The following is a 288358-nucleotide window of genomic DNA, read 5'->3' as shown; positions in this document are numbered from 1 at the left end:
CTGGACAAATGCTCTGCAGACTCTAAAAGATCACAGAGTCGCCTGGAGCTGAACAGTTCCCACAGCCCTCTGTACCAAATCCCATGGAGGAGAGAGCTGGACTCTCAGAAGTGCAGACAATACTGAGAGCTCAGGGGAGACCATCCATTCTGCCCACATTCCTGGTCAGAGAGGAACACCCTGGCCTAGTGCCCTCTGTGCCTTCTGGGCAAAGGAAACTAGGAGCAGTCAAAAACAGGACATTCTGGTTTCTGCCTATGCCAAGGAGCCAAAAGCCAGTCACCAGGAGCATAGACACAACTGAGAGCAGAGGTAAGACCACCTTTTCTGCTCCAAGCTTCCAGTCTGATAGCCTCATGACACACAAAGGCAGAAGTCCTCTGGGACAGGACACTTCGAGTTTCTGGCTGCACCCAGAACTGAACTGCTCCCACAGCCCTCTGTACCCAAATCCCCATGGGGGAGAGAGCTGGACTCTCAGAAGTGGGGACAATCTAAGATGTAAGGGGAGACCGACACTTCTGCTCACATTCCTGGCCCAAGAGGAACCCGCCTTGTGCCCTCTGGATACAGAAACATAGGAGCAGTCAGTGGCAGGAACTTTCTGGTTTCTGCTTGAACCCAGAGCTTAAAAGCTATTCACCTGGAGTTCTGACACACTGAGAGCAGAGGTTAGACCAACTCTTCTGCTCCAAGTGACCCACCTGGAGGCTTTAGGACACACAAACCAGGAACAGTTCTCTGTTCCCAGATCTAGCTGGAAAAAAAACAGGTCTACAAGAATGCTGACACACAGGCTTACAGGAGAGTGAAGCCACTGTCACAGACAGCAAAACAAGCTACCACCAGAGACAACCTGATAGCAAGAGGCAAGTGCAGGAACCTAAGCAACAGAAACCAAGACTACTTGATATCATCAGAGCACAGTTCTCCCACCAAATCAAATACTGGATATCCAAACACACCAGAAAAGCAAGATTTGGATTTTAAAAAATCACATCTCATGATGATGATAGAATAAATTAAAAAAGACATTTAAAAACTCCCTTAAACAAATATAGGACAACACAGGTAAACAAGTAGAAGCCCTTAAAGAGGAAACACAAAAATCCCTTAAAGAATTACAGGAAAAGACAACCAAACAGATGAAGGACTTGAACAAAACCATCCAGGATTTAAGAATGGAACTAGAAACAATAAAGAAATCACAAAGGGAGACAACTCTAGAGATAGAAACCCTAAAAAAGAGATCAGGAGTCATAGATACAAGCATTGCCAACAGAATGCAAGAGATGGAAGAGAGAATCTTGGGGGCAGAAGTTACCATAGATAACATTGACAAAACCATCAAAGATAATGGAAAATGGAAAAAAGTCCTAACCCAAAACATTCAAGAAATCCAGGACACAATGAGGAGAGCAAACCTAAGGATAATAGGTATAGAAGAGAATGATGACTCTTGACTTAAAGGGCCAGTAAATATCTTCAACAAAATTATACAAGAAAACTTCCCTAGCCTAAAGAAAGAGATGCCCATAAACACACAAGAACCTACAGAACACCAAATACATTGGACCAGAAAAGAAACTCCTCTCATCACATAATAGTCAAAACACCAAATGCACAAAATAAAGAAAGAATATCAATAGGAGTAAGGGGAAAAGGTCAAGTGACATATAAAGGCAGACCTATAAGAATTATACCAGACTTCTCACCAGAGACAATGAAAGCCAGAAGATCCTGGGCAGATGCCACACAGACCCTAAGAGAACACAAATGCCAGCCAAGGCTACTATAACCAGCAAAACTCTCAATTAACATAGATGGAAAAACCAAGTTATTCTACAACAAAACCAAATTTACCCAATATCCAGTAGAAACAAATCCAGCCCTACAAAGAATAGTAAATGGAAAACCCCAACATAAGGAGGGAAACTACAGCCTAGAAAAAGCAAGAAAGTAATCTTGCAAGGAAACCAAAAGAAGAAAGACACACAAACATAATTCTACTCCTAACAACAAAAATAACAAGAAACAACAATAACTATTCCTTAATATCTCTTAACATTAATGGACTCAATTACCCAATAAAAAAACAGAGATTGTACACATACAGCAGACCCAGCATTTTGCTGCATACAAGAAACACACCTCCATGACAAAGACAGACACGGCCTCAGAGTAAAAGGCTAGAAAACAACTTTCCAAGCAAATGGTCCCAAGAAACAAGCTGGGGTAGTCATTCTACTGTCAAATAAAATTGACATTCACCCAAAAGTTATCAAAAAAGATAAGGTAGGACACTTCATATTTATCAAAGGAAAAATCCACCAAGATGAACTCTCAATTCTGAATATCTATGCTCCAAATGCAAGGGCACCTACATTCATAAAAGAAACCTTACTAAAGCTCAAAGCACACATTGCACCTCACACAATAGTAGTAGGAGATTTCAACACCCAAATCTCATCAATGGACAGATCATAGAAACAGAAATTGAACAGAGACATAGAGAAACTAAGAGAAGTCATGAACCAAATGGATTTAACAGATATTTATAGAACATTTCATCCTAAAACAAAAGAATATACATTCTTCTTAGCACCTGACGGTACCTTCTTCAGAACTGACCATATAATTGGTCACAGAACAGGCCTCAACAGTTACAAGAAGACTGAAATAATCCCATGTATCCTATCAGATCACCATAGACAAAGGCTGGTCTTCAATAACAACAATAGCAATAGAAAGCCCACATATACATGGAAGTTGAACAATGCTCTACTCAATGATAACTTTGAAAAGGAAAAAATAAAGAAAGAAATTAAAGACTTCTTAGAATTTAATGAAAATGAAGGCACAACATACTCTAATTTATGGGACACAACAAAAGCAGGGCTAAGAGGAAAACTCACAGCTCTGAATGCCTCCAAAAAGAAACAGGAGAGAGGGAGAGGAGACGGAGAGAGAGAAGCTATGGCAGGACAATATGGCGGGTGATGTTAAGATTCCATGCTGTACCTTTACAGGTTGTTACAAATGTTCTTAAGGGATGGATGGTACCAGGCTTTGTATGTTTAGGTGGACAGTTATATCTTACCAATTGGGTCAAAGATTATTGTGTTGTGTGTTCTTTTATGTGACAATTTGAGTATAGCAAAGTGTGTGGTGGCAGGAGACACTGGGCCACCAAGGAGTTGGGATGTGTTTCTGCCAAGATATCTAGCAGATATCTTGGGGCACCGTGGTGCTGGACCTAGTGAGGTAAAAGACAACAATACTTTTTTTATTTTGTATATTTTTACAACAACAGATGGCGAACTAATGTAATGGACAAGAATCCACTAGTAATCCTAACAGTTGAGAGAAAGTTTTTATTTTCTAAGTTAAGAGGAGGCCAGCATGATGTTAAGTCATGTGATATCTCAAGCGCGGGAATTTAGCAAAGAAACAGGGAAGTAGCCTGGGCTGGCAGGCTGTAGGTCCCAGGCTGTGTGATAAACAATGGCAGCTCAGAGAGTTAGAGATTAAAAGCTACTTTTTAAAGAAAGTTGTTTAGAAAGTCTTTCAGGATACTCATATTCTTTTTAACATGGGCTACACAGGAATTTTGGGTTGAAATCCTAGTTAGACAAGCTACTTCTTAATTACAGGTTTATTAAAAGGTGATTAAGTTTGTTTTTAGAAAGAAGAGAGTAAAGAGATTATCCGAATCATGTGGGGATTTTCATCTATGGTTCAGAACTTAGATAGGGAAAAATTGGTCACTAACTCCAAGTAGAGAGTTGTGATAAATGTCTTTAACACCAGACAGAGTGAATGCAGACATATATTATAGAAGTTATTAAGGTTAAAGAAAAATCTGTGGCTCTGGGTAGAGAGCTTAACAGATGGTATATTTTGGGCTAAAGTCCTGGTTTGATATGTTGCTTATTGATATTAGAATTGATAGAAGGTATTTGGTTTGCTTTATGAATTACCTCGATAAAGGCCATATGGCTCGTTGATGCTGGCTAGCTAGGGTTTGTGGTTATTTTTTATATCTACCACAACAGGAAGCTCAGATTTTCTTAACATGGGCTCCACAAGAATTTTGGGTTAATTTCCTGATATCACAGAGTACAAAAGTCTATCAGGCTCATTGTTTAGCTTATTTAAAAAATTGTTTAATCTTCATAATGGGTGTGACTTTGAGTTTTTTTTGGTTCTTTTTTTTTTTCGGAGCTGGGGACCGAACCCAGGGCCTTGCGCTTCCTAGGTAAGCGCTCTACCACTGAGCTAAATCCCCAGCCCCGTGACTTTGAGTTTTATGGTTATAGTATTACTCTAGGAGAGAGTGCAAAATACAAGCTTTTCTGGTTACAGACTGAGGAACACAGTATTTTGGGAGAAAGATTTTGTCTTTGTGTTTTTAAAAGTATGATTAGGCTCTGGAAACCTTCACAGAGTCACTGATCAGATTTGATAGAGGTAGACTGCCTGAAAATTTTTTTCAGGAGAATCAAACAAAAGGTATCTCGATTCTAAACTTTTGTCTTGAGAGTTCTATTTTACAAGAAGGTGCCTACTTGGATTCCTGGTCTCAAGGACTTTCACCTGGGTCCAGTCAGGACACATCGGCTACAGCATTTGCCTCATTCATCCTACCCCCTACCCCCAAGGATATCTCAATGCCCATGTACGGCTTGAAGAAGTTATAGAGGAGTCGTCGCCCCAATTCCCTGGACTTTGGGGGGGCTGAAAGTGGTTATTCTACAGTTGTTTTTATGAGGAATTTAGAAATGTTAATTTAACAGGAAGGAATTAGCTGGATTGAGTTATACAGTCATAATCTCATTTGGTAACTAAGCTAAAAAAACATATCTTTGCTTTGATATAGAATTTATTTGTTAAAAGAGTTTAAAAGTACAAGGTTTAGAGCCAGTCCTTCTATTGATGTCATGACAAACTTCTGAGTTGATTACACATGTGAGTTAAGGGCCAAATAGCAAACATATTGCTGACTTTGTGAGAGTGCTTCCAAGATATTATTAAGATATAAAGGGCTGGAGAGATGGCTCAGCGGTTAAGAGCACCCGACTGCTCTTCCAGAGGTTATGAGTTCAATTCCCAGCAACCACATGGTGGCTCACAACCATCTGTAAAGAGTTCCAATGCCCTCTTCTGGTGTGTCTGAAGACAGCTACAGTGTGCTTATATATAATAAATAAATAAATCTTTAAAAAAAAAGATATAAAGACAACAGTCCAGATTGTCTTATATTATAGGTAGATGGTTTTCAAAAACGTCAGAAATCCACAAAATTTGAGATTTAAAGTTATTTATCTTTTGTTGAGACACATCTGCTCCTAACAGTCCCCCTTTGGCAGATTTAATGAAGAATGTGAACATCTCTACCTCCAGATGAGGCAATACTTTGTGGCTAGGCAGCCACCAGACAAAACTGCCTGTTTCATCTGCAGACTAATACTGTCCAGAAAAGGACAAATTATGCAGAATAGTTGACTGATAAACTGCCAAGACAGGGTGATCAGCCCTTCAAAATCTGCATTTTAAGAGTTTGTCAGTTGATTTTGGGCCAGAAGGCTGAAGACTTGTGCTCACATGTTGCTAACAGGGGACTGTGCTAGTGGAGATTTGTCTCTACAACCTCTCAGTTCTAGAAGCCATGTTAGGCTTCCTATGTGTATAGATATTTGGTCATTCTCAGATTTCTAACAGGGTTGAAGGCTGATTATAGTCTCATATCAGGCTGTTTAACTCTGAATATACATATTTTATTGGATAGTTATCAGATACTATACAAGCTAGCCAAGACATAATATAGATTTTAAGCCTTTCTTAAGCTGGAATGGATAGCTAAATGTTCTGTTTAACTGATATAGTGATGACTGGGTGTTGAGTACACCGTATGCTTTATAAATTGTAGAATGGTAATAATTGTACTCAATTTATATATAACTGAAAAGGCTTTTTAACTGGACAAAAAGGGGGAAATGTTGTGGTTTGCCCTGGAGTTATCTGTATTTTGATGCTAATTCCACTGCCCAAGGACAGCTGCCTAGTAACATACTCAGGAATCAGGTGACTTCACCAGAAACTTCTCCCCATTGAATTTGTAAAATACAGGTGAGGGGCAGGTACAGGATAGAAGAAAGCCTGTCATTGGAGGAGGAGGAAGGATGTATGGGAGAGAAGTTTGAAGGAAGAGGAGAAGACTGGAATGGAAAAGAGGAGAGGAGAGGGAGAGAGAGAAGCCGTGACAGGACAATATGGCAGGTGACATTAAGATTCCATGGTATACCTTTACAGGTTGTTACAAATGTTCTTAAGAGTTGGATGGTATTGGGATTTGTATGATTAGGTTGGCAATTATATCTTACCAATTGGGTCAAAAAGAAAGAAAGAAAGAGAGAAAGGAAGAAAGAGGAGAGAGCATACATTAACAGTTTGACAGCACACCTAAATGCTCTAGAAGAAAAAGAAGCAAATATACATAAGAGGAGTAGAAGACAGGACATAATTGAACTCAGGGCTGAAATCAACCAAGTAAAAACAAAGAGAACTACACAAAGAATCAACAAAACCAGGAGCTGGTTCTTTGAGAAAATCAACAAGATAGATAAACCCTTAGCCAGAATAACCAGAGGACACAGAGAGAGTATCCAAATTAACAAAATCAGAAATGAAAAGGGAGACATAACAGAATCTGAGGAAATTCAAATAATCATCAGATCCTACTACAAAAGTCTATATTCAACAAAACTGGGAAATCTGGATAAACTCCTAAAGAAATAGAAGCAGTTATTAAAAGTCTCCCAACCAAAAAAAGCCTAGGACTAGTTAGGCAGAATCAGACCTTCATAGAAGACTCATACTAACACTATCCAAACTGTTCCACAAAATAGAAACATAAGGAACACTACCCAATTCCTTCTATGAAGCCACAGTTACACTTATACCTAAACCACACAAAGACCCAACAAAGAAAGGGAACTTCAGGCCAATTTCCCTTATGAATATTGACATAAAAATACTCAATAAATTTCTAGAAAACTGAATCCAAGAACACATCAAGACAATCATCCATCATGATAAAGTGGGCTTCATCCCAGGCGTGTAGGGATGGCTGAATATATGGAAATCCGTCAACGAAATCCACTATGTAAACAAACTCAAAGAAAAACACCACATGATCATTTCATTAGATGCTGAGAAAGCATTTGACAAAATTCATCAATCATTCATGTTAAAAGTCTTGAAAAGATCAGGAATTCAAGGCCCATACCTAAACAGTAAAAGCAATATACAGCAAAAGAGTAGCCAATATTAAACTAAATAGAGAGAAACTTGAAGCCCCACTAAAACTATGGACTAGACAAGGCTGCCCACTCTCTTCCTACCTATGATATAATATAATATAATATAATATAATATAATATAATATAATACTCGAAGTCCTAGCCAGAGCAATTAGACAACAAAAAGAGGTCAAAGGGATACAATATGGAAAGGAAGAAGTGAAAATACCACTCTTTGCATATGATATGAAAGTATACTTAAAGAACCTCAAAAGTTCCACCAGAGAAATACTAAGCCAGATAAACAACTTCAGCAAAGTGTCTGGGTATAAAATTAATTCAAACAAATCAGTAGTCTTCCTCTATTCAAAGGATAAACAGTCTGAGAAAGAAATTAGGGAAATGACACCCTTCACAATACTTCCAAATAATATAAAATACCTCAGTGTGACTTTAACCAAGCAAGTGAAAGATATGTATGACAAGAACTTCAAGTCTCTGAAGAAAGAAATTGAAGAAGATCTATGAAGATAGAAAGACCTCTCATGCTTATGGATTGGCAGGATTAATATAGTAAAAATGGCCATTTTGCCAAAAACAATCTACAAAAGCAATGGAATCCCCATCAAAATTCCAACTCAATTCTTCATAGAGTTAAAAATAGCAATTTGCAAATTCACTTGGAATAACAAAAAACCCAGGATAGCAAAAAGTATCCTCAACAATAAAAGGACTTCTAGAGGAATCACCATCCCTGAACTCAAGCAGTATTACAGAGCAATAGTGATAAAAACTGCATGATATTGGTACAGAGACAGACAGATAGACCAGTGAAATAAAATTGAAGACCCAGAAATGAACCCACACACCTATGGTCACTTGATTTTTGACAAAGGAGCCAAAAACATCCAATGGAAAAAGGATAGCATTTTCAGCAAATGGTGCTGGTTCAACTGGAGGTCAGCATGTAGAAGAATGCAGATCTATTCATTCTTATCACCCTGTACAAAGCTTAAGTCCAAGTGGATCAAGGACCTCCACATCAAACCAGATACACTCAAACTAATAGAAGAAAAAGTGGGGAAGCATCTCGAACAAATGGCACTGGAGAAAGTTTCCTGAACAAAACACCAATGGCTTATACTCTAAGATCAAGAATCAACAAATGGGATCTCATAAAACTACAAAGCTTCTGTAAGGCAAACGACACTTTCAATAGGACAAAATGGCAACCAACAGATTAGGAAAAGATCTTTACCAATCTTACATCTAATAGAGGACTAATATCCAAAATATACAAAGAACTCAAGAAGTTAGATTCCAGAGAGCCAAATAACACTATTAAAAAACGGGGTACAGGGGTTGGGGATTTATCTCAGTGGTAGAGCGCTTGCCTAGGAAGCGCAAGGCCCTGGGTTCGGTCCCCAGCTCCGAAAAAAAGAACCAAAAAAAAAACAAAAACAAAAACGGGGTACAGGTCCGGGTCGCGCTCCTTCTGCTCCACTGCCTGCTTGTGAGTGCTGCCCAGCAGGCTGCCATGGCAAACGTGGCCAACACATCCTGGGCGTCCCTCCTCGCGCCATCGAGAATGAATTCAAGAAGGCATACCAAAAGTTAGCCAAAGAATACCATCCTGATAAGAATCCAAATGCTGGAGATAAATTTAAAGAAATGTTTTGCCTATGAAGTATTGTCAAATCCAGAGAGGCAGGAGCTATATGACAGATATGGAGAACAAGGTCTACAGGAAGGCAGCGGCGGGGGGGGGGGGGGGGGGGGTGGCAGCATGGATGATATTTTCTCACATATTTTTGGTGGAGGATTGTTTGGCTTCATGGGCAATCAAAGTAGAATCGAAGAAGAGGCGAGGACATGATGCATCCACTGAAAGTATCTTTAGAAGACCTGTATAATGGCAAGACAACCAAACTACAACTCAGCAAGAATGTGCTGTGTAGCGCATGCAGTGGCCAAGGTGGAAAGTCTGGACCTGTTCAGAAATTCAGTGCTTGTCCGGGTCGAGGTGTCCGCATTATGATAAGACAGCTGGCTCCAGGGATGGTATAGCAGATCCAGTCTGTGTGCTCTGACTATAATGAAGAAGGGGAGGTCATCAATGAAAAAGACCGCTGTAAAAAATGTGAAGGGAAGAAGGTGATTAAAGAAGTCAAGATTCACTGGAGCAGCAGGTCCCGCCCAGTTCAGACACCGCCCGGACCTGAAGGGACCAATCAACAGTTCTCTGCACCCAAATCCTGTGGGAGGGAGAGCTAAACCTTCAGAGGGGCAGACACTCCTGGGAGGCCAGAAGAGACTACACTCTGCCCACATTTCTGACTCCAGAGGAAAACACGTAACACCATCTGGGACCCCGGTGCACAGGGGCTCCAGGAAAAGACGGCAAAGGGCCTCCTGGTTGCCGCCCTCACGGAGAGCTCAAAAGCAGCCCCCCAGGAGCAACTTGAGCCACCGGACCACAAGTAAGACCAACTTTACTGCTCAAAACGACCTGCCTGGTGGACACAGGACACAGTCCCACAGGAACAGCTGAAGACCTGTAGACAGAAAAGACTACGCGCCCGAAGCAGAACACTCTGTTCCCACAACTGGCTGAAAGAAAACAAGAAAACAGGTCTACAGCACTCCTGACACACAGGCCTCTAGAAAGGTATACCCACTGTCAGAAATAGCAGAACAAGGTAACACCAGAGATGACTTGATGGAGAGAGGCAAGCACAGGAACCCAAGCAACAAAAAGCAAGACTGCATGGCATCATTGGAGCCCAATTGTCCCACCAAAGCAAACACTGAATATCCAAACAAACCAGAAAAGCAAGATCTAGATTTAAAATCACATTTGATCATGATGCTGGAGTACTTCAAGAAAGACATGAAGAACTCCCTTAGAGAAATGCAGGAAAACATAAATAAACAAGTACAAGCCTATAGAGAAGAATTACAAAAATCCCTGAAACAATTACAGGAAAACACAATCAAACAGGTGAAGGAATTAAAAATGAAAATAGAAGCAATAAAGAAAGAGCAAAGGGAGACAACCCCGGATATAGAAAACCAAAGGAAGAGACAAGGAGTCGCAGATACAAGCATCACCAACAGAATACAAGAGATAGAAGAGAGAATCTCAGGAGCAGAAGATTCCAAAGAAATTATCGACACAATGGTCAAAGAGAATGTAAAACAGAAAAAGCTACTGGTCTAAAACATACAGGGAATCCAGGACTCACTGAGAAGATCAAACCTAAGGATAATAGGTATAGAAGAGAGTGAAGACTCCCAGCTCAAAAGACAAGTAAATATCTTCAACAAAATGATAGAAGAAAACTTCCCTAACCTAAAGAAAGAGATACCCATAAGCATACAAGAAGCCTACAGAACTCCAAATAGATTGGACCAGAAAAGAAAATCCTCCCGTCACATAATAGTCAAAACACCAAGTACACAAAATAAAGAAAGAATATTAAAAGCTGTAAGGGAAAAAGGTCAAGTAACATATAAAGGCAGACCTATCAGAATCACACCAGACTTCTCGCCAGAGACTGTGAAAACCAGAAGATCCTGAACAGATGTCATACAGACCCTAAGAGAACACAAATGCCAGCCCAGGTTACTGTATCCTGCAAAACTATCAATTAACATAGATGGAGGAACCAAGATATTCCATGACAAAACCAAATTTACACAATATCTTTCTACAAATCCAGCACTACAAAGGATAATAAATGGTAAAGCCCAACATAAGGAGGCAAGCTATACCCTAGAAGAAGCAAGAAACTGACTGTCTTGGAAACAAACCAAAGGGAAAAGCACACAAACATAATCTCACATCCAAATACGAAAACAACAGGAAGAAATAATCACTATTCCTTAATATCTCTCAACATCAATGGTCTCAACTACCCAATAAAAAGACATAGATTAACAAACTGGATACGTAACGAGGACACTGCATTCTGCTGCCTACAGGAAACACACCTCAGAGACAAAGACAAACACTACCTCAGAGTGAAAGGCTGGAAAACAACTTTCCAAGCAAATGGTCAGAAGAAGCAAGCTGCAGTAGCCATTCTAATATCGAAAAAAATTAATTTTCAACTAAACGTCATCAACAAAGATAAGAAAGGACACTTCATATTCATCAAAGGAAAAATCCACCAAGATGAACTCTCAATCCTAAATATCTATGCTCCAAATACAAGGGCACCTACATACATAAAAGAAACCTTACTAAACCTCAAAACACACATTCCATCTCACACAATAATAGTAGGAGATTTCAACACCCCACTCTCATCAATGGACAGATCATGGAAACAGAAATTAAGCAGAGACATAGACAGACTAAGAGAAATCATGACCCAAATGGACTTAACAGATATTTATAGAACATTCTATCCTAAATCAAAAGGATATACATTCTTCTCACCAACTCGTGATACATTCTCCAAAATTGACCACATAATTGGTCATAAAAGAGGCCTCAACAGATACAGAAAGATAGAAGAATCCCATGCGTCCTATCAGACCACCACAAGCTAAAGCTGGTCTTCAATAACAATAAGGGAAGAATGCCCACATATACATGGAAGTTGAACAATGCTCTACTCAATGATAACCTGGTCAAGGAAGAAATAAAGAAAGAAATTAAAGACTTCTTAGAATTTAATGAAAATGAAGGTACAACATACCCAAACTTATGGGACACAATGAAAGCTGTGCTAAGAAAAAAACTCATAGAACTGAGTGCCTGCAGAAAGAAACAGGAGAGAGCATATGTCACCAGCTTCACAGGACACCTAAAAAGCTCTAGAACAAAAAGAAGCAAATACACCCAGGAGGAGTAGAAGGCAGGAAATAATCAAACTCAGAGCTGAAATAAACCAAGTCGAAACAAAAAGGACCATAGAAAGAATCAACAGAACCAAAAGTTGGTTCTTTGAGAAAATCAACAAGAGAGATAAACCCTAAGCCAGACTAACGAGAGGACACAGAGAGTGTGTACGAATTAACAAAATCAGAAATGAAAAGGGAGACATAACTACAGATTCAGAGGAAATTCAAAAAATCATCAGATCTTACTATAAAAGCCTATATTCAACAAAACTTGAAAATCTACAGGAAATGGACAATTTCCTAGACAGATACCAGGTACCGAAGTTAAATCAGGAACAGATAAACCAGTTAAACAACCCCATAACTCCTAAGGAAATAGAAGCAGTCATTAAAGGTCTCCCGACCAAAAAGAGCCCAGGTCCAGACGGGTTTAGTGCAGAATTCTATCAGACCTTCATAGAAGACCTCATACCAATATTATCCAAACTATTTCACAAAATTGAAACAGATGGAGCACTACCGAATTCCTTCTATGAAGCCACAATTATTCTTTTACCTAAACCACACAAAGACCCAACAAAGAAAGAGAACTTCAGACCAATTTCCCTTATGAATATCGACGCAAAAATACTCAATAAAATTCTGGCAAACCGAATCCAAGAGCACATCAAAACAATCATCCACCATGATCAAGTAGGCTTCATCCCAGGCATGCAGGGATGGTTTAATATACGGAAAACCATCAACGTGATCCATTATATAAACAAACTGAAAGAACAAAACCACATGATCATTTCATTAGATGCTGAGAAAGCATTTGACAAAATTTAACACCCCTTCATGATAAAAGATCTGGAAAGAATAGGAATTCAAGGCCCATACCTAAACAGAGTAAAAGCCATATACAGCAAACCAGTTGCTAACATTTAACTAAATGGAGAGAAACTTGAAGCAATCCCACTAAAATCAGGGACTAGACAAGGCTGCCCACTCTCTCCCTACTTATTCAATATAGTTCTTGAAGTTCTAGCCAGAGCAATCAGACAACAAAAGGAGGTCAAGGGGATACAGATTGGCAAAGAAGAAGTCAAAATATCACTATTTGCAGATGATATGATAGTATATTTAAGTGATCCCAAAAGTTCCACCAGAGAACTCCTAAAGCTGATAAACAACTTCAGCAAAGTGGCTGTGTATAAAATTAACTGAAATAAATCAGTAGCCTTCCTCTATACAAAAGAGAAACAAGCCGAGAAAGAAATTAGGGAAACGACACCCTTCATAATAGACCCAAATATTATAAAGTACCTCGGTGTGACTTTAACCAAGCAAGTAAAAGATCTGTACAATAAGAACTTCAAGACACGGGGCTGGAGAGATGGCTCAGTGGTTAAGAACACCCGACTGTTCTTCCAGAGGTCATGAGTTCAATTCCCAGGAACCACATGGTGGCTCACAACCATCTGTAAAGAGATCCGATGCCCTCTTCTGGTGTATCTGAAGACAGCTACAGTGTACTTATATATAATAAATAAAATAAATCTTTAAAAAAAAAAAAGAACTTCAAGACACTGAAGAAAGAAATTGAAGAAGACCTCAGAAGATGGAAAGGTCTCCCATGCTCATGGATTGGCAGGATTAATATAGTAAAAATGGCCATTTTACCAATGGCGATCTACAGATTCAATGCAATCCCCATCAAAATACCAATCCAATTCTTCAAAGAGTTAGACAGAACAATTTGCAAATTCATCTGGAATAACAAAAAACCCAGGATAGCTAAAACTATCCTCAACAATAAAAGGAATTCAGGGGGAATCACTATCCCTGAACTCAAGCAGTATTACAGAGCAATAGTGATAAAAACTGCATGGTATTGGTACAGAGACAGACAGATAGACCAGTGAAATAGAATTGAAGACCCAGAAATGAACCCACACACCTATGGTCACTTGATTTTTGACAAAGGAGCCAAAAAAGTCCAATGGAAAAAAGATAGCATTTTCAGCAAATGGTGCTGGTTCAACTGGAGGTCAGCATGTAGAAGAATGCAGATCGATCCATGCTTATCACCCTGTACAAAGCTTAAGTCCAAGTGGATCAAGGACCTCCACATCAAACCAGATACACTCAAACTAATAGAAGAAAAACTAGGGAAGCATCTGGAACACATGGGCACTGGAAAATACTTCCTAAACAAAACACCAATGGCTTACGCTCTAAGATCAAGAATCGACAAATGGGATCTCATAAAACTACAAAGCTTCTGTAAGGCAAAGGACACGGTGGTTAGGACAAAACGGCAACCAACAGATTGGGAAAAGATCTTTACCAATCCTACAACAGATAGAGGCCTTATATCCAAAATATACAAAGAACTCAAGAAGTTAGACCGCAGGGAAACAAATAACCCTATTAAAAAATGGGGTACAGAGCTAAACAAAGAATTCACAGCTGAGGAATGCCAAATGGCTGAGAAACACCTAAAGAAATGTTCAACATCTTTAGTCATAAGGGAAATGCAAATCAAAACAACCCTGAGATTTCACCTCACACCAGTGAGAATGGCTAAGATCAAAAACTCAGGGGACAGCAGATGCTGGCGAAGATGTGGAGGAAGAGGAACATTCCTCCATTGTTGGTGGGATTGCAAACTGGTACAACCATTCTGGAAATCAGTCTGGAGGTTCCTCAGAAAATTGGACATTGAACTGCCTGAGGATCCAGCTATACCTCTCTTGGGCATATACCCAAAAGATGCCCCAACATATAAAAAAGACACGTGCTCCACTATGTTCATAGCAGCCTTATTTATAATAGCCAGAAGCTGGAAAGAACCCAGATGCCCTTCAACAGAGGAATGGATACAGAAAATGTGGTACATCTACACAATGGAATATTACTCAGCTATCAAAAACAACGACTTTATGAAATTCGTAGGCAAATGGTTGGAACTGGAAAACATCATCCTGAGTGAGCTAACCCAATCACAGAAAGACATACATGGTATGCACTCATTGATAAGTGGCTATTAGCCCAAATGCTTGAATTACCCTAGATCCCTAGAACAAACGAAACTCAAGACGGATGATCAAAATGTGAATGCTTCACTCCTTCTTTAAATGAGGAAAAAGAATACCCTTGGCTGGGAAGGGAGAGGCAAAGATTAAAACAGAGACTGAAGGAACACCCATTCAGAGCCTGCCCCACAGGTGGCCCATACATATACAGCCACCCAATTAGACAAGATGGATGAAGCAAAGAAGTGCAGACCGACAGGAGCCGGATGTAGATCGCTCCTGAGAGACACAGCCAGAATACAGCAAATACAGAGGCGAATGCCAGCAGCAAACCACTGAGCTGAGAATAGGTCCCCCGTTGAAGGAATCAGAGAAAGAACTGGAAGAGCTTGAAGGGGCTCGAGACCCCAAAAGTACAACAATGTCAAGCAACCAGAGCTTCCAGGGACTAAGCCACTACCTAAAGACTATATATGGACTGACCCTGGACTCTGACCCCATAGGTAGCAATGAATATCCTAGTAAGAGCACCAGTGGAAGGGGAAGCCCTGGGTCCTGCTAAGACTGAACCCCCAGTGAACTAGACTATGGGGGGAGGGCGGCAATGGGGGGAGGGTTGGGAGGGAAACACCCATAAGGAAGGGGAGGGGGGAGGGGGATTTTGCCCGGAAACCGGGAAAGGGAATAACACTTGAAATGTATATAAGAAATACTCAAGTTAATAAAAAAAAAAAAAAAAAAGAGGAACACTCCTCCATTGTTGGTGGGATTGCAGACTGGTACAACCATTCTGGAAATCAGTCTGGAGGTTCCTCAGAAAATTGGACATTGAACTGCCTGAGGATCCAGCTATACCTCTCTTGGGCATATACCCAAAAGATGCCCCAACATATAAAAAAGACACGTGCTCCACTATGTTCATCGCAGCCTTATTTATAATAGCCAGAAGCTGGAAAGAACCCAGATACCCTTCAACAGAGGAATGGATACAGAAAATTTGGTACATCCACACAATGGAATATTACTCAGCTATCAAAAACAACGACTTTATGAAATTCGTAGGCAAATGGTTGGAACTGGAAAATATCATCCTGAGTGAGCTAAGCCAATCACAGAAAGACATACACGGTATGCACTCATTGATAAGACGCTATTAGCCCAAATGCTTGAATTACCCTAGATGCCTAGAACAAATGAAACTCAAGACGGATGATCAAAATGTGAATGCTTCACTCCTTCTTTAAAAGGGGAACAAGAATACCCTTGGCAGGGAAGAGAGAGGCAAAGATTAAAACAGAGACTAAAGGAACACCCATTCAGAGCCTGCCCCACATGTGGCCCATACATATATAGCCACCCAATTAGACAAGATGGATGAAGCAAAGAAGTGCAGACTGACAGGAGCCGGATGTAGATCGCCCCTGAGAGACACAGCCAGAATACAGCAAATACAGAGGCGAATGCCAGCAGCAAACCACTGAACTGAGAATAGGACCCCCGTTGAAGGAATCAGAGAAAGAACTGGAAGAGCTTGAAGGGGCTTGAGACTCCATATGTACAACAATGCCAAGCAACCAGAGCTTCCAGGGACTAAGCCACTACCTAAAGACTATACATGGACTGACCCTGGACTCTGACCTCATAGGTAGCAATGAATATCCTAGTAAGAGCACCAGTGGAAGGGGAAGCCCTGGGTCCTGCTAAGACTGAACCCCCAGTGAACTAGACTGTTGGGGGAGGGCGGAAATGGGGGGAGGGTTGGGAGGGGAACACCCATAAGGAAGGGGGGGAAAGGGGAGGTTCAGAAACCGGGAAAGGGAATAACACTCGAAATGTATATATGAAATACTCAAGTTAATAAAAGTAAAAAAAAAAAGAAGCAAATACACCCAGGACGAGTAGAAGGCAGGAAATAATCAAACTCAGAGCTGAAATCAACCAAGTAGAAACAAAAAGGACCATAGAAAGAATCAACAGAACTAAAAGTTGGTTCTTTGAGAAAATCAACAAGATAGATAAACCCTTAGCTAGACTAATGAGAGGACACAGAGGGTGTGTACGAATTAAAAAAATCAGAAATGAAAGGGGAGACATAACTACAGAATCAGAGGAAATTCAAAAATTCATCAGATCCTACTACAAAAGCCTATATTCAACAAAACTTGAAAATCTGCAGGAAATGGACAATTTCCTAGACAGATACCAGGTACCGAAGTTAAATCAGGAACAGATAAACCAGTTAAACAACCCCATAACTCCTAAGGAAATAGAAGCAGTCATTAAAGGTCTCCTATCCAAAAAGAGCCCAGGTCCAGAAGGGTTTAGTGCAGAATTCTATCAGACCTTCATAAAAGACCTCGTACCAATACTATCCAAACTATTCCACAAAATGAAAGAGATGGAGCACTACCAAATTCCTTCTATGAAGCCACAATTATTCTTTTACCTAAACCACACAAAGACCCAACAAAGAAAGAGAACTTCAGACCAATTTCCCTTATGAATATCGACGCAAAAATACTCAATAGAATTCTGGCAAACCGAATCCAAGAGCACATCAAAACAATCATCCACCATGATCAAGTAGGCTTCATCCCAGGCATGCAGGGATGGTTTAATATACGGAAAACCATCAACGTGATCCATTATATAAAGAAACTGAAAGAACAAAACCACATGATCATTTCATTAGATGCTGAGAAAGCATTTGACAAAATTCAACACCCATTCATGATAAAAGTCCTGGAAAGAATAGGAATTCAAGGCCCATACCTAAACATAGTAAAAGTCATATACAGCAAACTAGTTGCTAAGATTAAACTAAATGGAGAGAAACTTGAAGCAATCCCACTAAAATCAGGGACTAGCCAAGGCTGCCCTCTCTCTCCCTACTTATTCAATATAGTTCTTGAAATTCTAGCCAGAGCAATCAGACAACAAAAGGAGATCAAGGGGATACAGATTGGAAAAGAAGAAGTCAAAATATCACTATTTGCAGATGATATGATAGTATATTTAAGTGATCCCAAAAGTTCCACCAGAGAACTACTAAAGCTGATAAACAACTTCAGCAAAGTGACTGGGTATAAAATTAACTCAAATAAATCAGTAGCCTTCCTCTACACAAAAGAGAAACAAGCCGAGAAAGAAATTAGGGAAATGACACCCTTCATAATAGTCCCAAATAATATAAAATACCTCGGTGTGACTTTAACCAAGCAAATAATAGATCTGTATGATAAGAACTTCAAGCCTCTGAAGAAAGAAATTGAAGAAGACCTCAGAAGATGGAAAGATCTCCCATGCTCATGGATTGGCAGGATTAATATAGTAAAAATGGCCATTTTACCAAAAGCGATCTATAGATTCAATGCAATCCCCATCAAAATACCAATCCAATTCCTCACAGAGTTAGAGAGAACAATTTGCAAATTCATCTGGAATAACAAAAAACCCAGAATAGCTAAAACTAACCTCAACAATAAAAGGAATTCTGGGGGAATCACTATCCCTGAACTCAAGCAGTATTACAGACCAATAGTGATAAAAACTGCATGGTATTGGTACAGAGACAGACAGATAGACCAGTGAAATAGAATTGAAGACCCAGAAATGAACCCACACACCTATGATCACTTGATTTTTGACAAAGGAGCCAAAAAAGTCCAATGGAAAAAAGATAGCATTTTCAGCAAATGGTGCTGGTTCAACTGGAAGTCAGTATGTAGAAGAATGCAGATCGATCCATGCTTAATACCCTGTACAAAGCTTAAGTCCAAGTGAATCAAGGACCTCCACATCAAACCAGATACACTCAAACTAATAGAAGAAAAAGTGGGGAGGCATCTCGAACACATGGGCACTGGAGAAAATTTCCTGAACAAAACACCAATGGCTTATGCTCTAAGATCAAGAATCGACAAATGGGATCTCATAAAACTGCAAAGCTTCTGTAGGCAAAGGACACTGTTGTTAGGACAAAATGACAACCAACAGATTGGGAAAAGATCTTTACCAATCCTACAACAGATAGAGGCCTTATATCCAAAATATACAAAGAACTCAAGAAGTTAGACCGCAGGGAGACAAATAACCCTATTAAAAGATAGGGTTCAGAGCTACACAAAGAATTCACAGCTGAGGAATGCCGAATGGCTGAGAAACACCTAAAGAAATGTTCAACATCTTTAGTCATAAGGGAAATGCAAATCAAAACAACCCTGAGATTTCACCTCACACCAGTGAGAATGTCTAAGATCAAAAACTCGGGTGACAGCAAATGCTGGTGAGGATGTGGAGAAATAGGAACACTCCTCCATTGTTGGTGGGATTGCAGACTGGTACAACCATTCTGGAAATCAGTCTGGAGGTTTCTCAGAAAATTGGACATTGAACTACCTGAAGACCCAGCTATACCTCTCTTGGGCATATACCCAAAAGATGCCCCAACATATAACAAGGATACTTGCTCCACTATGTTCATAGTAGCCTTATTTATAATAGCCAGAAGCTGGAAAGAACCCAGATGCCCTTCACCAGAGGAATGGATACCGAAAATGTGGTACATCTACACAATGGAATACTACTCAGCTATAAAAAACAATGACTTTATGAAATTCATAGGCAAATGGATGGAACTGGAAAATATCATCCTGAATGTGGTAACCCAATCACAGAAAAACACACATGGTATACACTCATTGATAAGTGGATTTAGCCCAAAAGCTTGAATTACCCTAGATGCACAGAACACATGAAACTCAAGAAGGATGACCAAAATGCAGATGCTTCACTCCTTCTTTAAAAGGGGAACAAGAATACCCTTAGCAGGGAATAGGGAGGCAAAGTTTAGAACAGAGGCTGAAGGAATGCCCATTCAGAGCCTGCCCCACATGTGGCCCATACATATACAGCCATCCAATTAGGCAAGATGGATGAAGCAAAGAAGTGCAGGCCAACAGGAACCGGATGTAGATCTCTCCTGAGAGACACACCCAGAAATCAGCAAATACATAGGCGAATGCCAGCAGCAATCCACTGAACTGAGAACAGGACCACCATTGAAGGAATCAGAGAAAGGACTGGAAGAGCTTGAAGGGGCTCGAGACCCCATATGAACAACAATGCCAACCAACCAGAGCTTCCAGGGACTAAGCCACCACCCAAAGACTATACATAGACTGACCCTGGGTTCCAACCTCATAGGTAGCAATGAATAGCCTAGTAAGAGTACCAGTGGAAGGGGAAGCCCTTGGTCCTGCCAAGACTGAACCCCCAGTGAACGTGATTGTTGGGGGGAGGGTGGTAATGGGAGGAGGATGGGGGAGGGAAGCTCATATAGAAGGGGAGTGGGAGGGGCTAGGGGGAATGTTGGCCTGGAAACCGGGAAGGGGAATAACAATCAAAATGTAAATAAGTAATATTCAAGATTTTAAAAAAAGAAGAAGAAGTCAAGATTCTGGAAGCTCATGTAGACAAAGGCATGAAACATGGACAGAGAATTATGTTCACTGGGGAAACAGACCAAGCTCCAAGTGCGAAGGAGATATTGTTCTTTTGCTACAGGTAAAAGAGCATGAGGTGTTCCAGAGAGATGGGAATGATCTGCATATGACATATAAGATAGGACTCCTTGAACTTTGTATGGATTTCAGTTCACATTTAATCTTGATGCTCATCAGATTTTGGTGAAATATCCCCCTGGCAAAGTAATTGAACCAGGATGTTTTCATGTTGTTGGAGGCGAAGGAATGCCACAGTATCATAATCCCTTTAAAAAGGGTGATATTTACATAAAGTTTGATGTGCAGTTTCCTGAAAACAACTGGATCAACACAGACAAACTTTCTAAATTAGAAGATCTCCTGCCACCTAGACCAGAAGTTCCTAATGTAATTGGGGAAACAGAAGAAGTAGAGCTTCAGGAATTTGATAGCACTCAGGCTCTGGAGGTAGTCAGAGGCGTGAAGCCTACACAGCTCTGATGAGGAAAGCAGCAGCCATCATGGACCTAGAGTGCAGTGTGCCCATCAGTAAACTGCAGGCAACTGCACGGTGGATTTTCTCCACATTTGCCGGATTTGCCAGCTGCTGGAGTACCCGATGAGTCCAGATGAACGGATGAACATCTGCTGATCTATGTGTAACTTCTAAACTTGGTATAGTATCCACAGAGTGTATTATTTAAACTAACCACGAGCTTTACGTCTTCATTTCGACTGTTCTATAGCAGAGTAAAGCACTTGAACTAAGACTCCCTTTCACATGTGGGTTATAAGTTTCAGTCCTGGTATCTGCTTGATTTTTATCAGTTTTGTGTAGAGTTTATGTTTCATATTTTAAACTCAAATCCAGCATTGTAAAGTTTGTACAATTCGTCCTGAAGCTGTGTGTTTGGCTGCACCTGCATAAGCTGCTACAAATAGAATAAAGAATTCATAGCCTGTATCTATCATTTAAATGCATGGAAAACTGGGCTTTGCACACAATGGGTTTGAAGCTGACTGGCAACAATGGAAAAAATTACATTAGCCATGGTTGTAAAGTTCTTTTGGCTTTTTTTTTTAAAAAACCATTTTGTGAAAGGTTTCTGAAACTTGATAATAAAAAGTAGTTGGTGAAAAAAAAAGAAAAATGGGGTACAGAACTAAACAAAGAATTCTCAGCTGAGGAATATCGACTGCCTGAGAAGTACTGAAAGAAATGTTCAACATCCTTAGTTGTCAGTGAAATGCAAATCAAAACAACCCTGAGATTTCACCTCACACCAGTCAGAATGGCTAAGATCAAAACCTCAGGTGGCAACAGATGCTGGCAAGGATGTGGAGAAAGAGGAACACTCCTCCATTGTTGGTGGGATTGCAAACTGGTACAGTGACTCTGGAAATCAGTCTGGAGGTTCCTCAGAAAATTGGACATTGTACTACCTGAGGACCCAGCTATGCCACTCCTGGGCATATACCCAAATGATGTTCCAACGTATAACAAAGACATATGCTCCACTATGTTCATAGCAGCCTTATTTATAATAGCTAGAAGCTGGAAAGAACTCAGATATCCTTCAACAGAGAAATGGATACAGAAAATGTGGTACATCTACACAATGGAGTACTACTCAGCTATCAAAAACAATGACTTCATGAAATTCATAGGCAAATGGATGGAACTAGAAAATATCATCCTGAGTAAAGTAACCCAATTACCAAAAAAAAATGGTATGTACTCACTGATAAGTGAATATTAGCCCAAAAGTTTGAATTACCCAAGATACAATCCACAGACCACATGAAGGTCAAGAAGAATGACCATAGTGCAGATGTTTCAGTCCTTCTTTAAAGGGAGAACAAAATATTCATAGGAAGGGATATGAAGACAAAGTTTGGAGTAGAGACTGAAGGAATGGCCATTCAGAGCCTGTCCCACCTGGGAATACAGACCTTATATATACAGCTACTAAAACTAGATAATATCTATGAAGCCAAGAAGTACATGATGACAGGAGCCTGATATAGCTGTCTCCTGAAAGCCTCAGCCAGAGTATGACAAATACAGAGGCAAATGCTAACAGCCAACCATTGGACTGTTGGAAGAATTAGAGAAAGGATTGAAAGAGCTAAAGAAGCTTGCGACCCCATAAGAACAACAATACCAACCAACCAGACCTCCCAGGGACTAACCACTACCCAAAGCCTACACATGGACAGACCCATGGCTCCGGCTACATATGTAGCAGAGGATGGCCTTGTTGGACACCAATGGGAGGAGAAGCCCTTGGTCCTACCAAGGCTGAACCCCCCATGCAGGGGAATCTTGGGGGGAGGCAGGAATGGGCGGTGGTTGGGAGGGAGAACATCATTATAGAAGAAGCAGAAGTGGGTAGGATAGGGTGCTTATGGCCAGGGAACCAGGAAAGGGGATAACATTTGAAATGTAAATAAAAAATATCCAACTTAAAAAAAATCACAGAGTCAGCCCAGATTCCTATAACCAACAAAATTTTCAAATGTCTGAATGGAGAAAACAAGATATTCCATGATAAAATCAAATTTAAACATTATCTATGCACAATTTTAGCCCAACAGAAGGTATTAGAAGAAAAACACCAACCCAAGGAGGCTAACATCACCCAAGAAAGCACAAGAAACAAGTAACTCCACACCAAGAAAACCAAAAGAACATAAGCATCTCTCTCTCTCTCTCTCTCTCTCTCTCTCTCTCTCTCTCTCTCTCTCTGTCTGTCTGTCTCACCAACATAAAATAACAGGAACTAACAACCATTGGTTATTAATATGTCTCAACATCAATAAACTCAATTATCCAATAAAAAGACACAGGTCAACAAAATGGATGCAAAAACATAACCCCATATAAGAAACACAGCTCACCAACAAAGATAGAAACTACCTCAGAGTAAAAGGCTGGAAAAAGATTTTCCAAGCAAGTGGACCCAAGAAGCAAGCTGGAGTAGCCATTCTAAGATCTAATAAAAAAAGACTTTCAGCCAAAATTAATCAAAAGAGATGGGGACATTTCATACTCATCAAAGGAAATATCTACCAAGATTGCATTTCAATTCTGCCTAAATGCAAGGGCTCCTACATTTGTAAAACGAAACATTAGTAAAGCCTAAATCACACAGTAAACCCCATACATTACTAGTGGAGACTTCAACATCCTACTCTCATCAACGGACAAGTCATCCAGACAGAAACTAAACAGAAAAATAATGAAACTTATCAAGGTTATGAATCAAATGTACCTAACAGATAGCTACAGAACGTTTCACCCAAACACAAAAGAATATACCTTTCTTCTCAGCACCTCATGGGAACATCTCCCAAATTGACCATATAGTCAGTCACAAAGCAAGACTCAATAGATAGAAGAAAATGGAAATAATCCCATGTATTTTATCAGACTACCATGGATTAAAGCTAGACTTCAACAACAGACACAACAGAAAACCTACAATCTCATGGAAACTGAACAACTCTCTACTGAGTGGCCACTGGGTCAAGGGAAAAAGGAAGGAAAAAATTAAAGACATTCTAGAATTTAGTGAAAATGGATGGGCAACATACCCAGACTTATGCGACACAATGAAAGTAGTACTAAGAGGAAAGTTCTTAGCACTAAGTACCTACATAAAGCAATTAGTGAGATTTCATACTAATGGCTTAACAGCACTCCTAAAAGCTCTAGAGAAAAAGAAGAAGGGACACCCAAGAGCTGAGAGTTGAGAAGCCTTGGATGCACTGTCACAGGACACAACTCCCTGGATAGAAAACAAATAGTGCAGGCTCTAAGATCAATAACTAATATATGGGATCTAAAGAAACTGAAAATTTTCTGTAAGGCAAAGGACATCATCAACAGGACAAAATGGCAGTTTGCAGAATGGGAAAAGATTTTCACCGACTCACATCTGATATCCAAACTGTATTAAAAAATAAACTCAAGAAACTAGGCATGAACAAGCCAAACAATCCAATTAAAACACGGGGTACTGAGGAACACTTAAAGAAGTGTTCAACACTCTTAGCCATCAGGGAAATGCAAATCAAAACTACTTTGAGATTCCACCTTATACTGGTCAGAATGGTTAAGATCAAAGGCACAAGTGACCGTTCATATTGGTGTGGATGTGGAGCAAGGGGAAGTCTCTTCCATTGCTGGTAAGAATGCAAACTTGCACAGCCAATATGGAAATCAATATAGCAGATTCTTAGAAAATTGGGAAGTAATCTACCTCAAGATCCAGCAATACCACTCTTGGGCATATACTTCATCCTACCACGAAGACACTTGCTCAACTACGTTCATAGCAGCTTTATTCAGAATAAGCAGAAATCAGAAACAACCTACATGTTCCTCAACGAAGAATGGATTTTTTTAAAATGTGGTTCATTTACATATTACTCAGTTATTTTTTTTAAAAAATGACAACATGAAATTTTCAGGCAAACAGAACTAGAAAAAAAATCATCCTAAATGAGATAACCCAGACTCACAAAGATAAACATGGTATGTACTCACTTATAAGTGGATATTAGCTGCTAATTAAAGGATGATCGTGCTACAATCCACAGACCCAGAGAAGCTAAATAGCAAAGAGAGCTCAAGGAGAGAAACATGGATCTCCAGGGAAAGGAGAAATAGACTTTGCAGGTGGACCAGAGATGGGTGGGGATGGGAACAGAAAGGAATCAGGAGAGTGGAGGAGGGATGGAGGGAGAGAATACTGAGAGAGACAACTGGAATTAGGGGGCATTTGGAAGGCCGTGTGAACACCTAGCACAGCGGAAATTCCCTATAATCTATGAGAGTGAACATAGCAAAGACTCCTAGCGATGGGTCATAGGGAACTTGAACAATCCATCTTCTATAACCAATTATGCCTTCCAGTCATGGGCCTAGGACATCAACCCAGCCACAAACCTTCAACCTATAATCTGCCCTACCTGTAAACTATGCTGGGATAATGTTGACACAGAAATTGTAGTAGTGACCAACCAATGACTGGTCCATGTTAGGGTCAATGCCACAAGAGGGAGCCCATGGACCTGACACTGCCTGGGTGACCAGGAGCCAGAGCCTGGATAGCCCAGAGACCTAGGATAGACCAAGCAGTAAAGCCTAATGATCTTCCGCAATACTCAGATCAATGCCTAGCCCAATTGCCATCAGAGAGGCATCATCCAGCACCTAGTAGGAGTAGATGCAGAGACCTATGGCTAAACAATAGGCAGAGCTCAGGGAACTCCATAGAAGAGGGCGAGGAAGGGTTGCAGGAGCCAGAGGGCTTAAAGACACCTTGCAACACCACCCACACACTCAGCTAAACAGGGATCACAGGGGCTCGGAGACTGAAGCAACAATCATGAACCCTGTATGGATCTAAGCTAGGTCTTCTGCATAGACATTATGGTTGTGTAGCTTGGTGTTCTTGTGGAATTCCTAACAGTGGGAGTGGGGGTGTCTCTGACTCTTTTGCCTTCTCTTAGGACTCTTTTCCCCCTACTGGGTCACCTCATCCAACCTTGATGGAGGGGGTTATGCCTGGTCTTATCGTAGCTTGTTATGCCATCTTCTGTTGGTATCCCTGAGAGGTCTGCTCTTTCTTGAAGAGAAACGGAGGAGGAGTGAATCTAGGAGAGAGGAAACATGGGTGGGGCGACAACTGGGAGGAGTGGAGGAGAGGAAAGTTCAATTAGGATAGGATATATGAAAGAAGAATAAGGGCTGGAGAGATGGCTCAATGGTTAAGAGCCCCGACTGCTCTTCTAGAGGTCCTGAGTTCAAATCCCAGCAACCACATGGTGGCTCACAACCATCTATAAAGAGATCTGATGCCCTCTTCTGGTGTATCTGAAGACAGCTACAGTGTACTCATATGTAATAAATGAATAAATCTTTAAAAAAAATAAAGAAAAGAAGAATAAATTAAAAGAAGAAAACCTATGTCAGAAAAATCATCAATAGACATGATCAAGCATAATAATTTCAGCAATGGAGGTTTGAAAGGGGATAGTAACATAAAGCAGACAGTAATATGCTCTGTCTGTTGGTCTGCTTTAAGTGTGAGTGAGCTGTGGGTTGGTTTTGTCTGGGTTTTGTTTTGTTCTGTTTTAACAGGATTTATGTAATCCTGATTGTCCTGGAACCCACTAGGTAGATCAGGATGACCTTGACCTCACAGAGCTCCACAAAGATGCTCTTGCCTTTGCTTCCCACGTGCTGGGATCTAAGGCACATGCTCTTATTCCAAACTTCTCCCTCGGTGGGATGACACGATTTCCCTCTCCCCTGGGATCACTTTTGTCAGTATCGACAAGAATGAGAGGGATCTGTTAGTCTCAGCAGTTCAGAGAGTAAGTATGGCCTTCCAGATGAGGACTTTTGAGAACACAGATAACTCTCTCTCAGGATTTCTCAGCCAGAGCTCTCCCATTCCCAGTAAGTGTTGCCCAAGTATTGAGAGACCAGGCCTTCTGTGGGCAGAGTGTTATGTGATGTGGGTGGGCTCTGCCTACACAGAAGACCCACCCTCCTGAATTCCTTTGTGTGGCAACAGCATGCTGGGTCATTTTCTCCAGCTGGCAATCTCAGGTTTCCTGGCCATGCCGCAGGTATTCACCCTCTTGTCCTGAGTCTGTACCAGTCTCTGCTGTACTTTTCACCAACCCAATTCTATCTGAAATTCCTGGGGCCACTCCTGTATGAAGCTCATTGGTCAAGACATTGACGCTCATCTGCATAACACCTCTGCAGCAGCAGCAGGGTCTCCAGGAGTCCCTTTGAAGCAGAAGTTCACTAATGCTGCTCCTTGAAGGCAATTCACTGACAGCAACATTTGGGGCTGATTCTCAGTGATGGCAGATATGCAGGCAAAACACCAAAGCACATAAAATAAAATAAATAAAATAAATGTAAGAACAGGGTCTAGGACATAGCTCAGTAGTAGAGTGTTTGTCTAGCCTATGTGAGAGCCTGGAATCAACCCTCAACACCACAAAGAGAGCTGGTGGCTGACACGGTCAACACAAGCAGTGGTTAAATAAATTACAGCACATCCGTCTACTGAGGACCTGTTTAAATATTGAAAAGAATAAACTAAGCACTAAAAACCTAAATAGAGCTGATGCCATTGCCGGGCAGAGGACATGTTTGCTACAGAATCCTGAGGACCTGAGTTGGGATCCCCGGCACCTTCTGAAAAGCCAGGTGTGATGGCGAGTGCTTGAAATTCCAGCTGGACAAGCAGTAGAGACAGGAGAATTCCTGGGACCTGTGGGGCAGCCAGTTTATCCCAATCAGTCAGCTCTGGGTATGATGAGACCCTGTGGAGAGTGATTGAGGGAGACACTCCACATAAGCCTCTCTTCCCCACGTGTACACGTATACATATGCACCCACATATACACGTGCATACACACAGAAACATGTACATACATACACAACAAAATAAACCAATGTTTTACAAATTATGTAAGCACAGAAGGTGTTCAAAACATAAATTTTAAAGTAAAACTTTACAGTATAAATTCTCTTTAAGAGTATTTACATGGGCAATTACACGCAAGCACACAAAAACTGTTTTTAGAAAAGGTGTCAAGATTTTGCAGTGGTCAGCAGTAACTGCAGAGACTCCTAACTGGTCAATGATGAATGATGGCTGCTGAATGTCCACTTGTAAATAGGACTCCCATATCACCCCTCAAAGGTTCAGGGAACATCTCAGAAAAGGGTAGGGGAGAATCTAACAGCCAGAGGAGAAGGCGTATGGCTGGAGAGGTGACACTGACTTCTGCACTCCTGAATTCAGAGCAACTGGAACCATGTGGGGCTGCATGCTGGTGGCTTTTCCTGGAGATCCTTGGCCCAGCTACGTGCGCAGGTTCAGGCAAAGGGGAGAGAACTTGGGCAGGGAGGCAAGGTTCCTCAGGCCAGGCTGAGCCAGCAGGAGACTGACTAGCAGGCAAGGGACGCAGGGGAGCTTCTGGTGGTGATTTCAGGAGAGCAGATCTCTTCCCCAGGTGACAGTGTTACAGCTCTTATGACAGGAGCTCTCAGATGATGGAGTAATTCCTGCACATCTTTAATCCTTCTGAACAAGATTCTTAAATACAGTTTTTGGACGGGTCAGTGTCTGGCAGCAGGTACTTCCTATTGGTTTGGCCTGAGAGCTTGGGAAGACCTCATCTACATATTTGGGGGTGTGGTCTTGCTTCTTCATGACTGATCTGTCTTGAGCCTATCTGGGTCAAGACACTGGGTCTTCACCTATGGAGGAGGGGCTTGGGGCGTTGTCCTATGTGACTCTTCTGTCTCAAACCTCTCTACAGGGGCTTGTGGGAGGGAGGCTGTAGCTACCTGAGAAGACCTGATCTCCTGGGAGACTGGGAATGCTCCTGCTGTCCCTTTTAGGGTCCCAGGGGATTTGACCTATCGCGACCAGGAATCAGGGTATCTTTCACAGCCTACCACCCTACAGAATCATCTATAGAAGACTGGGCCTATAGACATGGACAGAGGGGAGAGGCTCCTGGGTCCTTACCCCTCTGTCTTAGAGTTTTAATGCTATAAACAAATGCCATGACCAAGGCAAGTCTTATAAAGGACAACATTTAACTGGGGCTGGCTTACAGGTTCAGAGGTTCAGTCCATTATCATCAAGGCAGGAACATGGCAGTATCCAGCCAGGCATGGTGCAGGAGGAGCTGAGAGTTCCACATCTTCATCTGAAGGCTGCTAACAAAAACTGACTTCCAGGCAGCTAGGATGAGGGTCTTAAAGCCCTTACCCACAGTGCCACACATACTCCAACAGGGCCACACCTTCAAATCCTGCCACTCCCTGAGCTGAGCATATGCAAACCATCACACCCTCCCTGAGTATTTATGCTGCTAGTGGTCAGTGGGAGAGAGAGGGACATATTCTCCATGTTATTCCAGTGGTGTAGCCACTAGTAAGGTGCCCAAGCTCCTACAGACAAACCTGTAAGCATCCCTAAAGAAACTCACTGGGTCATTTAAAAAAAAAAAAAAAGACACACAAGTAGAAGTGGTATCAGCAGAGGTGGGAGAGGGGGGGAAGTAACAGAGATGCTCAGACACATTATGCACAAGTATAGAATTATCATAATGAAATGCATTACTGTATTAACTAATATGAAAGGTATGAAGCCAAATTACTGCTATCAGTTGACTTTGTAACTAAATCATAAACCCATTCGTGGATGGAGCCACTGTAGAGAGCACAGCCTCATGGGTCCACCAGCTGGGGACAAAGCCTTCAACACGTGAGCCTTTCACAGGGCACACTTCACGTCCAAACCCTAACATCACAGTTGCTTGGGGCAGAAAGAGCAGACAATGCAAGGCCACTGAGAGACAAAACAGAACCACACATAACTGATCAGTATGGCCACAGTGTGCACATGAGTCTAGGTGTCTCCTTTTTAAATTCAAGTACATATGATAGGCACAGTCCAATGCCACACAGCAGCCTGTCGCCTTAGGGACGAATGGGTAAAGGTGCACTTTACTTCTCTGTGTTTAGGTCTCATCTGTGAAATGTAGATAACCGTACCAGCCTTAGAGACTCTGTGACACACATCTCTGAGATATAGAGCACTTAGCAAATGCCAAACCAAGGGTCCAATGATCCTAGAGAGTAGACAGTGGGGCTGCACTTGGTTTGGGGTTTCTGACTCTCTGAAAGGCTTTATAATACAAAGGCTACAAGAAGAGGCTATGTGGAATCATGGAACGAAGAGCAAGGGCCTCACAGTTCATTCTTTCCCTACTCTCGTCCTATGCTTGTCCCCTCCCTGTCATCTTTTACTCTCCATTTCTACCTTACCCAGTGGCTTCTCCACTCCACATCCCAGAGGGTACCTATCTCAGGTACGGGACAGTGCCATGCCCTAACACGTACCATCCACTTCCTACTGTGGTAGCCTGGATGAGGCCAGCCAGCTAGGGGCACACATGGGGGCAGGAGTGGGCTGCACCCTTAGTAGTAGTGGTGCGCACTTACATGGAGCCTTCCCCGTTCCAGGCCCTCTTCTGCGCACTTCGATTGTTTCAGTTGGTGGTGAGACCAACGGAAACTAATCGCAGAGTCTTTGATTACTCAGGTCACTTCACAGTCACAGTAACTCGATGATGTACGAGTGCCCTCATTTGCCTACAAGGAAGCTGAGGCAAACCTGAATGATTTGTCTGGAAGCCAGTGACAGAGAAAAACTTATATAAAGGTAATGGCTCATCCCATAGCCACGATCCTGGCCACTACAACATATTGTGCATGACCTGTGACACAGAAGGTCATTAATAAGCATAGCCCCCATCAAAGGTTTACTTAAGGAGTAAAGTCTGAAAACTGCCATTCTGGTCCTTTCCATCTGACTAAGCATCTGCTATTTCTACAGCCTCGGAACACCCTGGCTTGGGTAAAGGCTCTAACTCTGGCGTAAATGGCCCCAGGCAGCCAAGTGTGGTGGTGCACACCTGTAATGGCAGCACTCAGGAGGCAGAGGCAGGCAGGTCAAGGCTAGCCTGGTCTACAGATTAAGTTCCAGGGCTGCAAAAAAGAAACCCTGTCTCTAAAAACAAAACTAGCCCAGTAGTGATGGCACACTAAGGGGCAGAAGCAGGCTAATCAGTGTGACTTCAAGGCCAGCCTGGTCTACATAGTGAGTTCCAAGATAGATACACACACACACACACACACACACACACACACACACACACACACACCAGTCAAATAATGTAATAAACAAACAAAAAAGACCTCAGATGATCTTCACGTCTTTCTGGAGTCCCCTTCATCAAGTCTAAGAAACAAGACCTTCAGTTGTCCCACAGTTGCTAGAGACTTGAGAGAGGATGCCCTCTAGTGGTCACAACAGTGACAGACACATAGCCAGATGTGACATCCATCTTGCATACAAGTACAAGAAAAAAACCAAAAAGCAAACAAAAGTCACTCAGTAAGAGGTTTTCTTTACAACACTTCTGAGAATGTGATATTGTTCTTAGATTTAATGAGACAAGACATGAGCTCGCAACCATTTTACTTCTGGCTCAAATGCAAATAAAACAAGCTCACTCCCATTTTATAAATATTTGCTGTCCTCATCTTGTGTCTTTCAAAAGAAAACTAGGAAAGGGAGAAGGAAAAGGGAATGAGAGAGGAAGGGAGGGAAAGAGGAGGGAATGGACGGAGGGACAGACGAATGGAGGGATAGACGGAAGGAAAGAGGGACGGACAGACAGTAAGAGGGAAGGACTACAAACCTATACCAATCCCAGGCTTCGAGAAGCAACAATTAGCCGGACATGGTAGAAGAAGCTCTTTTTTTTTTTTATCTTTATTAACTTGGGTATTTCTTATTTACATTTCTTTTGTTTTGTTTTGTTTGTTTGTTTGTTTGTTTTTGTTTGTTTGTTTGTTTGTTTTTTTGAGCTGGGGACTGAACCCAGGGCCTTGAGCTTGCTAGGCAAGCTCTCTACCACTGAGCTAAATCCCCAACTCTTATTTACATTTCAATTGTTATTCCCTTTCCCGGTTTCTGGGCCAACATCCCCCTAACCCCTCCTCTTCCCCTTCTATATGGGTGTTCCCCTCCCCATCCTCCCCCCATTACCCCCTCCCCCCAACAATCACGTTCACTGGGGGTTCAGTCTTGGCAGGACCAAGGGCTTCCCCTTCCACTGGTGCTCTTACTAGGCTATTCATTGCTAACTATGCGATTGGAGCCCATGGTAAGTCCATGTATAGTCTTTGGGTAGTGGCTTAGTCCCTGGAAGCTCTGGTTGCTTGGCATTGTTGTTCATATGGGGTCTCGAGCCCCTTCAAGCTCTTCCAGTCCTTTCTCTGATTCCTTCAACAGGGGTCCCGTTCTCAGTTCAGTGGATTGCTGCTGGCATTCGCCTATGTATTTGCTGTATTCTGGCTGTGTCTCTCAGGAGCGATCTACATCCGGCTCCTGTCGGTCTGAACTTCTTTGCTTCATCCATCTTGTCTAATTGGGTGGCTGTATATGTTTGTGCCACATGTGGGACAGTCTCTGAATGGGTGTTCCTTCTGTCTCTGTTTTAATCTTTGCCTCTCTATTCCCTGCTAAGGGTATTCTTGTTCCCATTTTAAAGAAGGAATGAAGCATTCACATTTTGGTCATCCTTCTTGAGTTTCATGTGCTCTGTGCATCTAGGGTAATTTGAGCATTTGGGCTAATATCCACTTATCAATGAGTGCATACCATGTATGTCTTTCTGTGATTGGGTTAGCTCACTCAGGATGATATTTTCCAGTTCCATCCATTTGCCTATGAATTTCATAAAGTCATTGTTTTTGATAGCTGAGTAATATTCCATTGTGTAGATGAACCACAATTTCTGTACCCATTCCTCTGTTGAAGGGCATCTGGGTTCTTTCCAGCTTCTGGCTATTATAAATAAGGCTGCTATGAAAATAGTGGAGCACGTGTCTTTTTTTATATGTTGGGGCATCTTTTGGGTATATGCCCAAGGGAGGTATAGCTGGATCCTCAGGCAGTTCAATGTCCAATTTTCTGAGGAACCTCCAGACTGATTTCCAGAATGGTTGTACCAGTCTGCAATCCCACCAACAATGGAGGAATGTTCCTCTTTCTCCACATCCTCGCCAGCATCTGCTGTCACCTGAGTTTTTGATCTTAGCCATTCTCACTGGTGTGAGGTGAAATCTCAGGGTTGTTTTGATTTGCATTTCCCTTATGACTAAAGATGATGAACATTTCTTTAGGTGTTTCTCAGCCATTCGGCATTCCTCAGCTGTGAATTCTTTGTTTAGCTCTGAACCCCATTTTTAATAGGGTTATTTGTCTCCCTGCGGTCTAACTTCGTGAGTTCTTTGTATATTTTGGATATAAACCCTCTATCTGTTATAGGATTGATAAAGATCTTTTCCCAATCTGTTGGTTGCCGTTTTGTCCTAACCACAGTGTTCTTTTCCTTACAGAAGCTTTGCAGTTTTATGAGATCCCATTTGTCAATTCTTGATCTTAGAGCATAAGCCATTGGTGTTTTTTTGTTTGTTTGTTTGTTTGTTTGTTTGTTTGTTTGTTTTTCTTTTTTTCCGGAGCTGGGGACCGAACCCAGGCCCTTGTGCTCGCTAGGCAAGTACTCTACCGCTGAGCTAAATCCCCAACCCCAAGCCATTGGTGTTTTGTTCAGGAAATTTTTTTCCAGTGCCCATGTGTTCGAGATGCTTCCCCACTTTTTCTTCTATTAGTTTGAGTGTATCTGGTTTGATGTGGAGGTCCTTGATCCACTTGGACTTAAGCTTTGTACAGGGTGATAAGAATGGATCAATCTGCATTCTAGAAGAAACTCTTAATCCCAGGTTTTAATCCTCAAACTCTTATGAGGTCAGCTTGGCCTACACAGTGAGTTTCAGAACAGCCAAGACTCTTTATAGAGACCCTGTCTCAAAAACTAACAAACAAAAACAACAAATAAACTTCACCCTGTTTCTCTCCAACCTTGTCATCTCTGGGCCGGGAACAGGGCTCACTGAGGAAGAGCACTGGCTGCACAGCGCCAATGACCAACAAGCACAGAGAAAAGCAAAGCCCTCCCCTACAACCGCAGCATGAGGAGAAAGGAGACAGGATAGCCCGGACTGTTCATGTTCATGCTCCATGTTCACTGGCAGACTCTGTCTCAAGATAACCCTGAGTGTGGCAGAGCAGGGCACCCCAAACCTCCCTTTGGCCTCTACGCTCTCATACACAAGCATGCACATATGAAGCGGCCCCCAGACCTTAGCACAGCTGACGCCATGATGGAGGCAGCATTCAAGCCTTGGAACCCAGCACACGGGCAGCAGCAACCGAAAACAGAGACCTAATCCTTCGAAGTCCATCGTTCTGGGGACGTCTCGAGATTTCTGGCTTCTCTAGTTCCACTTCTGGGTAGCTGTTCTTAGTAACTGAAGTACGTCAACCCAGAATGTGGTTCTGTCCTGAACACCCAGGGTAGTTGCCAACTGGCTAACAAAAGACTTTCTATTGGCTTAAACCCATATCTTAAGTGAGTAGTCTTCTCTGATGAATACTTCCAACAACACCTAGAGGCATACATCATATGTCAAAAAGAATATTATTTTATTTTAAAGGGCTGGAAAGATGCCTCGGCAGTTAAGAGTGCTTACTGTTTTTACAGAACCTGAGATGAGTTCCTAGCACCCATGCCAGGGAATTCACAGGCACCTGTAACTCCAAAACTCCAAGAGACCTGAAGCTTTTCTCTCTCTCCTCTCTCTCTCTCTCTCTCTCTCTCTCTCTCTCTCTCTCTCTCTCTCTCTCTGGGGGGGGGGATGTCACACACACACACACACACACACACACACACCACTATAAATATAACTATAAATAGTTATAAGTAATATATATTATAAAAATTTCAGGTAGGTAAGTAATCTGTTTACCCAGAAGTCTTGGATCAAACACTACTTGCTTCAGATTCCTTTAATATGCACACGTGTTTGTGTGCCATGTAGGTGCTGACTGAGTTCAGAAGACATCAGATTCCCCAGAGCTGGAATTAGAAGTCTGAACTGCCAGACATGGAAACTTCAACCAGGTCCTCTTGAAGAACAACAAACGCCCTTAACCTCTGAGCCATCTCTCCAGCCTATCTTTAATTTATTGAAGAGCTGGGGCTGGGGATTTAGCTCAGTGGTAGAGCGCTTACCTAGGAAGCACAAGGCCCTGGGTTCGGTCCCCAGCTCTGAAAAAAAGAACCAAAAAAAAAAAAAATTTATTGAAGAGCTACATATTGTTTTCAGTAATGGCTGGGACATTTGCTTTCTCACCAATATGAAAGAAAGCTGTCCCTTTTCTGTACTCTTCATCAATACTCACTGTATTTACTGTGTGTGTCTGCATGTGTGTGTAGACATGTGGATGCCACAGCACAAGTCTGGAGCTCGGAGAACAATCTGCAGGACTAGGTTCTCTCCTTCCAGCCTGTGGGTTGCAGGGATCGAACCCAAGTAGTCAGGTTGGTGGCAAGCACCTTTACCCACTGAGCCATTCTGCCAGCCCAGCACTTGCTCTTTTTGCTTTGTTTTTGTTGTTGTTCTTCATTGTGTGTGTCCACCGCACATATGTGGTCAGAAAACGACTTACGGGGAATAATTCTCTCCTGCGTTGCAGGTCCTAAGGATCAAACTTGGTTTATCAGGCTTAATGACAAGCATTTACCTGTTGAGTCATCTCACTAACATTTTTGACTTTCTGATAATAATCATGATTTATAAAAATATTGTTCTTTTTCACAATGCCTTAAGTGTGGAAGACCCTTGATAAGGAGGAGGTACATTAAACACAAAGGTTAAATGTGAGACAATTCCAATGTTTTATATTCCAGTTCTTAAAAGTTTAAGCCACTCAACTAGGATGGCAGCGGATGGCAACAGATGCAGCGGATGGCAGCGGGCCTCTGTGCATGTGAAGTGGGGCTGAAGTTTGAGAACAGCTTTCTGAGGGAGGCTGCTAGGAGGACAAGCTAACGACACGGGGGATCCAACACACACAAAACAAGCATATTATCAAATCTTGAGAGGACTTCACTCCAGACAGCAGCTCGGCTCTAGGCTAACTCCCAATCTCTGGGAAAACTGAAGCTCACCGTATGAAGCAAGTGACTCATATGTGGACTGATGGGACGTGGTGTGTAAGTCTCATATGTGGTCTGATGGGACATGGTGTGTGAGTCTCATATATGGTCTGACGGGGTATGGTGTGAAATTCTCATGAAGTAAGATTCCATACCATGTCACTTGGAATCATCTCAAAACCACATACCACAGGGCCTTGGACCATTCTCAAGGCAGATTAGTGTTTTGGGGGTTTGGGTTTTTTTTGTGTTTTTTTTTTTTTGTTGTTGTTGTTTTTGAGTGGTAAGAATTTCTTACACTTTTCGGATGCTATACCCCTTATTAGTAATCTGCAATTTTTTCCTTGTGTTGTCTGTAACACTATAGTGTTTAGCACTGTAAGTTTTTCTTGTTTTGGTGGTTGGTTTGGGGAGTTGGGGAGTTCTCATATAGACAGGGATGGTATTAGCTCTCTCGGTAGCCGACAGATGCTGAACTTGTGCTCCTCCCGCTTTCACCTGCGACTGCTAGGATCACAAGCATGTGCTGTCATGCCCAACGGTATGTGGTGCTGGGAACCAAACCCCAGCCCTGCGCATGCTCAGAGACACCTATTCACTGAGCTCTAACACGTGTGATGCGGCACCAAAAGTACCCCTGATGCAATGACCACGGCCCTTTCTGTATTCCCCTGCTTATGACCCTGGATACTAAGTCTCATCCTGCAGGGTTCTGCACGATAAACACCTGCCACAGTCGGTCTCTTAAAAGAGTAACAAGTGCACGTGTCCTTTATGGCTTTCTGGCCCTCTTGTGCTGGGCCAGGTAAGCTAAAAGGACAAATGAGGCTAGCAATGAGTATGTCTAACAATCTAAAGCACTTCCCTAGCATGCACAAAGCCCTGGGTTTAATTCCTACCACTGGGAGGGGAGATCGAACATAAACTAAAGATGAAAAACCAGCGTCTTTTTTAATATCTTTAATTACCATTATTGCACCAATACAGCATACGCTTATATACATATATCTTCAACTTCATTTTCAATTTTCAGCAATTCAAATACATAATATATTATCATCTTAAGAATACAAAGAACACAAAATGGAGGAAGATTGAGAAAATAGGTTTCCCAACAGTCACTAGTGATTCTATACTTTCTTCTTAGTGTTTTTATTGGAACTTAAACGTCCTGCCATGGCTCTGCAACAAGAGAGCTGCCTGGGAATGGGAAGAGGCGATGGGAAAAATGGACCCGAAGTTAGAAAAAGCTACGAAGAACATTGAGAAACAATATATCTGAAAGGACTCTCTGCAGCCAGTGTGCTACCCAAACAGGTACCTGCAGGAGTGTGAGTCCTCCCACTCCTCCCTCAAACTGCCCGACCAACAGGAGACAGTACCCACCGACCTCAGAGGACGCTCTTCACAGCACTGTAAAAGGAATGGCGGCCAGAGACTGGAGAGTGATGGGGCGGTAACTTCCTTTAAGATATCCTAGCTGGTATCAACGTCTAGTGCAAAGCCTAACTGTCATAGGTAAAGAAAGCTGTGACTTCACCTCCTTCACACTGACACAATCAACAGCAGCTTTCCACAGAAGTGCTAGATGGACTGAAATGAAATGTTTATGAAAAGGAGTCAAACCAGGCAGCAAGGCATTGTGGGTACTGAATGGGAACTTAGTGCTTCCAGCTCTCTGCTCTACACATCAAGTTAAAACTCTTCAGGTCAAACACAGGGTGAGTATAGATCAATTCTATGCGTCAGTGCAGCAATCCCGTGGGGCCGCAAGAAATTAAACACTTCTGTAGACTACACCATGGAAAGCACAGCCCCTTGACCCCTTCATCTCAGAAATATTCACTGGTCAAAGATGCTGCACTATTCAACAAGAAAACAGTGAGGTGCCACCAACATAACCCTCTTGTCAAAGGAAACAACATGTAAACACACAAGAAGGTGATGGGGCTCCACCCAGCACGGGAAGTTCACTGCATGGGGTAAGCCTGAAGGAGGCCTTACAGAAGAGAGCCGGGACACAGCTTTCTCCAAATCTACCCCCATGAAAACCCTAACTTCATGAGTCCTGGGGCCAGCCTGACCATATTTAGTCTCGGATTAGTGGAGAAGACAGTTTCAAGGCATTTGTCTCTCCTGAAATTGCTAACTAGGGAATCATGAGATGATTCTGAAATAAGTTCAAGGATTTACATACGTTCGAGGTCACTCCCACTCATCAAGTTGGCCTTCTGAACTCTGCAAAGTCAGTCAGTGTGATAATACCCACTACTCCCTTGCTTGGTTCTGAGCAGGAAACAGCAGATTGTCTCCTGGATATACAGCAAGTAACACAGAGGTAACCAAAAAAAAAAAAAAAAAAATCCAGCCTGAATGCACAGAGAAGCTACAGGAAAGACTGACCACTGATTTGGGTCCTGGGAAATTAAGCCGTCCCTCAACTCCCTCATAGAATGGTGCCCTTGAGGTCATTTTTATTCTTCAAGTGTCCTCAACTTCTTGCCAATGCGACTCAAAACTGGACCCAGTTAGATGGCTGTGGTGCCTGGTTTGGAACAGAGCTGTAAGACAAAGGAAGAGACAAAAAGCCAAGGTAACACATTGGTATGAGATTCCAGTCTATTGCCAAGTATAAGAAGCTGCTGTCCAGAATTTCTAGATTCCCCTTCCCAGGCCTGAAGTACACCTAAATCTCTTCCTGCAGTTTTCCTCAACCCGAGTCCAGCACTCCTCCACTGCTTTCCCCAGAACTCCTCCTGAAACCCTGGACAGCAGCTGCTTCCCTGACTATACACATCCTCTATACAGAGTTCTCACCCTGTGGGTAGGAACCCCTTTGAGGTTTCAATACTCTTTCCCAAGGATCACGTGTCATATATCCTGCATATCAGTATTTACATTACAATTCATAACAGTAGCAAAATTACTGTTCTGAAGAAGCAATAAGATAATGTTATGGTTGGCAGGCAGTACAACCTGGAAACTATTAAAAAGTCACAGCATCAGGAAGACTGAGAACCACCGCTCCACACACTAAGGGAGCGGCTGCTGGGTACACTGTGCCCATTACCTGGATGCAGTGCTAAAGTCTCCCCACAAGTCATTGCTTGTAGAAGCTGGAGCTGGAGCTGGTGCTGAAGTCGGGACAGGAGCTGGAGAATCCAAATCTAACAGGATATCTAAACAAGATGAGGGCGGGGGAGTTGGGGAGCGTTTAGTCATGTGTTCACAAGAGACCTACACCCAAAGGTCACAGCCGCTTTATTTATAATCTCTCAAAACCGGGACAGTTTGAATGCTCTTATGTAGGTGATGGTTAAAAACACTGCAATAAATGCATATAATCACCAATAAAAAGGAGAAAACTTGACATATAAGATGACTTGAGACTCACACTAAGTAAAAAAGCCAGTCTCCAAAAGTTAAACTGTATCACCCCACTTATATAACAGGCCTAAAGCAGTAACTTTATATAAACATAGGGCAGAGAAGAGACTTCCATGAGCCAGGGACGGGAGTAGGGGGTCCAAAGGAATTTGGCTATAAAGGGTGATACTGAAGATTCTTATAGCAGGGCCGGAGAGATGGCTCAATGGTTAAGAGCACATGCTGCTCTTCCAGAGGACCCAAGTTCTATTCCCAGCCCTCAAGTCTGGTGATTCGCAACCATCTGTAACTCCAGCTCCCAGGGCTCTGGTACCTTTGACCTCTAAGGGGATTTGCACTCACATTAAAAATAATAAAGTTAGCCAGATGCTGATGGCACACACCTTTAATTCCAGCACTCAAGAGGCAAAGGCAGGCGAATCTCTGAGTTTGAGGCCAGCCTGGTCTACAGAGTGAGTTTCAGGATGGCCAGAGCTACACAGAGAAACCTTGACCCTAAACAACAACAACAAAATAATAACAACAAAATAATAACAACAACAACAATAATAGCATGTCTTTTAAAATAAAAGACAGTGATACGGACTTGTTGCAACCTGCCCATCACGATGGCTCCATAGACCTATGCAGAGCAAAACTGTAGGAAATGAAGGCCACCTACCAATGTGTACACACAGACAGATGAGAGACTTGAATAAGACCAGAGATAACGTCACAGCCAAACACAGTTTTGTAAGATATTATCAGAGATACTGAACAGATGATACAAGACTTTATTCAGTATTTTTCTTTTTCTTTCCTTTGCTTTTTTTTTTTTTTTTTTTTTTTCAATTTGAGATCAAGTCCCAATAGTTCAGGCTGGCCTAGAAGTGAAGTCACTTAGGACGGCACTCAACTGCTGCTCCTGCTTTCTCCCTCCAAAGTACTGGGACTTGAGGTGTACCCAGCACTCTTTCTTCCTTTCATTATTTCTTACAACTGTGTAGGAGTCTCTAATTCTCAAAATAAAAAGTTTAATTAAAAAATTAATCGCTAGGGTTGGGGATTTAGCTCAGTGGTAGAGCGCTTGCCTAGGAAACGCAAGGCCCTGGGTTCGGTCCCCAGCTCCAAAAAAAAGAACCAAAAAAAAAAAAAAAAAAATTAATCGCTAGATGTGTGGTCACAAATTTTCTCAAGTCATTTCACTTATATTCCCTCTTTTAATGAAATATAACTAAGCTAATCCCAGCACTTGGGAGGCAGAGGCAGGTGAACTCTGAGTGGGGGGCCAGCCTGGTCTACAGAGAGGGTTCCAGGGCAGCCAGAGCTACACAGAAACAGAAAAAAGAAGAAAAAGGGGGCAACTGGGTCACTGTCTCATTCAATAAAATGTACAAGTGGGCAAGAATTTTTAAAAAAAAATTTTTTTAATCTTAAATAGGGTCCCTGGTACCTTCTGGTAACATGAAGCAAAATGGACAGCTACAAAATTTCCACCTCTAAAGTTTTAGAAAAAGCTTACCCTTAGTAATAAACTCAAAAAATAACATGTATTACCCAATACATTAAATTAAAAACTCCCAGATTCTGGTGGGAAAAGGGAACCAGGCAGCAAAACCAGAGGAATGGGGAGGTGGGGGGAGGTAGAGGAAGGAGGAACGAGACACACAGGTGTGACTGACAAGTAATCGTAAAGGAAATGCAAGCACGGTGGCACACACATGGAAGCTCTACACAGGAAGATCAGAGCGTCAGGAGTTCAAAGCTATCCTCAGCTACATAACAAGTTTGAGGGCAGCCTAGGTTACAAGAGATACTGTCTCAAAGGTGGTGGGAGGGGAAGTTGGAGAGATGGCTCCTCTTCCAGAGGACCCAGGTTCAGTTCCCAGTGCCCACATGAAGGCTCAAAATCACCTACATTTCCTATGCCCTCTTCCAGCCAAGGGCTCTGCAGACACATGCAGCACAGACAGGCATGCAAACAAACTGCCCAAACGCATAAAATAAAATCTGCCAAGAACAACTGAATAAACTGTTTGCTTTAAGCCTTGAGTACTGACACGCCTTTAATCCCAGCTCTCCAGAGGCAGAGGCAGGCAGACTGCTCTAAGTTCAAGGCCAGCCTGGTCTACCTAGTGAATTCCAGGATGGCCAGAGCTCTATAGTGAGCACCTATCTCGAAAAATAACAAAAAGTGTTCACTTCAGCAGCACACACTTCCTGCAACACTACAGACAACTAAGATGGTCACCGCATAAGGACGGTGCACAAATGTGTGAAATGTCACACTCATAAATAATAAATAAACAAATAGTAAAAAGTTAACGCCTACCAAATTCTAACCTGGTGTTCTGTATTAAATGTGTATGTGTATGTTATCTGCACACACACACAGACTCTCATTTCTGAGAGTCTAGCCTGCCCTGGATTACATGGTAATAGCTCCTCAAAAGGAAAAGAGAAATCCCTTTGAGTCCTAACGGTCTCCTTTTTCCCAAATGGGAAAATATAACTGTGCCTGCTGTTTCCCCCTAGCTGGTAAGGAAAACCAAAAATGCTGTCTGGTTTTGTTCGAGTGGAGCTACTACAGCTCACTGTGTAGCATGCAGGCCTTGTATCTGATCCTCCAGCCTCAGCCTCCCCAGAGCTGCACCGCCTGTGGGGTAACCAGACTGGAAGGTGACAAACACGCACAGACACCCGATGGCATCGTTTCACAGAGGGGCTGCCACGTTCCAGAAACTGCAGCAGGCCTGTTCAGCATCAACCTTACCAACCTGGGGTCATTTTCACCTCCATTTTGCAAGCAAGCCTACTCAAGACTTAAAGACCTTAAGCAAGCCGTGCTACGGCACACACTGCCAGCCCTTGGGAAATGAAGGCAGATGGATCAGGGATTCTGGGTCATCTTCAGCTACACAGCACATTCAAGGCCTAGGCTACCTAAAAGTAAATCTGGCTTTTTTTGGTTTTGGGGTTTTTTGGTTTTTTGGTTTTTTTTTATGAGAAAACTTAAATGATTTTTACCAAGTGCATTCAGACATGAGTACTAGAGCTATAGCTAAAATCATTTTATACGTCTGACTTACAAGCCTCCTAAGCACCTAACAAACAGTGAAGGAAAGAGTCCTTTTTTAAAATTAATTAATGTGTCTTTTTGTTGTTTTGTTTTGTTTTTGTTTTTTGAGATAGGGTTTCCCTGTGTAGTCCTGACCACCCTGGAACTCACTCTCCTCTAGAGTGATGGGATTAAAGAAGTGCACGCCACCACCACCTGGCTTATTTTACTCTTTTAATTATATGTATGTGCATCTGTATGAGTGTGTGCACATGAGTGCCTGTGCGCTCAGGTCAGAGCCTCAGATGCCCAGGTAAGCTGCCTGACCTACGCGGTGCTAGGAACCGCACTCACGTCCTCTCTAGGAGCAGCACTCACACGTTAGCCATCCCTCCAGCCCAGAAACAGCCTTAAACGAGCACATGGCTTCTGTGAGAGCACCTGCTAGATAGCGCTTCACCAGGAAAACTCTGATCCCTCCCCAACATCGCCTTGTCAGTACGAAAAGCAACTTCCTAACAAAAACTCATCAGTAAATGGATTATCCATTTAAAACATAATTTAAGGATATTTTCAAGTTAAGGTCGAGAGTTACCTGAATCATTACTTCCATGGTTAGATTTTGGAATGGGTGGTGGGGTGACGTGGTTGCTGATGGCAACGGAGGAGGACGGTGGGGGGATAGTGACTTTGCCTCCAGGAGGAGGTGGGAGTAAGCTCAGGCCCCCCGTTCCTGAGGCCCGGGGCTTAGAAGTACCCCCTTTCTTGGCTGTAATGTTCTACAAGAGAGAGAGAAAGGGATGTCTAGAGAATGACAGGAAAACAGTAATAATAATAAACCCCATACTCAGTCGGCATGCACCCTTAACCCCAGTACTCTAGAGGAAGACGTGTGGATACGTGAATTCAAGGCTAGCCTGATCTACATGGCAAGTTCCAGGCCAGCCAGGATTATACAGTGATACCTTGTCTCAAAAAAGAGAACAGCAGCTGGAGAAACGGCTCAGCAATGAAGAGCCCTGACTGCTCTTCCAGAGGACAGGGCTCTGACTCCCAGCACCCACATGGCAGCCAGCAGCCATCTATAACTCCAGTCCAGAGGATTCAACACCCTCTTCCAGCCTCCAGACACTGAATGCCTGTGGTGCACAAACATATGCAGGCAACACGCCCATACACATAATAAGACGTAAAGAAAAGGGATCACACCTACCCCAATACTCAGCTTGATGGTTTGCCCTTCCTTGAAGCCTAAATCCAACTTGGGACGACTATCCATTTCCTGCGATTCTTTGGAGATCTCGGTTTCCTGCTTTACCCACCTTTGGGGAAATAAGAATTTAATCTCAGTTTGCAATTACCTGAAGCGGAGTCTGACCCAAATCTGACTATGTCTCACTCTGATGAACTGCAATGCCAGAAAGCAGAGTGGGGACCCATAAAACATGAGGGAGACAATGAAAACAACATCCAAAGGTTCAACTGAGAAGCCACACCGAGTGTGTGGTAGACACCCTCTCAAGAGTTCCCAGTCCTGCGCCTAAGCTGCCCCGAAGGAGCTGTGTCAGCTACTGTGCCCTTCAGCTTCTTCAGGGCTTCAGAGCAGTAAAGACCCACACTGTCCTAGGGATGGGAGGTGATGTGGTACTGGACACTGCGGCTGTGCCAAACTCACATGCAGGCACAGAACACAAGAGCTGCCGTGACAGGAACGGCGCTTCTGCCCGTGTACAGTCGAGGCTGCTGTGCGCCACCCTCCCCCATCTTTCTAAAGCAAGGGCAAAGTCCCCATGGGTGTAACAGGTATCAACGCAAACCACTGCCAGGATCTGAACTGTATCCCAGGCTGTATGGAAAGATGAGAATAGGGACAAAGATAGGAAGAAGTACAGAGCAGACTACGTAAACCATGTGCTGAGAGAAACCCCCGCTCAGGCAGCACCCATAACTATGTACCCTGAAAACCAAGAGCAAGCTTCACTCACTTGAAGTGATCTTGCAGGGAGACATTAAAGTCGAAGGCATCTCCCCGGTCCGTGAAGCCGATGCCAATAAACGCACTGCGCCCTGTGAGGAGGAGGAGGGATCTCAGAAAGCAAGCTCCCTGTGACCTCTGCCTATCAGAGCTACGTGTCACACAAGATGCATGAGACCTGCTTAGAATCTTCTCACGGGCCAGCAGTCGGCAGACAGCATGCCACTCAAAAGCCAACTCTCCCTGCAGCATGAGTCTGACAATGAAGTTCTGCTAAAATAGAGCCACCCCAACCGTACTGTGGCTACTTCACCCTGCAACCAGCAATCTAAGAGCTGCAGTCACAACTCACCTCATGCATAAATATTTGTTGTCCTTGGTTACCGACCTATTAAGAACTACAAAGAGGTGGGACATGGTGGTGCACAGCCTTAAGCCCAGAAGAAACAGGCCCATCTCTGAGTTCAAGGCCAGCCTGGCATATATTGCAAGCAGCCAGGACTACATAGTAAGATTCTGTCTTAAAAGAATTAAATGGCTGAGATATGCTGCTCTAGAAATTATGATTCAAGACAATTTCATCAAAACCCACCATAGTTGTAACATGCTATCTTTTGTTAAGTATTTTGATTAACTTTACAAAACTGAGCAAAAGCTCACATCTATAAAATATTAATCCTTTCCCACAGTATCATAGTAACATTGAAACACAGGAAAGAAAAAGTTATGCAGGAAAGAGAAACATAATAAGGACACAGTTTTATTAGAGTACAGCCTATTTTCCTAAACGTATCCCACCAGAAAGCCTGGATTTCTTACCGGTGCCATCCTGGATCCTGATCACAAAGTAGCGGCTGGAGTCGGCCACAGTCTCCACAGCAATCCCAGGGTACTGCTCTACTGGCGCCTGAGCGAAGAGCTCCCCTAGCAGTGAGAAGGGGCTGTGAGCGGACTCCAGCTAACCGCATGTCTCCGCGCCAGTCATCAACTGAGGAACTATTCATCCGCCATGCTTGAGGATCTGCACTTACCTGAAACTTTATCTTCCAGTTTGATGTAGGCAATCTTCCCTTTTGAAGTGATTCGGAGGCGACCAGTCCAATCAGGCTGGTCTAGCTTCCAGTCAGATGCCCTACAGAAGGAAAACAGCAAGTCTGGGGCCTCAGGTACACTCCATGAGTGGGCTGTTCAGTTTGGTTTGGTTCAGTTCAGTTCATCGGTTAGGTTTGGTTTGATTTTTCTTTTTTTTTTTTTTCGGACCTGGGGACCGAACCCAGGGCCTTGCGCTACCAAGCGCTCTACCACTGAGCTAAATCCCCAACCCACTGGTTTGGTTTTTCGAGACAGGATTTTTCTGCATAGCCCTGGCTATCCTGGAACTCACTCTCTAAGCCAGGCTGGCCTTGAATTCAGAGGTCTAACTGCCTCTGCCTCCCAATGCTGGGGGGCCTATTCTTTCTGCATATTAAATAGTCAAGAGAAACAACTCAATAACTTAAAACTGAAGCCCCGTGTTCTCATGTCACATACTGTCTAGTACACATAACACGCAATGTCTCCTTTGGACCACTTTCAAGTTTAGGAAATCCCAACAGAGATATGCAAAGTAAGCACAAATAAAACCACCAGCCAGGCAGGTGGTGGTGCACAACTTTGATCCCAGCACTCAGGAGGTGGGTCTCTTGAGTCTGAGACCAGCCTGGTCTACAGAGTGAGTTCCAGGGCAGCCAGGGCTACACAGAGAAACCCTGACTCAAGATAGGCGGGAAGGACAAAACTAAATTTCTTGAGAACTGTGATGTAGTTAAGTGATGCAGTCTTACCTACCATATAATCCCTAACATCAGAGACAAAAATAATAAAAATTAATCTGAGTTTCATGGTGCACACTTTTAATCCCAGCACTAAAGAAACAGACGCAGGCAGACCTCTGTGGTTCACAGTCACCCTATTCTACATAGTAAGTCCATCTCAAAAACAAAAGTTCTAAAAATGTAGTTTCTCCTATAGTGGTACTCTCCTACCTATTAGATTTACTTAATACTGCTTCATTACTCAGGGGTCAGCAAAGTGCTTCTGCTGCTCCAGAAATCACTAACCACGTATGATCGCTCACGGACTTCAGCCAGCCTTTACACAGTTCTGATGAAGTGGCAGGCACTATTCTAGATGCTTAGGCTATAACAGCAAACAAAGCACCCCACCCCCACCCCCAGAAAGTATACATTTCAACAGAAGGAAACATACATATTCTCGGTGTCTTAGGTTACAGTTTAAGGTGAGAAGGAAATACAGAGGCAGTAGAAATCCAGGAGGGCAGTGGGAGACAGGTTATGGAATTCAAGAGTGACCAGGAAGCTGAGAACTGCGCTCAGCGGTCAAAGCTTGTTTAGCAAACACCAAGCCCTGATTCCACACCAAAAAAAGGAGTCAAGGTAGCCTCATCAAGAAAGTGAGTTAGGCAAAAATGTAGAGTAAACAGTGGACAGAGGTTGTAAAGACAGCTACCTGCTTTTAGATTGGACCTGAGGCTGCTTCATAGGAAGGAATCCAGGCCTGACACTGTAAAACTGGTCAAAAGCTCAGGGAGAAGCTGTGAAAAAGAAAGAAAAAGTAGAGTAGGTGGCAGTTTCCTTTGGGTACCTGAGAGGAAAGTGCTCCAAGCACAGTGTGAAGGTATTGAGGTGAAAGTATGCTGGTCAGGTTTGAGGACAAGGAAGCTGTTGTTCTTGCAAGAAGCCAACTGCCAAAGAAGCAAAACAAAGCCAGACCATGTAGGACCTTGTAAGTCATCAAAAACATGGCTGCTCCTATGCTAAGTGAAAATTGGCTAGGCCTCATTTTAGACAGGTTTGTGACTCAGCCCCCTGTATTACAGCCATTCCTTTGTCTGCTGTGTAGAGAAGAGATGGATGCTGTGATGGCAGAAGCGGGGCACTTAGTTAAGAGCAATCAACTTCAATGAGTCATGACAGGGGCTCAGAGGAGACAGGGCAGAAGCAACTAGCAAGATTCTGGATTCTAAAGGAAAAGGCAGCAGGATTTTCTAATGAGGTCTGGGCCAAGAGCAAAAGAGAGGTCAAGGCAAACCCCAACATTTTGTGGCCTGAGCAACAAGCTACCAACAACTAAAATGTGGGAAGCTTATTGTGGACACCATCTGGGAGGCTGGAGGTTGAACTCTGAATATGCAGAATCTCAGGTGTCTTAATAGGTTTTGAAGAGAAGATGAGGAGCGGACAGCTGAGTATATAAGAACAGGGTTCAGGAAAAACATCAAAAATGTAGACACCACTGTTTCAAACCATCCTAAAACCCAACCACTGTCATCTGCATTTATATGAACTTGAGCAAAATCTAAGGTATTATTTATGACCAAGACTACAAAACACTGGATTTAGATGTGTTTTTTTAAGGGTGTAGGAAAGGGGGAATTATTTTAATAATTTATCTCTTAGGAACCTGAAGACTTCAAAGTGTGGTGTGCATACCTAAGTTAAGAGCAGGATTACGGGGAGTGTGAGGCTTGCCTGAGCTACAACATTAGGGCCCTGTCCCAAAACAAAAAACAAAACTTACAAAACACCACCAATACTTTTGGGGAAGAAAAGTAAAAAGAGAAAGTTTAACAAGACAGTAAGTTAAAAGAAAATCAAAACTAGCAAGAAACTAGGATTTTTGTCTTTGCAGTGTTTAGGATCAAAGCCAGGCCCTTGAGTGCGCTAGTTGAGCAGAGCTCCGAACAGGGCTGTCAGACAAATGCTTTCATCTCCTTCTCTCTTGATGTTCTTTCTGCCTTCAGAGACTCTTAAGTACTTGAGTCTGATCCAGAGTAGAACATCCTACAAGTCCTCATTAATTAACTTTTTTAAAAAGCACTTGCCTGCTTGCATATTTATATATTTTGGGGATGGGGGCACATGTACGCCATGATATGCATGTGGAAGTCAGATGACAACTTATAGGCTGGTACCTCATCATTTTCATCTTATGTATGCAGTGTCCTCAAATAATAAACAAATTTTTAATATATAAGTGGATATACGCCAGCAATTTCCTTCATCCTTGATCCTTATTTCCTCTCCCTCACCAAAACCAAGTCTAAAGAATTCTTGGATTTGCTGGTCTCCAAACAACACTATAACCTAACCTAACTTAACCTCACTGGCCATGTGCAGCCATGGGACTGCATTAAGTCCCAACAGTTGGAAAGAAGATCTCCAGGAGATTGGAGCCACAGGGCTATACTGTGAGACCCTGTGTAAAACAGACACAACTAATGTCACACTTTTTCATTTACCTAAGCAATAAAAACTTATTTATAAAGGAATGAAGGAGAGAAAAAAGGTAACACTCTTCAGCCAACTCCTATGCCAGGAGTTACTCTATTCTTGGGACAACCAGGTGAGTGTATCTTGCATGTCAAGAATCAATTATGTTTATTTTAGAAAATGAGATTAAAGTTCAAGAAATGACTTTGCCACAAAGTAAAAGGTTAAACTTATTTGTTTTTATGTTATTGGGGAGACGAAGGTTTTTTGTTTTGTTTTGTTTTGTTTTTTATTTATGTGTGCATGTGTACAGGTATCCAGGCCAGATAGTTTCAGCTCCCCTGGGCCTACCACTGTATGTGCTGGGAACTGAACTTAGGCCCTCTACAAAGAGCAGCAAATGCTCTTAACCACTGAGCCATCTCTCCAGTCCAGTTCTTGTTTCAGAGTTTAAGATAGAGCCTCCTGGAGCCAAGGATGGCCTTACATCCCCAACCCGCATACACCTCCATCTCCAGTGCTGAGATCAGAGCTATGTGTCAACACTCCCAGCTGCAAACTTCATTTTTGACTTTCCAGTCAGTATACTGTCAGAGTAAGTAACGATAGGATACCCCTTGGATAGTAAGAAATATCAAAATAAGCACAGGAAACAGAAAAATTAAGAACCTACTTTGATGGACACTGTAGTGACCTGATGAGGGGAAAAAGGCTGTGAATGAAGTAGGAAAGAAATGAGACTGTGGGTGGAGGCAGGGAGGCTTGAAATAAAGGGAACTAGAAGACTTCAATGTTTCTATATCATTTTGAAGTCTTAACCTCTAGAGAGACCCCTTTACTCAGTAGTCCAGCCATTGTTAGCTCATGTGCTTGGGTTGGTTGGATAATCCAATTTCTTCTTTTTAAATGTATTAACCATGTGTGTATATGTGCAAGAGCCAAGCACAACATGCCATAACACATTTGTGGCAGTCAGAAGACGAACTGTAAAGTTACTGCTCTCTTCCCTTTACCTGCATTTGGGAGATCAAATGTTGATTTTTCAGCCCTCACAGTAAGCACTTTACCTGCTGAAATGGGCCCCAATTTCTTTTTCCAGGGAGCATTGGCTAAGTGCTTACTATGTGCAAGACACCGCTGGTCCTTCTAGTCCCTACAGATACAGAGTTTAACAAGACTTCAAGCTGTTCATTCTACCCTGCAGATCCATTAAACATTAAAGCAGAGATAGAGATGAAGATAAAGTACTATGGAAGTCCACAGAGAGTTGGCCTAAACCAGAATAGGTCAGGTAGAGTGATGTATTAGGTAAATCATAACATGGTTCCTCTGACTACTGTCAAGATGCATGCTGAGTTTCAGTCGTGGTCAACGTGGGGTCTGATAGTTCCTTGAAAGCAGAACTACCTCTACCAAAACATACACAACTCAGAGGGCCCACTGCACGGGTCTGTGCAAAACCAGTGATTGGTGGTGAATGACCCTCTAGCTAGGAAGCAAAATGGAGATAGGTAGAAGGTAATTTTCCAGCAAGAGAAAAACCATGAAGGTATGTCAGTCAGAAAAGGGACGAGTATTGTATTTTTATAACGCTGTAGTGTTGTGGTTTGCCCGGAAGTAATCTGTATTTTGATGCTAATTCCACTGCCCTAGTCACGTACTCAGGAATCAGGCGACTTCATCAGAACCTTCTCCCCATTGAATTTGTAAAGTACAGGTGAGGCAGGTACAGGATAGAAGGGGGCCTGTCATTGGAGGAGAGGGAAGGATGGGCGGGAGAGAAGTTTGAAGAAAGAGGAGGAGACTGGAACAGAAAAGAAGAGATGGGGTAGAGAGAGGGGACACCACGGCAGGACAATGGAGGCTGGTGTAAAGATTCCACTGTGTGTTTACAGGTTGTCATTAATGTTCCTAAGGGATGGATGGTACTGGGCTTTGTATGTTTAAGTGGGCAATTATATCTTATCAATTGGGTCAAAGATTATTGTGTTGTGTGTTCTTTTATGTGACGGTTTGAGTGTAGGAAAGTGTGTGGCGGCAGGAGACACTGGGCCGCCGAGGAGTTGGGATGTGTTTCTGCCAAGATACCTAGCAGATCCCTTGGGGCTCTGCGGTGCTGGACCAAGCGAGGTAAAAGACAACTACACTTTGTGGCTCAGTAGTTAAGAATACTTGCTGCTCTTGCAGAGGGCCAGGGTTCAGTACCCAGATGATGGTTCACCAACATCAGTGACTCCAGTTCTAAGAGATCTGATGCCTCCCAACATCACTCTGACCTCTGTGAGTACAAGGTACACACTCATACATTCAGGCAAAATACCAATACACATACATATAAACTAAATACATCTTTTTGAAAAAACTTGTGAGATACAAAAGAAGTGCACAGTATTCTCACATTCTCCTATTTTACAAATGAGAAACCTTAAGGCCTGGAGAAGAAAAAGATTGATTGGCTCATAAATTACACAGCTATTTAGTGTTGAGGGCTCAGACTCCAGAGTTTTCAACACAAATCCCAGTGAATTCCCTTTGAATTCCACAACATCCTACACTATCCTCAAAACCTCAGTCACTGGATTACAAGGTTGTCAGCCCTTACAAGAGAAAATGCTGCATTGACTCTGAAAAGCTATAGAAGAGGTGACCAGGTTGGTAGGAAGGCAGAAATCCCTACATAATCAAGACTTTATGTGGGAGGAGAGAAGCGGGGGTTACACACACAGAATGAAAAGACGCAATAGCTAATCACTGGAAAACGGGACCTGAACGTTTGTCCACTGCAAAACCTAAAGGAAAAACCAAACGGTGGATGATGACACTTGGCGAGAATGACAACAGTGTCAATTAAAATAGCAAAACTACGATTTACCGACAAGTGTCAGGAGAAATCAGAAGAGTGGGGGAGGGAGAGCGTGCTGCGTGCGTGTGCAAATGCGCGCGCGTGGAGGATTACAAGCCAAAGGTCGCAGAAAGAGTAACAGATGGAGCAGGCATGAATGGATTGCGGATGACGAGGAGCAGATGATGTCCCAAGGGGCATGGTGAGGATAGGTGGAAAGATGCATGAAGGAAGTAAGAAAACAAAATAAAATAAGAGTTCCAGCAAAACAGAAAAGTGGACAGAGACGCTGGCAGCCTGGGTCGTAGGCTTACTAAGGGACCGCTCGGGGGCAACGGCGCGGGCCGGTGTGTGCTGCCCAAGGACACAGTCGTTATCCTGGCGGTCACCGGCTGCAAATCCCACTCGGTACCTGTAACCGCGGTTGGAGGCCCGCGGCGGAATCCGGTAGACGCTGACGTCGGGCTTCACACACAGCACAGACTCGTATTCCAGCTCCGCCGCCATCTTGGCTCCGCTAGCGCCGCGGGGGCGGGGCACGGGTGGGGGCGGGCTGAGACGCCGACGGCTTCCTCTGCGTCACTTCCGCTTGGGTACGGCTTCGAGGTTAACCTCTAGGCGGCGCAAAACCTGTTTGAAACCTGGAAACAGTGACGCTCCTGGCTCGCCATCTTGAGTAATGGCAAAGACAGGCTCAGTGGTAGAGCACTCTGCCTGCCAAGATCTTGGGTTGGGCTCTATCCCTAGCGAAATTTTTTTTTTTAATTTCAGTTCTCTTTTACCTACCTTCAAACGGTAACCAAAAAAAAAAGTCACTGAATATACAGAAAACAGAGCAGAGAGGTTGAACAAAATGAATCTGTGCTTCCTCATTCTTTTCTCATACTATAAGCAAGTGCATAGTCTAATAAGTGCTACCATTTTTTTTTTTTTTTGCAATTTTGTAGGTTTTAATGGTGACTTCTTCGTATTAGAATGACCCTGATTACAGTGCTAAATGCTATCTAGCATCCCTCAGCATAAGAAGCCCGGTATGCCACACATGATGAGAACTAAACAGCTCTATCCACAAATATGTTCTTTGTGCACTCGCAAATGTAAGCGTAAACAGTGTAATTTAGAAACGTTTTAGCTGGCGCAGACTTCAAGCGGCAAAACCAGATCTGATCTTATTTTGTCCTCCGAAACACCAGTAGCAGCCTCCATCGTTGAATTCTATCGACTGGTTGACTTACACTTCTGATTGGTTTACTTTGCCTAGGAAAGTCAATTCTTAAAATCAAGAAGAATTAGATATGGCTGGTAAGGATGTAGAAATTGGCCACCGTTGCCAGGACTATAAACTGATCCAACACTGCTTTGAAGGGACATTGAGCAGAATTCGTCCAAATATTAAGTGGGTGTAACCTTCAATTAACACTTCCAATAGCCTTTTGTTTGTTCGTGTTTGTTTATTTGGAAACAGAGTTTCAATGTAGTCCAGGCCGGTCCTCATCTCATTGTGTAGTAGAGAATGACTTTGTACTTCTAATCAACGTGCCACCAGAGTGCTGGAATTACCGGCCTGGACCACCACACTCATTTTTTTGTCAGTGTTTTGGATCACATCCAAGCAAGCGTTCTATCAACTTAGCTACATCCCCAACCCGAAACTATTTTTTTCTATCATATACTTCTCCACCACATGTTTTAAGATGAACACATACACTCTGGATGAAGACGAAAAAGAGAAAAGGCAGAAAAATGCTCTATTACTGGTTTCCTATTTCTAAACCTGTGATCTCAACAGAAGCCTCAGTCATGTTACTTCACCACATTGAACTCTTTCATTTCCCCTTTCTGTATCAACAGTGCTGACGATCGCTTACTGAAGCCCCAGCCCCTGGTTCACCTTTTAAGTGTTTTGCATTTTTTTTTCTCTCCAAATCTGGTCATCCTAGAGCCTTCCAGTTTCACATAGTTAGTGCTCCCTAATATTACACTCCTTCTTGCAACATGTAAAATGTAATATATGATAGCCAACTGCAGCTTACTCCAAGATTTTATAATTTGCTTATTATGTTAAAATCAAACAGAATACGGGATCTTAGCAAAATAATGAGGAAATACACTGTAGCCGGTTCTATACATGCAGAAAGAGCACACCATTTTCCCTAGTCTTATAGTGTCCTCTATGGTTTAGATGACCATATTACCCCAATTTTCCTGGCGGTGGTTTGTTTGTGGCAGCATCTCATTCTCTAGGCCAGTCTGGCCTTGAACTCACAGAGCTCCTCCCGTTTCTGCTTTCTGAGCGCTATAACAGGTGCAATCACACTTACCTCCATACTTACTTCTGCTTCTGAACACGCATGTCCGCAGCACATATCTTTCTCACTTACTCCTTAGTAAGATCCTAAGATCTTATTTAAATACCACTGTCTCTAGGATTTGATCCTCAAAATTTTTTTTGTTTGCTTGTTTGTTTTTAATGTATGGGTGCTTGCTTTTAGGTACTACCCACAGAGATGAGAGGAAGGCACTGGATTTCCGCAAAGGTGGAGTTACAGATGGCTATGCTTAGAACCAAACCTAGCTTATGTAGCATGACTTGGCTTCTCCCTTCTTTCTTCCATTCTTCCTCTTTGAGCGTCAGCTGAGGTCCTATAGCTTCCCTGCTCTGACGTTTTTTTCCCCCCATATCACTAATGTTCAGCACAATTTCTAGTATATCATAAGATTATAGACATATTTGTATCATATTCTCACTACAACCTGGTTGGCATTTGTTCAATCCCAATCAAGATAATTAAAAATGCCTTGGCTGACACATTAATTCCAGCACCCAGGAAGCAGAGGCCAGCAGATCTTGATGAGTTTAAGGGCTAAGTAGTGAACATCTTTCTTGGTGTTGGGCGGGGGGGGGGGGGGGGGAATATTAGGGTGCCTTGACTAGAACTCTCTTCTACACACCACTGGAGGGCGGTAGCTACAGCACTCATGGATCCAGATTAGCTGCTGAAAATGAAGATCATTCTCTCTTCTGTATAACTTCCCCAGTGTATATGATTTAGCCAAGTTGTATGAAAACACTTCTCTTGGAAATGACTCACCTCACCCATTTCAAACTGTGATTACTTTTCAAACTATGTAACCACAAACGTGAGTCACATTGTTATTTACTTTTCCCAATCATCTCTACCCACACACAAAGTTACTCTTAACAAGTTTATAAATTCTGACTTACACCTTTGTCCAGAACAACATTATCAGGGGTATTTACTAGGGTAAATATTCCTAACTCTGGAGGCTGGAGAGATGGCTAAGCAGTTAAGAGCACTGGCTACTGTTCCAGAAAGACCCAGGTTCAATTCCCAGCAACCACATGGCAGTTCACAGCTGTCTGTAACTCCAATCCCAGGGGATCCAACACCCTCACACCAATGCACATAAAATAAAAATAAATAAATCGTTTTAAGAGAGAGAGAAAAAATTTCCCAACACCCAATGCTGCTTTATTTATAATAAAACTTAAGAGATTTGAATTGTTTATATTTCCTAGCTCAAATGGCCCTGAGTGGCATTTAATATAAATCTTGCATTTACATGTAAGAGACTTGCATACTGATTATAATAATTTATTTGTCTAAAAGCATAGTTTGGTAAAGCAGCCAGGATAGGAATCTCAGACCTCATAATTTTTTGTTGTTTTGTTATGGTTTTTCAAGATATGGTTTCTCTGTGTAGCCCTAGCTGCCCTAGCCCTAGCTGGAACTTGTTCTGTAAACCAGGCTGGCCTCGAATTCACAGAAATCCACCTGCCTCTGCCTCCTGAGTGCTGGGATTAAAGGCATGTGCCACCACATCTGAAATGTCTCATAATTTTTTAAGTAATTTTTTCACCACATGACACTACACCGTCTGGGCAGCACACGAGATGCTAGTTACATGATAATGTACATATGCTTTTCATGTAAAACAAGCCAAAGGTTATTTCTCAAGTATAAAAGGTGTAGGGTTTGTTTCCAAGGTGATGTCACAAATCTCTGAAGTTGGCAATCACGTTAACCAACACAATACTCATAGGCTTAGCTACACATAGAAAACTTAGAAAGGGACACACAGCTAGCATGTGTAACCTATTGGGAAATGCACTTGAAAAGAGGAATAAGAACGAAACTTAACTCCTCTGTAAGCATGTCTGCATTGGATCCTTACAGTGTGCATGTAGATGTGTAATTCAAAAGAATGATGCTTTTAGTAGAAAATGGGACCTGCAAAATGGATGAGTGGATACCTCACCTGCCATGCAAGTCCAGCGGCCCGAGTTCGACTCTTAGAGCCCACAGAAGACAGCTGCAGACAACGCCAGCCAACCGTGTGCTTCACTGCACAGCAGAAACGAGAGAGACCCCCCCTCAAAAAGGCAGAAGGAAAGAAGCAATTCTTGAAAACTGTCCTTTGACCTTCCCACATGGGTCATCACACACACACACACACACACACACACACACACACACACACAAATTAAACAAATGAACATTGCCACAGACCACTCAGACGGAGGACACCACGGGAGAAGCAGGGTTCTGGTACTCAGGAAAGCACAGGTTTGGCGCAATGACAGACAGACACAACACACTCAGGGTGGTTTGAATCTGCTGCGATTTTACTGAAATCTGCTTTGCGGTTATATACAATGCTTGAACAGGAGCTAATTTTTTGGCCCCTTGCCAGGGTACACTCAAATAATAACCAAGACAAAGTTTAACAGTTTACATGCAGTTCAGAACAGAAAGCAAGACAGGAATCAGACTTGTGCCAGACGGTGGTCATAAACCTCATTTACCTCAATCTCTAAATATCATCTCTCAGATAACAACAGGATAGCCAGCTGTAAGGAATCTTTAGTCTTTTACTCTCTCTTAGCCAAAATTCATGTAATTGTCTTTTTAAAGATAGGATAGTTCCTTTTGATAATAGGCAAGCATGGGGACATGATCTGGCCAAGCGTTCTATAAAATTTAAAGAATAATATAGGGCTGGAGAGATGGCTCAGTGGTTAAGAGCACCGACTGCTCTTCCCGAGGTCCTGAGTTCAAATCCCGGCAACCACATGGTGGCCCACAACCATCTGTAATGAGATCTGATGCCCTCTTCTGGTGTGTCTGAAGACAGCTGCAGTGTACTCATATATAATAAATAAATAAAATATTTAAAGAATAATATAGTACTCTCTTTCCATCAATATTAACCCATCTATCACCTTCTTCATCACATGTCCCTATGTAGGGCAATGGCTCTGCAGTGGCCCTGTTTTTACTAAAGGAGGGGCCCACAAAATTCCTCTAATTAAATAATGTTTTCTTCCATGTAACTACTTGATAGGAATTCCTAAATGTTTGGATTTTTTTTTATAATTGATGGGACTTTCCCCTCTAATAGCTAGCGCCTTAATTCTTTCACTATCTAGGAGGTCTGGATTTTCCACAGTTAATTCTTCCTGTTGTAAGTTATTGATCACATCTGTTAGAGTTTCATTCTGATTCTACTTAATTTTTGCTAGTGCTTTCAAAGGAGGCATGGTCCATAAAGACCAAATCAGGTCTCGATGTTCCTGTTAGTAGAAAAAGAAACAAAAGAGCAAATATGTCACTCCTGATCGTACCAATTCGAATCAGCTAGGCAGAAAGTCAAGAAGGAAGTGGCCAAGTGTCTCCAGGAGACAAAGTTCCAAGGAACACATCTCTGGCCTGCTGACCACGATTGTTTCATGTCAGACAGGCTCCATTGGAGCTATCGCAGCAGAACATAAATGCAGGAGACATGACATCAGTACTAGCATAATTCCACGATACCTAAACAATAGAGAGTGTCAGCCATTGACCTAATCGTAGCCATTCTTACTCCTTACACACCAATATTGTGTTAGGTTAAACCATCCCAGCCTGCAACTCTCAGTTGACAATCTCTAAATCTGAGGAGTAACAAATTCTGGTTTGCTGTTCTCAACATCCAGAGCAGCACCTGGGACCCAACAAATATTTAGCCAGGGGCTCAAAATGACCTTGAGTTCCAGTCCTACAGAACATAGGATCAAACCCAGCTTAGCCTTTGTGGAGAAAACATTATCAGCCAAAAGTCTGAAGGCTCTGTCTCAGTTGGGGACATCAGCTTAAAGTCGAAAATGAGAACCCTCAAGTTAGGATTCCGTTTCCTGATGATCTCAGGAAAACGTCCTCTTGCTCTGCTGCAGTAGCTGCAAGTGATGATTCAGACCCAGGAGGCTGGAGGTGGTGATTCACCCTGCAAGAATCCCCATATCACAAACGTGAGGCATGTCGCAAGCTCTAGCCACAATTAGAAGAGTAAGGCGCTAAACCTAGCATTTGCTCTTCACGCCAACTGTAACCATTCCTTACTCTACCACGAAACTGGTGGAGTCGGCACCAGGGTGTGTCATTACGGAAATACCTCTTTCCAGAGAAACGCTTGCTGAGTGAACAGTCTTACAGGCTGTGGTTCAGAGCCTTGATTGTCAGGAAAATCCCTTTAAATGTCCTTATTACATTTATTTATTTGCATGTGTGCCCACGTGTGTATGCGTGTGTTGGACTTTAAGTGTGGAGGTCAGAGGATCCCTTGCTGGGAGATACTTCTCCCCTTCCTCCATATGGGTCCTGGGGATCAAACTCAAATTGCCAGACCTGGCAGCCAGTGCCCTTACCCACTGAGCTATCATGCCAGCCCTACAATAGAGTTTTTTAAAGGTGTGTGTTAAGCCAGAGGTTTTGAGACAAAGGCTAAGATGATGTGACCCAGAAGGTCCCCACCCTTCTCTTCCTGCCAAGAGCCCCTGTTTGCAAGAAGCCCACTGAGATAGCCCTCAAAAAACAGACAGTACCCCAGCACATCACTGCCTCCCCTCCCCTCCCTTCCCCTATAAAAAGCTCTTACCCCAGTGCAGGCATGTGATGTTCCTGATTTCCTGTGTGATCCATGAATCCTATGTCTAAGAGGTTAAGAGCACTGGCTGCTCTACCGGAGGATCCTGGGTTCAATTCCTAGTACCTACATGGTGGCTCATGCTTCTTCTTATGAATTCTGCTGGCCCCAGGCACATGGTGGTATAGAGACAAACATATAGGAAAAACATCCACACACAGAAGATATTTTTACCTTAAAAACTTAAAGGCAGGGGCTAGTGAGATGGCTCGGAGGTTAAGAGCACAGGCTGGCTTTCCAACTTGGGCCCGGCAGAATGGCTCCCGAAAAGAAGGGTGGCGAGAAGAAGGGCCGTTCTGCCATCAACGAGGTGGTGACCCGAGAATACACCATCAACATTCACAAGCTCATCCATGGAGTGGGCTTCAAGAAGCGTGCTCCTCGGGCACTCAAAGAAATTCGAAAATTTGCCATGAAGGAGATGGGGACTCCAGATGTGCACATAGACACCAGGCTCAATAAAGCCGTCTGGGCCAAAGGAATAAGGAAAGTTCCGTACTGCATCCGAGTACGTTTGTCCAGAAAGCGTAATGAGGATGAGGATTCACCAAACAAGCTCTACACACTGATAACTTACATGCCTGTTACCACATTCGAAAATCTACAGACAGTCAATGTGGATGAGAACTAACTGCTGAATGTCAAATAAAGTTACAGAACTGCAAGAAAAAAAAAAAAGCACAGGCTGCTCTTTCCAGGGATCCTGAATTCAAATCCTAGCAAGCACATGGTGGCTCACAACCATCTATGAGGTCATCTTATGGCTTCTTCTGACATGTGGGTGTACATGCAACAGAGGCTCATACATTAAATAAATAAAGAAATAATCTTAAATTTTTTAAAAATGTAAGGCTGGCCACAAACTCACAGAGATCCGCCTGCCTCGGTCTCCAGAGTGCTGGGATTAAAGGAGTGGAGTGCATCACCACACCTGGCATCTTTTCAAAGATTGTATTCTTATTTATTTTCAATTTAGTAAGGTAGGTGTGTGTGTGTGTGTGTGTGTGTGTGTGTGTGTGTGTGTGTGTGTGTTCCCAAAGACCAGCAGAAAGTATGAGACCATCTAGAGCATCTAGAGGTGACATTACAGGTGTTTGTGGTTGCTGAAAATAGAACCTGGATCCTCCTAACCTCGAGCCATCTTCTCCAGTGGTGTACCCCTTTAATCCTAGCAGGAGGCATCCTGTGCATTCAAGGATAGCCTGGTCTATGTAGTGGGTTCTAGGACAGGTAATATACTCATAGAAACCTTACCCGCCCCCCCCCCAAAAAAAACAACAAGCCAGAAGAGGCTCAGCTGTGCCTCACAAAGAGAATGTGTTTCTTAGATAACCTTCATTCAGGCTGGAGAGATGGCTCAGTGGTTAAGAGTACTGACTGTTCTTCCCTGAGGTCCTGAGTTCAAATCGCAGCAACCACAACCATCTGTAATGAGATCTGATGCCCCCTTCTGGGACCAAGTACATATGTGATGCACATACATACATACATACATACATACATACATACATACATACATGCACATATGCATCAAATAAAATGTTAAAATGTTTCTTAAAAGGAAGTCTAGTATCAGTGAATCAAGAATGTGGAGAGATGGCTCAGTGGTTAAGAGCACTGACTGCTCTTCCAGAGGTCCTGAGTTCAGTTCCCAGCAACCACATGGTGGCTCACAACCATCTGTAATGAGATCTGGTGCCCTCTACTGGTGTGTCTTAAGACAGCTACAGTGTACTTATATATAATAAGTAAATAAATCTTTATAAAAAAAGAAAAGAACACAAACTAGATAAGGCATTTTATAATCCATGGTAATGATCTCACAGTTTCCTTTTAACAGCTAGGATGTAGGTCAGTGGGAGCACACATGCCTAATATACAAGGTTCTCATTTCAATCTACACAAACTAAAGGCTTGTCCTTCTGTCCACCGTGACGGTTTAGTGTCAGCTTGACAGAAGCAGGAATCACCTGGGAAAGGGCCTCTGGGAGTGCCTTTTGGGATTGTCTTGATCATGTTCTGCAGTGGGAAGAACTGTCTTAAATGGGGTGTGATCCTTAGATCCTGAACAGTTTCAGTGGGGGAAAGACCAAGGCAGCAAGCTTTCATTCCTTGATTACTGCTTCTCCACCAGATGAATATGAGCAACTGTTACAAGCACCTGACAGCGTGACTCCCATGGGAAAGGACTGTGGTGTGGAACTTTATCTTGTTTTTGGACAGAGTTTATTTTAATCACAGCAATGGGAAAGCAAACTAAAAGAAACTAAAACAAAGAAGTGTGTTTGATACTGTGGTAAATGTATGCCGTTCTTGGTTCACCGGAGCTGTTGCTAGAATGCAGAAGAGTAAGTAATTGGTCTAGAAAAGCCTCGTTAGCAAGAAGTAGCATACCGTGTCATCGTGGTGGGAGTTTTAAAGGTAGTGTTGCTAAGGGAAACATAGAGAGTGGAAGGCTGGCTCACGAGGTTTAAGAAAGGAATGGGACTCTATCAGGAATCAGACTAGGAGCCATTCGTGGCTGAGAATCTGGCTTCATTTTGCCCATGCCCTGAGAATCTGAGCGAATTTGAATTTAAAGATGATGGATGGGTTTGTTCCGTGAGGGTTTCAGGTTGGTTCTGAAAAAGAAGCTGCAACTGTTGAAGAGATGGGCGGAACTGAAGAGAAACTTCCTGTACTGAAGTGGGCAATAAGAAAGATGGGGGGGAAAGGGGGACTCCGCCTCTGAGGAGCTATCTTATGATGATCCAGATTCAGTTAGAGAAACAAAGCCTAAACTGAAGGGCCTCCCGGTTCCTCAAAAGCATCTACCTAGAAAGGTGTTCCCAGAATCAGCCCAGGTGCCGATGTAGCTGTTGTCGCCCAGGCCAGCCTCCATCTTGAGTAGACAGCCGAACCAGGCAAGTGAGCCATGTGGTACTGGCTTGGGAGCATGAAAAACATGCGCTTTGGGGGTTCACAGAGTCTGCACAGTTTCAGAGAGCGGAGTCTGTGCAAGCAGGACCAGGGGGATGTTTTTAAAGACAAGTTCTCCACGTAGCCTGGAACTCACTGTGTAGCCCAGGCTGGCCTTGAGTTCACAGGGAGTCTTCCTCCTGACCCTGCCTCCTAAGTGCAGGATTGAAGTTGTGCACCACCACATCTGGCTCCACTAAAACTTCTTATTTATGGTGATACTAATGCTTTCATTTTCTTTCGTTTGCTTTTTTATTTAATCACTTTAATTTTTGAACAATTTTATTCATCGGTTTGTGCTAATAGTGGTTTCACTATAACCGTTTGGAAAACTAAACTGTTAACACTTTGGGAAGGAAAGAGATAGGCTTTCTAATCTTCACCTTTAAGAGCTATGGGATTTAACTAAACCCCATTAGTCACTGATTTTTTTTTTTTTTTACTAAAAAGATGTAATTAACTTCGGGAAAATGGCAGTCCGTGAGTTACTCACCACAAAACAATGATTTTGAATTAATGAGCAACTTGTTCGATCAATTTTAACATTCACAAGTGACATACTGTGTGCTCACAAGTGACATGTACTGTGTGCCTACATGCTGGCTGTTTTCCACAATTTGCATGAATTTGTTAATTTATTCCTAATAATCCTATGGTGTACATGATAAATATTCACCAAAGCTATCAGTATCCATTCTGGATATTTGAAACCACTACAGGTATTTCAGAGGAGTGTTTAATATGAGGACTTGGTTACAAAAGGCATGCAAAGTCTAAAAGAATAAGAAGGGAAGAATGGTATTTTCAAAGCATCAGTAGCTGCTTCTTCAGAAATGGAAGCAGAGAGTGGGGTGGGGGGGCAGTAGACCTAGAATGGGCTAGCATGAACTTGTGTTGGAGGCTGGGGCACTTGCTGCCTGTCTCAGGTAGGGTTTACTGCTCTGAGCAGACACCATGACCAAGGCAAGTCTTAGAAAGGACAACATTGAATTGGGGCTGGCTTACAGGTTCAGAGGTTCAATCTAGTATCATCAAGGCAGGAACATGGCAGCATCCAGGCAGGCATGGTGCAGGAGGAGCTGAGAGTTCTACATCTTCATCTGAAGGCTGCTAGTGGAAGACTGGCTTCCAGGCAGCTAGGACGAGGGTCTTAAAACCCACACCCACAGTGACACACCTACTCCAGCAGGGCCACACCTCTAATAGTGCCCCTCCCTGGGTCAAGCATACACAAGCCATCATGCTGCCCCTCAGCAGGGATCTGGGAGCTCAAGCTGGAAGAAGCAGTCATTATGCTGGAGCCCACAGTTGCCACCAGCTGTCTCTTCGCTGCTGGCTGAAGCCTATTTTTTAGTATTTATAGCTTTATTCACTTATAAAATTATTTTATTTTATATTGTGGATGTTTTGCATGCATGTATGTCTGTGCACTGGTGCATGCCTGGTACCCAGTGGCCAGAAGAAGACATCCAACTCCCTTTGAACTGGAGATACAGAAGGTTGCGAGATGCCATGTGGGTGCTGGGAATTGAACCTGAGTCCTCTGGACGAACAGATAGTGCTCTTAATCACTGAGCCACCCCTCCAGCCCCTGTTATGTATTTCTCTATGTGGTACTGAGAATCAGACCCATGCTAAGGCCTTGCAAATGCTAGTAACTGCTCTACCACTGACTACACCTAAACCCGATTTCACTTTGCTTTGTTTGACAGTTCTCATGTTTCTCAGACTGATCTCAAACTACCTGTGTAGCCAACTTTGGGTTCTCCGGTCTTATCCACTGGGACGATAGGTATACAGATTCGTGCTCGGCTCTTTTTGTTTGTTTTTTGGTTTTGGTTTTATCAGACAGGGTTTCTCTGTGTATCCCTGGCTATCCTGGAACTCACTCTGTAGACCAGGCTGGCCTCCAACTCACAGAGATCTACCTGGCTCTACTTCTCATGTGCTAGGATTAAAGGCGTGCACCACCACACTTGGCTCTTCTACTCTTGAAACAGATTTTCAAGCTGGAGCTCATGGCATGTGCTAATAGGACACAGAAGATTTGAAGCTCATAGTCGTCCTTGGCGACATAATCCAAGCCCTCCTTGGGATGCATCAAGAGCTTATTTCAAAAAATATATATGTACATATACATCATACACACATACACATCATATATATCATACACATCATACACACCATATACATCATACGCAACATATACACATACACATTCCTACATTCAGGCTGAAGCATGATTACAAGTCCAAGGCCAGATACAGAGACCATCTTGACAAAATAAACAAACAGGCACACAAGAAGAGAGCACTTCTAGGCTTTCACAGGGACCAGGAAGAGCATGATGGGTTTGCCATGAACAGCTCTCATACACATTCCTGTTTCACAAGAGAGGAAATGAAAGAGAATTAACTGCACGGCCCACGATGTCGAGTGACAGAGCTGCCAAGTTTCTCTCCCTACCTGAGGCTCTCTCTGCATCAGCCAGATCACCTTATTCAGACCATTCTCTGAAGTCCATACCTGAGGGCTTATGTACACACACACACACACACACACACACACACACACCCATGCCCACAGCATAATCATCCAATCTAACTGTTTAATTGTATGCCTAATTAATTAATAGCAAAAGAAAAGAAAAACATTCCAGGTCGAACATCTAGCTCGATGTCAAGTAGCTGTTTCTTCCAGTTTTGATTGCTTTCCATGTTGCATCTTGTTAATCAGCCACATTGCTGTATGCCGTCCAGTCTTTGCACTGTTATATTTAGTTTAGAAGATAGATTCCTCCCTACAAGCTAATCCATCTTCTCAAACCTCACACTAAAATCTATCATAGATTTGTTTTTGATTGTCAGAGAAAACATGCTACAGAGCCTATAACTAGTTTAATTTTCTATTTTGGGTGAGTGACCTTTTTGCTACAGCCTTTCTAGCACTGACAATGTGAGATTAATTGATAACTGCTAAGAGATATTAGGGTGGCTCTGTGTGTATGTTCAAACTCTCATCCCCCCCCCCCCAAACATCTGGTCTCTGACCTGGAACTTAAATTTAGATATTCAAACGATAAGAAAACAGAAGCAAAGAACGTGAATTCCCCAGGGTTCTTCACAGTTTACCACAGAGCAGATAGAAGCAAGAAGAACATCCAAAACCGGAACATTTCACAAGGCATTCTCAGTTTGCTTACTGCAGCTAGGGCTGTGGCCGAGTGGGGAAAGACTTGCCTAACACACAGAAGACTGTGGGTTCCACCCCCAGCACTGCAAAAACAAAAATAGCAATGGCTTGCACTTGAAAAGTAGTGGAAAGAGGACCTAGAATTCAGTCATCGTTGGCTACATAGTAAGTTTGAGGCCAAGCTGAGAGACAGGAGAGCTTACTTCAAAGCAAAAGGAAACACAGTTTCTTAAACAGGGCATAGTGGTACTGTGCTTTAAATTGTAGCTACTTATTGAGGACCCAGGGCCAGCCTGGGGAACAAAGTAACGGTCAGACTGATACTAACAGTAATAATAATAAAGGAATCATTTCCTTAATAATCTGAAAAGGAGGCTGAAAGCTCTCAAACTGGTTTTGAACTGCTGTATCCTCTTTTTAAAGATGTATTTATCTTTGTCTTGTGTGTATGAGTGTTTTGCCTACATGAATGTATGTCTTTTTTTTTTTTTTTTTTTTTTTTTGGAGCTGGGGACCAAACCCAGGGCCTTGAGCTTGCTAGGCAAGCGCTCTACCACTGAGCTAAATCCCCAACCCCGATGTATGTATGTCTTATGTGTACAGTACTACTGGAAGCCAGAAGAGGACGTCAGATACCGTGGACCAGTAGTCACAGGAGGTTGTGAGCTGCCTGTGGGTGCTGGAAAATGAACCTAGGTCCTCAACAAAAACCGAAAGTGCATTTAACCGCTAAGCCTTCTCACCAACCTCTTTTTCATATTCTTAAAAAAAAACAAAACATAGATCAATAAAGCTGTCTCCACTCTAGAAACAATTTTAAGGAGTCTCTCTCTGCATTATATTCAGAAATCATTTTCAGGCAAACATTTATATTTTAGCAACACAGCTGTTACAAGGCACTGCAGGAGGCACTGGGTATAAAAAGAAACTCAGGGGGCTGGGGACTTAGCTCAGTGGTAGAGCGCTTACCTAGGAAGCGCAAGGCCCTGGGTTCGGTCCCCGGCTCCGAAAAAAAGAACCAAAAAAAAAAAAAAAAAGAAACTCAGGTTCTAGTGGAATGAAGACAGGTAAACCGTTGTTTTACAGCATTTGTAACGCCTACTGCCTGTCGCTGTCTACCCATCCTTAACACTTAGTTGGTCAGTGCATCGGTTCACTGTTTGTTTGAGGGACAACTAGTCTTTCCCACATTAATGCTCTCAAAATGTATTGTGCAGCCCCAGAAGCCGCTACTATGTTAGAGTTAAAGGATCTCCTGGAACTTCAGTGTCTCCCACAATGAAGATAAGGGTATCAAAGGCAGAGCCAGAAAACACGGTCACGGTGACAAAGCAATAGCTTCCTCTTGTTTGTTGGTGGGTTTAGCTATGCAGCCTATACTGGTATCCAAGTCACAATCCCCCTGCATCACCCTCCCAGGGTGATTACAGGTTTGCCCACCATCCCTGGGTAGAGCTCCTCATTTACAAATGGAAGAGACACTCTCATCACTATTGGTGGGAGTAAAAACTGGTGACACTTTAGTAGAAATTTTCATATCTTTCAAAAATTATGGATCTAGAGGTAGACGGCTCAACATCTATTTAACAGCACTTGCTGATCTTGCGAAGGACCTGGATTTGGTTTCCAGCACCTACTTGGGGCTTCAGATCCAAAGGAGTCAATATCCTCTTCTGGCCTCTGAAGGAAACAGGCACATGTATGGTGTGCATCTACGTATGCAAGCAAAACACTTACACTTCACTGGCTTGGGGCTTAGGCTACCTGAAATGCCTCAGCATAGAGAAGCATTTCAGGAATGTCAGGTGCTAACTGAACAGGTCTGATCAGGAGAAAAGGAATTGATCTTGTAATCTAATTAAGGCTTTGTGACATTACTCAAGTAGAGGCTTACGTGGGGCCTTAGAATTCCCCAGGCGAGGTCAAAGAAAGAGAAACAAGTCCTCCCCACCCATGCTAATGAAGGGAGTCTCCAGTATTGAGCTGAGCCCAGAGGCTATCAGGCCTTGGAGGACTCCAACCTTAATTAGGAGAGTTTTCCCATAAAACGCTCATAAACCAAACAAAGCAGAAAGTGGTTGGTGGCTTCTGTAACCATCACACCACCATTGCATTGATGGGCGTATCTTGCTAACAGGGCTCACAACTGGCTGAAACTATGGATGGTCTTCTCCCCACCTCCCAACAAAATGTAGCGCCTTCCAATATTATGAAAGCTAGCCAGCAATGAGGAAGCTTGCTGGTCAGTACCAACTTGATTTCTCCAGGTTCTGTAGCCAGTGTGGTGTCTTCAACAAGTCTTTCCGTCAGGTACTGGGGAGCAACTGAGAATAGCGATTGCTTGTACCTGGCACTGAAAACGTGCTCCAGAACCCAGAGTTGGGAAGTACACAGCCTCTTGGGTTAGACGTCTAAAATGGACATAAACTTCCCTCTCAGTTCTCATCTACCTATAGATTACTACAACTCTCAGTCTCTTCAGAGAACTCTTGAGTTTCTACATTAACCTCCACAGACAGGACAAAGAGAGTTCTCCGAACATGGAGAAACGACATGAAGTAGAAGTACATGTTTGTGTTTGTACGGTGTGTAAATGTATCTTATTGTATTTGTATTTCTTTAAAAAGATAGAGCAGCCATGCTGGGGAGTTACGAGCACAGTTGCTCTTGAGGACCTGAGTTCAAGTCCCAGCACCTCCACCCACCAACTCACAACTACCTGTAACCCCAATTCCCTGAAGATCTGGTGCCCTCTTTTGGGCACCTCCTTGGGCACTTGTACTCACAAGCACAAATTCACACAGACGTCCACAAATACACACAATTAAAATTAAGGTAAATGCATACCTTTACACACCTTTAGTCTCAACACTTGGAAGGCACAGGCAGTCAGATCTCTGAATTCAAGGCTAACCTGGTCTATAGAGTGAGTTCCAGGGTAGCCAGGGGTACACAGAGAAACTTGGTCTCAAAAAAAAAAAAAAAATAGGAGCTGGAAAAATGGTTTAGCAGCTAAGAGCACTGGCTACCTCTCTCACAGAAGACCCAGGTTCAATTCCCACACTCATGTGGTGGCTCACAACTGTCTATAACTCTAGTTGCATGGGATTCAATACACTCTTCTGGCCTCTGTGGGCACCAGGTACACGGTGATGCGCAGACGCACGTACAGACAAAACAACCAAACATAAAAAATAAAATTTAATTAAAAATATTACATAAAATAAATCTTTAAATCAAATTTTCGATGTTCAGAACCTTTAGTTTTTAGTTTAATCCTTCTAATTTAATGTTTGACCATTATTATAATGAATTGTCTATGATATATATTTTATGTGACTACATATGAACATCTATGAATATTCATATAACGTAATCCTATTTTCGTATGCCTCTTCATTATTCAATGTTTCCAAATATTGAAGGGGAACACACACACACACACACACACACACACACACACACACACACACAAATAAATAATGCAACCATATAGAGACATAGGAATAAGTTCTGATGTGTACAGTGGACAGTCAAGCCATTAAATCACACATCAATTATGCTCCATTTTGTTAAAAAAAAAAACTTTTAAGAACAAACATTTGCTATATTTAGAAAAAAATCAAGAAGATTGGCATTAACCTACTGAATATGGTTAGTCTGGAAGTAGAATAGGAAATAAAAAAATTGGGGTTGGGGTTAGCTCAGTGGTAGAGCACTTGCCTAGCAAGCGCAAGACCCTGGGTTCGGTCCCCAGCTCCGAAAAAAAAGAAAAAAAAAAAAAGAAAGAAAAGAAAAGAAGGAAATAAAAAAATTTCATTTTTTACTCTTTATATTTTAGTATTATCTCAATTTACCTATATGTTCATAGTATTTTAAATAGGTAAAAATAACAGTCAAAATATCTTAATGGATATTATCCAACTCTTGTTCTTGTTTTTTTGGTTTTTGGGGGGTTTTTTTTGTTTTGTTTTGTTTTTTAAAGAGTTCCTGTCTCTCAGACACCCCAGATTATTTGATTAAAAGAAATGAGGCAAAGTTGTTTTCTGGACGAGTTGATGATGTGAACTGGAGCGTCTGACACAGACAAAATCAGCTCTATTTGTATGTGTATATGCAGAAGAAGAAAGCAGAAGGCTTTGTCTGTCTGTTTGTTTTGAGTAAGTGTCTCACTTTGTAGCTCCTGCTGCCTGGAACCCATGATCCTCCCCCTCCCAGCATGCCACTCTTACAGATATGGGCCACCTGCCTGACTGACCAGAGAGAATTCCTTACTGCAGGAATGCCTGTAAGGCCTCTCTGCTGAAATGCAGCCCAAAGGCTTGGGTCAGGAGCTTGCAGCACTCTCGCCCTAGCCCTGAGCACAGCTTCCTCCATTCAGAGCCTCTGGCACCCTCCCCGCCAGCCCTATAGTCACGGTAAGGGCTTGTTTATGGCTTCCTTCTTTCTCATACTTTCTTCCTAGATTCCCACAAGTGAACACATCCATACCCATTGCATTCCAGTTATTTCTATTTATATGCAAAGTATGTTTGTATTGCAGGTATGTGCACAAGCATGCTTGCATGCATGTGCATTGTGCATGCGTTAGTGCAGGCGGGCGCGCGTGTGTGCGTGTGTGTGTGTGTGTGTGTGTGTGTGTGTGTGTGTGTGTGTGTGTGTGTGTTTAAATCTGCAGAGATCAGAACACAGCTTAACTCATTCTCATTTGGCATAGCATAGTTTTTCCACATATCAAACATAAAAGCAATACTATTTGAGATTAATTAAATGTATTTTTACAGCATTCTTCCTCAAAGCCCCCCTGAAGTGGAAACTTCTAGTTTCTTTGGAAAGTCAGTTATGTCAAACAATGGTTTGCTGGGGCACACGGGTGAAAGTATGTCTTGCTAAAGTAAACACGTGAGAGAATGTTTTCCTGAAGCAGACGCAGGTGGAAGGAAGTTTTGATATAGCAAACATGTGAAAGGATGCTTGAGGAAGGAGTATAAACATGACCCCACAGGCAGTGGGGGAGGAGCGTTGAGGCTTGGTTTGGTTTGCTCTGTCTTGCTATTCTTCGATAACCACACACACACACACACACACACACACACACACACACACACACACACACCACCTTACATAGCATTGTTGAGCTCAACTTGTAGTAATGAAGCCATTGAGAGAAACTCACCCAAGAATTTCCGTTCCTGCAGCAGCTTGCTACTTTAGTGGCCTTGCCTCAGGCCAATTGGCCTGAGTGCCTGGTGTTGCCTGCGGAGAGGCCTGGTCTGCAGCTGCTGTGTTTGGTGTTTGCTATGGGACTGAACTGCTGAGAAAGATGAGCTCGCCCCAGAAGCGCTATTGCTAAACAGGTCCACTTCTCCCCATATCCTAATAACTTTTCTCTTCCACGGTCTCTCCTGGATGGTGGCTAGAGAGGAGGTTGAACACTTATTAAAAATAGGTTGCTTCCAGGGACTAAGCCACTACCTAAAGACTATACATGGACTGACCCTGGACTCTGACCCCATAGGTAGCTATGAATATCCTAGTAAGAGCACCAGTGGAAGGGGAAGCCCTGGGTCCTGCTAAGACTGAACCCCCAGTGAACTAGTCTATGGGGGGAGGGCGGCAATGGGGGGAGGGTTGGGAGGGGAACACCCATAAGGAAGGGGAGGGGGAGGGGGATGTTTGCCCGGAAACCGGGAAAGGGAATAACACTCGAAATGTATATAAGAAATACTCAAGTTAATAAAAAAAAAAAAAAAATAGGTTGCAAAAACGTATGCTCTACCCCTCACCTCAACTCAGCCATCGTTTTTTGTTAAATGTGTTCTTATTTGTTCTTTAACAAATACATATACATGCAATGTATCTTGATCATAACCATTTCCCATTGTACCAACACACACACACACACACAGTTTTTTCCTGTCCTGGGGATTAAACACTCAGGGCCTAGGACATACTAGACAAGCGCTCATTGATGATCTGTATCCCGAGATTTTTTTTTTTAAAGATTTATTTATTATATGAGTTCACTATAGCTGTCTTCAGACACACCAGAAGAGGGCATCAGATTCCCATTACAGACGGTTGTGAGCCACCTTGTGGTTGCTGGGAATTGAACTCAGGACTTCGAAGAGCAGTCAGTGCCCTTAACCACTGAGCCATCTCTCCAGCCCACCTTAGATCTTTTATTACTTTTTTTTTTTGAGATAATGGGGGACTGACAACTATAACTCCAGTTCCAGGGACCCCCATGCCCTCTTCTGTCCTCCATAGGTACCAGGCGCGAATATGTATAAACAGAGAGAGAGAGAGAGAACTATTACACATAAAAGAAAATAAATCTTTTAAACACTCCATTCTATGGGGCTGGAGAGATGGCTCAGAGGTTAAGAACAGCTTTGCTCTTGCAGAGGACCCCGAGTTCCCAACACCCACGTTACATTGCAGTATCAAGAGATCTAGCATCCCCTCTTGGCCTCTCTGAGCAACCACAGATGGCACACACATACTTATAAAAGATAAAACAAAATAAATTTAAAAAGAAAAAAAACTCACTGTAGCACAGACAAACCTTGAACTTTCTGCCTGCCTGCCTGTGTCTCGGCATTTCATAGCTAGGATGGCAGGTTCCTGCAGGACATATCTGCGCCCTGATCGTCCTCCTCCACCCGCCCTCCTCTGTCCTTCTGCTTTTCTTATCTACGCTGGCTAATTTAAGAGGTGACTCATGGAAAAGCCCTTCCTGTGCAGTCAGATAGCAGTCTCGATCCCGAGTTCCCTTTACTCTGGGAAAAGTAAGCACTCAGCAACTAGTCCAACATCCTCCACGGCGGCTGGACCAGATAGGATTTGTTGGTGGCTCACAGATCATCAGTCCTGGAGCCTTCTGATTCCACCTCAGTGCTCTTGGTAAGAAAACACCGACGAGCCTTAGAGTTCATGCTTGGTTGGGCCTGCTATTTATGTAGAATGGTTTCCAGTTCCTTGGGTTCTATTTCCTTATATTCTTTCCCTAAAACTTTCATTTTTTTTAGAGAGTCTTATAGATAGCCTTGGCTGGTTTGGAACTCACCACATAGTTCAAGCTAGCCTTAAACTCAGAGAGATATCTCCTTCTCCTAGGATTAAAGGTGTGCACAATCGTATCTGGTTCTTTCCCTAACTTTTATTTCTCCTGCCTTTTCTCCATGTCTACTTTTTTTTTCTAAATGCTATATATTCTATCTGCCTTGGCTTTTAATATAATCATTCTGAAAATAATAATGGATTTATGTCGTTTACTCCCTTTCATGGAACGTGGCTGCTTCTCCCGACCTCTGACCACGTTTTCTCCCGTTAGTTTTGTTTCTGCAATCACTGAGCAGATGTACACACATGCATTGGTATGTGTGTGGGGGTATATGCCCATATGTGGATTCTTGTTCTGCCGCCCTCTGTAAATCTCTCTTCTGTTCTTCGAGCTGCTCCTTATTGTAGCTTCTTCTGTCATTCCATAATTATTATTTGATACCTAAATCAATTTTTTACTCATCATAGATACATTTTAGTTTCAGCACGTTATCTTTTTAATTACTTCTGGCCAACTCAATCCTGAAATCGTCTTTATAAAAAAAAAAAAGTAACTAATAATATTAAACATAGAGGTATTTTTATTTTTGCTTAAAACTTGGGGAAATGTGGCCTTGTTCTGGTTGACTTTTAGGGTGTGACTTGCAAACACTCTCAAGGCAGATAATTTGTGATATTTAAACTATAACGGGACTCAGTGGCTCTTATACTGGAATTTCGTTCCTTTCAGCTTCTTTTGCTTTAAGTTGCTGTGTCCACTTTATTATCGAGAACACCGTCTCTCAGTTGTGTGATCCCTGCAGTAACAGAACAGTAACCTAGGAGTTATTAGGGGAGGCAGCCGTGACTCTCCCCAGCCATGGTCGTGTGAAAGCCACACCATCTCCAGAATCTCACCATCAAGAACTGCAAATCGAGGAGACTGGGGTTTGTTTTGTTCCTAGCAGCCTCTGAGGATGCTTTCCTCTCAGCATCTTAGGGATGGTGCACCGTAAGGTTGGGGTGGGACACTAGATCCAGGTTCTTGCCATTCACACGAGGCAACAGTAGGACTTAAAACAGACAAAGATGAGAGTGGGTACCATTTCTCCTTTTTTCGTTTGGTTGACTCATTATTTTAACTTCTGCTTACCACACAAAGCTTGTCGCAAACTTTGTAAAGGTCAGCAGAATCACTTCCAAATGTCCGGGCTTCCATGTAGAAACAAACAGACCGAAATTAAATTAAATTAAAAACTAAAAATTTGGAAGGCTGAAGAGATGGTTGGGAGCAGTGGCTGCTCTTCCAGAAGACCAGGGTTCAAGTCCCAGCTCACAGCTGTCTATAACTCCAATTCCAGGGAACCTGACACCATCCCACAGACACACAGGCAAGCAAAACAACAACACGCATGCAATGAAAATAAATTATTTTTAAAAATATAAACTGTTACTATATCCAGTAATATTTGGGAATTTAAAATCAAAAGAGAAATTTAGAAGAGACAGCATAGGAATTAAGAACCCATCTGGAGGGCTGGAGAGATGGCTCAGCGGTTAAGAGCACCCGACTGCTCTTCCAGAGGTCATGAGTTCAATTCCCAGCAACCACATGGTGGCTCACAACCATCTGTAAAGAGATCCGATGCCCTCTTCTGGTGTATCTGAAGACAGCTACAGTGTACTTATATATAATAAATAAATAAATCTTAAAAAAAAAAAAAAAGCCATCTGGAAAAAACTGAAATGGCTAAGGACTAATATTTTAGATGTAATTGAAAATGGAAAAATTTAAACCCAAAAAGTAAGCATTTTCCTGGTCATGGAGGTGCATGCCTTGTAATCCCAGCATTTGGTAGACCAAGGCAGACTCCAGTTTGAGGCCACCCTGGTCTATATAACCTAACTTCATCTCAGAAAAAAAAAAGAAAGAAAGAAAAGTGACCATTTATCCATATGCCAAGTCCTATAGGGTTATAAACATAGGCATAAAGAAATTATAGGCAGATCTTGCTTTTACCATCACACAGTTTAGGGCCATTATAAAAATTACAAGGGTTGGGGATTTAGCTCAGTGGTAGAGCGCTTGCCTAGCAAGTGCAAGGCCCTGGGTTCGGTCCCCAGATCTGAAAAAAAGAAAAGAAAAAAAAAATTACAACAGAAGATAAAGTGTGTCTGCTCATAGAGCATCTCAGAAAAGATTCAACCACGCACTTAATACAGGCACGTGCACAAGTGAGAGGCCGAAAAACTTCTTCAAGGATTGTTAGGAGAATATTTTAGATAAAATACATTGAGTTTAACCTTGAGGAGTAAGTATTTTGGTGGGTAGAAATTTAATGTAGAGAAAGGAAGAAGCCATTATAGGAGCATTCCCAGCTTATGAATGTCAAACAGTGTTGGTCTGAAGGAATAGACATGCGGGAAGAAAGGGTATCTTGTGTGAGTGCTCAGAATCAGGGAACGATATCACAGCCTGGGAGGAGAAACTGCTGGGAACTGCATTGTGGAAGAAGTCGGTCTTGGCTTGAGTTCTAGACGCAATTTTAGCAGAAAAGTAAGAGCAGAAGATAAAAGTATCCCCAAACCACGAAGAAGAGAATTAAGAATTACCGTGCGAGCTGGGCGTGGTGGCGCACCTTTAAGTCCCTCTCTCTCAGGTGGCAGAGGCAGGTGGATCCCTGAGTTTGAAGCCAGCCTGGTCTACAGAGTGAGTCCCAGGAAAGCCAGGGCTACCAGAGAAACTCTGTCTCTTCCTTAAATTAAATGTGTGTAAGGTGGGACTTGAGCCGAAACAGCAAGTTTAGAAAGTACTGTGCCCCAGGCCCATAGCTGCCACCCTGCCACCACCTGCTACAAACCAGAGTTGTCTGGAAAGAGGAAACTCAATTGAGAAAGAGCCTCCGTCACGTTGGCTTGTAGACAAGGCCGTGGGTCATTCTCTTGATTAACATTGACGTGGGAGGGTCCAGCCCACTGTGCTCTCGTGTGAGTAGACATGAGATGCTACCCAGCGAACAGCATTCCTCTGTAGCCTCTGCGGCCATTTCTACCTTTGGGTCCCTCCCTGCCTTGGCTTCCCTCATTGGACGGACTGTGACCTGGAATAGGTAGGAAATAAAACCCTTTCCTATCCAAGTTGTGTTTTGGTCAGTTTTCATCATGGCAATAGAAAGCAGAGAATGTGCTGTTTAAGTGCCCTAAAGGTAAAAGCAATCCAATGGCCATTGCTATATTACTAGATAAACAAAGTGTGCTGCGCACACACTAAAATGTCCATTTCAGCTGGGCAGTGGTGGTGCAGGCCTTTAATCTCAGCCCTCAGGAGGCAGGGGCAGGCAGATATCTCTGAGTCTGGGGCCAGCTTGGTCTACAGAGCAAGTTCTAGGACAGCCAAGGCTACCCAGAGAAACCCTGTCCTGAAAAACAAAACATATATATTATATTATATGTGTGTGTATATATACATACATACATATGCTTTTATTAGATGGGGACATTTTGGAAATTAGTTGTATACAAAGTGACTAAGGCAGGCACTGCTGAACTGTGCACCTGAAACGGTTCATTAGAAAGGTTGACTCTATGCTGTATGTGTATTTTATCACCATCAAATTTTAAAGATGCCTGGCAAAAATTTTTTTTTTTTGGTTCTTTTTTTTTCGGAGCTGGGGACCAAACCCAGGGCCTTGCGCTTCCGAGGCAAGCGCTCTACCACTGAGCTAAATCCCCAACCCCACCTGGCAAAATTGAAACCTGTTAAATTTTGTTTTTTAAATGTACATAGACAGGGTTGGGGATTTAGCTCAGTGGTAGAGCGCTTGCCTAGGAAGCGCAAGGCCCTGGGTTCGGTCCCCAGCTCCAAAAAAAAAGAACCAAAATAGACATAAAAAAGATGGAAGGAAGGAGCCCTGAGGGCCAGCTAGTGGGTGCACGCTAGAACTAAGTCCCAAAAGTAGTCCTCTGACCTCCACACACAGGCGCGCACGCACACACACACACATTCACTGAATGAATGAATGAATAAATGAATGAATGGGAATATGCAAATTTCAGCCTTCGTAAGCTACTGTCGGTGTGCTAAAGTTTGTAATGTCCTCCGATGACTCCAGACTGGGGAGAGTCTGCCCACGAGGTCTTGTATATTTACTCATTTAGGCATCTATAAAGTTTGGGCAGCAGACACTGAACAGAACATATCACGGCAATGCTTGGTAACAATGCCTATCGGGCCAGCACTCAGAAGACAGAGGCAGGGGGAATCATAGTTTCAAGTCAGTCTGTTCTACAATACAATCAGTTGGAAGTCAGCCAGCTTCGACAACATGGAGACCCCTGTGCCGAAAGCCGCTTGGTAAGCCTGAATCTCAGTAACAGAGCACTGCCCAGCATGTGCACTGGAAAAAAAAAAAAAAAAAAAAAAAAGAAAAGTAGGGAGGTATAACAAAAAAGGAAAATTTAAGTTGATGTGGACTTCCAAATAAAGTTACCGTTTAGGTACACATTTAAATCAATATTATAGACCTTAAACTGTCTATCAGGGAATGCCACTTTGTGTCTATTCTGAGGAAGGCGTGCAAACAAGGCTCTGTGAGGGGGCCTCTGGCTTTGAGAGGATGCACATCACATAGGGACTTTATCTTTATAAACTCACAATGAGCTTTAACACTTTTCTTTATCGTTTCCCAGACTGAGCAATGGAGTCTTTCACTGCTGACACCAACTCAACTGACCTACACTCACGGCCTCTGTTTAAACCCCAAGACATTGCCTCCATGGTCATTCTCAGTCTCACGTGTTTATTGGGACTGCCAGGCAATGGGCTGGTGCTGTGGGTCGCTGGCGTAAAGATGAAGAGGACCGTGAACACAGTCTGGTTCCTCCACCTCACCCTGGCCGATTTCCTCTGCTGCCTCTCCTTGCCCTTCTCCGTGGCTCACCTGATTCTCCGAGGACACTGGCCCTATGGCTTGTTCCTGTGCAAACTTATCCCGTCCGTCATTATCCTCAACATGTTTGCCAGTGTCTTCCTGCTTACTGCCATTAGCCTGGACCGCTGTCTGATGGTGCACAAGCCGATCTGGTGCCAGAACCATCGGAGCGTGAGAACAGCCTTCGCCGTCTGTGGATGCGTCTGGGTGGTAGCCTTTGTGATGTGTATACCGGTATTTGTATACCGTGATCTGCTCGTTGTGGATGATTACAGTGTATGTGGCTATAACTTTGATTCCTCCAGGGCATATGATTATTGGGACTACATGTACAATTCACATCTACCAGAAATCAACCCTCCTGACAACTCCACTGGACATGTGGATGACAGGACAGCTCCTTCCTCTGTACCAGCAAGGGACCTTTGGACAGCTACCACTGCTCTCCAGTCACAAACGTTCCACACATCTCCTGAAGACCCATTCTCTCAAGACTCAGCAAGTCAGCAACCCCATTATGGGGGGAAGCCTCCTACTGTGCTCATAGCCACCATACCCGGCGGGTTTCCTGTTGAAGATCATAAATCCAACACACTGAACACTGGTGCTTTTCTCTCTGCCCACACAGAGCCGTCCCTCACTGCTTCTAGCAGTCCTTTATACGCCCATGATTTCCCGGATGATTATTTTGACCAACTGATGTATGGCAATCACGCGTGGACACCTCAGGTGGCAATCACCATCTCGAGGCTGGTGGTGGGCTTCCTGGTGCCCTTTTTCATCATGATAACCTGTTACAGCCTCATCGTCTTCAGAATGCGAAAAACCAACCTCACCAAGTCGAGGAACAAAACCCTTCGGGTGGCCGTGGCGGTGGTCACCGTCTTTTTTGTCTGCTGGATTCCATACCATATTGTTGGAATCCTGTTAGTGATTACTGACCAAGAAAGCGCCTTGAGAGAAGTTGTGCTACCCTGGGACCACATGTCCATTGCTTTAGCATCTGCCAATAGTTGTTTCAACCCTTTCCTTTATGCCCTCTTGGGAAAAGACTTCAGGAAGAAAGCAAGACAGTCCGTAAAGGGCATTCTGGAAGCAGCCTTCAGCGAAGAGCTCACGCACTCTACCAGTTGTACCCAGGACAAAGCCCCCTCAAAAAGAAACCATATGAGTACGGATGTGTGAAGATGCTGCACTGGGGACCTAAGCAGATGTTCTGAGGTGAATACTGGTGATGGGTGACCTGTGAGCGGGACACCTTAGACAGCCTGGCCACCCTCAGAGAAAGGTCTCTTATTGACATCAGCATCATTTGAAAACACTAAAGGCACAAAATTTCAAGCCCCATCCCAGATGTGTTGACTCCGAATCTCTGGCCCGTGGGGACCAATGTCTTAACAGGCCCCCTTGTTTCCACCAATGTTAAGTTTTATTCAACTCATTCTATTCCCATCCCTGACTCGGCCATGTGCAATGAATAACGTTCTCATCTGTTTCCAGTATTAATCTCTTCTTGCATAGCATCATCTAAATCCTCTAGTTTGTGCGGGAGGCTGCTATTGTCCAGAGTGAAAGATATTTCTTTATTGTACATTTGTGTGGTGGTAGCAGTGATTTTTTAGTGGGGAGGCAGGGGAGAAAGACACAGAAATAAAAGGTCTCTGGAAGCAAGGAGTGATGAGTTAGACTTTGGACAGAACATGGTGCCAAATGCCGCCTACTAGAATCATCCTGAGATCATTTCAGTGTCCATGACTACTCCTAAGTGAGCACAGAGAACACATAAGCCTGTTCCTATCCCTGGAGTGTTTCGGAAGTTGTAGCCTGGAGCGCTCTCTTCCCTGTATATTCTGTGTGTTCATACAACCATCTATGTCTCATCTCCTTTTTGCTTGTTGGTTGGTTTGTTGGTTCATTGTTTTTTTCAAGACAGTAAACCTGGCTGTCCTGAAACTTGTTCTGTAGACCAAGCTGGCCTAAAACTCAGAGATCAGCCTGCCTCTGCCTCCCAGGTGTCTTCTTAAGCTCCTGAATTCCTTCTTTTTGTTTTCTACACAGGATCTTGCCATCTCCTGCTGTGGTTAGGAGTGTGCAGCACATACCCGGCCCCGCCTTCTTCTTCGGCTTTTCCTGCGAGACTTTGTGCCTCACATAAAACAAGACAGTACTCTAAACGTACCTTTCCTTTCTCTCCAAACTCATGTCAAACAGAAGGAGGATGGGATGGGTGAAGCTACAATTCTTCAATTCACTGCACACTCCGACAGCAGTATCAAAGGATTTTAAACCTGAGTCTAGGTATTTTACATGCCAAACGTGTCAGGCACACTCTCTTTGGGATTTTTTTTTTCAAATTAATTTTTTTTCGGGACCATGGTACTATAAAGTACTATATACACCCAATTTTAAAGGAACTAGTTAATAATGAAATGCAGAAGGGCTGGTTCTCCAGCACCCAGTAATTCCCATCTCTCCCTACTTCCAAGAGATAACCTTTGCAAGAATTTTAGCTGTTTCTTCTGATACATGATGTGCCTAAGACATGTGCCCACGCTGCTGGTCACTGTAGATATGAAGAAAAGGTTGTCTCGAAAGATTTTACCTGCTTACCTACTTTCATATTTGCGCCCGGCATCCCAGGGTTGACTGGTATCATGTTTTAATCTGTTCGTGACCGTTCCACTTTTTTTTTCCTTCCTTTTGTTGTCAGGTTTTGCTTGGCTTTGTTCCAGGGTCTCTGGGTAGCACAGTCTAGCCTCAGACTCACAGGTTTCTTGTTACAGTACCAGAGCTGAGCACCGCCACCACCACCCCCCCCAGCTGACTACACAATTTTCCTGTCAACACATTTCAATAGCATACAGCTTCTCTTCTGCCCTCTTACTTCGCATGCTAACATATATTCATTGTACATATTAGGAAGGTTCGACATGACTGATCCGTACATGCACACAACATTCACACGTCCACCCCAGACTCTTCCTAATCATTCTTCTTCTTACTGGTTGACTTTTAAAAAAGGGGGTGGGGGGCACTGGAGAGGTGGCTCAGAGGTTAAAAGCACCAACTGTTCTTCCAGAGGTTCTAGTTCAACTCCCAGCAACTACATGGTGGCTCACAACCATCTGTAATGGGAGCCGATGCCCTCTTCTGGTGTGTCTGAAGACAGCTACAATGTTATTCGTGTACATTAAATAAAAATTCTTTAAAAAAAAAATAGGTCTTAAGAATCCCACACTGGCCTCAAGATTATTATGCAACCAAAAATGACTTTGAAATTCAAATCCCCCTGCCTCCACCTCCTATTGGCTGGGATCATAGGCAGGGAACACTATGCCCAGTCTTATGTGGTACTGGGAATCAAAGCCAGGGCTTCGTGCACGGTAATTAAGCATCCTGTCAACTAAGCTACTACCCTAGCCTGCTCAGGTTGACGTGTCTGGCCCTCAGATATGAGACTCATGGCACTTCTGCGTCCACTCACATAATGTCCCCGTCATCCACCCAACTATTAACCAACGCCTCAGCAGACTCTGTACCGTAGCTATTATACATAGTACTACACTCAACCCTTGGTTTAAAAAAGGAAAACCAGCAATCTCCCACCATAACCTATCCTCGTGCGTACATGTCCATGTGTTAAATCCCTGAGAAGTCAAGCTTGTTTGCGTAAGTGGGCATGTCCAAGATGAATGAGTTAATCTACATAGACAGAAGATGGAATGTAGATCAGTCTTGTGATACATGCCTTCTGTCGTCGAGGGAAGGACCTTAGGCTACAACTGCTGTACGAACTATTATGCAGAAATTTCAAATCACTAAAAAGATCTTTTTTGTGGTGAGGTATTTTGAGCGTAAGACTGCAGTTCCGCCTTTCCAGTGTAAGCTGTTTATCTATTCCCCATGAATAAATGCTTTTATCTACAAAGCTCAGGAACTCGGAGATCCTTTTCGTTCTTACATTTTATACGTCTGAGCATTTTGCTTATATGTGTGTCTGGACATGACACTGCAAGCCTGGTGCCAATGGAGGTCAGAAGAGGGTATCAGATCCCTTAGAACTGATGGTCACAGACAGTTGTGAACCAATATGTGGGTTCTGGGAACCCAATCCTGGTTCTCTGCAAGAGCAGAAAGTGTTTATAACAACTGATCCATTTCACAACTTGGGTTGTTTTCTGAGCCCTACAGGGGAGTACTACAGGGGAGCACAGAAAACCCAATAGGCAGCAAATAGACTCATGGTGAATGACTGCAGACCTGCTGTGGCAGGCAAGGATGTCAGCCTTCTGGTCCTCCGGGGCTCTGGGTGTCTGGTTACCTGTCCTTGGGTTATATAAAGAGCATCAGTGTGAAGAGTCGGCATGACGTAAAGCCTGAAAGAACATTAACTCTGGCAGTAACTGATTTCTTCCAAGACTTCTACTTACCTGGAAATTCTGCTCTGAGTGAAGCTTCATAACCGCATCTCCTCATTTCAGATTCTAAAACTCTGATGAGTGCCTTCACCAGTTCTGTACTCTCATCTCTAGAAGGTCTGAGGTAAGGGCCCAACCTCTCCCCTACAGTGTAGTGTCCTGAATCCTTTTTTGATTAGATAATGTACACCAAAAGTTTTAAAAATGAAATAAAATTTAGGCAATATATTTTGATCATATCCTCTCTCCTCTCCTAACTCCTCCAAGATCCTCCCCACCTCCCTACCAACCCAACTTCATGGTTTCTCTCAAAAAAAAAAAAAAAGAAAGAAAGAAAAGAAAAAAGAAAGAAAAAAAGAAAAGCAAAAGACAAAAAAATCAAAACAGACACTCAGATTAAAAAAAGAAAATTAGTCCAAAAAGCCGCATATTAAAAAAAAAAAAAAAACGAGGGCTGGAGAGATGGCTCAGGGGTTAAGAGCACTGACTCTTCTTCCAGAGGTCCTGAGTTCAATTCCCAGCAACCACATGGTGGCTCACAACCGTCTGTAATGGGATCCGATGCCCTCTTCTGGTGTGTCTGAAGACAGCAACACTGTACTCATACATAAAGTAAATCCTTAAAAAAAGAATATAAAATAAAGATATTTTAAAAAAATGAAAACCAAAAATTATGAGATCTGTTTTGTGTTGGCCAACTACTCCTCGGCATGGGGACTGCACTGGAGTGTGGTTTATATGCCCAGTGACACTCCATTGAAGAAAAGTCATTTTTTTCCCCTTTTACTAATTACGTCTTGGTTAGGGGTGGGACTTTGTGTCCACTCTTTAAACTAACATGCAAATAAGGTGGGCCTGTTCTACCCACTAACCTTCCAATTCTTCCAATGCTACTACATTCCATAGCATTTTAAACACAAAATACTAAATATATATATATATATATATATATATATATATATATATATATATATATATATTTCTCTTTTTCCATCACTTAGAAGCTAAGTAAACCCAGTTGTAGGGATGAATGCTTGGCTATAGGGAGTGGCACTATTAGGAGGTGTGGCCTTGTTAGAGGATCTGTGTCACAGTAGAGGCAGGGCTTTGAGGTCCTAAATGCTCAAGCCATGTCCTGTGTGAAACACGCACGGTCTTCTCCTTGCTACATGAGGGTCAAGATGTAGAACTCTGAGTTCCTCCTCCAGCACCATGTCTGCCCGAATGTTGCCATGCTCCCTGACATGACTATAATGGACGGAACCTCTGAACCTGTAAGCCAGCTCCAATTCAATGTTTTCCTTTATAAGAGTTGCTGTGGTCATGGTGTCTGCACAGCAGTAAACCCTAACCATGATGGGTTGATAGAGTACTAACAAGAACACCCTGTTTCACATTTCTCCTCTCCCAACCTGGCAAAAAGTAGTGAGAAGCGCCAAATGAGATAAAAACTAGAAACGTTCTTTTCTTTTTTTATTAAGAAAGCATGCAAAAAAACAAAAACAAAACAAAAATAAAAACAAAACAAAAAAAAAAAAACCAAACAAGTTGTGAGCCCATACACCCCCCCTTCCCAGCCTGCACCAATGCAAAGCATTATGGGTGGTGTAAAGAACTCACCAAACCAGAAACATGGGGTTGAGGAGAGGAAGCCTAGGATAGGTGAATCAACACAAATGACTTCTCCTTTGTCCTGCTCCTCTGCTGTCTCCCCTGTTTCCTCTTACAGGCAGTGACCCCTACAACTGTGCACACATCACCCAAGACAACAGCAATGACTATACTTCATGTCCAGCAACATCGGACCAACAAAATAAGTGTAGTTCTCTTTCCATGTCACAGAGGGCATGGGAAACTGAGGCCCAAGGGGGACCAGGTTTGAACTGCCCCATTCTGCAAGCCTGACCCAGGAGAGGCTAGAGCCTCAGGGGGCCCTAAAGCCACCCTCCAGTCTCCAGCCCAAGGCAGCTGCTCAGGCTGCCCACCAGGGAGACTGGCTCTCAAGACATGGAGAAGCCAGGGGCATCTGGAAGTATGACTCAGCCTATGCCCCCCAACCTGGGACAGATCTGACCAGGAAAGGTGCTTAGGAAAAGAGGTGGTACTGTGCAAGGGCAAGACCTTGAGGAAACCAAAGGGAAGCCGTGTAGAATACACCTGAATGGAAGGAACAGCAAGAGATGTCTAGTAGGACACCAGGCAGGGTGTGTGTGGGGAAACACCCCTCTCCCGGGAGGGAAACATTGCGTCTGTCATGCATCGGCCCTACCAGATGCTCTCCAGTACACTGCACACTGTGCTGGAGCGCACTCTTTTTCCTTATACTCCCTTTTATTTTCCTTACAAAGAAATAAAGTGCTCTTCAGTGAACTGCCCCCATCTTGCCCCCTTTACTTCACTGGACTCCACCAGTCTCATACATAAGCCCCCTTCTAAAGAAAGGAAAGGGGTTGATGAGGGGAAGTGAGAATGGGAAGCTCAGTGTCTCGGAAATCGTGGATAAATAAGAGAATATGAACAAAAATCACAGAGGTTGGCCCTGTGGAAGATACAACACATTTTGTCTGTTCCAGAAGGTTTAGTGAAAATACGATGGAAGTGAGACTGGACTTCTCTCTCGCAAGACAGCCACACACGTGCTAAGAACTCTGCAGCCGTAAGTCATGGCTGCTCATTTTAGTGGAGACTCCTCACTCCGAGCCTACGGGTGCGCCTTGCCCTCGCTGAGCCCTGACTCTGTATTAGTCATTTCCGTCTTACAGTTTTCATTGCCTGTCAAAATCAAAAGCTTCCACCCCACCAACAGGAACTTCAAGAGAAGCATCTCCCTGCGCAGTGACAGGTCCCCACCCAGGTCTACGCCAGCTCCCTAACTTCCCCACCCTCCCAGCAGCAGGACCACAGGTCTGCCAAGGCGGGAGGGAAAGAGGTTTCCACAGCATGTCTACGACATGAGGGGACTAGGAGTGAGAATGGCTTCCTTTTGTCTTTTTGAGAATCCCAGAAAATGGGAGAACAAAAGATAAGACAGGTGGATGATTTGGACAAACAGCTTTAGGAAGACAAAATAGTATTTGCTGAAGAAGAAGAGATGATGGAAGGTCATTGATATATGCAGAATAGTCAGTTAACTCTCAGAAAGAATTCCTTTTCCAAAGCCAAAATGCCTTAAATTGAAATTGTTTCCGAGAAGCTAAACTATGATGGACAGTGGTCTTTGTGCCTGAGCAGACAAGCAAACCTCCTAGAGCAACTGCTGGGAGAAGCCAGGGGTGCTTTGGCATGGCAGTGCACACCCAACCTCACGCTGGGTTATACCGACTCCACCGAGCCCAGCTCTCCAAGTCCAGCCGTCATGGCATGAGGACTGCCGAACATAGTAAAGATTGGGTGTTTAATAGGCGAGCTCAGAGGACACAATTAGCACCATTGAGTAAAGCTGCAACATTATGGTTGCCAAGCAGTGTCTTAGACTCCCCTCTACTGACTGAGGCCTCTGCAGGCCAGCCTGAAACAGGCAGGACCAGAACACAATTCAGAGCTGGAAGGTGGGATCAGCACTGAGCTTCTCGGACAGAAAGGTGAACTAGAATGTAAAGCCTTCCTTGACAGCTATCATGGCCTCATCTTGAGGCCTGAAGATTTCAAATGGGCAAAGCCCAGGGTAGGAGGGCAGGAGACTGGGCAGCAGATAACCAATAACAATATAATTAGAATAATAATAAAAGAACTAAAAGGGAACGAAGAATGAGGAGGGAAAGAGGATTATCCTCGGCAGCATCTTGCAGTGGCTTCTCTGACAGAGAGAACAGAAGGAAGCTATATATCTATATACAGGTTTGGGGAGGATGGACAGGACTGTTCTTCCCCCGTGGCTAGAATTCACCACCAGGTCTTAGGCTGATGTCCACTGTGATTTGTTAAGTGATCAAGTCCCAGTCGAAGTCATCAGTGATCTCCTCATTGGCACCAGGAGGTGGGACAGGTGGCCGGGGAACCATGTGGTGTGCTGTCAAGAAGAAAGACAGATCATGAAAGAAGCTGAAGGAGAAGCAAGTTCCATCAGTCTGGATGGGGAGTGAGTGCTCTACCCCAATGACACCATGAAGAAAGCTGGAGATAACACTGGTACAGTCAGCCTACAGTCCAATCAGTCAGCCTACAGTCCAGTCAGTCAGTCTTCAGTTAGCCTACAGTCAGTCAACCTAGAGTCAGTCAGCCTACAGTCAGTCAGTCAGCTTACAGTCAGTCAGTCTACAGTCCAGTCAGTCAGACTATAGTCAGTCAGCCTACAGTCAGTCAGTCAGCCTACAGTCAGTCAGCCTACAGTCAGTCAGTCAGCCTACAGTCAGTCAGTCAGCCTACAGTCGGTCAGTCAGCTTACAGTCGGTCAGTCTACAGTCCAGTCAGTCAGCCTATAGTCAGTCAGCCTATAGTCAGCCAGTCAGCCTACAGTCAGTCAGTCAGCTTACAGTCAGTCAGTCAGCCTACAGTCCAATTAGCCTACAGTTCTTTTTTTAACTTTAAAGAATTTTTTATTTTATGTGCATGAGCGTTTTTAATGCTTCTCTCATACATTTTATCCTGACTATAGTTATTCTCTCTCCTAATCCCTCCCTCCAACTCCCCTCTCCCCCAGATCAACTCCTCCTATTTCCTTTCAAAAAAAAAAAAAAAAGAAGGAAAGAAAAGAAAGAAAGAAAGGAGAAAAGAAGAGAAGGAAATAAAAGAAAGAAGAAAAGAAAAGAACAGTCCTCCCAGGATATTCATCAAACAAGATACAATAAGACTGGGCTCAAACCTTCATATTAAGGCTGGACATAGAAACCTGGTATGAGGAAAAGTATCCCAAGTACAGGCAAAGGAGTCAGAGATACCACCCCCCCGCTGTTGGAACACCAAGCTACATAAGTATATGCAGAGGACCTAGCTCAGACCCTCTACCCCCTGGCTCCTATGACCCTTCCTCTCCATCTTCACAGGGTTCCCCTGGATCCACATGCCCAGCGTCTGGCAATGGGTCTCTGCTGGATGACACCCCTCTGATGACAGCTGGGTTCCTTCTGTTGCAGACTAACAACTCAGTGACACCCCAGGAAACACACTGGAGCAAGTGGTGATCTGGCACTATCCTGCCATAAACTCTGCATCTGTGAAGGGTACCTCACAGTGATAAAACACCTTAATTAGGTGATAGCATATGAAAGAGCAGTGCAGAAAGTCACATCTGCTGCTCCCGGACAAAGAAACAGACATCACCCTCAAAACTGAAAATACTTGTGACCAGAGAAGATGGCGACGGTGAACCGCCTTTTCAACATGAGGAGTCTGTTCCTCTGCACTGTCTGCAGTGGTTCAGTGCCTCCCTGCACTCAGCATCCCGACCCATCAAAGACGGTTCAAGCCCACGCTGAGAAAGCAACCCAGTGGCACCGCGCTTGCCCAGCATTCGAGAGACCCTAAGTTCAGCCCAACAGATGACAATACAGAAACAAAACAATGACAACACAAAACAAACCAAAACCGACGTGTTGGCCCCAGACATCTGACGCTAGTGATCAGGTGACAGGAAACCAGACATGGGTAAAAGCCATTTAGGTGAAGTGTTCACTTCACTTGCCCATCTTCCCTCTTGGTTCCAAAGCTAAATATCCCTCACAGCTGCCCTTCACTTACATTCATAATTTTACTTCCTTTCGATATTGTAGTTGCAGGATTTTTTTTTAAATTTTTTTTTAAAAAATCACTTTGTTGAACGTGTGTGTTTTGCCTGCATGTACATCTGTGCATAACATTCATGAGTGCCAGCAAAGGCCAGAAGAGGGCGCCAGATCCCCTGGAACTAGAGTTACAGACCACTGCAAGCCAGGTAAACCATGTGGGTGCTGGGAATGAAACCCAGGTCCTCTGGAAAAACAGCTGGTGCTCCTGACCACTGAGACATGTCTTCAGCCCCACAAGGTAAATTTAAAGACAAGCTAGCAGGGGGGAGCTCAGAGGTAAAGCCCTTGTATAGTGTGTGTGAGGTCCTGGCTCCATTCCCAGTACCACCAAACAAAGAGAATTTAATTAAGTAAAAGTGCCTTTCTTAGTCGCACCTATGCACACCTCCCTAGAGGGTAGCTCATCTCATCCTGCAGTCTTGGAGACCATGACGCCTCACCCATTCTAGCAGGTACAGACAGAAGGGCAGAGAGATGTCAGAGGAAAACAAAACAACACTGAGAGGTGAGTGTGCTTGTCTGTGAAACACTCCCCAGGGCTTACTTGGGCGACTGTATCCTGCTGAGTCTTGGGTGGAGATTGGGTACATTGGTGCTGGGCCAGGGTAGAGATGAGAGGCTTGCGGGTGCCCATAAGAGTTCACTACCAAAGCAAAACAAGAGTCACTTTAATGGGGGATTACTGTTGTCAACATGACAGGAAGGGAAAACATGTCTCTGTCTCTCTTCTTGTCTTGCTTTATAGATTCTACATGCAGGAAGCATTCTGCAGAAGCCACCGGCCTCAGCTCTTAGGGTGGGAAAGGCTGGATCAAAGGTGAGAGAAAAACCAGACACTTGATCAAGTCTCCATTTTCACTGACTCGAGTGGGATACAGGTGATGGTTATTATGGGGACAATTTAGAATAAGGACTTTCTTTAACAAGTCCCCTTTCCTTTCAAAAAGTAATTCTTATCTTCCAAATTGAGGTGTAAAAGGAACTTAGTCTACGGCTTCTGCAAAAATCCTTTATTCAGTCAACAAGCTGGTCCCGGGACTCAGCCGGATCACTGCCTAGAAAACTGATTGGCATTTCTCTTTCCCTTCCCTTCACCCTTCACTTAGTTCAGTCTCCGCTTCTCTGTCAACTTTGCATCTTACCTTGGTTCATAGATGGCTCCGGTTTGCCACTGGTGAGAGCACAGGAGTCAGTGATCCGGGAAGGGGCAGGTGGTCGGTGGGAGCCCCCTTGCGGGGGCATGTGACCAGTCTGGGTGAGGAAGTGGTTGAGGGAGTCACACAAGTTGGCGATGTGATGCTGATCGAGGGTCCAGTTCCTCTGCTCTGCCTGCCGTAGGCTCTCCATCAGCTCTAGAAACAAGAACGCCAGCCATGGTAACCCCGAGTGAGGCGCTGCCAAAGCCCGCACCACACCCGTCCCTGGTGCACGGTCTCCTCACATCTTGTACCACTAATGTCACGTACTAACGATAATGATTTATACCTTTCTCTTTTTTGCTTCTATAAGCATTTATTGAAATGAGATATGGTAACAAGAATCATTAAACGTGCCAGTTTTTAATTAGAATTTTCTTCTGTACGACTGCTTACATTAACCTTATGCTGCACGACACTTTTAGAATAAAAAACACAGACTAGAAGCAAGTCTACGTTTTGCACTCTAGCTAAGGATGCTTCTTGCAAAACTTGAGACTACTTTCTTTTTTGCTTAACGGGAGTCCTAATGGGAGTCCTCTGGGTAGTCACCCAGAGGCCACAAGTTACTTCTACTATTATTTGTTCCTTGCCAAATTCTTATTTTAATTTGTATCTCCTTGATGAATAAAAATGTTCAAAGTGACTTAATGAACTCACTATCATCTCTCTGCCAAGAAGCAAAACTGCAAAATGGTGGCCCAGAGTCTCTGAATTCCCAGGGGCCTTTCCTCTTCCCCAGAAGACAACTAGCATAAAACATTGCAATATTTGAATAATAGCAAAATTTCCAGTCAAACCTAAAAATATCGATAATATGTCTATCTTGTATAATATGCAAATGAAACTCTGTCCCAAACGCTCTTGGCCAAGCACATGGGTTCTAGCACAACACCCCTCTTCCCTCTCCCGGAAGCGGTCCCCCCTTCCCTCTCTCAGAAGCGGTTCCCCCCCTTCCCTCTCCCAGAAGCGGTCCCCCCTTCCCTCTCCCGGAAGTGGCCCCCCTTCCCTCTCCCGGAAGCGGTCCCCCCTTCCCTCTCTCAGAAGCGGTCCCGTAAGCGCCAACCTGAGAACTGGGATTGCTCGATGCTGGACCAGTTGAGCCGGTTCACCATTTTGAAGCTTTCCTTTAAGGAGTCAATATTGGAGCACCAGTCTGGAGGAAAGGCTGTGAAGAGAGCATGAGGTGGTGAGACAGAGAGAGAAGTCTACGCATGCAAGGTTCTCACGGCGACCCAGCTTAACAGCTGCATCAGCACCAGAGCTGTGCGCACTCCCTCCCTGGAGATGCAGGAACGGAAACGTGCCCTGTCCATTAGGCACCACGGGCAGAGATGTAAAGCCATCCTAGTTCATCTGCGAATATGGACCGGGAACAAGGAAATCCCCAACCTCAATCCTCCAGAGTACAGGGCTTTCGGTAGTGACTTCCATGGGCTGAGATGAGGTAGAAAGGCAAGAGATTGACCCTCAGAGACCAACTGTTAGCTTTTTCACCCATGGTACCTCCATGCCGGTCAGGAAACAGTTCGATCCTGCTCCTCCCAGCTTTCTCTGTACCCTTCTTACTCACCAAAGCCGGTGCTGTTGATGGGTGCCTGGCTCTGTGCCTGCTGCTGTGGTGGCTGCTGGGCAGGGTGGGAGTGGGGATGGTGCTGATGAGGGTGGTAGCCTCCATGCTGCAGTGGGGGAGGGTGCATGGCCATCCCAGTGGGGGGGCCGTAGACTTCAGCTCCTGCCTGTTTTCCCCCTGGTGTAGTACAGCCATCGGGGCTTGGGGTGTGCAGTGGAGGGGCACCCCCTACATTTGAGGGGCCCTGAGTGGGTGCCTGCTGCTGCTGCGGTTGTGGTTGCTGGGGTGGGGGCTGAGGCTGCGGCGGTGGCTGCTGCTGTTGCTGCTGCTGCTGCTGCTGCTGCTGCTGCTGCTGCTGCTGCTGCTGCTGCTGCTGGTACATGTAATAGTTGTTGGAAGGTGGCATGTCTCCAAGGAGTGAGGAAAAGCCTGCAGGGAGAAGAGGAAGCCGGCAAATGATTTGGGCTACACGGTTTCGCTAAATGACATCTTCTCTCAGGATGAGAGCTCAGGCAGGAGAGTTGAAATGACACGAGCTCATTCTCTGACGGCAAGAGAGAACCATGTGTTGCTTCTAGTAGATAAGAGACTGGAAAAAGCAGTTAGGTCTGCCCCACTGGTGACCACGGGAATATTAATAAAAATTTTTAAACTTCACTAGTGACAATTCATACTACTTTTAAGGGATTTCAATGTAGGGCTGGGATTGGTTTCAAAGGAACTCACATAGTAAGTGAAACTTAAAACTTAAACTCTAATTAAAACGCAGCTATTGGGCAGACACTGCTGCACCTGACTGTCCCTCGGTCCCCTACTTGTATTCAGTACCTAGGGAATGCAGCTTGGGTGGGAAGCAGCATGCGGACAGATTAATCTCTCAAGCCAAATGGGCAAGGAAGAGATAACATGCAGGGGTGTCCAACCTTCAGCCCCAGGCCGAATGAATGCAGCTCAGGATAGCTGTGGATACAGCGAACACAAAATCATACTCACTGAATCTCTCTGAATCACTGAGTCTCTTAAGAAATTATGAGGGTTTTTTAAAGATTTATTTATTTATTTATTTACCTATCTATTTATTATGTATACAGTGTTCTGCCTGCATCTACACCTGCAAGCCAGAAGAGGGCACCAGATCCCATTACACATGGTTGTGAGCCACCGTGTGGTTGTGGGAATTAAACTCGGGACCTCTGGAAGAGCACCAGTGTTTTTAACCTCTGAGCCACCCAAGGTGTTTTCTTACATTTTGTTTTCTGTAGCTTAACCACACAGTGCTCATGTGTGAACTCTGAGGGTGACATGCTGTAATGTCAAAATGCTGGACAAACCTGCAGCTGGCTATTGTCGGAAGCCTGAGTAAATGTTCACAATGTCCTCACTGCACACAATCTGATTTCTGACTTGTTTCTGGCAGTCTCTCCAGGTCCCCTCCCTCCAATCCATTTGCAATATGAGTTGTGCTAATCTCAAGCAAATGCTAACACCTTAGGCCACACTCTAGACACTGATCCCTTAGGTTATAAAAGAAGAAGTTAATCGCTGGCCACAGAGCCCAGTGCCCACACTCCCAACTTTAGGAGGCCAAGGTGGGAGGATCATGATGGGCCCAGCACTCCAGAGGCAGAAACAGGAGCCTCTCTGAGGTGGAGGCCAGCCTGTGCTACAGAAGCCTTGTTACAAAGAGAAAAGAGAGACTGAAACAGGAAAGGAGGATGGCAGAAGAGACCTGGGAGGAGGGAGCAGAGGGAAAGGGGAGGAGGAGGGAGCAGAGGGAAAGGGGAGGGAAAGGGGAGGGAAAGGGGGGAGGACCAGGGGGAAGGGGGAGGAGCAGGGAGAGGAGGGAAAGGGGAGGAGGAGGGAGCAGATGGAAAGGGGAGGAGGGAGCAGAGGGAAAGGGGAAGGAAAGGGGAGGGAAAGGGGGGAGGACCAGGGGGAAGGGGGAGGAGCAGGGAGAGGAGGGAAAGGGGAGGAGGAGGGAGCAGAGGGAAAGGGGAGGAGGAGAAACTCAAGACAGACCTTATCAGTGTTCACAGTTTCTCTCAGCTGAGATCACAGACCTCAGAGAGAAGAGTTAATGTGACTGAGGCCCTGTGTCCCTCATCACTCTGCGTAGCCCACGCTGCCTACACTGGACTACCAAACAGAACCACAAGGTCCAACAGCTCCCGTGAACTCTCAGCCCCACCACTTCTAACTTCCTTCTTAAGAATTCATGAACCAGGGTTGGAAAGATGGCTCAGTTGGGTAAAGTGCTTGCTATGTGATTGTGAGAACCAATGTTCAGATCCCCAACATTCATGTAAGCAGTAGGAAGGTGTGCAGCCCACCTATAACCCCAGTGCTCAGGGCGGCAGAGACGAGGGGGCTCCAGAGCAAGGTGACTGGACTTGCCTAATGGGCAAGCTCTGCGTTCAATAGAGCAACCCTGCTTTAATACACAAGGTGGGGGACGGCTGAAGAATACACTTGAATTGACCTCAGGCCCCATAGGCATACATATCTACACATTCACACACACACACACCTGAACATGCAAACACACACACAGGAACATGCAAACACACATGCAAAAATGTGTGCATATGTGAAAGAGCTCGAGTATGCGCATGTGTGTGTGTGGTATGTGTGTGAGCTTAGTTTTTTGTCAACTTAACACAAGTTAGGATCATCTAGAAAGAAGGAACATCCATTGTTCAACTGAGAAAATGCTTCCATCACACTGGGCAGTAGACGAGTGGGGACATTATCTTGATTAATGATTGATATGGGAGAACCTAGACCACTGTGGGCAATGCCAACCCTGGGCAGGAGGGTAAGAAAGCAAGCTGAAGCCCAGCATGGTGGCACACAGCTTTCCCAGCACTCAGGAGGTGGAGACAGGCAAATCTCTATGAGTTCAAGGCCAGCCTGCTCTGCATAGCAAGTTCCAGGACAGCCAGAGCTACACAGAGAAACCATGAAACTCAAGAAAAGAGAAGAGAGCAGGCTGGGCGAGCCATGAGACAAGGCAGTAAGAGCATCGCCATGGCCTCCGATCAGATCCCGCCTCTCTCCCCTCAAGGCTCTCTCAGTCATGGTGGCTACCACAGCAACAGAAAGCAAACTAGAATACTACACAGATATGGTCATAGGGGAGGGCTGAGCCACGCCATCTCTCCCACCCAATGAGGACTCTAAGTCACTCTCGATAACTGTGGAGTTTGCAAATGGGTAAGATCTTGGCTGCTGTTGGAAAAGTACTTTATTAACTGTGTTGGGTGTGGTGATGGAGTGTAGAAAGGTAAAGGAGAGGCTCGCATTGCTTTGTGATGCAACCACATTTACAGAGTGCAACACGATGCCTGGGAAATCCACTCAACTATTTCCTCTTCGAAACAAGTTCAGTGGTGAGTGAAATAAGTTCAATGAAATAAGGGTAACGGAGGCCAGGGGCTTCCCTCAGCCACCCTGCTGTGGCTTCTATTTGCAATGTTTTACAATAAAAACTAACAGATAAAAAAAACCACACTAGCTTTAATCCCAGCACTCAGGAGGCAGAGACGGCCATCGCTCCAAGTTCAAGGCCAGCCTGGTCTACTTAGTGAGGTTCAGGACAGATAACGCTACACAGCAAGACCCCGCCTGGAAGGAAAGAACAAAACAGGATAGGGCAGTAGGCGGAGTGAGGGTCAGTGAGCAGCCTTGGTAGCTAAGCACTTGCTCCCACTGTACAGCCCTGGCTTCACCCCCAGCACATGTAATGGAGGACAACTGTAATCCCAAGCAGTCAGCATAAGAGGAGGAGCAGAAGTTCAAAGTTATCCTTGGCTACATAGCAAACTCGAGGCCAGCCTGGGATATCTGTAATTCTCTCTCACCCTAACTGACTGACTGACTGAAGAAAGTTAAGTCGTTCTTATTACAAAGCGTAAGGATTCTTGAGGAGAGGGCGTCAGCACTGCCCCCTAGTGGTCATACTCTGAATGGCTCCTGAGTGGAGCTGTGGCACTGTGGTAGAGCACTCGCCTAGCACACGCAGCCCCTGGGCGGGATCCCAGAATCCGGGTAGAGGGTGCCGGAGAAATCACTGCCTCTGGATGACCCTCCAGTTCGTTTTCTGAAGGTAATAACCTAGGGAGTCAGCTGCCTGTACCAATAGTTCAGTCCTTGTGTCTCCTCTGACTAGAGACCAGGTCCATGTATTAAAACAAGAAATCGGGGGCTGGAAAGATGGTGTATTCAGGTAAATGCATTCACTGCCAAACGCAATGCAAGTTTGATCCCTGGGACACTATATGGTAGAAGAAGAGAACTGACTCCCACAAGCTGTCCTCTGGCCACTTGTGTGCTATGGCATGTGCAACACACACACACACACACACACACACACACACACACACACACTGTGAAAGGTAATCTCAGAAAACCAATGAAGACAGAAAGCAGGGAGAGAAGAGAATGGTAGCACTTATTTGACAGTATGAGGAACTTTCAGTCCCAGCAACCTGAAGAGGGAGACATGCAATGCAGAACTCTGTAAGTTCAAAGCCAGCCTGATCTACCTAGCAAGTTCCAGACCAGCCATAAAGATGTCACACGCCTGTCCCCCTGCAGACTCACCGTGCTGGGAGGAGGAGGACCGCTCCAGCATGGACTTGTAGAGGTTTCGGAAGGACCAGCTTAGGTCCTGAAAGTTGATCTCGGAGTAGGAGAATTTGAAGTCATGGTTGGTGTTGTAGAGGGGAGGGGCACCCTCTGTGCTCTCCTGGCCTGGGGCCCCTGCTGCCACTGCTCCACCATCCACAGGCCCTGGGCCCTGCAAAGACAGCAAAAAAAGTGACCTATATCCCTTCTGAAGCAGTATAACCTTCCAAAGGCCACAGGGGCTCCAGCCTATGACACAGGATCACCTGCTCTTCCTGATCTTGTTGGCTCACCTTGAACCTGGCCATCACTCTCCACCTCCACGCACCCTTCTCTAGTGCACCCCATGCCTCTCTGTCCCTCCTTCCTTCTGCCTGGCTTTCCCTCTTTTGTTTTTTCCTTCTTTCCCAATCTATCTGCCTAGCATACCACAGGCCCCAAATATGCCATTGTGAACAGAGAGATAGCCCAACCCACTGAACCACCCATCCAGTCACCCTACGCATGTCACCTCAGCTCCCTACCTGGCTGTAGCTGGCCATGGAGGAGGGGCTCTGCAGTGACATCTGAGGATTGCCCTCATGAGAGAGTGAGGCTTCTCCACTCCCTGGAACACCTCCCCGGGGGCTCTTGCTGGCCTCCTGCTCTGGGGAGTCTTGGGATAGCTGAGAATTGTGAAGGAAAAGAACGCTGTATGCAGGGGTGAGACACCCGCCCACGATCCATGCTGCTTCACCTCGCTGGTGTGAACCCACATTTATCACAGAAATGACTAAAACCCAAGACAGGGATCTCCCAAAGAAGAGAGAACTTACGTCATCATCTGGAGGGTGTCTTCTCTTCCGGGAAATGTCAGGGCAGGTGTCAATTGTCCAATAGGAGCCCTGGAAGGGGAAGCCAACCCCAGAGGGAGAGAAGCATTACCTGTACGTTCCTATTGGAAAGTCTCTAATAGCAGTCATGCTGAAGATGGGGTGAGGCTGGGAATGTAACTCAGTGGTAGAGTTTGCCCAGCACAGAAAACGCCTGGTGCTGGATTCCCCAGGACAGAATAGAAGAGAGGAAGAAGGAAATGAGACCAAGCAGGAGAGGACAGAAAAAGGAAAGGGAAGGAGGGGAGAGAGAAGAAGCCGGGCTGGACCTCCTGACAGAATCGGGGGAAGCTGAGTACTAGTTAGGGGTAAATCTGACCTCAAAGGTCCCGGATCAGCAAACACAAGCTTTAAACGTTCAGAAGGGGCAGAAGAACAATGGTAATTAGGTCAAAGAGCTGGGAAAGGCCAGAAAGCCTGTTCCTTTCCCCAATGACCTGAGGCAAAAGTGCCTTGGGTGATAAAATCTGCCACTCAGAGAGAACCTCTCCCTTCTCCCTTTGGAAAGGAAGACATGAGACTGCATAGAAAAGCTTCCAAAAGGTTAGTAAGCAAAATGGGGATGTTGGCACAGACCAGTAACCCAGCACTCAGGAGGGACTAAGGCAGGAAGATGGCAAGTTCAAGGCCAGTCTGGGGTTACAGTAAAACCCTGTCTCCAAAAAAAAAAAAAAAAAGTGACTAAGCCAACATTTTACATGTAGAAACAAGTGTTTCTCAAAAGAAGGGGCCTCAGGAGCCTTGACTACTGAATGTGAGACTCTATCTCAAAAAATAAAAATAAAAAGGCTGGGCATAAGTACATGCTTTGTTATTTGTTTGGTTTTGGTTTTTGTTTTTTTACTTTTTTTGAGACAGAGTCTCTCTCTAAAACCCTGACTGTCTTGGAATGTTCTACATACTCACACAAATTCACTTGTCTCTGCCTCCTGAGTGCTGGGACTAAAGATGTGTAATACCACACCTATTTTGATGCATGCCTTTAATCCTGCCTCTTGAATCTCTGAGTTGGGGTTAGCCTGGTCTACATATTAAGTTCCAGGTCAGCCAGGTCTACATAGTGAGACATTGTCTCAAAACATAGACAGAGAGAGGGGAGAGACAGACAGAGACAGACAGACAGACAGACAGACACACACACACACAGAGAGAGAGAGAGAGAGAGAGAGAGAGAGAGAGAAGGAAAGACAGAGAAGAACCTCAAAGACAACTCTATCATAAACATTTCCATTAAAAGAAAAAGATTTCAGAGTCTTCCTTAGTCACCCATTCTAGAGAAGGCCCAGCAGCTTGGCAACCATGCTCTTCCTTTGAGGAAACAACGATGCTTCTAAAGCTAACATGGTTTCCTCCTCCGGTAATTAGAACAGCCACGGGACTCTGAGTGTCAACTCTCCTTCCTCCTCCCTTTGATTCCTGTAGCAGCAGCTCACCTTCCCAGGATCATCCCGAGGTCTGGGCACCTTCCGGAAACACTTGTTAAGGGAAAGGTTGTGTCGAATGGAATTCTGGGGAAGCAAAGAAGCAAGTTAGGTCTGAGCATTGGGTAAACCACAGTTTTCCCCAAAGGGACACAGAAGAACATTCAGTCAAGTTCCAGGGTGCGTGCAGCACCCCAGCACTGTATTGCTGGAGGGAGGAGAACACAGAGAGCGGAGGGGTGAGGGAAGAAAACCACCAAAGTTAGAGGTGATGGTGACCAGATGGTCATGAAAAGTTAACTTTATAGCTTGCAGCCTTCCTACCAAATTGACAACACATATATAAATGCCTCAAGCCAGGAGGATCTCTGAATTAGAGGCTAGCCTGGTGACAGCAAGCTCCAGGATAGCCTGAGGTACATGGTAAGACCCTGTCTCAAAAGACAAACAAAAACAATAATAAAACTGGTCAGAGGTGGTGCCCCATACTCAGGAGACACAAGCAGGGGAAGAACCACGGTCACAGTGAGTTCTAGGGCAGCTGGGACTGCATAAAGACCATTTCTCTAAATAAGCCAGGTGTAGTGCGTGCCTTTAATAATCCCAGCTCCCAGGAACAAGAAGCCAGCGTATCTCTCTGAGCTTGAGTTGAGGCCATTCTGTTTTACACAGTGAGTCCCAGGACAACCAGAGCTACATGGTGAGGTTGGAGGCAGTAGGGAAAGGCTGCTGACGGGTTGATGAGATGATTCAGGGGGCAAAGTGCTTGCCACACAACCCTGGGGTACCCGAGTTCAATCCTTGAAACCCATATGCAGATGGACGGGAAAGAATCAACTCTGACGTTATCATCTGACCTCCACATGCACATCCTGGGGCACGCAGACAGACACACACACACATAATAATCATAAAAATTTTAAGTAGGAGCTGGGGAGATGGTTCAGTGGGTAGAGTTTGGCACCTAAGCGTGAGGACCTAAATTCAAGTCTCCAGAATCCACATTAATCATCCCAGAGGTCTTAGGATTAGATATGAGGTAGAGACATAAGAATCCTGGGAGATCACACTAGCCAGTCTGCCCGGCCTCAAATCAGATGCAAGATAACACTATACACCAGGCTGTCCTCTAACCTCCACAGCCACATGTGGTAAGCATGCACTCACGCTTGCACACACGTCCTAAACACACGCCAACAAATATCACACACCTCAAAGTCACCTCTACCTCATTTCTCAATTCCTTATGAAAAGCCGGAGAGCCTCTACTCTGTGCCTCCCTCTCTCTCTGTCTCTCTCTGTCTCTCTCTCTCTCTGTCTCTCTCTCTCCCTCCCTCCCTCTCTCCCTTCCTCTCTTCCTTTCTCTGACTTTATTACCTTCTTAAATCCCCTCCCCATGCCCTGAATAAACTCTATTCTATACTAAAACAACAGAAAAGCAAGAGAGCAATATTTTATACTGTTTATAAACATTAAACAAGTCAAAAGCCATGCATGTTCTATGGGGAGGTAGTCAGGGAGTAAAGCTCACAGGTGTGCGGAATAAGTTAACCCTCCAGAGCCCACATAAAGCCAGGAGCGTAGCATGGTCTACAATGCTAAGCACTGGGAATACTGTGTTGTCCTACAGTAGACACGAGACAGTGCCCAGAAGCCAACGGGCCTGCTCTACACAGTGCTTAACAACAGAGACCCTGTCTCAAACAAGGTAGAAGGCAAGGACCAACACCCGAGGTTAGCGGTCGGAAGACGGTGCTGGAGCACACAAGCTTATGGTACTATTGCACCCTCACTAACACGCAAGACACATAAACGCATACAACAAAGACTAAAACAAAACTAATCTCAGGGCTGAAACAAAAGTACAGACAACTTTCATTTTCTCAACAACAGATGGACATGTGGGGACGGAAAAGCCGCAGTGCGCATGTGTCAGTCAGTGAACGACCACATCTGGAGAAAGGAAAAGCCGCAGTGCGCATGTGTCAGAGAACGACCACATCTGGAGAAAGGAAAAGCCGCAGCGCGCATGTGTCGGCGCCCAAAGAGCTGTCGCCTAGAGGGACACATTTACCACCGGAAGACTGAATGCTTTCAACAGCCCCAGTTCATCATCTGGTTTGGAAGTCAACTGGTGATTTATAGAGTGAGAAAACCACATTTAATTCCCATTCCTACTCAACAGTTGGCAAATGAGTGGCTGCTCCAAATGATTACAACGAAGCCTGGCTTAGCAGTACATGCCTGCCATTCCAAGTATACGGAGGTCAAGACAGGAGAATCAGTAGTTCAAGGTCAGCTTCAGCTACATCGTGAGTTCTAGGCCAGACAGCCTGAGCTGTGTCACAAAAGAGAGAGAGAGAGAGAGAGAGAGAGAGAGAGAGAGAGAGAGAGAGAGAGAGAGAGAGAGATATTGATAGCTACATAGACAGATCTATCTTTGTGGTTTGTGTGTTTTGGTTTTGGTTTTTGGTTTTTGGGGGTTTTTTGGTTTGGTGGTGGTGGTGGTGGTGGTGGTGGTGGTGGTGGTGGTGGTGGTGGTGGTGGTAGGGGAAGGTCTCACTATGTAGCCCTGGCTGAACTGGAACTTGCTGTGTAGACCAGACTGGCCTTGAACTCAGAGATCCACTTGCCTATGCTTCCAAAGTGCTGGGGTTAAAGGTGTGTGTCACTACACCTGGCTAAAAAAGATATAGTTGGGCTGGAGAGATGGCTCAGTGGTTAGGAGCACTGACTGCTCTTCCTAGAGGTCCTGAGTTCAATTCCCAGCAACCACATGGTGGCTCACAACCATCTCTGATGGAATCCTGATGGGATCCTGAGCCCTCTTCTGGTGTGTCTGAAGACAGTGACAGCATACTCGCCACATATTTATATATGATATATCATATATAAATAAATTTTATACACACACAGATATATATATATATGTGTGTGTGTGTGTGTGTGTGTGTGTGTGTGTGTATAAATGAGATATATACCAGCCTTCTTTCTCCTCTTTAAAGAGGGCTCCTATTGTCTCCACCTAACAGCCTCATTACTTGCCAGTGAACCAGCTACTGGTAAAGACCCTAACTATTCTTTTTTTTCTTTTCCTAAGTACACAATGCTTCAAAAGACGACGATTATCTGCAAGGAAGCTATAGAATTTGATGAGTTTCCTACCAAAGTAGGAGTCATACCTTTCCTTGCTCAATGACTTGAACAGAGCAGAGCGGCAAGAAAGACATGAAATCAAAGACTGCCCTTTTGGGGAATCGGACAATTAGAAGGTGTGGCACACAGCATCCTGCCACTTCCTAACTATATTTAATGGCCTGGCACCCCTAGTGTCTCCATGATAAAGCTTCTGAGGCTGATGAGCTCTACAGTAAGTAGAAGCAAGGGGGGGCTGGGGATTTAGCTCAGCGGAAGAGCGCTTGCCTAGCGAGCCCAAGGCCCTGGGTTCGGTCCCCAGCTCCGAAAAAAAAAAAAAAAAAAAGGAAAAAGTAGAAGCAAGGGTAGGCGATTAGGGATCTTGAGTTCCCGTATCCCTGAGACAGGTCAGAGTGAACCAGACCAGGAAGAGACAAAAGCAGAGAAGGGTGCTAAAGGCTGGGTACAAGCCCTGCTCACAGAAACAGTCCCACCTTCCAGCCGATGCCGGCGTTCTTGTAATAGGGGAAGTTGTCGCAGATCCAGCGGTAAATCTCACTGAGAGTCATCTTCTTAGCTGGAGAGGAATTGATGGCGTAGGTGATGAGGGTGGCATAGCTGTACCGCGGCTTGCCATCTTGGTGGACTGATGCCTCATCTTTGCTGAGGGTGGCGTTTGGATCTGTCGGGGAGCCTGGCGAGCACTTCCGGGTGCCCCCTGGAGGCCCAGCCTGAGAAGCACTCCCAAGCTTCTCAATAGTGGCTCTGAGAGTCAGCTGTGGCAGCCAGTCTATGGAGGTGAGGCTACTCTCCAGGTCTGAGGCCATTGTACTTCCAGGTTCTGCAGAAGGACAAAGTAGGAAGGCAGATGAATTTCCTCTGTTTACTCCATTTCTAACATGGAGGGCAAGCACCCTCTTTCCCTTTTAATTCCCATTTAATAACTCTCTCCTGGGATGACTGAGTGCAAGTACCAACCATCCACAAGATGATTGAGTGCTTCTTTTTTATTCATTCATTCATTTGTTTATTTATTTACTATTGTTATTTGAAACAGGGTTTTCCTGTGCAGCCCTGGCTGTCCTCAAACTCACAGAGATCTGCCATCTTCTGCCTGCTTCTGCCTCCTGAGTTCTGGGATTAAAGGCGTGCACCACTGCTAATGTATGTGAGTACACTGTGGCCGTCTTCAGACACACCAGAAGAGAGTGTCGGATCCCATTACAGATGGTTATGAGCCACCATGTGGTTGCTGGGATTTGAACTCAGGACACCTGGAAGAGCAGTCGGGTGCTCTTAACCGCTGAGCCATCTCTCCAGCCCCTTACCCCACATCTTAATAGAGAGTATGACCATAAGGCCTCTCCCTTCACAAAGGATCAGATATCAAACCCCACAGAAAATGAACTATTCCCTCGATTCTTTTTATAGTCCCGCAACAACAATATTTTTAAACTCAATATAAGAATAATTAAAAAAAAAATCAACCCCACTTAGACGGCAGGTAAAATTAGCCAATGTCTGTTCTCTGATTACCTGACACTTGTATGTTATATATAGCATCCACAAGTACAGAGCAATAGCACATGGAAAGAGAGCAAACGAAAGTGTGCACTAATGAAGCCCACGCTGACACCCTTAAAGATGGTTCACACTCAACATCAGCTCTTCATCACACACGTGCCTAACATAACTCGTCCTGAACACAGCCCAAGCGCAGAGTCTAACAAGTGACTGGGCCTGGAAGCACAATCTCAAGGACTCCAGAGGCTGAGGCAGCAGGATAACAAGTTCAAGGTCTGCCTGGGCTACACAGTCAGTTCACTGGCAGCCTGGGCAATTCAGTGAGATCCTGTCTCAAAATAAAAAGTAAAATCGGGGGAAAGAGATAGCTCAGCAGTTTGGAGCACTCTTTGCTCTTGCAGAAGGCTCGGGTTCTATTCCCAGCATCCATATGGTGGCTCACAGCCATGTATACACTCCACTTCTAGGGAATCCAACACCCTCATCTGACCTCCTAGAGCATAATGTGCACACGCATGTACACACACGTGCGCACGATACACATTCATACATAGACACATGCAGGCGAGAGACACACACATACACACACATATAAAATAACTTTAAAAAAAATTTAAAAACCAAAAGTGGGGGGGAGGTTGGGGATTTAGCTCAGTGGTAGAGCGCTTGCCTAGCAAACGCAAGGCCCTGGATTCGGTCCTCAGCTCAAAAAAAAAAAAAAAAAAAAAAAAAAAAACCAAAAGTGGGACTGCAAGTGTAGCTCAGTATAGATAGAGTACTTGCCTGAGTCCCTGGATTCCATCACCAGCACCACAGTAAATAAATAAATAAATAAACAAACAAACAAACAAATAATTGATGACAACCAGTATCAGCAAGGTACAAGGCTGACGCGTGGGCAATGGCGCACATCCGGAGATCACAACATATACACGGCATACATTACCAACACAGCACAAAGTCACACAGAAGATACAGATCCTAAGTACATCACCGCTGCCCTCACACCTTTAAAGCTCCCGCTAGCAGGTTCCTGCCCACAGACACCAGCACCAGGAAGAAGTCATCAGCAAGGCCCTCCCACCTCCCCGGGCCTGCTGGGCTTTACCGAGTCAGGGAGACACCCAGCTGTGTGCACACCGGCAACAATCAGATAGCCTAGCTAAAAATAGGCTAAGAGCTGGCTCCCCTTCCCCGCCCTTCTCCTCCCTCCTTCCTTCCCAGTCAGGCACGCAGGCTGGCTGCACCTCCATGCAAACTCCTAGAGCTTCGATTCCGCCCACGCCTGATGTTTGCCAGCCCTGCCGCCAACCAAACCGCCTAGGCTCTCACCACCAGGGAGGTGTGACAAGTTTAGTGGAGGAGGGTGAAGAATAGGGATAGAATATGTTTTGTGGCGGCAGGGTCTGGTGAGGCAAACAGGAACCCTCACGTAGCCATCCGGCACTTCCTCGGAGCTGAAGCCGGCAAGCCCCCCTAAGCCCTTGCTGTCTAACAGGTCTGTGCCTGCACAGCCGCCGGATTCCAGCGAGCATTTCTTGCTTAGTAACACCAGATCAGTGCTCTGCACGAGCCAAGGCTACCCCCTCAGAATGCTTGGAAGGCTGCCAATCAATAGCCAAAAGACCCAGGACCAGACCACACCAGACCAGACACTTGCAAGGATGCAGACTTGCACACTTGGCAGGCCCAAACTGTCTCAACAGGACCCCTACTGTCTCTCTTTACCCCAACACTGCCGACATACAGTTCTCAGGCGCTCACTTTCTCATCCTAAACTGTAGTTTCGACACAGACACTTGCCCTTTTCCTACAGGCCAGAATGCTCATTCACTCCCCTCCTGACCAGGTCCCACCCTTGGAATCGACCTGTGCTCACATGTACCTGGCCCAGTGCGCCCAACCAGCAGCACACCTAGTCTACAGAGCTGAAGAGAACATCTTCCTTGCCTCAAGGGTCGAGGAAGCAAGAGCCTTAACTATACCCCAAGAGTTGTTTGAGCGGAGAAAAACAAAGGGGCCACGTCTGTAGCTGGCACCAAGAAAACCTACCCATTCAGCCTTAGCTCTCTCACCAGTGCCCTCCTTTCCACCCTCATAGCACCACCTCGCCCCAAACCATCAACGTGGAAACTTGGGAAACAATAGGGACACGTCATCTTTCCACGAAGCCACACACCTCCTAGCATTTTGCTGTGTCAAAGCACCCCGGCCTCTGGACTACAGTAGGGAGCCTGAGCAGTGTCAGTTTCATAGGTGGGATCTCCAAAACCAACAGTGAAATACCAATAGGCAAATTCCCAAGGACTGGGCTCATTCCCAGGAAGAAGCCTGGAAAGGCTCGTTACCCTTCTCCCTAGTTAGTCAGCGCTGCCCTCCTCAGCTCTGTGTGTGTGTGTGTGTGTGTGTGTGTGTGTGTGTGTGTGTGTGTGTGTGTGTGTTAATGAGTCTTCACTGCCCATGCTTGTCTCAAACTCCTGGGTTCAAGCAATCCTCCTGCATCAGCTTCCCAAATTGCCAGGTCTACAGACATCATTCCCTAACCTCCATTATCTCCCAGTAAAGAACCCCAGAAAATCTCATCTCCAGAGCCAGAAAATTTCAGTTATTCCCTCTGAAATACTCTTGACCCTACCAGGACTGTGGAGATGGATTTGAAGTGTGTAGAGCCTCATAGAGCCCATTTGACATGTGCCAACCACCAGGAATTTCTAAAAGGGAAGCACACACAACACACATACCTGTCTCTTGCCTGCACCCTTGCCCCACAGGACACTGAGATTAGACACTAACCTTTCTCTACCACTCCCTCCCCCAGGGCAGCCCTCCAAATGCAAACCTCAGTGCTCAGAACATATTCCAGCGTACGCCTACAGAGCTCCCAGGGCCTGGTCCTCCTGGTCTCACAGCACTCCTCTGCTCCTTAGCCTGGCCTTACCCCCTCACTTCCCCATTCGTAAAAGGCAGTGGAGATTGACTGAGCTTCCTCTGTCCTATTCCTCACCCCAGCACTGACTCATTAAATGCCTGCCCCCTAGGGATCCCTCGCTCCCTGGTGGAGTCTTGATGCCTCAGTTTCCCCCTCCAGTAAAAGCGATGAAGTCATAGCCCCTACCAAGGCTTCATCCCTGGAGGGACAGGAAGGAAGCTAATCAGCTCGTAGCTGCCACACATTCCATGCTCCCCAAAATAATGGCACAAAGCTAATGTCCAGGGCTATTATTAGAAAAGCAAACGAGAGGTAGTTCCATTTCTCGGGCCAGCCAACCTAGTTACCCAGACCTCTCTCTCCAGGTGGGCCTCGTGCCACTGGCTTGGGCAGAACCTGAGTCAGGCCACATTCTTCTCTGCGTGCTGGAAGACTGGAAGGAAACACAGAATCTGGGAAAGGCAGCCAGAGGGCAGACTCCATCACATCCACCGGACAGCTAATGACGGACTACAGTGCCGGACTACAGTGCTGGGGAAAGGCAACAACCAAAACAGGGCCAAACAAAGTCTTCTTTGGGGTATGTGCAGTCAAGGGGTGGGACCTGTAAGATCCACAAGAACCTGCACGTTTACTGCCCATATTACCCCAACAGCTAGGAACTGCTCTCCACATGGTACCCAAGTCAGGTATCCAGGAGCAAACTTCCCCAGCCAAACTAACCACCTCGAGATCCGGCAGGCTGCCAGGCTTTCAACCCAGCTCTGACAGACAAGTCATTTAACTTCTCCTGTATCCTAATTTCTATCTCCGTAAGAGAAGACAAAAGTTCTAAAAAGTTTGTTCTGGTGGCACTCTGGGAGGTTGAAGCAAGGAGGGTGACCATGAGTTTGAGCGAGCCTGAGCTACCCAATAGTAAGCTTAAGGCTAGCCATGGCTATATAGTGAGACACTATCAGGGCTATAGCGCGCGCACACACACACACACACACACACAACCTAAAAAGTTAAAAAAAAATATTTTTTTCTTTTTGGAGACAAGGTTTCTCTACATCTCCCTGGCTACAAAGATGTCCTGGAACTCACTATGTAGACCAGGCTAGCCCTGAACTCAGAGATCCACCTGCTTCTGCCTCCAAGTGCTGGGATTAAACATGTGTGCTACCACCGCCCAGTTTAAGATTCTTTGAAATAAAGATTAACTTTCCTACAGGAGTTGTGAGGATTATGTACTATGTCTTAGTATGTTTAAAGCACTTAGTAAGTGAGACTTTGCTTTTGAAGGAAGAACAGGAGTATCAGTCGGCCGGGTGTATGTCTCAGTGTGTTTAACACGCAGATGCAGCCCATAGTTCAATGCCAAACACCAAAGAGTTTTAACGAAAAGAGAACAATAGGGCTGGAGAGATGGCTCAGCCGTTAGGGACACTGACTACTCTTCCAGAGGTCCTGAGTTCAATTCCCAGCACCCACACGGTGGCTCACATCCATCCGGAACCTTAGTTCCATGGGTTCTGTTTGATGCCTTCCTCTGGTGTACATATGTGTAGAGAAAATATTCATATACATATCAAACACATGAGAAATAAATCTTTCAAGAAAAGAGAACGTCAAAAATTACAGCGGATCACAGAGCATCAGACGTGCAGCGAGCGTGTTGCCAAGTCTGTTGCCGTGGCTGTCAGGACATCAGAATTTCAAACATTTCCCTTGAGTTCATCAGCCCAGGTCTGATTAAGATCAAGAAGCCTCAGAGGATGTAGGAAGCGGGGAAATATCATCACCTGTCTTTCAGGGGATTTGGGTGCAGTCATAAGATACAGGCTGGGGAAAAAAGCAAGCAGCCCCTCACTGACTACTGAGAGGCAAGAGAGTTACGGAACTTGTAGCAGAGCCAGCTGAATGAGTGGTCTGCCTGGAGTAGCGACACCACAGCCCACACTGTGCCTGCCACTCAGAAGTCGTACTCCAGCATCTGGTAAAGTGCTTTGTAAGAAACAGACCGCTGCTATGGCTGACACATCTCTCAAAAGTAGGAGAGGCCGTTCTAGACATGGAAGTAAAGGATCTCAGGATGAAGCTTTCTTACCAGTCCTGGAAGAAAACAGGTCCAACCTGAGAAAGGCCTGCCAAGCTGCTTGGGATGACTTGGCTGGGGCTGGGGCGGGGGTGGGGTGGGGGTGTCATGGGAATTCCCACTGGTGGGTGAGGGGGACGGCTTTCCTCCCAACTGGTTATCTGCACCCTCACCTCTTCTAGGTTTTGGCAGAGAGTCTCCTGCTTCTACAGGCCTGCCAGAAATGGTTCTAAGGGATCAAAAGCACGGTCTAAAAACCACCAGGATAGCCTTCTCCATGTACATACTCAAAACACAGACACCAAGCCACAGTCACTCCCACTGAGAAATGTGCACATCACTCTACAGCATAGCCATTGAAACTGTGGACTACATCCCTGTTTCATGCATCGCCACTACACAGACCTTCCAAGATCAAGTAGGCAGGCAGAGACTTGGGCAAGCCAGGTAATCCACCCATGGCCCATAAAGGGAGGCAGAGACTGAAAACCCAAGGGGAGGAAGCCCCATGCAGAAGATGAGACATGGTCCAACCACCAGACAGGAAGTGACCTCAGGTGAAAGGTCAGAGCTCTGTTACAAATAAAGCCCTGGCTTTATTTCTTAGCACCCAAGAAGATTTCTTAGCACGTTTTCCCCTTCTTTTTCTAAGGATTCTGAATTTTGAGGATTTCCTATAATAGGGAGAAAAAAATTCAACTCAAGTTTCCTGAGACCCAGAACTAAACAAGGGAGGATGGGGCCAGTAGGTGTTTTCCTGAAGGAAACTCTAAACACCTCAGAGGTCAGACCTTCCTGGTGGTCAGTTGGTGCAGACAGAAGGACAAGTGGAGGGCAGCTGTGAAGCACTGTCCTCTCTTCCTCCAGACATCTGACTTTTTTTCCTGAGGAACTGTCAGCAAATGGCATTAGGTGCTAAGGCAGATTGGGTATCTAGAAAGACTCCAGCCCACCAATGTCATTACCCTGACAGTCTCTTCTCATCCCGGGACATGAGGATTCGCATTTCCCCTTGGCTTTTACACAGAGAGGCAGATATCCAGCCTGAAGTAGGGGCCTCCCTCCTGGCATCCAAGATAGAGTGGGTAGGGACCGGTTGCCAGTCAGTCAGGCAAGCAGTCATTGTGATAGACTGGAAAGAAGGTTCCTGTTGAATATTAAACCGACCTAGGCATGCCCTGGAAAATACAATACAATATATAAAATGTCCGCCACGACTGCAGGTCATTTACTACAGGTCCACTCACCAGAGGGCAAGACCCAAAAATGGACAGTGCTGTGGGATTCTGGCTGTGCTGTGTCCTCAGTTACTAACACCACGGCGTCCTGAAAACGCACCTGTTGTCTGTTCTCAGTTCAGAGCATCAGCTTCTCTAGGGACTGCAAATGACCCATCCCTTTGGACTCCAAAATCTAAAAAGGCCACTTCTCAGAGTCTCTGAAGCAACATGTGGCCTCCAGTGCAATGGCTCCATCAGAAGACATTTCCCCGGGGTCTGGGCTTTTACTCTACCTTCTCTTCCAATGAACCCTAAGATCCACCATTTCAGCTCCCCATACCTACTGGTGTCTAAAGACTACAGAAGAGAAAGCACTAACCTGTCTCCAAGGTTCCCCCGGCCGCTGGAGGAAACCACCTGGTACTGAAGTTTGAGGTTGCAGGGACTCCCCTCTTTAGTGGCAGGTGACAGGTGACATCCTCAGTGACTCTTCCAGTGCCTGGCGGAGCCTCCCAGGCTGGAGCGGGGAACTGAGTCCCCTGAGGACGAGGAATCGAAGGAGGAGGAGGGGGAGAGGGAGGACCTACCTGGGGAAGATGGCACACCCCCCACACCCTGCCTGCTACCCTAGGGAGGAGGGGAGGAGCCTCTCCCAGCCAGGAGTTGTCTCCTCCCCTTTGGGGGAATCCCCCTCCCCCCCAAACTGGATCTTTCAGGGGCTGAGGGCTCTTTCTGTCAGTTGGTGATCTGAGCGGAGGGGCTCGGCCCCGGTCCACTGTCTGGGTGCACGGAAGTTGAGGGGCGAGGTCTTCTACTCTCCAGCAAACTGGAACCAATTCCTGGCGGTTCCCTGGAGGGTCCTGGCTGTGCGTGTCAGGACGCCTCTCCGCGGTGAGTCCCGGGTGGGACGCGGGGTGCCTACTCCACAGGCATGGCTCCCTTTCTCTCTGCCTCAAAAGTCCCGAACTGTCTGGCGTGCGTTGAAGCGTGAGGTCTCACTCCAGGTCCTTCAGGTCCGACTTCTAGGGGTCTCCTCTAGAGCCACCGTGGGAGGGACAGCCGCGTGCCCTGCGGCGGTCTCTTCTGGCTGTCCCGGGAGTGGGGAGGGTCCCCCCTCCCAAGGGAGAGGGGCAGGTCCGGGCACTGGGTGCCCCAAGGGTGGGGTCCTCGCACTCCCGTTCCCGCCCGGCCGGCCGGCCTGGGCAGCAGGGTCCCGGAGGCCGCGGTCCCGGCTCCGGTTACCAGCTGCCGGACGGCAGCGCCTCCCTGGTCGCGTCCCCTGTCCGCCGCGCTTCCCGGCGCGTGGAACTCCCCGCGCTGCCGCCTCTGAGGCTCCAGCCGGTCGGGGCTCCCAGGAGCCGGCAGGCGGACGGAGCGCGTCGGGGCTCGGCTCGGGCTCGGCTCGGCTCCGCTGCAGGCCCCGGCTCCTCCCCGGCCTCGGCGCCGCGCTCCGCGCCCCTCCCCCTCCCGCCGCCGCGGCCGCCGCCTCCCGGCGCGGGTTAAGGAGGAGCGCAGAGCCCCGCAGCCCGCGGGTCGCCCGCCCTCGGTCCCGGGCACTGGCGGGGCCAGCGTCCACGCTAACTGCCACGCACACCTCTCATTGTGCTGTGGTCCACGCCTAAGACAAGTATTCCCAGTTTTCTTCGAAACGCATTTGATGGTTCCTCTTTCTCTTCCAGACAGCTTATAAAGGGTTATGGAGCCGGGAGTGAAGTTAAAGTTTACTCTTGTCCTGGAGGGTCAGTGAAAGATTGGATCGTAGATATATAAAAAGATAGATGAGTCTGTCATAGGGAAATGAGCATCGGGAAATGGGGTGTTGCGTTAGTTTCGGCTCTGCAAATGTGCAAGGCCCTAGTTTCTGGAAGCATAGTCTCTGAAGAAGGGACTATGATACTCTGGCCTGCCTACTAATATGGATGTCGCAGTCACCAAAGGAAATGATTTGCGAGATGACTTTTTAAAACGGTACAGTGTACGAAGGGTGCATAGCATAATTATTCATTTCCCTCGGCATGCCTATAAAATGTCATTTTTTTACCTTTGTGCCAAAGTCAAGTGATATTTCTGTAGAATATGTTATCCTGAGTGCCACAGGGAGATAGAACGGTCTCTCAGCACATCCCTCTACTTCTTACAGAATAATCTCCATCCCGGGACAGGAAATACAACCAGAGTAGCCCATCTCTTCTTAACCTCTCCAGTCACGCTATTCCGGAACAAACCCTTAGGTATATCACCCTCCGGCTTACTTTTCTCCAATTGTGTTCTATTATAAAATGGTGAGGCAAAAGAAATTGTTCGCTTGATATTTGAATTACTCAAAAAGATTGCAGTTTGACGTCTCCCTTTAGATAGCAATGTCATTTGTCTTCTGGCTAAATATATGCTACTGCCATTTACGTAAGTTCTGTGTACATATAACTACATTACACATACAACGTGCAGGCATAAAGTCTTCACACTCTTCATATGTTCTCACATCTGATTCTTCTGGCCATTCCATGCAGCACTGTCATGCCTTTTAGAGTGTATGTACAGCTCGAAGATATTGTTTGTGTCTGAGTTCATATAAGTCACACCATTATGTAATTAGTACTGTTACTTTGCATCAGGTGTTGAACCCAAAGGGCCTTAGAACCAGGTTCTAAACCTCTTATATATCATTGGCTTGAACTGGGAAAACATGTTATTCTCAAGTTGCCAGTCAGTGAACACCCCAACAAAGCCGCTTCTCTCCCCACACTTCCAGTGTCCATGTGAAAAGATTCATGGGCTGGAGAGATGGCTCAGTGGTTAAGAGCACTGACTGCTCTGCCAGAGGTCCTGAGTTCAATTCCCAGAAACCACATAGTGGTTCACAACCATCTGTAATGGGGATCTGATGCCCTTTAAAAAAAAAAAAAGGTTGGGGATTTAGCTCAGCGGTAGAGCGCTTGCCTAGCAAGCGCAAGGCCCTGGGTTCGGTCCCCAGCTCCGAAAAACAGAAAAAAGAAAAAAAAAAAAAGAAAAGAAAAGAAAAAGATTCATTTTCTCCAGCCTGGTGGCACCCACTTGTGATTACAGAGGAGGATCTTGAGTTCAAGACCAACTAGACTACATCATGAAAAAGATGGGGCTAGGGTTATAGCTCAGTTGGTAGAGTGCTTGCCTGGCAAGCATGAGGCCCTGGGCTCCAACCCTAGTACCACAAAAGCACAAACCCTATATAAGGACAAGTATTTATAGTCCCAACACTGGGGAAGAGGAACCAGGAAGATGAGGAGTTCAAGGCCAGCCTACACTAGGTAATGAGTTAGGGAAGGGGGTCATTGTTATAAAATAGGTCTTCTAGCCCAGTCTAGCCTCAAACTCTCTATGTAGCAAAAGATGACTTTAAACTTTTGATCCTGGGGTGAAGCTTTGGCTTGAAGTTCAGAGCACCTGTTCTTCTGGAAGACCCAGGTTCAATTCCCAGCATCAACATGCAAGCTCACAACCGTCTGTAACAGTCTTAGGGGAACCAATATGCTCTAGTGACCTCCAAAGGCACACGGGTGGTTCACACACACACACACACACACACACACACACACACACACACACACACTCATGCAGGTAAAACACTCATATAAAAATAAATAAATAGATAAGTTTCCATTTCTGACCTTCTGCCTCCACCTGCCCAAGTGCTGGGATTGCAGGCCTGTGTACACAAGCACTCTGCTGTTACTGGTTTTGTTTGGTTTCAAGATGGCTCTTTGTTTTTTTAGTTATGCATCTCTATGGGGGCTACGGATGTTTTTGTGGGGCAGAAGAGGGTATGGGATCCCCTGGAGCTGGAGTTACAGGCGGTTGTGAGATGCCTGATTGTGGGTGCCAGGAACCGAACCCAGTTCCTCAGCAAGTGCAGCAAATACTGTTAGCTACAGATCGTCACCCTGGGCCTGCACAGTCAAAATACTGAGGCAAACTTTCCACCAGCCGAGCTAACGAGGGGCTTTCTGAGACAGATCAGAAGAGCTGGACGCACAGATGGCCACGCCTATAATTCCCAGCACATCTGAAGCTGAGTTAGAAGGGTCGCCAAAATTGAGGCTAGCCCAAGCTACACAGTGAATGCCAGGCCCAGCCTGGGCTTCAGAGTCAGAAGGCATTTGTAAACGTCTCTGGGTCTGTGTTGGATGGTCTGTTTAACTTTCCAACACTTTCTGGTGTTTCTGGTATTTGATATTTGCAGGGCAGGAGCCAGAGGTAGAAATGACATAAAACGGAATGGCGAGGGCCTGGAACACGCCACTCTCACAGAGTGGGGTTTCCAGCACCCAAGTACAGCGCTCACAACTCCCTGTGACTCCAGAAGGACCCGGCACCTCCGAGGGCACAGGCACTCATGTGCAAGACCCACATACGTGCACATAATTGAAATTTTAAATAAAAAATCCTTTTTTAAAAGTGGAAAACTAAAAATTAGAATCTCTTTTTCTAAAAAATTGGCAAAAATTAAAAAGCTCAAATATTGTCTCATATATACAAGACATTGGCTCTAGTATTTTTATAGAAACAAACTAGTCTCCAAAATAAGGCAAATATAGAAGAAGTTATACAATTCCACATAAAAGAATATTGTTTGGTATTTAAAAGAATAATTTTATTTAATTCTATGTGAGCCCAAATAAACCCTTCCCAAAAATAAAGAGTAATTATATTTAATCGTGGAGAGAGAATAATTAAGTTGTTTTTATTTCTATATACCAAGAGCTGGGATCAAAGGCTTGTACCACCATGTCTAGATAGATCATTATTTAAATATTTTGAAGTGGGTATGATAACTTTAACCAATCATTTTTATATGTCTGTATTTGAGTTAAGAAAATTTCATTTCAGGAGCTGGGGAGATGACTCTTCAGGTAAGAACATTTCTCTTGCAGAGGACCTGGCTTCAGTTCCCAGCACTCACATGACAGCTCAGAACCCTCTCTAACCCCAGCTCCAGGAGATCCAATCTCTCTTCTTCTCTCCTCGGTCACCTATGTGCTTGTAGTGCACATACACTCAGGCACATACACATACAGGTAAAAAATTTAAATAAAATTGCATCATAATGATTCATCTCATTTAATCAACTAGGTGCTTTTTAAAAATATGTATGTGAGCAGCTGTGGCACTAATAGACACGCCATTGGAAGGGACAAAGCTCACAAGGCCTCAACCCTAGACAAAGGACTATAAGCAACCACGGAAAGCTGAGAGCAGGAGAAATGATCTTCCCCAGGGAAGGACACAGTGATGAGTTATCCAAATGGTCAGCTCTGAAAACATGTACATACGAGCTACATTAGATGGACTGAAACTGGGCGTTTGTGTGTGTGTGTGTGTGTGTGTGTGTGTGTGTGTGTGTGTGTGTGTAATATATAGGTTATATAATATATATGGGCCATACATTTGAAAGAGATGAGGGAGGAGTGCATATGGGAGCCTCAGAAGAGTGGAAAAGGAAAAGATAAATGGTGTAATTATATAAGCTCAAAACATGTTTAATATGTGATATTTATTTGTGTGCTATCTACACGTGGGTAGAAATGCACTAAATAATTTAGGAGTCATTTTAGTTTTCTTCAGTTTTTTACTGTTGTCTCTAGTTAGTGTTTATGTGGGTTTTGCTTATGTGATTATTTGTAGTTTGGGGGCCAGTGAGGATGGCCCAACAAGAAAAGGCACTTGCCCATGGGTCTGTTGATCCCTGGAATCCGTGTGATAGAAGAGAACCAACTCCCACAGATTGTCCTCTGACCTCCACACACGCATTGAGGCCTGGGCATTGACACACTTACCCACTGAAGAAAAGAATGTAAGAAGAGGAGGAGGAGAAAAAAACACTAAGCCTGGCTTGGTTTGGTTTTGTTTTAGTTTGGTTCGGTTTGACCTAAAACAGGACAAGGTACTTACATTCGTCCTTCCTTTACTTTCTGCTAAAAAATGATGTTGATTAAAACAGAAAATGAGGAAGACATTGAAATGGCTCAGACAGTAGAGGCATTTGCCACAGAAGCCTGGTGACCTGAATTTTGATCTCTGGAAAGAGAACAGACTCCACAAAGCTATCCCCTAACCTCCACATATGTGGCACCCATTCCCCTCTACACACAATAATTCTTTTCTTTTATTTAATTAGGGCCTGGCAGGATTGCTCAGTGGTTAAGGGCACTGGCCACTCTTCCAGAGGCCCAGGATTCAATTCCCAGCACCCACATAGCAGCTTACAACCATCTGTAACTCCAAGGTCTGACAACCTCATGCAGACATATGTGCAGGGAAAACACCAATGCACATAAAGTAAAAAATAAATGAATTTTTAAAAATTAAAATGTGGGAACTCATCCTCTGTGATAAGGCACACATCACATATGTTTAGTTTTAGTTTTGATGATGTGTATGATATGTTGGTCTGTGTACTTGTGTCCAGAAGAGAGCATTTGATTCACTGGAGCTGGAGTTACAGATGGCCGTGAGCCTCTGTGAAGTGAACCCAGGTCCTCTGGAAGAGCAGTACTTCTTCCTAACCACAGAGTCGTCTCTCCAGGTCCTGCAAGTCTTCGTTCATAATTAACATATCACAGACACATTTTCAAGCCTTTTCTTTTTCTTCTTTTGGAAAGGAATTTTTCTGTAGCCTAAACTGTCCTGGAACTTAATTATATAGCAGAGAGTGACTTTGAACTCCTGATCAAATGGTCACTTTTAAAGACGATATATTGCATGAAACATGATAAGTAATGTTTATATACTGAAACATCCGCTTTGAAACGTAATAACTCAATTCATCACTGCTTTTGTAACTGCCTTCCTGTGCAGTTTCCTCATCTGAACTTGAGGGGTAATAATACATATTTCATTGTTTTCAGAAGGCTCGGATGACTTCATCCATGTAACACCCTTAGATTAGAGGAGTGGGCTAGAGAGCAGGGGGCTTAAAACTGAATGACTGTGGCCCAAGAGGTATGTCCATAAAATACAGGATGGGACCCTTCTTGGGGAATCCTGATCGAATCAACTTGGTAATATCAAGAATTCCAGTTTCTTTTGAGTCTCGCTATGGAGCCCTGGCTTGCATTAAACCCACAGGTATTTCCTGCCTCTGCTTCCCAAATGCAGTCGGTAGAGAGATGAGTACCATTGCACGCTGCTTAGTATCCAGATTTCCTACATTTTTAGAGATGTTAAATGAGCCAGGTCCAACAACACATACTTGTAACCCCAGCTCTCAGGAGGTTCAGGCAAGAGAACCTGTAGTTTAAAATTATTCTCAGTTATGTAGGTAGTAAATTGGAGGCCAGTCTTTCTTAAAAAAAAAAAAAAAACCTAGATAAATAAATAATTATGGGGCTGGAGAGATGACTCGGTGATGAAAGAGCACATGGTTTTCCAGAGGACCTGAGCTCCACTGCCAGTACCCATGTTGGACAAACAGGGAATCTGACACTTTTTTTTTTTTTGCCGGAGCTGGGGACCAAACCCAGGGCCTTGCGCTTGCTAGGCAAGCGCTCTACCACTGAGCTAAATCCCCAACCCCGAATCTGACACTTCTAAACGCCTGCCTCACATGCACAAATCCATATACAAACACATACACGTAATTTAAAATAAAATAGGTCTCTGTCTCTCAGGAGCAGAGGCACACCATCTCTAAGTTCGAGGCCAGCCTGGTCTACAGAGTGAGTTCCAGTACAGCCAAGGCTACACAGAGAAACCCTGTCTTGAAAAACAATCAGAGGTGGATTAATGAAGTTCCATTATTTTAAAGGGGTTTTTTTGACAATATGTATTAGAGTGCTTAAGCATGAAGTGTCTGAAATTTGTCTCAAAATAATCAAGTGACCAGGAGAAAAGTATAGATGGCAAAACATTGGCCAAATATTGCTTATTGCGACATTTAAGGATACATGTTATTCTCAAGCTGGAGAGATAACTAAGAGTACTGCTCTTGCACAGGACCAAATTGAGTTCCCAGCACACAAGTCCAGCCCTACAACCACCTACTGTAACTCCAGCTCCTCCCTCCTCTGGGTGCTGAGGGCATGTGTAGTCACATATGTACTACTCTGTGTCATGCTCACATACATGTACAAGATTGGAAGTAAAGTTAGGGCTGGAGAGATAGCTCAGAGATTGAGAGCGTTTGCTGCTCTTCCAGAGGAACCCACCCCAGCCCTGCTGTCCACTGCTCACAACTGCCTGTAAACCCCCAGCTGCAGGAGACTAACTCCCTCTTCCGACCTCTGCTGACTCCTGCATGCACAAAATGTGATCTATACACATACACAATAAATAAATATTAATAGGATTAAAATGTAAGACATCGTTCTCTCTACGTTTGTGTTTGAAATTTTACAACAGAGCTTTAAGATATACTAAAAAAGAAATAAGGTGTTTGCTATCCTGTTTTGTGTGTATATTGTTGCCTCGTAGCTGCACCTTTCATTTACACTACATTCCTTTTTATTATTATTATTATTTTATTTACATTGCAAATGTTGCCCCTTCTTCCTGGTCCCCCTTCCCAGAGTTCTTCACTCATTCCCCCCAACCCTTTGCCTCTTTATTTTTTTTTTTCTTTTTTCTTTTTTTCGGAGCTGGGGACCGAACCCAGGGCCTTGCGGTTGCTAGGCAAGCGCTCTACCACTGAGCTAAATCCCCAACCCTAACCCTTTGCCTCTTAAAGGGGCTCCCCACCCACCCCTCTCACTGCCCCCCCCTTCCCTGGGGCATGAAGTCTTTACAGGATTAGGTGCATCCTCTCCCATTGAGCCCAGACGAGGCTGTTAGTCTTGTGTTACATATGTGCCATGGACCAGTCTTTGGTTGGTGGCTTAGTCTCTGGGAACTCCCAGGGGTCCCCGTTAGTTTATACTGTTGGTCTTCCTATGGGGTTGCAATTCCCTTCAGCTCCTTCAATCATTTCCCTTACTCTCCCATGGGGGTCGCCAACCTCAGTCCAATGGTTTGTTGGGTGTAAGTATCTGCATCTGTCTCAGTCAGCTGCTGGTAGAACCTCTCAGAAAACAGCCATGCCAGGCTCCTGTGTGCATCCAAGCTCCTGTGTGTAATAATATCGAGGTTTGGTGCCTGCACATGGGATGGACCCCAAGTTGGGCCGGTCACTGGATAACCTTTTCTTCAGTCTCTGCTCCGTTTTCGTTCCTGTATTTCCTTTAGACAGGAACAGTTTGGGTCAAACCAAATCCAGAAAGCAGCAGGTTTTCATCCATTTTACAAAGGCCTTGAGATAGTGACACCTCTGCTCTTTAGCTCCCTCTAGGAACCCTTGGCCAACTACGAGGGATAGCCTACAGCCACCAGACTCAGAGGTTTCTGCTTCTTATTGTATTGGTCCTTGGGGGCGTGTGTGTCGGGGGTCACTAAGCCAACATACAATGATTCTTGTGTATGTTCATACAAGCAAAATGTGAGTTCTTATTTGAACATCTGAAAGAGGGAGAGAAAAAAACTGCTACTTAAAGACTAGTCCCTGTAATAAAGAACACAAGTAATTCAATCACAAAAGTTCTCTGAGTAATTTACAATTCTTGACATGACTTTTTTTTAAGTTTATGCATTCATTTTACATCCTGATTAATTTCTAAAGTATGTGGAGAACCGAGGTTCATAGGGGAAACGAGAGCAAGCGTTTGGAGCAAGGCTGGAGGCGGGAGTCGAAGAGCCAGGGAGGCCCAGCAATGGTTCCACCTTAAGAGGCGCCAGCCTCTCCCCTCTCAGAGCAAGCGCTCGGCTCCGCCCACCCCGGTGTCAGCCCGGCCCGGAACGCGAAGGAGAGGAGGGAGGAGAGCGGCGGCGGGTGGAAAGATCCGCGCCCCCGGCTGCGGGCCGAGCGTCCGGGACAGTGAGCGCAGCACCGGCTCAGAGATGGGCCCACGAGCCACTGCAAAGGCGGCTGGGTCGGGGACCGCGGGGTCATCCCGGGTGGGCGCCAGGGGACCAAACTGGATCCGAGATAGACCCGGAGGCTGGACTATACGAAGTTGTAACTTCCCTGGTGCCCGGCGCCAAGGGTCAAGGCCTTTCCAAAAAAGGGGGGACGTGGGGGGGTGTCCCCATGCCTCTCCTTTGTCCCGATTGGTGGAATTGAGGAGGGGCTGGGCCGTGGAGTTCTCGAGGATTGGCCACCTGGGTAGTCCATCAAAGGATGACGCGATGAAGGGTGGCCATTTGGGGAGGAAGTGAAGATTATTTTGGTACCTCCTCTCCCAGTTACTGATTGGTGGAGGTTTGCAGTGAAGTAAAACAGGACATAAAAATGTCTGTAAAGGTACGGGGCCTATTGGCCAGTCTTTCAGGGAGGAATTCTAGGGTGGACTGTGAAGAACCAGCCGATGCTGTTTTTGTTAAGGGAGGACCAAATGGGTTGACACCCGGAAATGAGTTAGGAAGGAACTCAGGGAAACCGAGGGAAGCCGGCTCACCTACTTTTGCCCTCTCAAAGGTCATTTCCTGCATGGGATCGATAGTTTCCTGTTTACTTACTCCTGGGGAGGGAACGTGTACACTCGCTTCCTGGAATATAACCGGTATTCGCACTTAACTTTTGAACCCAGGCTTCCCTCTTCGTCACGGTAGCGATGAGAATGAATGAGATGGAGAAAAGGAAATCAGGGGATTTAGCTCTATGCGGAGAACGAAAAAGGAGTGGGGCCGGAGATTGTCTTCACGCAGGCAAGAAGACAAAGCTAGACGTGGTAGCGCCCACCTGTTATCCTAGCATTTAAAGAGATGAAAACAGGGTGTTCAAAAGTTCAAAATCATCCTCGACTACATAGAGAAGCAAGTCTGGATTAAATTTGACTTGGGGAGGGAGGGGAGCTGCTGATGGATGAAAGTGAAAAGAGCTGAAAATAACGTAGCTTGGTGACTCACCCCTTTAATCCTGGAGTTTGGGACACAGGCAGGTTAGTGTCTGAATTTGAGGCTAGCTTGTTCTAACAAAACGAGATACAGAGGGGGTTGGGGATTTAGCTCAGTGGTAGAGCGCTTGCCTAGCAAGCGCAAGGCCCTGGGTTCGGTCCCCAGCTCCGGAAAAAAAAAAAGAAAGAAAGAAAAAAAAAGAAAAAAAAAAAAAAAAACGAGATACAGGACAGCCAAGTTAGATTTTTAAAAAGGAAAGAAAAAGAAAAAGATTTGAAAAAAAGCGTTCCTCTGAAACTTTTCTGCATAGGCAGGCACTTTACCCTCTTGTGAGCAGCGACAGGCAGTGAATACACAGGTGGTGTACCCCTGTTGAAGTGAGAAGACACTGTATAAGGAGGGGGGAATATTTTTAAAGGTGTTTTTGCATATCTTATGAACCCTCCCTCATTTTAAATTCTCACTTAACCACTTGAGCTAATTCAACCATAACTTCAGAAATGGGTCTCTTCCGGAGTCTTCCGGGAAAGCTGGAGGAGAGGGGGGTTGGACAAAATGCTTGTTTTCATGGAAACAGTGTCACCAAAGCCCACAGGTCTGATCTCACTGTGCAAGGGAGGCGGTGTTTCAAGGGGCCACCTCCCTTGTCCACAGTTACAGGCTTATACCTCTGTGCCTCTTTTATTTTTTTTGCTTTTTTTTTTTTTTTTTCAGGGCTGAGGACCGAACCCAGGGCCTTGCACTTGCTAGACAAGCGCGCTACCACTGAGCTAAATCCCCAACCCCCTGTGCCTCTTTTATAAAGTGCTGGAGATGAAACCCGAGGCTCCAAGCATGCCAGGAGGCACTTTACCGATCCAGTCTCAACTGGTTTGGGTTTTGGTTTTCCTTAATACCTAGAATCCTTTAAATTTTGAAGCAAGATTGCCCACCTCCCTCCTTAAGCTACTTTCCCGGAAAAAAATGGAAGGCACAATGTTATGAAAAAGCTGCCCTCTACAGTCAGTAAGGGAATAATAAACATGTTTAACCTGGAAAAGGATAGAAGCTAGAAAGAACTTACCATCTGAGAAAAGTACCCATGCAGTGTTAATATGGGTAAAAGCATGAATGGTCCCAGACACCACCAACTAACTAATGAATAAATATCCACATGTCACAGAACCATAGGACACTGCAAGGGCTATCGGTCGGGACTCTAAAATCGACATTTTCTACTAATCCAAAGGGATCCCATATCTGCACGATTCTTCTAGAATCTTCTAACCCAGGTGGTTTCAAGACTGTATACTGAGACTGGGGAAGTTAGCTCATTCAGTAAAGTGCTTGCCTCAAAAACATGTCTGAGTCTGATATGGAGAATACACATTATAAACCAGCCAAGATGGTGGATGTTTGCAGTCCCCTGCTTGGAGGCAAAGGAATGGAAATACCTACCACTGACTAGAGCTTCAGGCCAATAGTAGACAACATTTCAAAGGAGGTGAGGTGGATGGCATTTCTGAGGATGACACCCAAGAATGTTGTCCAACCTCCACTTGCACACACACACACACACACACACACACATACACACACACACACACACTTGTGCACCCTCAGAAACATGCATACACACCCACGCATGTACGTACATTAAACAACTAGAGTATATACTATGCTTTTCTTCAGCATCATTATAAAAGTCGTTTAGAAGCATGGTCATTTCTAATAGCAAAACTGTCCTGGGGAAATTATTATGAGACTACAGATAATTATTGCACATGTTTACGCCAGAAGGAAACAAAAATGTTGGATTTTTTCAAGAATTTTTAAGAAATACTATATTCCTTTTGGGTTAATTATAAATAAACCTGGTCTGGAGAGATGGCTCAGCGGTTAAGGGTACTGACTGTTCTTCCAGAGGTCCTGAGTTCAATTCCCAGTACCCACATGGTGGCTCACAACCATCTGTAATGGGATCTGACGCCCCCTTCTGGTGTGTCTGACACCAGAAGCGACAGCGTACTCTCATATACATTAAATAAATAAATCTTTAAAAAAAAAAAAAAACTACTCCTAAAAGTAAATAGATAAACTCAGCCTAATCACTTTCACTTTCACTTTTACTGGATAAGTAGAAGTGGAAATTTTTTAAAATGTCAGGACAGAAGAGTAGAGTTAGCAACTCAGAGCCAAGAACCAAGCCTAAGAGAATTGTTCCAATGACAAATCCAAGTCCACCGACATGGGCAGTACTGTCTCATCCCCTGTGGTACTGGGAAGCTAGTCCCAGGGTCTTGAGCATGCTAGACAAGCATTCTCTCGCTGAGCTACACCCTCGGTCCCTAGACAGTACCTTGACTGATACATGAGATCTTGGCCTGAGGAGATAGCTGAGTGGTTCTGTTCCCAGCACCCACGTAACAGTTTACACCTGTCTGTACCTCCAGTTCCAGAGGATTCGATGCTCTCTTCTGGCCAGACATACATGCAAACCAAACACCCATACACATAAAAATAATTACATTATTCATTCATTCATGATTAAGTTTTGAAAAAGAGGTAGTTTGAGATTTTTGAGTCAGATAGAACCTTGGACTCTAGGGAAATCCTTGGTTCACTGAAGTCTGGCTCCCTCTTCTAAAACAATAGTCGCCAAACTCCTTTATATCTGGAAACCCAAAACCAGCTATAAGACTGCAAAAGGCTAGTGGGGGAGGGGAAGGGAAGGTGTAGTGGCTCAGGCCTTTAATCTCATCACTTAGGGGACAGAGGCAGGCAAATCTGAGTTCGAGGACAGCCTAGTCTACTTGAGTTCTAGGACAGCCAGAGCTTCACAGAGGAACCCTGTCTTCAAAAACCAAAACCAAAAAAATGTATATGTGTGTAATATATATATAATATACATATATATTATATATATAATATATTATTGCAATGGATGTTTATGGGGAGATGTAAGGGAAGTTGCTTAGCCGTGCGTTATATTTGACAGAGTAGGTTACAGTGAACAGAAAGGGCCTTATGTAGAAAAGGTTTAAATGACAGGGACTCAGTGCTTACAAAATTGTTGCAAGCATCTTAGAAATGACTCCAAGAATTCAACGACTAAACCCATTTACCAGGGAAGCCTTGGAGGATAAGGAATCAGCGCCTTATTGCTGACATTGTTAACTTGATGAACCCACCGAGCTGTATTGTGATCCGGGTCAGAAAGCTACTGTTGTTGCTACCATGGCCTTGATAACCAATCATGCCCATGAAGTAGTAGTGATTAGGTCCTGGAATGGTAGACTAAGGCCTGAAACGGCCCCATAATCACACTGACTAGCCATGGGTGTTCTGTTTTACATTCCATATCTGTAAAGTACGCAGGTCATAATTTGTAGCCAAGAATGCTAGCCTCCTTTATGATTCCCGCCTCCCCCCATATAATTCCAATAAGTAGTTTTTGACATTTCTCAGCACCTGCTGTATACCGAACTTCCTGTGAGATACTTCAACAGCTGGAAGGCATGACAGACTACCAGGTCCCTACTACTAAGACCCCAGACCCAGGTTATCCAGGACTGTTCTGTGTAGTGCCAGGGAAATGTTAGTCAGTCACACACACACACACACACACACACACACACACACACACACACACAAACAGCTAGGAGTTGATCCAGTGCAACTCACAGTAGGGTTTTTATTCTAGCTAGCTTGGACCCTTGGCCCACCACCATCATGCAGGATGGTTTTTGGTGGAGAGGGAGCCCTGAATGTCTATCAGGACAAGTGCAGGGATGAGGGAGGGGTTTAGTACGCAAGCATCTAATTGGAAAGCTACTATGGCCTTTAACATAATTGGCTGGTGCTGGGAGTCAAATCATAAACTTAATCTCTATTTCCCTGTGCATTGGTGGTCGTTAAGCAGTGGGTGGGATTGTAACCTGGGGATGCTGGTCTTGTTGGGGGCGTAATGGGAGATACAAGTCCTGTTGGGGGTGAGCTTAGAGACTTGAGTTAGGCTTGGGTTTTGTTGGGGGATAACTTGGAAACTAATGCTAGGTACCAGCCTGTTAGTTCAAACTTTGGTCAGGTTTTCTAAAACGGAGTCTGAATTTAAAAGATTTGGCCTCTCGTCTGTACTTAACAATGAAGAGCCGCTCCTCAGTTCTAGGAAAATTGAGATAGTACATCACCCTACTTCCTGCCTACAAGAACCATGAGAAAACCACGATGGTACACAGCTAGTTCTTGGGATGTAGAGGCAAGGATGACCTAGAACTCCTGATGTTCTGCTTCTTCCTCAGAAGGGCTAAGATCATAGGTGCAGGCCCCCATACTTGGCCTTTCGGTTTCTTCTATCAGTGTTCCCCAGCTTCCTTTCAGATAGAGTATTCTGAACTTTCCCTAACAATCTGCCCTATCGTGGGCTGGAGAGGTGGTTTGAAAGGTAAGAGCTCTTACTGCTCTTGAAGGAGACCCAGGTTAGGTTCTCAGCACCCAGGAAGCCATTCACAATCTCCTGTAGCTCCAACCCCAGGGGACTCTTCAGATGTCCTCAGGTGTCTGCATGCATGTGGCACGTGTAAGTACATTCAGGCACATACACATACATGTAAAAATAAATATTTATTTTAATTAGCCATATCAGACTGCTCTCAAGCAATGACTCTTATGTTTAGATCACCTCCTATGCATTCCACAAAGTCAGAGATCTATCCCTCGAAGTACCCTCAGTATTTGCTAGGGTTTTATAGTAGTGATTCTAAAGTGAACTTTATAGTAGTGATTCATTGAACTGAAATCGAGAGAAATCTAATGATTCAGCCTTTTCTCACTTTGATGGAAAAAAAAACCTTTTATTATTTATTTTGAAACAGGGTCTCACCGTGCAGCCCTGGTTGACCTGGGGCTTGCTCTATAGATCAGGCTGGCCTTGAACTCATGGAGATCCACCTGTCTCTACCTCCAAAATGTACGTGAGTACAGATGCCTATGGAGACCAGAGTCTATTGAAGCTATCAGAACCTTCTGCAGCTCGAGTTAAACACAGGTTTGAGCCACACAATGTGGGTATTTGGAAATCAAACTTGGGTCTGGAACCATCTCTCCAATTCCCCTAAAACACTTTTGAAGCACAAGGGACCAGCAGAAAGGGGACCAAGGAAAGGGAGAGGTGGCCCAAGGAAGGGTAAATGAAGAGCATTGACTCTAAGCAAAACACAATATGTATGTTTGAAAATATCCTAAGGTTCACTAACCAATAACCAGCCCAACTTGAGATCCATCCCATGGGGGAGAAACAGTCCCTGACACTATTTTTTTTAATTTTTATTTATTTATTATATATAAGTACACTGTAGCTGTCTTCAGACGCACCAGAAGAGGGCATCGGATCTCTTTACAGATGGTTGTGAGCCACCATGTGGTTGCTGGGAATTGAACTCAGGACCTCTGGAAGAGCAGTCAGGTGCTCTTAACCGCTGAGCCATCTCTCCAGCCCAGTCCCTGACACTATTAATGATGCTCTGTTATGCTTGCACACAGGCAGGAGCCTACCATAACCATCCTCTGAAAGAATCCACCCAGCAGCTGACCAAAACAGATGCAGAGACCCAAAGCCAAACATTAGACCAAAGTCTTATGGAAGGGTTGAGGGGAAGGGTTTGCAGGGGATAGGGACTCTACAAGAAGACCAACAGAGTCCACTAAGTTGAACCCCTGGAGGATCCCAGAGACTAAACACCAACCAATAGGCACACAAGGACAAGGGTTGGACCTAGACCCCCGCTCCCTGCTACCCTGCACTTGTATAGCATCTATGTGGCTTGACAGTTATCCAAGTCTCCCAACAACCAAGACTTAGCCTGACTCTGTTACCTGCCTACGGTTCCCTTAACTGGGTTGTCTTGTCTGACCTCGGTGGGAGAGGTTGTACCTAGTCCTGCTGTGACTTGAAGTGCCAGGGTGGATTGGTACCCAAGGGGGACCTCCACCTTCTCAGAGGTGAAGGGAAGGGGGAGGAACTGTGTGAGGGAGTACTGGGAGGAGGGCTGGGGCTGGAATTGGGATGTAAAGTGAATAAATAAATGGAAAAACTCCTAAAGAAACTCATAGTTTGCTTACTAATTAAAAAATAAACAGTAACAAGGTTCCTTATGTGAAGGTGCTTGCCACTGAACCTGACAATCTAAGGACAATCCCCAGGACCCATGTGATGGAAAAGAAGTTACTCTTGCAAATTGTCCTCTGACCTCCATCCCCATATCATAAGATCCATGCACTCACACACGTCTAAATGTAATTTTTCCTAAAAAGAAACATTAGGGGAAGCAGATGTAATGGCACTTGGGAAGCAGAGGCAAGCAGATCTCTGAGTTTGAGGACAGCCTTGTCTACACAGAAAGGTCCTAACCAGCCACATCTTTCTATATGAGAGACCTTGTCTCAAAATAATTAGGGGGCCTCAGAGATGACTCAGAGGTTGAGAGCACTTGCTGCTCTTGCAGAGGTCTGGTTCATGGCAGCCACTAGCTGTGACTCTAGTGCACGATCTTGACACCCTCTTCTGGCCTTCTAGGACACCAGACATATATGTGGTGTTCATCCATACAGGGAAGTAAACACTCATACAAATCTTTAAAAAAAAAAAAACAATCAGGGCCTGGCACTGATGGTATACACTTTTAATCCTAGCACTTAGGAGGCAAAGGCAAGTGGAACTTTGAGTTTGAGGCCAGCCTGGTCTACAAAGCAAGTTCTGGACATGCAGGGCTACACAGAGAAACCTTGTCTAGAAAAAGAGAAGGACTGGAGAGACAGCTGGGCATTTAAGAGGACTGTAAATGTAATTTTTTTATTATTTCAAGTGTTATTCCCTTTCTCGGTTTCTTGTCTATAAGCCCCCCAACCCTCTCCCTCCCCCATATGGGTATCCCCCCATTGATCCCCCTTACTGCCCCCTACCCATATTCCCCTGCACTGGGGGTCCAGCCTTGACAGGACCAAGGGCTTCCCCTTCCACTGGTGCCCCAACAAGGCTATTCTCTGCTACATATGCAGTTGGAGCCCTGGGTCAGTCCATGTATAGTCTTTCGGGAGTGGTTTAGTCCCTGGAAGCTCTGGTTGGTTGGCATTGTTGTTCTTAAGAGGTTGCAAGCTCCTTCAACTCTTTCAATCCTTCTCTAATTCTCCCAAAGGGGGGGTCCTATTCTCAGTTCAGTGGTTTGCTGATAGCATTGACCTCTGTATTGGACATGCTCTGGATGTGTCTCTCAGGAGAGATCTATATCCGGTCCCTTTCAGCATGTATTTTCTAGCTTCATCAATCTTATCTAGTTTTGGTGGCTGTATATATATGGGCCGCATGTGGGGCAGGCTCTGAATGGCTGTTCCTTCAGTTTCTGCTCTAAACTTTGTCTACACATCCCCTCCTATGGATATTTTTGTTCCCCCTTTTAAGAAGGAGTGGGAGCATCCGCATTTTGATCATCCTTCTTCTTGAGCTTCCTGTGGTCTGTGGATTGCATCTTGGGTAGTTACAGCTTTTAGGCTAATATCCACTTATCTATGAGTGTATACCAAGTGTTTTTCTGTGATTGTGTTACCTTACTCAGGATGATTGTAAATGTAATTCTTAGAGGAGAGGCTGTCTTATGTGATTGTCCTCTTTTTTTTTCCCAAATAACTGCAGTGCATGTCTATGCCCACTCTGCCTGGTTTAGCTCCCAAATAAAGACACAGAGAGCTGGTGTTTTTGTTAACAAGACTAAGCTGGGCAGATGCTGAGCTAGTCTAACCCAACCAGGCTACCTCTACCCAGCCAAGTGCCCTGTTACTTAACTTCTGGCCTTGCCTCCGCTCCATCTAGTCCTTGTGTGTCCTTGTGGCTGCTCTCTCATTGGGACTTCATGGTGAGTCCTTCTGGTCCATCCATGCCGTCTCTCCTCCTCTGTTCTACACCCTCAGGTCTCCCTGGGACCTGCCTGACTGGAATGGGAAATCACACCTTATCCTAGTCTGCTCAGCTCATTGGCTGATCAGCTATTTATTAACCAATCAGGATGGAAAACGGTTCTTACATAACATCGAGATTAGAGATGCCTGCCCACGCCATCACCCATCCGGACTGCAGCTAGATGATGCAGCTAGTCTGGGCGTGGAAATCAGATCTGAACACACAGTGCACAGCACCCTCAACAGAGCACTTCCTGATCTTCCAGGGGACCCAGAACTATCAGCTTACAACTGCCTTTGGGTCCACCTCTCTCCTCTGAAGGCACCCATACCCGCTCAGACACACACATACACGTAATTGTAAAAGCATAAACTTCAAAACACTGGCCCCAGTTTTCATGATAAAGGTTCACTTTTAAAAAAAAAAAAATAACAAAGGCCAGGCTTGTTGACACAGCCTTTGATCCCAGCACTCAAGAGACAGAGGCAGAGACAGAGGCAGAATCTCTGTGAGTTAGAGGCCAGCCTGGTCTACAGAGCGAGTTTCAGGACAGCCAGGGCTTGTTACAGAGAAACCCCATCTTGAAAACCCATTAGTAATACTGCGTAGAATGTCTCCACTGACACACCGTAAGTCGTGGAGGACCTTGAAGTCTCAAAAAGGAGTAGAGATGAGGTAAGCAAGAAAGCCACAGCTCTATCTTGGAAGCTGTGTCCCGGATGAGCACAGTGCCTCTCTGTGGTTGATTCTCCTCAGGCTGCAGATAGGCTGTTCTGGGCATATTGAGAACTAAGATATCAGAGCATTTTCAAACAAGTGTGCACCAGCCTCCAAGACCTCAGCCTCATCATACTGTGTGTACATGGAAGTTGTGACCCCCCCTGCTTTGTGGCCTCTCCTAGGGGACTGTGAGGGGAGCACCCCAAAGGGTGACACCTTAGCCTGTGAGCATGCCACTTACCTCATATTCATAGAAACTTTTAAATTTTGCCCTCTCTCCTCTCTTCCCAGGCCTTCCTCCGTGACGAAGTACCCACCATGATGCAGTACCCACCATGATGCAGTGCCCACCATGATGCAGTGCCCACCATGATGCAGTGCCCACCATGATGCAGTGCCCACCATGATGCAGTGCCCACCATGATGCAGTGCCCACCATGATGCAGTACCCACCATGATGCAGTGCCCACCATGATGCAGTGCCCACCATGATGCAGTGCCCACCATGATGCCTGCAGTACCCACCATGATGCAGTACCCACCATGATGCCTGCAGTGCCCACCATGATGCAGTGCCCACCATGATGCCTGCAGTACCCACCATGATGCAGTGCCCACCATGATGCAGTGCCCACCATGATGCAGTGCCCACCATGATGCAGTGCCCACCATGATGCCTGCAGTGCCCACCATGATGCAGTACCCACCATGATGCAGTACCCACCATGATGCAGTACCCACCATGATGCAGTACCCACCATGATGCAGTGCCCACCATGATGCAGTGCCCACCATGATGCAGTACCCACCATGATGCCTGCAGTGCCCACCATGATGCCTGCAGTGCCCACCATGATGCCTGCAGTGCCCACCATGATGCAGTGCCCACCATGATGCAGTGCCCACCATGATGCAGTGCCCACCATGATGCAGTGCCCACCATGATGCCTGCAGTGCCCACCATGATGCAGTGCCCACCATGATGCAGTACCCACCATGATGCCTGCAGTGCCCACCATGATGCAGTACCCACCATGATGCCTGCAGTGCCCACCATGATGCAGTGCCCACCATGATGCAGTACCCACCATGATGCCTGCAGTGCCCACCATGATGCAGTACCCACCATGATGCCTGCAGTACCCACCATGATGCCTGCAGTGCCCACCATGATGCAGTGCCCACCATGATGCAGTACCCACCATGATGCCTGCAGTACCCACCGTGATGCAGTGCCCACCATGATGCAGTGCCCACCATGATGCAGTACCCACCATGATGCCTGCAGTACCCACCGTGATGCCTGCAGTGCCCACCATGATGCTGTTGGTTCTCCGGTCTCTTCGGTGGTTCTTCCTGGCAGCCCACCCCCATCTCCCATCGGAGTGTCTGCTTGCTTTGCTAGTGAACTTCTGCTTGAATTGTGTCTCTTAATTCTTTCAAGAATACAAGAACCAAGGCTATGATATGGCTCAGCAGGAAAAGACGCCTACTGCCCTGCCTGATGACTCAGTTCAATACCCCAAACCCATGTGGTATGAGGAGAAAACCAACTCCCACAAGATGTCTTCTGACCTCCACATGCACCTCCTCATAAATGTATTAATGAGAGTCAAGAGCCGGTCGGTGGTGGCACATGCCTTTAATCCCAGCACAAGGGATGTAGAAGCAGGCAGATCTCGGAGTTTGAGGCCAGCCTGGTCTAAGGATACTCAGAGAGCCTAGCCTAGCTCAAAAAAAAAAAAAAAAAAAAAAAAAAAAAAAAAAAAAAAGCCAAAGTCCTTGTAACAAACATTCTAACACCTTTTTTAATTGTATGGTTTCATAGATATGTAGACCCATGTTTCGATAAATATTTCCAGTTTTCCAAACATTTTTGGGGAGGGGTCCCATTTATCTGTCTACATACCCATTAACAATGTATGGACTATATGTGGTGGTTCTGAGTTTGAGGCCAGCACTTGAGACTGAGACAGGAGGACTGCTACTAGTTCAAGGCTAGTCTGTGGTACACAGTGAGACCCTGTCCAAAAAGCCAAAACCAGGGCTGGAGAGCTGGCTCAGCTGTTCAAAGTGCTTGGTGCCCTTCCAGAGTTGGGGGAGGGGGAGGGATGGAGAGAGAGAGAGAGAGAGAGAGAGAGAGAGAGAGATCTTTAAAAAAAAAAAAGGCAAACCAAAGTTAAGTGCGGTGGACCATACTTGTTACCCTGGTATTCAGGAAGTGTTGCAGCTCTAAAGGGAAAGGCTTCTCCTACAGAAGTATTACAGATCTGCTCCTGTTTGGGGAGAAAGTTTCCCACAGAAGTGTTACATTTCTGCTCTGGCAAGGGGAGTTTTCCCACAAAAAGTGTTATGCTCTGCTTAGAAAGGTACCCTGGCAATTGGGAGCCAAGGAATGCCACCAAGTTACACTGTACAATGAACCTCACACAGATTTATTGGGAGGTGATAATCCCGGAGGGTGGCTGTCTCTGCTAGGTAGAGAAGCTACAGGGAAGTGAGCAGAAAGCAAGATTTAGCTAGGGATTATGGGGTGGGGGTGGGGCTTTCTAGGATGTAGACTTGATGGGATTTCAATTCCTGAGTTTGGGATTGGTGGGTTTTCCTGTTCACAGATTGATGGGTTTCTTTTTCTTGGCCCTTGCTTGAGCTTGAGGTCCAGGTTGTTTTTTCCTTTGGCCCTTTAATCCTACATGATGATCAGGAATTTAAGGCCAGGCCAGGTTCAACTACACAGCGATTTTGGGGCTACCCTGGGTTATATAAAGTCCCTATCTTAAAAATAAAAAAATAAAAAAGCCAAAATAATGTGTGACGGTCCTGTTCTCCCTCTCTCCTGCTTGGCATTCCTTTCTTTCCCCTCCCTTCTCCCTTGTCTCAGCCTTCCGGTGTGTGCCTACTGGCATTTAAGAGTCCCCTAGCGATGTACTCAGTTACACACCTTTGCACACGCATGTTTGTTCACTGCAATACCCCTTTTGAGAGGTGCAATTCCGACCTTTATTTAAAAAAAAAAAAAAAGACCCTGCCAGCCCCAGCTCCACACGCTCCTCAGAAGCCACGTTATCTTGCAGACTTGGCCCGCAGTCATTGCAAGCCTGGTCTTCCGCCTCCCAAACCTAGCGGTGCTGTCTGCTTGAGCGTTACCCCCACGCACCAACGGGGTATCAGACCTTTATGATACCGAAGCGCCAAACTCGCACCGGAGTCCTTTCGGAGACGAAGGGGAACACTGGGGCTGTGAAGGGGTTCCCCAGCCCCTTCCACGGAGCCCTCTCTGAGCCGTCCTAGGGGCAAAGAGGCGCGAGGGGCATCCGTATCTCTTAAAGCAGCAATGTCAACACCCTTTTAAGGGAGGCGCGGAGGATGGCGGAGCCCAAGATGTGAAGGTTTGGGGAGCTGACACGTTCGGGGACCCCAGAGTACGGCCGGTCGGTTGGTGGCCAGGTGACAAGCAGGACACAGGCGACCGGCCACCCTGGAGGGGACTTTTGCCTCCGCGGTAAGTGGAGCGTGCAGGGCGGACGCAGCGAGCAAGCGGGCGCCGGGCACGTTTTCCTCCGTCAACGGACCCTTCGGAACGGAAAGTGGGCTGGCGACGGCGCGGGGCTAACGGCTGAGACGGTGGCGGCGGTGGTGCTGTCACTCCGGCGCTACGCCCGCCCGGAGCAGAGCGGGGCTGCCAAGCGGGCGGTTGGGCGGAACTCGGCACCGGGCAGCTGCGGGGATGGTGGGTGAGAGGCGGGAAGTCGAGGTGGGTGGAGGGTGGAGGGAGGAGGGTGTTCGGAATCGCCCCTGCGGATGTCCACGGAGCATCTACCCGGTCCCAGGCCCTCGGCCAAGCACATGGCCAAGAGCCCCGCCCTCCTGGACCTCACATGTTAGACAAACCGGTAGAGCATAGATCGTAGCTGGGGAAGTCTTTGTAAGTGAGGATGGAAACCTACCGACTCGGTCAGGCCGGAAGGCGCCCCCGCTGAGCTACACTCCCTCCCTTGTTAATTTTTGAGTCAGGGGCTCTCTGGCCTTGAGCTCCCTCTTGTAGCCCAGGCTGGACTGAAACTGTAGATCCTCTTGCATCAGATCCAGAGTACCTAGAACTACAGGCCTGTGCCATCAGGCATGTAAATCTTCTCAAGGGAAATGTAACTAACGGGTGAAGGAATCAGGACAGAACTGTGTGTTCCGCCAGGTGCCGGGTAGAGAAAGTGGCTTATCTGAGAGGATCTTTCTGAGAGTAACTTCACGGAGACTGAGCCTCAAGTGAGTCCAAGCAGAGGTAACTGGACCGCGGACAGGAAGGAACTGTGTTAGCCATGAAAGATGTCTGCTAGGGTCATTTGTTTTTTAAGATTTATTTATTTTAGATTATATGAGAACATTGTCACTGTCTTCAGAAACACCAGAAGAGGGCATCAGATCCTATTACAGATGATTGTGAGCCACCCTGTTGTTGCTGGGAATGGAACTCGGGACCCTAAACCTCTGAGCCATCTCTCTGGCATGTCCACTAGGGTCTTAAGCCAGAGGAAAATTGACTTAACAAATTTGTGGGTAATTCAGTCATCAAGTGACTTACTCCCTAAGTGTTTGAGAAAGGATGAAAGGCTAACTGCCTTTCAAACTGGTCTTAGTTTCTCCCAGTTTAATCTGTAAGCATGAAGAGCTATTCTGTGAGTTAATCACTTTAACTTTTTTTTCAACAAAGTACTGGGGATTGACCACATGCTAGGCTAGTATTTCCCTACTCAACTATATCTCTACCCTACCCCCACGTAGGGGGGAGGGTTGTGGGGGGTCTCCCTGTAACTTGTAGGATTTGGTTCCTTCCTTCACTATTGGGTTCCAGGGATCCAATTCAGGTTGTCAGGCTTAGCGGCAAGCACCCTCACCGGTGCACTGAGACAGAACCTCACTTTTAAAGAAAAGCATATTTATTTGAAGTGAAAGGCCACTGTGGGGCTGATGTTTGTTGTGCTTCTCCAAAACGAGAGTGACTCCGAAGGTGATAGGGGGTTCTCAGGAGAAAGAGAAGGGATCAGAAGAAGAGAAAAGGCAAAGAGACCTTTGTCATGGACTGTGGTGGCATCTGCCCTCAGTCCCAGCACCTGGGAAGCTAAAGCCAGATGGCTGCACAACTAGCCATGCACACCAGCTCAGCAAAAGGAGGAAGAAGAGAAGGAGGAAGAAGAAGAGGAGGAGGAAGAGAAGGAGGAGGGAGAGGAAAAGGGGGAGGAGGAGGAAGAGGAGGAGAAGGAAGAAGAGGAAGAAGAAGGGGGGAGGAGGAGGAAGAGGAAGAGAAGGAGGAAGAGGAGGAGAAGGAGGAGGAGGAGGAGGAAGAGGAGGAAGAGGAGGAGGAGGAGGAGGTATGGAGAGGGTGAGATGGTGTGGCCAAAGTCTCCAACCAAGCTAGTGTTTAAACTTCGCCTCAGGTCGCCTTCAAGGCCACCTGTCCATGTCAGAAGAAGGGTGGAGAAAGCAGACATGGTAATGTTGATAGCTAGCTAAGCAGGATCATGATTCTTGACTACTGTCACTCACTGAAACGGTCTGAAGGGAGGTGAGGGTAAAAGGGGACAGATGCTTTCCAATGTTCTGTTTTGTCATTGTTTCGGATACAGAGTCTCACTGTGGAGTCCTGACCGTCCTGAAACTCTCTATGTAGACCAGGCTGCCCTCCCACTCACCCTTCTCAGTGGTGGGATTAAAGGAGTGTGACACTGGCTATTTCAAATACTTTAAACCTGTTGTTGTTCACAGCTTTATTTGCAACAATTGAAAACTAGAAGCAAGGCAGATGTTCATCAATGAAAAGTGAATGGATAAATAACGTATCACAGCCATGTGATAGAACACTCTAGGATTATTTTGTACTGTGGAAGTATTTCTACAAGAAGAGGCTAGTGAAGCAGAGCTGGGTTTGTTCGGTTTTTAAGATTTCAGTACAGTTTTAAGCAGTAGGGTTAGGAGAAAGGAGATGCACCTGAAAGTGAGTGTGGGCTCCTCACGGGAGAGGTGCCAACCACAGACCACTGGCCGGATCAGAACATCGCTAAACCCCCAAGTGTGCTGAGGGCTCCAGTTGTAGCTCTTCAAACACTAACTCCTACATGACAAAATAAGCAGTATTCTTTGTGATGGTGGAGAGATGGCTCAGTTCCCAGCACCACATGGTTCCTCACAACCATCCATTGTAACTCCAGTTCTAGATCTGATACCTTTGCACGTTCTTGTGACCTCCCTGGGCACTGACCTGCATACAGTAGAGATACAGACATGTAGGCAAGACATATATATATATATATATATATATATAGTAACATAAGTCTAAAACAAAAGAAAAATACCACAGAATTGGTGCCAGCAAGGTCACCTAACTCACTTCCTGTACATTTTGCAGATGGAGAAACTGCTAGTTGGTGACAGGTCACGACTCAAAATCTAGAGGTTATTTTTTTTTTTTTTAGCACGTTCAACTGTCTTTCTTTCCTCCACCCAAGACGCTTCACTTGTTAGCCCTCCCCAGCGATTGAATAAGGATCCCGGAATTGAGTTAATCTAACATATCATTAGCATGGATAAAAAGCTCACCTCCAGTCCAGGTGATGACACACAGGCTCTTCTTTCAGGGAACCCAATTAGAGAGAGCGAGTAACCAAATAACTAACGACCGATTGCAATTTACAGGAAGCTGTGCCTTGAAAAGAAATTTGAAGAAGGATCAAATCTTGCTACGATAGAGAGATGGAGAGCAACAAACAGAACGTGAGTATCAAGATTAATATCAAGATTAATATCAGAGATTAATATCAGATTGGCATCACACTGCTGTGCAACTGTTGATAACCTCGGTGTTTGCCGTCTCCCTGAACTATTTATTTACTTATTTATTTTATTTGGTCTTGCTAATTAAAGACATATAAATGACGACAGGAGAGACCATTACTGCTTTGGCCTAGAGGAGAGACTGTTACTACTACAGCCAATAGACTTAACATGATCCCTTAACATTTTTTTTCTTTTGGGGGTTTTGGGGAGGTCAGGGTCTTTCCTTATAGCTGTGACTGGCCTAGAACTTCCCTATGTAGGCCAGGCTAGCCTCAAACTCACAACTGCCTCTGCCTCTCAAATGCTGGGATTAAAGGTGTACACCACCATGTCCAGCCTTCCTTTCTTTGTTTCTTCTTCCTTTCCTTCTATCTATCTATCTATCTATCTATCTATCTATCTATCTATCTATCTATCTATCTATCTAAGGCAGAGATTCTTATGTATCCAAGGTATGCCCCAAAGTTGCTATGCAGTCAAAACTGAACTTGAACTTTTTCTGGTCCTCCAGCCTCCACATCCAGGCTAGGCCACCATGCCTACTTGTAGGAGGGGAGTGCTAGCCATTGGACCCAGGGCTACTTACTACTGGGCAAACACTCCCCCAATGCATTTGACATTCATAGTTATTTTACTTTTAAAAATTACATCCTCGTGTGTGTTTGTGTGTGTACACACCCATGCGTGGATACCAAGGTGCCTGTGTGGGGGAGTCGTCATCTGGCATCGTGGCAGGTCCCTTTACCTTCTGAGCCACCTCGCTGGCCCACTTCATAGTTTCAGTATGTGGGTTGTTTTTTTTTTTCTTTTCTTTTTTTTTGGAGCTGGGGACCGAACCCAGGGCCTTGGGCTTGCTAGGCAAGTGCTCTACCACTGAGCTAAATCCCCAACCCTCAGTATGTGTTATTCAGAGTGACAAGAATGATGAAATAACTCAAGTTCGGCCCTGTAACAGCATCTGCTGCTCTCGTTAAGGGTTATACACTGTGGTTTTGAGGGAATCTTGAACTGAGCCATGGTGCCATAGATCTGAAAAGCAGTGTAGAACTTTATGAACGTGTACAACCACCACCATTCTTTCAGGAGCATCTCTGATGTGCAACTTAGGCACGTTACTTGCAAAGCACTGTGACAACATGTCCACTAAAGGTAATATGTAAGGCTCGGTCTTTTGGAATGGGGTTAGGGCAGGGCAGACACCCTCTGATGGTTGGTGCATGTTACTAAAGTCAGGGAACACGGGTTATTTCTGGAAAGGAATTTGCATAAAGCTGTTCTCTGGGAATTTGCTGGTTTGTTCGTTTGTTTGTAGGTAGCAGCTTTCTCCTTAGCCCTGGCTGTCCTGGAACTCACTCTGTAAACCAGGCTAGCCTCCAACTCACAGAGATCCCCTTCCACCTCCTGAGTGCTAGGACTGAAGCCATGTGGCACCCTGCTGGGCATTTTCCCCTGCTGAGTGGTTTTCCTGGTATCTTGACTCACATCTGAGAGCCCCAGTTGTTGGGTTTTTTTTGTTTTTGTTTTTGTTTTTTCTGAACATTTTAATGGTCGACCTTAGAGAAACAGTTGTCTCCTTTGGCATGCTTTTCAAACTGAGGAAATCAGTCAGCCATTCTTTCATATCATGCTAGCATATACTATGTGTTAAAAAACAACAACAAAAAAAAACCTTGGTTATGTTTCCATTAATTCATTCGATAATATTCACTCCTTTTATCCTTTGTCTTTCTCTCTCCTCCAAGTCTCCCTTTTCTTTTCTTTCTCTTTTTTCTTTCTTTCTTTCTTTTTCTTTTTCTTTTTCTTTTTTTTTTTTCTTTTTTTTTTTTTTGGTTCTTTTTTTCGGAGCTGGGGACCGAACCCAGGGCCTTGTTTTTTTTTTTTTTTTTTTTTTGATAATCGGTTCTTCACAGACTTGCATGCTGTCCTTGCATAGGGGCTAAATCTCAGTCAGCTAAGTATATAAATTACAGAAGTGAGTTAAGTGATCCTCTTTTTTTCCTGCCCCGCCTTTATTAAATATATTGTATGACTTTTCTTAGGAAGACACAAACACCTATTTACTCACCCCAGATAGGGTACCGATGATACACCAAAGAGTTGATTCCAGTCTGATCTGACTGGAACTTAACCGGAGCAGGGATAGGGAATAACTTATCTGCCCACGGGTGACTCAAAGGCAGCAGCTTCGTCATCAAAAGAAGCTCATGGGGATAGGTGAGATTCGTCATTGGATTTCCCTCTACAGCTTGCAGACGTTCCCTCACTCAGCTCCCCACTCGCCAACCTCACCCCCACACCCACACACCCCACACACACCCCACGCCCCCGTGCTAGCAATTGCTTAACCGACCTCCTCAGGGAGGCTCATCTGAGTTTTACGTTTTAAGTTTCCCTTAGCCTCCCATTGGCAAGCTCGGGCCCCTCCCCTCTCAGAAAGGACTGCCTCGAGCTAGAAGAAACAGCTGTACAGCACGTAGCCAGGCGAATTTAACAACCCGTGCTCCCGGATGATCAAACGGTGCTCATTTACCAGATTCGAGAGGCAAAAACTAAGTCTAGTCACAGGACTGAGGAGAAATCAGTGCCTGGAATTTATGGTACAAACAGTACATCGATTCCCCTGGCGAGAGAAAGCGGGTTTGTCCGAGCCAGTGAGATCCAGAAGAGCTGGCAGGGCACATGGGGATGATTAAGTCTGGGTTCTACAGCAAGCTGGGCTTGGTGCCAGGGAAAGGAGTGCTCTGTAGACTGGTCAGGCAGTGCCACGGAGACGAGAGGGTGTTCAGTGACCGTTAGTTGCTTGGACCAGGGCAGACAGGCCAGGAAGGGGGTGCCAGGAGGTTGACTTTCAGTGAGAGACCCCCTTTTTAACGCATCTGTTTGCTTCATCAATCAAAAGCACGGCTGCTCTGTACTCTGCCTACCCCAACTTCCCACCAAGCTCTCCTCACCAAGCTCTCCCTACTGCACATCTTGCGAGTGGCTCACCCTCGCTCTGTTTATTGAATAATTGAGCCTTACTATTTGAGACAAGGGGTTACTCTGTTTCTGTTTCAAAAATTGTAGGCTAACCTGGGCAAAAAGCAAGTCTGAGGCTAGCTTATCCTACCCAGTCTCAGGAAGACAGAAACCATATAGGCTGCCCTTTCTTAATTCTAGGCTTCCTGATTATACCACCCTTACTTTATGTTTTTTTGTATTTTTGGAGCTGAGGACCGAACCCAGGGCCTTGTGCTTGCTAGGCAAGCGCTCTACCACTGAGCTAAATCCCCAACCCCACCACCCTTACTTTATAAGGGTAGCACACATCATTTGTGTTTGTGACAGGATCTCATTATATAGCTCAGGCTGGCCTCAAATCACTAACCCCCTGCCTCAGTTCACAATGCTGAGATGACTAGTGTGTGTGCCATCATGCCCTCCCAATTCTTGTTGTATTTGAAAAGAAATACACATCTATTAAGCTTATAGTATTACAGACATTAACAGAAAATGTTCTCTGAAATTTGGTAGGATTAAGGCTAAGTAAAGGTTAAAATGTGTATTGGTGGTTTTACTAGGAATTAAAAACAGAGGGGTTGGGGATTTAGCTCAGTGGTAGAGCACTTGCCTAGCAAGCGCAAGGTCCTGGGTTCGGTCCCCAGCTCCAAAAAAAAGAAAAAGGAAAAAAAGACAAAAACAAAAACAAAAAATAAGTTAGTAATATGCACCTTGATCAGATGAGCTGTAGTGACAATTTAGGAATTTTGGTGTCCTTGAAAAACACAGAAATAGGGGCTGGAGAGATGGCTCAGAGGCTAAGAGCATTGGCTGTTCTTCTAGAGGTCCTGAGTTCAATTCCCAGCAACTACATGGTGGCTCACAAACCATCTGTAATGAGATCTGGTGCCCTCTTCTGGTGCACCGGCATATATGTAGGCAGAACACTGTAAATAAATAAATCTTTTGGTTTTTTTTGTTTTGTTTTGTTTTGTTTTTTTTCCGGAGCTGGGGACCGAACCCAGGACCTTGCGCTTCCTAGGTAAGCGCTCTACCACTGAGCTAAATCCCCAGCCCCAAATAAATCTTTAAGAAAGGAACAAAGAAACAAAGACACAGATATGAGCATATTTTCATTTTAATCCCGGGGTGGGATGTGGGGCTGCTTCAGATCATCCACAGGAGCCGACTGTGATTTGCCTCGTCCCCTAGCAGGGGTGTCATTTTGCCAGAGACAAATACTTTTTTATGTGACATTTGGAGTTCTGGAGACTTTTCAGAGGATACCAGGGAGTTGGTTGTTGCATTGTTTTTGGTTGTTGGGGTGGTTGTTGATTGGTGGTTAGTTGCTGTTTGTCGTAGGAGGTTTGTTTTGAAGGAGCGCACAAAGAGGAAACAGGAAATTAGATACTCTGACAGCGAAGATCAAATTTGCCCCAACAAACTCAACACTCCTAATCAGCAGGAAGTAGACTAATGATAAAGTCACCCCCTTTCTTCTACCCTTTTTTCTCTCCTATCTAATGTTAGGGGGTTGGAAGGGTGGGAAAGGGTGGGAGAAAGAAGAACCCACGGAGTAGCGAATGCTGGCTAGGATGAGCATCTTACTTGCCCTGGTTTTGAAAACTCAGTAGTAGCTGAAATTGTGTCCAGCATCACAATGACATAAAGGGCAAGATGAATCAAGAAGTGGGTTAAAGGGGTTGGGGATTTAGCTCAGTGGTAGAGCGCTTGCCTAGGAAGCGCAAGGCCCTGGGTTCAATCCCCAGCTCCGAAAAAAAGAACCAAAAAAAAAAAAAAAAAAAAAAAAAAGTGGGTTAAATACATAGTGAGGAAAAAACCTGAAATTCACTCATTGTATTTTCAGTTCATAAAGAAATACTAGGGTTGGGGATTTAGCTCAGTGGTAGAGCGCTTGCCTAGGAAGCGCAAGGCCCTGGGTTCGGTCCCCAGCTCCAAAAAAAAAAAAAAAAAAAAAGAAATACTAACTTAGAAAAGTTACAGATAAAACAGTCTAAACATTCTCACTCCTCAATTCTCTATAACTCCTTATAGAATGTCGGTTACTAACACGGAAGGACAGTCACTCAGAAACAATCACTTGCATAAATCATGTACGAATCAGATCACTGTTTGGTTTTGCGTTAATTTCCTATCATATTTGCGTATTAATTGTTTGCGCCATGGCGCACTAGTGGACGTCTGAGGACAGCTGTGGAAATCTGTTCTTTCCTTCTACCACTGGGTCCCAGAGATAGGGCTCAGCTGTCATACGCCATGGCAAGCAAGTGCTGAGGATGTCTTTGAACTTTTGATCCTTCTACCTCTACCTCTCCCCAATGCTGGAATCAGAGATGTGAGCAGGCACATCCAGTTCATGTGGTGACGGGGAGTGAACCACAGGCAGAGCAAGCACTCCACAACCACCACCTCCTCCTATTCCTCTTCCTCTTCCTCCTCCTCCTCCTCTTCCTCTTCTTCCTCCTCCTCTCCCTCCTCTTCCTCTTCTCTTCTTCCTCCTTCTCTTCTTCCTCTTCCTCCTTCTTCCTCTCCTCTTCCTCCTCTTCCTTCTTTTTGGTTTTTCGAGGCAGGGTTTCTCTGTGTAGCCCAGGCTGTCCTGAAACTCGCTCAGTACTCACTCAGTAGACCAGGCTGGCCTTGAACTCAGATCTGCCTGCCTCTGCCTTCTGGGCACAAGTTGTGGGATTAAAGGTGTGCACCACCACTCCCTAGGCCATGTTTGTTCAGACATGTTTCCTCTAATAAAAACAGAGAGGATACTGAATACGCTTTCCCCTAGAATCATTTCTTTCAAGGGCTCATTTGTTATTCATCAAGCTGTTTGCACGTGGCTTTTCGTTTGTTTGTTTGTTTGTTTTTATGCTTGGTTTGGTTTGGTTGGGTTTTTTTTTTTTTCATTCATTTGTGTAACAGGCACTACTGATGTCTGGAACGGCTTTCATCCCAGTGCAGATTTACATCCCCATGCAGGAAGGACATGAGGACATGGCAGATGGGATGGAAGGAGGGAGGGGTCTGCTCATTCTGATACTGTGGTCCGGTTGGTGAAAGCCTCTTCAGGAAGGAGTTGAGCAGAAACAGAAGGTTCAGGAGCCAGCCATGAGGCAATATGGAATTATTCACACAAAAGAAACCGTATGCAAAGGGCCTGGGGTATAAATGCTTCTCAGACTCCAGCCCCAGTCACGAAACTCTAATGTCTACAGATCCTGGGAGTGGGGCTGGGTATCCTATGCTCTGTGGGCCAGACAGTCTCTGCTACTACAGTTGTGCCCCCTCGGAGTGCTACAGCCTCAAAAGCAGTCAGACTACTGTGTAGTGAATGAACTCGGCTACAGTACACTGAAATAGCTGAGAGGAGTCAACCAGCCCAGCCAGGGCTCCAGAGTGAGGCCCACATGATGAAAGAAGAGAGCCAGTTTCAAAAGGCAATCCTCGGACCTCCACTTGTGTGCTGGGGTTCTTAAGCACAGAATACAAATGTTTACAAAAACCAGAAAGACGACTGTACTACTCTGAATACACTAAAAACCATTGTGCTGCGCACTGTTTGACAAGAAGCTGAGAGTGTGCATAGAGTAGGAACCAGATTTATTGCTGAAGATGGATAGTTTCTTTCATTTTGTTCTGTTTTCTCAATGAAATAATAGGTTAGGTTATCAGCTGATAGTCAAAAAAGAAAAAGAAATCTTGGAGATTTAGCAGAGAGAAAAGAGTAGAAGGTCTGGGGATGTATGCCAAACCCTTGTTTAGCACAGGTGAGGCTCTAAGTTCAGTCCCAGTGAAAGGAAGGAATTAATGAATTCTAGAGGGTAAAAATAAAATCTTGTAAAGATAATAAGATAATTACAAGGAGAAAAAAATGCTGGTTTGAAGAAAGTCCTCCTGTTCTCCTAACAACCAGTGCTCTGGGGGTATCCGCCTCCAGGATCTGTTGCTAGGATGCCAAACCTATTTGACAGTCGGCCACCAGGTGGCGGTGTAGATCCCTGCAGCTCCTAGTTCTCAGTGCTTTTATGGCCCAGAATTCACCTTGTGAACTGTTTTTAATTAGTCCTAGAAGACAAAGCCCTGAGAAGATTAGAAGCCATTTGAGACTATTTAGGGAATGGATGATAAAAGGAATGAAAGGAGAGACAGCGGCCTGGGAGTGGAGGAAAGAGGATTATGGGAAGGGTATGGGCTTAGAATTAGAAAACAGAGGTCTATGTGTGCTGAGTTGGGGGTTTAAAGACAAGGAAACCAGAGGTGGTAAGTAACTGAAAATCAGGTTAACCTAACTGACTTTTACATAGACCAGATCAGAGGCGGGAAGGAGAAGGAAGGATCTCAGAGCGCAGGTGCCTTTGAGTTCAGGCGCAGACAAAACCACTGAGGGAGGACCTCTGTTCTGCTGATTGGTGGCTTGCAGATGAGGGCCAACAAATGACTCAAAAGGTGGTTCACCCCTTTCGAGGTTGTTAAACATTTCATCCTTCAGAACGGAGCCAGGGGTTGAGGCTGAAATCACACCACACATACTGGATTAGCCACTCTTTTGTCACAAGAAAAAATCCCAGAAAACTTAAGCAAGGAAGGATTTATTCTCTCACAATTCCAGGATTTCAGTCCATTATCACTTGGCTCCATTGTCTGGGGGCCAGGGTGTGATGAGATGAGGCGCTAGCCGGGAGCCTGGGGAGGAGGAAGGAGGCTCCTCTCAGGTAGAGTGGTGCAGAGAGAAGACAGGTCCAGGGATTAGATATCCTTCCGAGGAATGCCAGCAGCCGGGCCCTCCATTCTCATTCCCACCCACACCATCCACATCACGGGCAAGCTGTGGACCCATCTGTGAGTAGTCTGAGCCTTGGGGGAGGGGGGCTTCGTATCCAAACTGCAACAGATGCTAAAATAAATTGTTTTAATTCATTATCTGTGTTTGGAAAGAAGCTAAAAGGAGGACCCAAATGGAAAGAAAGCAAGAGACTTGCAGGTTGCAGTACAGGGTGGGGACCACATACTGGGTGTCACTGAAGACCAAGTAGGAAAAAGCAATCTTCAAATTGTGAGGCTTCTGCTTTCTTAGTTTTCTAGACCCCTTACACACACACACACACACACACACACACACACACACACACACCATACACACACACCACACACACAGCACACATACACACACACCACACACACAGCACACATACACACACACCACACACACACCACACACACACAACACACACACACAACACACACAACACACATACATACACACAGCACATACACGCACACACCCCGTACACAGCACACATATACACACACACATATACACATACCATACACACACACCACACATACACACACACACACCACACACACCACACATACACACACACACCACACACACACCACACACACACCACACATACACACACAGCACACACAGCACACACAGCACACACAGCACACACACACAGCACACACACACAGCACACACACACCGCACATACACACACACAGCACACACACATCCATACCCCCACACAGAGCACACACAATACACACACACCCCATACACACACACCACACACACACACATACCTCCACACACAGCACACACACACACACAGCACACACACACACACACCACACACACACACACCACACACCGCACATACACACACACATCCATACTCCCACACACAGCACACACAGTACACACACACCCCATACACACACAGCACACACACACAGCACACACACATAGCACACACACACAGCACACACACAGCACACACACACACACACACACACACACACACACCGACACACCCATTTTAAATTAGCATCTGTTTCCTTTATGTTTATGTGTATGGATGTTTTTGACTGCATGGATGTCACTGTACCTGTTGCCCCCAAGGCCAGAAGAGGGTGCCATGCCTTCGTGCAAAGTAGGAAAAGGTGCTTTTCTGAGTAGTCAGGGGCGGGGCGGTCTAGGAAGACCTCTTGTGCAAAGAAGCTTCTGGCTGAAGCTAAAAAAAACTACACAAGGCTCGAGCCGCCACTCATTTCCCAAACTAAACTATCATACATAAAGGCCACTGCAGACTTTAATGGGGATGCAGGGATTAAAACCCTTGGAACTCGAGTTTGCGGAGCTATAAACAGACACAAAGCCATTGCTCCTGGGCAAGCCCAGGAGCCAAATTCGACTTCTGAGGAAAGCTGACTTCCATTTTTATTTCAGATATGAATGTCAACATACGTTTCTGTGCTGGCCATCCTACTTCTGCTTCTTGGCTTGTTTATAATGCTGTATCTATGTACTTGTGTGGACAGGCCCCAGGGCACACGTGGTTAGAGGACACCTTTATGAAGTCTGTTCTCGGCTCCTAACTTCATATGGGTTCTGGGAATCAAGTGCAGGTTGGCAGGCTTCCACAGCAGGTACCTTGGCCGCTGACCCTCTCTCCAGTCCCCGACCATCTTAAGTTTGACACAGACAGCTATGCCGTGGAGCCTCTCTACCCGGTGATTCTCCTGACGCTTTAGCGTATATGAGAGTCTCCTGTAAGGCTTATTGAAGGTTGCCGGCCCTGCCCTGACAAGAGTCTGATTCCCTACATCTGGGGTAAAAAAAAAAGTGAGAATTTGCATGTCTCACGGGTCACTGGAGGTGGTGATGTATTCACTAGTACTGGGAAGAGGACATAGTGAGTAGCAGGGACTAAAACAAGTGCTGCCACTTTGCCAGTGTCTGCCAGTGCCGCAACACCCTTCCTACAGTGGTTTGGAGATAAAACTCCTTTCCCCAAGTAAGCAAAGTAGTGAAGGGAAGCAGGGACTAGAGTAGACCAGACATGGCCTCCTGCTGCCCCTGCCTCCAGAGTGCAGGGACTAAAGGCGTGCATGCCATGTCCAGCTACCAGACACTTTCTTAAGAAAAACAATTTTAAGAAAGAAAGCAATGGGCTGGGCTGTGGAGATATGCCCCTTCAGAGGACCTGAGTCCAGTCCCAGGACCCACTGCAGAGGTCTCTAAAATGCCTATAATTTCAGCTCCCAGCTATCTGATGCCTTCCTCTGGCCTCTGCAGGCATCTGCCCTTGAATGCACAGACACACACTCATACATGCACACACACACACACACACACACACACACACACACACTTAAAGTAACATGAATCTTTTAAAATGATAATAAGAAGAACTAGAGATTAGGAGCACTTGTTGCCCTTCCAGAGGACCCAGGTTCAATTCCCAGCATCCACACAGTGATTTAAAAGCAACTTTAACTTCAGTTCCAAAGGATCTGAAACCCTCTTCTGACTTCCAGGCACCAGGAATATATGTAGTGCACAGACAAACACGTAGGCAAAGCATTCATATGCATAAAACAAGATAAATCTAAAGAATAATAAGTCTTGTGCCTTTAATCTCAGCACTTGGGAGGCAAATACAGGCAGATCTATGAGTTCAACACCAGTCTGGTCTACAGATTGAGTCCCAGGACAGCCAGGGGTAAACAGAAATCCTGTCTCAAGCAAAACAACAATAACAGTAATAAATATAATAATAATAAATCTTTAAAAAAAAACCATAAGGCCAGCAAGATGGCTCAAAGTGGTCGCTGCTAATTCTGACAGCCTGACTTTGATCCCTGAGACTCATCTTCTTTCAGGAGAACCAGCTCCTGAAAGTTGTCCCCTGGCCTCTACACACATGCTATACCACATATTAAGCAGTAAGATTCCTGCATTTAAACAGAGAGAGAAAGAGAGAAAGAGGGGGGGGGGGGAGAGAGAGAGAGAGAGAACAAAAGTAGTCAGAATTCTCTGTGCCAGATTTCATGCTTGAAAAAAATCAAGATAATATTTTTGTAATGTGCTATGGCTAATTATAATATGGCATGGCTGTTTTGAACTCTCCAGCCCTCACTTTGTACTGAGGATTGAACTTTGCTTGGTGCTTGCCAGCCAAGCTACCACAGAAACTGTTTTGAGGAAGCCCCCTCCCCCCAAAATTGTCCAGACTAGCCTTGAACTCATTATGTAGCTTAGTAGCCTTAAACTTGAGATTCTCTAACCCCAATCTTCCAAGAGGTGGGGATTGACTTTGGGTATCACCATGGCCAGCACTGATTTCTTGGCTTAGCTTTCTTTTTAAATTCCCAGTGTTGCTGCTCCAGCCCCTGAGGATGCAAAAAGAGCAGCCATCAAGAGAGCAAATAGAAACTGAAGTTGACATAAATATCTGCAGAAGAGTGTGGAGATGGATTGCCTAGTGTCTGGGCTGGGAGTCAAAGGGCTTCCCCTCAAAGTGGCGCGGTCTCCGTGCTAGTCAAATGTTGCTCCATTGATTTCCCGAGCTAGCCGGAAAAAAAGAAATGTCTTGAAGGAAGTCTGCTGGTAGGATATGCTATTTCATGACCTCGGATTTCCTGTACTTCGTGAGATTCAGAGCAATAACAACTTTGTTCTTTACACTCTAACACGTAGTATTACTCAATCTCCCTATCAGTGCAATAGCTTTATAGATGACATCACTTTATAGATGACAACGTTAAGGACAGCTTGGCCAAGGTCATGCAGTTTGGAATAGGGCTTGCACTTGATACAGCAATTTCTTCTGGCATGTGAAGCTGCCTGCTCCATGTAAAGCCAGCTGCTGGTACTGGGGGACTGTTGTGTAACTAAACCACAATAGCTTATTACTCTTTGAATATTACTAGGTCATTTCCTTTCTTGGTTACGCTTCGGCTGGCTGTACCGCTTTCTCCTCTCCTTGCCTAAGCCCTGTCCCGGACACCTTGCTTTGACTACACAGGCATTCCGAATCTCTTTTAAGGTGTTATCTGTGGCTCCAACCTGGCTGAGATAAAGTTCAGCAGGAATGGAAAAGCGATATGAAACAATCCAGCAAGCAGATCTGCTGAGATGGTTTCCAAAGGTTTGTCCCTGCAGGAAGGCCAGCAGCCCTCAGCCACCGTTTCTCCAGGTGCAGGCAGCACATTTTAAAAATGTAGCAATCGGGGTTGGGGATTTAGCTCAGTGGTAGAGCACTTGCCTAGCAAGCACAAAGCCCAGGGTTCGGTTCCCAGCTCCAAAAAAAGGAAAAACAAAAAAAAACAAAACAAAACAAAACAAAAAAACAAAACAAAACAAAAAAACCAAAATGTAGCAATCTCTCTCTCTCTTCTCTCTCTCTCTCTCTCTCTCTCTCTCTCTCTCTCTCTCGTTCTCTCTTGCTCTTGCTGTCTCTCTCGCTCTCTCTCGGTCTCGATGTCTCTCTCGCTGGCACTCTCTCTCGCTCTCGTTCTCTCGCTGTCTCACTCTTGTTCTATCACTCTCTCGCTGTCTCTCGCTCTCGCTGTCTCTCTCACTGTCTCTCGCTCTCTCTCGTTCTCTCGCTCTCTCTCTTTCGCTCTTTCTCTCTCTCCTTCTCTCTCTTCCTCTCTCACTCTCGCTCTCGCATTCCACAGTGAATAGTGTCAAGAAAGTCCTTTATACAGTAACTGATGGAAAATTTTACTGAGTAAATACCCCAGTGGAGGCTCTCTGTTGCTCCTGCTCTGTCATGGCTGCCCCTGTCCCTCCTGTTTTCCATCTCTCCTGAGGAAAATGAAACCATGTGATTTTCTCCTTTTTCTTTTTTTTTTTTTTTTTCCGGAGCTGGGGACTGAACCCAGGGCCTTGCGCTTGCTAGGCAAGCTCTCTACCACTGAGCTAAATCCCCAACCCCACCATGTGATTTTCTCAAGAAAGTTTGCTTAAGAGCAAATTTGCATTTTATTTTCTTTTTCTTTTTCTTGCTATGTAACCTTAGCTGGCCAGGAACTCACTCTGTAGACCAGGGTACCTCACAGAGATCCTCCCACCTCTTCCTTGAGAGTATCTAAGGCACACTCTACCACGCCCATCACTAAGATAAACTTTTTAAAGATTTTGAGAGCTGATATTCTGAATTTCCTGTCAAATATTTAAGTCCTTTGTCATTGTCTTTTAATAAGCATCTCCTTGGTGGTTTCTACCATGTAGCCAGTAATTTTTCTTTTATTTTTATCACCTTTGAGACTGGGTCTTGCAGTATAGCCTAGCCTGGCTTGATGTTCGCTCTAACCCCTGCTGGCCTCATCTGCTGTTTTAGCCTCCTGGGTCCTTGGCTTAAGGGCCTGTGCCACCATGCCTTATTGTGATCTTTCTAAAGTCCAAATCCAGACACACTTTTGCTGTGCTAGCCTGCCAGATATCTTAGCATTCAGACAGAGCCCAAATGCTCAACCTCCTGCCTAGCTTGGTTAGTGATTTATGATAAATTCCCCTTATCTCTCAGCCTCCCTTGCAGCTGGATCAAAGGTACAGCATCCTGTCCAGTCCTGCAAGCTCTTGCTCCCGCTGCCCCTGCAACCCAGAAAGCTGTTTTCTCCCACCCCACCCGTCCCACTGCATCCCCCTTTGTCAGAGTAACTACCACTGAGCCTGCAGGGCTTTGCAATGTGCAAACACTGCTCCTGAAACACTGTCAGTTACAGCCTCTGCATCTGCCACGCTGGACTATGGACTCAGTTCTGCTTAGCTCCAAAGGGGTACCTACCATCCTGAACTTGGCTGTACTCATACTCAGAGTCTGCAGCCCTATTCGGTATCTTCAAATTTGTTTATACATCTTATAGATCTCCTGTGTAAAGAGAAACCAAACATCCTTAGTTTTATAGTGAAAACAGCAGAGGGTGTCAAAATGGCTCAGCAGGGAAGGACACTTGCTGCCAAACCGGGAGACCTGACTTGGAGCGCTGAGATCGTGGTAGGAGAGAGCAAGCTGTCCTCTGACCTCTCCACAGAAGCCACGGTGTATCCGCACCTGCTAAACAAACCAGGAAAGGAAATAAAATAGTTTGCCTTAATCCTCCTCCTTACTCATGTCTATCCAATCTGGTAACACAAACTACCCTTGCGCTCTCTTACTTGTGTGACTGATTTTCCCAGCTTGGAAGATATTTTATTCTGGTTCTCTCTCCTTCTGCCACATGGGTTCCAGGGCTTGAACTCAGGTTGTCAGACAGGATGTAGAGCCCCTTTCCTTACCGACCCATCTCTTCTTTTTGGTATGGGTCTGGTATGGCCCAGGCTGATTTCAAACTTGTTTGGAACTCTTGATCCTCCTGCCTCTACCTCCCAAGTACTAGGGATTGCAGGCCTGTGCCACCATACCTGACTGTTGTGTATGGCTTTTGCCTGAGAACACCCTGTTAGGCACAACTCATACATTCCTGCATTCTTTTTTTCGACCCTTAGGAACACCAGCTCTGTGAGCATGACATCCTTTTCTCCCCTTACCGTTAGCTCCGTGGTAGGTCTCACCGTGATCCTCCTGTGGAACCTGTGTTGTAGTCACTTTACTTTCCTCTAGTGCTCAGCAGAGCGCCTGCCTATACAGGAGGATGCATCACCTTTCTAACTGCAAGTGTACAGGCGCATGAACACGCATGTGAGCATGTGTATGGAGGTCAGAGGTTGACAAATGGGCTGTTTTTCAAATATTTTTTACCTCATTTTTTAACCAGGGGACCCTACATGAACCTAGAGCTCACTGGTTTGCCACAGAGTATTAGTCTAACTCTTATACTACACAATTCATAATGCCAGTGCTGTCTTTTTTTTTTTTTTTAAGATTTATTTTATTTATATGAGTACACTGTAGCTGTCTTCAGACACACCAGAAGAGGGCATCAGATCCCATTATGGGTGGTTATGAACCACCATGTGGTTGCTGGGAATTGAACTCAGGACCTCTGGAAGAGCTCTTAACCACTGAGCCATCTCTCCAGCCCGAGCACTTAGTTCAAATATACAGAGAGTTGATTTTTCAGCCTTCTGGTTGATACCTTGTGTCCTATCTGTTCTTATCTGTTTAAGACAACACACAGTGAAGAAATATGAGCTGGATGTACTTTCAAGTCATTTATGTAGCTACAGTCATTGCTTTAATGGGTCCATAGTGTTCTGTACATGGCTGTCCATTGTGGGAGGCTGCTTTCTAACAGACACAATACGTGGTATTGAAGGAGACAGTAATCACTTTATATCAAATTAACAGAGTCCTCCTAACAACACGAGTGGTTAGGGAGCCTTTTTCCACACTCACATTACAGCTGGCTTTGAAAAAGAATATACTAGCCACAGGCAAGGAGGGGACAGAAGAAACATGAAGAACACCCTAGTACCCGAGAGCTGGGAGAGCCACTGTGCAAATGTAGGGAAATAAGAGGAAGTGAGACATTCACGGTGAAATATAAATAGCGCTTTAAAAACAAATCCCCCTTGGCATTTATGTTTCTAGACTTTCTCTGTGACATTATGGTATGGTGACCATCTTTGTGCCTTTATCTGTGTGTATTATGGCGATGTTTTATGGAAATTGTGGTGGAAAAATATGAAAATCTCAGCCATTTATTGGCATGAATATGTGTGTGGTATGTGTGTATAGGGATTCACATATGTCTGAATGTGTGTGATATGTGTGTATTAGGGATTCACGTATGTCTGAATGTGTGCAGGTGTGTGTATGTGTGTGTCTCGTATGTGTAGGGGTGTACATGTGTATACACAGGCACATGTGTGTGCATGTGTGTAAAGATGAGAAATTGACAAAGGAGGTATTTCTCAATTCCTTTTCACCTCCTATATCCAAGTCGGGTCCCTGGCCGAACCCAGAGCTCACTGATCCAGGAGCCCAAGCTAGCCAGCTTGCTCTAAGATCTCCCGTCTCTGCTCTAGGGGGCCAGGATTATTGGTCAAGCTGGCCTCGAACTCTCACTCATCTACCTGCCTCTGCCTCCCAGGTGCTGGGCTCAGGGGCGGGCAGCACCACATCTGGCTGAATATCTAAATCTTAACAGATTTTCTCAACGTCTCTACTAAAAGAGTTTACATGTTTACTTTTCTCCAACTATGCATTTTGAAATGTTTGAACTAGAACTGGGTGATGTCGATTTTTATTGACTTTGCAGGCGAAACAAACATCACCTTCCCCAGAAACGAACCATGAAAAAAGTCTTTTGCTTAATTCTTTGTGAATGTATTTGGACATCTCTCACTTTGGATATTGTTAGTGCTTCCTTTCCGGATGGCTTTTTCTTAGAATTGTAGTTTTTCTTTTAGCTTTTGTTCTCTTTACCAATTTTTTTTTTTTTGAGACTGGATTGTACATGGTCCAGGCTTGAATATCTGACCTTCCTGTCTCCATCTTCCTGAGTGCTAAGATTATAGGTATATCTAGTTTTCCTTTGTAAAACAATTTTTATTGTATGTATGAGAATATATTTATTTTATGTGCACATGGGGGCACCTGAAGCATCCAGAAGAGGGTGTGGGATACGTGACACAAATGACATGATGATTTAGTCTCCCTGATGAGGATGCTGAGAACAAAACCCGGTCCTCTGAAAGAGCAAGTGGCAGTGAGCTATCTCTCAAGCCCCTGCCTGGGTCTCATAATGTGTGTGTGTGTGTGTGTGTGTGTGTGTGTGTGTGTGTGTGTGTGTGTGTGTGTGTGTGTGCGCGCGCGTGCGCGCGCGCACTTTTAAAATACATAGGCTGTCCTTGATGAGAGTTTCTACCTATGAGTCCAATCAAAAACAAGAGTAGCAAATAAATGATCAGCCCTTGATGAAATAAAGACACCAAAAGCAAAAGAAGTTCGGAGGCTCAGGAAGTGTAAGTGATGAAGACTGAATTCTCGTTGAGAGGGTCACTGATCATTGACATCTTTTGTCACTGAAATATCCTCAGAAAGATTGAAATATCTGAGGGATGGTGGCACATTCCTTTAAGTCCAGCACTCAGGAGGCAGAGGTAGGTGGTTTCTGTCAGTCTCAGGCCAACTTGGTCTATAGAGTGGGTTCCAGGACAGCTAGGGCTACTTAGAGAGACCCTGTCTCAGAAGATAGATAGATAGATAGATAGATAGATAGATAGATAGATAGATAGATAGATAGATAGACAGACAGACAGACCAAAACCAAAAGATTGTAGTGAAATTGGGGTGGGAGGATGCTTGAATCTGTAGACAAGAAAACCTGTTCCCTTTGGAAATGATTAAGACCATGACTAGCACTTGAGTAGCCTAGGGCAGGGCGAGGAGAGAGAGGGCAGAACCTCTCCCATCCTTTAATTACAGTCAGCAGTGAAGATAAACGTAGAATGCAGTCACAGGCCCTGTTATCTCTCACTAGATGATAAGAAGAAAATAGAGTCAGGAGTTAGAGTGGGCTGGTTCCCTTACAGAGCCCTCTCCGGAGAAGCTGCTGCCCGGTTCCATTGTCACAGACCCGCTTTGCCTCTGGGAAAGTCCTCAACCTGTCAAGCTTGAAGTGCAAGGAGCAAGCACCAGTGTCCTCCTTTTCCTTTGTGTTCACTCGTTTCCTCCCAGGTGTGGAGCGTCCTTTTTTCAGAGAACCCTTCATACAAGGACATTATCATGGGAGGACAATAGTGGCTGCGACAAAGGAATTCTAACAACAGCAAAGATTAATATCTTATTAATTAATATTAGTAGTAGTGGGCATGTAATTTGCACGTAGAAGCTGGTTCTCTGCAGATTCCTGAAAGACACTAGTGTACAATAGGAGGAAAAGAACTGGAAAGCCAGAGTGTAGCTCACTCTGAAGGACAGAAACCTTGTGGGAAGAAGTAGAAACTTGAGGGCAGTGGTAGCACACATCTTTAATCACAGCACTCGGGGCAGACGCACGCCGATCTCTGAGTTCGAGGTCAGCCTATTCTACATAGTGAGTTCCAGAACAGCCAGGACTGTTAAACAGAGAAACCCAGTCTGGAAAAAAAAAAAAAAAAAAAAAAAACTTTTAAAAGAAAGGCGGGGGTGGCGGGGTGGGGGATCAGGACACTTTGGGACAAGAGTCCAGTTATAGTCTCCTGGCAGTGGGCTTCACCCTTCTGAGTCCCTCAGGTGACTGTGCTGTAGCCTAAGCTGTCCTGTGATGGCTGTGAGGTGGACCAAAAGACTCCAGTGGTAAGGAAATGTACCTCTGTCAATGGCTACCCTTTGGCCTTCGTCTTTAGTGATGTGTGTGTTGCCTTTTCCCAGTTGATTTCTGAGAAGGAAGGAGAAAGACGATACAAATAAGTAGTGTCTGGGAGAAAAACAAAAACCACTTTCATTGACAGCAGAGGAAAACTGATCCGGAATTGAGAAATGGGAATACTAAACAGAATCTTATCCTGAATTGTGAGATGATCAGCTGAACACTGAGATATAAAATGTGTAGGGAAATTCCCAGGCAGGGGATGATTCGGGTGGGAAAGATTCATTATGAAGCAAGCCGAAAGGCTGGAGAGAGCCCAGTGGTTAAGAGCTCTGCCTGTTCTTTAGAGGACCCAGGTCCTGAGAATCAAGCACTAGTTGTCAGCTTGGCGGTGGCTGCCTTGACCTACTGATCCACTGCACAGAAGTATTAAGTTTTTCTCCCCAATCAGTCGGTACATGAATGTGATCTCAGCATTTAAGAGGATCAAGAGTTTGAGGTCATCCTCCACCCACAGAGGGAGTTCAAGGCAGCCTTGGCTAGAAAAATCTGTCTCAAAACCAAAACAGAGAAAAGGGAGGTGGTGCCTGGGTGTCCAGCCTTCTACTTGGTATTTTATTAGAGGTATCCAAGCCAGTGCTGGTTTTTCTCGCCGGGGCACTTGACAGTTTCTCAGGATAGTCTTGTTGTCCTAACTACACTGAAGAGTATGTGAATACAGTGGACAGAGGGGTGGGTAGCTCAGTGGTAGAGCAGCGCTTGCCTAGCACGCCTGAGGCCCTGGGTTTAGTACACAGTGCTCCTGGGAAGGAAACCAGGAGGATTCCAGTGAGTGGAGGCCATACTCAAAACACTGCGTAATTATCCAGCCCAAAAAGTTTCGGCAGCACGTCCTGTGGAATACTGGTCTCCAGTGTCGTCCTGATGTCATTAACTCTGTAAGAAGCAGTTTGTTGTGCTTTAAGCTTCATAAATAATTCTACTTAATACTAATAGTCATTCTCCTTCCTACTAATCACCCTTCTTCCTCTTTGCTGTATCCAACCATCCATTAGTAATCGTTCTAGACTGTAGTGGGAAAACAGGAAGGTCTTAACTTTTTCCACTTCAGTTGGGCATAGTAACACAGCATTTGGTAAACAGAGTCAAGAGGATCTCAAGTCCTAAAGGAGCTGGGTTATATGAGACAAAATGTCTCAACAACAAACGTTGGTCTTCATCTTTTTGCCCTCTGACTTCTTAGAATATTAACAGTGCTGTGTCATTAAGTGCGGGTCATTATCGTCACGTGGCAGCGCGGTATTAAAGGCAAACTAAGCTGCCACTTACCTATCTCATCATCCTTCCTGGCCTTTAGCTGCTTTTCTGTGCCTTCCTCATTCCTTCCCGTGGAAAGGTCGGTTTCCTTAAGAAGGTAAATAATGCTTCTTGTCTTTTGTCTCTCTCTTAACATCGGGTAAACACGACTTAATCCTGGAGATCTGCCCTTATCTTTGGGACCCCCGGTAAGGCAAGGCCGGGGCTGCTTTAGAATGTGGCTCTGTCACTGATGTTAGCCGGTTAGTCATTGGTGAGATAGGAGGGGCAGAAGTCACCACCTGCTCTCGATGGTGCAGAGGTAGAGTTTGAGAGACCCGGAGGAATGCTCTGTGCGCACACTCGCACGTCCTCCGAGGTGAGGAATGTGTCCGCCTTTTCCTGGGGCTTGCTTTCTATTGACTGCAGATGTCAGGATCAAAGAGTCACCAAGAGACAAGAAAATTGCTGTGGTCTAGGTACCTGGAGCAGCCAGGTCCTGGTGGAGATTTAAAGGGTGAACAAGATGAAAATTCTTCACAGTGTTACTTAGAAAACTAGATCGGCTTCTTCAAATGCTTTCAATTTCCCAAATTCCAACTCTATTCCTACCCAAAATTTAATGTGGGGAAGGAGTCTCTCCTCAGTATCTTTAACATTATAACTAGAGAATCTTTTATTCATTCAGATATTTTTAAAAAAAAAAATAAATACTGTACACATACGGGAACCAGAGAAAGCTTCCAATGATTTGGAAATTCCAAGTCTGTGTTTGAAAGAAGTGAATACCTATTTAGCAGTTGAAATGTACACAGAAAAAAAAACATTTTGGGGCTGGGGATTTAGCTCAGTGGTAGAGCGCTTACCTAGGAAGCGCAAGGCCCTGGGTTCGGTCCCCAGCTCCAAAAAAAAAAAAAAAAAAAAAAAAAAAAACATTTTATTAATCTCTTTTTGGTTTTTCAAGACAGGGCATCCTTTGCATAACCCTGGCTGTCTTGGAACTCTGTAGACCAGGCTGGCCTTGAACTCACAGAGATCCACCTGCCTCTGCTCCCTGCGTGCTGGGACTGAAGGTGTGTGCCAGGGCTGCCCAGTTTGAAATGAATGATATCTCCTGCCTTCCCGGGGCTTAGATTACTATTTGTATAAAGAGTCTCCCTGCAGGGGCGTCAGACTGCAGAGCACAGTCGGAGTTCTTTTTTTTTTTTTTTTTTTCCGGAGCTGGGGAGCTGGGGACCGAACCCAGGGCCTTGCGCTTCCTAGGCAAGCACTCTACCACTGAGCTAAATCCCCAACCCCCAGTCGGAGTTCTTTTCCTTCGTCTGTGAACTCACACAGCGGCAGCTTAGAGCTGGGGCAGGCCTTTTGCTTGTCCATTTCGTTTAGCACAGCCCGCAGCACAGCAAGTCAATGGCAAGGCCGCAGGGAAGCCTGGTTTGCTGACTCTCAACCTTATTTTTGTTCTAAAAGTAAAAATAAGAAAGACTTGGGGTTCAAAGTTGAGGTCAGAGATGCAATGGGAAGGCAAACAATAAGAGTATTAGATTGGTGCGTGTAGGTCAGTGGTAAGACCCTAGGCCGAATGCTCACCACACACACACACACACACACACACACACACACACACACACACACACCACGGTGGCCTGGAACAAGCTCGGTAGACCAAGCTGGCCGCCAGCTCACAAAGATCCACCCACATTTAACTTCCGAGTGCTGGGATTGAAGGTGTGTGCCCAGCAGGAGAGATTTTAAACGGAGCACAGCAGATAGTGATGGACCAGACAGAGCAGGAGTAAGAGGTGCGCTGCTGGTGTGAAGAGAAGACGACATGTGAGAAAACCGTACCTCATTCTGCACCTGGTGTAGAACCGGAATAAGCAGCAACACTCTGACTGGAGGTGGGGATGAGTGGGGCTCAGGGAACAGAGCCGAGGGGAAGAATGACACAGATGTCAGAATGTAGCACCTGGGGGCTGGGGATTTAGCTCAGTGGTAGAGCGCTTACCTAGGAAGCGCAAGGCCCTGGGTTCGGTCCCCAGCTCCGAAAAAAAGAACCAAAAAAAAAAAAGAATGTAGAACCTGGTCCAAAGGTGAGGAGAGCAGAGAAAGACCACGGCGAAGGCTCTGAGATTTAGACATTGAAGGGATAGCAATCAAGGGGTCCGAGGGCTTGCCCAGCAGGCATGAAAGGTGTGGGTCCTGTCCCCCCTGTTATCCCACCACTCAGGAGGCAGAGGCAGCTGGATCTCTGTGGATTGAGGGTCAGCCCAGTCTCTAGGGAGTTCCAGGCCAGTCCAGCACTACATAGTGATTTCTCCATCTCACATGAAACAAGACACAGGGGTGTGCCTAAGGAAAATGTTCTGAGCCTTTCATTGTTTCTGGGAGGTTTCCTTCTGTGTGTGTCAAAAGGTCAGAGGCCAGAAAAGGGAAATGGGGGCGGATACAGAAATGAAACCCAGTCCCTAATCACCAGCTGCCCTTTCCTTGGAAGTGGGCTGAGCTCAGGAGTGTGGGTGAGGACAGACACACACTTCCTAGAAAAGTGTTCTTAGCCCTGGTCTATCAGCAGCTTTCAGCAGAGCCCAGCCGAGCCCTGAGCCCGTGGCCATCTGTGTGCTGACGATCAGAGCGTGGTCATCTCTGGTACCCTCCTGGCCCAGGCGGCTTTCGTCTCCATTACTCTGTTCTGTTGTCACTGTGGGCAGCGTGTAAGTCCAGCTGTGTAAGTTAATTTGTTGTGACATCTTGTCACTTCCGAGTCTTACTCTCATCGGTGTCACAGCCCGTTGCTGCCATAGTCTTTTACTCCCTGCAGTCTTCCCCATTTGGCTTCTGGTTTTCTCTGCCAGCTGGTTTACTGTGATGTCACAGTCTCCATGGCAACTCATCTCTGGGGAAAAGAAGGGGACATAGAAAAGTGGGCTAGAATAGATGAGCAAGAAGAGAAGCTGGTCTGGAGACAACCATTTGGATTGAGTCCCGGAACGGAGTTAAAACTAAGTCTGTTGATTACAGCCAAATTACACAAAACCAGGGGACCGGCCCTGCTCAAAAACTAATTCAACGAGTCCTGTCACTTTCTCAGTTTCTAGGGATGTTGTTGTTTTTCTACTTTTCAAGCATGTACTTAATTTACTGTGTGTATAAGCATGTGGTATGAGTGTGAAGATCGATGGAGAACATGCAGTCTCTCCTCCTACCATGTGGGGCCCCGAGGTTCGAACCTGTTTCGTTAGGCTTGGCAGCAAGCACCATTGACCTTCTGAACCATTTCTGGTATACAAAGTAAATGATTTTCAAGATTGGTAAGGTTTTCCCTTAAAAAAAAAAAAGATTTATTATATATAAGTACACTGTAGCTGTCTTCAGACACACCAGAAGAGGGCATCGGATCCCATTACAGATGGTTGTGAGCCACCGTGTGGTTGCTGGGATTTGAACTCAGGACCTCTGGAAGAGCAGTCAGTGCTCTTAACCGCTGAGCCATCTCTCCAGCCCCAAGGTTTTCCTTTTGATATATTTTTTTCTTTAATAATTTTAGACACCACAATTTAAGAAACACATGAAGTACATTTGAAATGACCTCAGGGAAAAAAAAAATAGAAATTGGATTTAATCTCAAACAGTACAGAAAAAAAAAACCAAAAAGCAATCAAGCCAGAAGCATTTCCATTCCCACTTAGAACCAGAAAGAGATTTTAATAAGCAAAACCTTTTTTTTTTTTTAACCAAGAGTAAGATTTACTTCATATAGGAGAAGTACTTGGCTGAGATTATGTTTGATTTTGGTTTTCCCAGGCCGGGTCTCTTGTGTAGCCCAGGCTGTCTGGGAACTGTGTAGACCAGGTTAGTCTGGAACTTTGGATCTGCCTGTCTCTGCTGGGACTAAAGGCATGCACCTCCATACCTGGCTTCTGCCTAGAGACCTTTAAAGCCACACAAGGGCTGCATGTCTGTAAGGGAAAATTGAGAAGTCATTTGTCCTCAGACTTGAGCTTGATTTCCCACTGCCTTTCATTCCAACCTGGTAAGCTTGCCTGTCACAAATCGCCCAACTCTACTGAATTTGATTCCGAAGTCTGGAGAACGAGGTGCTTGACTTTGCCTTTCTAATGGGCTCCCCAGAGAGGCTGGGCTGTAAAGCAGGATTTGAGCAGCAGCAGGTGAGATGCCTCAGATCTCTTTGAGTGCTGTCAATTCCCACAGAGCACAAACTAATCAATCAGTCCCATGAGCACAACCAGGTTTTTGGGGTGTTTGGTTGATTAGTTGTTTTGGTTTGAGACAAAGTCTAACCTTGTAACTAGGCTGGCTTCAAACCCATGGCCCTCACCTTTGGGAGACGGAAGTGGAATTACAGGCATGCACCACCACACCCAGCTTCCCTTTGGGTTTTTCTATGCAAGCCTTGCACCTCTTTGGTCACTGTCCCTGTGGAGAGTGACCAACTGTCCAGTTTTGCCCAGTGCCTTTCAGCACTAAAATAACACAGTCCTGGGCAAAGCAGATGGTTGGGTGGCCTGGCCATTGGCACGGGATCAGTGAGACAGAAAGAGTGGAACGTGGGTTTGAAAGAAGCAGGAGATTGTTCCAGTCTGGATTCTCAGGTGATTAACTGTCAGCTGGGCATTTAAAGTTTCTTTGTTGCTACACCTGAAGTTGACCAGAGTAATGTCAACTTGGCAAACAGCCAGTGTTCAGAGACTAATTACAGCAAGGTACATAAAAACTGTATTTAAAGCCCAGCTCTGCAGGGGAGGGAGGGGCTGCAGAGAAGGCTCAGCACTAAGAGCACGTCTGATCCTTTCTTCTTATGCTCATGGTACTCACACAGGCACATACACAGAAAAGAAAGGAAGGAAGGAAGGCAAGGGCTGTGTGTGTGGTGCACACCTTTAATCCAGCACTCAGGAAGAAGAGGTAGGCAGATTTCTGTAAGTTACAGGCCACCTTGGAGCATACAGTAAGACTGACTCAAAAAACAAAAAACAAAACAAAAAAAACAAAACAAAACAAAAAAAAACCCCACTACATTCATATAATCTGTAGTTTGCTTATTTTTGTTCAGAAATCATTATTTGGTCTGGGAGGGGAGCTCAGTAATAAACTGCTTGCCTAACAGGATGCTTGGGTTTGATCCCAGCACTGAAAAAAAAAAAAAATCAAAGAGGAGAATGACATTATTCATTAACAAAGAATAGGGCTGGAGAGATGGCTCAGTGGTTAAGAGCACAGACTGCTCTTTCAGAGGTCCTGAGTTCAAATCCCAGCAACCACATGGTGGCCACAACCGTCTATAATGGGATCTGATGCCCTCTATTGGTGTGTCTGGAGACAGCTACAGTGGACTTATATATAATAAATAAATATTAAAAAACAAAACAAAACAAAGAATAGTAATTTAGCCATGTGGTGGTGATGCATGCCTTTAACCCCAGCACTGGGGAGCCAGAAGCAGTCGAATCTCTGAGTTTGAGGCCAGCCTGGTCTATAGAGCAAGTTCTAGGACAGCCAGGGCTTCACAGAGAAATCCAGTCTCAAGAAAAAAAGAAAGAAAAGCAATGTAGTCCTCGTACTTCTAGGAGAAAACATTTGACAGGTGATACATGTTGTTCAAAAGAACCAGCAGTGTCTACCCTGAAGGCTGCGAGTACCACTCCATAGCAGTGCTGTCCAACAGTCCATTCCTTTCCCAGTACTGCACACATCGATAATAAGGATAATAGTGTGTATATCAATGGAAGACTGCACAAACTTAGGCATCTCCATGAGTAGGATGCTAGGATCATAAGCTATTGTCTGGACCTAGCACAGTAAGGGAAGGTGGGTGTGGCAATGTTCTAGAATCCACGTCCTGATCTCAGCGGTGGTTATATAGATGAACACCGGAGAAGAGAATCCATCCATCCAGCTGTGCTCTTAAAATGAGTGCATTTTACCTCCGGTCACTGCGTGTGTGGTTCAGTAATCACCAGCAAAGCTTCTGTCCTCAAAGTTTTTATTCCAACAGCTCCAGGGCTATTAAGGACTTCTGGGGCTGTGGGGGGGGGGGGGGGCTGGGGTGGGATAGGGGGTTTGGAGAGAGGAAATCTGGAAGGGGGATAACAAATAAGATAGCAAAAGTCTGAGACTGGCTTTCTGAGGAGGGGGAAGGTGATAAGCGATCTCCACCTGTGGAGCAATGGTCAGAAAGAGGAAGTGGAAACCCTTTGTCACAGGCTCAGGAAAAGGGCCTGGTGCTTTGCAACAAAATTGCAGCAAGTCTAGCATGTTGTTATTCTCCTGTCTTACTGTAAAACTATGGCTGCCCTGATACTCCTGTGCAGACCAGGCTGGCCTTGAACCTACAGCAACACTCCTGTCTCTGCTTCCCAGGTGTTGATAGGCAAACCCCTACTCAAGAGCGCTCGCGCGCGCACACACACACACCAGTCACACACTCACACACACCACATACACACACCAGACACATACACACACACCACACACACCACACACACACCACAACACACCAGACACACACACACATACACATACACACACCAGACACACACACATCACCATCACCACCACCACACCAAACCACACACACTGCACCCTTTGTGGGAGGACAGATCTACTGTTCTCAGCTCCCATCTTTCTTTAGGCTCAATGGTCCGAGTTGACATTTTGTTTTATGAGTCTATTGCAAGGAATTTACATCCTGTCTATCCTGCCCAAAGGCAGCCTTCCAGTCGCTTTTACAACCACACCATCAGACTTAGAGTCCCTGGTTTTTGAAACAGGGCCCATAATGTTCCCACCCTTGTCTCTCCCCTTCAAGGCCTTCAGGAAATTCTTCAGTCCCACCTGGCTTTCTCCTCAGCTGCAATTGAGTCTTAAGTGTTTCTTTTCCCTAAAGCTTTCCTCAGGAAGAAAAAAAAAAGAAAGAAAGAAAACAATTACCTCTCAGGAAGGATTAGTCAGTGAACCGAGATGTCTGAAGGGGGTGAAAAGAGTGTGGGGGAGGGGAGCATCCAAACACCGTGCTGAGATGAAAAATAGGTTTAAACTGGTTTGTACTCGTTTGCCATTTTAACCGTGTTTGGTCCATAAGAAAGACTTCCTATTTGCTAATACAAGAAAAAAGTAACTGAGAAAAGTGTCACAGGAAGACATTTAGATCTTAAACCTGGTTTTCTTCTTGTTCTAATTTTTCAAGGTAGGATCTCAATATGTGGCTTCAGATGTCCTGTAATTCACCACATAGACCAAGCTAACCTCTATCTAACTCATAGATCCTCCTGCTTCTGTCTCCAGAGTGCTGGGATTAAACGTTTGTGTCAGCACGCCCAGCTACCTGATACAATTTAAAAGACATTAGGAAGCACAATTTAAGGAAAATGGATTTCTGTAGCAGAGAACGATGCCTAGTTTTTCTCCGCCATTTCTGTAACAGGTGTAAATTTTTCAGAAATAATAAAACAAGATCAGGAAATAAGGGTATGAGAAAGTTAAGAGCCCTGTGAAATCTTTCCCGGTAGGCAAAGTGCCCCATCCCAACCCCTGCCCCACCCCCAACTCGGTCCCTTAATTCTCCTCACCAGGGAATCAGCACCCCACCTCCACCCTCAACCGCTTGGGAATCCTGGGGAAATTTTAATTCTTTGGTCCATTGTTTCAGTAGGTTGATAGCTGAGGGGAGGAGTTCGTGTCTCTCTCAGATTATCTCCTGCTGGGGCCCATTACAAAAGCCTAACGTCGCTCGAATGCCTCCGAACAATGATCGGGTAGCCTCAGCGAGCAGAGTGCTGTAGGACAAGGTTCTAAGAGTAAATTTGCACGCCGATGCGAGCAGTGGGGGTGGGACCAGAGACGGACTGCAGGCATCAAATATTAGTCATCTACCCGAACAGCTGGGATGGGTGATTGCTTTTGCACACATAGTATATGTAAAGCTGAAATAAAAAGACGCAGGCAGCGTGGGAAACGTGAGCGATGTGGTGCGCAAAAAGAGGCCGAATGGCCTGCGGCTGCGAAGCTGTGCGAAGTAGATGGACAGGTGGGCAGACCGTCCTGCCCAGAGCTGACAATGAGATGAGCAGGTGGGGGGATCCGCCATCGCCCTGGGGGCAGACTCTGGCATAACCTTCTGCTGCTCCCCAGAGATGCCTCGGATTCCTGACAACTGCACTTTCTCAGCCCCATCCGGTGGGCGTTGGCCGACCCCACCGGGCGGAGGGGACGTGCGCGTTGGCCCGGCGCCCGGCAGCCCCCGCAGTCTGAGTCGCCTGGATCTGCCTCCCCCAGCTCGCTGACTCATTCGCGCATCGCGCAGTGTTCTGCTTCTCCCCTCGGTCCCCACATCCAGGCATTTTTGGTTGAAGTGTCCGGAGGAGGCCAGAGTTGGGTCCAAGACAGAAACGGACCCGGAAAGGCGGAGGATGAATTTAGACGTAAAAGGCAGAATGGGCTGCAGACCACCAGGAAGAATGGGAAAGGGTGGGCCTGAGAAGGGCCAGATGAGTGTGAGCATGCGCAGAGCGTCGGCTCACCCTGCACCATCCGCAGTGAACTGCGCCGCTGTAGCAAGATCGCCGGAAAATACAGTTGCGGGCAAATCAGGGTTACACGTTTTGTGCTGGTTGCTATGTAGGCGTGCGTCGGGGTCAAAATAATAAGACAGTAGAAAGGGCTTCCCTTAATGCTTTATTCCTATGGCGTTTACCTTCCTCCTGCTCCCCAAGTCAAGGAAACACATGAACGCTGCTTGTATGCATTTAGCCCTTAATGCCATTTTAGGACTTTGGATAGATGTGATCATCATAACACCAGCCGTGGGACATGATCAGACATGTAAATTAACATTAGAAAATCTAAGTATTTATCCTTTAAACACATCTTGAGCTGGGATGTTTAATCCCCAGCACCACATAAAACCCGGAGTGAAAGAACACATCCGTAATCCCAGCACGTGGGAAGTGAAAACAGGAGGATCGGAAATCCGTGGTTGGTTTTGGTGAAGTACCAGTGTGGACTGCACGAGACACTTACCAACAGAAACAACCCAAAAAGGCCCAAAAGCCCAGTTTAATAATGGAATGATCCAGGGAGTAATTTCCCTGGGTCGTTATTGATTTGCTAAAGATCCACACCCCGTTTGCATCACTAAACTTTAAGGATGTTGATAACCTAGGTGCTTCAGTCTCTGCCCCTAACTCCTCCAGCCTGAAAAGGGAATATTGCCCATGAGAAAATGAGAAACTCACTTCCAGTCCCAGCCGCCGCGGGAGCCACGGGTTACCGCGCAGACATGGCCAAGTCCAAGAACCACACCACACACAACCAGTCCCGCATATGGCACAGAAATGACATCAAGAAACCACGATCACAAAGATCTCTCAAGGGGATTGATCACAAGTTCCTGAGGAACATGCGCTTTGCCAAGAAGCACAAGGAGAAAGGCCTGAAGAAGATGCAGGCCAACAACGCCAAGGCAGTGAGTACATGCGCAGAGGCCATCAAGGCTCTTGTGAAGCCTCAGTCCATCAAGCCCAAGATGCTCCAGCCGCAAACTCAGCCGTCTGGCTTCCATCGCTCACCCCAAGCTTGGGAAGAAGATTCTAAGCTACATGGCCAAGGGTTGGAGGCTCTGCCAACCAAAGCCCAAGGTTCGAACCAAGGCACGGCCAAAGCCTCAGCTAAGGCCCAGGCTCCAGTTCTAGCTCAGGCTCTGGAAGGGGCCCAGGTCCCTGTGAAGGCCCCATAGAAAAGGGTCCTGCCAGTGTGAAGACAGAAGGACGGCTGTGACACACCTGCCTACACACTATTTGCAGATGACCAGTGTCCTGTGCTGTTTTTACAAACAAACTTGAGATAAGAAAGAAAAGAAAACCGTGTGAAGCCCCCTGCCACATCTGTGCAAATGTGCTCAGCAGCTGTCTGCCTACCTGGTCTTTGGCCCGTCTATGCAGACTGCTTGCTGCCTCTTAAGGGAGTCACAAAAAATGACCATGGAGCTAAAGTAGGTGGAGAGAAAACCTAAGGACAACCCATCAACCACCTTCAGCCACCTCCTGTCCAATCCCAGGATTTCCTGTCCCTAATAACATGGATGACAGGCGTATGCTCAAAGTGACTCCCTCTCTGTGCTTATTTCAAGTAAAAAATGAAGAAAGCTCATAGGCCTGGCCGGTGCCCTTAAGTAGGGCACTTTCAAGGTGGTAACCTCCTCTGGTTTCCTGTTGCACTGAATGGGGGTGGGGAGGCTTTCCTGGTGAGAATTCTCGGTTGTCAGTCTTGGTTGGACCACCTTTTCATTTCTTCACAGGAAGCTCTCAAGAGTTTCCCAGCCAGAGGCATGTTCATTGTCTCCAGCCTCTGCCACCACAGACCGTGCCTCCTTCCTTCCTCTCACCGCAGGCCAGGGCCCTGTGATCTCACAGCTCTAAGATTCCATTTCATTTGACTCATCTATGGTAACACTTGGGAGTTGGCAACTTTTACTGCAAAGGGTCGGATTATGTAAGTGTTTTAGGGTTTGTGGACCACAGTGTCCTAAGAGCCTTGTTGCCTCACAGGCCTCACTTTGTGTCCTCTCCATCTTCTCTGTCCTGAGAGGCTGTCCAAGCAGCCTGGGAATGGGACCCTCACTGAGCACCAGGAGGACGGCTCTTCTCCTAGAACTCTGCATCTGCTGTTTATCTGCAGCCTCCAGATTCCTTGCATTGGACCATGCTTCCTGTGGGAGTGGGAGGGATCGGGAGAGGGTGAGGGTGAGGAAACATGATCAAACTACATTATCTTCATAGATAGATGTCAAGGTGAGGCCTGGGATGCTGATAACCGCTGGTAATAATAATGTGGATTTAGCCTGGCAGTGGTGGCACAGGCCTTTAATCCTAGTATTGGGGAGGCAGAGGCAGGCAGATCTCTAGGAGTTCGAGGCCAGCTTGGTCTACAGCATGAGTTCTAGGACAGCCAGGGCTACACAGAGAAACCTTGTCTCAAAAAACAATAATACTAATAACTTTTATTTGTTCGTTTGTTTGAGGGTGTGCATGCCACATCACTGAAAGCGTTTATTTAATAGCACACACACATATGTGCCCACACACATCAGAATGCCATGCTAAAGGTGTTTTGTACCAGGTGGGATAACCTGAATTAGATCCCCAGGACTCAAATGGTAGAGGGAGAAAACTCACTCTTGAAAGCTGAAAGTTGTCCTTTGACCTCTATCTACATGCAGACTGTGACACACACACACACACACACACACACACACACACACACACACACGGAGAGACAGACAGACAGAGGGAGGGAGAAGAGCACTCTGTGTCTCTTAAAAAAAAAAAAACGCATGGTGGCTTTTAATCCCAGCGCTCAGGAAGCAGAGGCAGCCTGGTCTACAAACTGAGTTCCAGATGCAGATAGATTTCTGTGAATTTAGTGTTAACTTGGACTAGATTATATCAAGCCCAGGCTAGCCAGAAATACAGAAAGAACCCTATCTGAGGGGGAGTAAAAAGAGGAAGGCAAATGGAGAAGAAAAGTTAAATTGTGCTGAACATGATCGCAACATGTCTGTGTCCCCAGCACATGGGAAGTGCAGGTGAGAAGGCCAGTTTGGTCACACAGTAAGTCCCAGACTTGTCTGGGATGCAGAAAGTCCTGGGTTCAGTCCCAGCGTACGTGTGTTGGGGGTAGGGGAAGATGAAACAACAATAACAACAACAGCAGCAGCAGCAACAACAACAACAACAACATAAACCAGGAAAAATGTGTTCAAATGTGACTTCGGCACTGCGCTGGAACTGTGCAACGTTAACCTTTCTTCTCCGTTTGCCTTTGCTCCTGGCGTTTTCTTACAGCAAGTCGCCCTGGCTCAGACTCTTGTCTTCCTTTCTCTCTGGCCATGATCTGTTGGTGTCTGTTAGTGAATTCCATGGAGGTGTGGCAGTCAGGAGGTAGAACTAGGAGGATAAGAAGGGAGTTCAAGGCCATCCTTAGCTACTTACCTAGTTCTAGGCCAGGCTGGGAAGTATGAGACCCTTCTTAAAAACAAGCAAACACAAAAGGCCTTCCCGTGAAAGGGCATTGACGAGAGAGTATCAAGGTAAGGTCTAAAAGGCCTTCGAGAGCCACTGGTCAGGGTGTGGGATCGAAGATCACTTCTTTCCCATGAACTCTGTAAAGAAAACCCTGAAAACCCTGTATGGTACTCAAATCTTTAATCCCAGCCCTTGGGAGGCAGAGATAGGCCGATCTCTGCAAGTTCGTTGAGGCCAGCCTAGTCTGTGTGGTTCCAGACCTGTTTCAATAAAACAATAACAAGGAAAAACTAGATTGAAGCAGACACTTAGGTATAATTGGAATAATACTGGATTTGACAGCTGGCCTGTAAGCCCAGCTATAAGAGACTGGGGCAGAAGAGCAGTTCAAAGTCTGCCTAGGCCCCATAGTGAGACCCCATTTCAAAAATAACAGTAAGTCTGGGAGTCTGGCACTGTGCACTTCTGTAATCCCAGTGTTCAGGAGGCTGAGCTGGGAGGATTATGATGGATGATGTCATGAGTTTGGGGCTAGCTTTGGCTACATAGTGAGTTCAAGGTCACCCTGAACCACGTGAGACCTTGTCTTATAAAAACAAATTTAAAAAAGGTTGGTCAGGGTGGTGCTGTTTCTTACTTGTCTTCAACCTTAGCACTTGGGAGGCAGAAGCAGGTGGATCTCTGGGGGTTCGAGGCTAGCCAGGGTTACATAGTGAGACCCTGCCTCAAACACACACAAAAGCATCAAAGAAAAAAGATCTTAGGAGATCTACTGCTGTGGGAGGTTTCCCAGTTATGTTCAAGAGCCTGGCTTCGAGCCCATTACTAGGGAGAAAAGAAAAACCCTACCTGAAAGCTAACTTAAAATGTGGTTGTAAGCAAAGGAGTTTATCTGCATTTGAACATTTAAAGAATCGCAGGACCCACCAAAGGCAGGGAGTATTCCACACACTTCTTGTTACACACATTTCCAAAATCATTCCATAGTCATTCGATAAGTCTGCATATAAACCATTCCATAAATGCTCAGGATCTTATCACACACCCGGGAAATTTTGCAGATTTCTTTCTTTTTTTTTTTTGGTTCTTTTTTTTGGAGCTGGGGACCGAACCCAGGGCCTTGCGCTTCCTAGGCAAGCACTCTACCACTGAGCTAAATCCCCAACCCCAATTTTGCAGATTTCTATCCAAAGAGAGAGAGAGAGAGAGAGAGAGAGAGGAGAGAGAGAGAGAGAGAGAGAGAGAGAGAGAGAGAGAGAGAGAGAGAGAGAGAGAGAGAGAGAGAGAGAAACAGGATGATGAAGAAAACCAGGGCACCGAGGAGATGATGGTTGCATCTCTCGGCAACATACCAAGAAAACAAATTCCATAGGAGGGGAGGAGTAGAGTGAGGGAGAGACAGGAGTGAGTGATGGAGCAGGTCGCTCAGGAGATTCAGCTGACCAGCTGAACGGTCCTCTTCGCACGTCTGCATTACGCAGCCCACCCCCAAAAAAGAGAGAGAGACGTCAGCAGGCGGGGCTTAACCTACTGGGAAGACTACCAGAGGAGAGATACTTTGGTTTCTGAGCCCGCCTCATCCAAATATTCCTGTGACTGGCAAGTTCTATAGAGGCAATGGCTTGGGTCACTTGTGAGAAAGATGTTTCCATTAAACAGGCTGATCTGCAACACAAAGTTCAGGGAGCTTGTAAATGGAGTATATTCAGTAGGAATGCATCAAATCATACAGTCATTCCTAGCACAGTGGCTGTCGTATACGGCACACAATCTGCAAAAAAAAAAAAAAAAAAAAATGCGTGGAGGGTTTTGTGTTGTTTGTTTTTTGACGCAGACTGTCACTCTGGAGTCTTGGCTGGCCTGGAACTTACCAAGTGGATCCAGCTGTCCCGGAATTTACAGAGATAATCTTCCTCTGCTAGATTAAAGGCATGTGCCAGCCACCACGCCCAAGTCAAACTTGGTCAATGCACAAAGCGCACAGCGTGGAAGGTTTGGGTGAGAAAAACCCAGCGGTTTAGCTTAGGAGAACCTTGACTCTGCTGCTCCACAGTCGAGCACCTAAAGGAGAACAAAATAATGCACCACTCACCTGAAGGAATGAGATGAAACTCCTAGTCCCGTGCGTGCCTCTGCTGCTGCTGCTGCTGCTGCTGCTGCTGCTGCTGCTGCCGCCGCAGCTGCCACTCATTATCACTTTTATTTACTTTAAGAAATTTGTTTTTTTGAGACAGGGTCTCATACGTAACTCTGATTATCCCAGAATTTACTACGCAGACCAAACTGGCCTTGAACTCACAGAGATCCACTTGCCTTCTGCCTCCCAAATGCTGGAATTAAAGGGTCGCATCACTATATCTGGCTAAAGAATTATTTTTCTGTGTGTAAAGCTGAGAGGAGTTGTCGAAGGAGACCAGGGCCTGTGGATCCCTGAAGCTGCAGTTAGCATATATTTGTGAGCTATCTAAGGTGGGTGCTGGGAATTGAACTCTCGTTCTCTGCTAGACTAGTACTCACTCTTAGCAGCTGAGCCATTTCTCTAACCCGAAATATATCAGAGAAGACACTTTCTCTCAGTGCCTTAGATGACTTCCAAGGCCTTGTGCATGCACTTGTGCAAGTACTCTGACATTTGTAGACCCTATGAACTTTGTTTGGAATACCCATGTCAAAAGTTGCCATCAACAATGCATTAATGAGTAAATCTGGGTGTGGTGGCACACGCCTTTGAGCCTCAAGAAGCAGAGGCGGGGGCTGGAGAGATGGCTCAGCCGGTTAAGAGCACCGACTGGGGGTTGGGGATTTAGCTCAGTGGTAGAGCGCTTGCCTAGCAAGCGCAAGGCCCTGGGTTCGGTTCTCAGCTCTGGAAAAAAAAAAAAAAAAGAGCACCGACTGCTCTTCCAGAGGTCATGAGTTCAATTCCCAGCAACCACATGGTGGCTCACAACCATCTGTAATGGGATCACATGCCCTCTTCTGGTGTGTCTGAAGACAGCTACAGTGTACTTGTATATGATAAATAAATAAATCTTTAAAAAAAAAAAAAAAGAAGAAGAAGCAGAGGCAGGTGAATCTCTGAGTTTGAGGCCAGCCTGCTCTACACAGAGACACTGTCTCAAACATATATAATATTTATATATATATATATGAGGGGTTGGGGATTTAGCTCAGTGGTAGAGCACTTGCCTAGCAAGCACAAGGCCCTGGGTTCGGTCCCCAGCTCCGAAAAAAAAGAAAAAAGAAAAAAGAAAAAAAAACATATGATATTATATATAAAACATATAATAATTATATATATATATATAATTTGAGACCAGGTTTCTTTGTGTAGCCCTAGGTGTCCTGGAGACTAGGCTGATCTCACTCACAAAAGATCCATCAGCTTCCCAAGTGCTGGAATTCAAGGCATGTGCCACCACTGCCCAAATGTTAACATTTTTATTTAGTGTGTGTGTGTGTGTGAGAGAGAGAGAGAGAGAGAGAGAGAGAGAGAGAGAGAGAGAGAATGACTGAGTTAGTTGTGGTGTGTTGAAGTAAATTTTTATTTCTGGAACAAATTTGTGTAATTAATGAATCACTAGGTAGCCCAGGCTGGCCACAGATTCAAAGGGGGTCATCAGTCCGGAGTGCTGGGAATAGATGTTAAGAGGACAGGATGGTTTCTCTGAGTGTCCCCATGCGAGGAAGAAATTAGCTGGAGCTCTGGTTTGCTCAGGGCTTGTTCTTTGAGATTCCAGCAGAGTCAGACAATGACTTCAACATCTCCACTGTGGTCCCTGTGGGCCCAGGGAGAGGGCCCTCCCTAGATCCCTGCAGTTCTCAGCAGCTCCTCTAGGAATCTTCATTTGAACCGTGACCCTATCTCCTCTGTGACTGTTCCCAAGTCCAGCATTTCATTGACTTTCTGGCAGTTTGTGCAGGGGTCCAGTCCATCACAGAATCACTAAATCCATCCACGTTGATAAACAGTGCCTCAGAGCACTGAGTGGAAGTCAGGCTCTGCCACCAAAATTAGGCAGGAAACTTGCTCAAAGAACACAGCCCTTCAATATGACACATCTCACTGAAAAGTGGCCACAGACTGACATGTGGTTATGTTATTGGAAAGGGGGGGGGTGTGAGTCAGCGTGAGCTGTCGCTGTCATCTTGCTGTTTTCCTGTAGCAGGCAGGGGTGTCCTAGTGATAACACCGCCGGACAGCTCTAGAGAGAAGCAAAGACAGCTATACGGGGAAGAGTAGTTCAGGCTGGCAGGCCAGATGAAGAGATGGTTCAGCAGGTGAGAGCACAAAACCATCTGTAACAGCAAGGATCAGACACCCCCTTCTCGCCTCCTGGGTACCAGGCAAACATTAAGGCATGTTAAAAAGAAAATAAAGAAAGAAAAAAGAAAAGAAGGCTGATGGTATTATGCATAAGGGACTCGCAGGTTTGATTCCTCATACAAACCCAGCATGCTCTTGGAAGTTGGAGATGGAGGGTCAGATCAAGGTTGACCTTGAACTACATGGGGAGCTTGAGCCCAGCCTCGCCAGAGAGCCTGTCTCAAATAGTAATTAACCAATTACACACAAAAACATGTTCACAGATGCTCATAGCAATTCATTCATACTTTCTAAGATTGGAGGCAACCAAGATGTCCTCATGTAGGCAAATGGGTAAACTGAGGTACACCGATGTACTGTGATGCACTTTAGCCATAAAAGGAATTGAGTGCTTGGTCAGGCAGGGTGGGGGCATGGCTCTGCAACTAAGGGCACTTGCTGTGCAAGTGTGAAGACCTGAGTTCAAACCCTGGTTCTTTTTGAGTGAGCGTGAGGCAAGGTTTCTCTGCGTAGTCCTGATTTTTCTGAAAAATTTTTTTTTTTTTTTTTTGGTTCTATTTTTCGGAGCTGGGGACCGAACCCAGGGCCTTGCGCTTCCTAGGCAAGCGCTCTACCACTGAGCTAAATCCCCAACCCCGATTTTTCTGAAATTAATAGACCAGGCTGGCCTTGAACTCAGTGATCTGCCTGCCTCTGCCTCCCAAGTGCTGGGATCAAAGTCCTGTCCACCACTATTTGGCTTATTTTTACTTATTTTTGAAACAGAGATGCTTATAGCCCAGGCTGGCCTCTGACTGATCTCACCCAACACACACTTACCACCCTGAGACCTTTATGCTGGGATTATGGGCTCTTGCCACTTCTCCAGGTTTATGTGGTGCCGGGGTTCAAACCCAGGTCCTTGTGAATAGAACTGGCTGAGCTATACACCTGTGCTTCCAGTCTAGACATTAAGGCTAAGCTCTAATGGCCAAAACCCATGAAAATTCACTTCATATTTTTCTTTTTGAGGAAAAGTGGGAGTGAGGCAAGATCTCATGTAGCCCAGGATGGCCTTGAACTGCTGTGTAGCTGAGGGTAACCTTGAACTCCTAGTCCTCCTACTTGAGTCCTCCTACTTGAGTCAAATGAAGTTTTTCTCCCTTACAGCTTGATTATTTTAGACTGTTTGTCAGTGGTACAAAGTTGACTGGTGAAACAAATTGGTCATTTTAAGTTCATCCATGTTAGGCATTGATACTATTCTAAAACAGATCTCCAAAGACTTTTCTATTTAATGGGGGTGGTTTTTGAGACAGGGTTTCTCTATAGCCCTGGCTGTTCCAGGAACTGGATCTGTAGACTAGGCAGGCCTTAAACTCATGGAGATCCACCTGTCTCTGCCTCCCCAGTGCTGTGCTGGGGTTAAAGACATGGGCCACCATCACCTGCCCTCCCAAGGCTTTTCATCTTGTACATCTGAAAACCCTGTACCCAACAAGCCACTTCCCCTAGCCTCTAAAGCAGTGTCTGTCTTCTGTTCCTGTGAATTGGACCTCCTTATAGACCTTACCTGAGTGGAAACACGGAGGAGCTGAATGTCCACGAAGGTGTTAGTTCTCTTAGCAAAGAGCCCTCAACTTTCAGCCATGTCATACAGATTTGAGAAGGCTACTCAAAATCATATTTATTATCTACATGTATGTGTGCACCAGTGTGTGTGTGGAACTTGGCATGTAAACCAGGTTGGCCTCAAATTCAGATATCCTCCTGCCTCAGATGCTCCTTCAGAGTGCTGGGATCAAAGATGGACCCCACCATGCCCAGAAGTTTGAGTGTTTGGTCTGCATGTATGTATGAGTTCAGGCCTGGTGCCCCTGAAGCCATAGAGAGTGTCAAATTATCTGGAACTGCAGTTAGAGACAGTTGCGAGCTGTCATGGTCTTAAGTGCTGAGCCATACTCCAGCACCACTCGCCACCCCCAACTTCCTTTTTTTTTACCTCAAACTGGTCTTGAACTTGGAATTTATCTCAGGCTGGTCTTGAACTCCTGCATCCATCTTACAAGGGCTGGGATTAAGTTTTGGGCTAACAAGCCTAACTTGAGTCACATTTATTTATTTATTTTTTGTGGGTATGTAAATAGAAAACAAAGTTACCTTTCTTTTTTCTTTCTTTTTTTGGAGGGTGAGGGTAGGGTAACCCTCGCTTTGAAATCAGGCTATGGAATTTTTAGTTTTTTGGTTTCTGAGACGGGCTTTCTCTGGGTAGCTCTGGCTGTCCTGGAACTTGTTCTGTAGACTAGACTGGCCTAGAACTCACAAAGTATTCACTACAACTCTCTAGCTTCTATTCTGGACTTTTTTTTTTTTTTGGAGCCGAGGACCGAACCCAGGGCCTTGTGCTTGCTAGGCAAGTGTTCTACCACTGAGCTAAATCCCCAACCCCTGATTTCGCCTATGATATAGAAGTGTCACTGAGTTGGATGGAGGCCATTTGTTCATTTTTTATTTAGCTCCCTGTGCTTTTGATGACATAGGTAAGAAGTTAATATTCTGTTAGGGTTAAGGGTCAAGATGACCCTCTGAGGCGGGGTGGAGCTCAGTGGTAGATGATTTGACCTATGTGTGAGGCCCTGGGTTCAATCCCAGGAACCTTCAAAGAAAAAAGCCTCAAACCAAAAGAAGCATCATCCTCTTGGCTCTCTGTAATGGCTGCTATCCTAGAGCTGCTGGCCCACTGCACCTGAGGAGACAGCATTGCCCTATGGACCTTTGTGCCCAGCTGGGCCTGTGGTGGGGGTGGTAAGGCCAGTCATACGTCACTTTGGAAGTCATCCTTGTCTGTCCTTGGGTGTTATTGTCCCTTTCTGTAGAATTCTAGACATTTGATGTTAATCTTGACATAGTCCAGAGAAAGACCAATTCCACAATTTTGAGCCAAATTTGAAACAAACTTTAATTAAGTACTGGCCAGGATGATGGACTCTGGCCAGCTCCATTCTCAGGTTCCCAGGCAATGGCCAAGGATCATGTTCTGTAGAGGTATAAAACAAAAAAACCACAGGGCCACCATATTTTCTGTCAAGTCCAATCAGGGGCCAAGCATATATCCTGACATATTTCCTGACTTCATCCAATCAAGCAGTTGGGTCAAATGAACTCATTTAGGGGGATGAAGCCATAATCAATGGACTAACTTTGGCTCTCACATCGATGGTCCCACATCATCTTATCCCATCTCTAGTCCTTCCGGCGCAGGGTGGCCCAGTTTACTTGGGGATTCTGCTAAATTAATGGCTTGTCAGATCTGTGGCTGCACCTGTAAACTTTTTACAAAAATTTTTAAAAATCCTTTGGGATGGGGGGGAGGGGGTCTTACTGTGTGGTCCATCTGGCCTTAAACTAAAACTCCTCCTGCCCACCTCCCAAGTACCGAGATTACAGTATCTGCCAATACAGCAGAAAGTTGTTTCAACAGACTGACAAGGGAAGAGTCACAAAATTCCCCAAGCACCTAGAGGATTCCTATCCCCATCCCCAAGATCCGGCATGATGGAGAAGGTGAGCCGTCTGCAAGACAGACACAGCCACGAGCTACTGAACCCAGGTGCTCTACCTGCTTGTGGGTCTCTGAGGAACCAATTGGATTGCCAAACTCTTCATTTTGCCCTGGAATATTATGATTAATATGATTTTTTTTTTTTTGGTTCTTTTTTTCGGAATTGGGGACCGAACCCAGGGCCTTGCGCTTCCTAGGCAAGCGCTCTACCACTGAGCTAAATCCCCAACCCCTTGTTGTCCATTTCTACCTGAGAATTTGACAGGACCATTTTATTAAAATAGACATAAATATGTGTATACATTTTAAATTATTATTATTATTATTATTATTATTATTATTATTATTACATTTACCTGTGTATGTGTGGGACTTGAACAAGGCTGTGGGAATCCCTTGTATTCCACCACGTATGTCCCAGGAGTCAGACTCAGGCCATCAGGAGCAGCCACAAGAGGCCTTACCCACTGAGTCATCTCTCTTGTCCCAGAATCACCTTAAACGCCATATTCCTACCCACAGTGTCTTCAAGGTGAGCTTGGCTTTCCCATGTTACCACAGTTTTTCCTCATCTCTCCCATTGCCGTTTGTAGGATTTTTTGTTATTGTTTGTTTGTTTTGTGTTTAAGATAGGGTCTCCCTGTAGGCCTGGCTGTCCTTGAACCCACAGATTCATATAGGCCTTTATAAATTCTCACCCTACTTCTTGGAACTAGTTTATCATTCTCCAGACAGACCAATAGGTTCTGTGAGTTAATCACAATGTCCTAGGGGCTGGTGCATCTGCTGTGTAAACAGTGTGTGAGCGGGCTGGAGACCCAGCAGAAGACCTGTGCCCAGGTTGGCTGGTACAAGTCTTTTTGCTCCCGAAAGGCCAGTCTCTGTTTTCCTCAAGCCCAGCTGAGTTTTACATTGTAGAGAACAATCTGTTCTAGTCAAAGCCACTGATTTAAATCAAATCTCATTCCAAATAGTGTCATAGAAACAGCCAGAGTGATGGTTGAACAAATACCTGTTCTTTGTTTTTTTCTCTAACTTGTATTGTCATAGTCCTTTAGTAACCCTACGCAGGTGGGCATCATAGCCTTCAGTATAAACACTGGCTGTCTGGCCTGTGGGGTGCCCAGCAGGTAAAGGCATTTGCTGCTGTGCCCTAGGACCTGACTCCAGTCTCTAGGACCTATGTGTATATGCAAACAAAGTAATTAAATAACATTTAATAGAGATTAAAAAAATACTAAGTCTAGGAGAAGCGCTATTTACAGAAAGCATCTCAGTAATGCAAAGGAAGAGGCAGGAGGATGGCTACAAGGCCAAGCCCTATAGATACACAGAATAAATTCCATGCTATCCAGGACTAGATAGCAAGACCCCGTGATGCACTTGGGTTCCACAGCTAAGTTAATGTCCTGTCCTGCAGAGGACTTGTTCAGTTCCCAGGATGTTAGGTGGCTCTCCACCACATGACTCAAGTTCCAGGAAATTTGATGAACATCGGCACTCTACATTCATACACACACACACACACACACACACACACACACACACACACACACACTCTCTCTCTCTCTCTCTCTCTCTCTCTCTCTCTCTCTCTCTCATACCTTAAAATGTTAAAAACAAAACATTGAGTGAGTCTTTAGAAAGCCAACCCAGGGCTGGAGAGATGACTTGGTGGTTAAGAGCACTGACTGCTCTTCCAGAGGTCCTGAGTTCAAATCCCAGCAACCACATGGTGGCTCAAAACCATCTGTAATGGGATCTGATGCCCTCTTCTGGTGTGTCTGAAGATAGCGACAGTGTACTCATATACAATTAATAAATACATCTTAAAAAAAATAAAAGAGGGGTTGGGGATTTAGCTCAGTGGTAGAGCGCTTGCCTACCAAGCGCAAGGCCCTGGGTTCGGTCCCCAGCTCCGAAAAATAGAAAAGAAAAAAAAAATAAATAAAAGAAAGAAAGCCAACCCAAAGGTTTCTTGTTCTGCTAATTTCCTGGAGCTTGGGGCACAGTGGGAAAGGGATCAGCAGGAAAGTTAAACCACTAATGAGATGTCTTCGAAAAGTAATGGATTTTAATTTGCATTATGATAAAATGCCCACTTCCCCCTCAGAGAACCATCCTTTGTTTTCTTTCAGATCTCCCTTTGTCTGTCTGAGTAATCTTATCTTTTTCCCCTAGAGACCCGAGTTTCTCTTTGTAGACCTGATTGTCCTGGAATTCACTCTGTAGACCAGGCTGGTCCCGAACTCGAACTCGTAGAGATCCACTTGCCTCTGCATTCCAACTGCTGGGATTAAAGTTTCATGCCATCATTGCCCGGCAATCTTATCTTTCTTTCTGGAGATGTTTAGGCTAGATTTTACTTTGGTGTGTTATAGTGATGCCATAGTGTGATAGAATCAGTTTGATTCTGCCAACTATTTTTTTTTCTTTTTTTCGGTGCTGGGGACCGAACCCAGGGCCTTGTGCTTGCTAGGCAAGCGCTCTACCACTGAGCTAAATCCCCAACCCTTCTGCCAACTATTAAAAGGCAGCCCTAGTCCAGGAACAAAGAGGTGGCTCAGTGGGCAGGGGCACTTGCTACTAAGATTGAAGACCTGACCTTGCATGGTAAAAGGAGAGAACAGACTCCCGAATTGTCCTCTGACCTCTACACACATTCCATAGCATGAGTGCTCCAACCCCTATTAATTCATATGGGGAAAAATGTAGTCAGTGATAACTCACAATTGTAAACATATGCTAAGCCCATGTTCTCTGAGGCAGAACCCTGGGGCAAGCTCCTCATTCCTAATGATAAGCTGGAATGCCAATTTAAGTACAATACTATCTTACCATCACTTCTTTTATGTGCATGAGTGTTTGCCTTCAGGTATATATGTGCACCCCATAAATATCTACAGGTTCTAAGCCACTATAGGGGTGCTGGGAACCAAACCCAGATCCTTGGCAAGAATAATGTGCTCTTGACTGCTAAACCGTTTCTCTGGTCCACTCGAAGATCAGTTTAAAATGTACTGTCTGTCTTTTGTAAAGTTTACTAACAGAACCGATCTTTTTAAAAGAGGTATTTATAAGCCAGATGGTGGTGGCAGCGACAGTGGCACACACATTTGATCTCAGCTCCGGGCAGCCGAGGCAGGCAGATCGCTCTGACTTGGAGTCTAGTCTGGTCTACAGAGTGAGTTCTAGGACAGCCAGAGCTACAGACTGAGGTGCTGATTTGAAAAACCAAAATAACAAGGAAAAGACCTCTAGCTGGCAGATTTAAAGTCCTACAACCCACTACAGCAAGGAGAAACAACAAGGGATGTGGTGGTGCACACCTGAAATTCCTGAACGGGGAGGTAGAGGCAAGAGGTTCAAGGTTTCAAAATGAGCCCAGTTACACAGTGGGTTCGAAGACAGCCCGTGCTGTGTGTGTATGTCTGTGTGCTGTGTGTGTGTGTGTGTGTGTGTGTGTGTGTGTGTGTGTGTTGTGTGTGTGTGTGTGTGTATGTGTGTCTGTATGTGTGTTGCTCTCTGTAGCATGAATCTCTAACAAATTCAACAGCCATCAAAGTGTTTCATGTGCCAGATACTTACACACTTAGAAACTGCTTTCAAATCACAACCATTTTTACTGCAAAAGGCCTATCCATGTATCCACATGTCCCACGTGTCAATCCTACTGCTTGAATAACTGTCCAGCCAGTCAACCAGTCATGAACACACAGGAGCATGCATCATAAAAAGCCAGAAAGGCCACCCGTCTCGTCAGCACATTGGAACTTCTCGGTGCTGAGACAAACACTCCCACCCATGAGGTGTGTGCGGTCCCTTCCAGTGGATGACTTAGTACAGGAAAGATGGAGTGACAAGTACAGATTCAATGATTTCTGCAGGGCCTGGTGGCGCATTCCTGTCATCCCAGCACTGGAAGCAGAGGCAGAGGCAGAGGCAGAGGCAGAGGCAGAGGCAGAGGCAGAGGCAGAGGCAGAGGCAGAGGAGGCAGAGGAGGCAGAGGAGGCAGAGGAGGCAGAGGCAGAGGCAGAGGCAGAGGAGGCAGAGGCAGAGGCAGAGGCAGAGGAGGCAGAGGCAGAGGAGGCAGAGAGGCAGAGGAGGCAGAGAGGCAGAGGAGGCAGAGAGGCAGAGGAGGCAGAGAGGCAGAGGAGGCAGAGAGGCAGAGGCAGAGGAGGCAGAGGCAGAGGCAGAGGAGGCAGAGGCAGAGGCAGAGGAGGCAGAGGAGGCAGAGAGGCAGAGGCAGAGGCAGAGGAGGCAGAGGCAGAGGAGGCAGAGGCAGAGGAGGCAGAGGCAGAGGAGGCAGAGGAGGCAGAGGAGGCAGAGGCAGAGGCAGAGGAGGCAGAGGCAGAGGCAGAGGAGGCAGAGGCAGAGGAGGCAGAGGCAGAGGAGGCAGAGGAGGCAGAGGCAGAGGAGGCAGAGGCAGAGAGGCAGAGGAGGCAGAGAGGCAGAGGCAGAGGAGGCAGAGGAGGCAGAGGAGGCAGAGGCAGAGGAGGCAGAGGCAGAGGAGGCAGAGAGGCAGAGGAGGCAGAGGCAGAGGAGGCAGAGAGGCAGAGGAGGCAGAGGCAGAGGAGGCAGAGAGGCAGAGGAGGCAGAGGCAGAGGAGGCAGAGGAGGCAGAGGCAGAGGAGGCAGAGGCAGAGGCAGAGGCAGAGGAGGCAGAGGAGGCAGAGGCAGAGGAGGCAGAGGCAGAGGAGGCAGAGGCAGAGGCAGAGGAGGCAGAGGCAGAGGAGGCAGAGAGGCAGAGGCAGAGGCAGAGGAGGCAGAGAGGCAGAGGCAGAGGCAGAGGAGGCAGAGAGGCAGAGGAGGCAGAGGCAGAGGAGGCAGAGGCAGAGGCAGAGGCAGAGGCAGGTTGATCTTTGTCAGTTCAGGCTCAATCTGGTCTACATTGTAAGTTCCAGGACAACCTGAGCTACACAGTGAGACCCTGTGTCAAATAAACAAACAAAATCATGTATTATAAAGAAATTAAACCAAAATGTTTTACCAAGTCTACTACAAAATGCTAAGAAACTGCCCTTACTTCTGTTCTCAAATCTGGTATTCAGCAAGCCAGGCAGGCATCATGATGGTGACCTGGTGAGGGTGTCATGGTGTCTTCCCTCCTTACTTCATCCTGCTCTTTGTCTCGTCCTGTTTTTGTCCTCTGTACCCAAGCTCTTGAGGACCCAGTGAGCCACCACGCTTGGCTGAAGCTTGGTTTTGTCCTGTTTTATTGTTGTTGTATGTATGAGCATGGATGTGCATATGGAGGCCAGAGGATGGCTTTCAGGAGTGATTTCTCTTCTCCACCCTGTCGAGGCAGGGGCTCCTTGACTTTCGCTGCTCTACACGCTTAGGGGTGCCTTGTCTCTTGAGCCTCCGGGCAATTCTCCTCTTGTCCCCTTCCCATCTCACTTAGGAGTGCTAGGATTGCAGATGTGAACCATAGCATTTGGCTTTTTCTTTTGAGACTTAGTTTTATTTGTGTTTGTCTGTGTCTGAGTGTCTGTGCACACGTGGGTGTCTGCCGAAACCAGAAGATAACAGATGCTCCGGGGAGCTGAGTTAGAGGCAGCCGTGAACCGCGTCCTGTGTGTGCTGGAACGGAACTACAGCCCTCTGGAGGAGCAGCAGCCACTCTTGCCGCAAAGCCATCTCCAGCATTTGGCATTGTGGGGTTCTGGGAATGGGAATCATGTCGTGAAACTTGTACACTAAGGACTTTTGTCCACAGAGTCATTCTGCGGGTCTGGACTTGGATTTAAGCTTGAAAACGTGACACAGAGACGAGAACACTGTTTAACGGGATCCGTCCATTTTCTGTTGCTATACTAAAATACTTGATCGTTGATTCACGTAGAGCCAGGACTGAAAGCATACGGCTGTCTGACTGCAAAGAGCCTGGAAAGAGATTTAGGGGCTCTTGACATGGCTCAGAGAATAAAGGCACTTGCTTCCAAGCCTGACAACAGAGTTCAGCTCCTGGGGTCACGTTGTAGAAAGAGAATCATCAGGCTCCCAAAAGTTGTCCTCTGACCCATGAATGATGTGTGTGCTGAGCACCCCCTACATACACACTTAAACACGCACATACACACACACTAATAAAGTGCTGGCCCAGACCTTACTGCTTAAAGGCTTTACTTCCTTTTAGCACGGCTACCCTGGACCTGGCGTCTAGCACAGGAACCTTTGGAGAATCACGTATCCATCCATGGCATACGGTAGCTAAATTTGCAGAATTCCAGGGCAGTCTTGGTTGATTTTGGTGTTCTGTATAGGTTTCGCTGCACAGGGTGACTTTAACCTGTTAACTGTGAATGTGATGAGTGGGACCAGAGTCTTCCAGGAGCACCACTAGCGTTTCGTTGCTAGCTAGCACTGCCGACATGTAGAATTAAAGAAAAGCCGGTATATTTTGATATGGGTAACGACACTACCTCCTCAGCCAGCCTCACCTGTGGGGATGCCCCAGAAGCACGGCTGCACCACACGTTGCCAAGCCAATTGTGTGCATACAGTCTTGGGTGGCTGCTATATAAACTTGCTTGTTCGTTCTCTTTGCAGTCCATCCATACATGCTAGTACTGTGTAAAGTAACTAAGGACAGATAAAAGGCCCCAAGTCCCCTGCTTGGAAAGTGAATTAGGGAGAGCTGATGGAGAAATAGGCTTCCTAAAGGAGGTAACATCTCCAAAACGTGGGGTAGCACACCTCTGCACTCCCAGCTTCTCAGGGAGTCGATCCGTTTGAAAGGATGTACTAGCCTCTGATGGTCGCCGGATGTTTGCGACCGAGTGACTTCTTAAGTTCATTCAGTCATTACGTTCATTGTTAAAAACTCAAAGTCAGTTTGGTGGGAGAACCTAAAGCAGTGTATAGAAGAGAAGTGGCTGGGCACGCACACATGTAATCCTACAACTAAGGAGGAATCCTGTGGAATCCAGGCCAGCCAAGGCTACATATACATAGTGAGACTCTGACTTGGGGGTGGGGGTGGAGTGTCTCCAGTAATGGAAAACATTCTTGTAACACAATTGTTACTACTAGCATTACCATCACATTGAATTATTTACCTTTGGGGTGACACACTCGTGTGGGTGGTGTGTTTGTGTGTGATCGAACTCGGGTCATTGGGTTCAAAATTACAGTTTCATTTTATTTATTTATTTATTTATTTATTTATTTTTACAGTTTCATTTTAAAAGAGCAGTTCAGGCTGGGAATACGGCTCAGTAGTAGAGTACATGCCTACCATGTATTCAAAAGGACCTGTGTTCAGTACCCAGCATGGGGGGGGGGGGGATTGGAAAAAAAAAAAAAGGTTATCTCGTCTTGGTACCTGAAAATTGAGCCTTCCATCTGAGGTGCACGTAAGTATGAGATGCATGCACAATGGATTCTGAAAGCCTGGTACAAAAATAACAGAATAGGTTCTTAATGATTTTTATGTTGGTTAATATTGAGAATTTTGAGACCTGAGACTGGTGTGGCTCAGCCCTGAGTTGAACCCCCAGCACTGCAAACAGAAAAAAAGACAGCAAAGTGAAACAGAGAATTTGGGACACATCAGATGGGCTAAATATTATATAATAAAATGAGCGTGCGTGCTTTAGTTTTCTGTTAACGCGGCTGGAATGTTTTAAACTGCGACCCACGTGTCTGAGTCAAAGGTGCTTTGAACCAGGGCTTAAGGAGGCACCAGTGAAGATCTCTGAGTAGATAGCTGGGCTTTGAATTTTAACTTAGGGTCAACACTACTTTGGAATTTGCTCCTGGAGACTTTGGGACAGGCAAGATCAGCCACAGTGATGAGAAGCCCGGAGCTGGAATCCTGTTTTTAGGACCAGCCGCGGTAAGGAATGGCTTAAAGGCAGTGTAAACAGGAGAAACTGCATTTCTCAGATTTTTCCTTTCTTCACCCCAGGGCTGCTGCTGCCTTTTTTTTTTTTTTTTTTTTTTTTTTTTTTTTTTTTTTTTTTTTTTTACAGTGTTTTCAGATTCAAAGTGAGTTATGGGACACCTCACCGGTTAGGGAAAGATTAAAATCAGACACACGGTCCCGTGCAAGTTACTGTTTGTGAGGACCAGTACGAATGTAAAACACAGAGTCTGAGCGGGCGTAACACAACCACAGTCTTCTGTGTGTGCTTCCCCAGGCCTGAGCGCTCTTTTGTAGGATCCTTTGTCCTCGGCTAAGTTGTCACACTAGCAAACCTCAACAGAGGTTAGCTAGCAGGAGGCCAGACTGAGGCTCCCATTGTGCAGGTGTGTGCATTGGGGACCAGTGTCGCGGGCTATTGTTCCCACTGTTCCCTCTCTCCTAAGCACACCTGCTTTGCTCTTAGCTCCCGACTGGGCACATTTATTAAAGTCCCCTTCACGCTTCCGCCCTTTGACACTCAGCTTGCAAGCAATCTAAGGACGGGCAGTAGAGAGGTGTTGTTACTGCATCTCAGCCCCGAGGCCACTGTTGAGTGTTTTGTCCCTCACTGGGACTTGGACTTTTCAGTCAATTGGCATCCACTCCCATAATGCACCATGCTCCCCAGGGAACCAGTCACATCGGCTCCCACAGTGCACCGAGGCCTCCCGGCACCTGTAACAGCAACTCAGCGACAGCTAATGTGTTGCTCTGTCTTGGACTCTGCTGCTAAGACCACAGTAGCATGAGGCTTCGTGGCTTGAGCATCAGATGAGCTACTGCTTCAGAGAGCATTGGTTTGTTTAGCACATTTTAGATTCTCGGGATTCAGCTAAATTCCAGCTGTAATCTTTCAAACTCATACATTGCTGCAAGCAGAGCCTTCTTCGTTACCTCCTGGTAGATTGCCTCTTCCAGAACTAATCTTTGGCTTTGGAGCATCTGTCTTTCCCAGATCGCTGGCCCACTTCCACCCTCCGAGTGCCTTTTAAAAAGAAAAAAAAAACGCTATTTTTTTATGCATCGTGGGTGTTTGGCCTACACGTTTGTCTGTGCACCAAGTGTGTGCAGTACCCGGAAAGGTAGAAGGCATCGGATCTTGGTCTACAGAACAAGTTCCAGTACAGCCAGGGCCACACATAGAAACGCTGTCTCAAAATCAAAACAAAATCAAAACAAAAACAAAATGTGGACACCTTTGTGGACTTGGTTGGGATGGAACTCAGGTCGCCAGACTTGGTAGCAAGTGCCCTTACCTGCTGAGTCACCTTGACAACCTTCATTATTTCTAACGTGGCTACAAAAAAAATGGAGTGTTACACCAAGTGGCTTGGACACCATTTCCACTGGCTGGCACTAGCCTTGGGACATTGTTATTCCTTTGGTTGCTAAATTCAGTTGCTGTGGTAATTAAACGGGGCTTCCCACTCAGTGCTTCTAGGAAAGAAAAAAACCGAGCGGGGTGCAGCCACAGGTTTCTCGGTTCACTCCACCTCAGTTTTCTCAGCAAGCATCCGTATTGGGAAAGACCCTCATTTAAGGAGAGAGGGACCAGGCTTGCTTCAGTTCAGCCCATCTTTGGCCAAGATGCCTTTCCTTCCTCGTGCCTACACCAACCCACCCTTCGGGGGAGGGGTGGCCTCTCCTCCCCCCACCAGGAGTCAGACAGAGCAGAGAGCCTGGGTCTCACGGGTTTGTCACATGCTCAGCTGCTGCTCCACTCTGGAACTCACCTGAAATCGCGCCTGCCTCCTGCAGGCCGTCACTGGCCTCTCCAAGCTCTCATTTCACCTACCTAATTTTTGAGGTTTCTTGTACAATGTGGTAGTCAGATATTCGTCTCAAGTTTGTCTTTCGAGAAACACACAACCTACAGCTAATAGTATTTTAGCAAACATTCCTTACGTTACAATCAGTTGCCCTAGATTGTCGTGGGCGTTTCACCTAGAGCCTAAGCAAATGCTATCTATACCACTCCCTGCGCTACGCCTCCACACCACCTCTTTTCTTTTTCTCTTGAGAGGTGTGCACTCAGCAAATATCTGGAAGTTGAATTTGGTATTTATTGTGTTTCTAGATGCTGTTAACCTCAAAACAGAGGTGAGAGTGGCAGAATTGACGACGGGTGGGGTGGCACATGCTGTGGTGAGGAATTGGCACTGTGTGCCTCACTTGATTATTCTTCTGGGAGCGTTGGTCAGGCTCCAATCATCCAATTCTGCCTTCACACCCGGATAAGTTTTCTTGAGCTGCCTTGCCTTTCCCTCCTTCAAAACGGGCACACCCAGCCTATAAGGAAAACGCATTCTAAATCTTCTGCTTTCTGCTCCTGGGATGGCTTTAAAGCAGCACTCACTCAAATCTGCCTTACATAGATTATCCCCTCCGAACGCCTTCAAATTTGCCCGCCCTCCAAACTTTTTTTAGTAATTTTTTCTGTGAAACAAAAAGGTTGTCGGCTCTTGAAAAAGGGAAGGAATTTGGAAGCGCTTTGAGGGGGGAAAAAAAAAAAACCACGGGGAGGATGTGGTAAAAAGCAGGAGGGGTGATGGCGGTTGATTGCCTGCAAAGACGAGGGCCCTGGGGGGTGGAGCGGTGAAGATCAGATAACAGAGGTCACTGAATTCCAGAGGTTATAGGTTAAAGATTGGAGTGGGCTGCTGGCTCCACCCCTTGCAGAGATTATAAATAGGTAGGCTGGGCTCCGGCTTGTGATGATGGTCCTCAATCCTTCTGAGAGCCGCTGCTGAGGACCTGAAGGAAACTTGCTGCGGAGGAAAGACATTGGCTGGATACCTCTAGATCTACCTTAAGACTTGAGAGCTAGGTTGGGACCATGGGGACAGCGAAGGTAAGAGCTGGCTGTTTCTTTTTGCTGGTTTGGGGTCCTCACCGAGACAGGTCTTGGTGCGGACGGCCACGCTCCGGTTTCTCCTAAGTCACCGCGCCATCCAAACGGAGGCCTTTTCAGATCAGCTCCAGCAGTCGGTACTAGTGTTACAGTTCCAGGCATCCCAATACCTGATGAGGATCCTTCCCGACACCTTGCTGTCATGTGAAAGTCACTTAAGCTGTTTGCCTCTCGGGTGTGTTTGAGGTAGCTGAGATGAGAGCGAAGAGGGCAGGGACTTGGCCGCGGGGATGAGCAGTGGGTCTCGGAGCCAGCTGGAAGGCTTGGGAAAGCATTAGACCTTGAGAAGACCTGGGGTTGGCTTGGGTTTGCAGTTCGGCATCCAGCCATCGGTCCTTGGGATCTCCGGTACTGTGGAGAGGGAAGTCCAATTGTCCTTACTGTGGTTGTGAGTGCAGGATGTGTCTGTTAGTGTGGGCGGAGGACGCAGTATTTCTAAGGGAAAGGGCATTTCCATGAAGATTAACTTGCAAATAAAGTAAATTAAGAGACCGTGAAAAAAAATCAGGAGAAAAGAGGGAATCTTTGGAAAAGAGGCTTTTACTACAAGGAAGGGCTTTTAACAGAACGCCTGGAAGGGACAGCACTTACCACCGGGAGGGTGGGAAGCTTCTGGGAAGGTCAGCTCCCTGGTAGACGCTCCCAGCCTGCCACCCGAGTGACCTTAAGAGGTTGTGGCAAGTCAAAGAGCTCGGCCTCAGACTCCAGTTTTGAGTTGCCTTGCCCACTTGAGTGATTTCCCAGCAAGGTGAGAGAGCTGTCTTCCTGATTCTGCTCCGCTAAAAATGGCTCCTAATATTGTGTTCAAAATAAGCAGGCACTCTACTTTGCCCAGCCGGGTGGAGAATAGTACCATATTTAGAGAACAGGAAGACTCTCAAGAGGGCCCAGGATGTTGCTGGAAGGTTGGGTAGTCTAGAGATACGAAAAAAATAAAATCTGGGCACAGCAGCTCACACTTATGATCTAACACTTGAGGAGCTGAATTTGAGCTTAGTTTAGGATACAGAGTGTGGAACCTTGTCTCAGAGGAGGGGAAAATGACTGAAAGTAGAAGTGGGTGGTGGGAGAGGAGAGAAAGCAGGAATTCATGGTGTTTGCCCGGGGACTGGGGGTTAGGGGGTGGGGGGTTGAGCATCCCAGTCACCATGCTGTTGCGGCTGCTCTGGCCTCCACAGTCTGTGAGACGTGCTGAACCACATGGAGTCTGGCCCTGCCCTCTATGCTTTGGGGGGTTGAGTCTGTTATGTTTTGAGACAAGGTCTCATGGTAGCCCAGGCAGGCCATGAACTCCTCCTATCCTCTATCCTCCTGCTTCAGCCTGGTATCGTGGGCATGAGCCACCACACCCTGCATTTACTGTTCCCTAGTGCAGTCAGGTACCTGTTCCTATCTGGTGAGGCTTTTGGACGCCTTTTCTTTAGAGAAATTGAGTTCAGGCAGACTTTGAACTCAAGTTCCTATGGTGTTGGTCTCGTGAGTGCCGAGATTACAGTTGTGCACTACCCTGGCCCGGCTGGTGATTTTTTTTTTTTTAAACAGGGTCTCATAGTGTAACCTGGCTGGCCTGGTACTAGCTATGTAGACCAGGCCAAAAGAATTGACTTAAATTCCTCATGAGGTCTTTCTCTCCAAATGTGCCTGAAATCCTGGCATTCTAAGCAAAGGCCGGAGGAGCGCCTTAAGATGGACGCCAACCAGGCATCACTGGAAAGAGGAAGAAAGTCACTAGTCTAAGTTTCTGAGCTATTTCCCCTTGTCTTCTCTCTAGGTGACCCCATCTCTGGTGTTCGCTGTTACTGTTGCCACAATCGGTTCTTTCCAGTTTGGCTACAACACCGGAGTCATCAATGCGCCTGAGACAGTGAGTGTCGGGAGGGGACCTGGATGAAAAGGAATACCAAACTTATTTTTAAGTAGGATTGCAACTTTAAGATGCCTGGTTAAGATGGGGGAGGGCTAGTATACTGCAGAAGAAGCTCTGCCCTCTCACCAAGTTGTGATCCATTTCCTATATTATTCCTCAGGGATTACTAAGAATGTGGGAAGTCGGGACTGGGTGGGGTGCCCCTTCGAACATCTGTGCTGCCACCTACTGGATATTTAGGGTGATGCCCTTTTCCAAGCACGTGCCTCTCCTCCCTCCTGTTCCTGTCCTCTGAAGAACCCATCCTCGAATTTTTAGCCTCATCCAGATTTAATGGTCTGTCCTCACTGTGCATTTTCTCATGCAGATCATTAAGGACTTTCTTAACTACACGTTGGAAGAGCGGTTGGAAGACCTACCAAGCGAGGGGCTGCTGACCACGCTCTGGTCGTTATGTGTGGCCATCTTCTCCGTTGGGGGCATGATTGGCTCTTTTTCTGTCGGACTCTTTGTCAACCGCTTTGGCAGGTACTGGTCACACACTGGGCAAGGAATGTACTGGTTACGTGGGACACAGCATGGAACTCGTGCAAATATATTGATTTATACTCAGAGAAAGCTAGCCCGCCTAGCCTAGAGACCTGCTGTGTGAGCCCTTGTTTCCAAAGTTCCCATTTTAGTTCCTAGGCTACATTAATCTTGCTAGAGTGGGGTCAGCTATGGAGTTTCTTAAACTTCTTTTAAGGTCAGGTTGCTTCTTTCCCCTCTCTGAGGCAGAGCCACTGGCTAACTGTGTAGACCAGGCTGGTCTCTATCAGAGGTCCAACCGCCTGCCTCTGCTTCCTGGGTGCCATGGCACCCAGCCAGAAGTTATGTTCATTTCTGAATATTTTTGGAGGTATCTTGGAAGTTTTTTCATTGTTTTATAAAACAAATACTTTTTGTAGTCCTTGCCTTGTGGAAAAAACGTGAACAATGGCTAAATAACTCGATTTCCCTCCCCAAAGAGAAATTGATTGAAATAATAAAATGTCTTAAGGATCATATATTTTCAGAAATGACTGGTGATGGAATCAGGTTAAGAACGCTGACTTTTTCCAGAGGTCTTGAGTTCAAATCCCAGGAACCAAATGGTGGCTCACAACCATCTGTAATGGGATCTGATGCCCTCTTCTGGTGTGTCTGAAGACAGCTACAGTGTACTCACATACATAAAATAAATAAATCTTAAAGAAAAAAAAAAAAGATAACTGCTTAACTCATGGAGACAGGTTCTTTCCTTCCACTCAGGCTGGCCCCAGCCCATGATCCCTATGCCTGAGCCCTAGTCTCCGGGGTTCGAGGACTGTGTGCTTGGGCCACCATGCCAGCTGTGTGTCTTATTTGATTTGAGACCATCTGGTCTCTCTTGACTCAGAGTCCCTGACTTTTTTTTCCTATAGACAAAGAACCACATCAAGGAAGAAAGTGGAGGAGGAGGGGTTTGGAGTTTTTTTTGTTTGTTTTCATGTTTTGTTTTGGGGGGTTTTGTTTTTTGTATTTTTGAGACAAGTCTTCTCTGTGTAGCCATGGCTGTCCTTGAACTCGGAAATAAATCTGCCTCTGCCTCCCGAGTGCTGGGACCACAACCTGTCATAACTTTTTTTTTTTTTACCCAAGATTTTTAAATTATTTTTTTCCCTCTTATGGTATTTGTGCACCTTGACTGCACACTTAGGATTCCCTAGGGGGACTTTTAGGAAGCCCAGTGATACATCATACTAAAAGCCAATTAAGTGGGCCTCTAGGGATGAGAACCATGTATCGTTTTTCCCAGCTCCCCTTATAACTTATTGGTCTATTGGAGCAAAGGGCAAAGGTGCACAAGCCTGGTGGTGCTCAGGGGGCCAAGCAGGTGGATCTGGGTGTGGGGCTGACCGGGGCTGCACGATGGGACCTTTTTAACTGCCAGAATTCCGAGGTGCCTCGGCCTGCCTCAGCCTGCCTCAGCCGCTGACGATTCTTGGGGCTAGTCTTTCTGTCTCTAAGCTGTGTCAGTGACTTTGGTGCCACCTTAGCTTGTAAAGCATTAGTCACAGCAGTTTTCAGTAACTAACTACTAGTACTAATTAGCCCTTAACTACTGATACAGCTGATGTTGCCCTAAATCTCCTACCATCTTGGCAGTATGAGTTCTATAATGAAATGTGAGAAAATGGGGCTCGAACGGTAGCTCAGTGCGGAGAAGCATGTGTTATGACGCCAGATGAGGGGAGACCTTGGAATCCACGGAAAAGTGGAGAGAGAACTAGCTCCAGCCGGCCTCAAAGTTGTCCTCTGAGCACCACTTATGCTTCGTAGCACACTGGCACCTGGACACACAACGCAGTGCTTTTTTTTTTTTTTTTTTTTTTAAATAAAAAGAAGCCCTGAGGTATAGTACAGTGTTGAGGTGGTCCCCTCAAATCCACAGCAGCAAAAGGGAGAGAGATTTAAAGCTACAGAGGTTGGGTTGGGGATTTGATTTAGCTCAGTGGTAGAGCGCTTGCCTAGCAAGTGCAAGGCCCTGGGTTCGGTCCCCAGCTCCAAAAAAAAAAAAAAAAGTTTCAAAAAAAAAAAAAAAAGCTACAGAGGCCTCAGAAGAGCGGAAGGATGAGGAAAGACAAGGACTTTCTTGTGTTTCTAACCACTTTGTCTTTAACCTTGCAGACGCAACTCCATGCTTCTAGTCAACCTGATTGCCATCCTTGGGGGTTGCCTTATGGGCTTCGCCAAGATAGCGGAGTCGGTTGAAATGCTGATCCTGGGCCGCCTGATTATTGGCATCTTCTGTGGTCTGTGCACGGGCTTTGTGCCGATGTACATTGGAGAGGTGTCTCCCACTGCCCTACGGGGTGCATTTGGCACGCTAAACCAGCTGGGCATCGTTGTTGGGATCCTTGTGGCTCAGGTACCCTACAGTTTTACATATTTAATGGACGTCAGCTCTGTGCTCCATGAATGAGCTGACACACATGAAACCGTCTACTAGATCTAGCATGTGTTCAGTTGTGTGTTTATACGTATGTTTCAGACATTAGTAGTTCATATGGTACCTAATGATGTAGGCAGGACTCAGAAAGGAATAGAAACAATTTGTTTTCTCTTTCCTATTTATAGTAAAAGGATAAGTGATTTTTTTTTTTAAACACTGCATTTATGGCATAGAAATGTAATTGGAGTTAAGCATTCTCTTTGTCTGGATTCAAGGTCTTTGGTTTGGACTTTATTCTGGGCTCTGAGGAGCTGTGGCCTGGACTACTGGGCTTAACCATCATTCCAGCTATCCTACAGAGCGCAGCCCTTCCGTTTTGCCCCGAGAGTCCAAGGTTCTTGCTCATTAACAGAAAGGAGGAAGACCAAGCGACGGAGAGTGAGTGCTGCTTGTGTGTCCCCTCGAGCTTGGTTTTGTGGGTGGTTAAGGGTGGAGTACATTGGGTGTGTTTCTTGTCACCTCTCCTTCCTGGATCTCTGTGTGCATGAAGAGTTTTCCGATTATGAACTTTTGCTGACCTGGCCAGATCTGTGACTGAGACAGCAGGGATTTGAAGACTTGAAAGAATGGGGTGGACTATAGTCTAATGCTGTGGACAACCTTACTTCAGTCTCAGTGTACTTTTGTATACAACTGTGGCAAAGAAAGCAGTGATCCAATTGAGTTCAGACAAACATGTAAATAAACACCAGGAAGCACATACAAATATTAACAGCGCAGCCCTTTCTCAGGGCAGACCAGTTTAAACACTATTGCCTGGCATGGGCTATAGATTATATCTGGGAAAGCATGAAAGCAAGGCAGAGGCCAAGCCCAGACTCTGGGCACACTGACCAGATTGGGTCCTGTAGCTATGATCTGACATCCAACAAGAGTAGGCACGTCTTGTAAATTCATTGTAAATGTCACAGGAGGCACAAAGTCACGTCCAAGAACAATCCAGGAACAAAATGCACCTGAGTACAAGACACTCTGCCTTTTTTCCTGGCGCCTCTTCTCACAGCTCCCCAAGGCATTGTTGACCATGGTCATTCATTTGACCATGTTCTGACACTGATGTCTGAGTCAGAACCTGAGAATGAAGTAGGAAGACAAGCAAAGATGGATGCTCTAGGTGCCGGCTGACTGACAGGAAACAATTTGATGGCAGGGGTGGGGAACACACAGTACCTTATTCTTTTTGCCTCTTTCCCCCAGTCCTCCAGCGGTTGTGGGGCACCCCGGATGTGATCCAGGAGATCCAGGAGATGAAAGACGAGAGTATCAGGATGTCACAGGAGAAGCAGGTCACTGTGCTGGAGCTCTTCAAGTCTCCTAGCTACTTCCAGCCCCTTCTCATCTCCGTTGTCCTCCAGTTGTCTCAGCAGTTCTCTGGGATCAATGCTGTGAGTATCTGCCCTGGGCCCGGCCTGGAGACGCCCAGCAGTATTCTCCTGAAATCACTTGCTGTTGTAGGCAGGTTGGCATGTGTCTGTAGACTGGAGTTACTCCAGAAGCTGGAACAGGAGGGTCATTAGTTAGTGCCCACACCCAGGAATGCGAGGTCAGTGGCAGGAGCTACAATAGAGTAATAGCAACAGCAATAGTCAGAACCCCATGACAATAGGAAAGCCGGAAGTAGCAGTCCATGTTTTGTAATTTCAGAGCTTGAGACAGGATCACCCAGGCCAGCTGGAGCTAAAAAAAAAAAAAAACAAAGACAAAAAAACAATGTAGATGAGTTGGCAGGGTGCTTTCCTAGCAAGCACGAGCCCTTTGGTTTGATCCTTGGCACTATGTAAATCTGGTGTGGTAGGGCCCCATGGCTACAGTCCCAGCACTCAGAAGGTAGGGGCAGGAAGATGAGGAGTTCGAGATCACTCTCAAATATAGAGTTGAGGACCAGCCTTGGCTGTGTGAGACTCTCTCCAAGGAAAGAGGTGTGGGGGGCAGGACCCAAATCTGAGCATTAGTTTGAAAAGCTTCCTACAGGACTCCTCCTCACCTTTACTCTCCCAAGGAATTTTGACAGACCCCACTCATTTCCTTATTTGAAAATGATAGCATAGTCACATGTTACTAAAGTAAAACGAATAATGCTGAGCACAGCCGGGGACCTGCAGGGCTGGGATGGGTGTGAAAGCTAGGATGCACACAGCCTCGGGAATGTGCACTCTCCTGGTACAGCACCAGACACAGCTCCAGGCTGCCCCACGCTGATCCTGCAAAACAGGACCCAAAAGACCGCAAACTGCCCCTGTCCCACCTCACTGAATTCATTATTGGACTAACTCCCACTTTATTCAACCAGCAGAGTTTGGCCTGGGTATATATACTCTACCCCAAACTTGCAGGGAAGTATTTTTCCTGAGTCTCTTAGGAAAGTGGTTTGGATTTAACTTCTTAAAAAGTAAAGCCAGGGCTGGAGAGATGGCTCAACGGTTAAGAGCACCCGACTGCTCTTCCAGAGGTTATGAGTTCAATTCCCAGCAACCACATGGTGGCTCACAACCATCTGTAAAGAGATCTGATGCCCTCTTCTGGTGTATCTGAAGACAGCTACAGTGTGTACTTATATATAATAAATAAATAAATCTTTAAAAAATGCATAAGTTATCATCATGAACAATTTGACATCAAAATAAATAAAAGTGAGGGCTCGTTTAAAAAAAAAAAAAAAGTAAAGCCAGCTGGGCATGGTGACTGACACCTTTAATCCCAACAGGGGGAAGGTCTACAAAGTGAGTTCTTTGACAGGACTCCATAGAGAGCCCTTGTCTCAAAAGCAACAACCAATAGGAGACAAGAGAAAGAAAGACTAAGACTTTAATGTCTGATTAGCAAAGTAGACATAAGAAAGTGATGGGGCTGGGTGGGCGTGGTGACGGGTCTCGTAATTCCTGCACTAGAGAGGCAGAGGCTACAAAGTAACATTTGTTACCCCTGCTCCTACCCCAGCCCCCAAAGAAAAAAGTCCACTAAAGAGTGGAACAATGGGAGGGAAGGAGAGGGTGCAGAGGTCATGCGCTGGCCAAGGACTCCAGCGTTCCTGGGGTGCGGTCCATCGGTGATGCCGCTTCTGTTTCCTTCTAGGTGTTCTATTACTCGACGGGAATCTTCCAGGATGCGGGTGTCCAGGAGCCCATCTATGCCACGATTGGAGCGGGTGTGGTCAACACTATCTTCACTGTAGTCTCTGTAAGTTAGTTGGACAGTTTGCATGGGGCACGGGGACTAGAAACAAGAATTCCTTCAAGTTCAAACACAGACTGCCTATCTTTGAACTTCTCACGTCTAGTTAAAGCCATTGTATTGTTTTCCCCTGGGAAAAATGCTATTGGATGGCGGGTGTACGTGATCTTCACTCACCCAGCAGACATGGAAAGGGGAAGTGTGGGGAGACTAGGTGTGCCTGAAGACGAGTAAGGTAGCCTCCTGCTCACTTCGTGTTTGTGGAGTCAGACATGTCTTGCCTTCTAGCTGTTCCTGGTGGAGCGGGCAGGAAGGAGAACCCTGCACATGATAGGCCTGGGAGGCATGGCTGTTTGCTCCGTTTTCATGACGATTTCTCTGTTACTGAAGGTGAGTGCTCTAGGAGTGGAGGAAGGGATGGGGCTGGTGAGGCCAGTTTACTCTCTGTGGCAGGGTCTGGGGTATTGACCTTCGTGGTCATCAATAAAGTCAAATTTATTGAAGGTGTGCCTTGAGAGATGGTAAATGGGTATTGTGGCGGTGCATGTAATCCCACTCGTAAGACGCATTGTTGATTTCAGTTCTAAGGCAAAGGCGTACGCAGCCTAGGATGACCTTGAGTGTCTCCTCTCCCAGCTGCTTTGTACCATGTGGGTCTGGGTCACCTGAGCAGTGTCCTCCGGCTTGGTGACGAGCACCTTTATCTGCTGAGCCATCTTGCAAGCCATATCTCATTTAATTCCTAACAGTCATCTTGAAGGCCAGACTTTGGCTGTATAGTACACACCTTGTAATCTCAATCTTAGCAAAGGCAGGCGGTGCTCTACATGTTTGAAGCCAGCCAGGGCTACTTGGCAAGTTTGAGGACAGCCAGGGCCACACAGAGAAACCCTGTCTCGAAAAACCAACAAACCAGAAATCCCTTTGAGAGAGTTCCATTTCACAGATGTTGAAATGGTCTTGGTGCGGAGTGAGAAGGCAGGTCTTACAGCTTGGATTCCGAAGCGCTGGGCTTTTGACTCCCAAGTTGAGTGACTGTTTTAGACCACAGCTCTGAAAATGGACCCCTATGTCATGCTGCATTTAAACGGGCTTTGCTTTTGCTTCCTTTTGCAGGATGAATATGAAGCCATGAGCTTTGTCTGTATTGTGGCTATCTTGGTCTACGTGGCCTTCTTTGAGATTGGCCCTGGCCCCATTCCCTGGTTTATTGTGGCTGAACTCTTCAGCCAGGGCCCCCGACCAGCTGCCATGGCTGTGGCTGGCTGTTCTAACTGGACCTCCAACTTTTTGGTGGGAATGTTCTTCCCCTCGGCTGCGGTAAGTAAACTTAAAATTAAACATGGTCTCTCACAAACCAGCAGACTTAGTCCAACACAAGTAAGATTCACCTTGGTAGGGGGCACCTTGGTAGGGGTCACGCTCCAGGGGAAGTGATTGTGTGGAGCACCTTAAATAAATACTTGCTGCTTCGTTCTCAAGAAAACAGGAGAGAGGAAGGATGAGCCGGGCAGGGCTCATGGCTGCCATCCCAGAGCTTGGGAGGCTGTGGCAAGAGGAGTGATTATGAGGTTTGAGGCCAGCCTGGGCTACAGTTGAGACCCTGTATCAAAAAAGAAAAAAAGAGGGAAACCTGGAAACTGGGCCTGAGACAGTGTAGGAACAGAAGGGCAGTACCAGGTACCCAAACTTCTCAGACCAATGTTGAAATCATCATTTCAGTCAGCACTGAGAACCAAGTGCTCCTGGGTGCTCCTAAGTGCTAGGTAGGCAGTCTTCAGGATTTCCTGTTAGAAAATGACCTGGGGCTGATTTCTTTTCTTTTTTTTTTTTTTGGTTCTTTTTTTCGGAGCTGGGGACCGAACCCAGGGCCTTGCGCTTCCTAGGTAAGCGCTCTACCACTGAGCTAAATCCCCAGCCCCCTGGGGCTGATTTCTTATAGAACCATTTCCTATTCCCATGAGTCTTTTCTACACAGCTGTATTTTAAACATTGTGGATCATTTGTCTTATTATCAAAGATCCCCAGAAGGACCAGAAGTGGTGACAACACATTTTTTTTTCTTATGTGTTTTGCCTGTGTGTGTCTGTGCACCACTTTAGTGCCTGGGTTGCCTTGTGGATGCAGGGAATAACAGAGCCTGGGTCCTCTGGAAGAGCGCTCGGCTATCATAACCACTGAGACATACATCTCTCCAGTCCTAGCACTCAGGAAGCAGAGGCAGATCTCTTGAGTTCAAGGGCAGTATAGTCCCATAGTGAGTTCCAGGACACCCAGCGCTAAAAACATGAGGCCCTACCTCAAAAACCAGAAGCACAGCCGAAGAGAGATCCACAGGAAGTGTTTGGGAGCAGTTGGTTCTGGTGACTAGAAAGAAGAATGACATATTCATTGTAGAGATGCATAGTGGCATCGTAAGTGAACCAGCCAATGGTGCTGTTCATTGTGGAAGACTTGTAGCTTAAGGCCAGTCAGATAGAAATGTGAGTCTCCGGGTTGGGGATTTAGCTCAGCGGTAGAGCGCTTGTTTAGCGAGTGCAAGGCCCTGGGTTCAGTCCCCAGCTCCGGAAAAAAAAGAAAAAAGAAAAAAAGAGAAAAAAAAATGTGAGTCTCCCTCACACTGATGAACACACAATGTGGATATGTTTGTATGAAACAGTCAACCACCAGTGAGCAGCCTTCTTTGTCCCTTCTCCTAGGCCTACTTGGGAGCCTACGTTTTTATCATCTTCGCTGCCTTCCTCGTTTTCTTCCTAATCTTCACCTTCTTCAAAGTCCCAGAGACCAAAGGCAGGACTTTCGAGGATATTACCCGGGCCTTCGAGGGGCAGGCGCAGTCTGGGAAAGGCTCTGCTGGTGTGGAGTTGAACAGCATGCAGCCTGTCAAGGAGACCCCTGGCAATGCCTGAGCCGGACCTCCTCCCTCACCTCCCTCCACTGTGGAAAGCAACCTCCCCTGAAGTGGGGAGACCTCATCAGGATGAACCAGGACTGCTTCTGAGCGCTGCTATTCACACCCCACACACTCCATGAAAACTCAGCTGCACCCAATGCTGGGGTTGGTCAAATCGCCAATGGCTTTTAAGTGTTTGATCTGGGGGATACTTCTCTTGTAATCGGGAGAGACCAAGTAAGCCTACCTTCATATTGGGAGGGGAGGGGCCACAGCTCCCCTTAGGTTCTAAAACCTGCTCATTAAGACAACTAGGGAGTAGGAGGGGGGGCAGCACTCCCCCCACCACCACCTTAGCTTGCCAGGAAACAGATCTTCATAACCAGTGTGGAGGGCCCTGGGGATTGAACAAGGGAGCCCTCCTCACTTGATACAGCTCTGCACAGCAAAATAACTTGAGTTTTATTTATTTTATCTTCAGGTTGAATTGCATAAATATTTATTTTTTTAAGTGTAATTTTACCAAATAATGAAAGAGTGACGAAATTGAGGTTGGAGGGAGGTGTTTTAAAGGAGGTTCTGGAGGAAAGAAAGTTTGGTGCTGGAGAGAGAGAGAGAGAGAGGGTACAACAGGGAGGGAGGATGGATGTTTACTGGTGGCCTGTGAGCCACCACCATTGTTAATGGAGGGAGGCTCTCCCTTGTTATTTCTCAGAAGACTGAATGTCTGTACCAAAAGGCTCATGGCTTTCTCTGGGCCTTTCCTTTTAAGGTTATAGTTTTTTATGTAGTGTTACTAAAATCTAGGCTTGTTACTAAAGTGGGCTTTGTAGTTATTGGTATCGGTGGATTTTTATGTTACTTGGAGTCCAGAACAGGGAGAGCTCACCACAAACCTCTCCTTTCCCTGGACCAAACACCCTCTCTGTCCTGTGAACTCACCTTTTCTTCTCTGTGGGTCACTCCCATTACCACACTGGTGAGCGAGCCAAATGGATGAGAGACACAAAGACCGTAGTTCTTGAGAGACATTATTTTTTTCAACTTTGTTTTTTAAGAGATTTTATGTGTTGATTTGTTTTGGTTTGGTTTAAAGGGATTCATAGCTAACTTGGATTTTTGTTACCTCAGCTCTGGGAGAGGATTTTTGCTGAATGACTATTAATTACCTGAGCATTGTTGCTCTGAGGTCATGGCATGCTAGCCTATGTCTGTTACAGTCTCAGGCTGCCCTTGTTTCCTCGTTCCTGTGCTATTGTGCTACACGCTCAAGGGGCCTTGACTCTGCTTACACACATTAGGGGCAGTGTGAGTAAATGTGCAGTGTCCACACTTGAGGACATGAATGTCTGCACTGTCACTTTGCTCTGGGTGTGAAGTCCCTGGTCCCCTTGCTCCTGTAGCTTTCTTTTGATCGACTACTGGAACTCAACCCTGTGTACAAGAGCAGCACTGCCTCTGGTGGGTGGTGTTTGCAGCCAGGATTAGATGCCAGTCCTCGGGTTCCCTGGCCTTGTTGGAAAGGTGTGCTTCCTTGAGGTCTGAGAATGGAAGGCTCTGCCTCACTCTAGCTAGGAGGCGCAATGGGAAAGTATGAGTTCAGGGCGTCAGGGCAGTGGCTCCTGAAGAGCCAGCTGTGGACAGAGGGAGTGAGGCTTTATTTAAAGTGACAGGAAGAAACATGGCGTTTTGGTATATTGGGAGCAATGCCAAGATTCCCTCCTGCCCTACATAGGTCACAGACACCTTCCCAACCATCCCCTCCTCCACTTCCATAAATGAAGACAGCCCTGATGACCCTCACCCCTTTTGCATAGGTCACTGGATCCCACTGTCCTTCCTCGGTGCTTACACACTTTACAGACCCTTTAGGCGAGCCCTTGCATAGAGCGTTATCTCAGTGCTCCATTCCAGTCCTGACTCCCTGTGGCCATTGAGACTTTGGATTTAAGAACTCACATTGCTAGGGAGAGGGGCTTTGCTGGGAAAGGTGACTCCTCTGTAACCTAGCCTCTTGTGCTCCTCCATGACAGAAATGCTGGGTGGAGTTTTACATTTGCCAATGGCCAGCTTGTGAATATCTTCATATACACTTTCTATTCATGTTACTGTAGTTTCTGTTTTGAAATAAAACTTCTGAATGTATGTGTCGTGTCATGAGCTTAATTTCCCCTATCTTGATCTTTCTCATTGGGCTTTAAATAAACAAAAAACCACTTTTAAATCATGGCTGTGGGGCTTGGAATATACTCAGTTGGTAGAATATCCTTTGGGCTCAGAGTCCTGAGTTCAAACCCCAAACCCACAGCACTGCACAGACCAGATTGATTGTAGAGCAAGCACTCATGGGGTGGATGGAGCCAGGGACATAAGTAAAGGTTGGCCCTCTGATAGACAGCAAGTTTGAGACCCAACTACAAACCACCAGTCGATTAGCAGTGCTTCCTACATGGGCTAGCAGGAGAGGGCTTTCCACGTTGCTCTTGGCTCTCCCTGTTTTTCTCCATATCTTTCTCAGGCTTTTCCACAGACCCACCATCTCCTAGAGGTGCACAGGCAGCTAATTCCCTCTCAGCCTGCAGTGCAGAGTTGCTGCCCTTGGGTTGGTTTACCCTCTGTTCCCAGCCCTTGTTCTGATGCACCTATTCCCACCCCACACCTTCATCCGTGAATGCCGCTGACTGTGGGCTACGAATATTGACTGGGTCTCCTTGGCTTGGAGCCCCTCAGTGTAAAGATTAAAGGGTGCATCATCGTGTCCAGTGGGCTTCATTGACTTTGGAGGGGACATACCAGTCTAAGTTCACTAAGACCAAGCTGGCCACCCAGAACCTGGCAGTCCTGCCTCTGCCTTTTCAGCGCTGGAATTAGAGGAGTGTGCTCCTACACTTGGCTTTCAAATAAAGACTTCTCATTCCAGAACTTTCCTTAGATCGTGGTTCTGTGAAGGAGAGGAGGAGGATCCTTCCCTGCCTATCAGAAAAGCTTAGTTGCAGCTGGGAGCTGGTGGCAGGTAATTTTAATCCCAGCACTCGGGGCAGAGGTAAGCAGATCTCTGAGTCTGAGTCCAGTCTGGTCTGCAAAGTGTTTCCAGAACAACCAGGACTACTCAGAGAAACCCTGTCTCAAGAATAAAAGAATAAATTAAAGAAATTAATAAATAATTGGAATTTCACGTCCCCATCCTCATTGGAACCCACCACATATATGAGAACAGCGATGTATTAGTGTTCTTTAGAGTAACAGAACCAATAGAATGCATCTCTCTATAAAAAAAGGGATTTGTTAGAATGACCTAAAGGTTGCAGGCCAGCTAATCCAAAATGATTGGCTGTGAACAGAAAGTCCAAAACTCCAGTAGTTGCTTGTAGACTTAAAAAGGCTGGATGTCTCTGCTAATCTTCTGTATATGCTGACTGAAGATTTAGGCTGTGATGCGGTAAAGGAATCGATGTATGTACTGGCATGGTGAGGACAAACAGGCAATATGCAAAAGCTTCCTTCTTCCCTGTCCTTATATAGGCTTCCAGCAGAAGGTGTGCCCAGATTGGATTTGTAACTTCCTGCCTCAGCACTCAGGAGGCAGAGAGCAGGCAGGTGGATCTTCTCGAGTTCAAGGCTACCTTGGTCTACAGAGTGAGTTCCATAACAACCAGAGCTATACAGAGAAACCCTATCTTGAAAAACAAAACAAAATAATAAAAAATTATCACAGGACTGATGAAATGTCTCAGACAGTTATGACTACCGGCTGCCCTTTCGGAGACCCAAGAAGCTCACATCTGCCTGTAACTCCAGTTCCAGGGGATCTGACACCCTCATAGAGACATACATGCAGGCAAAACACCAACACATAAGATAGGAATAAATCATTAAAAATGTTTTAGGGGGTTGGCGATTTAGCTCAGTGGTAGAGCGCTTGCCTAGCAAGCGCAAGGCCCTGGGTTCGGTCCCCAGCTCCTGAAAAAAAAAAAAAAGAAAAGAAAGAAAAAAATGTTTTAAAAGCTGGACATGGTGATACAGGCCTTTAATCCAAGCACTTGTATTGAAGAGGGAAGGGAGATGTCTGAGGTTGAGGGCATCCTAGTCTTCAGAGCGAGTTCCAGGACTGCCAAGGCTAACTAGGGTAAGCCTGTCTCAAAATAGCAAAACAAATGAAAAAGTTTAAAAACAAAAACACTGATGAAGGTAGCTTCCCTGCCCTGCCTCCCTGGCATAATGGTAGCCATTTTGCTTCTTGTCTGCCAGCCATGCCATATTACTGACGCAAAATGCAGCTTGGCTATAAGCACAAAAAAATAGTTTGGCTTAGAGCAAGGTCAAATTGACTCTATACCCGTTTATGCTCAGAGGTTTGCTATCATGTTTTGAGGACTGTGCTTGGAAATTTCCCAGCCATAGCCTTCACTCAGGGTCAAGCAAGATAGAGGTCAGGTTGAACTGTTATGTCTAAAGAAACTTGGAATTATGCCAACCAATCCGTGGCCTCCTCTGTATCTGCTTATGAGCTCATTATGGTTTTTCTCCCTATATAAACTGACCCTAGACAACATCCGTGGTTGCAACTTCCAGCTCCCACATCTGAGCTGTGTCCCTGATAGATCAGTCTTGGGGTGTGCATTCAGTAAACCATCCCTGTCTAACTGAGCTTGGTGTTTGAGTGGATTGTGGGGTGACTCCTGGACCCTAACAAAACAAAAAGGGCAGGACAATTTCTCTACTTTTACAGTCAAAGCAAGAATTAAAAAGTCAAGTTGGAAGGATTAAGTGACATCATTGATCTAAGGATTGTTTTTTAAAAAAAAAAATCAGGGCCAGAGAGATGTCTCAGTGGTTAAGAGCATGGGCTGCTCCTTCAGAGGTCCTGAGTTCAATTCCCAGCAACCACATGGTGGCTCACAATCATCTGTAATGGGATCCGATGCCCTCTTCTGGTGCATAGGTGTACATGCAAACAGAGTGCTCACATACATAAAATAAATCTTTATTTTTTTTTTTTTAAAACCTGGATCAAAGATTCGTGACTTCCTACTTCAAAATTTGGGTAACATGCTCTCTATTTCTGGATTGTGGTTCATTCCAGATGTAATCAAGTTGATAACCAGGAATAGGCATCACAACATTCAACCTAGCACAATGTTTGAGAACTGCCTCGGGCAGTCCTCCAGCACTTTAAATGAAAGACTAGATTGTTGCACTAGAACACACAGAGACTACTCTAAGATCAATAGTTATGAGTGAAGGGAGGCTTCCGGACACTCAGAGTGGGAGTTTCGCCTTCTGGTGCTTAGCGGAAAGGTGGGCCTTCTCATAAGTGGCTAACACTAGAAAGGTTACAGACAAAAGATGCTGATGATATACTTGGAGCAGGAGAAGTCTAATGTCCTCGTAAATCCAGAAACAGGAGCCTTCAGAAGAACAGAGTTACACTAACATCTATAAAGAGGGTATGTTTCCCCAAGGGAGTTAAACATTAACCCTCTTTGCAGCTAATAGATTTTTTTTTTCTTTCTCTTTTTTTCGGAGCTGGGGACCGAACCCAGGGCCTTGCGGTTGCTAGGCAAGCGCTCTACCACTGAGCTAAATCCCCAACCCCCAGCTAATTGATTTTTTATCTTAGTGCCTGAATCAGAATTGTTTTCATTATGGAGTGACTGATTTCCTCAGGCTGAAAAGGTTTGTCACTGGACTCAGCTGTGTGGGGATAATGAGTGATTTTTGTCTCATTAGTGATTATTCTTGTCTTTTCCTTTGTGCGTGCATGTGTGTGTGTGTGTGTGTGTGTGTGTGTGTGTGTGTGTGTATGTGTGTATGTCATGTATCACAAGTTGGTCTCAAATTAGTTATGCAGCAAAGAATACCCTTGAACCCTTGACTTTCCTGCTTCTATCTCCCAAATGGTCTTACAGGTTATAGGACCAGTATTTTATGTATCACATATGTGTGTACATATATACACACATATGAATATATACACATATATTTTACAACTATACATATATACCTATACATATATACATGCAGACATGCAAAATGCTCATACACAGAAAATAAAAATGATTTATTTTTAATCTGAGAATTGGTTTTTTTCTGTTAAGCTTTTCATTCCTTTCTCCTTTGCTCTCTGACTCTTGAGAAGACCCTTCAGATCACCAAGTATGTCTGTCCAGCCCACCTTTGTCACTGATTGCCACCTGAAACCACACGTAGTTGAGGAATATGTGGGTATCTCTACACTCAAGTTACAGTTGGAAGACAATGTAGAGACTGGTGAGCAAGAGGGGACCAGTAGGGGGAGCTGCTATCCTCCTGTAAGTGTAAGATTACTTCTGTAGTTCTGCCCAAGGCAAGACAGTCTAATCTGGTTCAGGATCCAGATCTCAGGATTGGAGGAGTAGTTTGGGGGTGGGTTGGGAGCATGTGTGGGGCCCCGGGTTCCAGCCTGAATTCTGCAATAAGAACAAGCTAATTTAGCCTTTGAAACTGTTCATGGAAACCAAGGAATAGTGGCTAACACCTGTAGTCTTGGCTACAGGAAGGATGGAGGCGGGAGGCTCCTTGAGCTCGACATAAAGGACCAATCAAGGCAATATAATGAGATCCCCATAACTTTTCTCTTTGAAGTACTTTGGCATTTAATGGTATTTTATTGTTTATTTTGTTTTAAGACAAGGTCTTTTATAGAACCTTGGATGGCCTGAAACTCAGAGATTCTCATGCTTCTGGTTCCTGAGTGCTGGATTTAAAAGCATGTGTTACCAGGAATAAAGATTTGTTTATTGGTTGGTTGTTTGGTTTGAATTTCAAGACAGGGTTTCTCTGTATAACCCTGGCTGTCCTGGAACTCACTTTGTAGACCAGGCTGGCCTCAACCCTGCATCTGTCTCCTAAGTGCTGGGATTAAAGGCATTAGGGACATTACCCAACATCAAAGATTTTTTTTTTTTTTTGGTTCTTTTTTTTTTTTTTTTTTTCCGGAGCTGGGGACCGAACCCAGGGCCTTGCGCTTCCTAGGTAAGCGCTCTACCACTGAGCTAAATCCCCAGCCCCAACATCAAAGATTTTAGCATAAGCCTGAGCATGTGGGTTAAGAGAAGAGAGCGATGACCACATCCACTGAGAAAATGAGTGTGGGCTTACAAAGACCCTATGTCAACCAGGTTTCATGGTGTAAGTCTTTAAGATTAGCACTCACTCAGGAGGCAAAGGCAGGAGGATCTCTGTGAGTTCAAGGCCAGACTGGTCCACAGAGTGAGTTCAAGAGGAACCTTGTAGAGGGTCCAAGTCCATTGGCTCACAAACACTTGTAAGCCCAATTCTAAAGAATCTGATGTTTCTTCCACACACCCACACGCACACATACACACACACTAATAGTAATATTATGATATAAATCTTTTTAAAAAGCAAGACGGTATCTAAAGTCTAAGTATTTAATTATTCATCATGGTGTCTCCATGAAAATGTGCACCAGGCCCAGCCTAAGCACAGTCAGTCAACTCTGAGGGGAGTTTGTTTGCTTTAGTTATTTAGGCAAAGCCTAAAAGAAAAAGAAAGATTAAAACTTAGGATCAATCATATTTCATTCTATCCATGGATGATTTAGCAGACATTTTAGGTGGCCTTGGTGGCACAGGCCTTTAATCCCAGCGCTAGAGAGGCAGAGGTTGGGCAGATCTCTGTAGTTTGAGGCCAGCTGGGTCTACACCGTGAGTTCCAAGACAGCAACCGCAACAAAAATAACCAGGAGAAAGGAGGAAATCCAGGTAGCTGAGCAGGACGTTGATTAAAGAGGGTTGCTGTGTTTGAGGGGTTACTGCTGTGATGATTACATTCATTTACTTTGGGAAGTCGAGGAGAGGTGTATGCCCCTGCCTGTGTGCAAAGGTCAGACAGAGGGCAGCTCTGTGGAGTTTTTTCTCTCTCTCCACCTTGTGGACCCAAGAGATTGGACTCAAGTCCACAAGCTAGGCTTGTAGCAAGCACTTCTACCCATGAGACATCTTGTAGGCCCAGTTTTTGTTTTGGTGTTGCTGAGGCAGAGTCTCACCATGCAGCCCTGGTTAGCCTGAAACTCGCTGTACAGAGCAAGTAGGCCTTGATCTCACTGGCATTCGCTTACCCAAAGATTAAGGGTTTTTTTTTGTTTTGATTTGATTTGTTTTGCTTTGTTTTTTCTTTTGTTGTTGTTGTCGTTCCTGTTCTTCTCAACTTAAAGCTACAATGAAAGCCATAAAATATTACAGAAAATTAAGAGGCAATTGGAGCTAGAGAGATGGCTCAGCGGTTTAGAGCTCTGATTGCTCTTCCAGAGGTCCTGAGTTCAATTCCCAGCAACCACATGGTGGCTCACAACCATCTGCAATGGGATCCGATGCCCTCTTCTGGTGTGTCTGAAGACAGCGACAGTATATTCTTTTTTTTTTTTTTCTTTTTTTCGGAGCTGGGGACCGAACTCAGGGCCTTGTGCTTGCTAGGCAAGCACTCTACCACTGAGCTAAATCCCCAACCCCGACAGTATATTCTTATACATAAAATAAACAATTCTTAGGGGTTGGGGATTTAGCTCAGTGGTAGAGCGCTTGCCTAGGAAGCACAAGGCCCTGGGTTCGGTCCCCAGCTCCAAAAAAAAAATAAAAAAATAAATAAATAAATAAATAAATAAATAAACAATTCTTGAGAGAGAGAGAAAGAGAGAGAGAGAGAGAGAGAGAGAGAGAGAGAGAGAGAGAATATCTCCTGCTAACCCCCAGTTATCCTTTTTAGTGATAGAGATGTAGATGGTTTATAGGGAAATGAAAATGGCTGGCGAGCTTCAAAGACACTCGACAGCCTCTGTGCTGTCTTTACCACCATTTTTTTCTGGGTATTTTTTTTGTTTTTTTATTTATGTTATCATAATTTATCAAGTAATAATAATAAATAATAAATTTGTGTTATTTAGCAATTCGTTGTGTATAAGTGTGTGTGTAAGTGTGTGCATGTGCGAGTGTGTGTGAGTGTGTGTGTGAGTATGTGTATGTGTGAGTATGTGTGTGTGTGTGTATTGAGCACACGTAGATACATACAGGAGCCTAAGCAAGCCAGGGGTGAGGCAACCAAGTGGGGTGAAGCCAACGGCTCTGACTACAGGGGATTGAGCTCTGGAAGAACAGAGTGCTTTTTTTTTTTTTAATATTTTATTTATTTAATGTATATGAGTACACTGTAGCTGTCTTCAGATACACCAGAATCCGTTACAGATGGTTGTGAGCCACCATATGGTTGCTGGGAATTGAACTCAGGACCTCTGGAAGAGCAGTCAGTGCTCCCAACCACTGAGCCATCTCCCAGCCCCCGAACAGAGTGCTTTTAACTGCTGAGCCATTCCTTCAGCCCCTAAATAACTTTTTTTTTTTTTTTTTTTGGTTCTTTTTTTTTTTCGGAGCTGGGGACCGAACCCAGGGCCTTGCGCTTCCTAGGTAAGCGCTCTACCACTGAGCTAAATCCCCAGCCCAAATAACTTATTTTTATTTACTGTAATAAGTCACCTTAAGAGCTTGAAACAGATACCACAAAGACTAGGAAATGTGCGAACCCAAGGATTTTCTTCTCTCCCTCGCAGACTCGCTGAGCATAAACGCCATCTTCGCGAGAAAGTGAAAGAAAACGAATCCACAGGCCAGCCTGCCTCTCCCCACCTTTCTTTCCTTAGAAACTCTTGCTTTCTCGGTCTCTCCTCCCCAGACAAGGGTATCACTCCAGTTTGTGTCTGAGTGTAAAAGTTAAATCTACCTTGATTTTCTGGTTTTTATTATCCCTTTCATTTTGAACCCAAGGGAGTAAATGTTAATCCCAAAGATGAGAGAAGGAAGATCACTAACAAAAACCACCGTGGCCTAATTAATTTTTTTTTCTTTTTTCTTTTTTTTCGGAGCTGGGGGCCGAACCCAGGGCCTTGGGCTACCGCTGAGCTAAATCCCCAACCCCAGCCTAATTAATTTAATCAAGCTTGTTTTACTCAAGTACATGGGCTGGACAGTTCCCGGTGTACCTCTAAATAAAGTTTGCTTTAATTGGGCAGTCTTGGGACTGGCTTTTTTCCTTAGGTGTAACACAAGCACCCTGGATTGACTTTGCCTGGGTCTTTGGAATTGGACAGTACCAACTCCAAGCTCAGAAGCACAGACCTTGCTCAGTGAATTGCAAGGACTTGCTTCTTCGGGTAAAGGAAAAGGTTAATTCTGCGGTGAATAAACTCGATCTTCGAAAACCCGGTGATAGTGTCGAGAAAACAGGTTCTGGTGGTGAACTACAAAGAGGAGGCAGAGAGTTGCCAGACAGAGGAGGGAGAGGAGCCCTAGCCTGAGAAAAAGAGAATTTGTTAAATAAAGAAGTCAGCTGGGGTCCTTCGACAGCTTGGGACTCAGAAACCAGTTGACTAAGGCATTTGAATAGGTCCCTGGGTGGGAGCCTCAAGCAACGGGTCAAGGAAAAGCGGCAGCTGGAGGCCTCTTGAGCTGTCCCCACTCCTGGGGATTGGTGTCATCCCTTCCGCCCTGAAAACCAAAGATAAGCGTCTCACACCAAGGACTGAGCGGAGCTCAACAGTAGAGCACGTACTCAGGGCTTTGATCCCCGCAACCACACACACACACACACACACACACACACACACACACACACACACACACAAAATTTAGAGTCCTATCAATGAAGCCCATAAGACTTTAAAGCAAAGTGGTCTCTGTGTAAGGGTAGTTAGGGTTTGTGGAGGTGGCGGTGACCATCTCTGACACGCCAGCCACCTCCACTGATGCCGATGGCCCCAAGAACTAAGAGCAGAAAACAGATGAGAATTCTGGATGGAATTTGTCTAGTCTGGCCTTTGCCAAGGAAGGTGTCCTAACCTTTGTGATAATGTGCCCTCTATGACACAATGGGGGACAATTTTTCTGACTGCCAAAATAGCCTTCTCTTTAGCTGAGCAGCAGCTACGGAACCTGCTTGGGCTGGAATGGGTACCCCTGAGTGGTCATGAGTTACTGGTGTGATTGACAGTTAGGGCTGTTTATTCCTGGCAGTTACTAGGTGTTGCTTGCTTCTGCCGTGTTTTTCTGTATTACAATGCTTTAGCTAAATAAAACTGATCGGGGCTGGGGATTTAGCTCAGTGGTAGAGCGCTTACCTAGGAAGCGCAAGGCCCTGGGTTCGGTCCCCAGCTCCGGAAAAAAAAAAAAAAAAAAGAACCAAAAATAAAACTGATCAACAACTACTACAACATCTATAATTAACGCACTAGAAGTTACATTAACTTCATTTCCTTCGTATCCCACAGTAAACCAGAATGTTTGCACACAACTATACCACATGCACATATCTGTGTCTTTTCAGCAAATTTAAGTCTTCTCCAACTCACCCTTAAACCCCAAACTCACTTCTGAACCCACAGGGCCTCTCAGTCCCCTGTGATAACACTTGACATCTCCCCCCACCAAGTAGGTTGGGGGTTAAGCTCAGGGAAGAAGAGCCTCCATCTGGAATCAGGAAGTCCCAGATAAATCTCCAATGTGACACAAAAATAAGAGACAGTGGTTCCTCCTCTTTCCTAGAAGGGCTAGGTGTGACCTCAGGGGCTCGCTCTCTCCACAAGTTCTATTTCACGGGAATAAAAACTACTCTCCAGGCTCACCGGTCAAGTATCTGTTCTTCCAGAGAACTACAGCTCGTTTTCCAGCAGACGAGTCAGGTGGCTTCACGTAGCATCATCTCTAGGGGACCTAATGCTTCTGGCCTCCTCAGGGCACTAAACACACACGCGCGCGCACGCGCACACACACACACACACAATTGGAAAAATATAAGTTTTTAAAACATCTATTTCTTATTCGTGGCTATCCAGTTCTTGGCTGTGCACGCAGCTGACCTGCTCTGGTTACCATGTTATTCCAACTCTTTCAGTATAAGCTCCCAAACTATAAGCCGAAACAACCCATTTTCCCTTAAGGTTAGCCTGGACCGAGTTAGACCCTCCCTCATATACCAAAATAAATAAATAAATAAATTAATTAATTAATTAATTTAAAAAAAAGGTATAGTGACCCCACTGGATAAGACATAAGACCACTATGGGTAAAATTAGTGTTTTATTTAAACTAGTCCAGCTGGCACTGGTTTATCATGGTACAGTCAAATATAAACATCTTTCTACAGATATTAACATAGAAGCCTCTTGGCGGAACTGCAAAGACACGGAGGAAATCAAAGAACTGTAACAGGCGAGATCTTGTATTTTGTTGAGACTTTACTTTTATCTCCTTACCTTAGTTTTATTATTTTGTTGAGATGCTGTCTTACTATTTAGACATAGTACAGGCTGGTCTTGAACTTATTTTATATCTGAGATAGCCTCAAACTGGTGATCCTTCTGTCTCGTCCTTGAGAGGAGCCACCATATCTGCATGAATCTTTATAATTTGTATACTTTTAAACCTCACCCCTCAAAACGATACACAGTGCACACCAAGACCCAAGCTTCTAAAAAGACAGACAAGGGTTGGGGATTTAGCTCAGAGGTAGAGCGCTTGCCTAGAAAGCGCAAGGCCCTGGGTTCAGTCCTCAGCTCCAAAAAAAAAAAAAGACAGACAAGCCTGGGTTGGTATGGAGTAGGGTGGGTGTGTGAGACCTGGGGGAGGATAGAGTGTATAGTGCACTGTCTCCGAAGCCCATCGTTAACACGGAAAAAAAGACAAGTTACCCAGCTCAGACAAATGCAGCCAACACGGGGGTCGCAAACAGAGCTCAGTGGTTGAGTGGGTGCCCAGCTCAAAGTCCTAGGTTTGCTTTCTGGCACCAAAAGAATAAAAATAAAAACAATGTGCCAGGTGGTTATATACTGCCTTTAGTCCCCGCAGTCCGGAGGCAAAGGCAGATTTCTGAGTTCAAGGACAGCCTGGTCTACAGAGCCAGTTTCCGGGACTACTAGAGCCACACAGAGAAACCCTATCTTGATAAACAAAAACAAAAACAAAAACAAAACAAAAAAACACAAACATGAAAACAGATAATAATTAAAAAAATAAAAACTATGAAAATCTTTAGAAAATCTTTAGCCCTAGCCTTCAGGAGGCAAAAGTAGGCAGATCTCTGAGTACGAGGCCAGCCTGGTCTACAGAGTGAATTCCAGGACAGCCAGAACCACACAGAGAAACCCTACCTTGATAAACAAAAAACAAAAACAAAATAATAATTAAAAAAAAAATAAGAACAATATAAAACTCTTTGGAAGAAGGAAGAAAGCTGACCCTGGCCCTGCCCTGACTTTAAGCCCAGTTGTTGTGTAAACCTCATATTTCGCCTGGAGAATTCACGGAGTAGTTCAGGAACAATTCCAAGGCTTGCGGGGTACTAAAATGCGCCTGGCTTTCCCTAGTGGCTTCCAAATTCGCCTCCAAATCACTGGCGGAGAAGTTTTGCTGCAACGGCACATAAGGCTGCAGGGAGTCCTCCCCGAAGTTATGGAGCGGAGCAGCGTTCCAAGTCTGGCTGTTGCAGGCCTGAGTACACCAGGACTGAGTGCTCCAGGCCTGGTTGCTCCAAGTTGGGTTGGTCCAGGTCTGGTTGCTCCAGGTTGGGTTGGTCCAGGTCTGGTTGTTCCAAGTTGGGTTGGTCCAGGTCTGACTGCCCCATACTGGAAGGTTTCCAGACGCGTTCATCAGATAGCCCTGAGAATAGCTGCAATGGATGCTGGGATACTCCACCGGCGCTGAGCCCTTCTGAGAGAGGTGAGTAATGAATGCAGTGAGTGAAAAGGGAAATCGAAAGCTGTAAGCTGCAGAAATGTGAAAAGAAAAGATTAGCACGGTGGAACAACAGGTCATCAGTCCCAGCACTCGTGAGACTAGGCAGGCAGATCTCTCACTGCCAGGGCTACGTAGAGAGACCCTGCCTCAGAGAACAAAAGGTCACAAGAAAGAGTGCTTGGGTGAAGAGGGATGGGAAGGTTTCAGGACAGATGAACAATTTATACCCAACACCCGCAGGTCAGCGGCGCATACATGGTGCTCACACACATGAAATAAGACGGAGGGGGGAAAGGATAGCATAGAAAGTGTCTTGTTACCTGAGTCAGGCCGTTGCTAGTCTTCAACCATTGGTTTTTCTGCCACCTCTTGCACTTCATTCTTTGGTTTTGGAACCAGGTCTTCACCTTCAGAGTGACAAGACATTTGAACAAGCTTAACAGACAGAATGGGGACAGGAGCACTGGCTGCTCCTCTAGAGGACCCAGGTTCAATTCCCAACACTTACACAGTGGCTTCCTAACTATTTGTAACTCTAGTCCCAGGAGGCCTGATGCCCTCTTCTGACCTCCCTGGAGCACTGCACACATATGATACCCAGACATAAATGCCCATACATGAAAATAGCATGCAGATGAGCCCAGCTTCATAAATGTTTGAAAAACATTTTTTTAAATTTATTAGCAATGTAGGAGGCACATGGAGATCAGAGGACAAATTTCAAGCTGTTTTGGGGCTGTAGGTTGTGGGGGAGGAACACTAGGGATTGATTTTAGGGTCTTGTATATGTTACTGACAAGTTAGGTACATACACGCCCCATTTCTGTTTTCCTTTTTTTTTTTTTTAACTTGACAGCTAGTATTTTATTCAGATAGCAGTCTCATTACACTTGGTCCAAGAACATTCAAATAAGAACTCAAATTGGAAGTTAAAGATTGGCCTTCAAACATCATAGCCAACAATGCCACGTTTGATCTCTGATATAGAACCACATCCACACCTCAGTGGCCTCCAAACCGTTCGTTCAGCACAGCTTCCTTAACTGTAAGGTGTTTGAAGCCACCGGTTTTAGCACTTCAAATTTTTATCTTTTTCACACTCTCAATAGCTGGAGGGATTTCCCCCCGGGGTTGGGGGAACCAGCTCGACCTTGCCGTAGTACCAAAATGTGGCCAATGAGGCTTTGAGTAAGTCGTGGCAGCAGCCAGGATCGACAGTGCCTTCTCCAAGAGGTTACGGATAAACTTGGCCATGGTCTAAGGTGGAAGGTTCTTCTCCCCGAACCACAGATTGAAGTTGTCCCCCCATGTTCCCCAAGGATCCACGGCAGGACCACAAGCCCCATTTCTATGTTTGTTTTGCTGACTGAGTTCCAAGCTGCCCTGGACTCCTGATAATCCTGTCTCTGCCTTTGGTGCTGAGTGTTTAGCTGTGAACCACCAAGCACAGTGGACTGCCTTTCAATCCAGAATTTTACAATCAAAGATAGACAGCCAGAGCCCAACATGGTGGTATAGGCCTTTATCCCAGCACTTGGGAGGCCCAGGCAAGCAGATCTCTGAGTTTTAAGGTCAGCCTGGTCTACAGTGTGACCTCCATGACAGCCAGGTCTTCAAAGTGAAGCCAGGTAGGTGCTGGGGAGAAGATGGCTCATCTGTTAAGAGCAATAGTTGTTCTTCCAGAGGACCCAGGTTCAATTCTCAGGACCCACATGACAGCTCACGACTGTCTGTAATTCCAGTTCCAGGAGACCTGATACTATCATAAAGACAAACATGCAAGCAAAACACCAATGGACAGAAGAAAATTAAAAGTGAATAAATTATTTAAAAGGGGGGGGGCGGCTGGAGAGATGGCTCAGCGGTTAAGAGCACTGACTGCTCTTCCAGAGGTCCTGAGTTCAATTCCCAGCAACCACATGGTGGCTCACAACCATCTGTAATGGGATCAGATGCCCTCTTCTGGTGTGTCTGAAGACAGCTACAGTGTACTCATATAAATAAAGTAAATAAAAAAAAAAAAGAAGAAGAAGAAAAGAAAGGAAAGAAAAGTAAAAAAAAAAAAAAAAAAAAACAAAAAAAACAGGCACACCTTTAGTCCCAGCACTCTGGAGACAGAGGCAGGTGGACCTCTTGAGTTTGAGGTCAGCCTGGTCTACAGAGATCAGTCAAGTCTACTCAGGGAGACCCTGATTTGGTAGAAAAAGTAACTGATAAAACAAAGTGGACAGGGGTTGGGGATTTAGCTCAGTGGTAGAGCGCTTGCCTAGGAAGCGCAAGGCCCTGGGTTCGGTCCCCAGCTCCCAAAAAAAGAACCAAAAAAAAAAAAAAAAAAAAAAAAAAAACCAAAAAAAAAAAAAAACAAAGTGGACAATATATATATCACACGGTTATGATGATTTTGACAGAATAGGATAGGTCTTAGAGTAGAGAGGCATCCAGATGTTAGCTCTATTCATTAGCAAATCAGCCTCATTTTGTTACATTACAGCGACAGCCAAGCAACCTACCTGCTTATAGCTCAGGTTCAGAATGGTAGAGAGATCTTGCATCTGCTGGAGGCTGAGGTACCTTTGCCTCTGAAACCTATCCTTGAGTGCACACAACTGGGCCTGAGAGAACACAGTCCGCATCTTCTGCTTCTTGGTGAGGACCTTGTTCTCTTCTTTCTTCTCAGGGCCCTCGTCAGCCTCGGGACCAGACAGCTTTAGCTTGGGATTGCTAGAAGAATCAGGGCTATCTTGAAGAGGTAGGTCCCCAGAGGAAGGCGGAGGAGAGGCTGTTAGGAATAAACAGATAGATAACTTGTTAATGAATAAGACATCCTCAGCCTGGCGTGGTGGTTCATGCCTTTAGTCCCAGCACTTGAGAGGCTCAGGCAGGCGGATTGCCTGATTTAAGACCAGCTTGTTCAACAGAGTGGATTCCAGAACGTCCAAGGTCACACCTTAGAGAAACCCTGCCTCAAAAAAAACCCAACCCAAATCAACCAACCAAACAAACCATTGTCCCAGATTCTTAAATATTATGTTTAATGAATTTACTTTCAAAGCAGTTATCTTCAGAGCTGAAGATCTAAGTAACAAGAAAAACTTAATTTTTTATTATAATCAACCTGGAATACCATGGTACCGTTCTGCATAGATCTCTGTTTTACATCCGTGTTCTAAGTTACAATCCGTGTATCATTAGATACACTTAGACCCTGGAAATCCTATTAAAAACAAAGTAAACTAATCAACAAAGAGTTCAATGTGAGGATGGAAAGCATGAATTTGTAGTCTGTTCTTTCCGATCCCTTCGCCCCTGCTCCCCCCCCCCCCCCCCCCCCGTGATTAGAGCCGTGAGCAAATCTACACTATAAACTTCTGGTCGTGACAGGAGGCAGGTAGCACAAACTGGAGCCTCACTGCTACAGTAGCTGAGATGGGAGAGTTTGGGACCAGCCTGCCTCAACAAGTGGATAGGTAGATGAGAGAGAGAGAGAGAGAGAGAGAGAGAGAGAGAGAGAGAGAGAGCAAAAGTGCTTAGGCAGCAGAAGGTCTAGCCTATTTTTGTTTTTTTTCTTTCTGAGGGATAGGGTCTCAGGTAGCCTCAGGCTGGCCTGCCCTCTGGGTCCTACTTTTCTCCCTTCTGAGTGCAGGTTTATCCCAGGACTCAGGTTTTGGGGATTTTTATCTCCCCTAGTTTTTTGCATGGTGCTAGGAGATCGAACCCTGTTGTAACCTTTCATACTCTACCACTGAGCAAGCCATATCTCAGTCATACAACAAATATGTGTGTGTGTATATACACTACACATGTATGTGTATGTACATATATATTACATACACACTAACTTTAGGTATGAATATATATATGTATATATATATGGAAATGTCATTATGAAATCCATTGTACTGAATGTTACCTAAGGAAATTTCCAGAGTTAAATCACTTGCTGTTAGCAATGTTCAGCCCCGAGTTTAGACCCCCCTCAATTTTTTTTTAAAAAGGTTTATTTCAAAATAGTCGTCCCACAGTCTTTTCTGCTGGTAGCAGCCAGCCAGAGGGTCAGTTAAATTACCAGTACTGGAATAAAATCCCAATTATAACCAAATTTGTTTCTCTTATCCTTGACCCTCTAGCTCTTCAGTTGGCTTTTTTTTTCTAGAAGACGAAATCTTCCAATTCTCCTGCCTCAGTGCTAGACTTCTGTGTGTCTCTTTTGTTCTTCTGAGAAGACAGGGGTTGAACCCAGAGCCTCAGGCAAGAGACTTCGCCAACAGTTCCTAGACTGCGCCGTCTGGAAGACACCTCCTGCACAGAAGTATTCCTCCACGCAGAAGGCAACATGAGGATGTTAGCTTGCAATCTGGCAGTAAGTAAACCGCCCTTAAAGCAGCTCCTAAATGAAAAGTTATGCCATCTACTGGCACTAGGAGCATGCACACATCTGCACTTAACGTGTAAAGAATATCCCCACCCATTCATTCTCAACCCAGCACTTTTCCCACCTCAAAAATCAAAAATGGAAAACCACAAATAAAAAAAAAATCAAGAAGACAGACATTAACTTAAAGCTCAGAAAAGACGGTGACGTTAAACTATACTAAACAGCAAACACAGCAGCCCTCTGCCTGAATGTTCTGCTGTGGTAGAGTGTGTGCACTGCTCACACTACTCTAGCGCTGCGCACACCGGAGCACCACAGCACACACAACCTAGCAGCCACTTGGTTCTACCACTACAAGCCCGAGTACTGGGCTGACTCTGTGCAGACAAAATGAGTTTCAGACCTTGGCTCCAGCAGCTAGCTATAAGGAGCGCTCTTTACGGTGCACTTGTTTGGGGTTTAGGAGGTGCGCTCAGCTCACGATCCCAGAAATGCTAAGCGACACCCGCATCCCCAAAGGTTGAAAGAGAAGCCAACGGCTCCTGCTGGAACAAAAGGACAACTGGATAAATTGCTAACTCTAGCTGTATAACCTTACCAAAAACGGGGTGCTTGTCCCAAGCTAGGATGTTAGGTCTCCCTGCTACTGGGGATACCACTCTCTACCCCTGGACGCCCAAGTGCTGTGTGGACAGCGTTGCCCCCCTTTTAACTACTGTAATATATTCCAAAGACCCCAAATGTTTAGCTTCTCAAATACACACAAGAGCCTCAAATTGCTCCATTCTGTGTTCCTGTTCTCTATTACAGGTCTAGGCTAGAAGACCAATGTGCCACCAGGAAAACGCAGAGGCGTACCCCGAAGACTGGTGAAGATACCTGGTTATGTTAGTGACTACAACTCATAGAGGCAACAACCCTTCACCCCATTTTTCCAACTCTTACCCTAGTTAATTTGGTTCTTCCGGGACCGAGTTCCTTACCAGTCTCTGTGCAGAGCATCTCAGTAGCAGACACTTGTAAGCAAGAATAATTTTCCTCAGGAAGATGAACGGCAGGCATCGGCGAGGAATCCCCAGAGTTCGATGCTTCCTCACAACTAGGCAGACTGTGGGGACCAGAAAGATCCACGCTCATGTCAGCCCGACGGCAAGGGAAGGGACTTTAAAAAAAAAAAAGTTTTTAACAACCAAAAAGTTAAGACTTTAAAACTCAGTGTCTAGAGGGAAAGATCTTAAAAGTAAGAGTTAAATGTCCAGATGTAAAAGAGTCAACAAGCCAAAAAGAAGCGAGCCTCGGTCTTCCCACAAAAGAGAAAGACTCGAAATCAGCCTATCTGAAGGCCAACAGCTCAAGGCGATAAATTTAAAAGGTAGGTCCCAGCGCCCAGGCTTACTCCTCCCCCTCAAGCCCCCTACCTGTACCACCCCTTACTCCCCTGCCCCTTCTACCCTGGCGGCACCCACGCCCCACCAGCCCTGCGAATTCACAGTTAATCCCTCCTGCCAGGCCCACCAAGGACATTGTAATGCAAAAGAAGCTGTAAAGTGACCCAGACTGAGAGGGAGGAAAAGTGTGGGGCATCCGATCTAAAGAAAGGGGTGTGTGTATGTGTGTGTGTGTGTGTGTGTGTGTGTGTGTGTGTGTGTGTGTTCCTCTTCTATGATAATATATTCTATAGAACAAATATATACTTCGTAATATATTTATTTATTTATTTATTTGAGACTGAGTTTCTCTATGTAGCCCTGGCTATCCTGGAATTCAATCTGTAGGCCAGGCTGGCCTGGAACTCAAAGGCCCACCTGCCTCTGTCTCCCAGAATGCTGGGATTGAAGGCATGGCCAGCACTGGGTGAAATATGGCTATTTCAAACAATAAACTATAAGCCCTTAAGTAGAAATCATAGAACAAAAGGATACCTGTTCTACCTTCTGCTTATTTGCTGGACCAGTACAATACGGCCCTCCTGATTCCTGTCGTTAAGCACAGAATGGACAGAATGTTCAAAATATCATGGTTCACACAGCATTTAGTAAAAAAGACAATATTCTTTCTATGTCTGCTCCAGAATGTAGACATCCCCAAAGTCAGTTTCAGACTTCCAATACTCAGTGCGAGGTCGTTCACTTTGTTTAAAGGGAGAATGGTATGTTGAGTTAAGTACCAGGAGCCACTGGACTGACCAATAGCTAGAGTAATATCTGTAGCCAATTTTTAAAATAAATCTTTTTTTAAAGCTTTATTTATTATATGTAAATACACTGTAGCTGTTCAGACACACCAGAAGAGGGCATCAGATCCCATTTACAGATGGTTGTGAGCCACCATGTGGTTGCTGGGATTTGAACTCAGGACCTCTGGAAGAGCGGTCAGTGCTCTTAACCTCTGAGCCATCTCTCCAGCCCCTGTAGCCAATTTTTAATTTTGAGTCAGAATCTCACTATGTTAGTCCTGACTGTGCAGACTAGGCTGGCTAATGTGTTTCTTCCCCTCTCTTCCAAGTGCTGGGACAGAGGAAAATGTCTTCACACTTCTTTTTTTAAAGACAGCATCTCGATGTGTATTCCTGGCTGGCCTGTAACTAACTCACCGTATAATTCCATGTATGGGGATCAAAGATGTGGCACCTTAATTGTGTGTGTGTGCGTGTGTGTGTGTGTGTGTGTGTGAGAGAGAGAGAGAGAGAGAGAGAGAGAGAGAGAGAGAGAGAGAGAGAACGAGCTATGAGTGCTGTGGTGTGCCTGAGGGGAGGTAGTCATCAGAGGACAATGAATGTTTGGAACTTGGTTCTCTCTCTGCACTGTAGGGTCAAAACGCAAGTGGGTTTTTTTTGTTTTGTTTTTTTTATTTTTTGGTTTTTTTTTTAAACCTGCTGAACATTCTACCAATCACACCTCAGGAGAGGTAGGGGGATCACTGAGAGTTGAAAGCTGGCCTGGTCTTCAGACTGCCTAAAAAGAAAAAAACAGAAACAACAACAAAACAAACAAAAAAAAATGCAAGCCTAAAATACTGGGCTCCTCACTGACACTGAAGGGCAATAGACATTCTGGATGGTTCCTCTATGCCTCCCTATCCCTAAACCCAACATCCGAGGGCTCTAAGGTCCTCTCTCACCATCTTTCCCAGTCTCACTAAAGAAAGAGATGCTTAGTAATCCCAGTTACATATTTTTGCAGCACTCAAGTGTTTGAAATACAACTTCTTCTCATTCTACTTAGCGGGTGGGGTGGGGGCTGCTAGTTCAGAATCCTCCCTTCACTGGACCGTAGTTGTCCTCTCAGCTACCAACTCTGTCCCCACAAAAAAAATGTACTCCTGTTTATAATGCAAAAAGAGATGTCTCTAGGGAACCCTAGGTGTGTCCCAAGGGAGATATAATTTGGGTAAACACACCTTTGTCTTCTACAAACCTTCCTCCCTCCCGGAGGGGAACTTTAAGAGACGAGCTGGGTGGAGTCCTGAGATCTGGTTGATTCCAGCCCCAAGCCAGTTCTCATCAAATTAGAAACAAAATAAAAATCCTCTAGAGGGGGAAACTTTTGACCCCTGCCTCTGGGTCCCTGGAGTCAAGGACACCACATCCAGGAGTTTACCCCAAGTTCTGCACAGGTATTGGGTACACAGCTCACAGTCTGCTTAGGAGACTGCAATGAATTCCTCCTCAACCCCCATTTCTGTCCTGCCTCTTAGTGTCTTTGGTGAGGGTCTCTGGGGTGAAAGAACCAAGCAAGAAGGAGGCTGGTAGCCAGAAGGCTGGTTTGCTACATTCCCTACCCTGGGAAGCAATTTGAATAGAGTAGAGAATGTCTTGAAGCCTTAGACCTGGTTGGAACTAGCTGTGTGGGTGGAGAAAGGATATGTTAAGTGGGCCCAAAATGTGGTGAAGCACTTCAAAGCAAAAGTAAAAGAGGAATGTAGTGTAGTCTGGCTGGTACGGAAAAAAGGGAACAGTGTGTAGTGTCTGGAAAGAGCAGGGAATAGCGAAAGGTGGGGGAGGAGGAGTGAATCGAAAACCTTGCAGCCCTCCAGGCGAGCCAAGCTGCAGAGAAATAAATGCCAGGGCACAAACCGGGGAAGAAAATTCCAGCAAGTTAACAATTTGAGAGAATTACAGATCCCAACACTACTGGTTTTTGTATTTGTTTGTTTGTTTGTTTGTTTGAGACAAGGTTTCTCTATGCCCTGGCTGTCCTGGAACTCACTCTGTAGGCCAGGCTGGCCACGAACTCCTGGAGATCCACCTACCTCTGGCGTATATACTTTTGAAGCACTCAAGTTTTTAAATAATTACTTATTCTCGTTCTTTCTTTTTTGGGGGTGGGGGCTACATAGCCCAGCATCCTCCCTTCCCTGGGCCTAAGTGGTCCTCTCCTTCAGCTGCTGGCTCTGCCCCAGAAAAACTTACTCCTGTCTATAATTTTTTTTTTTCCGGAGCTGGGGAGCGAACCCAGGGCCTTGCGCTTCCTAGGCAAGCGCTCTACCACTGAGCTAAATCCCCAACCCCAATTTTTTAAATTTTATTTATTTAATGTATGAGTGCTCTGCTGCATATATATGTATACATATACATATATGTATACATACATATACATATACATACATATACATACATACATACATACATACATATATATACATACATATATATATATATATATATATATATATATATATGAAATCCCCTATAGATGGTTGTGAGGCACCATGTGGTTGCTGGGATTTGAACTCAGGACCTCTGGAAGAGCAGTCAGTGCTCTTTACCACTGAGCCATCTCTCCAGCAATCTTTTTACTTCTGATCTTGCTAATACTGTATCTTTTATCATCTGCGTGTCTATTATCTGCCTCTGTGTGTGTTTGTATGTATGGATGGATGGATGGATCTATCTACCTATCTGTCTATCTGCCTACCTGTCTGTCTGTCTATCATCTTCATCTATCCATCTTTTACCTACTCACTCGTCCTCTCTGACATCAGAATATCTGCTCAGTGGTGGCAATCTTGCTTTTGCCTATGTAGTCTAATGGAGTAACCCTAGACTAGGCTTTTACGCCAGCATCTTCAGTATCACGAGCAGCTTCTGTATTAGGAAAAGAAGCAGTGAGCTTCTATTCCTCTTCACCGGTGGAAGGACCAGGAACCTGTATTTCATAATCTTCCTTGAAGCAGGATGTGGTGGCTCAGACCTGTAATCTTAGCTCTTGAAAGAGAATCACCAGCCGGGATGTGTAGGGAGAGATCCTGTCTTAACAAAACAATTGTCCTTGACAGACTCCATTACTCTGAGGAGGTCCTTGGTTCAATCCTTAAGCTGAACACACACACACACACAAACACACACCACACACATACCACACATACACACACATACCACACACATATACACACACACATGTACATATACACACCACATACATACACACAGCACACATACACACACAGCACACATACACACACATATCACACACATACACACACCACACATACACACACATATCACACACATACACACACCACATACATACACACACACCACACACATACACACACACCACACACACATACACACGCACACATATACACACACACCACACACACACCACACACACACCACACACACATACACACACACCACACACACACATACACACACATACACACACACCACACACACACCACACACACACATACACACACAGCACACATACACACACATATCACACACATACACACACCACACATACACACACATATCACACACATACACACACCACACATACACACACATATCACACACATACACACACCACACATACACACACACACCACACACATACACACACACCACACACACACATACACACACATACCACACACATATACACACACATGTACATATACACACACAGCACACATACACACACATATCACACACATACACACACCACACATACACACACATATCACACACATACACACACCACATACATACACACACACCACACACACATACACACACACCACACACACATACACACGCACACATATACACACACACCACACACACACCACACACACACCACACACACATACACACACACCACACACACATACACACACACCCACACCACACACACACATACACACACACACCACACACACATACACACACACCACACACACACATACACACACACACCACACACACATACACACACACACCACACACACACACATACACACACACACACACACATATACACGTGTACCCTGCAGGCTATCTTTACATCGTTACTTGCTATTGTCTGACACTGTTATTCTAGAACAAAACTGAGCATAGAAGTTAATACCGTCTTGTTGCTAACAGAGGAGCCATAACCAAAGCTTTGGATCAAATGGAAGGTAGGAGCCACTCCACACTTTTGTTTTAAACCCATTTTACGGGCTGGAGAGATGGCTCAGCAGTTAAGAGCACTGACTGTTCTTCTAGAGGTCTTGAGTTCAAGTCCCAGCAACCACATGATAGCTCACAATCGTTTATAATGGCATTCGATGCCCTCTTCTGGTGTGCAGTGTACATGTGCAGATAAACTCCTCATATACAGAAATACATATAAATAAACTAAGACAGAGAAAATGGCAAGCCAGTTAGCTGTAAATCTTGTCAGCTGCTGAGAGGTGGGAGTGGGGGGGGGGTGGAAAAGTCAAAGTTGTCTCTTAGGAAGTGTTGTTGAGGCCTTAGATCAAAAAGAAAACATAGGCTTTCAGGTTATTTGAGTTAGAACCTAAAAAAATCAGGCAGGGTTAGCAGTGAAGACGTACAATGGAAACTACTATGGAACTCCCAGAGACCTATTTACTTGTCTGCTCTGTCTCCTGAGTGCTGGGATGAAATGTATGTTTCATTAACTTACATACTTCACACACACACACACACACACACACACACACACACACACACACACACACACACACACACACACCCCTATCTCCTGTGTGTGTATGTATATTTTTTTAAAATTATTTTTAAATGTGTGTGTGTGTGTGTGTGTGTGTGTGTGTGTGTGTCTGAGAGAACAGAGCTATGGGATCCTTTGGTTCTTGGTTCTGAAGTTACAGTTATTTGTAGCCATCCTCTGTGGTGCTGGGAACTCCTGTCCCCTGCAAAAACAGTGATTTGAATCTTCTCTTTGGTCCCTTAAATATTCTTTTTGATTTGTTTGTTTTTTGAGACAGGGTTTCTCTGTGTAGCCTCCAGCTATCCTGGAACTCCCACTGTAGATGCTCTTGAGTCTGGGATTAATCCTGCTGGGATTAAAGGCCTATGCCACCACCGGAGGCTGCCACCTCCACTGCCTTGGTCCATTAAATATTCTTTAATTGACACATAATATTTTTCTTTGGGATAAGTCTGCTGTCAAAGATAGCCTTCAAATTACAACTGTCCTCCATCTCTCAAGTGCTAAGATTGCAGGTCTTCATCATCACCCTCACCTCCACTTACTTGGTTGGGTTATTATTATTACTATATTAATATATAATATATTATATTAATGATGCAATAATATTATAATAATATTAATGTACATGTTTTGCCTGAATATATAACAGGGCTCCGGTGTGGTATAGAAGCTGGAAGAAGGTATCAAATCTCCTGGGACTGGAGTTACAGATGGTTGTGAACCAACAAGTGGGTGCTGGGAATTGAACCTGGGTCCAGCTTCTGAGCCATCTCTCCAGCCCCTCCATCGGTCTTCATGTGAACTCATACCCACCACTGGAATGGAGAGTGGTGACCCACTTGGCCATCTCCCAAGACACTGACTTCGTTTTTTAAAGGTGGTGACCTGTGAACTCCGTGTTTTGAATTCTGGCCTTGAATTTCTGTGATCCTCCTGCCTCTACCTCCTAAATGCCAGAATTACAGGCAGAGAGACATGGGACACTACACTGGGCCTTCAAATTCACGTTCTGACTTTTTCATTTTCCTGCCTTTCTGAGGTGGCCCCTAAGTGTTCATTCAGTTTTACTCTCCTGAACCACCGGGCAGGCAGCAACTCTGTTTGCTTGTTTGTTTGCTTGTTTGTTTGTTTGTTTGTTCTGAAACAGGACTTGTTAGCCTTGTAACCTTGGCGGTGTAGAGCTGATTAGTCTTGAACTCATAGAGATCCACCTGCCTCTGCCTCCTGAGTGCTGGGCTTAACGGTGTGCCCACCATGCCCGAGCATCTATCAACTTTTGCCCAACTCTCAGGAGAGTCTACAAGATCTTCTGTAGATTATCTGGTTGTACACCAGGGTGAGCTGGCTGCCTCACTATATCACTCTGCCTTTTGGACACTTCTTACCTAAACTTGGATTTCACAGAGTGGTACAGAAGGCATCCCTATAGTCTATTCTCAATTCATTCAACTCCTCCTCTTCACCCAGCTTCCTCCCCTCCCTCCCTTCCTGCCTTCCCCAGCCCCTTTTTAAAATTTTTTTGAGGGGAGTTTCTTGTGTATCACCCTTTCATCCCGGAACTCTATCTGTAGACCGGGTTGGCCTTGAACTCATGGACATCAGCTTGCCTCTGCATCTGGAGTGCTGGGATGGAAGGTGTATGCCACCCCACCCTCTGGTCTTTTTAAAATTGAAATACAACCTCAAGAGAGCCAGCCTGGCCTTGAACTCAGGAGATTCCAAAGGGTGACCTTGAATCTTTGGTCCTCCTGCCTCTGCCTCCTGAGTGCTGGAACTATAGTTGTCTGTCACTGTGTTCTATTGTGATGCTGGGGATTGAAATATATATGGCTATATATTTTAAATTTATATTATATACATATCCATATGTGTGTGTGTGTGTGTGTGTGTGTGTGTGTGTGTGTGTGTTGCTTGCACATATGTCTGTACACCACTGTGTACACTGTTTGGTGCCTTCAGAGGATTAGACCCTTGAGACTAGAGTTACCTTCTGAGCCACTGCCAAGTGGGTGCTGGGAATCGAGCCCAGGGCCTCTGGGAAGAGCAGTCAATGCTCCTAACCTCTGAGCCATTCCTCCAGGTCCAGGCCCATTTTCTGTTTCTTTTCTCTCTATGTCTCCCTGGCTGGGCTGGAATTTGTAGGGTATCCTGACTCTGCCTCCAAAGGGCTGGGATTACAAATGTCAGCCACAATGGATGGTTTCCATTTTCAGTCCTGTGAGGTGCCACAAGCCCTCCCAGCAGTTGAGCCTGAAACGCTTTTTCTCTTGAATATTTTCATTTTCTTTTTTTCTTTTTCCTTTATGATGTGGAGACACAATCTGAGCTTTGATTCTGCCACCCACGCAACTTCTTAATTTTTTATACAGGACTCCTTAACACCCAGGGTGGCTTTGAACTCATGATCCTTCTGCCTCCACTTCCCAAGTACTGGGATCACAGGCATATGCCATCACATCCAGCCCAGGTTTCTAGAGTCACCTCTCCCAGGGAATTCGGTGCCCCTCTTCCTCCACAGTTCAACGGCACTGGTCATTTCACACTTAGTTTCAGCTTTCTGTGGTGCTTACCCTCCTGGTGAAAATAACAACCCCTTGAAGCCCTAGACTAGATCGAAGCTGTTTAAAGAACACCTCAGAAATGCAGATTGTGGGAGAGGTGTTACCTCAGGCACATTAATCAGACTGTCTGGGGGTGAAGTCAAGAGATTTGACTAATTCAAAACCCCCCAGGGAGTAGAGCCTAGAAATTTGTCTTTCAAGAATTTCTAGCTTTGTGTAGTAGTGTAGGTTCATCGTAATCTGAGCTTTTCGATGGCCAAGGCAAAAGGATCAGTTGTTTAAGGTTCACCTCTGTCACACATGGAGTTAAAGACCAGCCTGTACTATGTATGAAACAAAATAAAAAAATCAGAGAAACTACAATAACAAAAAAAAAAAAAAAAAAAAGGAATGAAAGAAAAGAAAATAGGGTAGGAGGGTGGGCGGCGGGGGGAGAAGAAAGAGAGAGGAAAGGAAGGAAAATGTAAACATGGCCCGAAAGTGAGATGTCACAAAGCACCAGTGAGGGACAAGCACCAGCACTGATTCCCACAGGGAACAACAGACTCCTCTCTCCTCTAGACTGGCCTGGGTGGGGGTGAGGGTGGGGTGAGCAAGCCGGCTGAAGAGTGGGGGAAGGGTGTGAGGAAGTAGAACGATGCGCGCGCGTGTGTGTGTGTGTGTGTGTGTGTGTGTGTGTGTGTGTGTGTGTGTGTGGTGGGGGTGTCTGGATGGGATAAGGAGCGCCAGAAAATGGAGGGATTTTATGTGACTTATACAGAAGTACCAAGTATTCATGTCCCTGATCTAGATGACTGAGGACAAAGGTGACCAGAATAGATAGTAATTTGACCACAAGTACATATAGTCCCATAGAAAATGGTGTTCAAACTGGCCTCGAATCAAGGGGTGCCATGTGCCGCCTTCCACCTGCTGGCCTGAAGCAGTGAGCAGAGGCCTATCAGTCCCCAGCCACTACCACCTGACTTTATTTTTAATTTAAAAATATATTATGTGATAATTATATATTATATGTCATTATGATATATTGTATAATCATAATATATGTGTGATGTATAATACTATAAAATAATTTAATATATTAACGAAAACATTGTGTATACGTAGATTAAAATATATAATAATATATTATATATTATAAATATATGGGCTGGAGAGATGCCTCAGCCCTAAGAGCACTGACTGCTCTTTCAGGAGACCAGGGTTCAACTCCATTCTGACAATCCACATGGCAGTCTACAGTTGTGTGCCATTCCAGCTCCAAGGGATGTGACACCCTTCTCTGGGGGCATCAGGCCTCAGGCATACTCCTGGGTAAGCTGGTACCTGTAGACAAAATACACATAAAAGTAAATAAACATTTTAAAAAACGGGACCTTTTAAGGCTGTGTATGGTGTGTGTATATGTGTATGTGAGAGAGAGCAGAGAGAGAGCTGTCTGCACGCGTGCTCCCTCCCTCCCCCCTCTCTCTCTGTCTCTCTGTCTCTGTCTCTTTCTGTCTCTCTATCTCTGTTTCTCTCTGTCCCTGTCTCTCTCTGTCTTTCTCTATCTCTCTCTATCTCTGTCTTTTTCTGTCCCTGTCTCGCTCTATCTCTCTGTGTTCCTCTCTCTCTGTCCCTGTCTCTCTCTCTCCTTCTGTCTCTCTCTTTTCTCTCTTTCTCTCTCTCTCTGTCTCTCCATCTCTCTCTGTCCCTGTCTCTCTCTCTGTCTCTCTCTGTCCCTGTCTCTCTCTGTCTCTGTCTCTCTCTATCTCTGTCTCTTTCTTTCTCTTTTTTTTTTCTTTCTTTCTTTTTTTTTTTTTAGGAGCTGGGGACTGAACCCAGGGCCTTGTGCTTGCTAGGCAAGCGCTCTACCACTGAGCTAAATCCCCAACCCCTCTCTGTCTCTTTCTGTCCCTGTCTCTCTCTGTCTCTCTGTGTGTCTCTATATCTGTCTCTCTCTGTTCCTCTCTCTCCCTGTCTCTCTCTCTCTCTCCCCTACATGAATCCCAGGGATTGAGCTCATGTCATTGGTCTGCTTGGGAGGCACCTTTATTCCATGAGTCACCTCACTGGTCTGTCATTTGTTTTCTTGACAATAGACATTCTGAGATGAAATGTAAAATTGGTTTTAATTGCATTTCACTGAGGGCTACAGTGTTGAACATTTTAAACAATATTTACTGGCCATTTGTATTTCTTTTGAGAACTGTTGGTTCCATCCATTGACTTATTTATTGACTGATAGGTTTGTCCATGTGTTTTCAACAGTTACAGTTCATTGTGTTCTAGGTAGTAACGTTTCTCAACTACAGTAAGGAGTTTCTCCCGTTGTATTGACTGTTTGTTCTTTCATTTTATGGAACCCTTTTGTCAATTTTAAAGCGTATACTGTTATTTTTCTGTGGGTGGGTGGTTGCCTCTATGTATATCATCATACTGTTGTATGCCAGAGGTCTTCTGAGGGCCAGATCTCCCAGAATTGGAGTTATAACTAGTAACGTGCCACCATGTGCCTACTGGGAATTGAACAAAGGTTCTCTGGAGGAGCAGCCAGGTGTTGTTTATTTATTTATTTTTTGTTGTTTTTATTTTTTTGTTTGTTTTGTTTTGGAGACAGGATATCTCTACAGAGCCCTGGCTGACCTGGAACTCACTCTGTAGACCAGGATGGCCTGTCTCTGTCACCCCAAGTACTGAAATTGAAGATGTATACTGCCAGGCCTGCCGCTGCTCCTGCTGTTGCTGCTGCTACTGTTTCTTCTCCTTCTTCTCTTCTTTTTCTTCAAGTAATCACGAATCCTGTGTACATAGGTGTGGAGGTCAAAGGACAATTTATGAAATTGGTTACCTCAGATACCTTTACGGGGGTCTAGGGAATCGAACTCAGGCCAGCAAGTGTCTTCTGGCTAGCCCATTTTCTTTCTTTTTCTTTTTCCTTTTTTTTTTTTTTTTAAGATCTTATCTTATGAGTGCACTGTTTGAGTACACTGTCACTGTCTTCAGACACACCAGAAGAGGGCCTCGGACCCCCATTACACATGGCTGTGAGCCACCATGTGGTTACTGGGAATTGAACTCAGGACCTCTAGGAGAGCAGTCAGTGCTCTTAAACCACTGAGCCATCTCTCCAGGCTGACCCATATTCTTTAGAAGTTTTTATTCATTCATTTGATTTATGATCAGCCTCTGACACATAAGACCTTGTTTTGAATGAACAAATCGAAATCCAACAGACCACTGGGTGGGGGGGGAGGGGGGAGGGAAGGTAACACCTTTCATTCAGGAGTGTTATTCCCGCCCTGCCTTCAGGGTATCTTCTTTGACCTTAGGTAAAAATGGATGTTTTACTTGGTGGGTGTAGCTTCCAGGTCTGGGAGGAATACCATGGAGGACATACCAAACTTCAGCAAGCATCAGATGTTTCTGGAATAGTCTAGAAGAATAAGCGAGCTCCTTATTTATACTGTAGGTATTAGGGTACTGTGACCCTTAAATACAGTTCCTCGTGTTGTGGTGACCCCCAACCATAAAATTATTCTGTTGCTTCTGCTTCTTCTTCTTCTTCTTCTTCTTTTTTTTTTTTTTTTTTTTTTGGTTCTTTTTTTTTCGGAGCTGGGGACCGAACCCAGGGCCTTGCGCTTCCTAGGCAAGCGCTCTACCACTGAGCTAAATCCCCAGCCCCCCTTTTCTTCTTCTTTTTCTTCTTCTTCCTTTTCTTCTTCTTCCTTTTCTCCTTCTTCCTTTTCTTCTTCTTCTTCTTCTTCTTCTTCTTCTTCTTCTTCTTCTTCTTCTTCTTCCTTTTCTTCTTCTTCTTCTTCTTCTTCTTCTTCTTCTTCTTCTTCTTCTTCTTCTTCTTCCTTTTCTTCTTCTTCTTCTTCTTCTTCTTCTTCTTCTTCTTCTTCTTCTTCTTCTTCTTCTTCTTCTTCTTCTTCTTCTTCTTCTTCTTCTTCTTCTCCTCCTCCTCCTCCTCCTCCTCCTCCTCCTCCTCCTCCTCCTCCTCCTTCCTTCTTCAGATTTATTTTATTTTTTTTAAAGATTTATTCAGGGGGGCTGGGGATTTAGCTCAGTGGTAGAGCGCTTACCTAGGAAGCACAAGGCCCTGGGTTCGGTCCCCAGCTCCGAAAAAAAGAACCAAAAAAAAAAAATTAAAAAAAAATAAATAAAAAACAGTTGCAGTGGGTAAAAAAAAAAAAGATTTATTCATTTATTATATATAAGTACACTGTAGCTGTCTTCAGACACACCAGAAGAGGGCATCAGATCTCTTTACAGATGGTTGTGAGCCACCATGTGGTTGCTGGGAATTGAACTCAGGACCTCTGGAAGAGCAGTCGGGCGCTTAACCACTGAGCCATCTCTCCAACCCCCTACAGGTGCCTTTATGTGTTTAAAATTAATAATAAATTGTTTTAAGGAAGATTTAGTGTGCTGACATACGCTTTTATTCCCAGCACCGAGGAGACAGACTGGTCTTCGTGTGTGATGTCAGCCCGGTTTATAAGACTTTGTTTCAAAAAAAAAAAAGGACTAGAAAGATCAAAAATTATACTTGTCTTTGGTTGGTTTAAAAGGAGCCTGCAGGGGCTGGAGAGATGGCCCAGTGGTTAAGAGCACTGACTGCCCTTCCTAGAGGTCCTGAGTTCAATTCCCAGCAACCACATGGTGGCTCACAACCATCTGTAATGGGATCCAGTGCCCTCTTCTGGTGTGTCTGAGACAGCTACAGTGTACTCATATATAATAAATAAATCTTAATAAATGAATAAATAAATAAATGAATAAATAAATAAATGAATAAATAAATAAATAAATGGAGCCTGCTTTCCTAAAGGTGGTCAGCCCCTTGAATGATTGAATCAGCCCAATTGATACGTTACTTTTTCTGTTCTAACACTACCGAAGAGATTGGACTTTGCACAGCTCCTTGTGAACCTATAATGGAGCTTAAGACAGAATGAAACAGCCTGAGAGCCAAGATAGAGAGACCCGGGAGTCTGAGATTTCTGGATGAAACTCGCTAAATAGCAAGAACTACGTTCTGATCACACGGGGTTGAAGTGCAGTGAGTGCCGGATCTATTCAGCTTGGCTAGAAGGCTTATCTACATGAGCTATGAAAATAACACGACGGGGCTGGGAAGAACACTGCTGGCTGTGCTTTCAGAGGACCCAGGTTTAGTTCCCAGAGCCCATGTAGCAGCTTAAAACTCTAACTCATTCCAGAGAATCCGGCGCCCACTTTTGGCCTCCATGGGCACTGCATGCTTGTGGCACATAGCCGTGCATACAGGCAAAACTCCCATACACATAAAAATAACTTATTTATTTATTTACAAAATGCCAGGAGCCAAGCACGCTCAGTCTCAGGAATTCTTCTCAGGAATGTTCTGCTCCTTATGGCCCCTATCTCCAGGAAAATCAAGCTAGTTACAGCCTCCGGCCTTGGGACACCTTGCCAGTTGTCCCTTATCAGTGTATACCTGCAATTTATGGTTTAGGGCTATAGGGAGGGGGTGGCAATGATGGATTATCCTGGGTAACCTTCTCACCTGCTTGTCTTTATAAGCCGGTGTTTTTTAAAATAAAGTTTGAGAGCTTGATCAGAACACAGACTTGCTCTCCTTCTTTGTACCTCCTGTCCCCCATTCTTTCGCCCCCTCCCAGGTCTACTCTGAACCCCCGCTGGCCGGGGCAACAAAAGTTACAGTAGAACACTTTGCTCTGTATATAAGATAATATTGTCTTCCTTTGAGAGCCTTACCAGTATATAGACAATGAAGCAGAACTGGCTGTCTACAGATGCACAGGCGAGCTGTATACAGAATAAAAGACAGCCATCAAGTTAGTCGTTTCTTTATTGATTTTTTTCCTTACCCAAAAGTCAACCATTATTCACTATGAAAACTTCTCATCCACACAAAGGTAAAAAGTAGAAGTTTCTCTGTACCCTTGCATCCAGTTGAGTTTTTTTTTTTTTCTTTTTGTTTGTTTGTTGTTTTTTTTTTTTAAGTATAACTTTCAGTTTATTTTTCCAAGGTGTTTTTCCTTCAGCCTTTATGAAGCCATCTCTTCACATGAGCTTTGGTGGAGGTCGAGATGCAGTACCAGCAGGTCTGAATCGTGGTGTGGGGGTTTTTCCGTCCTTCTGGGCGTCACAAGATCGATGCCTGACTACCTTGCTGTGAATGGCACAGTTCACCAGCAATGCAGCTTAACCTAGAGCTTCTGAAGACACTCGCTTCAGATATGTCCCCGACAGCAGCAGCTTCTACAGTGTTCCGAATGGTGAGCTTCTCAAAGGCTTGGGTATGGCACCCCGGGCAGTTCCTGAAGCAAAATGGCTACACATGGTCACAGCCCTTTTTGGCACTATCCTTGTTTCCTTCTTCCTCCTTCCTCCTTCTTCTTCCACCTCCCTCCCTCCTCCTCCTCCTTCCTTCTCCTTCCTCCTTCTTGGTTTTTTCACCCAGCACTCAGACTCTTGTGCTCACTCTGCAGCAATATCACCATCTTGCCTTGAAAGATCCCCCGGGGTGGGGAAGACCCGCACTCAAATCTCAAGACGACACAACCCCCTAAAGAGAAACTGGTCTTGATGTAATAAACAAGAGGTGTATTTGAGGAACCAGAGCTCTGGGGATGACAGGTATCTCACACAGGAGACAGAGGAGTCGACCCTGAGCCCAATTAGGGGAAGGGATTTATAGGGAAAATTACATAGGCAGTTGGCAACAGTCACACAAAGCAATTTCATCGGTTTGTAACTTGGGCTCAGTTCAACTCTAGGCCACCCTGCTTCTGGGGCAAGCTGACCCTAATTCTCATTTTTCTCAGGACTGTTGAGTCAGGCCTTATTGAGATGGTTTGTGGTGGCTGTAGCCAGGCTACATCCCCAAAACATGTTATGTTATTCTTTGCTGTGAGGTGCACTTCTCCTCACAGCAGGGTCAGTGGGGGATAGTTTAAAATCTTTATTCTTTCAGCCCTTAGGATCCAGTTTCATACCACAGGGTTAAGGGGCTCCATTCTTACCCTTCTAGAAGTCTACTCGGACAGAAACATAAAACATTTTACAATGCCGTTTTATATTTGTCCCACACCAAGATACATTCAGTCATCCAGGCCTGGCCACACAGCTCTTTAATCCCAGCATTTGGAAGCAGGGAAATAAACAGTTCGAAGCCAGTCTGGGCTACATCAGACCTTGGATCAAAGAACAAACAAAAGGCTACATGGAAAAATCTGTAAGAGCCAAGTGGTGGTGGAGGTGCAGCCTTTAATCCCAGCACTAGGGAGGCAGAGGCAGGCAAATCTTTGAGATCAAGGATAGCTTTGGTCTACAGGGTGAGTTCCAGGACAGTCGAGACTACAGAGAGAATCCCTATCTTTTTTTTTTTTTAAGTTTATTTATTTATTATATTTAAGTACACTGTAGCTGTCTTCAGACACACCAGAAGAGGGCATCGGATCTCTTTACAGATGGTTGTGAGCCACCATGTGGTTGCTGGGATTTGAACTCAGGACCTCTGGAAGAGCAGTTGGTGCTCTTAACCACTGAGCCATCTCTCCAGCCCCCGAGAATCCCTATCTTGAGAGAGGAAAAAATCTGGAAAAGAATTTCTCTTGAAGAAAAGAACAAGACAACTTGGGGGTGGGGGGAGAAGGGTTTATTTCAGTTTACATTCCCAGGTGACAGTCCATCATAAACAGGAATGCAAACAGGGCAGGGACCTGGAGGCAGGAGCTGATGCAGAGGCCATGGAGAAATACCGATGACTGACTTGCTCAGCCTGCTTTCTTATAGAACCCAGGACCACCAGCCCTGGGATGGCACCACCCAAAATGGGCTGGGCTCTCCTCTGTCAATCACTAACTGAAAACTGCTGGAGGCAACGCTAAGGAATGGGCTTGGAGTGAAAGGCAGGGTCAGAACTGAGCACAGGAAACTCTGAGGAAAATATAAGTGATGTTAAGACTTGGAGATACACCACAGAACTAACGTTTTCACTGGTTTTGTGTTATCAGTTACACAGTAGGACTGTCCCCTGAATTAGAAATAAAAAGTGAGGGCTGGAGAGATGGCTCAGTGGTTAAGAGCACTGACTGCTCTTCCAGAGGTCATGAGTTCAATTCCCAGCAACCACATGGTGGCTCAGGACCATTTGTAATGAGATCTGGTGCCCTCTTCTGGCCTGCAGTCACATATGTAGGCAGAATGCTGTACATAAAATAAATAAGTAAATCTTAAAAAAAAAAAAAAGAAAGAAAGAAAGAAAGAAAAAGTAAATGATTTGTGAACTGAACTCAAGTGATCCTTTAGCCTCAGTGTCTTGGAGGCTTAGACAACTGGTATGTGCTACCACCACCCCTAAAACAGCAGCCCCTTTGGGGGTACAGCGATCCTTTCACAGGGATCACATATCAGATATCCTGTACATCAGATATTTAGATAACAATTCAAAACAGTAGCAAAATTTCAGTTACGTAGTAAAAAAATGAAATAATTTTATGGTTGGGGGTCATCACAACATGAGGAACTGTATTAAAGGGTCACAGCATTAAGAAGGCTGTGAACTACTTCCCTAAATAGAGATTCCATATAAATACTTGAAGGCTTTGAGGGCACTCTAGGTAACCATAGCAACCATGTGGACAGTAGACTGGGGGGGGGGGAAGACCTTGTCAATGGTGGCAAATGATGACAACTGGGAAAAAAATAGAGGAATATCTGGGGCTAGAGAGATGGCTCAGTGGTTAAGAGCACTGACTGTTCTTCCAGAGGTCCTGAGTTCAAATCCCAGCAACCACACGGTGGCTCATAACCATCTGTAATGGGATCCAATTCCCTCTTCTGATGTGTCTGAAGACAGCTGCAGTGTACTCACATACATAAAATTAATTAATTAATTCAGCCAAGCCTGTGGGAAGAGAAAGTGGCAGAAGATAAAGGAGGGGTGGTCATGTCAGTGGGGACTGTGTGGGAAGGCCCTGGCCAGTTCAGGAGTACAACACATCCCCAGCCTTACACTATTAGACCTGGATTTTTTTTTTTTTTTTTTTTTTTTTCCGGAGCTGGGGACCGAACCCAGGACCTTGCGCTTCCTAGGCAAGCGCTCTACCACTGAGCTAAATCCCCAACCCCTAGACCTGGATTTTTAAAGTGCATTTTTCTAGTCATGGACCAGGATGCCGGTCGGTATTTGGCGGATGAAGTTCGCTCTTTGGCATCACTAGTTAGCATCGGAGCACCAACAAGAAGGCTACCCACAGCTGAAACCTCTCAGGTGTGATTCTCCCCGCACCTGTGTCTGTGATGATGCTGTACTTGAAGGGGCCGGCGCGGGGCGGAGCAGGGCGGGCGTAGGGCAGGCAGCAGCCAGTGTTGGTGTTCGATTCCTGGGTAAGTCTCCCCTTAGCTTCCGCTGAATCCGGGCTGGGATGAGCCTGTCAGAGCCTGTAGGCACTTGTGTGGTTGGTGGTTACCTGGAGGGGGTGAATGTTGGAATGCTATGTTCACTAGATTATTTTTTTCTTTCCAGTTTTGAGCTTAAAACGAGTTGGTGGAATGGAAGAATCGTAAAGCCCAATGGAGGGTAATTCTGAGGACATCAGGTTTGTGTATTTAGCCTTAGAGCTGTCCTAGTTTTAATTAATTAATTAAATTACTAAATTAATTAATTTGGCATTTCTTGGGGGCTAGAACTCAGGGCCTCATAGATTATGCTAGGCTAGGCGAGTGTTCTGTCATCCCCGGCCCCGATGCTGCTGTTGAGCATCTGAAAGTTTGTTTCTTCCCAAGGAGGAACATAAGAATGAATTGACATGGGGTTGGGGATTTAGCTCAGTGGTAGAGCGCTTGCCTAGCAAGCGCAAGGCCCTGGGTTCGGTCCCCAGCTCCGAAAAAAAGAAAAAAAAAAAAAAGAATGAATTGACATTCTTTATTCTCAGCGATTTGAGAGCCAGAAGGTTCAAGAACGGTGTTAGCATTTACAGCCTCCCTGCCAAGCCTCTGTTCCTGGCTGCTGCGGTTAGAGTCTTAAGAATGTCATCTTTGGGGGTTGGGGATTTAGCTCAGTGGTAGAGCGCTTGCCTAGCAAGCGCAAGGCCTGGGTTCGGTCCCCAGCTCTGAAAAAAAGAAAAGAAAAGAAAAAAAAAAAAAGAATGTCATCTTTGAAGTAGTTCATGGCAATTTGGAGTTATCATTCTAGAAATACCATTGGGGAAAATACTGTTCCGTACCTGAGAAACTGTACACAGACTGGCAGGGACTGTGGTCAGTTCCAAGCAAAAAGGTTCTGTCACCTGCTGGTGCCAGTGCTGGCAGAAGGGCTCTGAGCACTGCCCAGGAGCTTCTGAGAGCAGAGGTGTCTAGCTGTCTTTTCCCCCTTCTTTGTTTGTTTGTTTGTTTCTTCCCCCCTCCCTCCTCTCTCTCTCTCTCTCCCTCCCTTTCTTTAACAATGTTTCTTTGTATAGCCTTGGCTGTCCTCCTTCTGTAGACTAGGATAGACTCACTCACTCTTCACTCTTTAGTATGAAATTGCTAACCACCCTTTGATAACTCCTCAGAGGTATCTGTGAAGCTCAGCCTCTGTCATCAGAACCAGAGGTGTTTTAGTGCAAGGCATTGCAGTTTCCTTCTCTCCGCCAGATCTTCAGGGGTCCCTTTGTGGTGCTCGGTGTATTGGGGACTCTGGATCCATATATTGCCTGGATGTGCTCTAACCCAAAGTCAGTAATTGTACTTACCAAGGGGGATTACAGCTAGATCAGTAAGAAGTGAATTGTCTTGCCAGATCACACTGTAGTAAATATGACATTATCTGTACGGAGGACCAGATTCAGGAGATCTAGCCTTTGGAAAATGCTTCAGGGAAAGGAGTGGCTTCCCACAGTTCTTCAAATGATCTTCACAAGGTGGACTAGAGAGACCAGATACCCGGCTGATAGAAGGATAGAAGATTACCTTCGTAACTTGATCAGTTAATAAACACAGACTTTGGGCAAGTTAGAAAAAAACAATAGGGAAAGCTAGTGAGACGTCCTGGTGAGTAAACACTTGTTCTGCAGACACACAAGGACCAGAGTTCAGATCTCAGCACCTCCATAAAAAGCTAGACAGGGCGGCAACCATCTGTAATGCTGGTACTAAGAGGTTAGAGAGGGATGGAATCCTGGAGATCATCGGGTAAAACGTAGAGCCAACCAGCATGCTTCTGTTTCAGTGGAGAGACTGTCTCAGAGTGGAAGATGTAAGACAACTGACGTTGACCTCTGGCCTCTGTCCACGCGTGTGCACCTGTACACATGAATACACCCATGAACATGTATGTGTATTAGATAGGCTTCTCCTGAGCAGTGGTTCTCATCCTTCCTAATGCTTCAACCTGTGAATGCAGTTCCTCATTCGTGGTGACCCCCAACCATAAAATTATTTTGTCGCTACTTTAAAACTGTAACTTTGTTACTGTTCTGTATTGTAATGTATCAGTTATCAGATGTCGAGAACAGGTTGAGAACCACACTGCTCTAGAGGAACAGAACCTATGGAATGAATCTCTCTATGTGTATAGGAAGGTGATTTATTATAATGACCCTCTAGGCTGCAACTCAGCTAACCCAACAATGGCTGGGTGTGATCAGAGAGCTCAAGAATCCAGAAGTTTCTCTTCTATGAGGCTGGATGTCTCGATGGTCTTCAGTGTCTGCTGGAATCCCAAAAAAGTGTCTCTAATGTCTGTGAAGGCATGTACTGCATAGCAAGTCAAGGGCAGGCAGGCAAAGAGCAAAAGCCTCCTTCTTCCGTGTCCTCCTACAGGCTTCCAGCAGAAGGTATGGCCCAGGTTAAAGGTGTGTCTTCCTACCTCAAAATCCAGATTAAAGACAATTCTAGATCAGAAGTAGATCTTCAGGATGGAGAGATGGCTCAGCGGTTAAAAGCACTGATTGTGCTTCCAGAGGACCTGAGTTCAATTCCCATAAACCACATGGTGGCTCACAACCATCTGTAATGGGATCTGATGCCCTCTTCTGGTTTGTCTGAAGACAGTGACAATATACTCACATACATGAAATAAATAAATAAATCTTAAAAAAGTTGGTCTTCTTGCTTCCTACTTCAAAATAAGGGGAAAAATATCCTTCACAGATGAGCTTTCCCATTTCTGGGTTTTAGTTCCGGCTGTAGTCAAGTTGACAACCAAGAATAGCATCACATGCATGTATACATACACCACACACATACACAAAAGATATTTTTCTTCCCCTAGAACTATAAAAAAAGAAGTAGACAAACTGTTCATTATAAATTTTTCCTGGAAGTTAATAAATCATTTTAGAATGGGGCTGGGACAACTGCCTTATGTCTGAAAAGCAAGGGAACATGGCAGACTGACCGAATGAATAAGTAGTTAGTCCTGTGGTTTGGATGATGCACCCTAAAATGAACATGTTGGTCACCAGTGCGATGTTGAGTGGTGGGACTTTAAGAAAGTGATCGGTTCATGGAGGCTCTGACTTAATTGGTGGGTTAATCTGTTGAAGTGGTCATAATATGATGGCATTGTTGGGGGATGGTGGAAGCTGGGGGTGGGTTCTAGGCAGAGGAAGTATGTTGCTCTGGGCCTCCCTACAAGGCTACCCCTTTACTCCTCTCCCATTCATTATTTGCCTCTTGGATATCCAAGAGGTGATCAACTTTCCCGTTATGGCCTTCCGATGTGATATCTCTGCCTGTCACCGGCCTGTTAGGCAATGGCACCAATGACCCTAAACTTGAACCTCTGAATCCATGATTCACAGTAATTTTTATTTTTAAGACGTGGCCTCATTATATGTCCCTGGTTGTCCTGGAATTCACTATGTAGACCAGGTGGGCCTGGAGTTCACAGAGATCCAGCTGCCTCTGCTTCCTGAGTGCTGGGATAGATGCGAGAACACCACACCTGACTTTTTTTTTTAAGACGTTTTGAGCATGTTTTCTCCTCCCAGATCCTTTTTGCTTCTCTACCCATACAGCTTCATGCTCTCCCTCTCTGGACCTCTCAAAAAAAGCAAAAGAACATAATCCAAACCAAAAACCTAAAATACACACACACACACACACACACACACACACACACACACACACACACACACACGCACACACTCTGACTAAAATGTGGAGTCCAATTTGTGTTGGCCAACTATTTCTGGGCCTGGGGCCTGCCCTAGACTGTAGTTGTTAAATCCTATAACACTCCAGGAGAAAACTGATAACTGATTTTCCTTTTACCCACAGGTGTCAACTGCAAATAGCTTCTGGTCTGGGGTAGGACCTGTGTTCTCCTTCCCTCAGTGCTGGGACCCCATCTGCCTTGAACCTATGCAGGTCCTATGTGTGCTGCCATGAACTCTGTGAGTTCCTGTTTATGTTAGTCCTATCCTGTCTGGAAGACATTTGGGGTCATCCACCACCTCTGGCTCTAACAAATGTCCCACCTACTCTTCTGCATAGGTTCCTGAACCTTGGGGAGGACGTCTATGAAGACGTCCTATTTAGGACTGAGTGCTCTGAAGTCTCCCTCTTCACTGTCCAGTTGTGGGTCTCCTGGTTGATTCCCATCTACTGCAGAAAGCTCGAGCCATGCGCTGATCAAGAGGTGGAGGCAAGGTTTGCTTGTTTTTCAAATGCGTGTGGGTGTTCTGCCTAGATGTGTGCATGTGTACTGTGTGTGTGCCTGACGCACGTGGGGAGGAGAAGAGGGCCTCAGATTCCCCTGGATAGGCATCAAACTGCCATGTAGGTGCCGAGAATTGAACCAAAGTCCTCTGTAAGAGCAGCCGGTGCTCTCAACCACTGAGCTGTCCTCCAGCTCCACCCCAGAAGCATTTTTTAAAGAATATTGACTGGGAGAACAAAATTATTCCTCATCGTAGGCTAGAGATGTAGCTCAGTTGGGGGAGTGCTGACCTGCCACATCTAAAGCCTTGAGTTCTCCACCCATCATAGAAAACACTCCTATCGGGGTTGGGGATTTAGCTCAGTGGTAGAGTGCTTGCCTAGGAAGTGCAAGGCCCTGGGTTCGGTCCCCAGCTCTGAAAAAAAGAACCAAAAAAAAAAAAAAACCACTCCTATCATTTCTCAGTGATGGGGAGGTCCAAGTCAGGACGATCAGAGATGCAAGTCCAGCTTGAGTTATATGAGACCTGTCCAAAAAGAAAAAAACAAACCACCAACCAACCAACCAACAAACTAACCGGCAATGCAGACCAGGGTGGCCTCGAACTCACAGATATCTTCCTACATTTGTTTACTGTGTGCTGGGCTTAAAGGTGAGAGCCACCAAGTCCAGTTTTTTATGGCCTTATGTAGCTCAGGTTAGCTTTGAACTCCTTGTGTAGAAGAGAGCTTCCTGTATTTCTGTTTCCTCCTCAGGGCTCAGTTTCAGGCTACACTGCCACACTTGTTTTCTTTTTTTCTTTTTCTTTTTTTTCTTTTTCTTTTTCTTTTTTTTTTTTTTCGGAGCTGGGGACCGAACTCAGGGCCTTGCGCTTGCTAGGCAAGCGTCTACCACTGAGCTAAATCCCCAACCCCCACACTTGTTTTATAAGTGCAGGGGATGGAGCCCAGGGTTCTCTGCATGCCAGACAAGCATCCTACAATCGGACCTATGTCCCCAGCCTGAACTAAAATTCCCAATGCAATGGCACAGCATGAGTCACAGTTTTAAAATGGAGTACCAGCGCCCACTCCCTCTGTATTTGGACAATGTTCTGAGACAGTTTATAAACATCTAAAAAGCACCAGTCTTGCAGTTTCCTTGCTGTCCGGAGTCCTAGGGGCTCTGGTGCACATGGAATTTAGCCTCATGGTAACCCATGGTCCTGGCCCTGGAAAGTTTTGATGCTGGAAATCTTCTGTGAACACTGCTTTATTGAAGTATTTCCCACCCACACGGATTTCCCAGCTGCCAAGCCTGAGACAAGTGTGTCTCACTCTCACTACTGTGGGTTGTTGGAGCCAGGACAAATGACAGCCTACAGATGAAGTCGTGAAGTTGGTTGGTGCTTACATAAAAGTCCTGGATGGCACACCAAGTGTAGTGGCCTGAGCCTGTAAAAAGCCACCATTTGGGAGTCAGAGGCAGGCAGATCTCTGTGAGTTTGAGGCCAGCCTGGTCTAAAGACAAGTTCCAGGACAACCAAGGCTACACAGAGAAACCCTGTCTTGAAAAACAACAGAATAGAAAATCAACTCTCCACCAACTCCCCAAATTAAAACACTTCTGAATGGTGTTCATTTAACATGAAGCTTCAGAGGAAGCATATGTCACTAAAAGAAAGAAAGAAAGAAAGAAAGAAAGAAAGAAAGAAAGAAAAGAAAGAAAGAGAGAAAGAAACAAAGAAACCAAGAAACAAAGAAATGTAGGAGCAGGTGGGATAGAAGTCCTTCTGTCCTTCTGTACCTCTTCTTCCCAGACACCTACAAGACACTGGGCAGGGGTCTTGCAGCATTAAGATCCGGACTTTCAGGCCTGCTTTCCACTGTGATGTTTCTTACCGGCTCAGCACGAACCAAAACTTACACACAAGGGTTTCCTGCAGCTGACCCTGTAAAGAACACAACGGAGTGCAAGTCCACTAATATTTTGTTTACAAATATGGCTGAAAACTGTATTCCCAGGACGGAAAAAACTGTCCTGACTCTGGAAGCCATTATCACTGTGAAACGGGTCAGCCTTAGCGGTTACCTTGAAGGGCTGCTGGCCAGCACCGTGTCTTCAAATGCTGACAAAGTCTGCAAAGCAATGGGATGCATGGTGCACAAACTGAATGCTGGGACTGAAGAACTAACAGGGCCATTGAGAGGAAGCATAAGGACATGGGTAGCAATGGTGGACGGTAATGGAGAAAAGAGTGTTAGGTTGGTGTGCAGTCACACCCCTAGCTCTCCAGCCTGACGCTATAGTTGTCATCGAGAAGATTCAAGCAGGCCAGCGTGGTGGTGGTCTACACCTCTTGGAAACTGAGGCAGGCGGATCTCCGTGAGTTTAAAGCCAGGCTGGTCTATAAATGGACTCCTAAGACAGTTACGTAATAGAGACACCCTGTCTGGATGAGCTGGGATAAGGCTGTAACTGATCAAAAATAGAAGGGATTGAGAACTCCTTGAGATGGGACCGGAGAGATGGCTCAGCAGTTAAGGGCACAGACTGCTCTTCCAGGTAGACCTGGGTTCGAATCCCAGCAACCACATGGCACCTCACTTTGTAACTCTGAGGTCTGACCCTCGTGCATGGAATACACGCAGGTGAAACGCCAATGCACATGAAGTAAAGGGGACAGCTTTTTAAAATGACTGACTGGGAGGGTCTTGTGTTCATTTGAGTGATGGACCAGTCTGATTCCATGCTAAGATTAAAAGCCGTCTTCTGGGGCTGGGGATTTAGCTCAGTGGTAGAACGCTTACCTAGGAAGCGCAAGGCCCTGGGTTCGGTCCCCAGCTCCGAAAAAAAGAACCCCCCCAAAAAAATAAATAAAAAAATAAAAGCCGTCTTCTTGGGCTGGAGAGATGGCTCAGTGGTTAAGAGCACTGACTGCTCTTCCAGAGGTCCTGAGTTCAAATCCCAGCAACCACATGGTGGCTCACAACCATCTGTAATGGGATCCGATGCCCTCTTCTGGTGTGTCTGAAAACAGCTACAGTGTACTTGTATACAAAATAAATAAATAAATCTTTTAAAAAAAAAAAAGCCGTCTTCTTTTTTTTTTCTTTATTAAGTTTTATGTATATGAATAGACTGTAGCTGTCTTCAGACACAGCAGAAGAGGGCACCAGATCTCATTTCAGATGGTTGTGAGCCACCATGTGGTTGCTGGGATTTGAACTTAGAACCTCTGGAAGAGCAGCCAGTGCTCTTAACCACTGAGCCATCTCTCCAGCCCTAAAAGCCGTTTTCTTACATGGTCGAAATAAGTTCATTCCTGTTTTCCGTAAAACTCGGGTTTCACTACATCTCGACCTATTTTCTAGAGTGTGACATGTTCCACACCCTTTATCCTGCACCTCCACCCTGATAACATGTTCTGGGAAATAATTTTTGAAATGTTCAGCTAAATTCCTACATAACCAAAACAGCTTTCAGCCCTTGGATACCCCTAACTATGTGGCAGTTTTTTTCTTTTTTTTTTTCTTTTTTCTTTTTTTTTCGGAGCTGGGGACTGAACCCAGGGCCTTGTGCTTGCTAGGCAAGCACTCTACTACTGAGCTAAATCCCCAACCCCTATTTGGCAGTTTTTAAAGTTGTACAAACCCCACAGTCTCCTGTGTTCAATGCTATTCGCTCAAACCCCACTATAGGGAGATAGCCCTGTCTGGCAGAAAATAAAGCTTTCTTAATTTAACTAAAAGAATCTGGGTCACGGTCTTTACTTTCATTTGGTGGGAATAACAGTGAGTAATTAGCAGAGTGTTTGCTTTTATTTTTTATTTGAGACAGGGTCTCTCTTCATAGCCTTGGCTGCCTTGGAAGCCACAGAGATCCACCTGCTTCTGCTTCCAGAGTGCCAGAGTTAAAGGTTAAAGTCATGCACCATCATACCTGGCTCTTTAAGATTCTTGTTCTTTTTTTCGGAAGTTGCCTTCTTGTTTTTTTGTTTGTTTGTTTGTTTGTTTTTGTTTTGTTTGTTTGTTTTTTTGTTGTTTTTATGTGAGCACACCGTCTCTGTCTTCAGACACACCAGAAGAGGGCACCAGATCTCATTACAGGTGGTTGTGAGCCACCATGTGGTTGCTGGGATTTGAACTTAGGACCTCTGGAAGAGCAGTTGGTGCTCTTAACCTCGAGCCATCTCTCCAGCCCCTTAAGATAAAGTCTTTTTTTTTTTTTTTTCTTTTTTTCAGAGCTGGGGACCGAACCCAGGGCCTTGTACTTACTAGGCAAGCGCTCTACCACTGAGCTAAATCCCCAACCCCTTATGATAAAGTCTTAAAGCTACTGAGACACTGAATTGCTTCCTGACTGTGGACCTCCCTCATCTCTACACAGCTGCCCCAGGCTGTGAACTCTAATTTCTTTCTTTTGTGGAATGGACAGGGTTTAGGTTTATTTGGTAAATCAAAGTTCAAAGCAAATTCAGTCTTGTTTGGATTTGCTGGAAAATGCTGGCACGTAGTTGGAAGGCTGTGTTGGTTGTGTGGAAAGCTTCCCAGCCTAGGTAGTACACATGGGGCTTTTAAATTGGTGAGAAGCCTCTTTGAGGAATCTACTATGAAAAATGACAGTTGTGTGTTTGGTGGTGGGAAATTTTGTTTTCTTTTGTTTGAGACAGGGTTTCTCTGTGTAACCCTAGCTGTCCTGGAACTCACCCTGTAGACCAGGCTGGCTTCAAACTTTCAGAGATCTGCCTGCTGGATCTAAGAGCTGGGACTAAAGGTGTGCGTCACCGCCAGACTCCTGAGAGTGATTTTAAGGGAAGATTTATGTAGAATGGGAAGCATTAGAACAGTTTTGAGGCTGATGGGAAGAGTCTATAAAAAAAGAAGAAAGCGCTATTTGTGCAGAGGCGGCTGGAGATTAGATAATGCACAATGCTGGCATTCGGGTCTTAGAGAGGTCACCCTCTGTTCTGGGGCATCAGGTGATTCTAAGCTGGAGAAAATTTCAACATGGAAAAAAAACAAAACTGTTAGAGGCTGGAGAGATGGCTCAGTGGTTAAAGAGCACGGGCTCAGTTCCCTGGCTCAGTTCTCAGCACTCGCATGGCGCCTCACAACTGTCTCACAACTCGGGTCCCAGGGGATCCAACACTCTCAGACAGACGTGCTTGCAGGCAGGCCACCAATGCACATAAATTGAGAATGAATGATAAAAGCTCATTGATTTTAAGTTAGCACACGAAGGGATGAGGGTCATTATGACATTTTCATGCAGATGAGTTCCTGCCTTTGTATTCTTTGTCTTCATGTAGTCCTTGCTAACCTCAAATACATCAGTAGCTGAAAGTAATCCTTAATTCTGGATTCTTCTGATCACACACACACACACACACACACACACACACACACACACCACACGCACACACACACACACCACACGCACACACACACACCACACGCACACACACACATACACACACACACCACACACACACATACACACACATACACACACACACCACACACACACACCACACACACACCACACACACACACATACACACACACACCTACACACACACACACACACACACACTCTCTAACATGTGTGTGTGTGCATATGCTATGGTATATATATGGATACCTGAGACAATTCAAGGGAATTGTTCCTCCCCTCCATGAGGTTCTGAGGATTGAATGCCACTCAACAGACTTGGTGACAAGCACCTCTTCCTCAAGCCATCTTGATCATTGTTGTTTTCGTATTTTCCAGACAAGGTGTCACTATGTACCTCTGGCTATCCTGGAATTGAACCCAGCACTCAGAAGGCAGAGGCAGATGGATCTCTGTGTGTTCCAGAGTTACACCTGCCTCAGAAAAAGAAAAAAGAAAAGAGTTTTCAGTCTTAATCACTCACACTAATTCTCCTGCTGCTTCTGGGAAATTCTAAAAGCTCACTGTGGGAGAGTTACATCAACATATCTGTAAAAAGTTCTGCAGAGTCATGAAAAGTTGCTTTGGGCAAATGTCTCCCATCAGAGTGCTTGTGAGTCCTCAGACTTTGTTGCTGCTAAGTAACATTGGACAGTAAATGCTCAGTGATCTGAGCGCAGCATCCAGTCACCTCTGAAATCCTTCCAAGGAGAGCACCACACCCTCCCCTCCACCGCTAACTCCCATTTGTGTGCTCTATCTACGCTCCCTTCTTTCTCTTCTTTTATTTTTTTGAGACAAGGTCCCACTGTGCTGCTCAGACTAGCCTCAAGAAACTGTGATCCTCCTGCCTCAGTCTTCAGAATGCTGAGATTACAGGCGTCTCCATCCACCATATCCAGTTCCTCAAACCTTTCTAATTCAGATCTTATATCCACTTGACCACGTCCATTTTTTTTTTAATAACCAAATAGGATCTGGCCTGTAGTTTTTACTGATCTCAAACCCCTCCCCTTCCTGTCCCAATAGCTGTCTTAACACATTTAGTTCAAAACCCATCTAAAGGGCTTTGGCTAGGACTGGAGACATAGTTCAGTGGCTAAGAAGCCTGGGTGCTGTTCCAAGGGTCCTAGGTTCAATTCCCAGGACCATGTGGTGGATCACAGCATCTGCAGCTATAGTCTCATGGGATCCGATGCCCTGTTCTGGTGGTATGCATGCATGTAGACAAAATACCCATGTCGATCAAATACCCATATAGAGAACGAGACAGAGAGTGAGAGAGCACAAGAAAGCATGAGAGAGTGAGCAATACGTGGGGGACACACCTGCTAGAAGACAATTTCGGAAGCCATTTCTGTCCTTCCAACATCAAGGTTGCCTAGATTGGACTCAGGCTGTCAGGCTTGGTGGCAATTCCCTTTGCCCACAGAGCCAGCTATCTCATTGGTTCATAATTTAATGAGTCTTTTATTTTATCTCTCAGTGCTAGAATTGTGTTATAGTTTTTAGTTTGGTTGTAATTTGTTTTGTTGCTATTGGCAAATTTAAGAGATTTATTGTCCTTTTAAGTTTTATATGAACCCAGAATGTAGGGCCGGCCCATTTTCCAGGAAGTCCTTGAAGCATGATACAGGGGCAGACAAGTTCAGGCAGGCTGACATCCTGACCAATCCTTTCCATGGACCCTGGGTCACAAAGCAGCCACAGCAAAGCCATCTGTTCAGCTCCATTTACTCTGAGAAGGCTGCAAGGCTGTGCAGGGAGCCTCATGGTCCCGAACCTTACAGCTCCGAGAGGCTGGCAGAAACACCCCTAACGCCGGAAGAGCCTTCTTGGGCCTTGGAACCATGGATTGGGTCCTGAGAGGGACGAATGGTACCAGAGGGGTTGTCTTAGGAATGAAAGTGGCACGAGTGAGCAGGGAGACAGGAACAATGAGGTACCAGTTTGTCTTGCCTGGCCAGGGCCTTCTCTGGACACAGAGCCTTGCCATTCTGCCGTTGTGTTCTGCAGTGCTCTGCTGGGGGCTCCTGGATCTTGATGTTCTAGTAACAGCACATCGTCACTATGGTTTTATACCACCCAGGGAGTGTGGCACTCTGCTGCTTAGTCAGTGCCCCCCCCCTTTACACAGTAGTTTTTGTCTTTGTTTCAGTGAATGGGCTCTGCCTGTCTCCCCTAAATCAGTCTGCTGTTGAATTCTTTCAATGGTGAGAGCAAGAATGCCTGGGACTACTGAGTTCATTCTTTGAAAAGATACAGGCATGGAAGACTGTAGGTTTAGGGGAGTTTTCTCAGGAGAAGTGAAGGTGTTAAATAAATATTGTCAGAATTCGTAGGTACAGCTAGCGACCCCAGTTAGATTCCACTTCTCTCTCTCTGTCTGTCTCTAACTCTCTGTCTCTCTGCCTCTGCTGCTCTCTCATTTTTGAGAAGGGACCTTGTTCTACCCCCTAGGATGGCCTTGAACTTTTGCACTGAACTTAATCCTCCTATCTCAGGCTCCCAAGTACACCCCTGTCACCATATCGGCTCACACCTGTGGGTTTTCAGTCACTTCAATATCAGTCATTACAGCAAAAGCAGACACTCTCGGGGACTCAAGACCCTTAGTAAGTAAGCCCCAAGAGTTCCTGGCTTGTAATCTGCAGGTTGGGAGACAACAGGCAATGCCTCTCAAAGGGTGAGTCAGCATGGAGTCTACTTCCTCTGACCAAAAATTTATCATTGTGGTTATGACTTTGAACATTTTAGTTACTTATAGGTAGTTTAGGTCTGAGCCCGGATTTATTTTTTTATTTAGGTTCCCAAGTAGCCCAGGCTAGCCTCTAATTCATTATGTAGCTGAGTCTGGCCTTAAGCTTTTGATCCTCCTGCGTCTGTCTCCTGAGCACCAGCAGGAGCCACCATGCCGAGTTTGTATCATGTGGTGGATGGGACCCCAGGGTCTCATGACTGCCAAGCAAGCTCTCTAGTAACAGAGCCACATTCTCAGCTCTGAACCTGGGTTGTTCTGTTTTAAATCAGATTCTGTTTTATTGTTGTTACATTTTACATTCATTTATTTTGTATGTGTGGGTGTACATATGACATAGCACACTTATGGAGGCCAAACTGAGTTTGTTCTCTCCAGTGTGGGCTTTCTGGGATTGAATTCAGGTCATCAAGGGCCTTTCTTTACCCACTGAGCTATTGCTGGACCCAGATCCTAGCTTTTTAATTATCTAATTATTGTCAGCTGAATACCAGATATTATGTTTAAAACCTTGACAGGGCCGGAGAGATGGCTCAGAGGTTAAGAGCACACTTGCTGTTCTTGTAGAGGACCCAGTTTCAGTTCCCAGAAAATACATCATGTGACTCATAGTCACCAAACTCCAGTTCCAAGGAATCCGATACCCTCCAGTGCCCATGTATGGACATGGTGCACAGAAACTCCTGCAGGCACACACACGTTTATGTAATAAATAGAAATAATAAGTGAATCTTTAAAAAACGAAACATAAATAAAAACTTGACACAGTCTCTTTTTCCTGAGTGGCAGTTGTGTGAAAAGACTTTGCTTCAAACAAGACTACAGAGACATTAAAGCCACAGTCCAGGGATTGAGGCACTGGAAACAGTAATAAGGGCACTCATGACATCTCTGTCGCCTTGTAAAGAAGTGATAAAAATAGCGCTTTATGCCTGTGGTTTTTCTTCCCAAATACAAAGGCCAATTATCATGAGAAAAACATCAGACAAATATCCAAAGAGAGGTATTCATACATACATACATACATACATACATACATACATACATACATACATAACCAGTAATACATACATACATACATGTATACATACATACCCAGTAATCATAATACATATTTATATAATTAGTAATTCATACATACGTGCATATATAACCAGTAATTCATTCATTCATACATACCCAGTAATCATACATGCCTATTTATTTATATAACTAGTGATTCACATATACATTCATACATAGCCAGTAACCCATATATATCTATATGTAAGCAGTAAGTCATACACACAGCCATACATAACTAGGCATCCTCTTTCATGATTATTACACATAGGGACATCTCAGTCCACGGAAGCCAAAGGAAACCTGACTTCTAAGTGCAGTGAGGAATCTTGCATAAATGCTGCAACAGAAAAAGAACATTGGATAAAAACTCAGGACTATTAAAGTACTGACTTCCTGCAATGTTAGCTTATTTGTTCCTTTTTTTTTTTTTTTTTTTGTTTCTTTTTTTCCGGAGCTGGGGACCGAACCCAGGGCCTTGCGCTTCCTAGGTAAGCGCTCTACCACTGAGCTAAATCCCCAGCCCCAGCTTATTTGTTCCTTAACTGTGACAGGATTCAAGTCTCAGCACCCACATGGCGGCTCACAACCCAGATGCTCTTTTCTGACCTCCTTGGGCACTAGGCACATATGTGTTGCACATATATACATACAGACAAAGCACTCACACATATAAAATAATAAAGAAATAAGAAAAGATGTGAAAAAATGATAATGTTTGCCTGGGCTACAAGACCCTCTGTCTAAATATCAAGGGCTGGTATACAGCTCAGTGTAGAGCATGTGCCCAACATATGAAAGTCTCTTGGTTCAGTTCTTAGTAATAAACGGAAAAGTACTATAATTAATTTTAGTCTTGCACTTCAGAAATCAAAGTGGGGTTTGGGCAAGCAAGATGGCTCTGTGGGTAAAAAGATTTGCCACTAGGCCTGATTACTTGAGTTTGATCCTGGGAACCTATATGGTAGAAGGAAAAGACTGACTGTCCACAGACACTCACGTGTTTACACACATGATCATGAACTCCCTCCAACAAATAAACAAATAAATGTAATAGAAATGTTTAAAAAGGGGAGGGGGTGGGGTTGGGGATCTAGCTCAGTGGTAGAGCGCTTGCCTAGCAAGCACAAGGCCCTGGGTTCGGTCCCCAGCTCCGAAAAAAAGAAAAAAAAAAAAAAAAAAGGGAGGGGCAGGGATTAGGGGGATGTTTGCCCGGAAACCGGGAAAGGGAATAACACTCGAAATGTATATAAGAAATACTCAAGTTAATAAAAAAAAAAAAGAAAAAAGAAATGTTTAAAAAGCAAAATTGGCAGCTGGCATAAGGTGTTTTGTTTTGTTTTGGAGACAGTTTCATTATATAGCCTTGGTAGCCCGGAACTCACTTTGTAGACCAGGCTAGCCTCAAATTCACAGAGAACAAAAACATATTCAATTTGAGAGTGTTATATTAATTAACATTTGTTGATTTTTTTGTTTTTGTTTGTTTTATGAGCCTGGCACCCTTATTAGCGCTTTTCAGGGTAATCTCCTTTAATATTCACAGTAAATCAAGAAGGGTTAGTCAGTACCTTATAATAAGAGCAACAATGACATAGAGACAGGCAGCCGAGGCCCCTGGGCTGGTCACCTGTTGTGTGCTGGCTCCTTCCTCTCAGTTTATTACAGTTATTGAGTCACTGAGGAGAGGGACTGGGTTTAGACACTTCGAAAAATTAAAAGAATTACTTTAAAAGAATTCATTTTGCTGATTTCTCTTCAACCGGCTGATCAGGAAAATTCTGGAAATATATTTCTTCTTTCTTTCCGCATGGAAAGGATCTTGCCGTGTAGCTCAGGCTAGCCTCAGATTTCCTTTCCCGTTTAGGAGCATGTAAGGATAGTTCAATATCATATAAACTTGCCTGTTTCTGTTACACAGGAAACACACTCTTGGTAGTTGTGGAGAGTGGATTATTCAAAAAGGGGAGAAATCACTGGAAGTGATGCTACAGAAAGGGGCTGCATAGGGGAGGGGCAGAGCAAAGCAGTAGAGACCTTGCTAACACTCCTAGTTTGAATGTAGAACCCGTGCGCATACATTGTTGCATAAAGACCAAAACTTTGGCCGAGCAGTTGTGATGCACGCCTTTAATCCCAGCATGAGAGGCTGAATTTGAGCCCAGCCTGATCTGTAGAGTAAGGTCCAGGATAGCCAGGGCACCGAGAAACCCTGGCACACGGTTTTAAAAAGGAAGAAACGTTCTTGGCAAAGTTCCACGTCTACCTTCCTTCCATACTTCAAACTCGAAGCCCAAGAGAATTACTTCCAGGCCTCTACAGTCAAGAAGAGAGCCCACAGTCCAGCGTCATGTGTTCTCACGGATTAACAGTCCTGTCACCAGGACTTCTGTAGGAATCTTATCTTTCTCTTTTCTCGAATCATCTCCCTTCCTGGACCCACACTCCGTAGCAGTTTTCCTAACTTGTGCTGGAGAGTGAACGCAAGGGTCTCAGGCACGCTGGGCTAGCCTCCTACCACTCAGCTATGTCCAACCAAGTTTCCTGGGCTTGTCAAGATTGATAGTTAATTCCGTGACTCTCAGCTGAGGAAACCTTGGGAGTGGGAGAAGCAGAGACTCTTGAGAAAGGAAAGCAAGGCAGATCGAGACTGTTGCTCCATCACAGGGCAGCATCCCAGCTCGAGCGGTCAAGGACTCCGCGGAAAACTCCAGTGGAGATGAGGATAATGGAACAGTTGAAGATTTGCCTCTTAGCTGGAAAGAGGCGAGAGTGTGTTAGCTTTTCCAAGTGCACGCAGCACTTTCGGGACCTTGGTTTTTGTCAGATTGCAGCCCCTTCCCCAGTCAACGCTGACCACCGAGTACAGTACGCACTGAAAACTCCATGCAGTGCAGCGGGACGTGATTATAAACCAGCCTGGGCTACACGAGGCCGCGCTAAACAAAACAAAACAACTGGGGTCTAGTATACCCAGTACTCAAGACGCGCCTGTGTCTCCTGGATGAGTCGGCGGTGCTGGGGACTAAACCAATGTGCCTCAAGCTCTCTGTCATCGAGCCACAGTGCGGGCCCCAAGCACAGTGCCCTAGAGAGCTGAGGCAGATGATGTTAGCTTTTGCTTTTCTTCCCACAGTTCCAATTATTTTCCCAGAAAAACCTCCTGACCCGTGTACTTCCCATCAGAAGCATTAAGACATTATTAATTAATCCTTGCTAGGCCCGAGATGGGCCATTGCTGTCCCATGCCCCTTTGAAACTAATGTTGCCTTACTACAAAATTCTATTTTCATTAAAATGACCTACAAAGCTTTGTCCGAAGGCATATTCTGGGGCCCACAGAGATCTATCTGTATGTCCTGGTTTTTTGTTGTTTTTTCAAAATTTTTTATAACACACGATTTATTTAGTATAATCACATAAATGAAAAACTTTACTCATTGAAAAATCTTGCTATAATACCTTACAAGTATATGCTTTTGTTGTTGTTGTTGTTATTCTTTGCTTTTTAAGACAGAATCTCACTGTATAAGTGAGATTATATATAATCTAGAACTCTCTATGTAGACCAAGCTGGCCTTGAACTCACAGAGAATCACCTGCCTCTGCCTCCCAAGTGCTAGGATTAAAGTGTTGCCCCAGCACTCCCCTCCCCATCTCTGCAGCCCCCCTCCCCACTTTGTTACAGGCTTTCCCTAAGTTGCCCAGGTTAAATTTGAACTTGGGTTCACCCTGCTTCATCTTCCTAAATCCTAAGATTTCAGGTTTTCCTGTTTCGCTTCCATGACATTTGTTATGGATGGCCGTTCTCAAAACTCATCCAATGAAACCCTCCCCTTGGAGGTGATGGTGTCTTGAGCGTCCCTGACTGTCCCTAGGAGGGGTTTAAGTCATCAGGACTCCGCTCTCACAGTTGAGGTTAATGCTCCAATTAGAAAAGCCCGGCTGGGCTGGCGTAGTGATGCACTCTAGTTATCTCAGGAGCCAGAGGCAAAGGCCAGAGGATCAAAGCAAGTTTGGCTCCAGCCTTACGGACAGACTTCCGAGTGGTCAACATGGGACTACATGGAGATGTATGTTTCTGTGTAGCAAAGGAAGCAATCAGCAGAATTAATAGGCAACCCACAGAATGGCACTTCCGACAAGGCTGGTAGCCAAAAGTGTCTAAAGGATTTCAGAAGTTAAATACCAAGGGAATGAAACTGTTTTTTTTTTTTTTTTGTTTTGTTTTAATCTATCTATTCTATATGAGTACACTGTAACTGTCCTCAGACACACCTGAAGAGGGCATCAGATCCCATTACAGATGGTTGTGAGCCACCATGTGGTTGCTGGGAATTGAACTCAGGACCTCTGGAAGAGCAGTCAGTGCTCTTAACCGCTGAGCCATCTCTCTAGCCCCATGAAACTGTTTTTAAGTCTTCGATATCAATAGTCAGATGAAAAGTATTTTGAGATACTACCTCACCTTCCTCAGAATGGCTGTCATCAACAAATCCAACAAAAAACACTGGAGGTATGAAAAGAATAAAAAAGCCCTAACCTAAGACTGGGGTACATGCTTTTTTTTTTTTTTTTTTTTTTTTTTTTTTTTTTTTTTTAGAGCTGGGGGCCGAACCCAGGGCCTTGTGCTTGCTATGCAAGCGCTCTACCACTGAGCTAAATCTCCAACCCCAAGGGGTACATGCTTTTAATCCCAGCATTTGAAGGCAGAGGCAGGCAGATCTCGGTGAGCTCAGCCTGGTCTACAGCAGGAACTGTAGAGAGACCATGCCTCAAATAAGAGAATACAGCCATTGGGAAATCCATTTGGAGATTTCTCAAAAAATAGAGCTACACATGACCCAGCTATTTCCTTCCTGGGCATATATCCAGAGAACGTCATACCCTGCTACACAGATATCTGGGCTTTATTCACTACAGCAAAGAACTGAAATCAACCGAGTCAATCAACAAATAAAATAAATTAAGCTTTGGGAACATGTAAGTCATGCAGTTTCGATATTTATTGTAGACGCTCAAAAAATTGTGTCTTACTCAGGGAATAGAGACAGATAGAAGGGCTATCCTGGGCTACATTTGGAGTTCAAGGCACAAAGTAAGGCCTTGTGCCAAAACAAAACCAACCAACTAAACAAACAAAAAAGCCTTTAAAACGTTTTCTTTAAAATGACTTACTAGGGGTTGGGGATTTAGCTCAGTGGTAGAGCGCTTGCCTAGCAAGCACAAGGCCCTGGGTTCAGTCCCCAGCTCCGAAAAAAAGAAAAGAAAAAAAAAAAAAAGACTTACTAAACACTCATTTTGTTAGTTTATGTGTATGCGTGCTTTGTTGTGTTATGTGTGCACACCATGCACATGCTTAGTGATGGTGGAGGCTCGGAGGAGAGAAAGTTGGATCCTCTGGGACTGGAGTTACATGGTTGGGAGCGGCCATGTCCTGTGCAGGAGCAATGAATGCTCTGAACTACTGAGGCATCACTGCAGCCCAGTGTGCTTAGCTCACGTTGTAGGAGGTTTCCGGTGCTCTCCCTTCGTTCGGCTTTACCTACCCCGCTTCCTTCCCAGGCCACACAGATGCTGTTCACCTCCATCAACAAAGGCAGAATGTGCCCAGGGAAACTGACCTGGATGTCAGCCACTGCTGCTATGGCTGAACGGTACTTTCTCAGCTCGGTTTACCTGTCTGTCAAGAGTCCCACAATGTTCCTTTATCCTGATTGACTCCTGATTGGCCACCGAAATGGCTTCTCTGTTACTAGGGCTAGAAGAGATAAATAGATGTCGCGATGTTGCTCGTGGCAAAAAAAAAAAAAAAAAAAAAAAAAAAAAAAAAAAAAAAAAAAAAAAAAGGAAAGCTGATTTTTGTTTCTTCTTTGTTTTTAAATTGCATATGTATGGCTTTTGGGGGCCGGCAGGGTTTCGCACTAGCTCAGGCTTGCGGGGTTAGAATTCATTCTGTAGCTCAGGTTGGTGGAGATTCTGATAAGTACTGGCATTATGGGATTATGAGCGTGAGACAGGCAGACTAGTAACCACAGCAACAGAAACGGGGGCTGGGGAAAGCATCATGTTTCCAATAGAGCGCCCCACTTTCTTCTTTTCTCTCTTCCAAAATAGGGTCTTGATTTGTAACACTGGCTGTCCTGGAACTCGCTTTGTAGATCAGGCTAGCCTCAAAATCGCAGTGTCTTATAACCATCTTTCCCATCAATAAGAAAAATCTGACGGACCAAGACCCACTTCAGCTTCTTCCGTTTCGTCTCCCCCCACCCTCTTCCTGCCTTCCGTCCTCTAGGAACTTGTTCATGTCCCTATGGCTCCATCTGCTGCTGAGACAAGGAACAGCACGTCGCCCTTCTCACCAGCACAGCTCTAAGCTTCATGGGGGCTGGGAAATAGTGCCCCCTGTTGGTCTGCTGCCTGACAAGACTCGTCCAGGGCTGAGGAGAAAGCTTTTGCTGCTCCCTGCAATGTTCTTTCTTTTCTTTTTCTTTTTTTTTTTTTTTCCGGAGCTAGGGGCCGAACCCAGGGCCTTGTGCTTGCTAGGCAAGCGCTCTACCACTGAGCTAAATCCCCAACCCTTGCTCCCTGCAATGTTAAGGACACTCCCAGCTTTCCTTCACCTTATGCATTCATTGACAACACGTACACAGCGTTACAGACGCCTTCTTCAATGGCATTGAAGTGTGACGGTCTGGGAAAGATTTTTATGTTTCCGTGCCAAACATATAGCCACTTGAATTCTATCCCTACAACCCACACAGTGGAAGGAGGGAACAGACTCCCACTCAAGTTGTTCTGACCTGCCCATGTCCACCAAGGCACACATGCCCCCCAATCCCACACACAGTTGAAAAGATTTAAACAATGCAAAAGTCAATGAGCTAGCTTGTCCCTGTGGCAAATGTTCCAGAAAAATAATTGGAATGAGGGAGTTACTTGGCTCATGGTTTTAGATGCAGGACTGGCTGAATGATTACATTGGACCTGAGCTGAGGCAGAATATCATGGAAATGGGAGTGTGTGGGTGGCACCCCATTCTCCGGAATGGGATCCCACTCACTTGAACCTCAGGGCCAGACAAATTCCTGTTTCCTCAGTTCTAACCCTTCCACCCAGACCTATCCTGACCCATTCCTACCTTGAACCAGACCTCCCAGTCAGCTCTCACCTCGGACCTTAAACCTTCCACCGTATAGGTTGTAGGGATAGAATTCAAGTTGCTTTCCTGTTGTCCTGACCAAAAGCCACCTATGAACAGAATGGTGGAACCAGAGGCATAGAAGCCATCAAGGCAGGAAGGCATGACAGCAAGCGGCCAGCATGGTGGCCCTGGGCAGGAAGCCGAGAGTTCCCATCTTCAACTGCAAACACAGAGCAGACAGTGAGCTGGAAACCGAGTGAGGCTATGTGTAACAGGATCCCCGACCCCAGCACAGCTGACTCCACAATAGAAGTACCATTCAGGCTGTAAAACCCAGCACTAGACAGCGCCAGCAGCCCAAACTAAAACAAAGACCTAATCCATCAAAGGCTATAGTTCCAGTAATGTCTCTAAGTGTATTAACCCTGAATTTTGGCTTCTATAGTTCTGCTTTTGGCTAACTAAAGCGTGTCAACCCAAAACATGGTTCTGAGCTTAAATGCTCACCCTGACAGAGACTTGGGGATACAATGGGGTCTTGAGCACCCAGGGTAGTGGCCTGAGGCTAATAAAGGCTTTCTATTATCTTAAACCTATGACCTAATAGTCTTGTATGAACTCCCAAAGCTCACCAGAGTCCTGTTTCCAGGGTAGACACCAAAGCAGTGGATGCACCTGAGGGTTAGAGAATGAATATGGAGCGGCCCATGGCGTAACGTTGTGTATCTTCTTCAGACGTGTCCACCTTCTTCAATGATCCAAATCAGAGAAAGCAGTTTAGCCTCTGATGCTCATCTTGGGGGCAGCCTGAGGTTGAGGTCTCATTTTAACATTGACAAGCACTAGGAACTTGGAATGTGTCCTGCTGTGGTGGGGTGGGGGTGGGGGGTTTGACCACAGAGACTTCCCCTTGTTCCGGCAGCTTTTGATTTGGCAGTGTGGTGAAGGAAAGAGGCAGCAGGCTAGCCAGCTCTGGTGGCATCCAGCTGCAGCTGAAATATCTGTTGCTAGAGGCAACCACAGGCGGCCCTGAGCAACCTCCTCTTCCAGGTGCCTAAGAGGTCTTGAGTGCTTCCAGAAGTTCAACAGGCACCCTGGAATATACATAAGCAAACGCTTGAGCTCTTGGGGAGCCAATTATAGACAGGGGAGGCGGACGTGATGGTCTCCTTCAGGGGCACCCACCGTTGCGGGCTCAACTTCCTCAGTGGCCTTGCTTGTACTTTGCTTGGGAGCCTCTGCCATATGAAGCTGGCAGCTGTTGCCCCCTGGCGGCTGTGTCTTCTTGTCCCAGCACCTGTCTGCTGCGGGTGAAGGGTGAGCATATTTTCAGGAGCTCTGCCTTCCAGCTCTTGTGGGATCAAGAGGGGAGCTGGCCTTTGCATGTTCAGTTCACCAGGGGGAACTGGATGACCATTTGGGATGGGGTGACAGTCACAGGCTACCATCACAGGACACTGGCAGAGGGACAGACATGGGGATTTCCTGTTTTTAAGACTTGGCTTGCAGCCTGGTGTTCTGTGGTGTCCCCACTGAGGAACGCTAGAGTTCACAGGGTTCATGGGGAAGTCACCTGAGCACTGTGTGGGCTGGAAAGAGCATCTCAGACGGTGTCCCCTTGTATGGAGAACATTCACAGCATGGCTAGACAGGGCAGAATCTTCCAGAAGGCTGTCTTACAGACAAAGGAAATCATACTGGCCAGTGGGGAGCAGTTCACTGTCCAGAAGTCATGTGAGTCATGGAAGTCACCTTTAGTGAGCAGTTTATATACAATTCTCCCATTTTGTACAAATCTGCCATCTTTTAGGCGCACAGGGTGGGGGAGGGGGTGGGAGTGCAAGGTTGTCTATGTAGCCCAGCCTGGCTTGGATCTCACTCTCCAAACCAGATTGGCTTCCAACTCTCAAAGATCTGCCTGTTTCCTCAACCCCTGTGCTGGGATCGAGGGATTACGCTACCTCCCCGAGCTCTGTCTGCTTTTTAGTTAGTTCCAGCCCTGATTACTTTTCTCAGTTTTGCTGCATCATAGAGTGGACCGAGCAGCTTCCTTGCTTACAGAATAACAGCGCAGTGGGATGAAAGGGAGAGACAGGTCGGCCGGGCTGGGCCAGGGGGGTGGTAGGGAACTTAAGGGAGAGAAAAGGTGTATTGAGTAAGACTTGTCTCTGCATGCGTGAAGCCTGGAAAGAGGTCTTTTCTATTTCTCTGATTCCTCCCACACCTCAGTGGACGGCTTCAAAAATGCCCCTTCCCCCATTAAGTCTGATTTGGTTTTATTGTTGTTGGTTGTGGCGGTTGTGGTGGTGGTGGTGGTGGTGGTGGTGCACCTGTGTGTGCACGCGTTAGGGATGGAACTGAGGACTACACCGTAGCCTGGGTAGGGTAGAAGTCCAGAATACCTAGGTTCCTTATCTCCTAGCATTGTTCTGCTTCTGTCGTTCTTCAGCCTAAACATCTGTGTGGTCAGCAGAGGCTCTAACGGGCTCTGTCTAGTTAACATAACTCTGAACACATCTTGCTGTCAGCGGTCGGTAGAGGAAAGGTCCAGGGTCTGGAGCCGGTGTGTCTGGGAGAATCCTCACGTTTCCTGATAAGCAGGAAGCTTCCCTTTGATATCACCCAGCCCCGTGATACTTTGTGACCAGGAGGACTGTAGAATGTCTCTGGCTGAAGTCCAATCCACGCAGGCAGATTTGGGCACTTTTCACCCAGTGTGTGTGACCGTGGGTGTTTATCCATCCTTGATGCTATCGGATGTTTCGCTAACTTCCTATGCTCAGACGCTCTGTCTCCTAAATAAATATAGTTATTAAATTCAAGGATGATATTTTACAAGGAATCTAACCAAAAATAAATAAATAGGGTTGGGGATTTAGCTCAATGGTAGAGCGCTTGCCTAGGAAGCGCAAGGCCCTGGGTTCGGTCCCCAGCTCCGAAAAAAAAAAAAGAACCAAAAAAAAATAAATAAATAAATAAGCAGAAAATTTCCTTAGAGCCTCTGGGTTCCTCGGTTCAGATGAAAATCCACCAGGTGTTCAACTGCACAGAAATTGAATAGAAAAGAAATTGTAAGAAAAATTAAAACTGTACCCATAAAGTCTCACCAACATGGTGGCCTAAGCATGGACTGAACCCAGAGACACAAACACACAGGTCAACCAAAATGGCGTTAACCCTGAAGAACTGCAGGCAACTGAAGAAAGCTGAGAGCAGGAAAGGTGGTCCTATCCAGGGAAGAGCACTGTCCTGTACCAAAAGGTCAGCTCTGAAAACATGCATACAGGTGACATGATACAGTCTGAGAAGGTCGTACTTAAGACTATGTATGGGGGTTGGGGATTTAGCTCAGTGGTAGAGCGCTTGCCTAGCAAGCGCAAGACCCTGGGTTCTGTCCCCAGCTCCAAAAAAAAAGAAAAGAAAAAAAAAGAATATGTATATGAGTATATATGGGTAATAACAGTGATTGGCAAAAGGGGCCGTGAATTTGAAAGACAGCAAGGAGGGGTATATGGGAGAATTTGGAGGAAGGAAAAGGAATTCGGAAATGTTGTAATTATATTATAATTTCAAAACAGAAAAAAAAATCTCTTTATAAAGCAAGCTGCGTGTGGGGACACAAGCCTTTAATCTCAGCGAGTGGGAGGCAGCAACAGGTGAGTTCAAGGTTAGCCTAGTCTACATAGAGGGTTCCGGGCAGCCAGGGACACACAGTAAGTCTCTGCCTCAAACAAACAAACACCTAAATGGATACGAGGCCAGTGGTTAAGAGCACTGGTTGCTTTTTCAGAGGACCCAGGCTCACTTCCAAGCATCCACATGATGATTACTGACGATGACTATGACGACGATGATGACGACGGCGGCAGCGATGATGATGATGGTAGCTTACAACTCCAGTGTTTGGAGATGCATTGCTGTCCTCTGCGGATACCGGGTACTTCTTGGAGGCCCTTACATGCATGCAAACAAGCACGCAGAGACACAAAATAAAAAGTAAATAAATCTTTAAAAGAGAAATGAATAGTGGACCTACAGCCACACACCTTTTCATGCTTTTTTTTTTTATTCCTCTTTCACACCTGAGGATAATTGGATAAGCCGAGAGAATTCTGTAGAAGGTGGAGAAGTGGAGAAGTAGGCACAGGTGATGGATATAGATGGATGTAGATGGATGTAGATGGATGTAGAGTAGAGGACTACTCCAGAAGAATCGTGAAATCAACAGGAAGATCAGAAAAGCTACTACCTCAAACAAAGGACCAGGGCAAGATGAGAGGGAAACCAAACCCAAACCAGCTCAGGACGGAAAACCCCAAAAGGATACAGACCCAACGAAGTGAGAAATCCAAGACCAAAGGGTGGCACTCTAAGATGCTTGTGATGTCTCCTTCCTGCCCCAGGATCTTCTGCCCTGGAGTATGTGCCTGGGTACCTGGTTCCCCAGGCCCTTCCAGCCATCTCAGCTCCCTGCCTCCTCCTGCAGTGGTTCCTCACGTTCACATTTGCAAATGCATGAGAACAGAATTGGACACCACACAAGGCATGGGCGTTCTGTAAGTCACACCTCTGTCTGTCTGAGTGCTTACCTGGTCAGATGCCAAAAGCAGGCCTGTTCCAACCTCCGTCACGTGTGTCTATCCTGTTGCCATTCTTGGAAAGCAGGAGTCACTCTGCAGTTCATTCCTGGTGATAGAATGGTTGCCAGCATCAAATTTTCAAAGTTTCTGGACAGCAAGACCCTTTCAAGTGTCTGTCCCCTCAAGGTCAAGACACTGGCTCAAGTTTCTGAAATATTTGATGTTTTCACGCCAGATGTTCACAGTGCGAGGGAGCAGGTGGCTGGGGTGTAGGCTGTCCAGGGCAGTGGGGAGTAGTGAGGCTGAGCTTGGAGACAGACCTGGGTTCAAGTCTACCCATAGTGAAAAGTACTACCCTTACTGAATGATCAAACTGGGTCCTCAGGTGAGGTGACCTAAGATCAGGGAGACTTCCCCTGCAGCATCTTCTCAAACAAGGAACCCAAGAGTCAGAAGGAAGGTTAAAGGGACTTTTAATGAAATCACTCCAACCAGTCAAGAGAATATCTCTCCAGAAAGCACAAGGCTGCTGAGTCGCAAAAGATGGAAAGCCGGCTTCCTGCAGTTCCTGCACTCATGTGAGCCTGGGGTTCAGGGGGTCAAAAAACGTGCTCCATCTCCCGGAGCCAACTAAGGAAGAAATAATTAACTGCACTCAAGTGCCGTGGGCTTAACTTTGCAGGAGTTAAGGCTGGCCCAACTCAGGAGGGGCCTGTGAGATAGCAGATATCTGACCTGCTTTATTTCCTTTGCGTTTTTGTTAGCTTTGGGCCAGGAAGGTTCAGTTAATTATGTTTACTGTCATCAGTTTGCCCTTTAGCTTTGTGGCCACTTTAAGGCCCCAGCTGCCCTTCGGGTCATTTTTAACTAACTAGTGACTCACAGTTCAAGGATTGCTTGCTGAAAGCCTTCTGTTTGAAAGTCTGACCTGCCTCTTGCTAATCTGCCTTGGAGGTCTCACATCTCCCCAACTCCTGTCTGCCCCAACACTGCCGTGCCAGCTGTACGGTTAGTTCCAAATCTGTGGAAGGTAAATTCAGTCACTAACAAGGTCACAGATGTTGGGGGATGGGAGGGTGGGGAGCGTCCCAGGAGATCCCCAGTATCTGTGGAGCACCGGGTTTGCAAGACCCAGAGGGGCTTGGGAAAAGGCCAGCAGAGGGGAGCTCGGAGAGCCTCGTCACCCATCTGTGTGAGGTTTCCCCACACCTTTTTAGGAACACAGCAATCCACAGCAAATGTACTGTTATTCCCCAGCCTTAACATTCCCACCCTTGGGCTAGGAAGGGCCTTTCCTCTTTTGGGCGGTGAAGGGGCAGATTTGTTTGTTTGGGCTGCGTTAGAATGACCAGTGAATCAGGTCAATTTGGACCAAGCGGAAAACCTCTGTTGTCCCTAGAGAGTTGATTTGTTTCCAGAAACCGAAGTCAGGAGGCCTGTGAGGTGCACTGTCTTATCACCACCCGTGATAGACTCCCAGCAGCATCAGAGAGGCTCAGCTACAAGGAGAGTGGCAGGAATGGGGGGGAGGGAGGGCACAGGGCCTCCTGCCCACTTCTCCTTGGGAGTGGCACTTTGGTCTTAGTCTGCAGCCCTGTTCACTGGCAGGATCAAAGCTACCTGGGAAGCTGCCAGCCATCTTGTATCAACCCACAGATCTGCAAACACATGAATCTGTTGGGGGAGGGGCATTTCACATTCAAACTGCAGTGGAAACCTTTGTTGGCGAAGAATCTCTAGCGGATTGAAGTGGGCGCCAGGGACTAGCGAGGTGAGGGTGCTGAGCCGGCAGTCACAGGGCAGTGCTAAGCTGCAAGTGAATGGGCCCACATTGCTCAGGGTCACTGGGCTGGCGCCTGTCCATGGACACGAACATTGAGAAGCCTTGGACAGCAAGAGAAAGAACCGGTTCTAGCCATTTCAGCCCGTCAGGAGTTTTACAAGTTTAAAAAAAAATTATTGATTACTATTATTTTGGGTGTGTCTGCGTGTGGAGGTGCACATGTTGAGGTCAGAGAACAATGTTCAGGAGTCGTCCTCTCCTTCCACCTTGTTGAGGCAGGGTCTCTCCGGTTTCTATGGTGCTGTGCGTTCGAGGCTGGCAGCCTGTGAGCTTCTACCTTTCACCGTCCATCCTGCCATACGGAGTGCTGGGATTGCAGACTCCACTATAGCTGACTTTTTACAGGGCAAGCTGCTTAGATTTTAACATAACATGAGCCAGAGTCGTCTGGGAAGGAGGACCCATTTGAGAAAAGGCCAGTCCAGATCAGCCTGTAGGCAAGCATGTGAGGCGTTTTCTCTATGGATGGTGGGTGTGGAAGAGCCCAGCCCACTACGGCTCCACAATTTGGACCTCCCAGGATGGGATGGGATTGGGGTATTTCTTGGGTAGGTGGGCAGTCCTAGAGTTTTTAAGAAATCAAACTGAGCAAGCCAGCAAGGACGAGTCTGTAAGCAGTGTTTCTCTGTGGCACAGCTTTTGCTCCTGTCTCCAGGTTCCTGCCTCAAGTTCCTGCCCTGACTTCCCTCAGTAATGGGGTGTGACCTGAGAACTGTGAAGTGAAATAACCCTTTCCTATGAATGTTGTTTTTGGTCACAGTGTCTGTCACAGCAGTAGGAACCTAACTAGGACATGTAGGTTCTGGTCCTTGAACTTAAGGGGTTGGAGAGATGGCTCAGTTGTTAAGAACACTGGCTGGTCTTCCAGAGGACCTGGGTTCAAGTCCTAGCACCTACATGCTAATTCACAACTGTCTATAACTCCAAAATCTGACATTTTCACATAGACATACATGTAGGCAAAACACTAATATACATAAAATAAAAATGAATAGTTTGGACTGGAGAGATGGCTCAGTGGTTAAGAGCACTGACTGCTCTTCCAGAGGTCCTGAGTTCAAATCCCAGCAACCACATGGTGGCTCACAACCATCTGTAATGAGATCTGGTGCCCTCTTCTGGTGTGTCTGAAGACAGCTACAGTGTACTTATCTATAATAAATAAATCTTTAAAAATAAACAAATAATTTATAAAAATATGTAAAGAGAGAATTGAACTTAGGTGGTTGTGTCAATTGCTTTTCCTCATAGAACCTTTTGCCGGTATCTAAAACCAGAATGTTTGTATCTGGTGTAACCCACTGGCAGGGTGAGGGTGGAGCAGTCTAAGAGGGGGCTGGAACCCAGAGATCTCTGCCCTTCTTTTCTCCTTGTATCTGTGGAATGAGTTCCTTTTCTCCAGGACAGGGGGACACCACTGTGTTGTGTGTCCGGGCTCACACTCTCTCAGCTCCACAGGCAAATGCTCTGCAGCTGGACAAATCCTGGGAACGACCCACTGGTCAGTTGTGTGCACACAGCCTGCTCTGCAGCTCCTGTGCACCGCAGGGAGCGAGCAGGTTTCGGTTTTGGACAGGGTACCACCATACAGCCAAGGCCGGCCTCAACCTCATGCCCTCTGCCTGCCTCCGCCTCCCGAGTGTGTGCCACCCCAGCCAGCTCTCAAACACTACTTATGCGACAGGACTCTGGCTCCGTTGAAATGTGGGGATGTGGTGTTGGGGATTTAGCTCAGCGGTAGAGCGCTTGCTTAGCAAGCGCAAGGCCCTGGGTTCAGTGCCCAGCTCCGAAAAATAGAAAAGAAAAGAAAAAAAAAAAAAAAAGAAATGTGGGGATGTGGGTCTGCAGAGGAAGGATAGAGGAGAGGAGGAACTTTCCAGAAAAGGGGAGAAAGGACAGTGGGTAGAACCAAAGCAAGGTCACCCTGGGGTTGTCCCGTCAACACCTGGGTCTAAATCAGAGACCATTGGCTACAATTTACAACAAGCCCATCTAGGTACCTGGAGGAAGTAGAAAATACACGCATCTGGGGACCCGGGGTGAGGGTCTGGGCTGGCATCTGTCTTCCGCGTACTATAGACTTCCTCTTTGGGAACCGGAAAATGAGTTTGCCAAGCTTTGCCTCACTAGACTCCCGTGGGTCAGTGGGATGGTATGTGGTTAATCTGCATTGCCAGCCTGTGCAGGTTGAGAAGCATCTAGGGCATTAGTGGGGCACACCTTTGAGTAGGTCTTGAAGATAGGAGAGGATTAACTGAGCAGAGAGAGCTGCCTGAATGTAGGAACACCAGCCCGTGGACTGGGGATCCTGATCTGAAGAAAAAGGGAGGAAGAAGAAAGGCAGGGCTGCCAGCGGTTCCCCTTCTGTGCATCCTCGTTGACTGAGGTGTGAGTAAGCAGCCCCCGCAGCCATGGCTGCTCCTGTCCCAAAGGACTATGCCCTTATGGTGTGACTCACAGTGACTCCCTCTTCCCTGAGTTGATCCTTGTCTGATCGTGTAGACAAACTTTATCCACCCAACATGGCTGTGACCCAAGGCTGCACTTTTCCTGTATAGAGGAAGGATGGGCCCATGGAATCGTGGATGTGAGCCTGGAAGGGCCTTAAGAGTGTGGGTAGGTGGGCTGGAGAGATGGCTCAGCAGTTAAGAGCACGGACTGCTCTTCCAGAGGTCCTGAGTTCAATTCCCAGCAACCACATGGTGGCTCACAACCATCTGTAAATGAGATCTGATGCCCTCTTCTGGTACTTATATATAATAAATAAATAAATTAAAAAAAAAAAAAGAGTGTGGGTAGGCACAATCGTTGATTCTGTAGCAGGAAACCAAGGCCCACACTGAGTGCAGCTTCTCTGGGACCTTTGGGCCTGTTCTCCTTGTTCCTTTTCTGAAGGTTTCCCCCCTCTTCTCCCTTCTTCAGCTTTCCACACAGTACCAAAGACTCTCTCTACCAAAGTCCTCCAAAGCCACATCCAAGAGCACTTGGTAATATGTACCTTAGTCGACAGACAGAAGGCCTCACTGTCATGAGCCCTGTCTGGTAAGCTACTCACTAAATCAACCTGGCCTCATACTCCATAAGGCCTCAGACCAAATGCCTTGGCTTTGATGGTGGAAAAAAGGAAGGGACAATGTTTTTGTGTGTCACTCCAGCCTCACTGGACATAGAAAACAGCATGAACACCATGGTACCTGACCTAGAGGTCTGCCCGGTCTGGATCAACCCAGCTCTGACACTCTCTCAGGGAGAGAGCTCCTATGGTGACACTCTCTCCAGCTCCCCAGATAGGGACTTAAAGCTGACACTGTATGGGTCTGACTGGGTGAGCAGGGCCAGTTTAAGCAAAGACACCATTGGCTTCTTCATCAACAAAGTCAGGACATCCTAGACAGCAAGCACATGGTTTCTGGCAAAGTTCTAAAGGGCATGGTAAATTCTGAGGTGGGGATAAACCTGAATAGTCCTTCTCAGATCCTGCATAGACAAGAAAGGGCTTTATGTGTTTCCCCCCATTCCCAAACATACAGAAGGACCCAGATGCCGAAGACCAATGCTTGTGCCTCTTAACCTGATGTAGGGGTGGGGAGTTGTCTAGGAGAAGCAATCTGACTGGGTGCCGTGGGCACACCTGTGGTGGCACGTGACCTGGAAAACAGAGGTAGGAGGATCATTTGAACACAGGAGTTCGAGTCTAGCTCAGGCATCATGAGACTGTATCTCAAAATGGTTGCTTGCTGCTGCAGCTCTGTAAGAACGCTTCCTGAGCATGCGTGAAGCCCTGGGTTCGATCCCCAGCACTATGAACCAATATTAAGACATAACAAAAACGTGATATCTAGCCTTCATTTCCATGACCCCAAGGTTCTGAGTCCTTCCAAGTCCCTGACAGAATCCAGCCAGGAACTTGGTGAAGCTTCACAGCTGTGAGGCACTCTGTTCTGCTGCTCTCTGAAACAGGGATGTGTGGGCTTCTGCCCCTGAGCTGTGTGGAGTCTCTGACTATGATGGCCCTAAAAAGCCACTGTGAACTGTGCTCCCTGGTCACCCACTTCTTCTTGTATCCCCTCCGTTGTCAAATCCCCATTAACCCCAGCCATCAGCTCCTTAGAGTTTTAGTGTCTTGGTTTTTGTTTGTTTGTTTGTTTTTTTAAGATTTATTTATTATATATAAGTACACTGTAGCTGACTTCAGACACACCAGAAGAGGGCCTCAGATCTCATTGCAGATGGTTGTGAGCCACCATGTGGTCGCTGGGATTTGAACTCAGGACCTCTGGAAGAGCAGTCAGTGCTCTTAACCACTGAGCCATCCCTCCAGCCTCAAATGCCTTGGTTTATGTGCTGTTCACTTCACCCATTTATCTCAACACTCCTGGGCCACAGGCTGGGGCCATCATCTCCTAGTAGTGGGTCTTTTGACCTGCCTTGCACTCCTGTTAACATCTGTCCTTTCCAGGTAGTCTTGCAGGTTGTAGAGGGCACAGGAGAGTTGGGACAAGCCCCAGAAAATTGATTACCACAAACTGGCAAGATTGAGGCGGAAGAGTCCTTTGTCATTGTCAAGGAATAGGGCCTAAGGGACCTCATCTCTCCAAGCCATCATCAGGCCCTGTTGCCCTCATGGAGGTGAAGTTGGCCAGCCACAGGCCTCTATGATGCTGCAATGCTGCGTCTGTTGGGGTGTACCCACACTCCTCATATTCCACAGGCCCAGTTTTATATCAAGCCCCTACGAAGATAAGGCAATCATAAAGTAATGATTTGTGTGGGGACTATGTTTGGGGGTGCACAGCACTTTCTCTAAGTTTGCGTCCTAATACCTGGGACTCCCCTGTGGTGATGGAAGCAAGCCCTTCTGCCCTGTACTGCTCACAAATCCTCAGGCAGGGGCTTTCAGAGAGCAGCTATGCTCGCTCACACTTGCTCTCTTCTGCCACCTGCTGGACAATGCTAGAAAATACACCCGAATCTTCTCGGCGGCCTCTAAAATGTCTTCCGCCTTTATTCTTGTTGGCTTTGCCTTGGGCCCTGAACGCTCAGATCCTGAGGTCTATCAGCCCCAGCTGTCAGTTCAAGTCAAGTTTAGAGGCTTGAGTCGGGTTAGGCAAGATAAGTCTGGGCTAGTTGAATACTGACACGTGTTCAAGGGAAGGACCCAGTTCCTTAAATGACTCTCATATGACTGAGGTCCTTCCAGGTGGTCCTGTTGTATAGCAGTTTTTCTATAATTGTAACCCACCCAGTGGGGAGATTGTGAGACTCAGGAGGCAAACAAAAAATTCACGTCTGAGAAAGCAGAAATTTGAAAGATTTGAAAGATTTGAAAGACCCTTCACCAGCTTATGAAAGTTGCAAGCAAGTCTGATCAGACACGCTGAGAGGACGTTTGTCTGTGAGAAGAAAGTCTTGGACTGTCCAGCTGCCTGTACGCTGTACAGAGAGCTCAGTGGCTGCAGTGTTTGTGAGTCATTACTGGTATTGGGGTGGGCTTTTCCACAATGCAGCTGCTTCTGAATCGTCCGTGTTCCTGTACATAATCCCCTCATCCACACTCCTGTTTGTAATCTCAATTTAAAAGCAAAAAATTGTCTCATCAACACTGCAACAATGGTGCAAGACTTACTTTAAGTCTATTGTGGGTTCCTTTTCTAAGTGTGTGTGTGTGTGTGTGTGTGTGCGCGCGCGCGTGTGTGTGTGTATTGTATTTTGTCTCCCCACCCCAGAAAGTCTGTCATACAACATCCACAGTGCCCATATAAGCCATTCTGCAATCCCTTTTTATTTTTCAAGGCTAATTTCCCATTCCTCCAAACGGAGCTGATGCAAGAGCCAGATGAGCTATCCAAGGTGCTGATTCTCTTAGCGCAGTGCTTAATAAGGGATTCTTCGCCAAGGGAGGCGCACCAGCGGAGTGACAAGTCATCTGTCCCATTTTGTAATGGAATGGGCGCTTTATAACCTTTTCCACAGTGCTTTGGGGTCTGTGGAATGAGTATCCACTGGACATTTCATCTCAATCTCCCAAGGGCTCCACAGGCATATTATTTGTTTCCGTTTCAGGAGGGAGGAAAGGACTGTGGACAGGTCAAGTGAAATATTCAGGGTCATGAGACCATGCCCACAGTGACCTCCCGTTAAAACCATCCAGTGGTGCTCAAAATACGCCTTGTCTTCAGTATCTGTGACTGGCACCTCCTTCCATCCAAGCCAAAAGTACATTTTCTCTTCGATGGTTTCCACCTCTCTCACCTCGAATCTACAACCCATGCACTACCAGCTTTCCACACTGCCACTCGTTCCTCTGTGGCCTCCGCCATGCTGAAAGCCCACACCTATGCTGCCATATTGAATTGTCTGGTAACACGTCGTGTAACTTAAACTGAAGCCAGCAAAAATTATCACGGAGCTTTAATCTGTATAATCCAATCCAATGGCAGACACTCCACATTAAGCTTCAGATGCCTGGGATTCCTGTGAAAAGGAAGAAAAACTTGGGGTGGCCCAGTATGAGTACCACGAGGCCCCGAGGCCTGCTTCTTTGGTGCAAGCACCTCGTGATGTCATTTCTGCAACCATTTCTAGTACTTATCATTCTCCTTACCTGTTTACTGCTCCTTCTCTTTCCTTCTTCCTTAATTAAACCAGCATTTGGTGACCTTGCAAGACCTAGTGGGAGCCCACTTGATATCCAGAAACTAGATGTCCCCAATAATACTAAGTGTTCATGAACTCAAGAGAAATGTCTGTTACGGTCACTCTCTCGGGATGGAAATGAAAGGAACCTAGAGTCGTGGGCAGAGATGAGTGAATCTGCAGCTGTTCCCCCAGTCTTAGTCTCAGTTCTGTATAAAAACAGGACATTTTTATTGCAAAACCGAGGGTGGAATAACACACAGATATTTCCCAGAAAGTCAGCAATGGGTTCCTTGGGTCCAGGGACGATGGTGGCAGCCCCCTAGAATTCTCCACACAGGTTAAGTGAGGATGTTTTCGTAGACAGACAGATGGGGTCCTGGATGTTTGACCTGGGTTGGAGATACAGACTGCAGGATCAGCAGGATGACTTCTTGTTTGCCCTTCTATGAAGCCATATTGGCTCACACATGTCTGGAAGAGCCTGACTTTGTAACCACAATAGTGCTGTCCCCAACCTCCCTGCAGACTGGTGGTCGGGAGACATAAAAAAAATTGTGCTTGCTACAAAGGTTTTATGTTTGAGATTGTATGGTTCCCCTTTTTTCCTGTTCTAAATTTGCACTACTCTGTATCACAAGAAAATGTTGGCACAGGAAAACAGAGAAGCATTTACCCCACCCCTCACCCCATGAACTTTGTAACCCAACCTCCTTGTATGATTTCAATAAAAGTCTGTGGCTGAGTCAAGTCTATATGAGCATTTGTGACTCCCAAGTTCAGAAAACTCTCATGGCAAAAAAGGAAAAAAACCTGTCAGCTTGTATCTCAATTGTGTGCTTTCTTATTCCCCTACCACGTACCCCTAGTCCATGCTGACCCCCGACTGGTGTCGAGGCTGGACTTCCTCACACAATAAACCTTTCAGGGTGGTAAGATGGTGAGAGGGCACAAGTGCCTTCTACAAAGCCTCATGACCTGACTGAGAGTCCCCAGGACTCACACGGTGGAAGGACCGACTCCTGCAAGTTGTACGCTGACTTCCGTTCCCACATGCACAAGGAGGCACACACACTCACCACCTCTACCCAACACAGCCCTAAATTCAGCTCACTAATCACGTAATGGTATGCAAGTTTCTTAATCTCTGTAGGTTTTGTGCCAGGCACCACCAAGGAGAGGCTAAAAACGCGTTGGTGATCTTCCTTAAGGTGGTTCTGCCTTGGACTATAAAGTTAATGACAGATTTGCTTCTTCAGGTAAGGCCAAGGAAATTTTATTTTAGGAAAGATTCTTGCTATTAATATGCTTTCCCTGTTATTAAACATACATAACCATCACTAGGTATTAGCCCACCCTTTGGAGCAGATCTCTGCAGAATAATGATGTACTGTCTTGTAGTGATGCTATATAGACAAATAGAAGACTTCTTAATTCTTGATGGTGATCCAGAAGACTTTATTTTATTTGTTTGTTTGTTTGTTTATTTATTTTACACTTCAGATTTTATTCCCATCCTGGTCCACACCTCCCCCCCCACAAGAGTTCCACATCCCATACCTCCTCCCTGCCCCACCCCCATCTCCACAAGGATTCCCCACCCCACCAGACCTCTAAACTTCCTGGGGCCTCCAGTCTCTTGAGGGTTAGCTGCATCTTCTCTGACTGAACCCAGACCCGAGAGTCCTCTGCTATATATGTGTTGGAGGCTTCATCTCAGCTGGTGTATGCTGCCTGGTTGGTGATCCAGTGTCTGAGAGATCTTGGGGGATCCAGGTTAATTGAGACTGCTTGTCCTTCTACAGGGTTGCCTTCCTCCTCAGCTTCCTCCAGCTTTTCCCTAATTCAACCAGAGGGGTCAGCAGCTTCTGTTCATTGGCTAGGTGCACATATCTGCATCTGACTCCTTGAGCTGCTCGTTGGGTCTTTTGGAGGGCAGTCATGATAGGTCCCTTTTTGTGAGCACTCCGTAGCCTCAGTAATGGTGTCAGGTCTTGGGGCCTCCCCTTGAGCTGGATCCCACTTTGGGCCTGTCGCTGGACCTTCTTTTCCTCAGGCTCTTTTCCATTTCCATCCCTGCATTTCTTTCAGACAGGAAGAATTATGGATCAGAGCTTTGGCTGTGGGATAGCAACCCCATTCTTCACTTGATGCCCTGTCTTTCTGCTGGAGGTGGGTTCAATAAGTTCCCTCTCCCCACTGTAGAGCCTTTCATCTAAGGTGCCCCATCTTTGAGTTCTGAGAGTCTCTCACTTCCCAGGCCTCTGGTACATTCTAGAGGGTCCTCCCAACCTCCTTCCTAACAATGTTGCCTGTTTCCATTCTTTCTGCTGGCCCTCAGGACTTCAGTCCTTTTCCCCCACCTAATACCAGATCATGCTCCCCCATCCCCATCCCCTTTCTCATCCCTGTCCCTCCTTCTCCACTTGTGGTTGCTTTCTTCTCCCTCCCAAGTGGAACTGAGGCATCCTCACTTGGGCCCTTCAGCTTGTTGACCCTTTTGAGTTCTGTAGACTGTATCTTGGGTATTCTGTATTTTTTTTCGCTAATTTCCACTTATTAGTGAGACAAACCATGCATATCTCCTTTTGGGTCTGAGTTACATCACTCAGGATGACATTTTCTAGTTCCATCCATTTGCCTGCAAAACTCAGGATGTCCTCATCTTAATAGCTGAATAGTATCCCATCGTGTTAATGAACCAATTTTCTGTATCCATTCTTCGGTTATATGACATATGTGTTGTTTCCAGCTTCTGGCTATCACAAATAAGGCTGCTACGAACATAGTGGAACATGTGCCCCTGTGGCATGGTGGGACATCTTTTGGGTACATTCCCAAGAGTGATATTTCTGGGTCTTTGGGTAGGTCTATTTCCAATTTTCTGAGGAACCTCCAAATTGATTTCCAGAGTGGTTGTACCAGTTTGCAATCCCACCAGCAATGGAGGAGTGTTCCTCTTTCTACACATCCTGGCCAACATGTGTTGTCACCTGAGGTTTTGATCTTAGCCATTTTGACTGGTGTAAGGTAGAATCTCAGGGTTTCTGATCACTAAGGACTTTGAACATTTCTTTAGGTGCTTCTCAGCCATTCGAGATTCCTCTACTGTGAATTCTTGGTTTAGTTCTATACCCCATTTTTTTTTTTTATTTTTTGGTGGTAAGCTTCTTGAGTTCTTTATATATTTTGGATATTAGCCAAATATCTATGAGTTATGTGGGGTTAGTGAATATGTTTTTTCCCAATCTGCAGGTTGCTGATTTGTCTTATTGACTATGTCCTTTGCATACAGAAGCTTTCCAGTTTCATGAGGTCCCATTTATCAATTCTTGATCTTAAAGTGTGAGCCATTGGAGTTCTGTTTAGGAAATTTCTGCATGTGCCAATGAGTTCAAGGCTCTTTCCCACTTTCTCTTCTATTAGATTTAGTATATCTGGTTTTATGTTGAGGTCCTTGATCCACTTGGACTAGAGCTTTGTGCATGGTGACAAATATGGCTCTGTTTTCATTTTTCTATATACAGGCATCCAGTTAGACCAGCAGCATTTATTGAAGATACTTTCTTTTATCCATTGTATGTTTTTGGCTTCTTTGTCAAAGATCAAGTATGTGAAAGTGTGTGGTTTTATTTCTGGGTCTTCAATTCTACTGATCAATCATTGGTCAACCTGTCTGTCTCTGTACCAATACCAGGCAGTTTTTATCACTATTGCTCTGTAGAAGAGTTTGAGGTTAGGAATGGTGATTTTCCCAGCCGTTCTTTTATTGTTAAGAATTGTTTTCACTATTCTGGGATTTTTTTTTTTTTTTGGTTCTTTTTTTCGGAGCTGGGGACCGAACCCAGGGCCTTGCGCTTCCTAGGTAAGCGCTCTACCACTGAGCTAAATCCCCAGCCCCAGTTCTGGGATTTTTTTTTTGCCTTTCCAGATAAATTAGAGAATTGCTCTTTCCATGTCTTTGAAGAATTGTGTTGGGATTTTGATGGGGATTGCATTAAATCTGTAGATTGCTGTTGGTAGGATGGACATTTTTATTATGTTAATTCTGCCAATCCATGAGCATGGGAGATCTCTCCATTTTCTGAGATCTTCGATTCTTTCTTGAGAGACTTGAGGTTCTTATCATAAAGGTCTTTCACTTGTTTGGGTAGAGTTACCCCAAGATATTTTATATTATCTGGCTATTGTGAAGGAAATTGTTTCCCTAATATCTTTCTCAGCCTGTGTATCATTTGTATAAAGGAAGGCTACGGATTTATTTGAGTTAATTTTATATCAGCCACTTTGATGAAGTTGTTTATCAGCTGGAGAAGTTCTCTGGTAGAATTTTTGGGGTCACTTATGTACTACCACATCATCTGCAAATAGCAATACCTTTAATTCTTCTTTGCCAATTTGTATCCCCTTGATCTCTTTTTTTGTCTTATTGTTCTAGCTAGCACTTCGAGTACTATATTGAATAGATATGGGGAGAGTGGGCATCCTTGTCTTATTCCAGATTTTAGTGGGATTGTTTCAAGTATCTCTCCACTTAATTTGTTATTGACTGTTGGCTTGCAGTATATTGCTTTTATTATGTTTAGGTATGGGCCTTGAATTCTTGATCTCTCCAATTCTTTTAACATGAAGGGGTGTTATATTTTGTTAAGTGCTTTTTCTGCATCTAAGGAAATAATCATGTAATTTTTTTATATGATGGATTATATTAATGGATTTTCTTTTTTTTTTTTTAAGATTTATTTATTTATTATATATAAGTACACACTGTAGCTGTCTTCAGATACACCAGAAGAGGGCATCGGATCTCTTTACAGATGGTTGTGAGCCACCATGTGGTTGCTGGGAATTGAACTCATAACCTCTGGAAGAGCAGTCGGGTGCTCTTAACCGCTGAGCCATCTCTCCAGCCCCTAATGGATTTTCATATACTGAACCAACCTTGCATTCCTGGGATGAAGCTTGCTTGATTATGGTGAATGATAGTTTTGATGTCTTCTTGGATTCAGTTTGCGAGAATTTTATTGAGTATTTTTGCATCGATATTCATAAGCAAGATTGGTGTGAAGTTTTCTTTTTTGGTAGGATCCTTGTGTAGTTTAGGTATCAGAGTAATTGTGGCTTCATAGAATGAATTAGGTAGTGTTCCTTCTGTTTTTATAGAATAGTTTGAGGACTATTGGTATCAGGTTTCTTTGAAGGTCTGGTAGAATTCTAAAGTAAACCCATCTGGCCTTGAGCTTTTTTTTTTTTTTTTGGTTGGGAGGTTTTTAATGACTCCTTCTATTTCCTTATGGGACATGGGCCTGTTTAGAAAGTTTACTTGCTCTTGATTTAACTTTGGTACGTGGTATCTGTCTAGAAAACCATCCATTTCATCTAGATTTTCCAGTTTTGTTGAGTATAGGCTTTTATAGTAGGATCTGATGATTTTTTTTTAATTTCCTCTGTTTCTGTTATGTCTCCCTTTTCATTTCTGAGTTTGTTAATTTGGATACTGCCTGTGGGCCCTTTAGTTAGTTTGGCTAGGGGTTTATCTATCTTGTTGATTCTCTGAAAGAACCAGCTTTTGGTTTTGTTGATTCTTTGTATTGTTTGTTCTCTGTTCTCTTTGTTTCTATTTGGTTGATTTCAGCCCTGAGTTTGATGATTTCCTGCCTTCTACTCCTCCTGGGAGAGTTTGCTTCTTTTTGTTCTAGAGCTCTCAGGTGTGCTGTTAAGTTGCTAGTGTAAGATCTCTCCAGTCTCTTTACCAGTGCACTTAGTGCTATGAATTTTTCTCTTAGCACTGCTTTCATTGTATTCCATAAGTTTGGGTATGTTGTGTCAGGAAGTCTTTAATTTCTTTCTTTATTTCATCCCTGACCAAATTATCATTGAGTAGAGAGTTGTTCAGTTTCCACATGTATGTGGGTTTCTGTTGCTTTTGCTGTTATTGAAGACCAGCTTTAGGCCATGGTGGTCTAATAGGGTGCATGGGATTATTTTAATCTTCTTGTATCAGTTGAGGCTTGTTTTGTGACCAATCACATAGTCAATTTTGGAGAAGGTGTCATGAGGTGCTGAAATGAAGGCGTATTCTTTTGTTTTAGTGTGAAATGTTCTGTAGATATCTGTTAAATCCATTTGGTTCATTACCTCTATTAGTTTCCCTGTGTCTCTGTTTTGTTTCTGTTTCAATGACCTGCCCATTAGTGAGAGTAGGGTGCTGAAGTCTCCCACTATTATTGTGTGGGGCTTAATGTATGTTTTCAGCTTTACTAAAGTTTCTTTTACGAATGCAGGTGCCTTTGCATTTGGGGCATAGATGTTCAGAATTGAGACTTTCTCTAGGCGGATTTTTCCATTTGATGTATATGAAGTGGCTTTCCTCATCATACTTGGTAACTTTTGGTGGCAAGTCTGTTTTCTTTCTTTCTTTCTTTTTTAAAAACATTTATTTATTTTAAGTATACGAGTACACTGTAGCTATCTTCAGACATACCAGAAGAGGGCATTGGATCTCATTACAGATGGTTGTGAGCCACCAAGTAGTTTCTGGGAATTGAACTCAGGACCTCCAGAAGAGCAGCCTGTGCTCTTAACTGTTGAGCCATCTCTCAAGCCCGCAAATCTACTGTATTGGATATTAGGATGGTAACTCCAGTTTGTTTCTTGGGACCATTTCTTGGAAGACCTTTTTCCATCCTTTTACTCTGAGATAGTGTCTGTCTTTGTTATCGAGGTGTGTTTCTTGTATGCAGCAAAATGCTGGATCTTGTTTGTGTATCCAGTCTGTTAGCTTATGCCTTTTTATAGGTGAGTTGAGTTCATTAACATTGTGAGATATTAAAGACAGATGACTGTTGGTTCCTGTTATATTTGCTTTTGTAGGTAGTTTTATGTGCTTGTGGTTTTCTCTTTTTGACTTTGTTATGAAATGCTTAATATTTGTCTTTTCTTTGGTATAGGTAGGTACCTTCCAGTTTTCCTTCTAGGATCCTCTCTAGGGCTGGAATGGTAGATAGGTACTGTTTGGATTTGGTTTTGTCCTGGAATATTTTGGTTTCTCCATCTATGTTGAGTGAGAGTTTTGCTAGGTACAGTACTCTGGGCTGGCATTTGTGTTCTCTTAGTCTGCATGACTTCTGGCTGGGCTCTTCTGGCTTTTATAGTCTCTGTTCAGCAGTCTGGTGTAATTCTGATAGGTTTGCCTTTGTATGTTACTTGGCCCTTTTCCCTTGCAGATTTTAATATTATTTCTTTGTTTTGTGCATTTAGTGTTTTGACTATTATGTGATGAGAGGATTTTCTTTTCTGGTCCCATTTATTTGGTGTTCTGTAGGCTTCTTGTACCATTGTGGCCATCTCTTTCTTTAGGTTGAGGAAGTTTTCTTCTATGATTTTGTTGGAGACATTTTCAGGTCCATTCTTCTCTATTCCAATCATTCTTAAATTTGGCCTTTTCATTGTGTCCTGAATTTCCTGGATGTTTTGGGTTAGGAGTATTTTATGTTATGAATTTTCTTTGACCATTGTGTCAATCGCTTCTACAGTATCTTCTACACCTGAGATTCTCTCTTCTCTCTCTTGTATTCTGTTGGTGATACTTACATCTGTAGTTCTTGACCTCTTTCCTAGGTTTTCCATTTCCTGGTTTGCCTCCATTTGTGTTTTCTTTATTGCTTCTACTTCCATGTTTAGGTCTTGGACCACTTTATGCAATTCTTTCACCTGTCTGATTGTGATTTCCTGAATCTCTTTAAGGGATCTATATGTTTCCTCTTTAAGGAACTTAGCTATGGTCTTTAACTCTTCATGAACCTGCAGAGTTAGTGACAGATGATGAATGTTTAGCCAGATAATTACTCTTAGTGTATTTTAAACATTCTTTGTTGTAAACTTCTTATTCAATTTATGATTTGAATTTATATTTGAACTTCTAGTGAGCTTTTGTAAAAAAAAAAAAGGGGGGGGGCAGGGGATGCTTGGGAAAACCATGTGATCCATTCTCCTAGAAAAGGTACAAAAGACTAGAAATGATTATATTGAGGGGCTTAGAATTGGGAATAAGGCATTGTGGATAAGGGCATTGCAAGAAGCATCTGGTCAAGAGGGAAAAGGCTCTAGTAATTAATCTCTTATTTAATCCCCTGCTGTTTTACAATGAGGTGCTGAACAATGTGACTGCTGTTTCTGGCCTCAAAGGAGCTCAGGCAGGTGAGCTACAGTAGTAAAGTGACTTAGACTTAAGACAGGTAAACGTCTTATTATTAAAGAGCAACCCTAAGTATCTCACAAAATCAAGTCTTGCCACCATGCCAATGTTCTTCTCCTCTCCACTGCCTCAAGAGAAACCAAGAAAGACGAGGTGTCCGGCTGGCCCCGGACAGTTTGATTTCTTCAGCTTGAAAGAGTATAGTAATAAACCCTACTGTTGCTCTCTGGCCCACTCTCTGCACGTGTGTGTGTGTGTGTGTGTGTGTGTGTGTGTGTGTGTGTGTGTGCGCGCGTGTGTGTGTCCATCCTGATCCCCCTAAGTCTATGTTAATAACAGAGACTCCCAGCTCCTTCTCTACATGGAGACCCAGGAAGGTGAACATCTGCCTGTGCACGGCAAGGCTAAGGGGAGTGTGGTATTTGCCTTCTGGTAGAGATGCTGTTAGGCCCACCCACCCTGAGCAGCCTGGACATAAAACTGTATGATTTGTTCCTTCACTCTCAGAGGAGAGAAGCAACAGATTGACATGACTTGAGCAATCATCCTTCCTTCCCCAGGCTGGAGGTCCAACTTAGCCACAAGCACACGATTACCCTTCTCTGTCTGTTACTTATGTCTGTAGCACAGACCTTCAAGCCCAGCTGGCACATGGCTAGTGCCAACTGTAACACACAAAGTGCCCTTTGTGCTGGGCAGAATGATGCTCCCCCTTTAAAGAGATCCACATACAAACACACAGGACCTGGCGATGTGTTGTGTCACACGACACAGGAGAATGGCAGTTGCAGATGGAATTGTTGCTGTCTGTCAGATGTTTCTGGATTACCCAGATGGACCAGTGAGTCACAGGAATGCTAAAAGTGGAAGAAGCAGGCAAAGAGATGCCTTAAAAATGGAGAAGTGAAAGTCAAGCAGAGCAAGGCTCTCTGAGAGTTGACGGACTCTATCTGAGAGCCTGGGTGAGGGGTTCTACACGAGAGCCTCCGTTTTGCAGGGAAGGAGCGCTGCAGACTCCTTAATTTTGTTCTGATGAGATCCACGTCAGCCTCTGTCTTAGAACTTCCAGATCACCAGTTTGTCTTGTTCTAGGGTGGGAAGTTCCTGGTAGCTTGTTACAATGCAAAGTGACATGCACACAGCCCACATCTCTTGCTTCTTTCCCTTAGCGTGGTGTCACCAGCACACAGGAGGTTTTCTATATCAAGGGCACTGAACAATGAAGTGTTAGAGGGTAGCTTTCGTGGAGATTTTTTCTCTCTAGTGGATTTCCTCCCCCCCCCCATTAATTAATTTATTTATTCACTTTACATCTCGGTTGCAGCCTCCCCTTTTTCTCTCCCCCCACCCACACTGCCCCTCCGTCCATCCCCCTCCTTCTCCTCTGAGAAGGGGGAGCCCCACCTCTAGAGATAAGAACAAATTGTAATTCTTTCTACCACAACTGGCTGACCTTCAGAATCCCTCCTCAGTTTTTGTTTTTGTTTTTTTTTTTTTTTTTTGTTTTGTTTTTTGGTTCTTTTTTCCGGAGCTGGGGACTGAACCCAGGGCCTTGCGCTTCCTAGGCAAGTGCTCTACCACTGAGCTAAATCCCCAACCCCCTTGTTTTTGTTTTTTGATACAGGATTTCTTTGTATATCCCTGGGTGTCCTGGACTCACCTTGTAGACCAGGCTGGCCTCTAACTCACATGAGTGCTGCAATTAAAGGTATGTGCCACCACACGCGGCTAATCCGTTCTGAATTTATCAGCCTAGCCAATCATACGTTGTCACTGTCCTAAACCACAGGTCCACACTTTTCCCCTCAGCCTCCCTCCACCTTTCCCAGTGGCCTCTCATTTTATAACCTATAAAAAGAGCCCATCTGGCCAGGTTGTGGTGATAATGCACACCTTTAATTCCAGCGCTGGGCAGGGATGGGCAGAGAAACCCTGTCATGAAAAACAAACAGAGAAATAATAAAAAGAGCACGTCTGGCACTTGGCCTTTTCTGACTTAATTGTAGACAAGCGGCCTCGAGTGGCCGGTGTTCTCCGATCCGTGGAGCTAACCGCTGCCAGGCAAGCTGCCACGGCCCGGCCCAAGCCCCACTCGAGTGAAGATGGTGGACCAGAACAGCGCCATTGCAGCGAGCGTGTGGTACCCTCTTCATCGGGTGCTGCATCTACTTCGACCACAAAAGGCAGAGTGACCCCAAACTTCAAGAACAGGCTTCGAGAACAAAGAAACAGAAACTTGCTAAGGAGAGGGCTAGGGTTTCCAAGTTACCTGGTTTAAACGATATTGAAGCTATTCAGAAATTCTTCCTTGAAGAGACACAGCTTGGTGAAGCGTTATTAGCACAAGGTGACTATGAGAAGGGTGTGGGCCACCTGACAAATGCAATGGCTGTATGTGGACAGACTCAGCAGCTGCTGCAAGCGTTACAATCCATTCTTCCACCACCAGTGTTCCAGATGCTTCTGACCAAGCTTTCAACCATTAGTCAGAGAATCGTCAGTGCTCAGAGCTTGGCTGAAGATGATGCGGGATGAGTCAGATATCGACACGATGAAATCTCAGAAAAATAATTTAACAGTTAGCTTGGAAGGTGATCTGCCCTGGGGGAATAAGGGCAATTAATTGTGCTTGTCATGAACTGTCCCACACTGACATGTGCCAAAGTGAATGTGAACTTTGGTAGATCCATTGTCTGCTCTATTTGTTTTCCCAGTGAGAAGTATTTTGATAGAGCTTTTCATTTTATAAATACACTGAGTTAACCAAAAGATCATGGATTTTATTTGTTCTTAAGACATGCAATTCAGGGTCTGGAGAGATGGCTCAGTAGTTAAGAGCACTGACTGCTCCTCCAGAGGTCCTGAGTTCAAATCCTAGTAACCACATGGTGGCTCACAGTCATCTGAGATCTGATGCCCTCTTCTGGTGTGTCTGAAGACAGCTATAGCATACTTATATATAATAAATAAGTCTTTAAAAAAGAAACCTGGAGGAAAAGACTTACGAAGCAGTTGGGTCCTTGGCGGAAGGGATTTGGCCCTGAGCACCTGTGGATGTGACCTGGTTCATATTGCTAGGGATTAAACCTGTGATCCTGACACCAGACACTCTGCCCAGGACTCAGAAGAGCTCCACCATAACTCCAATCCAGGGGATCTAATGCCCTCTTCTGACCGTAGGTACCAGGCACACTTGTGGTGCACATACATGCATGCATGCATATATACAATACATACATATATACATACATGTATCAAAACATTCATTCACATAACGTAAATATTTTGAAAGTTAATGAAAACTAATCTCTGAGCCAGCCCAAGTCCTTAAACTTCCCTTTATTTCATTTATTTATTTTTTCTTTTTTTTTTCCGGAGCTGGGGACCGAACCCAGCGCTCTACCACTGACCTAAATCCCCAACCCCTAAACTTCCCTTTAAAAGATCAGTGGGACTTGGTAACTATAAACTCAGATGTAATAAAGCCCTGTTCTGGCTTCTCCCGATTCTTCCTACAGAAATCATAATCTGAAAGCAGGGCATGTGAACTCCCAGCACAATGGAGTCATCCTCCTGCCCACACCAAAGAACCCCACAGTGCTATCTTCTCTCTCCCGCCAGTCCCACCTCTCATTCACTCCTTACTTATTTGTAAGATTTATTTTATTTATATGAGATATTGTACTTGTCTTCACACACACACCAGAAGAGGGCATCAGTGGTTGCTGGGATTTGAACTCAGGACCTCTGGAAGAGTAGTCAGTGCTCCTAACCACTGAGCCATTTCTCCAGCCCATAAGCAGGGGTTCTGACATGCTTTTGCCAGGTTAACTACAGGCAGCAAATCGGTCATCTTGGTCACTGAGACTCCCCTTACGTTTTGGAGGATGCGGACTGTTTGTGTCATATTTCTGCTCTCGTTCAGAGAAAGACAACAGATGTTTGTATTCACGAGTGCTTCCAGAATGGTTTGGCTGGATAGTTTATAAATGCTTTTCTCTTTGGAGCAAGTCACTAACTGGTTATAGTCAACAGTTTGAAACAGCAGGTGCCTAGTTCAGTTTTGTTTTTATTTTCTTCTGACTGGCCACAGCCTGACTGAACTTTCTGAAGGAGACCTTGGCTTCAGAAAGTTTCTGGCTTTGCCTGGTTCTTTGTGACTTCCTAACCCCTCTCAGTCAGGGCCTCCAGGCAACAACCCAAACCTTAGGGCATCACCCAGACAGGACCGCAGCTGGGGAAGAGGCTGAATTCTCTCAAAGGCTTTCTGCTTGCTAAAGGCACCGCCTTCCCCAGAGCTTAGGAATATTACAAACACATTTGTCACTCAAAGTTTTTATTCTTAATTGGAGGCAGGTGGAGAGCCACAGGGCACAAACTTTTGAAGGACTATAATTTTCATTTGCTGTTGAAAAGGAGAGAAGGTTGAGAGTGAGATAATAAAGCAATTAAAAGTTCTCTCAGTTAACAGTGAAGAGGCGGGCCCTGAAGGCAGCTTGCACCAGTTTGCAGCAACAGGGAAACTCCTCCGGGAGCCCAGCCCAAGGCGCAGGGCTGAAGTCTGAGTTTCGGCTCAGCAGCTGACGTCACGATGTCAAGTTCCACGTCTGCTTGTCAGAAACTCTTCTCCTTGCCCAGGGGACTTTGTAGGTGACTCTCAGCCTTTCCGTGCCTCATGGATGAGCAGGCCCCGCTTTGGGGGCCTCATGGACGTGCAGGTCCTGCTTTGGGGGGCCTCATGGACGTGCAGGTCCTGCTTTGGGGGCCTCATGGATGTGCAGGCCCCGCTTTGGGGCCACACTCCATACTGTATCCCTCCACACCACTGCAGGAGCCTTTAAGTCAGAGCCTAGTGGTTGCCTGCTGTGACCCTTCCAAGCCTGTACAAATCTACAGTTCTCAGAAATCACCTGGGGCGGGGCGGGGGGGGGGGAACCTGAACTGATTAAAAGGGGATTATAAATTATGCTAAAGAGCTTAAACTTTTTCTCAGAACAATGTAGAAATGCCAACATAGCTTTTGCCATGGAAAACGGTGAGAGCACTAAGACTAGGAAGAGGGGCAGCTATGGAGAGTTAAGGGGCACATAAGGAGTGGCTGATAACAGCCACAGCCACACAGATGTTAGACCAGAGACACATTCATCCTCACATGGCGAAGGCACAGCTTGACAGGTGTTTATTTCTACCGAGGAGATGTGATCTGTACGTTTCCCAGTGGGGCTTAAACATGCTGGTTACTCAGAGGTGTAAACTCTGAACATAGTTCAAAGCCACATGGGCTGAGAAGGATGCTTAAAGCCGCGTGCTACGACTGCATATCAGTGCACCAGGGACCACTCAAGAGATGGCTCAGTGGTTAAGAGCAGCAGCCCAGGTTTGGTTTGCAGCACCCACATGGGGTTCACAACAGTATGCAATGCTAGCTCAGGGGATCCAGTCCCCTCTACTGGCCTCCTCAGGCACCAGGTTCACGCACGGCACATATGCACATACACAAACACTCATATACACAAGAACACAAATCACAGGGCTGGGGAGATGGAGAGTGGTTGGGAGCACCGGCTACTCTTCCAGAGGACCTGGGTTCAATTCCCAGCAACCACATGGCGGCTCACTGCTGTCTGCAACTCCAGGATCCAACACCTCACATAGACGTACATGCTGGCAAAAATAAATATTTTTAAAAATAAAAGTTTAAATTAAATTTCAGTTAAAGCACTCTGCCTATACATGATTTTTTAAAAGGATTTATTTATTTATTTTATGTATATGAGCATACTGTAGCTGTCTTCAGACACACCAGAAGAGGGCATCAGATCCCATTAGAGACAGTTGTGAGCCACCATGTGGTGGCTGCAAATTGAACTCAGGACCTCTGGAAGAGCAGTCAGTGCTCTTGACTACTGAGCCATCTCTCCAGCCCCATAATTTTTAATTCTATAAAAAATAATAATAAATGTTTTAAGAACTATCCACACCATCACCCACTTGCATATACCAATTGCTGTTTCTTTTCTGATGACCCTCTGCCACTCATGACGGTAGGGTACCGCCTCAGCCCCAAACAGCTGAGGCTCCATTAACAGTTAGGTCTTTGAGCTGGCTGTGCTGGCACATGATTTTGATCCCAGCACTCAGGAGGCAGATAGACCAGCCTGGTCTATAGATTGAGTTCCAGGACAACCAGAACTACACAGAGAAACCCCATCTCAGGAAACCGAACCAAACCAAACCAAACCAACCAACAAACAAAAACAATAAGATCTTTAGCTAATGTAAAAACTTCAGATGTCCCATGGAAGATTTGCTCCTCGAATTTTAATATGTTTTTTAAAGATTTATTTATTGTATTTATATGAGCACCCTGTAACTGTCTTCAGACACACCAGAAGAGGGCATCAGATCCCATTACAGATGGTTGTGAGCCACCACGTGGTCGCTGGGAATTAAACCCAGGACCTCAGAGCCATCTCTGCAGCCCAAATTTTAATAATTTCTACACTTGATTTGCTAAACCTAAGCTGGAAGTCAGTCCAAGCACCAGCCTATGTTGTCTTTTCTGCTTCTTTCCTTCCCTTTAGAATATACATGCATGTTGGAGTTGTGACTCGCGGACTGCTTGTCTAACTACATGAAGCCCTGGGGATCCCAGTGCTACTTAAAGGTGGCATGGATGGTACAGCACTGTAACTGAAGCATTGGGGGTTGGGGACACAGGGGACACAAATTCAATATCAATCTTGGCTACATAAAATGTTGAAGGCCAGCGTGGACTATGTGAAACTATTTAAACACATATCACGCGTGCACGCACACACACACACACACACACACACACACACACACACACACACACCCCATAAGGCCTCAACACTACATAAAGAACTATAGGCAACTAAGGAGTTCTGAGATCTAGAGAGACAATTCTCTCCAGGGAAGAGCCCACCAACTAGACATCCAATACCAAAAGATCATCCCTAAAAACATATATATAGGTAGCATATGGACTGAGCAGATTATATTTAGGAATGTATATGTGGAGAGTTCTTGGGCCCACTTCCAGGAATTTGGCAAGAATATTTACATTGGGTTAGGATGAAGGAATAGGCTCAGATAAGAATTTGACATTGGGGGGTTGGGGATTTAGCTCAGTGGTAGAGCACTTGCCTAGGAAGCGCAAGGCCCTGGGTTCGGTCCCCAGCTCCGAAAAAAAGAACAAAAAAAAAAAAAAAAAAAAAGAATTTGACATTGGGCTAGGACAAGGCTCACAATGAATCCAGCTGAGGATTGTATTATGTTCCTTGTATCTTGGTCATCCTGATAAACCCCTAGACACAGGGACCATGGGACTTTGTTTATTGTCTTGTTTGTTCCTTGACTATTTTGTCTTTGACCTAGAACTGACCCTATTCTTTACACGGACCTAGAATGGTAAAAAAGCAGACTGGAAAAAAAAATAAACCCACTTCAGCTTCAGAACTGGTTGGAGTTATGTTATTGCGTTGTCCACTTGTTTTTTCTTTTTTTCAACCCTCACTCCCTCCCTCGAGACCCTGTTGACTGAGATGGCTTGGTCATATATATTATATTAATCATATATAATAAAAAAAAGGGGGCCACAAATTTGAAGGAGCTCAAGGATAAGTGTACATGAGGGTTTGGAGGAATTAAAGGGAAGGGAGAAATGTTATAATTATATTATAGACTCATTATATACATGCATATAAATGTCACTCACACACACGCGCGCACACACACACATGAAGAGAAGGCCAGCAAGATTATTCAGTCAGTAAATGTGTTTACAGCTAAGCCTGAAGACCTGAGTTCAATCCCCAGGATTTACACAGTGGGAAGCACCAACCTCAGAGCTCCACACAGATGTGATATGAGTGCGAACAAACACACACACACACACACATACACACACACACGCACACACATACACACAAATAAACATAATACAAATAAAATATATGCAAGCTGAATCCTTGTGTTTAAAGCTCCGAGAACATATTATTTTCCCGTTTTCTTTTTTTCTTAATTCAGTCACCTTCTCGACCTACACATTTGTTGATATCTTGAAAAGTATTTATGTTTTTATGTGTATGTGTGTGCACTTGCATGAGTGCACACTATATGTGTGCTGGAATGTCTGGAGGTCGGAAGAGGGCATTAGATCCTCTGGGACTGGAGATGCAGATGGTTGTGAGCCACGTGTGGATGCTGGGAACCAAGTCATCCTGTGCAAGAGCAGCCATCAATGCTCTTAGTCACTGAGCCATCTCCCCAGCCCGCCTCCCCCTTTCGGATGGAGTCTCTGGTAGCTCAGGCTTCAAACTTGCTGTGTAGTGGAACTTCAGATTCTCCTGCCTCCACCTCCTGAGTGTTAGGGTTACAAGCATGGGCCACCACACCCAGCTGTTATTGACAATCTTAATAGGACATTTACTCGCTGGGCTAGACAGGTGTGGGAAGTGTTAGCACTTGCTGCTGCTCCTGCAGAGGACCTGAGTTCAGTTCCCAGAATGCAGGAGATCTGACACTTTAGGCCTCCAAAGTACATACACACCCGCTTGCATGTATAAGTGCTCATAATTAAAAAATTTTTTTTGAAAGACGGACAATGCTATTTTCTTTTAAAAATTACACTTAGGACATCCAAAGCTATACAGAGAAACCAGATAAATAAATAAATAAATAAATAAATAAATAAATAAATAAATAGATTGCACTTAGATTTTCTTCATCTGGAGAGACAGGCAGATAGGCAGACAGAGATAGAGACAGAGAGACAGAGAGAATAGACTGGGCCTGAGTTGAACTCAGGACAATCCTCCTGCCTCTCCCTCTCGACTGTTTAGGTCTCACAGGCACGTACCACTGCCACATGCAGCTGCTCTAATGTGCGTTATACCACACGTAGTTACTGTTCAGTTATACGTCTATTAGGAAAAGAGTGGTCCTTAAAACTAAATCGTAGTGAGTTATGAAAACAGCAGGTAGTGAAGACCTCAGATTCCTCACCTTAAAAATCTCTGGACCTTACTCCACTTTCTCCTTTAAGAAATAATTACTTGGAACTGGAGAGATGGCTAAGCAGTTAAGAGTGTTGGTCCTTGTGGTGGTTTGAATAGGCTTGGCCTATGGGGAAGGGCTACAATTAGGAGGTGTGGCCTTGTTGGAATAGGTGTGGCCTTTTTGGAGGAAGTGAATCACTGTCAGGGTGGACTTTGAGGGCTCCTGGTGCTCAAGCTCCATCCCCCGCAGAACAGAGTCCTCGCCTCTTCAGATCAAGATGTGGAACTCTCAACTCCCCCTCCAGCACCATGTCTCCATTGCCGTGCTTCTGGAAACGATAATGGACTGAACTTCTGAAAATGTGAGATAGGGGGCTGGAGAGATGGCTCAGCGGTTAAGAGCACTGACTGCCCTTCCAGAGGTCCTGAGTTCAATTCCCAGCAACCACATGGTGGCTCACAACCATCTGTAATGGGATCTGATGCCCTCTTCAGGTGTGTCTGAAGATAGTGACAGTGTACTCATATATAATAAATAAATCTTAAAAAAAAAGAAACTAGCTTTTTTGGGATATCGGCTGAGGAGGAAGCAGGCACTCCGACTTGCCACTGACTACACAGTACCTGGAAAGTGTAGAAGTCTTGAAGTCACTCCGATACTTAGTTCCTTTACAGTCTAAAAACAACCTGAGACAAAAACTGGCCCCACTGGTGTATGTTCAGTCGGACTGTGATCCACCATCAGACAGGGACAGCTATGTTCGGGAGCTGATGGCTTACATTGAAGTTGATTCCTACGGCGAGTGTTTACAAAACAAACATCTCCCTCAGCAGCTGAAAAACCCTGCCTCTATGGATGCTGATGCCTTCTACAGGGTCCTTGCCCAGTATAAGTTCATCCTTGCTTTTGAGAATGCAGTCTGTGATGATTACATCACCGAGAAGTTCTGGAGACCACTGAAACTGGGAGTCGTGCCGGTGTATTACGGATCTCCCACCATCGCAGACTGGCTTCCCAGTAACAGAAGTGCCATTCTTGTGTCGGAATTTTCTCACCCCAGAGAACTGGCAAGCTTCATCAGGCGACTGGATTATGACGACGGATTGTATGAGACCTATGTGGAGTGGAAGCTAAAGGGCGAGATCTCTAACCAGCGACTTCTGACAGCTCTGCGGGAACGGGAGTGGGGCGTGCAGGACATCAACCAGGACAACTACATTGACACATTCGAGTGTATGGTGTGCCGCAGGGTATGGGCCAACAGGAGGCTACAGGAGCAGGGCTTACCACCCAAACAATGGAAGGCAGACGTTAGCCACCTGCATTGCCCAGAGCCTACGCTGTTCGCCTTTTCATCTCCAGCTTCTCCGGCCCTACGTGGGAGATCATTGCGAGAGCTGTGGCTACCCAGCTTTCAACAGTCTAAGAAGGAAGCCCAGGCACTGAGGTGGCTGGTGGATAGGAATCAAAACTTTTCATCGGAAGAGTTTTGGGCTCTAGTATTTAAGGACTCATTTTAAAAGGTACTAGACTGACAGAGTAAGCTTAATTCTCTTGGTGGCCTTAATATTTGAAGATGAAAGATGATGGCTATTCCACCGAGCCTCCTTTAGGATAGGGAGTAATTGTAGCAGGTCTCACAAAGAGCCCTGGCAAGTAGTAGCTGTGAATTACTCCTAGCAGTTGCCTCTGTATTTTTAGACTTTTAAAAATGGACATTGGGTGCCTTCAGGTTATGCATTTGGACCCAGGGACTGGCTGTCTTCTGTGGAAACCAACCTAACGTCCTGAGCTTTCCTTGCTGCACAGTTCGTTGTGAGTGCGTGATATGCACCTCCCTGTCAGCAGCTCACTGGTCCTTGGCCAGCCCAGTTTCTTGAGGCTGGGAATGAATGAACCATATCAGAACTTGGCAGTGAGAGTCTCCATCTGTTCTCAGGGAAGTGAGTGAGTAAGAAAAGCTCTATCGGGCTCCTCTGCTCCCCCAGTCCATGTTCCCATTTTCCTTCCTTTCCTCACCTGCAAGCCACCTCGCTAGCCTCCCCTGTATTCGCCTCACCTGTGCCCTCCTCGCATTTCCCTCTGAAGGGGAATTTTCTAGAAAGCTGTAACTTCTCCTGGCTTCTCCACCAGTGAGATGTCAATGATAGTTTCTGATCCAACAGAGGCAGGAGAGGAAAAATAGTCAGCTTCGTGGCAAACAGCCATTTGTTTTGATCAAGTTGTGGGATGCCAGTGCCCTGGGCTCTCCTCTGGTTTGAAGCTGATTGCCCGTAGAATGATGGATACAGCCTGTCAGTGGGGGCAGGCAGGCTGCCGAGGAGCGTTTCCTAGTTTCCAAGGCTGACACCGGCAAAGGTTCAGCTGGGTTATCTGGTTCCCTGCTGGAGCTCTCTGAAAACAAGGAACCACACTGACTTTCATTCCAGTAGATGGTAGGAAGACTTCTGGCCCACAGCAAAGCCTTTTGGTAACTGGTGTGTTGGCCTTTGTGTTTATGTGGGAAGGCAAGCCATTGATCTCTCCAGCTGTGGCAGCCAGTCTGCGAGATGAGGATTGAAAGCGACCCATTTTTGATGAGCGGTCGGGTCACCTTGCTGGTGGCAGAACCTGCCTGTGGAGAGTTTCTCCTCATCTCACATCTGTCACGGACTAAACATGGGCGTAGACAAATCTCTTAACCTCCCTGGACCTTGAATTTGTATCTTAGGAAGAAGTGGCCTTTGAAGTTGTGACTTTTTAAATTACTCATCCGAGTTTAAGACGGTTAATTTCACAGGTGCTTTTTACTCAAGTGGGAATAAACTGGCATAGATGTGTGTTTCTCAAAAGAAATATAGTCTTTGGAGGAAGGGTCGTATGCATTTTACATAATATTGGAAATGAAGGGGATTCTCTATTATTTTATCTAATAACATCAACACAGTAAGTGTTTGAAAAGGGGTTGTTGGTGTAAAGTCAGGCCTTAAACTGTATGCTTAATGAAGTGGAATTCTATCTGAATCCTCAGAAATGGTCTGCAAAAGGATTTATATCTTTGACACAATAAAACAGTAGCTTCACTTTGCAAAAAAAAAAAAAAAAAAGAAACTATAAGATGCAAGATAGCACCGACTAAATGTTTCCATTATAAGAGTTGCCTTGGTCACGGTGTCTCTTAATGAAACTCTAAAAGACAGTTGCTCTTTCAGAGGATCTGGGTTCAGTTTGCAGCACCCACCCAATCCCCAACTCCAAAGTCTATGCCTCCAGTCCTAGGGAATCTGACACTGCACACACACAATGCACAGATATCCGTGCAGGCAAAACACCCATAGCCATAAAAATAAACAAACAGAAGCAATTACTTGCATAAAAAGAAGTCAGGCTTGCCATGTAACAGTTGTAGTTTTCCCAGATAAAAACATCAGGGAGTGAATCGTCAAAAATCGTCCAGTTTTATTTCCATTCTGTGTTGGGTCAGTGGTCATCTGGACTGCTGCTGGAATTCAGTCTTTGAGTCCCTCAGAATTACTGACTTATGGTATACAGGAAGAGCCTAGTGGAGAAGACTATGACTCAGCTAAACAGAAATCAGAGATGTTTCCCATGGCACTGAAAGTCATTCTTTCTTAGCATTTCTGCTATATAAATAAAAGGAAAGGTAAACAAAAGAGATAGCAAGACATGCCGTTTGCCCCTTTTAGGAATCTGTGGAACCTCTCTCATCTGCAGGATGGTAAGCACTCTTCCTCCAAGTCTCACTCTGTCAGCCATCTTGGGACCTAGAAGAGAGAGGAATAGTAGTAAGAGGGAGAGAGGTGACTGAGCTCATGACAGATGGGTGCTGTCTCTGCCGTTTCTCATCAGATGCTGTCGGTTGGGACTTGATTGTCTCAGGTAAAAGAAAATCTAAAAAAGTGAGTGTTGGGGGCTGGAGAGATGGCTCAGTGGTTAAAAGCACCGACTGTGGGGTTGGGGATTTAGCTCAGTGGTAGAGCGCTTGCCTAAGAAGCACAAGGCCCGGGGCTGGGGATTTAGCTCAGTGGTAGAGCGCTTACCTAGGAAGCGCAAGGCCCTGGGTTCGGTCCCCAGCTCTGAAAAAAAGAACCAAAAAAAAAAAAAAAAAAAAAGAAGCACAAGGCCCTGGGTTCGGTCCCCAGCTCCGAAAAAAAAGAAAAAAAAAAAAAAGCACCGACTGCTCTTCCAGAGGTCCTGAGTTCAACTCCCAGCAACCACATGGTGGCTCACAACCATCTGTGAAGAGATCCGATGCCCTCTCCTGGTGTATCTGAAGACAGCTACAGTGTACTTATATATAATAAATGAATAAATCTTTTTTTTAAAAAAAGTGAGTGTTAAGGAGGAAGGTACCTGGACTGGACTGGAGAGATTGCTCAGTGGTTAAGAGCACTGACTGCCCTTCCAGAGGTCCTGAGTTCAATTCCCAGCAACCACATGGTGGCTCACAACCATCTGTAATGGGATCTGATGCCCTCTTCTGGTGTGTCTGAAGACAGCTACAGTGTACTTATATATAATAAATAAATAAATCTTAAAAAAAAAAAAGAGGAAGGTGCCCAGTTCATGGGATTTGCCTAGAGTCTCTCCATTCATTGACTCCTGCTTTGCTCTTAACCGTTTCTCCTCTCCTCTGAGTCATTTCCCCAGCCCCTCCCACAGGTTATTTTTCAAACCCTCTGCATAGCTCTTCATCCTGCTTCTATTTCCTCCTTTTTCTTAATAACCTAAGTTCCAACCTGTGCCATTATGAAAACAAGGGAAACCAGAGTCCCCTCTTGGGGTTCTCAGTCTAGTCAATAAAAGAACTTAAGAATGGACTCAAATAGAAGATCAAAGGCAATTTTCTTAGGGCATAAAACAAAAACAAAAACAGTATGTTGTGCCTTTAGTCTCAGAACTTGGGAGGCAGAGGCAGGTGGCTCTCTGAGTTCAAAGCCAGCTATGGCTATACATAGAAATCCTATCTCAGATCCCCTCTTCTCCCTACCCCCCCAAAACCAGGGCATGCAAGCTAAGCCTATCAACAGCTACCTGAAAGAAAGAAATGGAGGAGTGATGGGAAAAGCTGTGATGCTTAGGCTGGCATGGAGGAAGAGATAGAGGAAGGACTTCCTCTCTGGCCAGCCTCCCAAAGAAAAAAGACAGGTTCATCATAAAATATTGAACTGAAAGAAAACATAGCAATAGATCAAATATTGAAGAGTAAATTATCTTTTTCAAAAATTATTTCCCAGTTTTAATTTGCTACATGCCTTTAATCCCAGCATTCAGGAGACAGAGGCAGGAGGATCTTGGATCTCTGTGAGTTCAAGGGCAGCCTGGTCTACAGAAC

At 45.3% G+C, this 288358-nt stretch overlaps 5 protein-coding genes, 2 long non-coding RNA genes and 3 pseudogenes across 21 annotated transcripts; 6 read left to right on the top strand and 4 right to left on the bottom strand.

Moving 5' to 3' along the window:
• Window positions 1-37287: 37287 nt before the first annotated feature.
• On the bottom strand, window positions 37288-52380 carry Necap1 (NECAP endocytosis associated 1). Of its 4 annotated transcripts, XM_087657690.1 has the most exons (9): window positions 52267-52373; window positions 47250-47334; window positions 45773-45873; window positions 45561-45665; window positions 44752-44833; window positions 43980-44088; window positions 43362-43545; window positions 39413-39521; window positions 37288-38903 (listed from the first exon to the last, which is right to left on the bottom strand). In XM_087657690.1, the coding sequence occupies exons 2-9, from the start codon at window positions 47279-47281 to the stop codon at window positions 38855-38857; spliced, it is 771 nt and encodes a 256-aa protein (XP_087513816.1). In that variant the 5' UTR covers window positions 47282-47334; window positions 52267-52373; the 3' UTR covers window positions 37288-38854.
• Rpl31-ps10 (ribosomal protein L31, pseudogene 10) lies at window positions 59095-59470 on the top strand (annotated as a pseudogene).
• On the top strand, window positions 71768-81619 carry C3ar1 (complement C3a receptor 1). Of its 2 annotated transcripts, XM_087659488.1 has the most exons (3): window positions 71768-71894; window positions 76722-78184; window positions 79022-81619. In XM_087659488.1, exon 2 carries the CDS (start codon window positions 76730-76732, stop codon window positions 78146-78148), a length of 1419 nt encoding a protein of 472 aa, XP_087515614.1. In that variant the 5' UTR covers window positions 71768-71894; window positions 76722-76729; the 3' UTR covers window positions 78149-78184; window positions 79022-81619. The 2 variants fall into 2 exon arrangements, with proteins under 2 accessions (XP_087515614.1, NP_114449.2); NM_032060.2 differs by lacking the exon at window positions 79022-81619 and having other exon boundaries at window positions 71779-71894; window positions 76722-78630.
• A 1222-nt stretch (window positions 81620-82841) lies between these two features.
• Window positions 82842-109090, bottom strand: Foxj2 (forkhead box J2). 2 transcript variants are annotated; one of them, XM_087659040.1, is made up of 12 exons: window positions 108057-109090; window positions 107423-107635; window positions 100422-100768; window positions 96805-96879; window positions 95315-95383; window positions 95024-95164; window positions 94476-94671; window positions 89874-90302; window positions 89367-89468; window positions 88247-88456; window positions 87649-87747; window positions 82842-85390 (listed from the first exon to the last, which is right to left on the bottom strand). In XM_087659040.1, exons 2-12 carry the CDS (start codon window positions 107526-107528, stop codon window positions 85302-85304), a joined length of 1863 nt encoding a protein of 620 aa, XP_087515166.1. In that variant the 5' UTR covers window positions 107529-107635; window positions 108057-109090; the 3' UTR covers window positions 82842-85301.
• On the top strand, window positions 108415-130031 carry LOC148006341 (uncharacterized). Of its 2 annotated transcripts, none has more exons than XR_015686137.1 (3): window positions 108415-108568; window positions 127518-127887; window positions 127944-130031. It is a non-coding gene; the product is annotated as an uncharacterized LOC148006341 (long non-coding RNA). The 2 variants fall into 2 exon arrangements; XR_015686138.1 differs by lacking the exon at window positions 108415-108568 and adding an exon at window positions 117463-118242 and having other exon boundaries at window positions 127944-128959.
• Window positions 118070-120613, bottom strand: LOC147995056 (uncharacterized). The gene is made up of 2 exons (XR_015686139.1): window positions 119343-120613; window positions 118070-118650 (listed from the first exon to the last, which is right to left on the bottom strand). It is a non-coding gene; the product is annotated as an uncharacterized LOC147995056 (long non-coding RNA).
• Window positions 130032-130430: 399 nt separating the features above from the next.
• Window positions 130431-197188, top strand: Slc2a3 (solute carrier family 2 member 3). Of its 6 annotated transcripts, XM_087656141.1 has the most exons (12): window positions 131103-131151; window positions 131419-131489; window positions 133914-133991; window positions 185871-185963; window positions 186334-186494; window positions 188655-188895; window positions 189195-189357; window positions 190177-190364; window positions 192052-192156; window positions 192439-192540; window positions 193267-193470; window positions 194850-197188. In XM_087656141.1, the coding sequence occupies exons 3-12, from the start codon at window positions 133971-133973 to the stop codon at window positions 195057-195059; spliced, it is 1488 nt and encodes a 495-aa protein (XP_087512267.1). In that variant the 5' UTR covers window positions 131103-131151; window positions 131419-131489; window positions 133914-133970; the 3' UTR covers window positions 195060-197188.
• A 9962-nt stretch (window positions 197189-207150) lies between these two features.
• On the bottom strand, window positions 207151-214496 carry Nanog (Nanog homeobox). Of its 3 annotated transcripts, none has more exons than XM_087658430.1 (4): window positions 214183-214336; window positions 211335-211603; window positions 209145-209231; window positions 207151-208797 (listed from the first exon to the last, which is right to left on the bottom strand). In XM_087658430.1, the coding sequence occupies exons 1-4, from the start codon at window positions 214334-214336 to the stop codon at window positions 208369-208371; spliced, it is 939 nt and encodes a 312-aa protein (XP_087514556.1). In that variant the 3' UTR covers window positions 207151-208368.
• A 61605-nt stretch (window positions 214497-276101) lies between these two features.
• On the top strand, window positions 276102-276534 carry Tomm20-ps1 (translocase of outer mitochondrial membrane 20, pseudogene 1; annotated as a pseudogene).
• A 5871-nt stretch (window positions 276535-282405) lies between these two features.
• Window positions 282406-286113, top strand: LOC148006340 (GDP-fucose protein O-fucosyltransferase 3 pseudogene; annotated as a pseudogene). Its single transcript, XR_015685860.1, has 2 exons — window positions 282406-282470; window positions 283616-286113. The product of XR_015685860.1 is annotated as a GDP-fucose protein O-fucosyltransferase 3 pseudogene (transcript).
• Window positions 286114-288358: the final 2245 nt, after the last annotated feature.

Source organism: Rattus norvegicus, chromosome 4 (assembly GCF_021556685.1).
Source record: "Rattus norvegicus strain SHRSP/BbbUtx chromosome 4, alternate assembly SHRSP_T2T, whole genome shotgun sequence".
Taxonomy (NCBI): Eukaryota; Metazoa; Chordata; class Mammalia; order Rodentia; family Muridae; genus Rattus; species Rattus norvegicus.
Note: the sequence above shows the minus strand (reverse complement) of the source record. Positions and strands in the feature narration are given on the sequence as shown.

Excerpts from the sequence above, each read along its gene's own strand:
- Necap1 (XM_087657690.1), bottom strand. The coding sequence starts at position 47,281 with ATGAAGCAGCCTCAGGTCCAATCTAAAAGCAG. Across the intron at positions 44,834-45,560 it reads CAGGATCCAGGATGGCACCG|GGCGCAGTGCGTTTATTGGC; the intron begins GTAAGAAATCCA and ends TCCTCCTCACAG. Across the intron at positions 43,546-43,979 it reads CCATCAAGCTGAGTATTGGG|AACATTACAGCCAAGAAAGG; the intron begins GTAGGTGTGATC and ends TCTCTCTTGTAG.
- C3ar1 (XM_087659488.1), top strand. The coding sequence starts at position 76,730 with ATGGAGTCTTTCACTGCTGACACCAACTCAACTGACCTACACTCACGG.
- Foxj2 (XM_087659040.1), bottom strand. The coding sequence starts at position 107,528 with ATGCCAGGAGGGAGGCCCCTACTTCAGGCTGGATATCTGCCTCTCTGT. Across the intron at positions 94,672-95,023 it reads CCATGGCCAGCTACAGCCAG|GGCCCAGGGCCTGTGGATGG; the intron begins GTAGGGAGCTGA and ends CTGTCTTTGCAG. Across the intron at positions 89,469-89,873 it reads CATCAACAGCACCGGCTTTG|CCTTTCCTCCAGACTGGTGC; the intron begins GTGAGTAAGAAG and ends CTCTCTTCACAG.
- Slc2a3 (XM_087656138.1), top strand. The coding sequence starts at position 133,971 with ATGGAGAGCAACAAACAGAAC. Across the intron at positions 185,964-186,333 it reads TCATCAATGCGCCTGAGACA|ATCATTAAGGACTTTCTTAA; the intron begins GTGAGTGTCGGG and ends TTTCTCATGCAG. Across the intron at positions 193,471-194,849 it reads TGTTCTTCCCCTCGGCTGCG|GCCTACTTGGGAGCCTACGT; the intron begins GTAAGTAAACTT and ends CCCTTCTCCTAG.
- Nanog (XM_087658430.1), bottom strand. The coding sequence starts at position 214,336 with ATGAGCGTGGATCTTTCTGGTCCCCACAGTCTGCCTAGTTGTGAGGAA. Across the intron at positions 211,604-214,182 it reads GATGCTCTGCACAGAGACTG|CCTCTCCTCCGCCTTCCTCT; the intron begins GTAAGGAACTCG and ends TATTCCTAACAG. Across the intron at positions 209,232-211,334 it reads TGAACCTGAGCTATAAGCAG|GTGAAGACCTGGTTCCAAAA; the intron begins GTAGGTTGCTTG and ends GTCACTCTGAAG.